General features: G+C 38.5%; 24 protein-coding genes across 40 annotated transcripts; 14 read left to right on the top strand and 10 right to left on the bottom strand.

Annotated features, from left to right (window-relative positions):
• The first annotated feature begins 3,626 nt into the window (after window positions 1–3,626).
• Window positions 3,627–10,555, top strand: chuk (component of inhibitor of nuclear factor kappa B kinase complex). Its single transcript, XM_079472804.1, has 22 exons — window positions 3,627–4,035; window positions 4,286–4,390; window positions 4,467–4,561; window positions 4,659–4,776; window positions 5,328–5,397; window positions 5,502–5,590; window positions 5,668–5,757; window positions 5,866–5,990; window positions 6,073–6,180; window positions 6,257–6,395; window positions 6,535–6,729; window positions 6,835–6,937; window positions 7,102–7,225; window positions 7,315–7,466; window positions 7,548–7,609; window positions 7,698–7,807; window positions 7,905–7,954; window positions 8,097–8,205; window positions 8,835–8,982; window positions 9,137–9,264; window positions 9,358–9,457; window positions 9,620–10,555. Exons 2-22 carry the CDS (start codon window positions 4,286–4,288, stop codon window positions 9,677–9,679), a joined length of 2,280 nt encoding a protein of 759 aa, XP_079328930.1. The 5' UTR covers window positions 3,627–4,035; the 3' UTR covers window positions 9,680–10,555.
• A 1,028-nt stretch (window positions 10,556–11,583) lies between these two features.
• On the top strand, window positions 11,584–18,192 carry gsto1 (glutathione S-transferase omega 1). Its single transcript, XM_079473440.1, has 13 exons — window positions 11,584–11,787; window positions 12,642–12,750; window positions 12,897–13,119; window positions 13,260–13,361; window positions 13,449–13,549; window positions 13,735–13,882; window positions 15,303–15,384; window positions 15,569–15,628; window positions 15,830–15,938; window positions 16,053–16,275; window positions 16,851–16,946; window positions 17,046–17,152; window positions 17,442–18,192. Exons 1-13 carry the CDS (start codon window positions 11,757–11,759, stop codon window positions 17,590–17,592), a joined length of 1,542 nt encoding a protein of 513 aa, XP_079329566.1. The 5' UTR covers window positions 11,584–11,756; the 3' UTR covers window positions 17,593–18,192.
• itprip (inositol 1,4,5-trisphosphate receptor interacting protein) lies at window positions 18,047–21,573 on the bottom strand. Its single transcript, XM_079473493.1, has 2 exons — window positions 21,431–21,573; window positions 18,047–20,340 (listed from the first exon to the last, which is right to left on the bottom strand). Exon 2 carries the CDS (start codon window positions 20,324–20,326, stop codon window positions 18,707–18,709), a length of 1,620 nt encoding a protein of 539 aa, XP_079329619.1. The 5' UTR covers window positions 20,327–20,340; window positions 21,431–21,573; the 3' UTR covers window positions 18,047–18,706.
• Window positions 21,574–22,423: 850 nt separating this feature from the next.
• calhm3 (calcium homeostasis modulator 3) lies at window positions 22,424–24,540 on the top strand. Its single transcript, XM_079473606.1, has 3 exons — window positions 22,424–23,023; window positions 23,191–23,446; window positions 23,690–24,540. The coding sequence occupies exons 1-3, from the start codon at window positions 22,737–22,739 to the stop codon at window positions 24,140–24,142; spliced, it is 996 nt and encodes a 331-aa protein (XP_079329732.1). The 5' UTR covers window positions 22,424–22,736; the 3' UTR covers window positions 24,143–24,540.
• Window positions 24,541–24,688: 148 nt separating this feature from the next.
• calhm1a (calcium homeostasis modulator 1a) lies at window positions 24,689–26,700 on the top strand. The gene is made up of 2 exons (XM_079472539.1): window positions 24,689–25,424; window positions 25,511–26,700. The coding sequence occupies exons 1-2, from the start codon at window positions 24,879–24,881 to the stop codon at window positions 26,009–26,011; spliced, it is 1,047 nt and encodes a 348-aa protein (XP_079328665.1). The 5' UTR covers window positions 24,689–24,878; the 3' UTR covers window positions 26,012–26,700.
• Window positions 26,701–26,839: 139 nt separating this feature from the next.
• LOC306903899 (calcium homeostasis modulator protein 2-like) lies at window positions 26,840–27,872 on the top strand (the record flags this gene model as incomplete). Its single annotated transcript, XM_079473439.1, has 2 exons — window positions 26,840–27,385; window positions 27,486–27,872. The coding sequence occupies 2 exons, from the start codon at window positions 26,840–26,842 to the stop codon at window positions 27,870–27,872; spliced, it is 933 nt and encodes a 310-aa protein (XP_079329565.1).
• A 2,078-nt stretch (window positions 27,873–29,950) lies between these two features.
• LOC306903244 (calcium homeostasis modulator protein 2-like) lies at window positions 29,951–32,988 on the top strand. Its single transcript, XM_079472263.1, has 2 exons — window positions 29,951–30,974; window positions 31,071–32,988. The coding sequence occupies exons 1-2, from the start codon at window positions 30,429–30,431 to the stop codon at window positions 31,458–31,460; spliced, it is 936 nt and encodes a 311-aa protein (XP_079328389.1). The 5' UTR covers window positions 29,951–30,428; the 3' UTR covers window positions 31,461–32,988.
• A 1,057-nt stretch (window positions 32,989–34,045) lies between these two features.
• On the top strand, window positions 34,046–38,628 carry LOC306903242 (RING finger protein 122). The gene is made up of 6 exons (XM_079472261.1): window positions 34,046–34,381; window positions 36,293–36,449; window positions 36,544–36,586; window positions 36,671–36,709; window positions 37,291–37,373; window positions 37,812–38,628. The coding sequence occupies exons 2-6, from the start codon at window positions 36,340–36,342 to the stop codon at window positions 37,930–37,932; spliced, it is 396 nt and encodes a 131-aa protein (XP_079328387.1). The 5' UTR covers window positions 34,046–34,381; window positions 36,293–36,339; the 3' UTR covers window positions 37,933–38,628.
• A 5,472-nt stretch (window positions 38,629–44,100) lies between these two features.
• Window positions 44,101–44,511, top strand: atoh7 (atonal bHLH transcription factor 7; the record flags this gene model as incomplete). Its single annotated transcript, XM_079473741.1, has 1 exon — window positions 44,101–44,511. One exon carries the CDS (start codon window positions 44,101–44,103, stop codon window positions 44,509–44,511), a length of 411 nt encoding a protein of 136 aa, XP_079329867.1.
• A 1,900-nt stretch (window positions 44,512–46,411) lies between these two features.
• On the top strand, window positions 46,412–53,579 carry pkd2l1 (polycystic kidney disease 2-like 1). Its single transcript, XM_079473492.1, has 15 exons — window positions 46,412–46,708; window positions 47,883–47,999; window positions 48,679–48,803; window positions 48,900–49,153; window positions 49,573–49,797; window positions 49,912–50,140; window positions 50,303–50,473; window positions 50,577–50,758; window positions 50,876–50,996; window positions 51,083–51,181; window positions 51,266–51,387; window positions 51,493–51,610; window positions 51,742–51,821; window positions 52,206–52,326; window positions 52,444–53,579. The coding sequence occupies exons 1-15, from the start codon at window positions 46,429–46,431 to the stop codon at window positions 52,612–52,614; spliced, it is 2,415 nt and encodes an 804-aa protein (XP_079329618.1). The 5' UTR covers window positions 46,412–46,428; the 3' UTR covers window positions 52,615–53,579.
• A 1,505-nt stretch (window positions 53,580–55,084) lies between these two features.
• Window positions 55,085–61,823, bottom strand: tial1 (TIA1 cytotoxic granule-associated RNA binding protein-like 1). Of its 2 annotated transcripts, XM_079472399.1 has the most exons (12): window positions 61,630–61,823; window positions 60,755–60,851; window positions 60,367–60,519; window positions 60,231–60,285; window positions 59,737–59,824; window positions 58,344–58,419; window positions 57,929–58,037; window positions 57,622–57,717; window positions 57,452–57,536; window positions 56,979–57,102; window positions 56,673–56,812; window positions 55,085–56,571 (listed from the first exon to the last, which is right to left on the bottom strand). In XM_079472399.1, the coding sequence occupies exons 1-12, from the start codon at window positions 61,656–61,658 to the stop codon at window positions 56,457–56,459; spliced, it is 1,167 nt and encodes a 388-aa protein (XP_079328525.1). In that variant the 5' UTR covers window positions 61,659–61,823; the 3' UTR covers window positions 55,085–56,456. The 2 variants fall into 2 exon arrangements, with proteins under 2 accessions (XP_079328525.1, XP_079328526.1); XM_079472400.1 differs by lacking the exons at window positions 59,737–59,824; window positions 60,231–60,285; window positions 60,367–60,519; window positions 60,755–60,851; window positions 61,630–61,823 and adding exons at window positions 58,889–58,956; window positions 59,165–59,306.
• A 38-nt stretch (window positions 61,824–61,861) lies between these two features.
• On the top strand, window positions 61,862–67,667 carry bag3 (BCL2 associated athanogene 3). 3 transcript variants are annotated; one of them, XM_079473398.1, is made up of 5 exons: window positions 62,609–62,699; window positions 63,691–63,728; window positions 65,042–65,344; window positions 65,514–65,798; window positions 65,903–67,667. In XM_079473398.1, the coding sequence occupies exons 3-5, from the start codon at window positions 65,063–65,065 to the stop codon at window positions 66,593–66,595; spliced, it is 1,260 nt and encodes a 419-aa protein (XP_079329524.1). In that variant the 5' UTR covers window positions 62,609–62,699; window positions 63,691–63,728; window positions 65,042–65,062; the 3' UTR covers window positions 66,596–67,667. The 3 variants fall into 3 exon arrangements, with proteins under 3 accessions (XP_079329522.1, XP_079329524.1, XP_079329523.1); XM_079473396.1 differs by lacking the exon at window positions 63,691–63,728 and having other exon boundaries at window positions 61,862–62,699; XM_079473397.1 differs by lacking the exon at window positions 62,609–62,699 and having other exon boundaries at window positions 63,360–64,631.
• A 911-nt stretch (window positions 67,668–68,578) lies between these two features.
• Window positions 68,579–86,451, top strand: inpp5f (inositol polyphosphate-5-phosphatase F). Its single transcript, XM_079473037.1, has 20 exons — window positions 68,579–69,085; window positions 71,315–71,395; window positions 73,267–73,403; window positions 74,708–74,836; window positions 75,185–75,352; window positions 76,117–76,173; window positions 76,263–76,461; window positions 76,543–76,722; window positions 76,900–76,967; window positions 77,077–77,201; window positions 77,328–77,405; window positions 79,455–79,575; window positions 79,784–79,912; window positions 80,480–80,597; window positions 81,150–81,348; window positions 81,988–82,059; window positions 82,150–82,223; window positions 82,312–82,440; window positions 82,887–82,974; window positions 83,086–86,451. Exons 1-20 carry the CDS (start codon window positions 68,983–68,985, stop codon window positions 84,197–84,199), a joined length of 3,369 nt encoding a protein of 1,122 aa, XP_079329163.1. The 5' UTR covers window positions 68,579–68,982; the 3' UTR covers window positions 84,200–86,451.
• A 72-nt stretch (window positions 86,452–86,523) lies between these two features.
• mcmbp (minichromosome maintenance complex binding protein) lies at window positions 86,524–91,943 on the bottom strand. Of its 2 annotated transcripts, none has more exons than XM_079473035.1 (16): window positions 91,812–91,943; window positions 91,506–91,591; window positions 91,117–91,257; window positions 90,950–90,991; window positions 90,702–90,794; window positions 90,436–90,565; window positions 90,159–90,313; window positions 89,654–89,751; window positions 89,408–89,577; window positions 89,201–89,324; window positions 88,906–89,023; window positions 88,628–88,793; window positions 88,266–88,399; window positions 87,602–87,766; window positions 87,399–87,487; window positions 86,524–87,289 (listed from the first exon to the last, which is right to left on the bottom strand). In XM_079473035.1, the coding sequence occupies exons 1-16, from the start codon at window positions 91,867–91,869 to the stop codon at window positions 87,163–87,165; spliced, it is 1,896 nt and encodes a 631-aa protein (XP_079329161.1). In that variant the 5' UTR covers window positions 91,870–91,943; the 3' UTR covers window positions 86,524–87,162. The 2 variants fall into 2 exon arrangements, with proteins under 2 accessions (XP_079329161.1, XP_079329162.1); XM_079473036.1 differs by having other exon boundaries at window positions 90,702–90,791.
• Window positions 91,944–92,482: 539 nt separating this feature from the next.
• On the top strand, window positions 92,483–98,969 carry sec23ip (SEC23 interacting protein). Its single transcript, XM_079473033.1, has 18 exons — window positions 92,483–92,843; window positions 93,209–93,717; window positions 93,814–94,021; window positions 94,277–94,470; window positions 94,653–94,742; window positions 94,847–94,967; window positions 95,085–95,174; window positions 95,583–95,724; window positions 95,833–96,041; window positions 96,135–96,214; window positions 96,331–96,498; window positions 96,583–96,678; window positions 96,749–96,922; window positions 97,075–97,230; window positions 97,363–97,465; window positions 97,638–97,823; window positions 97,937–98,096; window positions 98,192–98,969. The coding sequence occupies exons 1-18, from the start codon at window positions 92,711–92,713 to the stop codon at window positions 98,271–98,273; spliced, it is 2,901 nt and encodes a 966-aa protein (XP_079329159.1). The 5' UTR covers window positions 92,483–92,710; the 3' UTR covers window positions 98,274–98,969.
• csgalnact2 (chondroitin sulfate N-acetylgalactosaminyltransferase 2) lies at window positions 98,859–104,880 on the bottom strand. Its single transcript, XM_079473034.1, has 8 exons — window positions 104,698–104,880; window positions 103,433–104,321; window positions 103,041–103,257; window positions 102,600–102,701; window positions 101,368–101,549; window positions 101,145–101,239; window positions 100,985–101,066; window positions 98,859–100,128 (listed from the first exon to the last, which is right to left on the bottom strand). Exons 2-8 carry the CDS (start codon window positions 104,082–104,084, stop codon window positions 99,836–99,838), a joined length of 1,623 nt encoding a protein of 540 aa, XP_079329160.1. The 5' UTR covers window positions 104,085–104,321; window positions 104,698–104,880; the 3' UTR covers window positions 98,859–99,835.
• Window positions 104,881–105,893: 1,013 nt separating this feature from the next.
• On the bottom strand, window positions 105,894–128,763 carry ret (ret proto-oncogene receptor tyrosine kinase). 3 transcript variants are annotated; one of them, XM_079473860.1, is made up of 20 exons: window positions 128,479–128,763; window positions 115,156–115,401; window positions 114,580–114,873; window positions 114,139–114,377; window positions 113,836–114,031; window positions 113,545–113,744; window positions 112,398–112,680; window positions 111,974–112,105; window positions 111,688–111,798; window positions 111,159–111,269; window positions 110,777–111,033; window positions 110,489–110,636; window positions 110,264–110,371; window positions 109,965–110,179; window positions 109,739–109,861; window positions 109,501–109,571; window positions 109,275–109,412; window positions 108,940–109,039; window positions 107,784–107,931; window positions 105,894–106,740 (listed from the first exon to the last, which is right to left on the bottom strand). In XM_079473860.1, exons 1-20 carry the CDS (start codon window positions 128,540–128,542, stop codon window positions 106,583–106,585), a joined length of 3,342 nt encoding a protein of 1,113 aa, XP_079329986.1. In that variant the 5' UTR covers window positions 128,543–128,763; the 3' UTR covers window positions 105,894–106,582. The 3 variants fall into 3 exon arrangements, with proteins under 3 accessions (XP_079329986.1, XP_079329987.1, XP_079329988.1); XM_079473861.1 differs by having other exon boundaries at window positions 110,264–110,332; window positions 128,479–128,686; XM_079473862.1 differs by lacking the exon at window positions 128,479–128,763 and adding an exon at window positions 121,942–121,979.
• Window positions 128,764–129,131: 368 nt separating this feature from the next.
• LOC306903640 (heparan-alpha-glucosaminide N-acetyltransferase) lies at window positions 129,132–157,245 on the bottom strand. Of its 3 annotated transcripts, none has more exons than XM_079472971.1 (16): window positions 157,152–157,245; window positions 156,854–156,975; window positions 152,914–152,983; window positions 152,725–152,812; window positions 151,440–151,519; window positions 147,365–147,441; window positions 146,344–146,374; window positions 145,593–145,753; window positions 143,684–143,796; window positions 142,198–142,319; window positions 141,249–141,372; window positions 141,020–141,106; window positions 139,364–139,441; window positions 135,476–135,546; window positions 132,486–132,598; window positions 129,132–132,403 (listed from the first exon to the last, which is right to left on the bottom strand). In XM_079472971.1, the coding sequence occupies exons 2-16, from the start codon at window positions 156,873–156,875 to the stop codon at window positions 132,222–132,224; spliced, it is 1,419 nt and encodes a 472-aa protein (XP_079329097.1). In that variant the 5' UTR covers window positions 156,876–156,975; window positions 157,152–157,245; the 3' UTR covers window positions 129,132–132,221. The 3 variants fall into 3 exon arrangements, with proteins under 3 accessions (XP_079329097.1, XP_079329096.1, XP_079329098.1); XM_079472970.1 differs by lacking the exon at window positions 157,152–157,245 and adding an exon at window positions 155,715–155,833; XM_079472972.1 differs by lacking the exons at window positions 156,854–156,975; window positions 157,152–157,245 and adding exons at window positions 154,797–154,844; window positions 154,981–155,000.
• pcbd1 (pterin-4 alpha-carbinolamine dehydratase/dimerization cofactor of hepatocyte nuclear factor 1 alpha) lies at window positions 156,708–160,891 on the top strand. 2 transcript variants are annotated; one of them, XM_079472973.1, is made up of 5 exons: window positions 156,730–156,881; window positions 158,047–158,197; window positions 159,098–159,229; window positions 159,323–159,403; window positions 159,536–160,891. In XM_079472973.1, the coding sequence occupies exons 2-5, from the start codon at window positions 158,195–158,197 to the stop codon at window positions 159,626–159,628; spliced, it is 309 nt and encodes a 102-aa protein (XP_079329099.1). In that variant the 5' UTR covers window positions 156,730–156,881; window positions 158,047–158,194; the 3' UTR covers window positions 159,629–160,891. The 2 variants fall into 2 exon arrangements, with proteins under 2 accessions (XP_079329100.1, XP_079329099.1); XM_079472974.1 differs by lacking the exon at window positions 158,047–158,197 and having other exon boundaries at window positions 156,708–156,881; window positions 159,536–160,200.
• Window positions 160,885–172,428, bottom strand: sgpl1 (sphingosine-1-phosphate lyase 1). 2 transcript variants are annotated; one of them, XM_079472969.1, is made up of 14 exons: window positions 172,083–172,428; window positions 169,213–169,378; window positions 167,957–168,024; window positions 166,968–167,115; window positions 166,648–166,727; window positions 166,377–166,505; window positions 166,148–166,236; window positions 165,125–165,233; window positions 164,911–165,009; window positions 164,662–164,808; window positions 164,280–164,518; window positions 163,927–164,073; window positions 163,184–163,304; window positions 160,885–162,946 (listed from the first exon to the last, which is right to left on the bottom strand). In XM_079472969.1, exons 1-14 carry the CDS (start codon window positions 172,092–172,094, stop codon window positions 162,782–162,784), a joined length of 1,719 nt encoding a protein of 572 aa, XP_079329095.1. In that variant the 5' UTR covers window positions 172,095–172,428; the 3' UTR covers window positions 160,885–162,781. The 2 variants fall into 2 exon arrangements, with proteins under 2 accessions (XP_079329095.1, XP_079329094.1); XM_079472968.1 differs by lacking the exon at window positions 172,083–172,428 and adding an exon at window positions 169,635–169,925.
• A 5,717-nt stretch (window positions 172,429–178,145) lies between these two features.
• pdlim1 (PDZ and LIM domain 1 (elfin)) lies at window positions 178,146–182,618 on the bottom strand. The gene is made up of 7 exons (XM_079473761.1): window positions 182,331–182,618; window positions 181,498–181,649; window positions 180,960–181,047; window positions 180,066–180,250; window positions 179,835–179,980; window positions 179,412–179,529; window positions 178,146–178,833 (listed from the first exon to the last, which is right to left on the bottom strand). The coding sequence occupies exons 1-7, from the start codon at window positions 182,421–182,423 to the stop codon at window positions 178,647–178,649; spliced, it is 969 nt and encodes a 322-aa protein (XP_079329887.1). The 5' UTR covers window positions 182,424–182,618; the 3' UTR covers window positions 178,146–178,646.
• Window positions 182,619–188,331: 5,713 nt separating this feature from the next.
• On the bottom strand, window positions 188,332–197,262 carry rel (v-rel avian reticuloendotheliosis viral oncogene homolog). Its single transcript, XM_079472938.1, has 10 exons — window positions 197,154–197,262; window positions 196,592–196,627; window positions 195,677–195,816; window positions 195,413–195,561; window positions 194,870–194,961; window positions 192,239–192,379; window positions 190,930–191,034; window positions 190,389–190,604; window positions 190,012–190,155; window positions 188,332–189,890 (listed from the first exon to the last, which is right to left on the bottom strand). The coding sequence occupies exons 1-10, from the start codon at window positions 197,158–197,160 to the stop codon at window positions 189,070–189,072; spliced, it is 1,851 nt and encodes a 616-aa protein (XP_079329064.1). The 5' UTR covers window positions 197,161–197,262; the 3' UTR covers window positions 188,332–189,069.
• Window positions 197,263–198,157: 895 nt separating this feature from the next.
• On the bottom strand, window positions 198,158–206,041 carry papolg (poly(A) polymerase gamma; the record flags this gene model as incomplete). Of its 5 annotated transcripts, none has more annotated exons than XR_013787554.1 (24): window positions 205,656–206,041; window positions 204,909–205,076; window positions 203,619–203,685; window positions 203,447–203,528; window positions 203,194–203,303; window positions 203,066–203,119; window positions 202,873–202,984; window positions 202,703–202,792; window positions 202,377–202,515; window positions 202,163–202,235; window positions 201,881–202,001; window positions 201,712–201,796; window positions 201,585–201,638; window positions 201,320–201,439; window positions 201,024–201,133; window positions 200,806–200,927; window positions 200,569–200,726; window positions 200,294–200,403; window positions 199,993–200,183; window positions 199,746–199,826; window positions 199,579–199,638; window positions 199,393–199,493; window positions 198,696–199,309; window positions 198,159–198,597 (listed from the first exon to the last, which is right to left on the bottom strand). XR_013787554.1 is itself a non-coding variant. In XM_079472696.1 (23 exons), the coding sequence occupies exons 1-22, from the start codon at window positions 205,670–205,672 to the stop codon at window positions 199,395–199,397; spliced, it is 2,223 nt and encodes a 740-aa protein (XP_079328822.1). In that variant the 5' UTR covers window positions 205,673–206,041. The 5 variants fall into 5 exon arrangements, 3 of the variants coding, with proteins under 3 accessions (XP_079328822.1, XP_079328821.1, XP_079328823.1); XR_013787555.1 differs by having other exon boundaries at window positions 199,990–200,183; window positions 205,656–205,797; XM_079472696.1 differs by having other exon boundaries at window positions 198,158–199,309.
• On the top strand, window positions 205,882–262,468 carry bcl11aa (BCL11 transcription factor A a). Of its 3 annotated transcripts, none has more exons than XM_079472694.1 (3): window positions 205,882–205,992; window positions 217,345–217,680; window positions 257,259–262,468. In XM_079472694.1, exons 2-3 carry the CDS (start codon window positions 217,452–217,454, stop codon window positions 259,307–259,309), a joined length of 2,280 nt encoding a protein of 759 aa, XP_079328820.1. In that variant the 5' UTR covers window positions 205,882–205,992; window positions 217,345–217,451; the 3' UTR covers window positions 259,310–262,468. The 3 variants fall into 3 exon arrangements, with proteins under 3 accessions (XP_079328820.1, XP_079328819.1, XP_079328818.1); XM_079472693.1 differs by lacking the exon at window positions 205,882–205,992 and adding an exon at window positions 213,708–214,013; XM_079472692.1 differs by lacking the exon at window positions 205,882–205,992 and adding an exon at window positions 214,573–214,840.
• The last annotated feature ends 21,490 nt before the right edge of the window (window positions 262,469–283,958 follow it).

The raw sequence follows: 283,958 nt of genomic DNA, 5'->3' as shown, positions 1-283,958 counted from the left end.
AAATGTTTGCATCACCCTATACAGTAACTGTCTTAACAATTTTTTGAAGTGTGTGGGTAAAAATAATAAAACATATTTTTGTGTTCATATGTTTACAGGTTTGGTTTCACTTTTTTGTGTGAATGTCTTATAAAATAATAAAATATATGAAGTGGGTTTACAAATGTTTTTTTTACAAATGTTCGACATTGGTCCGATCATGTTTGGTTTGTCAAACTATTTTTGTGTGGGCAAGAATTGGGTAGTGTTTGTGGATAGTGGTCAGTAAAAGTACAAATGCAGCCTGTGAAATAACAACCAGTCCATGCTATTAATAAGAAATTGAGACCAAGTTATTCTAAAGAAGAAAACAAACATACCAGGCAAAACATTAAGCTTTCTATAAACGAAAATGCCTACACAGACCTGTATTCATTTAGAATGTGTCATGATTCTGCTGCATCGTGTCATGTTTCTCTTAGTATAGTGGCAGGATCATGACAGAACCTCATGTTAAATGTGGAGAGAGGCAATTATTGTTGTTATTGCCTTCCATACGCTCTCTCCGGGTCTCGTCTCTGTTCCCATCTTCTCTTTACCTGATTATTGATGCCCTACACCTGTTTCCCTCTTGATTTGCTCCCTTATTTGATGCCCTTGTGTCTTCTGTCTTGTGCTGGTTTATTGCGGTTGTGTGGTGAGTCCATGTGTCTTGTCAAGTCTAGTTCAGTGTATTTGTAGTTCTTGTTTTAAGTTTATTTTATGTCTTTGTATGGTATGGTATGGCATGGCATGGCATGGCATGGCATGGTATGGCATGGTATGGTATGGTATGGTATGGTATGGTATGGTATGGTATGGTATGGTATGGTATGGTATGGTATGGTATGGTATGGTATGGTATGGTATGGTATAAGTATGGTATAAGTATGGTATAAGTATGGTATAAGTATGGTATAAGTAATTGTATCCATGTTTTGTTCTGTTACCCCCTCGTGGGTCTTTGTTTTATTATTTATTAAATTATCTGTTAACCCCTTACCCGCTGTCTGCACCTGGGTCCTCTCTCCGTGTCTCACCATGAGAATCATGACAGAATGCCTTTGTCTATAAACGTTTTCCACTTATTGATGTGAGCAATGCATTTATTCCGGTGTCTTCATTTCTCAAGAGAAATACTAATCTCATGTCAGGGATATATGCAGCTAGATAAGGTCTTGAGGTTTTAACACTATGGTTAGAGGCATACGATCTAATTTTGGATCTCAAAATGATCTAAAAGACATTAGGTCTCTGTCAGACATACAGTGATGGTACGATTTAGTTAAATATAGATAAATAAAACAGATAGTTTCATTAATTTTGTGTGACTTAAAAAAATACATTATGCCCTTCTCTTTCTGACCATGTAATGACATATGCAAAATAATGTATTTATTCCCACAAAATACATACATGACAGAGAATATTTTTCAGACTGCCTAACAAAATCACGTTTTTAATGGTCTGTATGCTAAATATGTGTAGTATTTTATAATTTAATACATAATGTATTAATTCCATATTTTTACCATTTTGGATCTGTTTCAGACACTCTCTCCACATCCTATATTCACTCTAACCCTTGAACCCCTGATCCTTGAAGTATGGGGCCAGTTGCATAAACAAAGCCGCTAAGTTAAGACTGTGTCTTAACAACTATTCTCACAGACAAGCATTAGTTAGGACTTCTGTCTTATTTTTCATATTTCAATTAGACCAATCTACCTTTGTATTTAACTGACTTGAAGTTAAGGCCAGTCTTGAAGAAAAAAAATGTACTAACTTGAAAGACTAGTCTAAGCATTTTATGCAACCAGCCCAGAGATATATAAAATGTTGGCATTACAAAATAATGATTCATGCATTCAATGGCTGACAGTGTGTTTTAATGGCTCACAAATACAGTAAGCTTACTCATTTTATAGGTATAACAAGTACAAGAGTAAACAGCTATAATCTCAAAAAGTCTTATCCAAACACATCTTCAAAACATCAACATTTTAATAGTTTTGGATTGGTGTAGTTTTTACAAACCAGTAAATGCGAGATACAACTTAACCCTAAAAAGACTGGGTATAGAGGTAGTCAGAAATCCTTAACATATGTTACAACTGGTTTGCTTTTAACCTTTATTATTTCAAAGCACAAGGTCTTACTAGGCTTGAGATGGGTTATGTTCATTAGTCTTCAGCGCCATCTCCTGGAGATTTATGTCGACGACAACAACATGAATGTATGCTCAAAAGTTGTATATTCAACCAATAGAAAGAGTGAGAGAGTTTTTGTATCTTGGACTAATATTTGATGAAAAATGTAATTGGAAGTCACATTAGGAAAATTGAAAATAAATGTAAGGGAGTACTTAATGCTATGACTTCAATAACTAAGTATGAGTGGGGAGCAAATAAAAGTTCATTGTTACAAATATTCAAGCCTTGATACGCTCTAGCATAGAAAATGGATGTATAGTATATGGAGAAGGGTGCAAATCAGAACTGAAGAAACTGGAGAACATACAATCTAGAGCACTAAGAATCTGCTGTGGATCAACCCCTCTAGATGCCATTAGACTTGAAATGGGGGAGAAGCTATGATGATGTACTGGGTTGATTTGCAGGGAAGTGATGTCAAGTACACGCACGGTTTTAAAGGATTGCTGGGAATATAAAAAAAGGATGAAATAGCTATCGATGGATGTATTAAAAATGGGTCAAGGATTCTGGTTTAGAGAACGAAAACATCTGCCCCAATTTACCATTAGATGGTGTGTCAGTATAGAACTTTCCAGAACCTTTTGTTGAATTGACATTATCAGAGGCCAGGGAGAGAGGAGAAGGTTACAATAACAGTAATGAAATGAGTGTTTTTATAGAAATGGTTTTACTCTTTCACACAGTTTTTCTTATTTTCTCCTGTAAAGCTGCTTTGTAACAATTGTGACAAGCGCTATATAAATAAAATTGAATTGAATTACACAAGATAAACAGTAGGTGGCGGTAATACTCCAACTGAGTGATCGGTCATAAACCTCTACGAAGAAGAATTCATGCACGTTTAAATGGACACTTTAGGCCTTCATCTTTTCATTTATAACTCTTTTCAGATTGCTTAAAGTGATAGTTCACGCAAAAATGAAAATTCTGACATAATTCACTTACCCTCATGTAATAAAGATATTTCTTTCCTACTATGGTAGTGGATGATGTCCCAAATTGCCAACATTCTTACAAATATATTTATTTGTGTCTAACAGGACAAAAATGTATACAGATTTGAAACAACCTGAGGCTGAGTAAAACTTTTTGGCTGAACTAGCCCTTTAAGATGCACTTGGTGACAACAAGATTGTTCCCATTTATAACGCAACACATAATTATATTTATCATACAAATAATCTCTCAAAACATATATATTTAGAAAAATATCAGCGCAGTTTATCGTCAATTATCTTTGCGTCACTTTCCTGTCACAATAACCAAGTACTTTAGTGCGCGATTACCACACTGATTTGAGATCAGCTACACATACTCCGCTCAAGTCCCCTTTACGTAAGACCCGCTGATCCTAGATCAGCGCTAAAAGACACCCCGACGCACCACGCATGCGCGCACTTTGTTTCGATTCTCACTGGGGTAGCAGCTGACTGGCGTGGCCGCCCGTCAACAACAGTTACTATAGAAGTGGGCCAGGCACTGTCGCGTTATCCTAGCATTCTTTAAAGATTTAGTTCATTTGCTTTTTTGTGCGGTTTCATCTGCGTTTAATCGCGTCTGGTGCTATGGAAAGCTGACCATTGAAGACTTGTGAAATCGCAGGCTAAAGACTCACGTCGAATTATTTACGTGGAGCTAGTTAACAGTTAGCCAGTTAGCAAATCTGACAGCCGATATGATGGCACGTTTGAGAATGAAACGGATGTTCGTGTCATTTCGTATGAATTAATACGTTCATACACACACTCTCCACATCAGATGTGGTCGAATCGAGTGAATTAGAAACAACGATTAAAGCACGGTAAGTCTCTACCGGCTAACTCTCGGTTAGCTCGCTGCTAGCCGTGTAACGTTACACTTTTAAATGGGTGAACGGTTTCACTTTTTAGTCGTCGTTAACAAAAACAATTACACAGGGAGAGACACTGTTAAACGATCTGGTTGTAGAGCCCTCGTGTAGACAAAAACCGAGGCTGTCATGTCATCATCTTCATGTCATGTAACGGTTTTTGTGGAGTAAATGTGATGTGTGTTACTGTTGTGCTTCTCAGATGGAGAAACCTCCTTTTAGACAGAATCAGGTCTGTGGCGCTTGGCTCATGAAGGAGAGGCTTGGAACAGGTGGATTTGGTCATGTCTACCTGTATCAGAATCAGGTTAGTGTCTGCCTGACGTGCTTTAATCTTTACTTACAGACTTTATGCTCATGTGTCGATTCACTTTCATTTCCAGGAGACCTCGGAGAAAATTGCTGTGAAGCTCTGTCGCCTTGAGCTTAATTCCAAAAACAAAGACAGATGGAGCCGAGAGGTTCAGATTATGAAAAAGTGTGTACATCCATGCTACGATATATATAAAAATCATTGTTGTTTTATTTATTTGTGTTGACTATGCTAGCTAATCATCTTGTTGACCACTTTTCAGGCTTAAACATCTTAATGTAGTGACAGCAAAAGATGTGCCTGACGAGATGATGCACATTGCCTTGAATGATTTACCACTTTTAGCCATGGAATACTGTTCCAAGGGAGACCTTCGAAAGGTGTGCAGTTTTGAGCAGCTTTTAAGTACACAAAAAGTGAAAATTCTCTCATCGTTTACTCCATCAGGTTGTATATTAAACTTTAAACGCACCTGGGTGCATTGAAACAGAACAGTCGCATACCTTGATCAAACAGGAGGAGGGTTATTTTACATTAAAGATACAGTATAAAAATAAAATTAGCCGTAAAGAGAGGCTGCAATCATGTGAACTGCTGCCTTTTATGTGAAGTTGATGTAAAATTGAGGAGACACCCGCATCTGCCATGTTAAGGAAGCAATACATTAAGAAATGCTCCCTGTTGTAACATCCACCCGTTGTAAAAAGAAAAGCGACATCTAGTGAAAGTAGTAGCAATAACATTGACGTTAATGAGCGTTCAGTGCTTGCCGAAATATGAAAGAAAAAAAATACATTTGCAGCTTTTGAGAATCTATATCAAATCGACCGCATTTAAAAAAAAAAGATTTTTTTATTAGAGTACACGATGACAGAATTTTCAATTTTGAGTGAACTGTTCCTTTAAGTCACTTTCTATTTCCCTGTTGCAGTTGTTAAGCAAACCAGAAAATTGCTGCGGGTTAAAAGAGAGTGAGGTGTTGGCTTTACTAAATGATGTCGGTAATATGTCATTTTTCAAAACTCCTATTATCATTTAATTTTAATAATATTTTTATGAGTAATCTTTAGTAAAGATGTAAAACAAGCTATTTAATGCTTGACAGGTTCCGGAATCCAGTACCTCCATGAGAATAAGATAATTCACAGAGATCTCAAGCCAGAGAATATTGTGCTGCAGGACCTAAATGGAAAGGTATGTGCTATTCGGTTTGGTTTTTGTTGTAAATATTTTTTTTTCTAACTTTCTCTTTTGTTTTGATGATTTTGCAGCTTGTCCACAAAATAATTGACCTTGGCTATGCCAAAGACCTGGACCAGGGGAGCCTATGCACTTCATTTGTGGGCACTTTGCAATATCTGGTATGTGTTTGCAGTTATCAGTACTAAATAAAACAAGATTATTATACTATGCATTTGCAAGCTGTAAAGAAAAAAACAATACTGTTTTCATTTGGTCTTTGCAAACAGGCTCCAGAGCTGTTTGAAGGCAAGTCATACACAGTCACTGTGGACTATTGGAGCTTTGGCACCATGATCTTTGAGTGCTGCTGTGGATTCCGGCCTTTTCTTCACAATCTCCAGCCTGTGCAGTGGTACTTTTCTTTAAAACCCCATTCCTCAAACAACATGTTTCCTTCTCTGTTTAAATGGTCACCATCTGTTTGCTTTTCTTAGGACAAGCAAAGTGCGAAACAAAGGCCCAAAGGACATAATGGCTGTGGAAGATATGAATGGAGAGGTCCGGTTTTCTACCCACCTTCCATACCCCAACAATTTAAGCAGGTAGCTAAAGACACTGTAAATGAATTAAGATTCTGCCAGTTTTGTCTTAGTTGATTTACTGTGTTTGTTCTTTTAGGACACTACTGCAGCCCTTAGAGGGAGTGTTGCAGCTGATGCTTAAGTGGGACCCAGTACAAAGAGGAGGAGGAGCATTTAATCCAGACACAAAACAGCCCTTGTGTTTCGGTCTTCTTGATCAAATACTAAACATGAAGGTTTGACATGGGCACTTGAATTTTTAGATATAATTTTTAATAAAATCAAACTATTGCGTATTTAGTAATGTTTATTGAAAAAGTATGATAAGGCCATTGGATTTTTATTTTTTTTAAGCTAAGGTTCTTTTATTTTTAGGTTGTTCACATCTTGAACATGACAACGACCCAAGTTCACTCGTTTTTGCTCAGCCCAGATGAAGGGCTCCACTCCCTGCAACAGAGGATTGAAGCTGAGACCAAAATTGAACTTTTGAATCAAGAGCTTTTGCAGGAAACGGGAGTCATGTTAGATCCCAGGAAGCCTGCTGCACAGTGTGTTTTAGATGGAGTAGTGAGTGCTTTATATTGAATATTTATTTTTGCCAAAAGCACTTTATCGGTCAATCAGCAAGAATTCCCTGATGATTTGTTTTGTTTGGTTGTGTCTGATCATCAGAGAGGATGGGACAGCTACATTGTATATCTGTTCGACAAGAGCTTAACCAAGTACTCAGGACCTCTAACAGCTAGAACACTTCCTGATAGTGTCAACTTTATTGGTATTCATTATTTTATTTGCAACACATATGAATAGCATGTTAATATGTTTCAGTATTTGTTTTAACAAAAATGATTCATTTAGAATTTTGAAGCTGCATTTCTCTTATTTCTCATGAAACTTCACCCAAGTCTTAATTTTTTTAACCGCATTTCTCGGTTACAGTGCGGGAAACCAGAACCCAGCTCCCTCTCAGTGCCCTGAAGAAGGTTTGGGGTGAGGCAGTTAGCTACATCTGTGGTCTCAGAGAGGACTACAGTCGCCTCTTCCAGGGTCAACGTGCAGCCATGTATGTGTATCATATTGTGTTTATTCTTAAAGATCATATTCTTTAAGATCTTTCATCATTTACTGTTGTTTTGGCGTATGTATTTGCAGGTTGAGCCTCCTTCGCTACAACACCAATCTTACGAGATACAAGAACATGATGTTCTCATTTTCCCAGCAGTTGAAAGCTAAGCTTGATTTTTTTAAGAGCAGCATACAGTACGACTTGGAGAAATATAGCGATCAGATGCAGTATGGCATATGTAAGAGTTCACATGATTTATTTCCTCAAGCATGATTATCATGTAGAATGACTGTAATTTAAAACAACTTTGTTTCTGAAGCCTCAGAGAAGATGCTGAAGGCTTGGCAGGACAATGATGAGAAAGCAGCTGCATTTGTACAGGTACTGTGGATAATACATAGTCATTCTGAAGCCAGTTCTTGTACGCTGACATTGTTTAAGCAACAACTAAAGTTTTGTGTTTTTGAAGGTGGCAGAAATTGGCCATTTAGATGAGGAGATTATGGCGCTGCACTCAGAAATTGTTGAGCTTCAGAGAAGTCCTTATGCTCGACGACAAGGAGACGTCATGGAGCAGCTGTGAGTATATTCTTGCAGTTATTTAACGTTTCTCGGAATAGATTTCTCACATTTCTTGAACATTTTGTGATTCAAACCGAACTGTCTCTGATCACAGGCAGGAAAAATCAATTGAACTCTACAGACAATTGAAGGCAAAATGCAAAAGTAAGTATCTAATCTCCTAATTGTGTTCGGTGAGTCGATTCATAGAAGGGCCTTCATAGTTTCACATAGTGTGAAATTGTATTAGTGAGTTAAGGAGGTAAATATTTGGTGTTTAGAGATTTGTGTTTTGTGTCTCCCCCAGTGCCAGACCCCCAGCATGGCTACAGTGACAGCTCTGAGATGGTGAAAGTCATCGTACAAACTGTCCAAAATCAAGACAGGGTGCTAAGAGATCTTTATGCACACCTCAGGTAAAGTTGCTTTTAACATTAACATTCTGGTTTTATGTCAACTACGCAATATCCACATATTACACATTTTAATTCAAAGGAGCATAGTAAGCAGTTTGCCAGACAGGAGCTTTAGAATGGTTTAGATCGTATTTATCTAACCGATATCAGTTTGTTCATTTTTAATCAAATCAAATGCCAGTAAACTATGGATTACCTCAACGATCTATTTTAGGGCCTCTGCTTCTCTCTATATACAGTACATGCTGCCCCTTGGTAACATTATTGTGCTATGCAGATGATGCTCGATTATACATTACATCTAGAACGGACGAAATTTCTAAATTAACAAAACTGACAAGAGTGCAGGATATAAAACACTGGATGACTAGTAATTTTCTTCTTCTAAATTCTCTACCAAATACCTGTAAGCAGGATATTACAGATTACAGGATGGAAAAATATTGTCTATATCACACTGGAAGGTTTCAAAAGTAAACTAGAATAATAGATGATCTTGCAGCAAAAGTAGACTTAAAATAGGAGAGTACTTGTAGAAGAGGTGTGTCTGTTAGGTATGGTGGATAATGATTTGAACGCACTGCTTTAATTACTATTACAATATACCATAATATGCCTGTTATTTGCAGTAAAATACTTCTGAGCAAGCAGAAGATTATCGACCTCTTCCCTAAAATCGAGAAGACACTGGAGTCTATTAAGGAGGCAGACAGCACTGTCATGCAGATGCAAATCAAGAGACAAAGAGAGTTTTGGCACTTACTGAAGATCGCCTGTGTAAGTAACATGCTTTTATTCTTAAGTACGCACATGACCTGTAATCACAAATTTCCCTATAAACCGGTTAACACGTTTTTACCTTCACAGGATAATATAGTTGTACAATAATGTGTCTTCTATTCATAGTTGCTGAATGTGCATTTGTTTTTAGGCACAAAACATAACACGAGGCCCTGTAAGCCAGAGTGCTGAGATGCCCTCCTCACTGTCAACATGGAATCAGACTCAAGCCCAGTGCTCTTCTCGATCACCCATGTCCCTCCAAGTGCCACAAGATGGGTAAATCTTCATACCATGAGTGATTTTATAGAAGCTGTGTTCCTACCTAAGGGTTATTGGTTATAAGGTTGTTAAAAGTTATTTTATTTCCAGTGAATCAGTCAATCATCTGCTTGAGGAGAACCAGCGCTACCTGAGCCAACTAACCAGTTTACTGCAAGAAACACCTGAAGAGAAATCAGAGAGCATAATGGTGAGTCTTGCATCTATGAAGCTGTTAACACAGCAACAGTTTGAGTAAGTTATATATTATATGCTGTATTATAAATCTGGTTCATGTTGTAATGACCAATCACTTATTTTTTTAAATAATAAAAGTATTTTATAATAATATTTTGTGGTCTTTTTCACACAGGCTCAAGATTGGAGCTGGACTAAGTATGATTCGCTGCTTTCTAAGTCACAGCGCTTATAGAGTCAAGACATACTCTATGACAGGAAGTAACAGTTTTTCTTTTATATACAGTTATTCATCATCACTGGATTGGGGTTTGTGTTGATTTGTATAATTTGTTTATCATAAAGTAACTTTTGTCTGTATCTAAATTCAGTTAAAATCACATTTTGCAGTGTTGTAGCAACCCTGTATATTTTGAGGATGCATTTTGAATTGACATGGAACCAACAACATGCAAAAAATATCTAGAAGTGTATTTATTTACATATGACATAGTTCTCTGTATGGGTTGATTGTACTGTCATTTTAGCTGGGTAATTGTTTGTAGTTCAGCATCTGCACTTTAAAGGCTCACTGTGAATGTTTTGAAAGTGTGAGGTCAGTGAAATTGGTCTCGTCACTTATTGAAAGTAAAAATAGTATATAAAGCAGAATCTTGATTTAATACTAATGATATATGGTTGGCTTTATAATAATGTTACAAGCAAACATTTGCAGTTTCTGAATAAGACACAGAAATACACAAAGGCGGTGACGGTTACCAATATTGAATAATGGTTAAGAATGAATGTGGTTGTTCATCAGTGGGCAAATTTTATTGAATTCATATGAACTATCATACAAAAATAAAGAATAAAAAGTTGGTATATTTGAAATTCATAGTTATATTATTTTCATGTAATTGATTTAGTCCTGTTTTTCACTTTTTTGGCCCAAAGACGATCAGCTCAATAAGAGTTCATCATAAACTATAGAACAAGATTTTGCATTTCCTTTTTTTTCTGAGGATATTCCGGGTTAAAAATTAACATCTTCTGTATGAACACTTAGGTTTTAATGTGTTTACTGTGTACATGACAAATAAACTGTAATTAAAGTGCTTTTCCTTGTGTCATTTTAATGTTGTAATGATGCTAGAAGGATGGCAGCAAACACTAAATAGTGCAACACTATTAGTTAGTCAATAGAATTTCTGAAAAACGGTTATTAACACTGAAGTGCACACATAAGTATCTTAAAAGATGAACAAGGTCGAATAGGCAATACATGCTTAATTTATAGTCGTTTAGATTCAGGGTGTAGACCGCGGTCTTTTACATTAAAGAGGACTTTTATTTTGAAATTAGGCACTTCATCTTGGAAACCAGCAGTTACTAGAGCCATTAAAAACCAGAGCTGCGACACTCGCATAGAAAGGAATGCAGAAGTAACTCGTGTCATGGAGAGCTCTATAGTTCAAACATTACTTTGAAGCCCATTCATTTCACTGTTTCCCAGTGAATAGAATACATTCCCAAGTTGATAGAATACATCTCGGTAGAACTGGTGTTTTATTATAAGGATGTTTTTGAGACAAACTATTGTTTTGGATGTTTTTAATAAAAATGGCTTTGTGTGTGTGTGGTTGAATGATTTTCTATAAAGACTGCTCACTTAAAATATGATCTAGCCTCTCCCTATGTACATTAAATAATAAAATCTCATACTGACTGAAAAGGTTTGTCTTGTTCATTTCTTGTTCCTTTACCGTTGATTATTTCTTGTACTTCTCTTCTTAACAAAATGTTACATGTACTAATGATCATAGAAGCATAAAAAACAGATGAACGCATGCATACTGTTAATGTTATGCACATTATGCATTATTCATAGTCAAATTAAATACAATAGTGTCTCTCTAACACTCATCAGACAAAATGTCATCACCATAGAAATCACTGCATATATCGTGTTGGTATTAAGTGAAATTTGTTGCAAACACAGTTACTCCCACTGTCTCTCCCACTTGAACCCATTCAAACAGACAGTTTGGAACTACGCGCCATGAACCTAGTGACCACGCGGCGGCTAGATCAAAGTGTGTCGCAACTCTTGTTTTTCAATTACACATAGACTTGACCTCCCCTCTATAATAAATCTACAAACTTCCCATTGTGTCTAAATTAGTTCATACTATCAGTTGAGTTTTATATCGACTGCTCTGTTATCAGTTTTATCCTCGGAGATACGGGGGAGTAAAACATGTAAAATCTTGAAGTTGACTTCTAAATTCAATTAAAGCAGATCTGCTTTACAGAGCATCGCTGATATAAGAATGGCTGCGTCTCAGAAATGTCTTGGGAAAGGTAGGAAACATTAACACCAATGAAATAATCTTAATGGAAAACTTTATTTTAACAGCTGTTGACAGATCTCCTGTAGTTTGCATAAAAGAACAGAAATCATCATTTCACTAGGACAGTGGTTCTCAAACGTTTTTTTCTTAAGTCCCCCTTAACCCCCAAATAAAGACTTAAACTTAGAATGTTTATTAAATCAAAAACATTCAGTACCACGCAGAAACATGAATTATTTTGGTCGGTGGGCTTATTTTGTAATGTTTGGTTGCATATAATGTATGAAAAACGTCTCCCCTGGATCCATCTTGGGGTCCCCAGTTCCAGAACCACTGGATTAGGATATAACATTATGATTTAGCACTAGCGTGTCATCCTTAAACATGTCCGGATTTGTCTTTGTTATGTTAGCACGAGGTGTGTATCTGTTATTTAATCACAATACGCATGTGTGCTGACAACAGCATGACAAAGCATTTTCAAGAAATCAGCACAGCAGGTTTAAGGACATTTGTAACTGTGCTGAGAAGTGATCTGTCATCATGCTGTAGAAGTAAAATCAGTCTTGCCGATTTTGTTCAGACTGTCTTTCCTGTTGAACCCAGTGAATTGTGTTGCTTTCTAAAAAAAAACATTATATGCAAATGTGAACCAGACATACTGTGATCAATAAATATGTTCATGATGCTCTTCTACATTATCATAGAGTTTTCTGTCATTTTATAAAACAGGATTTCATGTAGATACCTAATACCAGTATACTTTAATCAAGCCATATACTTTTGTTTTATCACCCAAATAGAATCACTTGTTTCTTTTTTATAAACTGGTCGTTCAGGTCTTAAAGGTTTTTCATATAACAGGCAGTGCTGCCCCTGGCCCTGTGCCAAATGACCATGTTCGCTTATACAGCATGAGATTCTGCCCTTTTGCCCAAAGAACAAGACTGGTGCTTCATGCCAAGGGAATAAAGTGAGTACATAGTGAATTCTCTGTTTTGCTGAAGGTTCTCGGTTTTGCATTTAATAAGTGAAATTGAAATAAAGTCAAAGGAATCTTTGGTTTTAGCGAGAAGAAAATCACTCTGTGAATCATTTGCTGGTTTGTATTTTGTATAGACATGATATTATCAACATCAATTTAAAGAATAAACCTGATTGGTTTTTGGAGAAAAATCCTCTTGGATTAGTCCCAGTGCTGGAAACCCAGAGTGGACAGGTGATAAACGAGTCACCGATCACCTGTGAGTATCTGGATGAGGTGTACCCACAAAAAAAACTCCTTCCATCCGACCCTTTTCAGAAGGCCCAACAGAAAATGCTACTAGAACATTTCTCAAAGGTAGGCAGTTTCATGCTCATGGATAACAACATATAGAATATAGAAATGTAATATATTTTTCCAGTAGGGATGTTGATATAATGTCAGATTTTTTTTGAAGAAAACATGTTTACTTCATTGTCAGTGGATGCTCTTGTTAGGTGACTCCGTTCTTCTATAAAATCCCAATGGGAAAGAATAAAGGAGTGGATGTCTCAGAGCTTCAAGCTGAACTTAAAGACAAACTCACCCATTTAAACAAGGTGGGAGTAAAATAGAAGGTAAAATAAACATGTAAATTGCATAAATAACCTTTGATAACTTTCTGTATTTTAAATGGATTTTGTCAGATGCTCGGCAACAAGACGTTTTTTGGAGGGGATTCGGTCACAATGATTGACTACATGATGTGGCCATGGTTTGAGAGACTGGAGATGCTGGAACTGAAGCCGTATGTTTTTTTTTCAGAATATACACATATCTTGATATATATCTTTGTGCATCTCTGAAAACTCTTAAGGTAAAGCTGTGGTTTCTGTCTAATTGAAAGCACACACACGAAGAACAACTCTCAAACTGAGCAATCATAAAACAAGACTTTAAATTGAGCATTAACACACTATCGTGATATTTCAGCTGCTTGGACGGCTCTCCTGAGTTAAAGAAGTGGATTGAGCACATGTTGGAGGATCCCAGTGTGAAAGCTATAATGTTCAGCACAGAAATCTACAAGGCCTTCTACAAGACCTACATGGAGGGAAACCCTGATTATGATTATGGGCTTTAGAATAAATCATTTTCAGTGATAACAAACAATGAATTTTATCTGATTTAACTGAAGTTATACTTGATCTATTCAAGGTTTTGATAATCTTACAATCAGATTGTTTAAAGGGTTTACTCAAGCGACGTCTGTAGCTTGAAAAACTCCTGTCGTGGATATAGTTCTGAGGATTCGTGAAATGTTCAGCTGAATGACATGCAGCCAATAAAATCTGTTCTCTACACAATGTGGTGAAAAAAACGTATGACATTAAACAAATTAAAACAAGTTTTGGGAGTCTAATAGATTAAATATAATTATCTGAAGATTCTTATTTCCAGTATAATTCTGAGTTTTTGCTGTCTTATGAAGTGATTAATTCATTTTAGTTGTTTCGTTTTTCATTTAGAAAAATCATTAGTACACTAAGGTGATTTAACCCTTTAAGTTAATCAGTAATGCTTCAGTATCTTATTGTCTCTGTAGTTCATGGGTTGCCCCTTTCTGGAATTTAACCTAAAATGTTTGCCTTAACAGCCCATATTCTTCCAATGGAAATATTAACCCTTTGTTTTCTGGAATAAGAAAGGATTCTAGTTTAAAACTTTACAAAACTAAAGTCTTTTTAAAAAACCTGCCAGGAAAAGACAAGTTTTTTGTTTGTAATTGTACCGGAAGAAACTCTCAGTGACAGATTTTAGCAAGCAAAGGTCCACACCTTTATTTTTAGAGTCCTATAGATTTAGAGCTTCAAACTAAAATGGCTATAAAACCGTGCGTTGCAGGTGCCTTTCCAATCCTTTATCTGTTTGCTTAAGTGTGCTCCACCCTGAACAGAGTTAAAAAGATTTAACAATAGATGTCAATCAATGCGATATGTTTTGCATTGCAGTGAGTGACAGTGCGATACAGACCAAATCACTTTTGCGTAATGTCAAAAAAGGTCTCTTAATAGCACAAAATACGTTTTGAATGCATGTGATGAAGTTTAGATTTGATTTGAGAATAGATAGACTCTTTGTTTGTGTTGTCTTGATGACTTGAGGTTTTGTGGATTACTTACACAGTGCCGTGGACAGAATCTCACAAAATAGTCAAAAATTGCACGTCTAAAGATAAGTAATGTATAAATTGCCATCATCCTTGCAATTAATAAATTAGGCTACAGATTACAAATAAATGACAAAGATGACAGCTTTAGTTTTTAGTTGGTTATGTATGCATTTTGTTGTATTTATTTAGATGCCATGGTTAAGGTTTTTCCGAAGATGCATTAATCTATGGACGAGTTGTAAAAATGTACTTTGGAGGGACCAGCATCAAATCGCGTACAAATGCTAAGCATATTAAAATATAGTGAGTCATCTTCATATACAAGCTTTATTTTGAAAAAGGTCAGATGGGCGAGACTATACAAGTGCATGAGAGGAGGGTACCTTAGGTTTCCGCCACACCCATTCTTTCTTTAAAAACTCAACTTTACCACCGTATACTGCACTCAACACTCAAGTTTATCCGCACGGGTGAGTAACAACTTGAATAACACACATTTAATGCTTTTCTTTCAGTCATTTAAACTAACCCTATTGATTATGACGGCCATCGGTGAACTTTTCCTTCTTTCAAGAATCGTCGCTTTTAGCTTTAAACGTTTGTCTAGAAAACGGCCGTGCTTTCTGTGCGGTTACAAATGTGTTTCTGTTTTAGGAGATCTTAAAGTGAGCACACCGATCGCTACGATGGCTTGTCAAAAATGTCACGGAAAAGGTGAAGTTAGCTTGTCAGAAGATAAACTATCCATAACTTTTACAGAGACCATTTTTTTGCAGAAGCAAAACTTGTATTCTGAGCTGATATAGTGGGGTTTATAAGATGTAATTCTTTACGTTCAATCACGCATTGCTGTATTTATGAACACGTGAATGTGGATGGTTACATTCGTGCTTTAATGTTTGTATTGTGTAACAGATAGTACTGCTCCTGGACCAGTTCCTAAAGATCTTATTCGGCTGTACAGCATGAGATTCTGTCCATTCGCTCAGAGAACACGGCTGGTACTCCATGACAAAGGAATCAAGTGAGTGTTGATATTGACCTATGAAACCGTGAGTTATAGCCTACCTATAGTGTACGCATGTTTTTAGTGTTTTGTATTTTTATTATGACCGTGCCAAATTATTCTATTGTGTAGACATGAGATCGTCAACATCAATACTAAAGAAAAGCCTGCTTGGTTTTTGGAGAAGAATCCTAATGGGACAGTGCCAGTCTTGGAAACCGCATGTGGTCAGGTGATATACGAGTCGCCAATCACCTGTGAATACCTGGAGGAGGTCTTCCCTCAGAAGAAACTGTGCCCAGCTGACCCTTTTGAGAGGGCTCAACATAAAATGTTGCTGGAGAATTACTCCAAGGTAGGCACTACGCAGTTTGGCATTTGGAGTTGGAAATATAACCCATCTCCTGGTATGACTGCTGATTTTGGGTGTGCAGCCTTATCATAATTCCACGATGACGTGTCTCCTGGTAAATCGCAGCCATCTATATCAGGCGCACATAGAAACAATGCTGCTTTTCCCTCGGTCGCTTCAAGATGCAGGATTACGTCAAATTATCCAAACACTAAGTCATACATAAAAAACCAAAAAGAAGTGCTTCAGGCTATCCGTTTCGAGCTACATTCAGAAATAGGTAAAAAGCCAAGTAAACTTTTGCACTTACTCGAGGAATGATGACAAGGGCATATAGCAATGTTCAGCCATATGACCTCAGCGCAATGAGACCGGAAGTGGGTTAGCTGGCTGAGATTTTAGCGGGAGTATGTCAGCGCCCTGTATGCATATACCCCATTGTAGCAAACAACAATAGCAAAGATGTGTGAAGATGCAACAAGCCAGGAACGTGATATATTTTCATTCAAATAATTTCGGGTTTATGAATTGCTTTTATATTGACATGAATGTCGGGTGAATATGGGTTCTTATTTCAGGTGATTCCATACTTCTATAAGCTCTCTATGACCAAAGGAGAGGATCTCTCAGTACCTGAAAAAGAGTTTAAAGAGAAACTCGGCCAACTAAATGAGGTGCGTTATTCTTAAATAATACTAATTGGATATATTTGTTTCATACATTCAGTTTTAATCCTCTTAACTTTCAACTTTTTGTTATATATCTTTTTATAGACTCTGGCAAAAAAGAAAACCAAATACTTTGGAGGAGATTCACTCACAATGATCGATTACCTGATCTGGCCGTGGTTTGAGAGGATCGAAATGATGGGGCTAAAGCAGTAAGTTTTAGATTGTTTTATGACATTGAAAGAAGTAGAAAGTTTTGCTGAGTCATTGAGGTTAAATCGAACAAATGCAAACGTTGTAAATCACTCAGTCAGATGAAGAAAGGTAGGGCTTTGGTTTCTGTGAACTGAATAGAAAAGCACTTTGGTACACTAACCCTTGTTCACAGAGGAAAAAAGGCACTTTTCTTCAGACATTGTCTTGTTTGACAATCATCTAAATAATAAACAATTAATTAACTGTATTTATAAATAAAAGGTAAACACTTTTTTTATGTTGCAGTTGTTTGGACCACACTCCCGAGTTAAAACTGTGGATTGAACGCATGTATGAGAATCCCAGTGTGAAAGCCACCATGTTCAGCAATGATGTTCACAAGGTGTTCTTTGACAGCTACATGGAGGGAAAACCCAAATTTGACTATGGTTTATAGAGTAAATCATGTTTACGTACAAAGGCAGCGTAATATTTGTCCATCTGCTTGTGGTGTTTCTTTGTATGGTACTCTTTTAATGGACATTCATGCATTTCTGTCCTGATGGTGCTTTATTATTGTCATTTATACATGGACCTAAATAAACCAAAGGTTAACATAAACATAACGGCAAAATATATGTATCCTTTTATCTACTCTTTTCCATCTTATATATCACTGTTTCTTTACTTTATGATCAACCATTAAAGGCGTAGTTCACCCAAAATTCAAATCCTGTCATTTTTTTTGTCATGTTGTTCCAACCATGTTTGTCTTAAAACAACAAAACTATGTTTTGAACAGGAGCTGTCAAGCTCAAGAAAAAGGCACCTTGAAAGGGGTGTGTCCAACAAGATTGTATGGATTTGTTGACTGGAAAAATAAATCGCATGACAACTTTGATCTACAGCAAGAATTATGTCAATTTGACATGAAGATGAGTACATTTGTATTTTTAATCAATCTTTCTTGAACAGTGCTGTTACAAGGTTGGCCCACTACTGCTTATGTAATGCCTGATGCAACAGGAACCTTTACAATAAACAGTAAACAGACTTTATATTCAGTGCATGTCACCATGCTGCATTCTGAATTGTTCATTAGTGGTGCTTTCGTTTAATTCTTTGGTAAATATCATATTTTGCATAATTACAATATAAATCATATAGCTTGTTCGGAAACGATTACACATTACAAAATTACGAAGGCTTAAACTATATCACTTTGTGGTAAGCTATAACGAATCCCTGTGAAAAAACACATACATTTTTCTCTGCTGACGATTGAACCTCTATGCTGAAAGCAATTCCTCAAACTCAACAGCCGGTAAATTTGATCATAATTGTTAATATTACTGCAAAATACAGTGACTAAATGTTTATTCATAACAAATAATACATTCTTGTTTGTAATTACGCATGGTTACCTGTTAAAATATACGATCAGCTGCCATATATAAATAACACAAACATTATAGTAGCATTAGTAACAGTGCTTTAACATGTGATTTACATTTAAGGTGCAAAACATAACAATTACTCCATACCAGATTATTGAAGCATCAACTCCCATCCTACATATGTGTGGCTGAGCTGAGTTTATGGTGCATGTGACCGTTAGGGAAGTGAGGGGTATATTCCTGCACAAGCACAGAGGAATTTGTGATCATCTCTTGAAAATGATCCACCATTTTGGCATAGACTTGCCTTTGCAACACAAGAGGTCTAAAAAGGTTTATTGGCTCTGCACTGCGGAATAGTTCAGGGATCTGAATTTCGACTGGGACGTGAGGGTTCCCAACGATAGCGTGATAGAGTCTCTTCTCCTCCAGGCTTTTCTGCAGGAAACTGAGCAAATCTCGTAATCTGTGATCAAGGTTTTGCTTCTGCCACACTGAAGGAGGTTTGCTCAGAAGAAGGTGTAGGACTCCGGTCTTTATATGGTAATTTGTAAGAGCACTTTTCCCAGTCAAAGCTGTTTGCTTTTTGTGCAAGAAAGACACTATCTGAAGACAGTGGATGTGACAGGAATTTGTAGGTAGTTTTTGAGCTAGATGTTTAAGTAGATTTCTTTCATAAACAGTCAGTGAGAGGTGCCAGTGAGTGTCTGAGGGGTTGCTAGTTTCAGTAGGGAAGTGAGAGATAAAGTATGCATCAGTGTTTTCAAACTGAACAGCAGGGGTAACGTTAAGAGTGACAGTCTTTCCAGACCTAAATCTGATTTTAAGCGCACCGGGGACGTCCAGGTTCTGAAATGCCAGTTCAAACTCATACTTATGAGAGATGTGTTGCCATGCTTTGGTCACCGAGATCTGAAACCATCTCATGATTTGAGCTTTTGACAAATAAGCATTGTCCTTTACACAGAAGTGTTCCTCGAACCCTTGCTCATCAGTCTTCTCAAAGTCATTTCTGTTGTGAAGCAGACACAGCATATCATCGCCGAGATCGGCGGCACCACAAAGACAGTTTTTCCCATTTTGCTGTATTAGTTTAATCCTAACACATCCCTGCAGGTCTAGTGGGATGTCAGTGACGGAGTCACACCAGACGTCAAACTGAAACCTGTATGGCTGTGGGGCCGTGAAGGGCACAATGAGGTCACACGCTGGAGGCTTACATGCCCTCCAGGATTCAAACATGCTGCCTATGCCTACAAAGTCTTCAACTTCCATGTCAGCCTCTCCATCACAAACACTTTTCAAAGCCTCTAGCAAGTCATCTGCAAAGCCTTCGACAAATTCCTGCACTCTGCCATTCTCATGGGCAAAGGAATGAAAGCGGGTCTTGCAGAAGTTATTTAGGACGCCTTTATCTAAGGTGATAGCGTTGGCACTAGGATATCCAGTGCTGAAATATCCATCCTCGTCCTCAACAGGGTCAGGAATTTCAGCAGGGACTATATCCTGCCTGCAAACCTCAATTGTGAAGAAAATCACAAGGCAGAGGGCACTCCAGAAGTAGCAGCTATAACTTTCTGAATCCTCATCACTTATCAAAGCCTTCTCTGTTTTATAGATCTCCTGTTCTAGGCGCTTCTGTTCAGCCTCCAGGTTTTCTTGGTGCTCTCTCATCCGGGCCAGGAGGGCATCATCTTGCTCAGGGGTGGTGGTGTTCTCAGTGGGGAAGAGGAGTGGGTGGTTGAGAATAGCAGCCGCTATCACCACGCAAACCCGGGCGATAGCACCCTGCATTCTTTACTGTGCGTCTGAGAAAACATAAAGTTTTAGATTATCTTAACTGGTCTGTACACCAAAAAAGCATAAGAAATGTACAAGGCTCGTAATAAAAAACACTTCCTACATTTTAATACAACGTGTTAACATTATAAAGCCATATCTTGGAACAACTTCTAATAAAACACTTGTGCAAATGTCAGAATACTTCCTAAGTGAAAAAAGTGCCCTAAAATACACTTAAATGTTTATGCCTTATTCTCAGGCATACATTTTGTACTTAATATACAAAGACCTAGTCTTTAGTACTTTTTAAGATCTAAGCGCACTCCACTGTGCGATTTTGAGACACCGTCAATAAAAGTACTAAAGACTACATTTTTAGTATATAAAGAACAAAATTAATGTATGAAAACAGAGCGCTTTAAGTACACTTGATGTGTACTAAGTACAATTAAATCAAGTAAAAAGCACGATTTTTTACCTGAATATTTTAATTATTCAAATTTCCTGAAGGCCTTCATGTCTAACTTGAAGTGTGAGTAAAAAAGACTTTCACCAACTAGCATTTCAACATTTCTGTGCAATTTTAGGAAGGAACCTCATATAAACTGATAAGGAATTTATGTCATTGGTTTATTTATAGTCCGAGTGATTGCTGGATAAAGGCAGATTAAAGATACAAAAGAAAATTCTAAGTTTACATAATAACAACGTGAATTGTTGAATCATAGAAGTTGATTCATAACTGAACTCCAGTACAGGCGTACAGTGAAACTTCTGTGGCATAAAATATGTCCCACAGTCCACCAATACAGACGAATAGAGAACAAACGAGCTTTTAACGTTAGACTATACTTATTCATATTCCTCTTTATAAAGTTAAAGACACTTTACACGTGACAACTGTTACATTGTAACAACAAACGTAATGTACATATGACGTAATAAACTAACAGCTAAGGCGTGTCTCACTAATGTGAGTTAATTTGACTGCTTTGCGTGTTTTATTATGACGTTATATGGGGATTAAAATGACACATTTTAAATAAGTTCCAATTCTACGATGAACGTTACGTTGTAAAAGTCTTTGAGAAAACTGAGCAAATGAGTTGTACTTACTCAGCTCTCCAATAGTTAAAGACTCGCGATGGTCATTGTTCACAAATGACACTGAACCGACGAAAGAGAAAGCGCACCGTTATTCCTTCATTTCCTTATCCTGTTCGATACACTATGAGAAGTGCTTCTAACAACAAGGAAGTGACCAATGTGCTCGTTTTTCCTCTATAATAAGCACGTGGGTTGGACCAATAGACTTCTCACGGCCTCTGAAGAAGTATCTGCCAGTCGACATCCTATGTGACACGCTTTAGTTTCCTGGGCGGCGTAACGTTACTTTACATACTCATCTCTCGTTTGGCCCGTTTATTGATTTTTATATGAATTCGTTGTACTTTTTTGGGTGTGTATTTTATTTTGACTCCAGCCCTAAACAATATCTACTCTTCCAGTGTCAACTGTGGTTGAAGTTCTTGCTTGCACAGTCTGAAGAATGGTCGCTTCTAGTAAATTTAGGCAGTGCTGTTTAACAGTTGGATATATAATATTTTATATTAAATACACATATTTTCTAAAGGACCTGTGCGTTTATATGTAATGGTGGTAAAGAATATTCATGAACCTCACCGAGAGTTATCTGCACGCGCAGCCATCGAGAAACGGCTGACTTCAGAACAGCAGATCTACTACTGACAAGGGATGCACCGTAAATTATGGCCACTAGAGGCCACCGCCTCACCAAAATTCACAGTATCCCGTAAATAAAGCAATATATAGATATGGGAGAGTTAAACATAATTTACATGACAAAAACTGCAACTGTACGTCGGAATGTATTTTAACAATTACTTTGGAGTGTACATGCATTGTATATGGGTGATTGTGAGGACAATATAACCTAAAACATGTAATTAGTTTTAATTCACCGTAAAAACCTTCATTAAAAACCTTTTTATTTGATATTAGTTGAAGTGTCGGGCATGCACAAAACTAGGAGAAAAAGCAAATCCCAATTTCTAAGCAGTTTTTATGTTAAGAATTTGCGAGCACCTTGGGTGTGGCCAAAGGAACACAGGTGGACGCGCATACAGCAGGCAGAGGACGTGGATGTGTTAGGGATTATAAAAATTGTTTATTTTTATGACAGCACTGGCTTAGGAAGAAAGATACGTAACGCGTTAAAATAATGGACTGACTTTTTTCAATTTTGCCTGGATTTAGATTTAATTGTGAGTACTGTTGTAAACAGCGCAGATACAGCGGCAAAGCGAGTACCGGTGACAGTCAGATAGGTAGCCTACTACGTTTCAAACATTAACAGCATCTAAGATTACTTTATTTTATGCTGTAAGGCTAAATTGAATCAATGGATAAGTTTAAATTGGTTCTGCAATATTTTCAGTCAAATTCTGAGTCCATATCTAATGGTATCTGCATAATATTGTCGTTAATAAGCGTGAAGCTGTATACAAGCTTTGATTTCAACTGCCCATGTTTACCGCAATATAACAAGATGTACGCATTAGGCGTCATGTTCGTACCTCCTGTTATATTGTTCCTTCTGGGAATATTAGTTAATCGTCATACAGGGGTGTTGATGGAGGAATATGTCAGACCCCTTGGCAAGAGGAGCAAGAATCCAGCAGTGGTGAAGTAAGTTTTATTTTTCTCTGTAGTGTTTTAGCTAGTACTGTACAAGCAAACAAAGATCGATCTATTGATTTGACAAGATTTGTTGTAATGTGATTCAACGTGTTTCAGAAGTACTCCATACTTTATTGCAACTGATTGATAATTTAATCTATCATTTTTGTCTTTAGGTTTCTGTTCTCAGCTGTGATGCAACGGGCTCTTCTGGCCCCCATGGTCTGGATTCTGATGTCACTTCTGGATGGAAAATGTTTCATCTGTGCGTTCAGTATGAACGTGAACCCCAAATATTTTACGGGCATGCCCAACAGCACCGGCCTCGATCTCATAAAGATTCTAGCTAAAGTTCCTTGCAAAGAAGATGTCATCTTCAAAAACAGCAGTTTTCGCAAAGCTGTATCACGCTATGTGCGTTGTTACTCCCAGGTACATTTTCAAATTTTTTCAGTGCTTACATAATGTTAAGTCGAAAGCCTATAACATTAATATATTTTCTGACTTCTGCTATATATGTAAACCAGACCTTTAGAAGATTTATTTGTATTAAATCCCCCAAATATTCAAGGTGTACTATAAACTGAAAGGTTGTCATGCTGTGCATAAGTATTCTAATCTATTCTTCTTTTACATTAAATACCAATTAATTGTCCATTTTGTTTCTTCTCTAAGGCTATAGGTTGGTCCATCCTCCTCATCCTCATTTTTTTGGGCACAGTGGCTCGCATCCTCAAGCCTTGCTTCAACTACCCCACTTTTCTGCAGACGCGTTACTGGAGCAATTACTTGGACGTCGAGCAGAAACTTTTCGATGAGACCTGTGTGCTACATGCCAGAGATTTTGCAAGAAAATGTGTGATGCAATTCCTCGAGAGCATGCGTGAAGATGCAGCTTTGAGACTTCCCATCTCTTATGCACTCAGACCCGGCCAAATCCAAAGTGAAGGGGCAGAGGAAGAAGAGGACCGTCTGCACGGCATAACTAGACAAGATCAAGTAAATAATTTGCTGGAAAGTTGGTACGAATGCAAACCAGAATTGGATGTGACCAAAATGGCTTATAAACCCAAAGTTTGTATCTCCTGGGAGGACCACAATGGAAAGGTTTTATTCTCAGAGGTGTAGAACTGAAATAAACACAAATCAAAATTAGATTTTTACTAACTGTTTTCTGGAATGACACAGATGAACCCATAGCATTGTTGTAAAGCAGATTATTCATGTGCCCTTGCATTGACCAGCTTCGAGAGCTTGCATGCTGATGCATTTGAATATGCTGGGATTTAGTTTGTGTAATTTTGCATGTCTCTCTGCACACATATTACACAACAACCTCATGGCTATGGCCAAGATGCAAATCACTGCAGAACCTAGGCAATACTTAAAAGAAGGTAGAACATTACATTTATAGATAATGTCAAGGTTTAGTAGCATAGTGGGTCATTCCTTGTCATTGAAGTTTTTTTTGCAATCTATTTTAAACTACACACCCCCTATGCACATGTTTTAAAATGTAATTTTGCAATAAATACAATAAATACAAATAAGTTGTGGTTTTGTCTTTTATTTACATATTATGGTTGACTATAGACATAATTTAAGCAATAGGGGGAGATTTCTAAGATGAGAATGGGTAGAGCCTATAAAGGAGGGGCCACTCAAAGGTGCATTGGGACCTGACAAACGTTTCACCACTTTTGCGCAACTCTGATCCAGTTATCATCCTGAGTTCGTTTCTTTTTTATCATACCGTAAGTAAATCTGCTAATATTACAGTACATTTTATTCTTAATATTAAAAACCACTTGCACTTATACTCGCATACTATCTCTAAAACGGTGTGAGAGATCGCATTTAAAAAATGGATAAGCTTCGGATTATGCTCCAGTTCTTACAAGCCAACCAAGAGTCGTTCATGAATGGTATTTGTGGGATAATGGCTCTGGCAAGTGCTCAGATGTATTCATCTTTTGAGTTCACCTGCCCTTGCCTCACCGATTACAATTACGCATATGGCATCGGCATCCTCGTCGTACCGCCGATATGGTTCTTCCTACTTGGATTCGTGATGAACAACAACATATCAGTGTTAACAGAAGAGTGGAAGAGACCCGTTGGAAAGCGCAGGAAAGATCCATCGGTTTTGCGCTACATGTTCAGCTCTATGACTCAGCGCGCTCTCATCGCTCCGGTTGTGTGGATTGCTGTCACTTTAATGGATGGGAAGAGTTTTCTGTGTGCTTACAGCGCCACCACGGATTTATCAGAGTTTCTTAACGAGAGCCACGGTCTATCCAAAAAGGCGCTTATTAAACTACAGGCAACGATTCCATGTAAAGACGTATTTGATGGAGATGAGATTGTCTCCCAAAAAGCGGCCAAGAGATACATTGTCTGTTTGTCACAGGTAATTTTAGCATATAGGCTACATAAACTTTATTTAAAGAGAAATGATGTGTGAATATTGCTAATACTGTTGTTCTGTTTTTCCAGGCATGTGGATGGGTCTTTTTAATGCTCATAACGTTTGTTGCTTTTCTAATGAGGGCCATCAGGCCTTGTTTTACACAAGCCGCGTTCCTTAAAACCAAATATTGGTCGCACTACATTGACACCGAACGCAAAATGTTCGACGAAACGTGCAAAGAACACGCCAAGAGCTTCGCCAAGGTCTGCATTCAGCAATACTTCGAGAGCATAAGCGGTGAAATTGTTCCACAGCTACAACTGCCACAGAAAAAAGGAAAAGGCGATAAAGAGGAAGACGGAGAAAAACCAAAAAGCGACGAGGAGAAGCTGCTTGGGGTCCGTAAAGAAGAAGACATGAATAAAGTCCTGTGGAACTGGCACTCGTGTAAACCCCCACTGAACATAAGCAAACGAGCACAAAAGGCGAATGGACATGTGCATTCAGATTCCAGCAGCTTCTCTGATGAGTACATCACTCAGACATCGGAGAAAAAAACTGCTGTGGCATACTACTCCAAAGTCTGACCTATTGTTTGACCTTCATTTTATAGGCATTCAATTAAATGTGATATTCATTTAATGCCCATAAAATGTTTTTATGAAAATGAAATGATTTGTTTTGACAATGTGCCCCCTAGTGTTTGTCCCCCTTAGTGTTTGTTCACTAAACATTATTATAATGAATAATGATGAAATGGGTGGCAGTTTAATAGCTATTGCAAATTAGAATTAAATGACTTTGTGTTAGCCCAACCGGTTTATAACTAAATGCTCATTCGTTCCTCAAGATTTTAGTTAGGCCTACTACAGATGATTCACTGCTGTGTGTACACAACAGACCGGCAGAAGTATCTCACACGAGCTACATCTAACTTTGCTTTGAAGAAAACGTTCAGTCTTTTTTTATTTATCTTTTTATTTTAGTTTGACGATTTGTACTTCCTGCGGAAATTAAATGTAAGTCTTCTTTTTAGAACTCCATTTGGGCTGCAAAATATCAGTTTTATGTTGGATTTAGGTCTTTGAATAGTTTGTATTTTTTTAGAACTTGAACGTGAGACCATACAGATATATAATCTAGCCTAAAATGTTTATTACAAAAATACATTTTGAATGATATGTATGTGTGTGTAGAAATTATTTAATAACTATTTGTTTTATATCTGTAAAATCCATGTGTTTTAAAAGTCTATAAATCATATTTTTGTAAGGAGGCTGTTTGTGTTTTGCCTTTATTAACTGTGTCATCTAACAAGAAAATAGCCTACTTATTCAAACTGTCTTCGTCAGTGTTTTAGGTTTATTTTACAGAGACAGCTCAAAACACTGAGATAACCTCAACTACAGGATAGCATGTCTACACTCACCTCAGAATATTTCAAATTCATTGCACTCGCCTTCAAGAATAAGGACACAGCTATTATAAATGGCCTTATTGGTTTAGGGACACTAATCAGTCAAACAGCATACAACATCTTTGCTTTTAACTGTCCATGTGCACCAAAGGAGAATTACCTGTACGGCCTGGCAGCGATCGGTGTACCCGCACTCGCACTCTTCGTTATTGGGGTCATTCTCAATCAAAATACCTGGGACATTGTGTCGGAGTGTCGCAACAGAAAATGCCGAAAACTGTCCAGCAACGCTGCCTCTGCTCTGCTGGCCTCTATTGTGGGTCGAGCAGCAGTTGCTCCAGTCACCTGGTCTGTGATTTCCCTCCTGAGGGGAGAAGCGTATGTTTGTGCTTTTAGTGAGTTTATAGACCCCTCTACCGTGGACAATTTCCCTCCAACTACAGACGCTCCAAAAATCATGGCCCGCTTTCCATGTAAGAATTTACCTGCTCCACTCATGAATTACTCAGGAGAGGTTGAACGACGGTTGAAGTATGAATCCCAGGTAGGCTACTCCTCATTTTTGTAATAAAAAATCCTCATGTTGGTTGTATGGTTTACTCAGATTTCATCGTTCCCATTATTGTATTTATTTTCCACTCTAGCTTTTGGGCTGGCTGTTGGTGGGCGTCGTCTCCCTGTCTGTCTTTCTGCTCCTCTGCCTAAAACATTGCTGCTCTTCCCTCGGCTACCAGCAAGAAGCGTACTGGTCCCATTACCGCTCCAATGAAAAAGCTCTTTTCCAGCGGACCGCTGAAGTACACGCTAAATTAAACGCTGCTAAAAACGTCAAGGGCTTCTTTGGCTTTGTGGAGATGGAAAATCAAGAGAAGGAGCTTTTAGCAAAGTGTCAGGGTGCCAGGAGCGTTATTCCTAGTCTGGACTGGACCCGCATCACAGGAGTTTACATGTACAGAGAAATCGATGACTCTCCGATGTACAGTCGCTTAAACAAATGGGCCTACACAAACGAAAACAACGAAGTCCACTGAAAAACAAATGAGCATATAAGAGATACGGAGTTAGCCCATGGTGCGTTTAGTATAGGGGTAGCAGCGTTATGAGATTTTAAATCTTTTGTTCCACTTATGTTAGTAATTTATTTGTAAATTGTACGTTTTCTTTCTTTCTTCTTACACTTATTGTAAATAATGCTTGTAGACATCTTTTGACAGTTTAGGAACTGTGGCCATGTTTTGATACAACAGAAATACAACAGAAACATTACATTGCGTTAGATAGAGATGACATCGTAGTGTCTAATGAATTAATAATAATGCACAACCAGAATGTAATATCTTAGCTATTAAGACGCACCCACGCATGTATGAAACACTGTAATGACCGAAGGTGGGTCCGTAGGCCTATAAAATATGTTAAACACGTGGGGACAACAGCAAGATAGGAGAGAGTGTGGTATTTATTAAAACTGTGATTTGAAAGATCCAAAGAAAGATTGGAAAAAGATACATAAAAAACGATTAAAATCTGAATGGTAAACGTTTTTTTGTCGTCAATGTAATATCACAAATAGATTATCAAAGCCATTTAAATAGTCCGTGTTCTTCCTGTTTTAGATAGGCTCTTGAAAAAATTAAATCATGCAATGGGTGAATAATTTATCTTACTGTTCTTTCTTTTTTAATGATAAAGATTATTTACATTTTTAAAACGTCACTCTTTAAAGTTAATATTTCAATGGTTTTATGTAGTTTCGACATTCAGCACCAGTCGAAAACAAACCAGTAATAAAAGTACGAATCAAGCAGATTATTGACACAACAATTTTAGTTGTAATGACACGCTTTTCACCAGCAGATGTCATCGGGATAAAATACTTCGCATAATTGCACAGCCAGAATTTTTTAACAACCTGTATGCGTCTGTGTGGGTTTAGAGTAGACGTAGGGCTTGTCAAATAAACAGACAACAGAAAGCATTTACAAAATACATTGAAAACATCAACTATGTTTTAACAACCAACAGCCTTTTACAATAATTTTTTTTAACGTTGGTTCCTGAAATTAGCTTACTTCGTCCATGGTAGGTGGGAGAAATTTGCTATTGAGTTTGCAAAGCCCGATTAAATACATACAAGTGTTTTTTACTTATAAAAAATTATTGTTAAATTGACAAGTAAAAATGGTATCTTAAGCTATATGTGAATAAATTCAAATATGTCACTGACTTACTAACATTTTTTTGTATGGCTCACAAGATCTTTTGACCTAAGTGCATGATTCATTTTTATAATGACATAATTAGCTTTGTGGAATCACAAAATGACGGATGTTTATTTGTTTATTTCTTTGTTGCTATGGCTCTGCCCAAAATAAAACCCTTAGCTCTCTTGGTCCTGATCTGACTCTACACTGATCATCATGTACTGCTGGGTATCTGACATGTCGATTTAGCTAAAGGTGGCATTGAGAATGGAAAACAAGCGCACAAGTCATCCAAGTTGTGAGCCTTTTACAACAACCACTTCAAAAAACAAATGGATTTGATGGATCGGTTTCACTGTTTAGTGGGGTTAGTTGAACAGTTTAACATTTATCAGACAGCGCAGCACTCTACCCTTACATTAAAGATATTATCAAAAAAACCACTTCCTCATGGTGTTTAGGTGCTAAATTTGCAGTGTCACACAGACATCACTTGCTTGGCCAAAAAAAATTTGAGAATCCGGTTGAGCAGTTCTTTTACTACATTATGACTTCTTAGCAAATCATTATCAAGATATTTTTGTCCATTTATTCATTGCAGTAATTAACTGTAGTTCAAAAGGTTACGCTATTCATCACCACCATCACTACTACACCCCAGAAGAAAGGAAACAAAAAAGTGATTTAAGAAGACTCTTTATGTAAATATAATATGAAATGACAAGTGCATGTCCTTTAGTAAGTTTATTGATATGAGCTGTCAGTCTCGTAACTATTGTAAATATAGTTGAATCCATTCACCTTTACAGACTTCTGTTCAAGCCTAGCCTGTGTCAGCCCAGCATGTTTTGAGTTAAAAGCTCATTCGTTCCACAAGGGCTGAAAAAAACAAGATTCTTGCTCTTGCAGATGACTCACCGCTGTATGCACGCAACAAACCGAGCGATGAGATGAGCCTTTTCCATACACACATACATAACGCGACCAGCCTTTGTTTTAAATGCTTCTTTTAAGTTCTTGCTTTGGTTATACGTGTTTTTAAAACGTTTTAAATGTTCAGCGAAACTTTTGAACGTCCAGCCATGTAAGTCATTTCATTTCGGCTTTTTTTCACTAAGTCTGTGGGCACAGGGTGGCACGTTGACTTTGCCTACACGTTGCTAAAAGTGTTTTCTTTCTTAATATTTTATGCATATCGCAAACTACTCGTATTAGTGGTGCACATGCATAATGCTTTGTGTTTTATTCAGAACTTTTTAAATCTCTCGGTTTTCTTGCATGATTGTGCTTTGTAACAAAAACGACTTCAAATAGTCGGTGTTTTAACTTAGGAGACAATAGTCGGTGTTTTAACTTAATACGACACAAGAAAGAAAATTGAAGATGTCTGCACTCATCTCGGAACAATTCAGATTCGCTGCACTCTTTTTCAAGAGTAAGGATGTTATGATCTTTAATGGCCTCATAGGTTTAGGAACAGTAGCCAGTCAAACAGCATACAACATCTTTGCTTTTAACTGTCCGTGTTCACCAACAAAGAACTACGTGTACGGTGTGACTGCGATGGGTGTACCCGCCCTTGCTTTCTTCGTTATTGGGGTCATTCTCAATCAAAATACCTGGGACATTGTGTCGGAGTGTCGCAACAGAAAATGCCGAAAACTGTCCGGCACCGCTGCCTTTGCTGTGCTGGGCTCTATTTTGGGTCGAGCAGCAGTTGCTCCAGTCACCTGGTCTGTGATTTCCCTCCTGAGGGGAGAAGCGTATGTTTGTGCTTTAAGTGAGTTTATAGACCCCTCTACTCTGGACAATTTCCCTCCAACTACAGACCCTCCAAAAATCATGGCCCGCTTTCCATGTAAGGATTTACCTGCTAAACTGCTGAATTACTCAGGAGAGGTTGAACGACGGTTGAAATACGAATCCCAGGTACGTTTACTCTGTCAGTGTTAAATTACACATTTTTTATCTTCATCCTGGTTTAAGTTGACGATATGCATACCGTTCTTTTCTTTCCCCCTCTAGCTGTTGGGCTGGATGTTGGTGGGGGTAGTTTCCCTCTCTGTCTTTCTGCTCCTCTGCCTAAAAAACTGTTGCTCTTCCCTCGGCTACCAGCAGGAGGCGTACTGGGCACAGTACCGGTCCAATGAAACGTCTATTTTCCAGCGTACAGCGGAAGTTCACGCCAAATTTCATGCTGCCGAAAACGTCAAGAGTTTCTTTGGCTTCGTGGCATTGGACAATATGGAAAAGGAGCTTTTAAAGGAGTGTGAGGGAACGTCAATCAAAAGCGTCATCCCCAAACTGGAGTGGAACCGCATCACGGGAGTCTACATGTACAGAGAGATGAATGACGCTCCGATGTACAGCCGCCTTAACAAATGGGCCAATCACACAAACGAAAACAACTGTTAAGTCCATTGAGAAAGAAATGGACACGAGACATTGCATGGATTAGTTTAAGATGTTTTTAGGTATTAGGCCTATAATGCGTTCGTATGCTTCGTAATACTATTGTTTTTGAGTATTATTTGAAATGTAAAGGTTTTTATACGTTCTTTCGAAACACGATGTGGTGTTTTCAGCTCATATGGTCAATGCACAACAAAATATTTCGTATCTGTTTTAACAAACACAATGTTCTCTCAGGTTGACCCTTTATGGTCCTTTATACCAATAAAGTGCCTTTTCCCTGACAAATGATGTTATGGATGGATATAATAATGCGAACCCAACCAATACGATTTATTTAGGTATTAAGAAAACACTCAAATGATTTAGCTGTTTTTCCTGACTCCACTGAAGAAAGGAAAATCGTGTCATCATTTACTGCCTTCCCAAGTTCCAAACCTGGGGTGTATTCCAGAAAGCTAAACCCTGAACTCTGGGTTGCTTAAACCTTGCTTACTCCAGGTATGACGGTTCCAAAACACGTTTGAAGGGTAAGTTTAATCAACCTCCTGCAAGTTACCCAGAGTTAAGGGCAGGCTGGGTGTGTCAATGTAGGGAGAATGGCGGACAATCAAACTTTCCTGTGGAACTGATAACAAATGAATAAATAAAAAAAGGTCTGGATCATAATAGAGGAAAAACTCGAATTAACATCGGTTCAGCTTTTACACGATGGAGACAGCTCCAGAGGGTCTGAAAGAAGACCATGGTTGCTCTCTTTCTTTTGGACAGATATGTACATGCTTCAAGAATAATTTAATGGATTTAGTTTGTAATTTGTTACATGGATTTATGAAATACGTTCATGTTTTTGGAGGAGGCCTGGCTTTGGACGGTGAATCGCATAGAGGGCGGGGTTATAATTTCAGTGCTAGCAGGCTGAAGTTAGCATCATTCCAAATCACCCATCCCACCTTTAACGCTCGCTCACAGGAACAACAGACATTGTCAATGGATCACAGATTTCACGAGTCACCATGGAAACGGTTAAGAAGCTGAAAGGTTTGGACCATGAAAAAACATTATAAATCACGTTTTTTTTGCTCAAAAGATTTCAATCTGCATCGCTGTATAAAGTGCTAAATTAAAAACATAAATATTGTGTAATTTAATTTATAAGTTTCTAAAACTATAAACACGATTAAATATAAAGATAGTTTAGATATATCTATCTTTGTTAGATTTGTTGAGATATTTGTAACAATTTATTTACCATGTGAATGGGTTTCTACCAGTATATTTGACATGTATTCAATTACATTGCTTATTGTGTAGGCTGTATTGTAATTCGGAGAAAGGCCTTTCAATACTAAACTGTAAGAGGAGGCTGATGATCAGAAAGACAATTTAAGGATACAGTCAGTATGAGTCTAATTTTTATAATAATTTTTGATGTATTTTTATTGTAAATGGTTTCAAGTTAATAAGAATTTAAATATGTGAAAAATTTGCCATAACTGTCAACTATAATAAATCTGCAAGCCTAGGAATCAAACTGAGTTGTAAGTCTGGTTCTCTAACCAATAGGCCGCAACTGTTTTTGACACAATGCATCAAATATTGCCTTATAAGTGGACAAGAGTATTGATGTGCAATCGCTCTGCTGTTAATATACTTCACAATATTAACATCCTTCACTAAATTAACATAACCTGAAAGTTATCTCCGTTTTTGGAATCAAAAGGTGAGGTTATCAGCTAACTAACCCTTAAACTTACCCGGGTGTGTCACATAACCAGGTTTCTGGAATACCCCCCTGTATCTATGTCTTTGTTCTGTTGAACACAAACAGAGATATTTGAACGAATACTTGTAACCAAACATTTATTGTAACCCCATTGCGTACCATAGGAAAAATACATTATAATTTATTTTGTTCTGTTGAAAACATAAGACGATATTTTGAAGAATGTAAGAAAACCGTTCTGGTGCACTTTTGACTACCATTGCAATCCTCCTATCACGGTAGTCAAAGTTGGCCAAGAAGTGTTTGTTGCAAGCAATCTTCCAAATATCTTTTTCCGTCTTCATCAGAACAAATATATTTATACAGATTCGGGACAACTTGAGGATGAGTAATTCATGACAGAATGTTTGAGTGTTTTGAAGCCCATAATTATGTTAACATTGTAAACAAACCGAAATTCCACATGTTGTCTCTACACAAATTCTAAACAAACTTCTGACTGTCCGTTGTTTAAAAATGTGTAGCTGTGTGTTATTCTGACAAGATTACTGATTAATTTGTCACATGCTCAATTTCAGTTCTTAATGTCTGTTTTTTCCACACAATATTTTGGCTTTTAGGGCACGTTTTCATGACACCCAGCCAAGCAAAGGGAATCAACCCTCATTCCACTCTCCTACTACACACTCACCAGAGAGATTCACTCAGGCTGGCCACTGTCACTTTTCTTCAGCTGGGGAGAAGCAGAAGGACGAGTGAGAGCACAAGACAGACAGGGAAACGGGAAAGAAAGGGAGAGGGGAGGGTGAGAACGAGGAGGGGCGGGTGAAAGCAGAGCTGTGATCCAGACGCCAAATCACATGAGCGGAGATCTGTTTACAAACTGAGCAGGAGAGAAGTCATTGGTACCATTGTGTGGAGGCAGACTTTGTGAATTGGGCAATAGGAAACACAGAGGAGTTCTGGAAAATGTGTTGTCTTCTTAGTTTTTTCGGGCAGGAGATGCCAAGCCAGATGGTTTGAAGAAAACACAGCCTCATGCCTCTTACAGCTTGAATAGGGTACATTTATGTCTTCTCGCTCTGACGGCTGTGTGCCACAGCTCATCTTTTCCTTTGTTACTGGGGGAAACGGTCGATTGTGAAGGATTATCTTACAAGAGGACCAGAGGAAAGTGGTTGGCGACAGCATAGGAAGGGTGAGCCATGTGACAGTGTTTCTAAAAGCATTCAATTTTCGAGCTTGACAAGCTAATTTTTATGCTGTCTGTTGCTTTAAGAATTGAAAAAGAGCTTATTTCTTGACCATTAACGTGGTTGCATAAGACATGCAGTGGAGTACAGGGGCTCATATATGTTCCAGTGTTGGGATTTAACAACTGATTTGTCTTTGTGAATGTTTTAACAGAAAATAATCGTTGGGTTATCATAATGTGTAAACCAAGTGCTGAATATCCGCTGTCATGCTGTGAGAACTCTAATTATTCATCTGATTTGAGTGAGGAGATCTGCCCACTATTTTGGCTTAATATCAGCACTGTCTTTATGAAATAAATCAAATTAAAATGATAGTGGAGCAAATTCGTGATTTCACATCCAACAGTCAGTATGAATCATAACCTTCCAGTCAGTATAATCTGCCCATGGTTTCTAAATGATTAACCCTTCCATTGGCTTTCTGCTTAACTAAAGTCCATCACCTAAAAGTCAAGCCTCCTTACCTTCTCCTGGTCGACACATTGTCTTCTGTGTTCTGAACTTATCACTACACAGAGAGAGACACACATGTTGTATCTGTCTGTGGTCTGGCCTGTCAGACACAACATTGTGTTGTGTTTGGCAGCATTCAGACCCTGAGGTCAGTTGTTATTGTTGCTCCTGTCTGGGCTAGTAAAGCATCCACATCTTTTTGTCTCCTCCTCTTTCCTCCTGGATAGAGCAGATGGTGGCAGAAAGGGTGCAACACTAGTGTTTGTGTTTAAGCACAGCCAGTTGCTCATGCTTTATTTTCTATATATGTGATTCTCTCTCTCTCTCTCTCTCTCTCTCTCTCTCTCTCTCTCTCTCTCTCTCTCTCTCTCTCTCTCTCTCTCTCTCTCACGATAGAGATTTAATGACTAGTAAACTTGTATTGTAAATGCTTGAAACACTAAACATTAAACTGGTTGTGACCACACAAGACAATTGTATTCTTTATTACAAAAACCTGTTCTTAATAAATAATGTCTGAATTACTAAAACAACTAAAAGGACTAAAAGAAAACTAGAGAACTAGAGTATTTCAACTGCAGTATACACATTTGTTGCAGACACTACTGGATAGTTTTATTTTTACTGTCCCCAAACTTCAGCACAGCGGAGAATTTGTTTTGGTCTCCACAAAGTTAAGGACAATGAAGCTTGTGAGTCCATTCTGTTACTGTTTTTTTAGCAGTACCATGGCACAATTAGAACCATTTTCTCCAACCTCAGTTGAATATCGTATGAACCACATGGTATGTGAATACAAGAATGGTATATAATTCAGTACCATGGTATATCGAAGCACCATGGTATTACCATCTGATAGGGTCTCTGTACCATGGTACCACCGCAACATAGACGTGTGTGCTTCAGCCAAGAGCTCAGATAATCAATTATACAGTACACAATGAGCTTTTAAACAAAAACTGTTATCATCCAACAACAGCATGATACGTCTTGTTTTTCAGTTTAACCGATGTATTACAGTGAAAAGTTCATTGTGTTCAGTGAGGTCCAACAATGAGAGCTGTGTTACACCGAGCTGAGAAACACGAGGACAGTCCACAGGCTCAAAGTATGCAATATGCATGCAGGGGCCACTGAGAAGCGTACACATGAGAATCACACTGATGTGTGTTGTCTTTCAAGGGTCTGAAAATAAGAAGTTTGCAACCCACTCACATAACAGCTCAATGACGTACGCGCTAGAAAATCAATTTCTGTGCATTTAATCCGATTGGAATTGTGCATTTGTTTCGCTGATAAACAAGTACCTCCAAAAAGAAATGCCAAATGCAACTCCCATGACTCTCGCCCTTAACTGTTTTAAGACAAACACTTGAACTGCTTTGTTTGTCCTCTTGCAGGATGCCTGTGTGATAAAGACGTACAGAGCACGGACCGGTTCTGCATAATGACCACAGACATCAGCATTAGTCTTGCACTCAATGTTTATGACATCATTCTTGGGATAGGCCTCTTCATCTTCATGTTGAGCATGATCTTCTGTTGCTACCTGCTCAGGTACCTCTATATAAATTTTCTGATTCAGGTAAATAGAAATATTAAAGGCCATGCAGTATGTTTTATGAACAAGAATCTTGCTTTTATATTTTAGACTGAGGAGACAGAGCACGCAGGAACAATATGGATATAATGAGGTATGTTGTTCTTTATGGCAAACAAATATAATGGTGTTTTAATTATTGATGTAAATATAAAAACAATATTATTTCTTATTTTAGGTTGTTTTAAAAGGTCCAGGAAAACTGAGCCTTCTTGGAGTAAGTAAAGCTTATTCATAAAGTTCCAAATATATTATGCTGATATATATTATACAATCACACTTTATGTTTGTTGCTGAGTTTTGCATATATTTAACCAATAAAAAGTATTAAAACTTGCTTGTCAACTTTGACAACATTATTTAATCATTTGAAAAATACAATGTTTTTTCCATTTCCTGAAAAACTGTAAATTTGGACATAAAAGCTTTCAAAAGGACTGTCACGATATTAAATATTGTTTTTTCTTCTTCAAACAAAGCAAATCATAACTATTATGCCAAAAATGCATAGAACATGCATAACAATTATTTAAATATATGAAAAAAAAACGAAAAACTATAAAAACATTGTAACTATTTCTTGAGGTGGCTAATTCGTATGAATAAGTACGATCTTATTTTTGTGTTTAAGTATGATTGCCAGTGACGTTAGGTTTAGGGTTGAGGTTGCTTCTTTCTATTTATCAAATGTTTTTGTATGTTTCACATTGTGCGATTGCATAAAGTTACGAATTCCTGTGAGATCAGGTTGGAAAGCCTATTTATTTTACCAAATCCTCTCTCTCTAAATCTCTGCAGCAGACCTGTGCTGTCTGCTTGGAGGAGTTTCGGAGCCGGGACGAACTAGGAGTTTGCCCTTGTTCTCATGCTTTTCACAAAAAGTAAGATCCAAAACCACTTTGCAGCATTTTTATTTGGTATGTAATCATTTGGTTGGGATGCAGTGTTTTAAACATTGATAGATGCCTTTCAGATCCCACTTTTCCTTCAAAATTCACGCATGTCTTAATGTGACTGCAGTTATGCCTTAAAGAATTCCTGACATACAGAACATTGTTGGAGACACTATTTAAAACATGAATAAACCTGGAACTTCAATGAGAGAGTATTGACCTTGAATAACACCTCTTTTGTGACTATTCACTTGAGAAAGATATTCAGCAATTTCACGCTTAAAAAGGAATACCCATCCTCTGCTAAGCTTCATCTTGTGACATGACCATAATGCATTGATGTACTTGGGTGCTTGAGTCTACAGATAGCAATGCATAATGATCCCCGCTCTCGTCTTCCCACTTTTTACCTTGCCTCCCTCTCAGGTGTCTGGTAAAGTGGCTGGAAATTCGCAGTGTCTGCCCCATGTGCAACAAACCCATCTGCAGGCTCCAGCCAGACCCTCCACTGGGAGCCGAAGGACCCCAGAATCCCCTGGACGTGTAACAGAAAAGGGATATTGCTGGTCACTGATAACCAGGCTTTCCATGTTTGTCACACACACTTATGAACAGAATTTTAAAATCACCACACGACTGCAGATGGTTGTCTGTACGTCTCCGAAATATCTGACTGCCCCTGTCCACCAATTACAGGATTTCCCCTGCACAGATGGGGAGGGGAGGTGATGTATGGGGTTCATGTTAAAAGTAGCTTCCAGAATTACAGATTGATGCACTTGAAGTCCAACAGAAGAGAGAAATATTCATAATATTCAGTCTTAGAGTTACAAAGACTGTGTTCTGATTGACATTGTACATTAGGTTCAATCCAAGAGTGAGAGTTCACTGTTATAACAACAAGGTGGCTTGATAGGAGTTAAGGAAATCCCAGTTACAGATTCAAGGTTATGAAGAGTTACTAACTTAAGCCTTAAGGATCTGTGATCTCTTAAATCTTTACTTCTACCAACATCTAGAATTGAACTCACAAGGTCACCGGAGAGTTTATGGCCTTGCTGAAAACCCATGTTGTTGTATCAACCCCTAGGGATCCCGTTTGGATAAAATGGAAATTGGGTTTAATTTATTTAAGGTATTAGGTTTTGTACTATAAATGGATAAATAAAATGTTTTTGTGATGGAAGAAAATGTTGTGTTTATTTTAATGTAAAATAATCTTCAATTTCAATAAAGACAGGTGAAAAAATGCAATCATGCTACCAATAAATGGCAAATGTTTAAATCGGACAATAACTTCAATTATGCAGAGTCAAGAAGGTTTATACTGTGTTAAGCAGTGCAAGTGCTAGACTTTTGTGAAGACTGAACCATAAAATCACAGGTAAATCTAAATCACAAATGTTTATGGCAATGTTTCAGTGAAAAACATCCCGTCTTGTAGTCCATTAGCAGTCTTTTAGTTGTTGTCTTTTAGTTTCAATGAATCCTGGAGAAAATAGTGTTTCCGACATTTACTATAGAAATCCTCCCGGAAATTTCCCCTCCTAAATCACTTCTTTAGAAGGACATGCTTGTATGACAAGAGAAGAATAGCATTCCTGTGCTGTATAGACTTGTTGACATATGATCAACATGTCTGTTCCAACATGTTCCTGGTCAAAGATATCTTGAGAGACAAACATGGCCTCTGTCTGGAAGGTGTTAAAATAGACAAAAGCTTTGAAACTAGTTTTAAATAGGCATATGGCAAGATCTTAGTATCTTTTTACAAATAAAAAATCTATTTAGAAGCAACACCCACAAGCAACACGTCCAGACATTGAAGACAGGCGGACGGGGACCATTTGAAGATTTTGGAATCAACAATATTAACCCTTAATAAATAAACTGTGAAGCAGTTTTATGTGATATACCTGTAGAACACAGACATCACATACTCAAACCATACTATAGCAAATCTATTTCAGCTTTCCTTTTGTCTTATTATATAACATAAAAATATACCACAAAAGCAAGTATGCTTGCACAAGTATCCCAATTTTCTGGTTAGATTACAGTAAACGTGAATTCACATTTTTATTTTGAGGATTTACTGCCATTTGAATTGCCACAGTTTACAAATACCACTGTTAAGCTATGGTTTCTATGAACCATGGATAACTAGCTTGCTGGTGCCATCTAGCGACAACATTTAAAATAACAGAACAAATGCATCATAATAACTTAATAACAATTTAAATAATAAGAACAAATGATAAAGACTAAATTCTGAAAGTGTTTATGAAAGATTTATGTAATTCTAAGACGACCCAATATTCGTTTATTATGGTTTAAGTAGCATAAATATCGGTGGTATGGGTGTTACATTATTTAGGGACAGAAGGTGGCGATATTTTCTACTAATAAAAACAACAACAAACACCTTCCTCAAAACACGATTATTTTGCGTGTTCACATTTTTGCACGAATTTACAGGGCCTGACACATTTGTTAATTCATACACCGATCCAGTAAATAACTTTATATAGTCTAAGACAAATATTTTCTCTTAAACCAATATCCTACATTTTTTATTTTTTTTTCAATAAAACAAGAGTTTAGGGCTGGCTTTATGAGTGAACCTTGGAACAAAATTTAAGTAGAAATGTATTGTGTGTGTAAAATGTATATTATTACAATATTATATTATATTATTTAATACAAAATGGTATTATTTATGATTAGTCTTAAATTTAGAGTGGAACCCAATGTTTTGTCAGTTATAAAGCTATAAGGTTTACTGTACGGAAAATAATTATAATATGATTATATTTAAAAGTAATTGAGAATTTGCAAAAATATATTTAAAATGTTGTGTTTTTATATACACATACACCATACACCTATTCTAGTGTTGTTGTTGTTTTTATTTATATTGGCTAATGACCTCTAAAAAGACATTGGTTCATTGACCAGTTAAGATTAAACATAACAGTCCGAAGAATAAAAAGGTTCAAACAAGCATGAAATTACAAGCACCTTGTTTGACCTAATTACAGTCACTAGCCTCATTTTACCAGATGCCCTATTCTGATGATGGATATGGCGTGGGGGTGTGGGCTGAGGGTTCTTAAATTCTAGACATGTATGGGGGTCAATGTTTTCACAATATGCCTTAGCTTTCTAATTGACCTCGTTGGTCAGCATGTCTTTTTTCTTTTCTTTCTTTCTATTTAATTTTAAACATCAATATGTTTATTAAAACATATCCCACATTTCTTAATGATTGTTTGGTTGAACTTTGAAAGAACTGCTCTGCATCAGTGATGGGGTTTAACGTGTAGAATTGAATGTGACTTTGGTTTCACAATGCTGTTTCAGTGCTAGGCTTCAGCTCTCAAGGGCAATGTTAATTGTACTAATCTAAATCAGTGCAAAGATCATCACTTTTCCCAGTGTTTTGAGGATTACATGCTTTGATTTTTAAGACCATGATTCTCCTCTGGAATCAATGGGTTTAAATGAAAATCAGATTTATTAAATCCTGGCTTAAGATATTACACTGATAACAGTTCTCACTTTCTCCTCTTTAATACTAAATCCTTACTATAATCTGTTCGACAGTGTCTCAGAGGCCTAGTTTGTAACATATGGCCTTTTCGCATGAGGCAGCTTCTGACTCCAGACAAGCCGATCATTTGAATGCAAAACAAGGCTGTAGATGTCTGGACCAAGCCCTTTAAACAAGACCAACAGCAGCTGGCCAGTCATGCCAATCTGCAATCAATGAAATCTAAATAGAGGACTGGGTTCATATGCCCAATTGAACAGCAAAATTACTTATCCAATGCTAAATGACTTGACAGCATGAGTTTATATGGCCTGACCCATGATCATCTGGGGCATGAATTATGCAAACACATGAATTATGAGATTTATAATTTGTTAAATGCTTGTCTCGAAAATGTACTTGGGTGTATAATTGCATATTTTGCATAGCTAAATGTGTTCAAATTAAGCATGCCACATTGTACACAAAATATATTGATGCCTTCGTTTTTAAAGTCCCAGTGAAATAAAAAATTACAATGCCTATTTTTTCATGAAATATTGCAGCGTTTATTGTAAATAGTTTATCAATGTGGGCCATTCTCTTTTTTTAAATTCGTGTGTCCTCAAAATCTTTAGCTAAGATCTGAAAATGCTCTTCCTTCCTTTAATAACTGTCCATCTTAAATGACGTATGTCAGTCTGCTGTCAGTTCTATTTCTAAATTCATCAACTCTATTTATACATCAAATCTCAGAGAAAGATGAAAGCCACGTCCACTATTTTTCTCATTAGAAATTCCATTTCACTCAGAAATGTTTCAAAATACGGAAGTAAAAAAGATCGCAACTTCGGGTTCACAGGGACTTGGAGTTTAGAAATAAGAATAACTAGAGCGCCCGTTGGCTGCAGGATCGTACGTCAATGGCGTGGCCATATTAGTCGTGGCAACATATCCATACAAGCACATGCAGGTGTATGGTGGTGGCGGAGCAGCAGTTATTCTGGATATACACACATTTATCAACCGATTGAAATAGTACGGACTTGAGCGGAGTAAGGAAACGTTTCATCTGCAGGTATCGACGGTTAGACATTAAAAAACACATTAATTATCATAAGCAATGGTTAAACATGCTTGTCAAGGCATGATTTGGCAAATTTTTGGCCTTTAACGTAACTACATAAATATTACCTTGATTTTTTGGTTGATGATTCAAATAAAATGTTTCTTCATACCATCTCAATATGACTGTGTTTTATTCTTGAGTCGTACTTATTTTTATGTATTATGTTGCTGTTTGTCTTGCATGTTCATAACATATCACAAAACATGTTCTATATGGTGTACTTCCAAGAATAACAGGCACAATGTTTAAATTATTATTATTAAATTATTAAGTCTTAATATTGAGATTTTAGGTACTGTATCTAGAGACATGATGTTTGAGTACTCCACATATACCGTAAATCACTGAATATAAATTTAAAGGTGTAAACACCGTTCCCTGTTTACTTGCATTTGTTTACATGCTACTCTTGCCATGACCAACATGGAGGCGCCGTTGACGTATCGCAGCTGAACATAGCAGCAAATGCGCAGTTTAGTTATTTCTTATGTCTAATGCATTAAATACAATCAACTTGAAGAAGAAGAAATGTATTTTAAATAAACCTTTCCACAAGCTTAAGGTCACTTTACAATGAGCACTTTCAAGCAAAATACATTTTCAGTACGCATAATAATGTTTACAATCATATTGCAACTTCAGTCAAGAAGGTAGACATGTTATAAAAGGTCATAGCAACACTTTACAATAAGGTGCTTTTAGTTAATATGAGTAAATGCATTAGCTAACAATTACCAATTTAGCTTATTAATCCTCGTTAATGTTGGTTCGTGTCATACAGTTATTTATGCAAGTTCATGGTGCATTAACTAATGTTAATAGTGACAACGTTTGATTTTAATAATGTGTTAGTGAATGCTGAAATTAACATGAATTAATCATAGTTTGTTCATGTTAGGCATTAATTCATTGTTAAATATAACATTTATTCCTAAATATCATTTTAATTTATGATCCTTTATGTTTAGGATTTTTTACATGTAATAACATAAAAGATGGATAAAAATATATTTATTGTTAAAAATCTTTTGGATTCTGTCATGTGATTTTTTTATTTACTATATAATTAAAGGCAATAATGATGAGAGTTTATTCTTCAACAGGCTTGATGAACTTGTGACCATCTATGACCATCTGAATCCACCCGCCCTCTGATTCCCTTTGAAGCGATTGAGATTGACAGTTTGTCAATGTCGTCAGTCTGTCTTTGTTCCTCTGAGAGACTGAAATCAATTATTTATTCTCCCAGAAATTTGTATGGTGTTGTCTGTGAAGTGTACGGGTGATTTTCTAAATAATAAAGGGTTATTTTTGTTGTATTGTACTAATACTGTATGATAATCCGATTATGAATACCCCATTTATATAATTAATATCAATGTTATGTAAAGGTAAAGTATTTTAAGATTTGAAAAAAATGTGTTGATATTATTAATATATACACCAAATTGAGTGTTCACATTATCTACCCTTAATTTAGATTTCATATAAAATCTAACTTTGTATAGGCAAACAAAGTGTCCCAGAGATGCAAAGATGACGTTGTTGCTTAAAGATGCATGCACTTTTAATTAGGTAAAGCTCCTTGACATCCACCCCTGGTTGTTGGAGTGGCCCTGTCCAGATGGTAAGTTATCTGTGTTTGTAACGCCTGGTTTCAGTGGAGCCCTGCCTGATAGACCAGCCAAAGTTAATTGGAATGTCATTAAAGTTTGAGTTAATGGGGGTTGGGGTGCAATGGGGCTAGCCGGAGTGCATTAGTCCTGCTGTTGGATATGTGTTTCATTAATAATAAGAGATGTTTTGGAGGAAGTGGGGCTCCACCTGCTGCCACCTGTTAATGCCCAAGCTCTATATAAGCATCAGTCATCCTTATAGCAAAGCAGAAGCCTCAAGATCTGATCTTACGGACTAGAAACCTGTATCTGGATTTCCTTTGGTGGTCACCACAAGGAAGGCACGAAGAACACTGGGTCTCTTTTAGTCACCGCTCTTGTGCCTGGAGATACATTTGCCACTGAGAGTCTCGCTGCGTTTGGTGGACCTTTGGAGTCATGAAGCCCCGTAGACCAAGCTGTGCAGATTCCGGTTCGGACTCTGACTCAAGGGACCCGGAGAAGTTCGAGAGCGTGGTGCGGCGAAGGACGGCGGCCAACGCTCGTGAGAGGAAGAGGATGGAGGGCTTGAACACTGCATTCGACAGGCTACGTAAAGTGGTCCCACAATGGGGTCAGGACAAGAAACTCTCTAAATATGAAACTCTGCAGATGGCCCTGAGCTACATTATGGCCCTTAATCGGATCCTGACTGACGCCAGCAAACACGCAGCTCCTCAGAAAGATTGGCTGAATCTACAGTTTGACAGCCTGCATCCAGAGGACTATTCTTGCTTTATGCAGTATAACTCACCCTTTGAGAATGACTGCATGCATTCCACATTCACATACCAATATGAAAGTCTTTAAGTTCTTTTTTTATGCAATGGTGTTTTAACTTGTTTCATTTATACAAGATTGAGTAAATACATTTGTATTATTATGTAAAATATTAAATTGATTGTTTTAAAGGTCAAGAGTATGTATAGCGTAATAGGGTCTGAATAAATAGAGTTGTTTTAATTGTTGCAAAAATGTTTTTAAATCCATTTAGCAACTAATGAACTCGAATGTGTCTCATGTGAATCTGTAGATCAGATTCTCTTGTTTTTTAAATGCTTGCGGTCATATCTTTGGAGAAAACTGTGTAGTGCTTAGCAATAACAACTATATACCGTCACATTCTTCTTCCTCTAAAATTGCTTTTCCATTTTTAGCAGTTTTCTTTTTTTTTGCAATGAAAAACAAGATGGAAGGGAAATATTAGTATCACTAAGAATAATTGTCATAATATTGTCATTGATCAAAATAAACAAACATTTTGCACTGTAGTTAATAAACTATTATTCATTTGATTTAACTGGATTTTAAACCGTCTTATGTTTTGTATTTTGCACATAATACTGTCAATAAGTAAAAAAATAAACATTGAACTCATAGACCTGTTGTGAATTCAACTTTTTTATTTTAATTCATGTAAAACGATCTTTGCTTATTGTTGAAAGCCATTAATGTTTTAGTTTTCTACATATATCCCAAAAATCTAAAAAAAACTTTGAATCTGAAGTGTTAAACATTAATCTTCTAAATGTTAAACGTACGCACGAACTAAAATCATCTATTTTTATTACAATCCTACAGAATACAAATAAAAGATATCTTGTGTCATGTGACCTCTGCAGAGATAAACACATTGCAGTGAAACCCTCTGTGTCCCAAGATAAGACACCTCGAAACAAAAGTCTCTTTTGTAGCTATATAAATGATGTTTAAAGGATGCTGAATCATTCAATGTGCATCCAAAGTGCTATTTACATCATAACGAGAGGAAAGAGAATTACAGGTACAGGACATTACATTTCTACCTTATTTTAATCACATTTATTTGATTTGGACTCATATCTATATCAAATACAAGGTTTGTCAGGACAAGAAACAAGAGAAGAGTTAACTCTAATTTATCAAAAATCGTGTTTTTATTTTGTTATCATGTGTCATTGTGTTAGTTAGCTGTATTTATTTGAGTTATTATGGCTCAAATCAAAACAAACCAACTGCAGATTGAGGGACATTAATTGGAATGCACTATAAAAAACATGATTTTTGACTATAAAACTGAGTTATCTCATTTTGGAACCAAACTCTTCAGTGTTAGTATGTATTATGTCTTTCCAGACAGTGTGACAAACTTGACAAGGACAGTCCTCATCACTACTCCTAATCTAGTGGAGATTAAACTCTTTGCTGTCTAATGACTGTGTCTAATATGTTTATTCAGTGGCAATGAGGCGTGAACAGCCAGCGCTCTGCTGAAAGCGTGTACATGACGCCAGATACCTCCATTTACTTTAACTGTCATTATGTCATGATCACCATATTAATCAAAGTGAAAACCTCTTCTTGGTTCTTGTTTTTTCAAGACATTGAGAAAATCGAATTGTGTTTTAAGTCATTTGTGTCATCACTGAATATGATTTTATGCTTTTGCCTCTTTATAATAATAAAGTATTAATCGCTGATCTCGGTCTCAGCATGTTTACAACAAAGTGACGCAAATTTACATAAGTTCTGTAATGGCAATGACGCTATTCCTGAACATCTCAGTTACCTTAATGGACGGATTGTGTTTTTAATGGATGGTTGAACAAAAGATTGGCCCCTCCTTCCACAAATCTGCTGCCATGCTCGCTTTGAGTAAAAAGGTATAAATGCATGTGCAGTGTGTCCCAAGTCAAAAGCTTCACTTAAACGTTTCATGTTGAAGTCCTCTACATACACCTCAGCATCATGCAGCACTTACACAAACGTACAGAGAATCAACTAAGCAGTGCAGTGGCATGCGATCTGGGTAACTATGGGAAAGGAGCTTGGGTGAATCAGGCCTATAGTGGCTCTCCTTCGCCTGTCAAACGCAACATCAACACCGTCTACAACCCTCAACCCATGTTCCACAGCTCTTTGGAGAACATGAACCACATGAATATGCCTAACCCTTATTCGGCTGGTGATAAGGTCCAAACCTACCCCACTAAGGAGAAGTCTGGATGCTGCTCAACCTTCTTTAAAGGTAAGAGAAAATGAGATGCTAATAGTAGATGCTACATTGACATGCATGATTTGGGTCAAACGTTTAGGATCACTGTCTTTGAATATTTTCCACATTTTGGAATAAAAATAAACCCATTGAAACCATGGAATAACACACCTGTTACTGTAGGAATTATGCTGTGACAAAAAGCATCCATAATAAACTAATGTTATATTTGAGCATTTACAGAGCAGTTTTTCCTTTGACTAGAATTTGCTAAATCGTAGTCTTGCCATTTTATCATCCTGCTTCTTGAGGTCTCAACCTTTTTGTTGAAAGAATTTCCTCTCTATTGGACTGGTATTGGCTGCTTATCATTCATTTATTTGGTCCTAGTAAATCCATTTCAAAAATATTTTGTTGTAATAGAAATCTAGTTTTATAATCAAACTAATTAACATTTTGGCCCAATTATATTTTTGTCTACAAAAGTAATTTCCTATACTCTAGATTGTAAGCTTTTTAAGTCAACTCAATTCAATTTTATTTACATAGCGCTTTTTACAATTTTCATTGTTGCAAAGCAGCTTTACATACATAAAAAATGTAGTAAAAATAATACTAGGGGGAAATTCAAGAGAATATACGGTATTAAGATACATGGTATTATAGCAAGTTTTTCTCTATAAATTGTACACTGATCTCACTGGATTGTGAGAAACTGTAAAATATTAAATCAAAGTATATTTAATCTAGGTATGTTATAATATATTACATACATGTGTGTTGTTTACCGCAAGTTGTTTATATTTATGGATTAAACTAAATCAGTCTCATAGTGAGTAAGCCAGTGGCAGCGGTGGCATGGAACCAAAACTCCAGTATATACAGTATGTATACGTATGTATTGAGAAAAAACTTGGGAGAGTCCAGACTCAACCGGGAGAGCCTATTTTTTTATTAAAACAGCACTGCTGCAAATACAGAGAGAATAATTACTGTAAACTGTGAGATTCATCTGATAGTTTGCCTGGCTGGTTAGTGAAAAAATGAAAGAACTAGTAAGGATAGAACAAATTGATATTTAGGTCTGTCCAATATTATTCTGGTTCTGGATGACTGTTGTGGCTGTAGTTGATTAAGATCATGAAATAAATTTTTACTGATTACATATTGAACATTTCAATAAATATTTTCATTACTTATTTTCTAGGATTATGGGGAACAGCAGCTTTAACAAAAGACTCGAAGAACAATCCTGAGGCCATGGTCAAAGCAAATCTCAAAGAACTGTTTGTGTACATTTTTTTCCTGTTGGATTTATGTCTGTGTATGTATCAATTATTTTAAATACTTTCAATAGACATATTTTGCTATTTTCTCTGTCAAACAGGGTTATTGTTTTATTTGAAAAGTCTAAGGAAGAATAAAAAAATAACTAAATATGAAAAATAAAGAGTGGTATGTGCAAAGCTAGATTTCACTTTGTGGTAATAATATATCTTCAAACATAAGCATGCGTAATCATGAAATTGTTCAAATGTCTTTAACTTTTAGCCCTTTTGTTAGTGATTTGTACTGTGCACTAATGCCCTGCCCTCCGCTATATTGTGCTCTTTTATCATGAGAGATGTGTATCAGACTTAGTGGTTATTATAAAATGTGTACTGTTCCGCTGTGTTAAAACCCAGCATTGTCCAGTGGAAAATTTGAGCTGAAAGAAACACAGTCTGGTCCCTGCTGTCTTTTACTGATAAGAGTTCAGGCCAGGTAATTGAGGCTTTGTCTCCTCTGAATTCACATTGTTTAAGTGGGCTATTTGTATATCTCAAACAAACAACCCTCCTCTCGTCCGTGCCTGTGGCTTTCGTGACGTGAGCACTGCTAATGGATGAAACTTAAATGAATTAATGGCTTTTATCTGTGTAAGGTTGAATGGCAAACCACGTCTGAGCAAAGATCAATAAGTGATGTTATTGTTAACCCAACACAACCGATTTCTCACACAGTGACTTATGGGATGACCAGCAGCTCTGCTTTCTATTACACAAAAGCTATGACCGACCTGTTTGTGAATTACCCGGGCAACAGCATCAGCTTTTCCTCTATCGGCAGCATGAATGATGTGTGGACAGTGAGTTTCGACAGTTTCGTCTTTTCTGATATAAATCAATGTCAGATTCACAACGACATCCCTCTAATCACTTCATTTTTGTCATTCATTTTGCAGTACATGGAATTCAACTTACTTGACAGCCTGTACTGGAATACATATTACAACAACGTGCCTTTTGTGAACGAAAATCAGTCCTTGATTTACTACGAGAACATGCTCTTAGGAGTCCCTCGCATTCGCCAGATCAAAGTGAAGAAAAACTCCTGTAAGGTGCACGAAGACTTTCGGAGGGAAATCCCAGAGTGTTTTGATGTGTACAAAGAAGAAAAAGAGGATGATAGCGTGTTTGGATTGGTCAACGGCACGGCGTAAGTGACATCAGTCACGCACGACAAGTGCGCGTGTCACTTTTAAAATAATCTAAAGATAATGATTATTTCCTTCTATATGGTACATCACGAGAAAAAAGTTAAAATGATAAAACATACACTTAAAACAAAGTACTAAAAAGTTGATGTTTTTAAACATGGTTTTACACTTAAATTTTACATTTGCAGTCTGTTAATGTCATTTTTATTAATATTAATTTTATTAATTTACGTATTTGAGGTACCATTTAAGATTTACCAATTAAGTTAGGGAAATTGTTTTAATTATTTTACTCATTTTTACAGCATATCACCCATCAGATTGACTTTTTGTCCATGACCACATTTAGTTATTAAATATTATGTATTTCTATTAAATATAATATAATAAAATATATAATATATGTCATTGTCCTCAGATGGCAGTACCACACTGAAAAGGAGCTCAAAGGGTCAAGTCACTGGGGATTGCTGACCACATACACTGGATCAGGATTTTATCAAGACCTGGCAAAAACCAAAATTGAGAGTGCTCAAATCATAGCAGATCTAAAAGACAATCTGTGGCTTGATCGAGGAACTCGAGCTCTGTTCATTGACTTCTCTACATACAATGCCAATGTCAACCTGTTCAGCGTCATAAGGTACTTGTCCTAAACCAGCATCATAACCAGTATCATTTATAATCTGCACACTTACATAAATCTGTTATGTTTTTACCTTAAGCTGTTCATTTTACGGTTTTTCCTTTTTTTCAGATTGGTGGTTGAGTTTCCAGCTACTGGTGGAGCGATTGCATCCTATCAAATTCGTACAGTACGGCTGATCCGTTATGTTAACACCTGGGATTATTTCATCATGGGCTGTGAGATAGTCTTCTGTGTCTTCATAATCTACTACATCGTGGAGGAAATTCTGGAATTACGAGTCAACAAAACGTCCCATTTCAGCAATATCTGGAACATTTTAGATTTGGTGGTGATACTGGTAAGAGGAAAAATCCAAAATGAGTCATCAATCAAATATACAATCATAATATTTTCCTTTGCATGTATTTTCGATCGAAATAAATGTTGCTGTTCACTGTTCAGTTTATGAACTGATGATGAATTAAAAGCATAGACTCACATCACTGTTTGTGTTTTACAGCTTTCTCTAGTTGCCATAGTTTTTAGTGTATTCCGGACCATAAAAGTGGATAAATTACTTTCAAAGCTCCTGGAACAGCCAAACATCTATGCTGATTTTGAATTTCTTGCATTTTGGCAAACCCAATACAACAACATGAATGCAGTCAACTTGTTCTTTGCCTGGGTTAAGGTATTTATTGAGGAGTATATAAGAAGAACACATTAAAGATGGAATCTCAAATCTTCAACTGAATATGATCAGTTTTTATATTATAATGTTTTCATCTCTGCAGATATTCAAGTTCATCAGCTTCAATAAGACAATGTCCCAGCTGACATCCACCCTGTCACGATGTGCTTTAGACATCTTTGGGTTTGCCATCATGTTCTTCATTGTGTTCTTTGCCTACGCTCAGCTGGGATACCTGCTCTTTGGAATGGAAGTAGAAACCTTCAGTACATTTAACAAGTGCATGTAAGAATGATTTTATTTTGGTATGGATATTCAATTGGGAATAGTGATTCTAGGACTATTAGGACAAGGACTATACATGTCATAATGTAAATGTCATATTATTTGCTCTCTTTTCAGTTTCACCCAATTTCGAATCATCCTGGGAGATTTTGATTATGATGCCATTGACAGGGCAAACAGAGTACTCGGACCAATATACTTTTTCTCCTATGTGTTCTTTGTGTTCTTTGTTTTACTGGTAAGTCAACAATATGTGTACTAATTAATTTATGTAAAGCTCAGGTGTTTATATATAAGGTTAACACTGTGAATTGGATTTAACAGAACATGTTCCTGGCCATCATTAATGACACATACTCGGAGGTGAAGTCAGAGCTCAGTTCCCAAAAGGATGAATTCCAGATCTCCGATCTTATCAAGCAGGTATGTGAAGGTTCTGCAGCCCTCATAATTTCTTTTAGTTTTGGAAAATAGCTGAAACTAATATCATGTATGGTTTTATTTTAGAGCTATGAAAAGACAATCATGAAACTGAAACTTAAAAAGGAAAAGATCTCTGATGTTCAGAAAGCACTGGATTCTGGTTCCAGTGAGCTCACGTTTCAGGATTTCAGGGATGCTTTAAAAGAGTCAGTCAAAATATATTCATTTCTCTTAGATCATATTCTCCTTTCTCAATTCTATGATGGTGCACAATGAGCTCATGTATTCTGGGTGTGTATCCCACTTATCAGAATGGGTCATAGTGATAAAGAGATCACAGATGCTTTCGCCAAGTTCGACCAGGATGGGAACCAGACTCTGGACAAGCTGGAACAGGAGAAAATGAAACAAGAGCTGGAAGAAAAAAGGGTGGGTTTTATTCTTTGAATTTAGTTTGACAAGTTCATGTTTTATAATGGATGTCCATTGTGAAATTAATACTAATCTGACAGTTTTAGATGGCAGATAAAGATTAAAATCTTGATTTAATGTTGTATTAGGATGCACTCAATGCAGAGCTTCTAAATCTTGGAAACGGTATGTCAGCAGATGACCATGGAGAGACTAAAGATTTTCAAAGGTTTGTGTACAGTCTTTTTGCTTTTTTCTCCAAACTAAAAAAAAACTATTATGCAGGTTGAAGGGATAGTTCACCCCAAAAATGTATAATTCTGCCATCATTTATACACCTTTGAGTTGTTCCAAATCTGTATGCATTTGGAAGAAGGCTTACAACCAAACAGTTCTTGGAGATATTTTGGATACAGCAAACAGTTCCAGGGCACTTTTGAGACAGTTTCCATACTATGGTAGTCGGGGGTGGCCAAGAACTGTTTGGTTAAGCATTCGTTCAAATATCTCTCTGTGTTCATCAGAACTAAGGAATTTATACAGGTTTGGAACAACTAAAAAGTCAGTTTTCAATCCCTATTGCTCGAACGGTAACTTTGGTTTTCCATACCAGGCTGGCCCAAAAGGTAACTCATCTTGAAAGTACAGTGGCTCTTATAATGTCTAAAGTCAATAGGATAATGGAGAAAATGGAAAGCAGAGACAAGATGGATAGGCACATGAACAGAGACGACGTAAGTATTTTTTTAGAGGAATCACAACACAGCACATTTTTCTGTCAAAGAGATGGACACCACATGTGGCACTTTCCAGAAATATATTTCATACATGATTAATATATTATATGACAGGAATCAAGACCAGCTTCCGGAGGGAATATTCAGGTTAGCCTGACAAGAACCCAAGAACAAGCACCACCAACCTGGTCGCCAGCTGTTCCCATGGGCATGCTAAGAAACCACATATATCCAGATGGAGGATGGCAAGCCACCAGTGAGAACAGCAGCTCTGCACGTCACTGATTCACCATAACATGAGTTTTGAAACAGGCTAACATGGAAGGCTTGATTGAAGCCTGATATGTGGTTTTTAAGACACAGAATGTGAGAGTTGAGAAAAGGTATTATTTTAGAATAGATGTAGTACCTCATGTTTGTTACCAGTGGACACAGAAATGTACTCATCTCTTTTCTGTATCTGATTGCAGTTAAAAGTTGCACTTGTTATTTAAAGCTTCAGAGGGGTCAAAAGGTGATGGTGGTCCGGTTCTGTTCCACATTTTGTTTTTGCACAGTGTATATTGATGTATCGATGTGTGTAAACATTTCCTCCAGATACTATTGACAGCTATTTTTCTCACCTTCCTCTCTGTTAAGACCAAGCTTTTATAATGTCTACTATTTATTGTGAAAACTGCCTCTAATAAGAAATAAGATTTAATCAATCTCAAGAGGTCATTTATCTCTGTTGAAATTTAACCATGTGACAAACTTGCAGAGTCTATTTCCCACCCATTATTTCGTAAGATTAAATTTAGTGAGTATAGCTTTGACATATTGCTATAAAGATTTAAGTAAAATAAGATTAAAATATATATTTTTAGGTACGCAATACTAGACATAATCTCTGGATATGGATTTAATGTGAATGTTGTATTTTATTGTGTAAAACATGTATATGTTGTATATCCAAACTGCAATACGTTAAACAATTATTAATCTTAGGACACAATTGCTCGGTTTCATAGACAAGGTTTAAGACTAGTCCCAGACTAAAATTTAAGTTTTGAGCTCTCTTAACTGAAAATAAATTGCTCTGACATATCTTGAAATATGTCAGTGGCATTGTTTTGTCTCAAGATGCACACCAGTGATGTTTTTATCTGGCTTAAGCTAAGTATTGTCCGTGAAACCGGGCCCATGTGTATTTCAGAAGAATATTGATCTTTTCCTGTTTAAGAATATAGTCAAATAAAGCTTTAAATGGCAAAACAAACGTTTTTCGTTGGTCTCTTCATTACTTTGAATTCATTAGTTTAAAAAGAAACTGCATCGAAATGTTTCTTGTAGGGCTGCAACGACGCCTCGACTACGAAAATCTTACGTCGACGCGTCACATGATTTACGTTATTTGGAGTAAAGATATTATTTGTTCATATGAATGTAAAATGTTTGATTATGTGGTGAATTTCTATATTTTACATGGCAAATATTATATTCATAAACATAAATTTGTAAAATCTCCACTTAACTGCAATTTATTTTTGTTAAAAAACGGAATAATGTTTTGTTTTTGTCAACTTAAAAAGATCTCTATTGCTCATAAACAATCAAAACAATTTAAAGTTGTTAAAATTTATGCAGACGTTTTTTGAATTTAATATCCCGTCTATTTTTATGGATGCTCTTTTTTTAAATTGTTTTATTTTGTATATATAGCCTATATTATTTTTTGTGGATTTAGAATGTGTCCATAGGAAAGAGGAGAAATACTTGCTGTTGTTTTCTGTATTTATTTTATTTTTTCTTTATTATTTATGAATCCTTTTTTTCTAATATTATAATTTTGTTACTTTCAAAGATTTCTTTGAATAAAAAAATAAAAATATGGCGTATTCTGTTCCCGGGCATAGTGCAAATGACAAGATAACATGATCGTGGTCTGGTTTTATGTAATATGTTTAAGTGTGGGACGGACAAAACGGTGATTTGTTCACTCTGTAATAAAATCATGGCATACCACTGCGATGTTAGAGCACCTCAAGAGAGAACATCCTGCGACTCTCCGACGAGCCTTTGTTACGGTCAATGACTCATAATAGACGTCACCCTAGAGCTGAAGCTATCGGCTAATGGTAATAATATGGTGGCGCTAGGAAACACGTTCGCTCGGGTCCATTGATCCGCGCAGATGACATGTCAGCGCGGCGCGAGCTCTGTAAAACCCCGCTGTCTTCCCACTTTTGGATTGTTTGGCTTCCCATATAATAATGCTAATGTTAACAGCTAATGGTGCTAATGTAAGTTACCTACGGTGGAAGTAGACTTCAACATTAGTCTGATGTAAATCTTACATCCACTGAAATTGATAACAGATAGTAAACAACACGTTTCCTCGTTAGACCTTCACTGTATACGTTTAGTCATGCTTTCTCGGTTCATACATTTCATAATAAAATACATAAATACGTTACCCTTTCTAAAATAGGCCTACTATTATTGTTGTCATGCACTACCCTTTTTTAAATGTAACTAGAACTTTGTGAAGTTACTTAAAATTTGTGACACAGTCCCCCAATATTTTTGTGCACTGTTCTTGTTGGGCAGTATTTATGTCTGATTTTACTTGAAACTACATGTTGCCTCTCAGGATATTTTGCAGTGTATATATTTGAAGTAACGTCTTCAAACTATATGTTGCCTTTCAGGCTGTTTTGCACTGTTAGGCAGTATCTATGTTTGAATAAAATGAATTAAATTGAAGTGTGTTTTTAGAAAATTATTTAATAAAACTTTTAAAGTTTAAAATATTAACGGTATAAGTTGTACTTATTATTTTACTGGAAAGTTTACAAAATAATTAATATGGTAAAACAACAACAAGCACGAGATTAATCGGAAAAGTAATCGGCAGATTAGTCGACTGATCGAAAAATAATCTACTGATTAATTGACAATAAAAATAATCGTTAGTTGCAGCCCTAGTTTCTTGTCCAATGGTTCATTTATTGATACTCATTTAGACTAAAAAGAAAACTGTTGCTAAGTTGTTTTCAAACATTTCAGCCTTTTACATTCAATACTTTGAGCAACCTCAATATTATGGTTTGAAACATGCAATTCCTTACTATCCCAGAAAACAAACTTTTCTCTGGCTACTCAATAATGGCACGCATATTAAAACAGCAAAGGGACAAGATTTACAGTAGGTTTTAGAATCAATGATACACCTCCCTATCAGGGTTTCCAAGTGTGTGTGTGTGTGACCGAGCAAAATTTAAGGCTTGCTTGTAAATTCACTGAATTGGTTCAGCACGTCAGCCACACATTAAACTTTTGTCTAACATATGCAGCACTCCTGCAACATTCTTTCAAGTAGAATGCATGCTTTAAACCCTTATTCTAGGCCAAATTATCAAAATATATTTACAGGTTCGGCCATCTTGACCCTTTCTCCATAGGGAACTGTGTCTGTAAATTGGGAGTAAAAAGATACATATACACACAGTATCAAAGAGCTCTAGAATTTTGAGGAGAATGAAGAGCTAATGTGGATAAAATATACATCACGGCACATAGAAATTCATTTACACTTCAACAAGTACAAGACACAGGTCCAATGAACCCCCAAAAAGTGCCTCTACTTATACATTTGTTTGCTAAATCAGAATGTTAAGGGGTTTGTTGTGATTTTTGTACAATATCCTTATTAAAGTCCTTATCGTAATGAACAGGCAAACGCAAGATCAGCTATTCAGGTAGGGGAAATTAAAGATAGGACTTTGTTCAATAAGCAACAATATATTTAAATCATTTACACCATTGGATTCTTGCAATGTTTATGTGAAGTTTGCGAAGCTCGGATTATGGGGAAAATCTGCAGTTTTCTTCAAGATATACAGTTAAAATGGATGGGATGCAATATATCTCGTCCAATTCCATTACAACAGGAAAAACTTGTCAATGAAATTAGATTTTCATTGAAGGTGGTCATCCGAATTTCTTCATTAAATTAAAGTGTCTTTACATTAAAGTGAATCCTGCTTTAGATCCAATGCTTGTCGGGAAAAAGACAATGTGCTCCTGTAAGTCTTTAGAACCTGCTCTCATAGGTAGGGTAGATAAACAAGAGAATGAAGGGCCAATCACTGTGTCTGGTAACCAGCCATGCCAAAATTAGCCTGATTCATCACTGGGCCGGGTTGAGCCTGAGAAGGTTGTGTCCCAAATCCACCCATCCAGGCAGGGGACTGTGACTGACTGGGGTAGAAAAAGGAAGCGGTTAAGACATTTTAATTTCATACTTCAGTCACAAAACAAATTTCTTTATAATTGGACTTCTTTGAAAAACAAAGACTTACTCTACACCAAATCCTTGTTGATTCCACGTCTGTCCATAAACACCGTAGGATGGTACTTGCCAGCCATTTGTCATGTACTGTCCATATTGTTGAGGATTACCATACATTTGATTCCAGTGCCCCCACTGTCCATATTCCATCTGTGAATACAACCAGATGTGCTTTAACTTATGAATAACACATACTAGCCAGGTCACAGAGCTAAAACAATCAGTTTGAATTCATTCATATGCAATGATTGACATGTATAAACAGCTTAATCCAATGAAACTTGAAAAATGGATGAAAAAAGCCTTTGTGCGTTACCGGTTGGACATTTTTGGCCATGTCAGGTGACTCTTTGCCCCAATAGCACTTCACAACATGACCCTCAATGGTGGTCCCATTCACAGACACAATAGCATGGGCAGCACTTTCATGTGAGGAGAACCTGACACGAAACATTAACAGCAGGAAAATGTAAAAACACAGTAAGCACAGTAAGTTTAATTAAACCTTGATTTATAGTAATAATTTTACAAAAAAACAAGACTTCAAACAAGACCGAGGTCAACTGATTGTGTTGCCTATGTTGCCCCCTGTTGGAAAATCAATGAAACAACATTATGTTTTTCTCGGTACAAAATGTGGATTTGTTGGATATTAGTTATTTTATATTAGCATCTAATGCTCTTCCTGCCCACCTACCAAAAACTGACCATTTTATATATTTCTAACAAAACATTCAATGACACAGTTGGTAATAAAATACAAGAAGAGCAGACCATTGGGAAAGATACCTGATAAAAGAATATCCCTTCTCTGGGAAAACTCTAATCTCCATGATCTGTCCAAAAGGAGAAAACGTCTGTCGCATAAGGTGTTCTGATTGGGGAAAAAATGGTGTAAGTCATGAAATGACCAGACAGTCAGTGAGAAAAGGTGTTTCAAAAGGAAATCACAGACTTACCTGAAAGACCCATCTGTATGCCACCACAGTACACAGTGCAGTTCTGAGGACTTGACTGGTTCACCACCTCATCAAATCTGAGCTGCTTGGAGTTGTCTGAAATTTCACCCAATTACAGTCATGTTAATTCAGCTCAAACCATCCATTTATTAGCTCATTCTTCACATAACAACAAAAAGGTTCTGTAGGTATTCGTTTAAAACATTTTATATTTAAAAATATTTAGTGCTCTCTACTTCCACTCCAAAACTGATGTTAATATCAGGTGCAAACATAATTTAAACAACAAGAATAAGAACATGCTTACTGTCTTGCACACTTTTGGGAGCAGGTGGTTTCCGTGTTGCCCAGTTAGTTCGGATTTGTCGTCCACCAAGCCACTGACCTCCCATGTGTACAATGGCATTCTCAGCATCCTAAAAAGAAAATAATTTATAGAAAACAAACTACCAACTTCTCATTAGTTTATCTGTGTAATGAAGCACTACCTTTGCCATTTTTAGTGTAAATTTTTTCGTTACAACTAATTAAAATATTTCAATCCCTATAATAGTATATAATATTTCTATAAATAACTTATTACCAAAGTAATTTTAATCTTACGTTAGAAACTCTGACTCATTTGAGCATGTTCAGTCTCTGTAATGCTAAAGCTATTATATTAATTGAAGTAAACAGAAATAGAATAACCTTCACTCTGTGTTCCTGTACTGGAGCCTTACCAGTTTGTTATAGAAGGACACAAATCCATACCCCTTTGATTTCCCTGTTGTCATATCCTTCACCACTCGTGCATCCCTGAAAGAAAAACGTAACAACAATAATGTCAGTTCAACTGACAGCTTGCTACAGGACCCATAAAAGAAAGGAACCACACACACACTGTACTGTGAGACACTGTTACGATATCCTAAGAAACGCTCCCTCATTATTCATTACACTAACACCTTCTGCATATTTTATTTAATTACTGGTACTTTACAGAGGAAGAAAGTAAAAAATAACACAAAAGAATAAACAAATCAATACAAAGTCATGCAACCTATGTTAATTCATGTATATTAAAAGCTCCTGCAAAGATTTCAATCTCCTGTGAAACAACATACTAAGCCAATGTTCATCCTATTTGCTAGGTCCTAGCATCTCATGTCAGTAAATGTCATCCATTTCATTACCATGCATTCCTAATTTGAGCTGTCGTCTCTAATTCTACTCATAAGCGTACACAGAAATATGAAAAGAGAAAAAAAGGAATTAAACGGCATACATGGCCTGTTAACAGATTTCTTTATTTTTCCTGGTCAATTCTTTACCACCAATATGGAGTTTGGGAAGCTGCAAATTTCGAGAAATTGACATTTTCAGAATTTAAGGACAATCAAACTGTCAACACAACTAGGAAAACCATCATGAATTTTTTTTACATGTAAGTATTTATGCATCATTTGAGGATTGTTAAATGTCTACGCTACGTCAGCGTTAATAGGAAAATATTGCATTATACAAATATGAAAAGCAAAGAGTAAATAGAAAGAAAATCTACATCTGAGTTCCCAGAGTGCACAGTTCCTTGCTGTTAGCCTTCAAGCTCCTGTCCAATCCTATGAGCATTTCTGTAAAATAACCAGAGCTCTATTAACTGACACTCAGAGCTGAAGGAGAAGCTTCTCAGAGTAGCAGTGCATATATTTGTGTTGTCAACTAAAAATTCAACTGCTATAGTAAATCAAAACTACTTACCCATTACTGAATAGCAGTGGTGGAATAATTTAAAAGACACTTTAACATAGATTGATCCGAGGAAACAAGTGACTATGCTGCCCTGGGCTTGCTGAGGATACTGATCTTGTGACATTGCGAATTTAATCAAATTGATTTGCTATGACAGCCTGTTCTTAAGACAACTGCTGTAGTGAAAACCAACAACTGTGAAGGCTTACAACTTGTAGAAGAGATGAAGAGAAGGATTTCAAGGATATCAAGACTAATATCACATTTTGGTGGAACAAACTTTTCATCAGTCCCAGAAATGGAGTTTGGCTCCAAGTAAACACACAATCATCCAACATTATTCAGATGGAAAGAAACAGAAACGTGCTACTTCTAGAAACTTACGAGATTTTCCCGAAGGGTGCGAATGCAGCTCTGATGTCATCTGTCGTGATCTCTGGGCTCAGATCCCCCACGAAAACGTGAAAGTGATCTTCAAAAACAAAGGAGGAAACTTTTTTAAGAAAACAATTAAACCTAGGGCTGTCAAATGATTCAATCGCATCCAGAATAAGTTTGTGTTAACATAATATATTTGAATGTACTGTACATATTAATTATGTGTTTATAAAAACAAAAACATACATATATATATATATATATGTGTATATATTTAAGACAAAATAAATATATATAACATATAAATTAATAAATATTTAAATATAATTTAAATATAAATAAATACATGTTAATATATAATATGTTTATAAATACAAAATTCATTTGCACAGTATGCAGACATATATTCTGTAAACACAAACTTTTATTTTGGATGTGATTAATCGTTTGACAGCCCTCATTAAAACTACCCATAAACCCAAAGAACCCAAAGTACTTACTGGATGTGTCTTTCTTCTGACTGCTAGGAGTGGTTGCCCAATTTACCTTGACTTCCTGTCAATAAAAATATGTTTGCTATATGACGCTGTGTAATTTGAAATGTAGGGAACCCAGATATTGCTGTACATGTCTAACCTTTCCCAAAATCTTCCGTCCGTTCATGGCGGCTAAAGCAGCTGCGGCATCTCTGTGCTCAAAGAATTCCACAAAGCAATACGGATCATTGCTTGTATGCTGCAAAACAGAAAATCCAATAGAAGAGTTCACCTTCCTGCTGCTCTCGGATTGCTGAGAAGAAAACCCAGGAAAATATATTATTGCAAACACATGGGTTTTGTGTGAAACACTCTGCCTAATATGTTGTCATAACATTATTTGACAAAAAGCCTAATCATTTCAAGAAAATTATTATGCGTCTAAAATAATTTGATATGGAAACTGTATTTTAAATATGGCAAGTGTTTATACAAAACCCATTTAAACTCAGAACATGCTTCACATATTTCTGTAAAAAAATATTTACCTCTGTTATCATCTTACAACTTTTACATGGCCCGATCTGAGTAAATAACTGAAGAATTAAGTTCTCTGTTACGTCTCTTGAAAGATTCCCCACGTAGCTGAAAATGCAGATAAAAACATTTGAACAAAATTAAAATATACAGTCACTAAATTCTGTATCCTATTAGAAGAACGTAAACATCCTTGCATGCAGTGCTAAACCCTTGTTACTTATATATGGACACTCATATACCAACCATGCAGAAATCTGTAATGACCGTTATGAGTGACCTCGAGATAGGAACACAACCAAGAGTGCCATCACAACTTAACAAGCTTAACTAAGGGGTACAGCAATTCCGGGTTATGTTTATTACATTTATTGAGAAAAGACAAATATCTGACAGGTTAACGCCAAACACAAAATGCAAACTACAAACAGGCCCCGAGATTAGATAACAAGCCTTAACCAAACCAACAAGACAATGACACCCTCGTTTAAACACCCACTTGATCCTCCTAATAATGCCAATTTAACACTACAGCTCTGCTAAAACAATAACATATTTATTATAATATTTAAGTATACCCAGCATTTACCTGTTTTCATGACTTAGCAGCTAACGTTAGCATATGCATGCTAAAACAAAGTACTTTTCGCACGCTCCCCGGAAAAATAGTTCAAGTTTATAACCTTCAGGTTTTAACAAGGGCGAAAAAATAACCCTAACAAAGATGTACGGCGGTTACTAAACACAAACATTATTAATAACTTTAGTCGGACGTCGTTTTGAAGCTAGCTTGTAACGTTAGCTAGAAGTGTTTAAGTGGTGCTAAAAATGGAGCGGCTAACTTATACATTGTGCGCTGACAGGGTCTGTGTTTTGAGCTACTTACAGGGTTTTTGGGTGGCTCTCGTCTTCCATTCTCGGATCCCAGGGGGGGTGTTAACAAAACGTGTTTTTCCGTATATCAGATGTGGGTTTATTTTTGGGACGAACAATACAGGACTGGTGTTACTTTCAGTCTTGAATAGAAAATGGCCGAACCCGGCTGGTCAGGAACACTGGTCACTGCGCATGCGCGAAAGCGCAGCTTTGGAGGGTGAGGGATCAGATATACTGTATGTGAGTTGAGATGATATTGAGAGAAGCTGTCATGTGAGAGGAGGGTTTAAACTCACTTTACAGGTTTTAGGGCTGGTGAATACATAATGTATTTACCTGGTGAGGTAATCATTCATTTCAAGGGTTCGTGTTTTTCTTTTCATCAAAATGTATTCTGCTTTTAGAGTTTTGGGCTAAATGGACCACAATTCATTTGTAAACATCTTTTGACTAAGCACACACACACGTATAGTACATGAATGATTATATAATCTGCATTTACAATGTATACAGTGATGACATGTATTTGTGTATGTAGTGTTACATGAAACACATATATTTGGATTATAACTAAGGCCAAAATTGGGGAAAGGTGAGACAGACAGTTAGAATGAGTAAGACCTCTTTAGAGTGAAATGTATCAACTGTCTGTCTGTGAGATTTACACTAGAAGTGCAACAAGTGGGTTCGCGTCCAAAAACCAGAGGGGGCGGATCTCTGTCTGGACGGGTCAAGGGGTAATTTCTGGTCACCCACGTGGGCATAACAGTTAACCCCCAGCTAGAAGTTTCTCGTCGGTCTTCAGAGGGACCTTGCTGCTTCGAGAAACCCATCCCCATTTAAATTACGTCATCAAACGGATCCTTTAAAGGGTCTGTAGGCGCTGTAATGGCTCAATATTCAGGACCGAAGCAATATCAGAGAATGAAAACACCGTCTCCAGTGGAAATGATGGCAACAAACGACACTCTACCACCCGGGTGGGAGATCAAAATTGACCCGCAGACCGGGTGGCCGTTTTTCGTGGATCACAACAATCGCACAACGACGTGGAACGATCCGAGGCATGACACGAAAAAGGTAAGATCTTAATTTTGCTTTGGAAGTTGCGCTATCAGGTCTTGTCGTTGTGCGCATTCCTTCGTTCAGACGATTTTATTACGACGGTCTTTATGCGGCTCGCTTTATGTATTACTTTGTGTTATGGCATTTTTCAAGGCTGTTTTGTCAATTTGTAGAGTGCGTAGGCAACGAACCTACTCAAAACGCAGACGTTGACTGTCTAGGGTAGAACGACCACGCACTTGATATTCGCTTTGGCTCGTGCGTAAATCGCGGTCACCTCCGCTGAATCACCGCTTCGCGTTTATTCTAACGGGCCATCCAGCCTAAATATATTTGTGTCATGATCTCAGCCCAAGCGATTAGTGCGTGACGCACTGCAGTCGTACGTGATGCCATTGAGTGTTAGAAGGACTCCACAATGTTTATTTAAAGCCTCGGGAGCTACGCAGACTGCGCTTGTTCTTCACATCGATGGGAGTGCGCGTCCCTAAAAGTTTCCCTTACATGGAATTTGAACAAGATCCACCCACTCGCGGATTGTGTCATTCATGGGTTTGAAAGTTGAAACATAAAATGTTACAAAGTCTGACTGCAATAAAAGTGTCAAAGGTTCTAGTAGTACGAATATGGGGGGGGGGGGGGGGGCAAGGGTCTGCCAGTTGGCATATTTCATTAGATAGATCAACACTTGTCCGAAGTTAGTGTCACCAAGAATTTGCTGGAAAGACACAGCTGCCAGGGAGATAAACTAGGCGCAACTCTTGGCGTCCATGTCAAAAATGGCAAAGGGCGTAGGTTCATTTAGCTACACTAACCATGATACACTCCCTTTAGAATATACACATTTTAAATGCATAACCAATAACTGTCTATGTCTTGTGTCTAATAAAAAATACATTTTATTGCATTTGTTAAAATGCATTACCAATAACTGTCTATCTCTTGTGTCTAATATATATCTATATCTATATAACTTTTTGTTCATTCTCTCCCTTGCTTACTCCAGCTTTAATCCTCCTAGTAGCATGGCCTTGTAAACTAAAGGTACTGTTTAGCGTGTTGAAAAAATGTTTATATATGTTCCTACTTGTAATTCGCTTTGGATAAAAGCGTCTGCCAAATGTAAATGTAAAATGTTTACGTAGCACGTAATAACATTGTAATACATCATAACATGGTGAAATTCGGACTGTAGCCTATTTAACATCAACTTAGGTGTTTCATAATGAATATTAAGGAATTAATCTAGTTGGATGTTTATTGTGTCTGTGTACCTCTGATTTTACATTGATGAGTATGGGAGCTAGCCCTCCCCTCATCAGGATATTTTAAGCCACTGTGTCAACAGCACAGAAGCCATTGAAAAATGCTGGTGTGCCTGCCTGTGACACACACCTAGGGTGAATCATAGCATTAGAATTGATAGCATATATAGGGTTTACCCTGTAAGACAATACAAACGTTAGATGCCGTGTCACTGAGAGGATGAACTGACCTCCACATGTCAAACAGATGAGGGGCAACGCTATAGCTGAATTCTGCTTTTTATTTAAAGTTATATAATATTAGACTGCCCACAATATGCTTTTCAAATAAGTAATTTCATTGTTTATTTAACAACATAATAATTTAGATTACTTTGCAAAGAGATTTACAAGGGGTTGATTCACATGTGACTGAGGTGGTAAAAGTCTACAACTTGACAGTGATGTGCGGCCAATAGGAAGAATGTAACGAATGTAGTAAATCACATCAGTCTTTGATGCATTTCAAAATATTATTTCATGCTATTTGTAATGACGTGGTTGGGGAAGCTTATTCAGTCAACCTCATGCTTTCCTAAATTTGTTTCCTACTGCAAAGCCTTTTGGCACATAGCTACTAAATACCTTAGCAGAACAGGACCTTTGAACTCACCACATCAACAAGAGGCCAATGTTGAACAGGGTATATATGATGTACCTTTATCTTTATATAAATTCTGCCTCAACCCTGTCCCGAAGCAGGACCTATACACTACACATTTAGAATCATTTAGGTTTTGGAAATTGCTTATATTATACCAGATTCAACTTAAAAGCTCATTTGTAGGGGCTGCAAAACCTGAATGGTTCTCAGAGTTTCATAATTACCACTATATATGAAAGTCATATTGATAAAAATATACAATTTGTATTGCCTTCTTATTTGTTTTTCAAGTGTAGTTAAATATAGAATCACTACTGACGAATGCTGAAGCAACATGGTGCTAAATAGTTTTCATTGCTAGAAGATACAACTCAATTATATGAGTCATTTTAACAAGTTCAGATACAGTTATATCCTCTGGTATGTTTACTGATTTCATGTTTTTGCAGATTTTTTCAAATGGCCTCTGCATGACCTCAGAATCTCCTCAGGACAAAACCTTTATTCAAGATATGAGGCAGCCAACACTACGCCAGGGTTACATCCCTATCCTAGTGTCCCATGAAAGCATTGAACCCAGGCAGTACCAGTATCCAAGTTTCTCTTACATCAATCCAGTAGTGCAGCAAACTTTGAGACAAGATGGCCGCACACCTTCACCTACTCCAACGTTACATTGTCGGCCTAGATCTCCGGTGCAGGCCCCATCAGAGACGTGTTTGTCCTGCTCACCAGCCTCACATGGACCTGAGGTATGGCCATTACCTCTTTTAGATAATGCCTTTATTTCTTAAGGTTTAGAATTATCAATGTGTTCAATGTTGCAATATAGTATTGTTGATTCTTATAATAGTGTGTTGTACAGTGGGATTATACATTTATATTTGTATTTGTAAAGTTTCTGATAATTTTTTATTTTAGGTTTCTCAACCACAGGAGACACACCAACGAATCAGTGGCCTTCATCAACAGCCCCGACCCAGCATTACAGGCCTGCGAACAGGCTATATTCACATTCCGGTAATCCATGAAGGTCTCTCCCAATCCCCCACTTGCCAAAATTCTTATCCCACGCGAGAAAAAATCCCAATCTACCGGGAGCAAGTGCCAATTCAGATTCAGCAGAATCGCACAGTCGGTCCCAGCCAAGTGCCCACGAGGGCTCAGTCCCCTGTCAGGTCTCAGATCATGGGAGAGAGACCACAGGTAAGTGTGTTTGAGAACTCCCAAAGCTAAATTTAGTACTAAATTAGTTTATTATATTTGTACCTCTTTGTGTTAAATTAAACTAAAATGAATATGTTTACCAGATCCAGCAATACATTGGACCTATAGGATTAGCACCTAAAGCTAACGTTGAAGAAACTATGAGAGGACCTGCAGTTGAGATGCCTATTCATAGAGAGGGGAATTTTTCGCAGCCCACGCATCAGCCGGTACTAGAACAACAACAACAACCTACACAAACACCTCAGCCGAAAGCACAACAGCCAGTACAGCAGCCACCGCAGGTATCAGAGACATCCAATATTACCATACAAGTACCTTCAACACAAGAACTCTACGAACCATCGGCCCCTCAGATACCCGTAGAGGTTCCGCCTCCACCAGCACAGCCCATGCAGACACCAGAACAAGATCTGAGCCACCCAGGACTAGTCAAAGTGCATCACATATTGGAACGTGTGGAGAAACTAGCGCAGGAGGTTAAGTGTTTCAATGGAAAGAAGAATGATAAACGTTATTTGCTGCTGGAGGAGATGTTGACAAAAGAACTGCTGGCTCTGGACTCGGTAGACCCTGAAGGTCGCGTAGATGTGCGCCAGGGTCGGAGGGATGGGGTTCGCAGAGTTCAGAATATTCTTGAAGAACTGGAGATGTTTAGGGAGCACTCCGGTGGTGTGGCTGGTGACATCTACCATGAGAATAATAACTCAACTCAGAAAGGAGAGTCAAGTAGGATCGACCAGGAAAACACAGAGAAGGTCAAGGAGATTTCATAAATGCACAAATAAGGAACAAATCTGATAAGGACAATCGTCAAATCCCATTTCTTGTTTTCACGTGGGCAATTATTGTTAGTTGCATGCACAAATAATTGAAGTTTTCTGTTGGCGGTTATCTAACATGTGATTTGTTTACGGAGTGCAACCATGTGTGCTGTTATGTGATGCTGCTGTTATTGAATTTTACCATGCCAGTGTCTTGTAGCACAGACATAGTGGTAACAAATTAGATTGAAAACATATTTGAGGCCTTGAAACAGACGGAAGTATTTTAACCTTCGAAAATGTATCTTTTGTACCACGTAGAATGACTACTACCAGAGAACAAGTTGTTCAATTTTTAAAAAGTAAACATATGTAAGTTAAGGTCAATTTTGCATTAGTCTGAACGGTCTCATTTTGGTTTTGAAATATCAGAAGGCCTTTTTGTTTTATAAAAAATGAATGCCTTGTTTAGATTCTATAAACATTTGAACATCAGGATAATAATACATTGTTTAGAGTGAGCTTTGCTGACAGAATTGCCTGTAACGGTTTGGACGCTTGTCAGTATTTGTTTAATGATTCAAAAAATGCTATATTTTTATTCTATTTTTCTGTGCCAAATTCTTTCTTAATATCCAATATTTAGAAAGTCATCTATAAAAGTAGAATTTTAAATGATCTTCGAATGTTTTGTCAGGTTCAGTCCAAAGTGAGGGTGTTTTTGGAACTGGATAGTAACATTAACAATCCTGTTCTATTTCTGTTGTGCCCTCGACCAAAGCAACTTTACAGCCGACTTGCTCCAGAGGGGCTAGCAATTTGTTTATTAAAAGTTACTTTCTACAATTCAGTTTTAAATATTTAAAACCGAGTGCTGTCTGCCTCACATGACTTTCTTATGGCTTTATTGCAATAACCTGTTAAAGGTTTTGATGTAGTAATACATCAAAAACAGTTGCAGAGTATGTTTTGTGAAATTGTATGCAATGTTCAGTGTTCACAGCTTGGTTATTTGCAGTTTAAATGTAGACACATGGTCTCCCATTACTGCAAATAAAATATAATAATAAATGCTGTTGAAATTAAGTTGCATGATTTATCATTTACAACCTTTGTTTGGAAAAGATGTATACAGTATCTAGAAGGTGTGTATTCATTGCTCAGGATGGCATTTGTAAGGAACATGTAGTGACACATGGATATGTAGGAACAAGTTTGTTAATTTTGCAATACTAAAAGTATAGTTATAGGACGTTGTTTTTATATCGTGCTCCCTAAGAGTGGTCAGTGTAGATGAAAATTATATATTAATAAATCTATGTTGGTTTTTAAATGGAAAAATGTGTAATCAAAAATCAATATGTACATAAAAATTCTGAGTTACGTAGTTAGTTCCAATAAGAAGTTATAGTCTATGCCAGCTTTAACCACATGCAGTCTAAATGTGGGCAGTAGAGTTCATTTGAGGAGCACAGCTGATTTAAAGGGACACTTCATCATTTACTCTCCCTGGAGTTGTTCCAAATCTGTATGCATTTCTTTGAAAACAAAGAGAGAGATATATTTTGAAGAATGCTGTAAACCGTTCTTTATTGACAACCATTGAAGGAAAAATTACAATGGTAGTCAAACGTGGTCACAGAACTGCTTTCCTACATTCTTCAAAATATCTTCCTTTGTGTCCAACAGAACAAAGACATTGATATAGATTTGGAACAACTTGAGTGTGAGGGATGACAAGAGTTATATTTTTGGGTGAACTGTTCCTTTAATGAGTCAAAGCTCTTAAAACATTTTAGACCATACCTATTGAACATGAAAAATACAATCATGCAACCACTTCATAACAATTTAATACATAGATTGTAGACAATTATATTTTCATATAATAAAATAATTTTTAGGAATTTGCATGGCTCACAATACAAATGCAATAAACTAGCATGACACAATACTTCAAAAACAAGCAGTGCAGGTGGGGCATCTCACACACATGAACTACTGTTGTATGTCGGTCGATGTGTGACGGAGAAGGTCACGTGTTTGTGTATAATCGGAGGAAATTGTTTCAGTGCTGCTCCCCTCAGTTGAAAATATTACAGCGACCCGGCACATTTCCTAACATTATCGCCCTTGTTGCCGTGACATCGCCGGCGTTTAAATGCGCCGAGAGCGCCTTTTCGATGGTCGGTCAGTGCTTGACACGATGCGGACCTTTATCAGATTATTATAAACGGTTACCCAGGTTCAGAGCTAGCAGGTTAGCTGGTTGAAAGCACACAGGCTGGCGTTCATTGGGACTGCCAGTAAGACGCTCTGCTTCATCATTTCCTCCTTTCGTGGATCGGGAACAAATCCAGACGTGCCGTGTCTGGACGCGCTTATGTTTCGGTATTTTAATGAAGATGGAGCTGTTTCAAGCTAAGGATAATTATATTCTCCAGAGCGGCGATAACGCGCTGTGGTGCAGCAGGAAGGATGGATCTATGACCGTGAGACCGGGTAATGCTTTTGTATTTCAATCCCATCACTTTGTTGAACTGTACATGTGTTACAGTGTTACATAGTGTATGCACTGGCTACATTGTTGCCATTCCTGACGTGCAGTTCCTGGACACGACGCGGCGTCACAAGAAGTGACCCGTTCTCCCTCGGGGACTGAGAGATCTCTAAAAATATTAGGAAGTTTTAAGATTTCATTTAAAATAGCCTTGTTTACAAGCATCTGTCCGGTGTTTTATTCACCTACAGTACTTTCAGAGCAGCCGTACGCGTATGACATGCGTGTCAGTGAAAACCTCAGAGGATGTTTGTGCAGGATGTCGTGACATATCATTTTATGTACAGTACTCGATATTGATATGCAGCTGAGGAATTAAATTATTTTGTGGGCAATGACGTTTTAATGTCAGCTGAGAATGATCTGTTAGCAACAAAACCCATTATATTTGGTTTTATGTGTTTCCAAGTTACGCACTAGCTAGACCAGTGAATAACAACAATAATAATAATAAGTGATCATTTTGATCATTTATCAGAATGAATGTTTGAATGTTTATTACATCAACTGTTTTTTGCTGCATAGTGTTAATTCCCTTAAACAAGTCACAAGAAAACACCCGAATAGCTAAAGGTGATGGTTAAAAGTCAGGGTCAGAGAAACTATATTAATTCAATGCACAGCAGACGTAAACAATATGTTGTTCTCTGCCCAGCCACAAAAAGCAATACGGTACTTCCTACAGACACACCTGTTTGACCCCAGGCAAGGTTGACCCTTTTCTCTACCTTGAGTGAATCGTTTTTATTCTCATTACAGGAAACCATTTTTAAAAAAATTCTGAGGGTTCCAGTACCTTTTTTAAAGGTTACCGTGATCCGCAATGCACTGTCTCACAGCTTTGTTGACTTTCTCCCAGATCACATCACTCTTTTGTTCATCTTTTGTCCTAGTATAACCACACCTTTCAATGTCTACTCATCCACAGCCGTGCCCTGAGACTTCCTATTTAGTCAAATTGGGGCTTCTAAAACTGGATGGACAGCTACAGTACATCTGTTTCTGTTTGACTATCAAGAAGACTGCTGCCTTGTGAATGAGTTCTAGTTTTTTTACCTGTGTGCAACCACGCTGATCGGTTTAGGTTGCAGTGCTGTTCCATTATTTAACTGGAAACGGGTTTCCACTGTATACATGATGCATAGATGCAGTCTCAGTCATTTTAAAATAAATGCTCACGATATGTTTAATTCTCCATTTGGCCGCATGTCAGGGTCAGTTTGCACCACTGTAGTACTGAATACTTGACTTGTTCTGCTGATTTCCTTTATCTAAAACACTATGCAATGAATTCATTACCGGGACAGGCCCACGGAGCTGTTTGGTGGAAGTGCATTAAGGTCATAATCTCCAGGATTGTGTGTGAGATGTAACCAATCAAACACGCAACCCTAAGAAATGGATTTCAATTGTCATCTGATGGACAGTTCTGTTACTTTCTATTAGGAACTGAAATGTGTTTTGACAACACAACATAATGTTGTAAATCCTACTTGTGACTTTATTACATCTAATGTCGAAACACTTCTAGCTCGCTAAGGTAGCTAGAGACAATAGAAAGTAACATAGAAACAGACCATATACAGAGTTTCTGGGAATATATATATGTTCAACTTTACAGTAAGTGAGGTGAATATCCTGGAAACATTTCATTTACATTTTCCTCAGCATTTGGGAGACGCTTTTATCCTTACATTGCATTATACTATACATACATTTGTATCTGAGTATGTGCAATTCCTGTGATCGAACCCAAGACCTTGGCATGGCTAGCGCCATGCTCTTACCACTGAGCTACAGTAAAGCTCATTACAAAACTATGATTAAATCTTTTTTGTGGTGGGTAAATAAACTACAGTGCATTACTAGAAACTGACTTAAAAATGACCACATGTATTTGTAATGAATGGCTTGATATTAAAGTCCTGACAATGGAAAGGTTAACCTATAGATAAAAAACAGGACAACAGCTTTTTAAAGAGGGCTGGGATATGTACGTGATTGTTTTCTTCAGTCTTTTATTACCCTATCTCAGTTATGTGTGACCTTGTGTATAGATGTCAAGGAACTACATACCTGTTTATATGAGAGAATGTTTGAGTCTTTGGTTCATGAAAACCTAAAAAGTGTAAAAATGTGTTGAATTTTCTCTTCTCTTTTTCTTGTTTCAGCAACTGACCTGCTGGTAGCCTGGAACCCTGTCTGTTTGGGCCTTGTGGAGGGAGTTATTGGAAAAATACAGCTTCATGCTGGTAGGTCCTACTAGTAAATTGAGTCAATAAAGGATGAGAATTTATAATAAATTCCTTTATAATAAATTATAATAAATTCAAAGGATGCAAGAGTAGTTTGTTTTCAGTAATTTCTTGCTGAAATTCAGTTTTTACCTGAAGAAACTCCCATAGGTTCATAATTATTAACATTATAAGCTCCAGCCCCAGAAATATTAGCTTTGTTTTCTGTTATTTTGGAATGGCTAAATGACTTGCAGTGCTTTGTTTTCCATCTCCAGTTATCGCCAGTCAAAGGATTTGAACGTAATAGCATTTCAAAGAGTATATTGCATGAAATACATGGTAATACTGGACATACGGACATGAGATGTATACATAGAGCCCAGTATTTGAACAGCTGGTGTAGTACCGGTACTACTGATGCAGTTTTAGCAGATTAAATTAGTTTTAAGGTTGATATGTGCAGTGTTAAAGAATGTTCTCCTCTTCCAGCTTAATATACAGAGGCAACTGTGTGTAGTCTATTCATAGGTTGACTTCCAGAAGCCTATTGCACAAAGCGAGATGAACAAACTCTTTCGGGTTGTCAAAACCAGAAAAACCCAACCTGGTTTATATCAGGTTCAGCTGTTGCACAACGTTCTCTGTGACCTAAGGTTTGATCCAGAGTTCGTGAAGCGCGTGCACATGTGACATGTGTGGGAAACAGCCAATCACATTGAACACAGAAAGCCTCACCAGTTTGATTGACTTCTCGCGAGTATGAGCGCAACTCACTTTTCTGTTTAAGATAAAGAAATCATGAACGAAATCTCATGAATTAAAACACATTTACCAGGCAGGAATAAACACTGCTGCATTGAAAGTTTGATATATACTGACTATATCAAGGCAAGTGAATCAACTGAATTGAAATATTTGATAGGTTTACAAAAATATCAAATGAAAACGCGTATGCTTCATTACTTTAAAAAGCTTTATATGCTGAACCTTGTGTTTATACTACAGTATATAATATTAATATAAATGCTTTATTTATTATTAATTGTTTCATATTTATCAAGCCATGTAATAATTATGAGTAATATGAATTATACATAATTTTATTCAAAAAATAAATAAATATAAAAAACAATTAGCAGCAAAAGATCTTATCATCTTAAACTTTTTTTATTTAGAGTGAGATACAAGTGGAGCGGCTTCACTGCGTAACACATATGTCACTTTGCTCAAAGCTGATTGGTCCAGTTTTGGCTTGAGATGTCTAACCCAGAATAAAAAAATATGACTTTACTTAAATGTCTGTTTTTTTGTTAAATTTTTGATCAAACAAAAAGGGGATTGTTTGCATAGATGTTAAGTTATGGCGCACATCTAACTTTCATTTCAATGTTCAGTTTCTGATTTGAGAAGTGAGCCTCTGTGGTTTGTTAACAGATATACTTGATGGCATTTAATGTATTTTGGTGTTAGTCTCAATTCCGTTTTCAATGTGAGATTGAGAAACATGTGACGCGCATCTTTTGATGTACAGTGGTGTTCGAGTTTGTGAAACTGACTACACATATAAATGAGCAGTATCATGAAATTCATACATCTATGTTTAACTGTAACTTGATATTTCCGTGCCATTTGTACAAGGAGTTCAGGTTATTCTCATGATATCTTATCCACTCGAACGTTTTAGAGTTGCCTACTGCAAGAAGCACTTTTATCTGTTTATCTAATTTGAGGTGACAGTGAAAGTATGACTGCAAAGCATGACGCTGTAAAAGTCTTTGAGGTCATTGTTATAACTATATTTGTCAGAAGACTGACTCATGCTGTTTAGAGCAGGAAAATGTGAGATGTGCTTTGAACTCATAACACATCCTCATCTTTTTGGGCAGATCTTCCCCTGGGCCTGATTCTGATTCGCCAGAAAGCGCTGGTGGGCCTGTTGCCAGGAGACCACAAAGTGTACAAGATCACCAAGATAGTAGTCATTCCACTCTCTGAGGACGAACCACAAGATCTGGAATTGGAGGTAAATAATACTGGCTGGGGATAACATGTTTTTTACATATTGAAATAAGCTATTGGAAGGTGGAATTGTAATACCTTCTTTACATTAACTTCACTTTTGCAGTATAGAATGAAACAGAGGATATTTTATGCATTACATTTCAAGCAATAGATGTCTTTCTCTAACATTGCAACAGTTATTTCTTGTCACTATTTATGTTGATAGAGATTGTTGAGTGCATGATAGATTTGACTGGACTGTCTACCCAAGTTCCCACTGCTTGTTAGTGTGCCCAGTTGACACCCAGACCCATGACAATACACTAGAAATATTTAAGCCCTCTTTTGTAGTAAATGGTTGACGTGCAATTAGTGGAAGAGTAGTGGTGTGTGTTTCTAAGGGGTTCCAGAGGAAGCGTGATGTTTCTAAGGAATCATTCTCTCAGGAGAGCCTCTTGGATTGAAAGGAAAAGTTAACGCATGTAAGTGAATCAGTCAGAGGTCTGTAAGAGCTACTGTACTCTATTCTGGAGTGATATCTCTAGTTGTAAATCTCAGAATTATTTCCTTGTGTGGGAGATTGTATTGATTCTAGTTGTTATTTTTGTTTAATGGGCACATAAATCTGCGCTGACATTTAGGACAGTTTTAGTTTCTTGGCATCCTTTTGGCTTTAATTAAAACCATTACTGGGCCTGCATTTGTCTGATGGACAGGGACGTTCATGTAAATGGTTGTAAATTTGTCACCTACAAACAGACTGCTGGGAAAAAAATTAAGAGACCATTTCAAATTTTCATTAAAACAGCATTTTTAGATGTATTGTGGCCATTCCAGTTCAGTGTCTGTTGCATTTCCACAAAATCAAACATCAGGATTGACAAAGTCATCTAACAACAAATGTGAAAGACTGACAAGTGATAAGACACATGAAATCTGTGATAAAGTTGAAGTTATCACCTAAATTTCTGTTTTACTTTTCCTAAATGCATGTAAATGTGAATGTGAACTTGTTTTCTTTTTATAGTATTCGAGGTCTGAAAAAATATTTTATTTTTGTTTGATTTTCTGCAAATTCATGCAAATAGAAACAATCTTTTTTATTGGAAATTTGGTAGAAATGTTTTTAGTAGCTGAAGCTTGTTATAAATGATAATTTTACCAATACATGACATCACTTAAGAAAGTCAATTTGTCTCAAAATGTATTCTGTGGCTGCATTTTTAAACTTTGTTCATAATGATAAGATTGTCAACAACATTATTGCTTTTTGCAAGCAGAATTTTACCATACATTTTCTATTTTCTTTCTCTCATTTTCTTTTAGCTCTGTAAAAAGCACCATTTTGGAATCAACAAACCAGAGAAAATCACCCAGTCACCGGATGAGTCCAAGTTCCTGCTGAAGACACTGAATCAGATCAAATCTAATGTTGCCGTTCCCATCAAGAAAAAGGTTGATGGATGGATTTAAAATACTTTTTAAAGTTTTATAGAGACAGTTCTGCCAAAATTACAATTCTGTCATCGATTACGCATCCTCTTGTTATTTCAAACCTGTTTGACCTTCCTTCTTCTATGGAAATCAAAAGATGCTAAACACAATGAAAGCTTCGGTCACCATTTAATTACATTGAATCTTTTTTTATACAATGAAAGTAAATGCTGACTGAGACTCAATCTGTTCTCCTTTTGTGTAAAATAGGTTTAGATCAATGTGAGGGTTAACATGAGTTATTGAAGAGTGCTTTGGGTGAAATATCTTTAATGTCTTTAACTTTACTGTTGTTCTACTGCCTTACAGGTCAAAGAGAATAAAGAGAAGGAACGTCTGGAGAAGAGGCTGCTTGATGAGCTCTATAAGATATTCATGGACTCGGATTCATTCTACTATAGTCTGACCTATGACCTTACCAATACAGTCCAGCGACAGGGAGCATTTGGCAAGTCAGAGCAACCCCTCTGGAAAAGGGTGAGAGGTCTTCATAGCTCAGTTATTGTGTTTTTAGTAGTTTTAGTGTAGTGTAGTTTGGTAACTTTTCAGTCAGTTTATTCATTCAGTTTATTATATAGAGTTTTTTAAGAAATCGTACATTTTAAATCTACGTCTGTTTAGCGATAGTCTTTTGTGAACTTAATTGTCTTCTAGATCTAACTTCAGAATTATGTTTTGTTGGCGATTCATTTTAATGCAAATAATTGTTTAGTTCCTGTCACATAGTATTGCCCTTCCTCTTGTTGTTGTAATGATCATGGTATTTCTATATTTACTTTTAATTCTGTCAATTGGATGAAAGTATGTGACCATTTATAATTGTGGTTATCACACTCTCACAGGAAACCGTTTGGTTATATGAGTGATGTGTTTTTTTTACTCTTCAGCACCCATTCCACAAATACAGGATGCAAAGCTACATTTATAACCATTTCTCCTTTCTGCAAGAATAAACCATTCTGTTGAGACACATCACGCCAGTGTATGGTTCCAAACAATAAAATACTTACTAACTTGAGTTAGTTTAGACATAGAAATTTCTAAAAGGGCAAGTGTTTACAATTGGCAAGTGTTTAAAGACAGAAGAGAAAGAGAGGCAGGCAGAGAGGGTACTGAAACGGTCTTAAGTTCTTTTACCACACTGTGGCGCAAAGTCGTGTGTAATTGAAGAAATCTCATATCATCTGACAGACTCCGAATACTAATAATTTTTCCCATGATGGGTGTTATTTGTCTTTCAGGTAGATGATCGATTCTTCTGGAACAAGCACATGGTCAAAGATCTCATTGAATTGCAGGTTCAAAACCATTCATGTGGATTTGATATAGTCAATGTCTGAAAATATAAACGAGACTCAAATTTTGAAGAGATTCTTTTATTTTTCAGGTGCCTCAGGTGGACCTGTGGTTGATTCCGATCATCCAAGGCTTTGTGCAGGTAGAAGAGCTGGTGGTGAATTACAACGAAAGCTCTGATGAAGAAAAAAGCAGCCCAGATACGCCTCTGCACGAACCCACATGTGTGGATGACATTCACCCACGCTTTACTGTGGCCCTTATCTCCAGACGAAGCCGCCACCGTGCAGGTACTAAATTAAATGTATTTAACATGCCTTTTGAAAGTGTTCAGCTTTTACGGTAATGACGGTTTGTGGTTTCCATCATAGGAATGCGATACAAGAGGAGGGGGGTGGACAACGACGGACATGTGGCCAATTATGTGGAGACGGAGCAACTAATTCACGTGCATAGTCATATGCTGTCATTTGTACAGACACGAGGCTCTGTTCCTGTGTTCTGGAGCCAAGCGGGATATCGCTACAACCCCAGACCGCGGATAGAGAAAGGTAGGCCATATCTGTGTCATCGATTCTCTCAACCAATCAGAAATGAGAGGTGCTTCCGTTTATAGAAAAGCCAATAGTGTGCTACTCTTAACTCTTTATTGTTATTGTAATACTGTGATCCACCTGCAACTGTGTCTGCTACTTGACAGAATCTCACAGCTGTGTTTGTCGTTGCAGGCGAGAAGGAAACCATGCCTTATTTTGCCTCTCACTTTGAACGGCAACTGGAGATTTACGAAAAACTGGTACGGTGTGTTAGAAATATAGCAATATTATTATTGTGAAGTTGTCTAAAAATCGGTAAGCTTTAATAATTCTGTTGACAGTGATTCAGTGCTTATTTTGTCACTTCAGGTCATCATTAACTTAGTCGACCAAAATGGACGCGAGAAGATAATCGGTGATGCATTTCTCAAACAAGTGCTTCTGTATAACAACCCCAACCTAACATACGTTTCGTTTGATTTCCATGAGCACTGGTAAGTACAAAGGAGAACATCCGGCCTTTGTCATACCGGACACAATTGACCATTTCATTTTTGTCAAGGGATTGTAGACCCAGTCAGAAGAGGAAAATAACACACACTTTTTCCTTTTTTTTCCAGTCGAGGGATGAAGTTTGAGAATGTTCAGACTCTCACTGATGCTATCTCTGACATCATCACTGACATGAGATGGGCCTGGTGAGTCTGGGTGATTTCTCATAAAATCGTGGTTTCAAGATATGAAACATGATTTTCTTAAAAACACTCAAATCAGGGCTGTGACGATATATATCGATTCACAATAATTATAGCTGTCTAGGTCGATTCTAAAATAGATTTTGTGTTTTATGCACAGCTCTACCGTGAACTACTTTGATCAGGATGAAGTACTGCTCAATCCAAAATGACTACGAGATTGAATTGTTTATAACATGCATTTGAAAAAGCAACACTTCATCATTATAAATGTAGTTTATTATCATGAAAATACCTGAGAAGGTTTGAAGAAGAGCGACATAATATTAACATTGGCATTTCCTGGAACAGTAGGTGCGTCCCAAATTGTGCACTTATGTCATGAATCACAGAGGAGAAGAACCCAATTGCAGGCAGCGTTGGTGATGAAGGGGTTAACAAGACTTTAATATATACACAACCAGAAAACAAAAACCCACGAGGGGGTAAAACAAGACAGGATAAACAATAGTACAAACAGGATACGGACTAACTAACCTAGGAACATAAACACTAAGGACAAGACTAAACTAACTCACCAAAAACACGAGAGAACTAGAACTAGACTTAACTTAACCAGGCTTTCAAGACGGGGGGAACAAGTACAGCATACACGACCAAGGTACAAAATACAATGAACGAGCACAGGACAAAGAACACGAGGATGTTTTAAAGGGAGACAGACAAAGGATAATTAACAATGGGCAGGTGTGGGTACTGAAACACTCAGGGAAGGTTAACGAGACAAAAGGGAGGGAAACACTGACGAGACACGAGAAACACATGGCAAGTCAGAATCTAAACAAAGCCATGTCTTTCTCACACAAAACCTAAGGCTATGCCATGACTCCGCTACAAGACCAACAATAAACATGACATGATAGCGGAATCATGACAACTTATGCACTATTCTACGTACTCAAAGGTCACGGTTTCGCTTGCGTAGCAGAAGGGAGGCGTGGCTTTCGGATGCTGCTCAAGCAGAACTCTCCTGCAGAGTGATAACGCTTCTATCTGATGATGACAAGTATTGCTGGGCAAAATAGATGAACATTTAATGTACAATGAACACATTTATTTTTATCCACACACATTGTGCTGTGAGATTGATGTAATTTCTTCTCGTCTGGGAAACGGATATACTTCTGGTTGGTATAAAACGTTTCGTATTCCATTTGGGATGATACTACTCTTCTGAAATTCATACACTAGATGGTTGAGTGCAAAGTGCATAGGGTATAGTATGTTATTAGAGACACACGCTGCGTCCACACACACGCGTACACTGTACCTAATGAATTTTTATAAGTACCGTTAAAACAGTACATTCTATATAGTTTGAGTCGGAGTAGTATGAACACATTTCATGTCGACCCATATGCTCTTTGACCTATTATGTTTTAACAACAACCTACATGTGATCATTGAGAAAATCCGATCCACATTCACGAATCTCGGTGCAAGTAGTAGACCATCCGGGTATTTCTCGCCTACTGTTTTTTGAATCCGAGGTTTCGGACATACTATTCATGACTCGTACTCATTTTCGCCTTCTGTTTAGTATGGAAGTAGGCGATTTCGGATGCAGCGACAGCTTTCGTGTGTAAATCGTTCTTCTGTGTCCCATATTCAGAGTTTCTGCGCGAGATCGGATGTGGCGGCAATTAATCGTTATTCATTGAGAAATTTAGCATAAAAATGACACAACATATCGTCCCAGCCCCAAAGCTTTTACTGACAGTTTAACACAATGTTGCTACCCTAACCATTTAAAACTGTCAATCCAATGTTTTGCCAACATAAAGCAAGCCATTTTAGTTTTCAGGTTTTTATTGATCATGCTTAAGACATTAATGACGTATATTTTAATAGAAAATTATACATAAAGTAAAACTTTTTAAATACAGAAAACTACCTGTATCGGTAGTGACCATGAAAAGAATGTGTGCACTAGACACTAAGAAAATATGAAGTAATCTCTTAACCGGGTAGTCATTTGAAATTTCTAAATAGGGTGGACCAAGCAGGAGTCATATGCCAACAGGAGGGAATCTTCCGGGTTAACTGCATGGATTGTCTGGACAGAACTAACGTGGTACAGGCTGCAATCGCCCGTGTCGTCATGGAACAGCAGGTATGCATACTCACTTCTGAGCTTGGAACGCACCGCGTGGATAAACTTGCACATAATGAAAGCGTATTTGTGAGTTATTCCGGATAAAGAGTGCGTGTTAAGTGCTTTAAGAGTAAAAATAAATAACAATGTAGTGTAAACCGTGCCCACAGCACAGACTTGCAGTATCCCCATACATTAAAAGAGTCTTTTATCTCTTTGGTCCCAGCTGAAAAAACTGGGTGTAATGCCACCCGAGCAGCCGCTGCCCCACAAGTGTTACAGGATCTATCAGATGATGTGGGCCAACAATGGAGACACCATTAGCCGTCAGTACGCTGGCACAGCTGCCCTGAAGGTAAACTGACAGAACGCCTGCCAAAGATTTTATGCTTATTCTTTCACTGCCTGCCAAGTGCATATAGTATTTAGACTGGGGTTAAATCAGAAATCTCGTAACCTTTCCCCTTTTGCGCAAAAATATGAAAGGTTGTATAATTCATTTTATTTGTTTCTATTAGACCTGTAAATGAAATGTAGTTTTCATGAGACTCAATGTGTTAATGTTAGATGTGCCTTTATGTAATTAGATTTGAAATTTTGTGTGGGTTGTAGATTTGTGTAGCAGTGTTGTTTTGCAAACACGAGCTTAGATCTACAGTAATGAAATAATAATATTCCCTCTGTTATTCGGTGATGGCCAACTTCTAACATATAAGTAAGTGTAAATGATTTTTGGTAAATATTCTGGGTTCGATTGATAAACACGTGTTTTAAAAAAAATCCTTATTTAAATATTTGCGAATCAAGCCTTATGAACAGCGAAGCCCGGTGAAAACGGTCACTGTTGATGTTTTCTGACCACCCGTTACGCATGTGGGCATAGCTCTTGAGTCGATCTAATGTGTGTTGATATGTCATGTAGGGAGATTTCACACGGACAGGAGAGCGAAAGTTAGCGGGCGTGATGAAGGATGGTGTGAACTCAGCTAATCGGTACTATCTGAACCGCTTCAGAGACGCCTACCGGCAGGCCGTCATTGGTGAGAGTGACTTTTACCATTTTTCATTCCAGTCTGTATGAATTTTATGTGACCCTGGACAACAAAACCAGTCTAATGTGTAAATATTTTCGAAATTGAGATTTTTACATCATATGAAAGCTGAATAAATAAGTTTTCTATCGATGGATTGTTTATTAGGATGGGACGATATTTGGCCGAGATTTCAAAACTCAAGAATCGGATGGTGCAAAAAATCTAAATATTGAGAAAATCGCCTTTGAAGTTGTTAATCAGAGGCGCTGTATCAGGCCGTCCACTTACAATATTTTTTTTAATATATATTTATGGTATGACATTTACCAAATATCTTTATGGAACATGATTTTTACTTTACATCCTAATGATTTTTGCCATAAAATAAAAATCAATAATTTTGACCCATACATTTTTGGCTTTTACAAAAAAATGTTCCCATGCTACTTAAGACCGGTTTTGTGACCCAGGGTCACATACAGTATTTATATGCACACAGTATATAAGCAAATAATGCTATTAGCCCAGGTCAGTGCCTCAAGTTTCGTGTGTTTCCAGACCTCATGATGGGCCTTCCAGTAACAGAAGACCTGTATTCCATCTTCAGCAAAGAGAAGGAACATGAGGAGAAAGAAAAGCAGAGTCAAAGAAGAGCTCAGGAGCAGGTCAGCCTTCTGCTGCAAACCTACATGCAGCTGCTGTTGCCTGAAGATGAGAAGTTTCATGGCGGTTGGGCTCTTATTGACTGTGATCCAAGGTAAAAGCAATATAATATAACATAGTTTCATATATGTAGTAATATAATTTTGTATGATAACAATGTTATTATATAAATATTAATATTAATGTTGTCATATGATATTGATATTATATATTATTAATTAATCTTAATGAATAATATTATACATTTTACATTTTTAGTATTTTAAAATTAATCTCATAATCTAAAATTGCATATAAGATTTATTATACATTTTGTATTTTATTTAATTTAAAAGATTGTGTGTATGATATCAATTTTTAAGCTTAATTAAAAAAAGTAAATTCTTAGTGTACTCTTCCTTCTACAGTTTTTTGTCATTGATTCAGAGGTACTTATGTTTTTTGTATGAATGTGTTATAACTGTTTGGGTGAAGGAGCCATATTTCCTCAAATCTTTGAGCGTTTGTTGGTGGTAGGATATGGTGGTGAGTAATGTATGTCTAATTTTCTGAGGTTGATTCAAGCCTGAGGTTAACTCTGATCATAATATGAGAAGCTCACCTGAAATTCATCTCAGTGCTCAGATAGCTCATTGTCTCTTGTTTTTATAAGACAAGCATTTCAGTCGTATTGTTAATGAGCAAAGCCTCTGTTTTTAGATATTGACCTTCCACTTGGCTGTTTTTCTTTCAGTCTCATAGATGCCACGCATAAAGACGTTGACGTTCTTCTGCTGCTGTCCAACTGTGCATATTATGTGGCTTAGTAAGTTCATGTTCTCTCAGTTTTTATACAAAATGAGTAATCATTCCCTGGCAATGAATAAATGCTACTCTACCTTCTGTTGCTGTACAGCTATGATGAGGAAGCCGACAAAGTCAACCAGTACCAGAGACTCAACTTGGAAGGTCTCGAAAAGATTGAAATTGGTAAGAGCATATAGCGAGGTGAAATGGCATCCTATTTAAACAAACTATTATACTTAAGCCATGATGGTTGTTTTACAATGCTTTTTAGGTCCAGAACCAACACTGTTTGGTAAACCTAAATACTGCTGCATGCGTCTGCATTATATGAACGGTGAGGTAAGCGGTTACTTCCACACGCTGAGAGCTGTCACAAGGAATCCAGAGGATGATGGGAAAGGTAGGAGCCATTGTGTGTATAGCATGATTTCAAGTGGCGCTAGTTAAAGTGATAGTTCACCCATTTTTTACCTCAAAACACAGAAGAAGATATTTGGAAGACTGTTGGTAACCAAATAACAGCGGTACCTATTCATTTCTATTGTATGTACACAAAACCAATGCAAGTCAATGGGTACCGCCGTTGTTCGGTTATAAACATTGTCCAAATTATCTTCTTTAGTGTTCTGAGGAAGAAAGAAAAGTCATACAGGTTTGAGTTGATGAGAGAGTAAATGAGGACAGAGTTTAGATTTTTGAGAAAACTATCCTTTTAAATTCTCTTTTGCGTAATTCTGGGATTGACATTTTGGGTAAAGCTTGGCTCTGCGTACGCTGGTGGTTGAAGGGTTTTGTGATAAATAATGGATGATTTCCTCCGCACACGTTGGATTGTTTGCATTACAGACACACTCCAGTGCATCGCTGAAATGCTTCGAATTACAAAGCAAGCAATGGGACTCGACGTCCAGGTTGTTGAAAAGAAACTAGAGAGGTAAGAACTTTTATGGATGAATTATAGAAGATTTCAGGGGTTGTTATATAATTTCAAACTTCAAATTGTACTAGATGCTTGGTTGTTAATATCTGTATTGTTTTGTCTTAGGAGGCACAGTAAACCTCATGATGATATAATGGGAATTCAAGGCAAAGCTGTGGATCAAGTCCTCGGGTCTGGTTTGGCTCAGGGCAAAAGTTTTCTCATGAACAAGTTCTCAACACTAAACCAGAAAGTCAAGCAGACGAAGACTAACGTCAACATTGGAAACTTCAAGCCGTTGGGAAGACTAGGGACCTTTTCAAAGCCAGAGGTCAAAGTAAACTTCTTGAAGCCCACCTTGCATGTGAACCTTTGGAAATCTGACAGCAGTTTGGAGACTTCTGACATTAAAGCTGGTTCGGGACCCCATAATGATGTGCATTCTGAAGAAATTTCCTCAGATTCAGATTCCTACAACTCGGACGAGCAGCCATGCACAGGCTCTCGGGAGAACGTAGACTATGTGCTTCCTAGCTGTGGAATCGTAGCATCTGTGCCACGCCTTTCCAGTCGCTCGCAGTCTATTAGCAGCGTTGACATGACGGTGCCCTCCGTCATCCGAGTCACGGGATGCGATAACAAAACTGCAGATACCTTGTCGGTTGGCCTGGATGAGTCTCCTGGTGCAGCCTCTGAAGCAGAGGAGGCCATTCTGATTGACTTTGGGACACCCATTGATGCCTACTGCCATCAGTTTGTCCAGGATGCCAAGACCAAACCAATAGAGGTGTTTGAAGAAGTGGCCCAACCACCCAAACCACAAGAACCTCAAGGCACCAAAGCCCCAGCTCCAGATGCAAAACTCAGTTCTTTGCTTTCCCAACAGCAGCTCCATCGGCCTTCTCAGCTTGAGGTGGATCCTTCAATTTCTGGAGGAAATCTTCTGACAGTCCAGCCGTCAGGTTCTGCAACGTCATGCGGGTCACAAAAGAGTCTTGAAGGCCATACAGGAGCCTCCCCGGCAGACGCTAATGGAAGCCGTGTCGTGTCACCCTTCGCTAAAATCAGGAGCTCTATGGTTCAGGTGGCTAGTTTGACCCAGGCTGGACTTACCCAAGGCATTAATTTTGCCGTGGCGAAAGTACAGAAAAGCCCAGAGCCGGAAGCTGTCAACGAGACTCAAGAAAATGAATTGCGAGCCATGTTTACACAGTGCCAGACCAGGATCATTCAGATATAACTAGGATATAGGCTTTCACCTTGATGTATTTTAGTGTAAGAACGTGACTTCCAGTTACAATGGTAGCATTAACACACAGAGATTCTCACCAACTAATGTCACATACCCCTCACTTAACCAAACCAAAGTTTACAGCCAGTGTTGAGTGGAATGCAGTACGTCTTAGATTAACCTGACTGAGCAAAATCCTGAGCATCTATATAGCGCTGGTTTGCATGTTAAGAAATAGATAACTGAGGCAGATAAAGGCAAAGTTTTATTGCATGTCAAGACCCAAGATGTGTGACCCTCACTTGTGCAGTACACTTCCTTAAAGTCACTGGCTGTTGTAGCTCAAACGTTTCTTAATAGTAACCAAATTTGAATATCAGTGGGCAGCTTAATATCACGCATTAGAAAACTGGACAGTAACATATCTTCAATGTGGTGTTTGTCATAAAAATAGGTCCAGAGTAGTTGTGTAGATGGTCAGATTATAATATCAAAACTGTAAGTATTATATGTAAGTACTGTAGCAACTCTCTTAAATGTTTATAGACAGAATTATATTTACATGCTTTTAGGGTTATAATCATGGCTAAAGAAGCCACAGGCTGTTTTGGGGCTCTTGATGCAATCGTGCAACTTAAAGGTGAACTGTAAAAATGAAACGTATATTTATTTCGAGATTATAAAGCTTATGTCTTAATTTTATGTTCCTTATTTTTCATTCGTATGCGGTGGAATAATGTAACAGTTGCTATCTTAAATGCTCGGCTCTTTACGAAGTGTAGAAACCGTATGAACGGAGAATATGTTTCAAATACTGGTTAAAACCGAAACATGGTTTCTAAAGATAAGGTAAATCTGGCAGTAGTAAAAATCACAGTTTGTAACCAGTGTTTGACACATTTCTAATGTTCCCTTGTTCAGCAAGCTACTTTTGCACTCTAAAATGGCAAGAGCAAGTCTTACTAAATAAATAACATGCAGGTTTTTGACAAGTCTACCTTCAAAATAATTATATTTTAAGTCAGGTTACTTATGTTTTGTCTGCAGCATAGATAATATGCATCTATACTCTGTTTGGATAATGTTAAGTCTCTTTGGCCTGACAGTCATTCCGTTTAAATTTTTAGAAGTGAGGATCATCTTTAAAACTGCCTTACCTTATTGTCTTGATGCAGAAAGAACATCAAGCCTTGCTGGAGGATGACCAGGGAATCCTACCTATTCTAAGCATTAAGTGGATAGTTCACCCAAAAATAAATTATACCCTCATCCTCATGTTATTTCAAACCTATACTCGAAGATATTTTGAAGAATGTTGGTAAACAAACATTGGACCCCATTGACTTTCATCGTATAGACACAAAATCACTGAGACATTTTTCAAATATCATCTTTTGTGTTCCGCAGATTGAGTTTAATACAGGCTTTAAAGAATATAAGGGTGAATAAATAATGACAGAGTTTTTATATTTTGGTGAACTATTCTTTTAATGAGCAATTGATGGTTAGTGGAGTGGCCTGTTTAAGACACTGTGACGCTCTTTTGTCATATTAGCCTTAATGGCTGGCTGATCAGTTCTGCGGACCACAGTTACGTTTTGCAAACATGCATCTTTTTTGTCTCACATTGCTTCACAGTGCTTTTGAAATGCATACACGTTCAGACATTCCCGGAGCTGGTACGTCATTTTAATAACCTGAGCTTGGACTGTCTGAGCTTTAGTATATGATGGCAATAGTGATGACACGCAAGTTTTGGTGGCAACTGACGTTTTTATTTATTTTTTTATTATGTGACATGGCATGCACTGAACTGTTTCTTGCTTTGAACTTGAAGTTTTTTTTGGCAGAGGTTTATGGTAATGTAGGTATGTCATGGTTCATCAGTACGTAAAGACATTCCTCTTGTGTTGGATGTGTGTATGTTTATTCTATGCATCAAGAGATGCACTGTTCTTGTCATTGTTCCTCAACCGTTTTAAGTGTTGTCATTGTCACAAAGTGCTTTTGAATTTTGGGATGTCTCTTGTTATAACTAATGGTCTTTAATTTTGAATGTGTCCATGATCTTCACATCATTCTTTCCAGCCTTAGAACCTAGCATTTATTTCAAAATAGAGTATTTATTTAAAATGTTCACAACCCTGTTCCCCAGTATTTTCCTGTTAAACATTAACAATGCTGTAAACTGCTGTATATGTTCTGGGATGTGTGGGAGGCTTTTTAATTAAATAAAACAATGTCATTTTAAATAACCTCTGAACATTGTGTAATCTCATCATATGATAACTAATGTTATTTTACGATTAGGTATTAAAATATTCCAAGGTATTACAATAAGATATGAAGGCATTTATTTAATAATGTCCTGGTTCCCTTTTCTTACAGTGATGATAGATTCCTTTCAGACAAGACCTCTTTAATACCCTACAAATATGTTGCCATACATTTTTTGCATTCAGACACATTGTGAGAGATTTGTGACTCATAACCAGGCCATGGAATGCAAGACAGAGATGGTTTTGCACTTACAAGACATTCCACATTAGTACGTGAGCCTGTGGCATCTTGTAACCTATTAAATGTGTTTGTTCAAAGTCATTTCAAAGAATAGTAATGTATCTGGATGACAAAACACACTCCTGATATCATAGACATTACATATACAGGCTTACAATATCAAGATTTTATTTTTCTAATACCTTTGTGCCAGAAGTGCAAATATTTGCAGTAAGGCAGTTATACTTTGTCATACATCTGCATGTGCTTATAAATGTTAATATACAATGATTCAATTTTTTTTATCAAAAATGAAAACAAACATCAAAAACTACTTTCCAAAGGTGTTACAGCATATTTAAAATGAAGTAAAAAAACTGTACAAAACCATATGCCATATGAAAAAACGTTTAACGTTTTCCGCAAAACATTGACATGTAATTCCTTGAAGTATTTGTAAATAGCAACATATCTTAAGGCTCATTTCCATTCACACATTTCTGCTCTTGTGTTCTGCTTATTCTCAAGACCTCTAGCTGCTTGGCTTTCATCCAGCCATCTCTGGAAAGAGTATTCTGCCCATGACTCAATGACAGCAACCTGAAAGTGTAAAATAAAACATTATTTCAGAACCAACTTTGTTTGATTAAATTGTTTTTTACATAAGAGGATTAAACAACTAGTTGTAAAATGGTAAGCTGAAATGTACCTTGCAACAACCAGCAATCTATGCAGGTCTTCTGCAGACATACTCTGAGGGTCATCTTTACGCATTTCTACAAAGTCTTCTTCTACTGCCTACAGTTAAAAAAAATATTATAATGCATTAAATTTCTGACAATTTATTTCTATATCACTCTTTACACACCATGTATGCATGGAAAGACAAACACCAAAAAATGTGTATATGACCTTTGTGATCTCATCTGAGATGCTGTAATTGAGGGTGCGGACCACGCTCAGGTAGATTCGGTACTTGTTGAGCAAAGATGGAGCCTGTGCAACCTGTACGGCACTCAGATACTCTTCAAGGTTCGGTGGATAAAGAGTGGGCTGCAGGTGGACCTGACAGTCAGACTGAGAGAAAAAAAGTGTCTCTTTAGAAAATAGCAATTGTTCTTTTGACCTTATTACAGTACCGTGGAGTTCTCGTTAATAGAAATGTTATTAAAACAATCCCACAATAAATCTACCGTTGAGTAACACTATAAAGTACTGTGTAGTCATTAAATAAATGGCTTGTCCGGGCCACTCCCTTGAATGTCCTTGTGGAAGAAATGCAGCCATGACAACAAAAGAGCCAAAGCACAGGAATAGCACAGGACATTCCACAGGCTGTTAGATTCACAGCAAAGCCACAATTAGAGTCCAGCCATGGCTGACGACATCCCTGTGGACTGTGATGGAAATATTAGGCCGTCTTCACAACTGCCTGAGGGACAACTCCCCTCCTCATGCCAGTCTCCTGAGAGTAGCATGTGACCCTAGTTGTTTTCAGTTGCTTATGAAGGCCACTGCCTTGATTCTATATTATTGAACAATACAAGTTAAAGAGACTCAGGCCTAATGTCCATACCGGGAGAAGGGATCGGCCCTCGGATGTGATAAGCACGTTAATATTGCAGGGGAATTCCATCTGATGGTAGCTGAAGTCGTAATCAACCTTCTGCCAAGAGATAAGGTTTCCCAATGCAGTAATGTTCCGCACACCTACATTGAGAACAAAGAGTCAAAGCTTTGAATACTACATTTAAGATACAAATGTATTGCATTGAATAAAACTTATAAACAGTCTTTGCATTAAAAATGTCCATCCTTAAAAGATACTATACATAAAGTGCCACGTTTTAATCAACCACTGCCTGACAGATGTTATATTTACTGCATGTGTCTCTTAGATCGCACTCTACTCTTCAGCATTAAAATAAGTGCTCTCACCTGTGGTGTCCAGTTGGCCCTGTTCCAGCTGGGTCTCATCCAGAAACAGAGATGTGTTATTGGCCAGCTGAAGAGTTCCACTCACCAGACGATTAGCTGTGTAGTCTTTCCGGGGCACCATGCGGTAGTCGTTCATATTATGCAGGCTCATAGACATTCGGAATGACTAGCAAGAAAGGGTATAGCAAATATTTATTTGGTAAACCTAACCCTAGTAAATTTATGCAATCGAATCAAGCACAGCTACTGCACAAGACGACAAGTACTAGATGTCTTACAGATGGCACAAGACACTGGATGGCCTTGTAGAGATGCTCGGTGTATGGAGAGCCATGATGACAGCCACTTAGATTGAGGGTAAATTTGCCAAGAGGAAGTACATCGCGTCTGCTATACCTACAACAAAAACGACATGCAAACGTTATGCTGTGTGATCTAAAGGGCTGCAGGGTGTTAAGGTTTAAGTCTCACGCTTTAACAGGACAACTAAGAAATAACAAAAAAGCGGTACATTTTGAAAAGGAGAGCACACTATAAAACAGTGTTTATGCACAGTGAAAAAAAACAACTTACACGTTAGAGATGAGATGGAGAATGAGGTACTCCGCAGCGAGTGAATCTCCCAAAAGGAGATGGGTGAGGTAAGTCAGCAGTTCTGCTCTGACTGCGGGAAGTTCCCTGAGAAAACTGTTTATATCTGTGGACAGCATACATAGACACAGTAAGAACGTCTTCAGGCTGGGCACAAACTACAACATTTGAATGCATGAGCAGTCTTACAATCTCCATTCTCCTCTGTGGCACCAGAGGGCAGTAATGGGTTGTTTTGAACTAGAGGTTGGGCATACACCATGTGCAGTCGTGGTACAAGTGATGCTGGTGGGCTATGGACTCTCTGCTCCTCTATAGTCTCCATGCAATCTGTGGGATCTATCAGTGAAGATGCCTCTCTGCATGTACGACAGATATTACTGTATTACACTAAATCTAAAAATATATAATTTTCCCAAAATGATTGACGCTTACCTCTCATCTGCAATCACACTTAATGCAGGGTCCACGGAGAGGATGCCAAACACTTCTAACATATCATTCAGTTTGAAACTATCCCAGTCTTCATACACCTGCCAATTACAGAGATTACACATGTGAGATGGCCGTCTATTTGTAGGAAACATTTGAAGCTGTAAACTGCCATATTATTGCAAGTAAATTACAGTTTAAACATGTCTTCAAGACGACTTAATTATAGTCCAAAAAGCTTGTATTAAAAATGCCATCCTATGAAATACAGAAAAAGCAAGTTTATATGAGTTTAAAGAACCCATTAAATTAAAAATGAATTTTAGTGGGTGCTCCTTCGTGCCTGTAAACTTAACAGTCCTCTAGTGTACAAATAAATAAATGTAGCATACTACTGAATAAAAATGTTGTGGACTCATTTTGATGTTTTTGTCCAATTGAAAAGTAAACAACTGCACTCCTGAACTTCATTGGATCTTTAAAATGAAGGAAGATTTAAGAGTTAAACCTTAACAAGGCAGGCTGGGCCCTTTTCCCCAGGCAAGGGGAAGTTCAGATCCAGACTGGAAGTGCAGTGTGAAGGGGAAGAGTTCTGATTGGGCGCTTCTGTCTCCTGTCGCTTTGACTCCGTATTACCATGAGAACTTGCAGAGCCTTTTGCTACTGCTCAAAGACAAATTGTAAATTAAAAATTAGCCATTATATCTACTTTACAGAAATGATACATGTCTACATACTCCATTCAATAACTAAAACTGCATTAGAAAATGAATTTCCCGCCCAACCTTGACTGAAATGTTTCATCTGTTGTGGCTGCGTGTCCATATCATCGTCTTCCTCATAGCTGCGCTTATGCCGGTTGGGGGCATAAGAAGTGGAGGGCACCACACGTGCTTGACTGGTGCCTGCATAACTGTTTCCGATCTGTTAAAGAACTTAAAGCATTCCGTATAAACAAAAAATGGAAATTGACAGCGATAAAATGGGCTCAAGCATTTAAAAACAAAATATTCTGAATTGCAAACAAGATGAAAATCTATGTAAAGGATATTTCCTTGACCCACTGAGATTCTCCTGGGATTGGGACACAATAAAATGTATGTCTCTCTGATGTCACTGTGTTTCTTGAGTTTAAGTCCACCTGCTGATGTAAAAGTTCAGTTTAATGTTTATTCAGCCATGGCTTTCAACATCACTATTATGTCATCTCAACTAAAAAAATATTTCATTCAGTTTGTAGTCTGTAAATGCATGTTTGTGAAGTATGTATAATGGTTAACTTCGCAAATGATTACTTACCCCACAATCTGTAACATCTTTGTACTTTCCACATTTCACCAGCTGTAAGGGGAATAGAAATGATATAAACAGGCCCTTGGTCTGAAATACAACTGCCAGTGCATTGTGTTGCAATACTGATTGAACGGAAAATGGATTTATACTATACAGAAGTTGGAAGAACTTACTTTGGTGTTTGACATAGGATCATTTATCTCATACACGCCCATAAAGAATTCTGGATCAAACATATCCTGGACCATGCAACGAAATTTCACTAGGCTATTAGGCTTCAGGTAATGTAGAGGAACATCATTCAGAGATGGAACCTAAATATGCAAACAGAAGACACATTTTATGAGCTGTAAGCACTCGATTCATCATTTTTGGCTCTTCTAATGTTTACAAAACAGGTGTGTCTCCCAGAGCTACTGAGCATGATCGTATCTGTCGAAACAAACCTCTACCGTAAACATGCGCTAACTCGTCTACCCCTTCCGGGTAAAAAGCATAAATTGCGTTGATTGTTCATATGTCAACATCATAGCAAGAAAAACAAACAAATTTTAACAACTACCCAGGTGTGAGCGTCGATTAGTTTCAGTTTCTCTTTGAAGTACACCACCACCTTCTTCTCCCAGTCTGGACTGGAGTTGCTCTGGGCTGAAGGGACATTAAGCATTTTAGAAACAGTAGTTTATACGTCGTATTAGGGAACATCGTTGACACGTGGTCATAAACAGAAAGTTGTATGAAATTGGCGTCCTTTAACTTGAAAGCCGAGATATACATGACAAACGTAACGAATCATGCTAGTCACGTGGTCGGTTAACTTGAGCACATACTACATGAAAAATAATACTTTTTAACCATTGCGTCTTACCAAACAGTCCATCAACAACACCCATTGGGTTGTTAATCCAATCGTCAACTGTAGGCATCGCCGCACGATTAATAAACAAACAAAAGTTAAAACTAATATGCCTTTGACACGTAATACAAGCACGTTCCGCAGACAGCAACGCTCAATACGCCGTGGCGGGAAAATTGCGTCATGAAAAACTACCACGTGACCGCGGCGCAAAGTTTACGCCCCTTTGCTTTGCGTAGGTTGGATAGTAGTTTACCGATATCTGCAGATTTTTAAAGTCAAAGTAAAATCAACATTCCCTTATGCCAAATAGTTTGACTATATTTATGTATTTTTTTACAATGTCATATTTCTTATATATAAAGCAGGCATATTGTACATCAAAATAACAGTAACACAATTTTTACGTATTTTTTTTACAATGTAATATTTACTATCCACGAAACAAGCATTACTATTACACGCATATTAAGTCAATTTCAGACAGCAAACAATGTATTAATTTGTCGCATCTTTTCTGGAAACACCGAAGTCTCAACGACCAAAAAAATAGTTAATGTTGTTATTTTAAATCGTAACAGTCACTTGGAACGTGTTTAGTATTTCTGTTTAACATTTAGGTTCACAATCGTTTTGATACAGAAAAAAACGACCGATTTAGTCGGTCGTCGAACTTGCTCGATAGATTACTTTTGCCTTTGTACGTCAACGTTGTGGTGACGCACTTCTCATAAACCTCTATATCATCTGCCAGGCCTATAACTAGATTATCGCCTGAACAATTCAGACAGTCGGTGAGGTGAAGCTTTGTGAAATTCAGAGCATCCCGTTATCGCACCGTGACGAACACGGAAGCAGTGTAAAGGCTGTTCCGACCGGGATAACAAGCTACGTGTAATATCTCATTGAAAATGGCTGATAGGAAACCCAATAACACTCCCAGTAGCAGCGCAAATCTGCTATTTTCAGCCGCCCCGGAGTTTAACTTCAGCCTGCCTTTCATTCCTGTCAGTCAGGCCACTGGTCCTGCGGTTTTATCAGGAGGTGAGACTATAAATCTGCTTCAGTGGCTAGGGCTGTTAGCCTGTCTCTGGTAACAAAACACTGAGATCTTCGTTTTTCAGCAGCTCTCTTACACTCGTCTTATTATTTGATTGTGAAATAATGTGAACGCAGATCTTATCGTGTTGTCAATGTGCATATGTTGTTTTACATAACACACTGATAGTAATTGAGTACTTAAAAAAGAAAGAGGGACGATTTTCATTTCAATTGCCATTTTATTGGTTCCCAACACATTACCAGTAAAGACACAAAACATACCATTATTGTTTACATTAAAACCAGTACAATGAATTCACATTATAACAATTATTATGTGCTCTTTCTTATCATTATCTGGTTTGAAGATGATGTCAGCGAAGTTGGAGAAGAAGACAGTTTCCTTGGTCAGACGTCATCGGCTGCTCTTCAGCCATCCACGTTCAATTACTTCTCCAGCAACACCACCAGCAGTGACCCGTTTGCCTCCATAGGGCAACAGCCATGCCCGCCTCCAGCGCCCACTGCCATTCCGTCAACCACAGGGCCGTCTCCTGCGTCCTTTTCTGCTAGTCTGCCCGTAAACCCACCTATATCTCACATGAACCCCTCTCAGCAGTACGGCAGTGTTATTAGTCAAACCCCTATGGGCACATACACCCCACCACATAGCACACCAAGTCCTCCACCTCCCCAGAGCACCCAGCAGTCCTATAATCCATACCGTCACAACGCTGCCAGTAGCAAAGCAAGTCCCTACATCATGGCTCCTGAAATACAGCAGCAGCCCCCTAGCCACATACCCCAGCATCTAAACCCCTACTCTCAGGCAACACCTGCTCCTTCGTTCCAGACTCCACCAACAGTGTTCTCAAAGGTTGGTTGGTTTTTTCTGCTCTTATGTCATTTGTGTTGGTTTTGCTGGAGACTGAACTGAGTTGTTTATATCTAATGTTGCAATGCTGTTTTCCAGGCTCCCCCAACACAGCTTCCACCTCCCCCTGCAGCAAACAGCTTAGCTGGGCCTGTGGTCCCTGCCAACCCTATGATGCCATATACATATAACGTTTATGAACCTGTTCAACCTCACTGGTTCTACTGCAAACAAGTGGAATCGAAAATGGTCTGGCTTCCATTTAGTATTCTGGATTCCATTCACCTGGAAGAGACTTTCAACTCCGGTAAAGTTGGATAGATTTTTAAAAACGAATAACTGGAAGAATTTTCTGAGGTGCTGTCAATATTTTCATATTATAGTTTTTTGGGCTTGACACATAAAACCTGCGGTTCACTTTAGGATACCTATGGGATTTCTGTCATTGTAACCTAATTTGTTTTAGAAGAACTGTGTAAAAGTGTTTTTTATGTATGCCAAGAATGTGCTCACAAAACAGTCTGACAACGACTGACATCCATTGTGTAATCTATTTCTGCAGTTCAGCCAGATCCAGAGAATGTGATGTTGTGTACTGATGGAGGCCGATATGATGTGCAGCTTTACGATCGCACACGGACATCTGTGTACTGGGAGGAAGAGCCCACCGAGGTCCGCCGGTGTACGTGGTTCTATAAAGGAGACGCAGACAGTCGCTTTGTCCCCTATTCAGAAGAATTTAGTGACAAGCTGGAGGTTTGTGTTTTTTTTCTTCCACAATTCATTCACAACTGCAAAATCGTACATTGTGTCTTTTTTACACCGTTTTCAGCTAACGTTGTTTAATAAAGTCATTTTGGTAAAGAAAAGATATTGATTTATTTGATTTGAGTTCGTTTTTTACAGAAGTTCAAGTGTATTTTTGTTGCATTAAACAGGCAGAATATAAGAAAGCTGTTACTACTAATCAGTGGCATCGCAGACTGGAATTCCCATCTGGAGAAACCATCGTAATGCACAATCCAAAGGTAATATCTTCAAATGCTTTCAGGAAACCAATGGACTCAATGATGCTGGATGTGAATGGTACACACACTTTGTTCCTTGTTGTTAAAATCTGGTTCCTTCTCAGGTGATTGTTCAGTTTCAGCCGTCAGCAATGCCTGATGAGTGGGGTACAACAGAAGACGGTCAGACTCGACCTCGAGTGGTCAAGAGGGGTGTGGACGATGATCACGATGAAATTCCTGATGGTAAGATTTTTGACCTAATACGTTATTTGTACGATTTGTGGCTGTTTTTTTTGCACATCTATAAAAGTAGTTATTTGTAATTTGCGCGTTTGCAGAATATTGTCCTTTCCTCCCTAGGTGAGATGCCTCCGGTGGATCATTTGGTGTTTATGGTGCATGGCATCGGGCCTGTCTGTGACCTGAGGTTTAGAAGCATAGTGGAGTGTGGTATGTTTCTCAAGCCAGCTAATATTTACCCTTGGAAAAGAAGCACAGCTTAAAGGTCCGGTGTATTAAATGTAGTGGCAACTAGTGGTGATTGAATGTAGATTGTATGTAGATAGAAATAGCTCATTCAAAGGTAATAAAAACATAACACTTCATTATGTAAAGTCTTTATACACCTCTGAAGACATAGTTATGTGTATTATATTGCATTTCTGTCAATAGATCCTCCAAAAAATTACACACTGGACCTTTACACCAACTGCATTGCTTGTGTGCATTAAGCAATAATGCCTTCAAATATAAAACCCCTTATCACGACAAAGCTTTCATTTGGAGCTGTATTCTTTCTGTTTATATAGCCTGGACACAGTATGTATTGCTAAGGAAATTGCTTGTTTGTGTTCACAGTGGATGACTTCCGCAGCGTGTCTTTGAAGTTGTTGCAGAGTCATTTTAAGCGGGCTCGGGATGATCCTGCCATTAGCCGTGTGGAGTTTCTGCCCGTGCACTGGCACACAGCTCTGCATGGTGACGCTACAGGAGTTGACAGGTAACATTCATAGCATACAGGCTCATTCCAGTGTCACTGTAACCATGGTACAATTCTTGACAAAAAGGTTGACACGTGATGACAAATTGGTTAAATTCTTTCATTTAGACGGATAAAGAAGATTACTCTGCCCAGCACCGGTCGCCTGCGTCACTTCACTAATGAAACGCTATTAGATGTGCTCTTCTATAACAGCCCTACCTACTGCCAGACTATTATGGACACAGTGGCTTTTGAGATTAACCGCCTCCATGCACTATTTATGCAGAGAAACCCAGACTTTAAAGGGAAGGTGTCTTTGGCCGGACATAGTTTAGGTCAGAATCCTTTCCTTTTATGTACTGTACTTTAGCACTGATAGATAAATACATGATTTAGATGTTTTAATTGATTACCCTCCTAATCCATAGGCTCTTTGATACTTTTTGATTTGCTGTCAAATCAGAAGATTGGGTCATCTTTATCAGGTCCAAAAACCAATGAGAAGCAGGTATAAGAGCTTCAAGATGCTTCACAAAACTTAAACTACTAGGTTCCAAATGTAATGTGTTCTGACTGGTATCATTAGAAATGTAAGTAAAAACATGTCTGTTTTAATTGTGTCAGGTGACTCCTGTCATACAGAACAATGACGTGACTCCTGTAGTGGCTGTTGAAGAAGAATCAAAAGAGGAAGAAGAAGAGCTTGGTGACCTGTCATCTGTTTTAGAGAAGTTGGGCTTGTCTGAATACTTGAGCATATTTGAAATCGAAAAGATGGATGTTGAGTCTCTAGTAAGAGCATTTTTTAAAACTTTGTTTTATTTAACTTTCATTATAAAAGCATCCCAGGACTTATTTCTACATTTGTCTTTGCAGCTCATGTGCACGGTCGATGATCTGAAGGAAATGGGTATTCCTCTGGGACCACGTAAAAAACTTACCAAGTTTGTCAAGGAGAAGTCGGCAAAACAGGCAAATAAATATTCAGTTCGCTTTATATATTTATCCTCCAGTGTTTATAAAACATGCTCGTACTCATCAGGCAGCACGGCAGTCTGCGACAGAGAAAACTGTAGCGAAAGAGGAACCTAAAGAGACACCACCTCCCCTTCAAACAGAGCCCACACCCGATCCTGCCAACAGCAAACTGCCAGTGGGAAGACGCATGTCCTCCGTCCATGTCAATTACAATTATTTTGAAATAGGCACTGGACAGGTGAGTTGGCTGTACAAGCCTCATGTCACACCCCATTTACATTTTGTGTGGAGACAAATTGCTTGCCGTTTGAATCTTGTCGAGCCCGGATAGGATGCAGTGGAATATATGGTTGTGCTCCGTGATCTTGAATTAATGATGTTTTCCTCCAGGTGTCAGTGGTGTATCATGCTCTGGACTTTGAACCAGTGAGTTTCTTTGCCCTTGGCTCTCCCATCGGAATGTTTCTAACAGTGCGTGGCGTGGAGAAAATCGAGGAATCCTACCAATTTCCAACCTGCAAAGGGTTCTTCAACATTTATCATCCCGTATGTGGTGTCTTAAGTTATCCACTGCTTTTGATCTGTGAACCAAAGATCAAATCTTGCGAATTTAGATTGAATAAGAAATAATTTAGTAATTTCTTTTAACACTGAGTATTTTGCTAATGATATTCTCAGTTGGATCCAGTTGCGTACAGGATTGAGCCCATGATCTTACCAGAGATTGAACTGGACCCAGTTCTGATCCCTCATCATAAAGGGAGAAAGAGACTTCATCTCGGTATGTATTTGACATTCTTCTGTTGTTTGCACTAAACTAAGACCTTTTAAAGCTTTAATGTGAATGCAATCTATACTCATTTAAAACCGGGATACAAATATTCTTCTAATAAGAGACAGGTTTCTGACTTTCATAGCTCAGATATTTTCATGTATGCATGTCTTGTGTCCAGAATTGAAGGAGAGTTTGTCCAGGATGGGTTCTGACCTTAAGCATGGCTTCATCAGCTCCTTGAAGTCCGCCTGGCAGACACTGAATGAATTCGCTCGTGCGCACACATCTTCCACTCAGCTGCATGAGCAGCTCGCCATGGTGGCCAGTCAAATCAAAGCAGAGGAGGAGAAAGAAGAAGGGGAAGGTGAGTCTGAAGATTGATCAATATCAACAATGCACTTCCTATTTCAGTTTCATTCTCACTGTGCACACTGCACCTTAAACTAAATTAATATCTGAACTGATATTTTGGTGAAGCAATTAAGATCATTGAGAGTCTTGAGCCTCTAAAGGAAGAGCCACAAGTCAAAGTGGGCTTGCTGAATGGAGGAAACCGCATTGACTACGTCCTGCAGGAGAAACCCATCGAGAGCTTCAACGAATACCTGTTTGCACTCCAGAGTCACCTGTGTTACTGGTATGTGGTATAAAGCTGATTTCCATAAGAATACTGATAGAATTGTACTGGGGACTTTCTTTTTTAAACCCAGAATCTTTTGTCTTTTTCTTTAGGGAATCCGAAGATACAGCTCTGCTCATTCTTAATGAGATTTATAAGACCATGAACATACACCCTGATCAGCTGGTGCATTGATGATATAATGGATCATTAAATCAAAGTCATCAGAACTCATATTACTTTGGAAAATCTATATTTTAAACAGTTTTGACGGGGACTGTCCTGACAATTAAACCTTTTTTTTTTTCTTTTCTCGTAGTCTGTTGTAAAATACACGTGTATTATTCCATATGTCTTAAATTAAGAAATGAAAGTCAAATAGTGGATTTCAATGCCACCACAACGGTTTGAAATGAAATTTTTATAGGTTACATTGTAGAGCTGCCGAGTGTACATGTGAATGGAATTAAATGTGAATCACCCTTGAACTTTACAATTTAGAGTGGAGTAGAAAATGATATTACTTATGCTGTATAAAAATTTCATTATAAACTCATTTATTTAGATGTTGTTTTGATCTATTCAATTGTCTTATAAGATCAGTTATGTGTCACCTGCTTGTTTGAGAATTTACATTTAACAGGATATATTTTGTACACAAGCGCACACAGTAGAATCTCTGTGTCCAGTGCTGAGGAATATATATGGTTCATCATCTGCTGTGTGCTTCTGTTAGGTTTTACAATCATTATGAAGACAATCATGTATGCAGAATATTTAGATAAAGAGTACAAACAAAGTCCAAAACAGCTGTTTGTATTCATTTTATTTGTTAAAAAAATTAGGAATTAAACAACTGCAACATCCTGTTCGGTTTGGGGCTCTATAACTGAAAGCCACAGTTGTTTATGTTTATCTACCAATGTAACCAACAGTACCTTACAGTATCCTCATTGGACGCTTAGATGCACACTCAGTCAGAAAAACGTGTTCTTTAAGGTTGCTCTAATTGTTTTTCTTAAAATATTAAATTTCTCTATATGCTGCAGATTTAAACATTGCAGAGGCCAAATCAGCTTTTGTTGAAACCCTGTACTATTAACCCCTGAATCATTTTGAACACTATGGCATCAAGCAGCAAAATAAGAGACACATGCACAAGGATGCATATCAGGCTCATGCTCTCAAACTGCAAAAAGGTTTTGGGATAAAAATGAGCATTTGCTTTTCCAACAGAGACACTAGCAAACAATCTGTATTCCTGAAGTTTGCAAGTTCAACCACATTCATCTGTGAATGATTGTCCCTTTAAACATTTGCATTAGATCCCTTTTTCACAGGTATTACATTGTACCTTTAATATCAAATGTAACATATGGCTTTATCAATTAATTGCAAAGTTTAAAAAAGAGAAAGTAAAAAAGTGTAACTTCTAATAATTTCTCAATGTTGAATTTATGATTTAAAAAAACAACTCTGCATTTTTAATCATTTTCAGCACTTTGTTTCCTAAAGGACATTATTAACATATACAGTCAATGCAGAAGAACACCTAAACTTACTTTAAACCAAAGTACATTTAAAGATGTAAACGGTTTTCTTAGTACCATCCATTCGCCGCAGTCTTCTTTGGTGTTATAGGATCGTCTGTAATCCACAGATGAACCTCAGTCCAAAGAATAAAGTACAATTCAAATGTTGAAATGTGACCTTTTCTGCATCGGAGTTATCAAGCAAAACATATTGTGCTTCTCGACTCATTCTGCTGGTCTGCTCTGAGTTTTATAAGCTTGCTTGCGAAGGTGATTCTCGATCTCCTCCCTAAACATGAGCATGCCCAGATGAGAGTGTGATGCCTCATTCATGGCTTTGGATTGGATGCACATGCGGTACTGTTCTGGGGTCAGCTCATCAGCGCATAGTTTTTCATGCCAAAGATGGAAGAGGCCGGACACAGGGGTGCGTATTACAATCAGGTCACTCCGTAGGTACTTCCTGTACAAGTGGACGTCTTCTACGCCCCATCCTTTCACTTCTAGGTCAAACCCTCCTAGAATAGAGATATTGGTCAATATAAAACAAGAAAGCTGAAGCACAGAAAATTTTAATAAATAACACTATCATCTGAACAGGGAAGCCCACATTTCTGTCAAGCCTTGTTCTTTTAACAGCAGCTTGTGCTTATGACCAGTCTGATGGTCCATTTTGAGAAAACCGCTTAACATAGCCTGCTGAAACAACGACTACGCAAACCAAATTTCTATGAAACCTTAATTGTAATAAACACTAGCTACTGTTAAAAGAACAAGCACTTATTCCATGGATAACAATAGTCTCACGTTAAGATTGTTAATTTTAAAGCGACCACATTATGTGTCTCAAGGCAGCGACAAACTGAAAACATAAAACTTTTCTGTTATGTTTGATATCAACAAAATGTATTTGATTTGGTTTTCGTGGTTGTTGTTTTGGTACATTATACTTCCTTATAATGAATTTTGGGAGATTAGCACAAGATTTTTTACTTTGTTTAATAAGGGCTTGTTCTTCTCACAGAAGCAAGTGTTTATTACAATTAAGGTTTGACAGAAACTTGGGCTTACCTGGTCATTGTTCAGGTCATTAAACATAAGTAATTTGAGTTTGTCATGGAGAAAAATCACTTGCTGCCGCCACGTGATTGAAAACAAAGTTCAGTGAGCTATTTTTAGAGGGGATGCGGAATGCAACGTGAAAGCCGCATTATAAAGTGCTTTTCAACTTTGGCAACACCGTATTTAATCATTTAAAAAGTAAAAAAAAATCAATTTCCTAAAAAGGCAAATTTGGACATCCAAGGTTATGGAAGAACAACAACGATATATCACTTCCTCCTTATAAAACCCAGATAGGGATCTTTAACTTACCAATGCTGAGAAAGTCTGAGCGATACTGACACGTCATACCAAATCCAAAATCCCTCCAGAATCCAGCATCTTTTTTATGAATCTATAAACAACAAGCAGTTGTATTATTTGCCATGTCACCAAAGACCTAAATGAATCATGAAACCCTGACCTTACATACCAGCTGATGTCCAATGGGCGGTGGTAACTCAAGATTTCCATAAACTATCGCTGGATTATACAAACTGAACACCACAGGATAGAAAACTCTCTTTCCTTTAAGGAGAAAAACAAAAACGACATTCCCTTAGCAAGTAACAGTATAACACAGCATAAACATTATTTACCAGGAGTATAAACAAACTAACAGTATATATATATATAAAGTTGTTGAAGTCACAGACCTGGAGCTGTATTGAGACGACAGGTACTAAGAAAATCCAGTGTGAAGATGATGTCAACATCACAGAAAAACATCAAGACGTCACCGCCCTTCTCCCACGCGTGCGCTCCAATATCTAGACCACGCCCACGGGAAAACTCCTCATCCACAGGAATCAAAGTGTAGTTACTGAAGTTTTCCTCACTGAAATAGATTTAAAGGGATAGTTCACCCAAAAAAGAAAATTCTGTCATGAATTACTCACTCTCTAGTTGCTCCACACCTGTATAAATGTCTTTGTTTGGTTGAAACCATAGAAAGACATTTTTACAAATACTTGTAACCAAACTGTTCTTGGACCCCATTGACTAACATAGTAAGAAAAATCACGATGGTAGTCAAAAGTGCCCCAGAACTCTTGCTGTCCAACATTCTTCAACATATCTTCTTTTATGTTCAACAGAACAAAAAAAACATGAAGTAATTTAGCTTATTATAGGATTCAATGGTGTCCAAGGACTGTTTGGTAATAAGCATTCCTCCAAAAATCTTTCTCTGTGTTCATCAGAACAAAGACATTTATACAGATTTGGAACAACTCATAGGTGAGTAAATGAAGACAGAATTGAGATTTTTTTGGAGAGCTAGCCCTTTAATTGCAATGAATATCATAGAACACAAATTGAAATTTGCCAGTTTTTGCTTGGGTATTGTGCAATAAAATTACAAAGCCAGGTATAGCCAGGATTTTATTTAAAATAGCCCTGTTGTCTTCTCATGCTTGGCATGGTCAACTTGTCAAAAAACGACTTTGACGTATGACATAGGATTTCTACGCTCGATACTTTCCCCAGTGTTCGTAAAAATTTCTGAAAGTCTTTTTCAAACATGAAAAATCCTTAACAACTTTTCTGACTCCCTTATAGGACAATTCTCCCGGAAAAGCACACACCTACGCATCAACCAAGGAGAGCAGGAGAAGGAGCATGCGCACAAGTCACTTTCACTTGTGTGCAGGAGAGAGAGAATGTTTTATTAACGGTGGATATAACTCTAGATTTGGAGATAATTTGAAACTGATAGATGGAGCAGCGTTCCCAGCCCTAAACGATGCCGGACATGAACCACATGCGGTAAGTGAAACGGTCTGTGTTTTATTGGCAATATGTGCGCACGTGCTTTAGTTTATTTTGAGAGAATTAACAATTTAAAGCTACAGTATATAATAAGTTAACAGCATAATGCAGCTCCAACCTGGACATTTTCCGTAAAGATTTCTTCACCTCCTGCAATCCCTCTCGCCCGAAGTACACTACTGTGAGATGTACCCGTCTGTCCTGCTGTATACAAATGTCCCTGCAGACAGAAAACAGAACCTGAGTGCCAAACAACATACCACATACAAATAACTTTGCAAACTACTAAATATAGAACGAACCTAAACAATCCCAAAAAAATGTACAGCACTCAACTGGAAAACCGTACCGAAAGTGTCCTTGTAAAACAGTGCAACATCTGGCCATGCTGCTGTATCTATACACAGAAGTTTAACTACAGGTTGTGTAGCATGCATGAGAACAAAGAAAAATAGACATTCCAAGGCAGAATCCCCAAACATTGCGAGAACGCTTTACCCTGAAACTTTGCATACTTTCTGGAAGGAGCAGCACTGCCTTGCCAGAGTGACCTTCTCACCTGAAGTTGAGCAAGAACTGATCAAAAGCCTCAGTCCGGCCTGACAGCGGCACTATGATGTTAATAACAGTGCTGGCGATATCTACAGCTGTGCTTCTCACTTTCATCAGGGGCCCAAATGGACGGAAAAGGGTGACGTGACGGTACTCGTGAGAATTCTCTTTAGCGAAGTAGAGCTCATACAGTGTGCCTTTGTCCTTCTCTGTTCTGTAGAGACCTGCCAAGAATAGCAAGTACACAAGAGAGCAACTTGAGTTACTGTGCAAAGTTTACACCTACATCTTTTTATCCTCACCTCAATTACAAACAAGTAGTGTTAAGCGCACAACGTTTTAAATTGGTCACGTTCGTGTCAATGACCTATGGTGCACAAAGTAAGGGATGCAACTAACCCTCAAAAAAATGGCTTTCGGTGAATGTCTGCCTGTGCATGGGGATGTTTTCATCCTGTCCGTCATCTTCCTCAGGGTTATTAATAATATCCAACCCCGCCTCTATCACCTCCACCAGCTCGTCCCGGCGGTCCTTCCGCACAGGCTTCTCCTCCGGATGACGCGTCAGGCCCATCTCAAGTTGGTAGACCTTAGTAGTCGTGAAGCCCTCAAAGGGCACAAGGGCGTACTCGCTCGGCAACCTGGCACCCGTGTTGACCTCCGCCTTGTCGATCTGTGAATGCAGGTACTCCAAGAGGTCACCAGGCTCTTGATCTCTGCCATCAATGAGACTCTGTGGCCCCGGGCTCTCTTTTTTCTCTTGAAGGACTCTCAGTTTCTCGCTCATCTCTTGAAGTTCTTGTTTGAGCTGTGCAATTTGCCTTTTGAGGCTGGTTGCTCGACTGTGGTGGCGCTCTTCCTGCTCTTGCAGAAGTGCTTGGTAATATTCCTTTCCATAAGGCTCTACTCCCAGGCCAGGCAGTACCTGACTCGAATCCGCAGGTGGGGTGCACTCCAGCAGGTACGCAAAAAGCAGCAATACCAAGAGCAGGAATATACCGAGGAGTAGCCAGCGCGCCCGCCCCTGCAGAGGAAGCCCTCGTCTGGGCATATCTGAGAGGCAGGGGTGCTTTTAATGGGCACACATTTGCATTCCCAACCTGTCGAAGTGCAACTTTTAGGAGGGATGAGCTCTTTCACACATTTGAAGTGCAAACTGAGAGTGCAGGAGTGTCACATTTCTCTTCGGATCAGGTTCTTCACGCTACAATCTTTCAGTTTGCTTAGATTTATCAGGAACGCCAAAATAAAGTTGAAAACCTGCCATTATATCTGCATGATCTTCTTCCTTTCGAAGATCGAATCATATTAAATAGTTAATAAATAAACAACACATACATTTGTTATAAAAGTCATATTTAACCAATATGAATGTGCAAAAATATCAACAGTTTTACTAGAAACAGACAATTGCATTTATTTAGGTTAGTTACTTTTAAGCTGTTTATTGGTAAAGGTAATTTTGTAAAAAAAAATTAGGCTTCTTTTCAAATAAAAAGCAGAGTTTTACTGCTAAACGAGAGAGATTAAACTGATCGAGAACCACGTCTGAACAGACAACGTCAAACTGTTCTTGCAAATTAATAGAAATCTGCGAGGTAATCCATCATGGCATCACGGTCATGTAGCGGAATAAATGACACGCAAAATTGTGTAACACTTACCTTGACAGTAGTGATGAGGTGCGGCTTTTAATAAAGCGTCCCGAGCATAACAAACGTGAGAACCGAACGCCACGGGGCAATAAAAGAGGTAGCACAATACAAACACATGTTATGTCCGCTTTCAGCAGTGGAACTTCAAAATAAAAGCATTCTGCCACAAGGGATTCTGATGCACAGGATTCTGGGAACTGAAAATCCTCTGTCTAGTTTTAACCAAGGTTATTTTAGTTGACTAAAATTCAAACTTTGAAAACGTTTCTGTTCATTGAAAGCAAACAAAATGCCGTGGCCTTAACATTACTGGAGAACCTAAACTAAACGAAAATTTGAGATGTTGACACAGAACTGAAATAAGTTTAGAGCACTAAAATTATAATAATCAACAAATCTAAAATGTATTAATCGTATATATCTGAAAATATTAATAAAACTAAAACTATTATTATTCTGCCACAGTTAAAATATGGGCCCAATTTAAATGGAATAAGTTTGAACATAAAAATCATTCAATTAAGTAAATTCGACCAAAAGCAAAAATCCTATTTTCAGAGATAGATATGGCTCATTTATAGAACATGTCTACTTATGCCTTTAATAAATTATATGGTGTAATATTGTATAAAGAAAACCAAAATATAAATGTTTTCTTTATCAGCTTTATTGTGAATTTAAACTGTTATGACAGCCACTTTGGCTATTGTGATAAAATACTTATTCTGAAAGGTGGAGGGGAGGGTAGTGTGGTAAGAATCTTCCATTCGGTTCTTATTTTCAGTTTGCATACTGTATGAGTCACAGTTCAATTCTCACCAAACATATGCTCTATATATAACATAAAACAAAATACATGTAGTTTAAAAACAACCTAACTAGTTTACTCAGTGTGTACTTCAATGTGCACTTACCTCAACTAAAAATGTAAGCTAGTAAAGTTGCATTACAACCAAACATGTAAACTAGATTACATGTTTGATTACTCTTCATCAAAGATTACTCTTACACTTCAAAGTACACTTGTGGAGTAGCAAATGTGGATTAGTTTATTTTTCATATTATAATTTAATTAAGAAGCCTCAAACCCTCTGCTCCCAGCTATGATGAGTCTCCTCATATTTATTTTGTGGAAAACACTTTTTACTCATTATTGTTCTTTCACAAAATGAGCACGCATTAAACACACAGAAATGAAACGTGGACATCATCATCTAACAGTTTTATTTATTGTAACATAATGTTTTAACAACATAATGAGGGATCACACTCAGCTGTATGTTTTGACATTGTTGCACAAATAATGCTTTTACAAGGAATGAAAATGTAATCACCATGTGACATTAAATTAAACACATCCATAATCGGTGATGCCAGTTTTAATATCATGAAGTTACTGCAGAATGAATCATTTATGACTAAAAAATATAAAGTAAAATACTCCGTCGTATCCTGACACATGATCCAGAAGGAATAAAGTGGTCAAATAAACATGTCCAAACTTTGAACAGTCATTGGCAAACATCTACAGTAAGTGGTGGTAAAGAAGCTCCCTTTAATTCCTGGTTGGGACCAAGGTCGTCTTGGTCTTGCATTTGTAACTGGTGTTCCACGACAGAAGCGGCACAGGCACTTTAAACATGAACATGAAACTGTACAAAGTCATGCAATGATCCAAACAGGGCCGAACTGGCCTTGTGGTAACAATTACCTACGAGCTGCTTGAAGCGTGTTCTATGCAATTCCAGCCAATTTGAAATCCATTCCACCTCACAAGAAGTTTTACAGCAGGATAAAGGGAACCTACTTTATCATCATATAAGATATATACAGTCATATATAAATATACACATCTTCCCCATGTCTATTCCACCATTGACTTTGGGCTTCATTTTTAACTATCAAGCGTGTCCACAATTTTTGCGGGAGAATGCAAAGCCATCCAGTTTGCATAAACACTATCATTGGCATATCTTGTAAAGACAGGGTTAGTGGCATCAAGTCTGTTGAGCTGTACCGGGCTCTTCTCTGGCCAGTTCGGGTATGACATGCCTAAAAACGAAAACATATCATTTTTTCTGCACTGAGGAAGCATTCAGTAGAGTCCAGACAGTAAGGCTCTCAAACAAAACTCAGCATGTTTCCAACGGAAGTTACAAAAACCGATGAGTTAATACACCACAAACACCATTTGAGGAAGTGGCTAAATCTTAAAGGGCGTGGGACAAATTTGAGTCCTCTCCTTTCCTTTGGCCCCCATTGAGTGGCTCCCCCGTTACATCTCCCTTATGCCTCCCTCCCGACGGCAGCTTGTATAAAGATGTAATCATTCTTTGGTCCTGGTATTTTCATGGAATTCTTTGTTTGTCATTCATGTACTGTGGTACCTGATTCTTTGGCATGATTATTTTTTTAAACTGAAAGAAGTCAACCCTTTTCTACGTGTTTGTCTACTTGCATAAATAAGTGACATCATGGAGTCTATGCATAGCTACTGCCTAACTGTTGGCCATTTTATTGCTTGGTAATTCTACAATTATTGAATTTTGCACAATTTTGGGAAGTTAACAAAGTCTTGCATAATTTGCATGTCAGAAAAGAGTTTAATTCAAAAGCCTTACTGCTTCTTTACAGCATTGACTCCATCTACTTTAAACACTCATTTTCTGTAATATGTTTAGGATATTACAGACAGAGTACAGGGAGAGGACATTTAAAGTACATGGGACCTGTTTCAAATGTAAACCAAAGCACTGCAAAGCAATAGAAAATCCACAACTGATGTAAATCCTAAAAAACATCTTAAAATATATTTTCTTCATTGATCAAAAAACATATTAAGCTGTATATAAAATTGAGTTTTTAATCAGTAGTAATAGTCCTTAGACAATAATGCCTTCGAAATTAAGGTTTCAAGAGTACATCGGAAGCAGGTCCAAACTAAACATCTGATCCCTAAATCCAGACAGTACAGCACTAACCAAATCATTGGCTACCATGCCATTAGCACAATCACAGCACTTCTTATGGAAGCCAAAACACAAAGTGATTTTGTTTCCTGTATTAGAATCGAGTAAATGCATGGGAAATTCTACCATAGAGCTTGTTTTCAATCCAAGTAGAGGGAAGGGTTCGAGGGAGAGGGGTGTTATTACAGTCCACTAAGGGTGTGTCCTCTTCAGAGAGGGAGTCGTCGTACAGCAGAGCATCCGCCGGCGTGGAGGCCGCGAGATCCAGATAGTCCTGATGACGGGGAAACAGACAGTTATGAAAATAATAGTGTTGGAAGTGTATTCAGTCTCATTTCTAATTCTGAAAATGTGACATTTTATACGTCAAGAGAGACAAAACAGTGTTCAGGTATAGGTCATGATGAAACGTCATACATACTGTATATTTAGCACCAATGTATATACAGTATGTATCCATCAGAAATATGTTTAAGATGTTAGACAAAATGTTAAATGCTCCTTCATTTATTAGTCAATTTGAATAAAAAGTATGAATTAAAAATTACATGTAAGGTGTAAAAATGTTAACTGAATTTTGTAAAAAACTTGGCAAACTTTCCAATTTTGCCATGTTTTTCCAATGTTGGAACTAAATATGGTCACTTACCTTTCTTCTTCAACATTACCATAAACATAAATGAATCAACACGTCGTATATGAAACAACTAACAACAAAACAAATAGAGCTAGAGACTATTCAAAAATAAAACTTTAAAAGGCTCTAAAATGGCAAGTTTAAAGGAACAGTTAACCCAAAAATAAAACAATCTGTCATCATTTACCCGTCCTCTAGTTGTTACAAATCTGTATACATTTCTTTGTTCTAATGAACACAGACTAGAATGTCAATGTCACAGATAAGAATAACAGTAACCAATCCTCCAATTACTGCCAAATACTAGGGCAGTCAATCGGTCATGAGATCTTTTTGGTTCCTGAAATTCTTCCAAATATCTTTCTTTGTGTTTAGCAGAACAAAGAAATGTATACAGATTTGGAACAACTCAAGGGTGAGTAAATGAAGACAGAACTTTCATTTTTGGGTGAACAATCCCTTTAAACATGAGTCTCGAAGCATTTTCTCAGTATTTCAAAATTGTAAAGCAAATGTGTTTTTCATACAGCTCATACTAATTTTGGAAAAGTTCTACAATGTATATAACAGAAGCTTTTTCTTTCATTTAAATGTTAAACAGATGTGTCTCAACTGTCTGTGTGATTGTATTTATTGGTTTCTTACTCGGCTTTTCACCATCATCTTCTCAAGTTCTTTGCTGATGTCTGAGAAGGTGGGACGTTTATCTGACTCTTGTTTCCAACAACGAAGCATCAGATTGTACCTGCATTACACAACACAGCATTCATCACCATATCTGTATGTGTCTGTTGTAAAATCAAATAAATCATATCATTTATACTGCATATGCAAAAAAATTAAACCTTGATATTTGCATGTATAAAACATAAAAGTAGTGACTATTCCATTAAACACAATTCATTGGTTGAGTTCTACAATAGATCAGTTATTCTACTGATGGTGTGTTGTGTGTTGTTTAATATCAGTGTTAAACGCACATTTCATCTGTGCAGTTCTCTGGTTTCTCCATCCTGTAGCCAGTCTTAAGAAGATTGAATAGGCGTTCTGGGGCAATGCCAGGGTAGGGGTTTCCACCCAGCGTCACAATTTCCCATAAGAGTACACCAAAAGACCAGCTGATAAGAAAAAGAGAGATTGTACTGCTAAGCTCTAATGGAAGAAGTGCAGTATGTAGTTCTTTAAATACATGTTTCTTTGACTTACACGTCACTTTGTGAGGTGTAGATGTGATCAAACAAAGACTCTATAGCCATCCATTTGACAGGAATTCGACCCTGCAAATTAAAAGCACAAATATAATGAGCAAACAACTGCATATTCATTAAATCACATGTAGGGAAAAATATGCCATCCAAAACGGTTTTTCTAGGACTTTTGTGAAATTAAATTAATATCTCTAACACAATAAACATTCACTTTAGTATAAAAATATTCTTATCACCTTGCTTCTCTTCACATATGAATCTTCCTCATAGACATCTCGGGACAAACCAAAGTCCGAAATTTTCATCTTCCTACCTTCTGCCACCAGCACATTCCTGGCAGCAAGATCTCTGTGTACAAGCTAAACACATAAATTGTAAATGTTAAAGTCTGATTTATTTTCCTTATCTCCCTAATATGTAAAAACATTTGTGGTAGATATTCCCTATATATTACTGATATACCTTCATTTCAGCCAGGTATTGCATTCCTCTGGAGATCTGCCATGCGAAAGAGATGAGGTCACCCATGGTAAGAGCTCTCTCGTCTGGATTTTCCAAGTAGCTTGAGTTACGGTTGGCATCACTACTCATATAGCTGGGCCCAACTTTCCGACTCTCTCTCAGGAAGTTGCGCAGTGAGCCATACTTGGCATATTCAACAATTATGTATAATGGACCTGAACAGATAAATTTGGCAAGCATTCAAGGCAAGCAGAATCAAAACCTGCTGCATTCAAAACTAAAATAACGTAATGTCTTACCATCCTGGCTGCAAGCTCCATACATTTTTATTACATGAGGATGATTAACCTGCTTGAGCAATGTGAACTCTGACAGAAGATCTCGAAGCTCACTGTGAGAGGCATTCTCTGTTGTGAAAATAAAACAACGAAGGCTTGGCAAATCATTACACGCACCATTTTGGGCAGATCCATTCAACATTCTTTGAAAATTAATTTGAATCTTAGAATTTAACACTGAGTTACCTTTTAACATTTTTACAGCAACTGTAGTGTATCCAGCTTTTCCTTTGAGACGGAATGCTGTGGCCTTCACGACCTTCCCAAACTCTCCCTCTCCCAGAGTTTTTCCCAGCACTAAGTTCTTCCTTGGGAACTCCCACTTCGGATCTTCCTGAAAACAGAAAGTAGAAAAATGTATGATCATCATTCAAAACAAACCTGGAAGGAAAGGCATGACAGTAGAGATAGTACAGTAAATCATTGTTAGTCCCACAAACAAAGTCACACCACAAAATCACACACAAAACTTACAGGTATTTTGAAGGTGTCAATGGCTACTTGATTCTCCATGGAGTCTAGAGATGCTCGCCGAACATTGTTGGCTGAGTAACTGATCGGGTAGGACTGAGCCGGCCGACGGAAGGTCATCTCAGCTGAGGCGATGGGAGGCTTGGGTGTGCTCTTGTGATAACGGTGAAAGAAGTACGAGGATACAAGGATGGAAACAATGAAGGAGAGAAGAACGCCGGTTGCAATGACAGTCTTACACATGTCATCACAAAAACGCTCTGGAAAAAAGACAAAATCATTGTGAGCTAATAAAAAACAAAGTAAAGTTTGGTTTGGCGCAACAGTTAGAAAGTTAATCACACATATACTTCTTTAGCGTAACATCGAAAAACCTTCTGCTTACCCTCTATTTCGTCTTTTTCACAGAAGCACTTTTCTGCAAAACAGTAGCAGGTCCCATATCCGGCTTTAATGCCAAACAGGCCCTTCTCATGACCCCCGATTATGGGCTGACCTGAAAAAAACAAAGCAATTTTTGTTTTCTTATAAATATTTCAGAGTTCTTTCACAATGGAATATTTTTTAAAGGGATAGTTCACACAAAAGTGAAACTCTGTCATCATTTACTCACCCTCAGATTGTTTCAAACCTGTATTATTTTCTTTGTTCTGCTGAACACAAAGGAAGATATTTGGAAGAATAACCAAACAGATCTCATCCACCATGTACTGCCTTAGCAGGAAAAATAAATACTATGGCAGTCAATGGGGGATGAGATCTATTTGATTACTGACATTCTTACAAATATCTTCAAAGAGGATCAAATAAATGTACACATTCTGAAACAATCTCAGGTTGAGTAAACAATGAGAGCATTTTCATTTTCGGGTGAACTATCCCTTTCAAACGTTAAAACACAAACTGTCTCTTACTGGTGCAATCCTGAGGACAAATGGAGATATCTTTGCTTTCAATGGCATCACAGTAACCATCGGGACATGTGCGTAGGTCAGGCGAACACGTGGAATATTTTTCAGAGATTCCTGCAAAGGTAACACAATATTACAGCATGACTTGATGACATTAAAGGTAAACAGGCAGAAATGTGGAAACAGTTCTAAAGTAATTTGGTAAGTGCAGTGTATTTGATTCCATGTCCTTTTAGATTTCATCACAAAAACATTAGAGTAATGAGAAGCCAAGAGAATTGTGGGTGACCTTTATCATTGCCTTGTCTCCAATGGCATCTGCCTGTGGGGGCTCCCAGGCCCCGAGACGACTCGCAATCCCCTCGCTGTCTCCTCTCTGCACAAGCCAAAATCTTCTGCTCATCCCCCCTCATAGGATCAGCTGCATGGCACAGACAGATACAAGTTCAAGACACAACACAAACAAAAACTTAAATAAAATAAAAATATATTTTGAAGAACGTTGGTAATTGATCAACATAGGCCCCCATTGACTTCCATTGTGGACACAAAACCCCTGAGACATTTCTGACAATATCTGCTTTTGAGTTTTAAAGAAGAAAGAGCTTTGAGGGTGCATAAATAATGATCTGTCCTTAATTTTATTTTTTATTTACCCCCTTAAGGTAAAGTGCTTTAGGTAAACAATTTTCTGGTAATGTGGCTGAACTTACCTTCACCCTGAAAGATGATGAGGAGCTGAGTCCTGGCCTGCAGCTGGTGCTGCTGTTCCTGGGCAGTAACCACGTACTGTAGCTCTTGGCATTCAGCTCTGAGTAATGCCTCAGTGTCGTTCACGTAGAGGACACCAGACATCTCATTCTGGCTCTGTACGATGCTAACTGCAGTGTAGCATGACTGAGCATCAGCGGAGATGTTTTTGTCAGCTATCTCCAACTGATATTCAACAACAATACCCTTAAACATCAGGCAATTGTCCACACAGACTTTCCCAATCTAACAGATAAACACAACAAAGAGGAATTGTTGCAGATTAGTTGAAATGCTTGCTGTGATCTGCAATTTCATTTAACATTGTATAAGGACATTTATGGCACTTGGAATATAGCACAAAATAAAAATATGCAGCCAATTTACTTTAAAGGGATAGTTCACTCACAAAGAACAATTCTGTCATCATTACTCACCCTTTTGTCATTTGAAACCCGTATGACTTTCTTTCTTCCACAAAACAAGCTATTTTAATGAATGTTGCTAACTGGCCCCCATTCACTTGCATTTATTTTGTGTCCGTACAATAGAAGTGAATGGGTGCCATTGCACTTTCAACTACTAACCCTAGGAATTGAATGCATGACATGTAGATTAAAGGGATATTTCACCCAAAAATGAAAATTCATTCATTTACTCACCTTCGGGTTGTTCAAAATCTGTATACATTTCTTTGTTTTGATGAATTCAGAGAAAGATATTTGGAAGAATGCTTATAACCAAACAGATCTTGCCTCCCATTGACTCCCATAGTAGGGTGAAGTATCCCTTTAATGTACATGTCATGCTCTTTCTTCAGTGGAACATGTCATGCTCTTTCTTCAGTGGAACATGTCATGCTCTTTCTTCAGTGAAACACAAAAGATGATATTTTGAGAAATGTGTCAGTGGTTTTGAGTTTATACAATGGTGGTCAATGAGTTGTTGGGGTTGTTCAAAAAATGTTGTGTGTTCGACATAAGAAAGAAAGTCAGGTTTGGTACATGATGAAGCTATTTTGGGCAAGCTATCCCTTTAACTGCAAATGCCATTTCAACCAAAACAAATAATGCAAATTGTAAACATAATCATTTAAATATAATTTAGCACCTGAGCGTATGTAGTCGATTTCCGTGACAAACCGAAGACATAAGTGATATTGGTGAAGCGAATAGGAACAGGCAGGATAGTAACATTGAAATGTAACAATACTGTTCCCTCCGGGCCTGGGAAAGTGGTGTCATTGACCAGATAATCCAACTGAAATGATCGAGTCTCTGTGACAGACAAGTTCTGACTGAGCTTCAGCTCTGAGGGCAGACAACAGAACCCATTCAGGACAAAACATTAAACACCCAATATTTAAAACGCAGTATTGATTCTTTTGTGTTTGACACTCACTGTAGTCATGAACTGTCCCGCGTACATTACCAAACACAGCCTTCTCCTCCCTAAATTTGGGTTCTATTGTGAATGTGGTTTTGATCCAGGAGTCATTATTCAATAAGCTCCCAACAAATTTATTTTGACTTTGGTCGCTGGGATAAACTGGAGTCGTGTCTCTGTCGTAAACAGAGAGAGATCCACAGATAGTGCCCTGTTAAAAGAAAACACATTACAGCTCTGGGTATATGATTCAATTAATATTACATGATTACATTTAAATCTACTACATTTAACAAATAGATTACTATGAAGATGCACCTCACTACGGTTGAACTCTATTACGACTTCTTCCGTATCTGTTCCATTCAGATAAGGTGGATTATCGTCTTCATCATAAATGTTGACATGCAGCGGATAAAACAGCATGTCCACCATCTCTTCTGTTCGTACCATACACACTATAAGCAATTGGTACACTTCCTTCTCTTCGCGGTCTACAGGTGCCGTAACCACCAGCTCTGAAGTGGACCCATCGACTGCAAATGGAACTGGTAAGTCTGTGTTGAGCAATAAAAGAAAAAAAATTGATTTTAAAGAAAAGCTGTAGAACCCATACTTGTCAACTGTACCGCTTATATAAATTTAACACGCAAATATAAGCACCTTTATAAAATTGCACTGTAAAAAAATCTGTACAAAAACATAATTTCTTTAAGCATATTTAGCAAATTGCTTCAGATATGAAAACTTTGGTTATACCTGCTTTCACTCCATAACTGATGGTGTAGTTGGGACAAACATTCATGCGTGTGAAGCGTCGGAGTTGCCGCAGGGCCCCTGGCATACGGTTCTCTCTGATGTGTGGGTTTGAATCCTTGTCTGGGAAGCACAATTTCTCTAGCTTCACCTGACCACAGGGGGGCGCCGTGGCATTGATGAATGTCAGGCTGACTTCTACTTTGGGTAGGAGATTACACATTGTTCTCTTTACAGGCATTGAAGAGGCTGTGACCTTCAGTGCGAGCTTCTTCAAGGACACGGCGGAGTTGGTGTCTGGAGGACAGTTAGACACGTTTTGTAATGCGTCCTTTATCAAGGATGTAATTTATCATAGCATTTCACTGCCAAGGCATAAATGTTAATAGAAAACAGTAATAGAAAAGTAGGTTTTCAGAAAAAAAAAGAAATTGGTCAATGTATTTACACTTATAATGCGCTTCACACAAACTAAATTGTTTATATAGTAACTTTTTGGTGAGGTGGTCCAATGTGTCCGATATCTCTACTGCGTTTATTAATTTGAGTATGAAGTGCATCTAATAATGTTAAACTTACATAGGCTGCTGAAGTCACTCCATTCTAGTGTTTTGTTCATTAAAAGGACTCCAGAAGTCTCATCCATATGAAACCATGATGCATAAGCAGGGGGTCTCTGTGGATTTCTCCAGCACAGTGAGAAATATGGTGTCTCTGCAGGGGTCTCCAGCATGGAATGCATCTGAAGCACCGGTGTGCCCTGTTGCTGACCCACGTAGATGCTCTCCGAGTACTCGCTTTGAGGGAAATAAAGTCCAAGTGAACCTGTCCAAAATACATATGAAATGTCAGGCAGTGTGTGTATTGAGATTAGTAATTCCAGTTTGATTCCAGCCATTGTTATGTTTTTGGCAGTATTTAAGTATTTATTTGCCTTCCTTGACAGCGGACACCAAAAGAGAAATGGGAGCAATTGAATCAAATACCATTAAGATTAAATAGTAAACAAATTCTTTAGCGTTTATAGTATTAAACACTACCAAACTTTACTTTTATATTATTAAAGCTGCAATCTGTAACTTTTTTTGCTATTCCAAATAAACAAAAAAATCTATTATTGATCAAGTTCAAAATGGTAAACTGATAATAAGGATTTACTGTATAAATTGGCCTGTTGGGTCGGAATTGACCAACCTGATCTCACAGGAATTCATAACTATTTTATATATTTTATATGATTTTGTGCGTTGTGAATTAACACAAATTAGCCACCCTAGAAAAATAGTTATGATTTTGCTGTGAGATTGTGTTGGATTTGAAAGGCAATGATAACAATTTTATGATAGTTTCAATTTTGTAAGTACTTTGGGCTTTGACTCAGGTTTGAGTACCGGCCTGTGGTACTGACTGACTTCCCTGAACCTACTGCCGTCAATAAAGGCCTAACTTAAAAAACTGATATAATAAAATATATATTTTAAACAGAAATGGTGACAGAGAGGCAAAAGTTACAGATTGCAGCTTTAATGTAATGTACATGTAAAATTCATTAACAGAAAAATGCAAAAAAAATAAAAAAGGTATACAAAATATATACAAATTTACATTAATTAAAACCCTATATTATTAATATAAATATAATTAATATTTGCATTGTATGCATGATTTATGCCCAGGGTCCGCAAAGACAGGTTTTAAATGATACATTTAATTAACGTTAATATACATTTGTATACTAAACTATATGCTATAGTTTTACCTCTGGCACTCAAGATTCTTCAATAGTTTTGTATAAACTACATAAAACCCTCCCTTACCGGTCTCAAAACTCTCATAAAACAGTAACGTCCACAAATGTGGTCAGGCTACACACTGAATTCATTAAACGCATCCGCTTTTCTATTCCGTAGTCCACGCTTCACTGTCATCGAACAAATGAAACAGCATCTCATATGACATTGACACTGGTCTTTTAATGAATTTTTCACATGGTCAATATGATGCGGTCTCCGATTCTCCTTGGGTTCACCTTGGGAAGTTTAATTACAGAGGATAACATAATCCTGCCTAGAAATGAATCATTACCTGCAGGATGAGTGTGGATGGAGATGGGGGAAGGGTAATCTATAAAACACTATAAGATCCCCATGAGTTTTACCAGTAAATGGAGATGCAAGTGTTCGGCCTGTAATTATATCTCTCCTGTGTTCCTGTCCGACGACGGTGGGCGGCCACTTAGGAACGTACTAATGTCATTAGCAGACAGCAAAACTAGATTTTCTATTTCTGTTGCTGCAGTTGAAGCGTTGTCTCTGGTTTCAGACATTGATTTAATTTAGCTGTGCTGGGATGACAGGACACCGGATTGATGGATACAATGTGGCCAACCTTCCTGAAGGATGGAGATACACTCAGGAACACTACAAACCTTTTCATTAAAAGCCTTGTCAAGGCAAAAAGAAAACACAAAACTGATTTGTGTTCCTTCGAGGGGTTGCTGGTCACGTTCAGTTTTATGCATGAGTGGGGAGAATGAAACAAAACGAAAAACCAGGTGAACTGGCCCACAAGAATCTAAATCGGAGTATTGTGGCTTTTAGTCCACGAATTGCTTTTCTGTATGCTGGTGTTCATCTTAAAGGTCTAGTGTGTACATTTTTGGAGAATCTACTCACAGAAATGCAATATAATATACATTACTATGTCTTCATGTTTGTATATAGACCTTACATAATAAAGGGTTATGTTTGAATTCCCTTAGTATAAGCTTTTTCTATCTACATACACTGCGGGTCCTCTTACATGGAATTCACCATGTTGTTTTTACAGAAACCCTAAACGGACAAACTTCTCTACAGACACGTTTCATAAATACATTATTTCCTTCGGCAAAGAAGCAAAAATGTGACAACATGTTTGTCCTCTGTAAGTTGCCATAGTGCTTCGAAAGAAATAGGTGGAGTGAGCTGTTGGTTGCAGTTCTCAAAGTCACCACTAGACTAGGGTTGGGTACCAGCACCACCACCAGTATAATATGTAACTGGACCGAATCAAAACACATGACACATGTATTCATCATAGTGCAAGGCTGTGTCCAAATACCCCCACTTGCGGTCTTGGCCATGTGAGAGCGTGTGTATGCGACAGTAAGTAAGACCGCAAGTCTGTCCAAAGTCTTAAAAATGGTACGGTGCCCTTAATGCACACTAAACCCACACTATCTAAGTGTATCCCATCATTCAATACGTTCTGGATATATCATGAGACTTCTTGCCCAAGTCTCGCGAGAAGTACAGTACAGCAACTTTTTAAGATTATATCTTTATTTAATCTATGTTTGGCTATCATTTGTTTTCTTTTGTTTTTGCTGCTTGATACAATACAAATAAAGCACTATTCAAATAAATCTGACTTGATTTGACTATATAATTAGATATTACATATCATGTTTTAGTATAACTAAGTGTTGCACATTTTATTGGTGAAATCTTCAGAGTTCAATAACTGCTTATCACATAATTAGAAACAACACATTAACTTTACATGTTTGTTTGCACTTGCTAAGTGTGTCTCAACAGGATAGAAATACTACATGCTCACTTGGGAACTTCATGCCGACTAGAAGACTTGGGCAAAAAACAGGAAATATGTCATGGAAGTAGTCAAGTGGTCAAGAGTAAAGGACGCAGCCAAAGACAGTTTTAATGCGTGCGCTCTCCCTTCCTCCATCAGCATTCATCACCTGACGCAGTCTTTAACGTCAACTGCTGCATAAGGCGAGTTTTAAAGGAAACTAACCTTAATTGTCACTCTCCCGTACCTTCTCTGGATCTGTTCCACATTGGTGGAATGATCTACCAGCTGCTACAAGATCAGCAGACTCGGTTGCCATCTTTAAAAAACTTCTAAAAACGCATCTCTTCCGTCAACACGTCGCTGATTGATTTTTCCTAATTCTCTTCTCTTCCCATTCCTTCTTTATAATAAAAAAAATAAAAAAAATTAAAAAACACCTTCTAACCTCATTATTCTTAGCTTTTTATACTGTGCTAGGCTTTAATAGACTAGTTTGATGCACTTATGTATTTTGTGGCCTATGTTGTTATAATTGCTTCCAATGTTTCCTCATCTGTAAGTCGCTTTGGATAAAAGCGTCTGCTAAATGACTAAATGTAATTGTAAATTAGAAATGCGCATGATGCGTCTGTAATGCAAGCGATCACAATAAAACTGCTGCGTGTATTTAAAATCAATGAAGCGCATGCTGTGTGCAGTGGAGCTCATTCTTAACACCGTAACGCATTTGATAAGATAGACAAGCGAGACACAGCAGTGAAAGTGCAAAAACCTTATAGCGCCTATCAGTCTGATCTCCAGAGCTTTTTAAGCTTTTTACTCTGACTGCGTGTATAGGCATATACTGTAATTATACTTATTCATAAAACATACTGTGAAGTTTTAAAATAATGCACATATAATGTAGCCTAGAAGGCTCTCTGTAAATTGACTTAATCCTTTGATATATGTAATGCATTTTCTGCCCATGTTTAATATTTAAAACTATGGTGAGCATTATTGGAGGGTAAAAAAGGTAAACAGTAAAAACTACAACATCTTTCTAGCAATGTTAGTGTTCATGCTCATTTCACACTCATTGAATTTGGTGTGTATGTTTTTATTATTTAATAAATATTTTTTAATTGAACATACTGTTCTTTAATGTCATCCACCGGTGTTTTGTGTCCCTCTTTTTTAAGTATCGATTTAGGCAACGTTTAGGCACCGGTACTGTTTTAAAAGTATAGATTTGGCACCGGTATCGGAAAAACCCGAACACTATACACCACTAAAATCTTTACATTGGTCATATAAAGTTGATACAAACTTTTAGCACATTTACACTGTACTTTCCTGTATTTATTTTTCTGAAAAACACATGAAAAATGTTGACTCGTGTTGCATTTAAGTACAGATCTAAGGTTTTGTTCATGAAAGTGTGTTCTAAATTGAAAATGCTAATCCACCTGTCTCTGAATACCAATAGCAATTAGCAAAGTTCATGATGTGACAAAAAAAGACGGCTGCCTATAAAAAAAATCTGGATAAGCGTTTAATATTTTCCCCTCAAATTCCTTAAATTTAAAACACATTACCAAAAATATAATATAATGTATAATGTAATCTATAAGGGCCAATCTACCCAATGGACTTCTTGATAATGGCATTATATCTGAGCAGCATTTGTGATATTTCACAGGTATTTTTCATCAAGTCAATAGTACAAAGTCTATTGGACCTGGTTCAAAAACCATGAACCGTTGGAAAGCTAAGAGATGACAGCATTAATCATTAGCTGTAGCTGATACTGTGTTGAACAAGGCACTGGATTTGGTCTGACGTTCATTCATCACGCAGTGTCAGTAAACCAGTGGAGTGCTTACCAGCGCTGTGACACTGAGGCTCACAACACCATGAGATGAGCAGCCAGAGACAGAGACATTTACTTTCATTTGTACTTAAATAAATATATGGAATATAAACTCCAATTACAGGATGGTGGCTGACAGTTTGGATAAAGAAAATACAGCAAGAAGTACTGTACATCCACACTGTGTATAGTGAGTTAAGTGGTGGCCAAAAACCAATGCTTCCACTGTCTAATGATGTACAAGCATCCCAAAAGCGTGAATAAATTGGTTTAACAACACCGTTCAGACAGTAATTTCAAAGTATTGATCAGTCGGTCTCCTTAATTATTCACATAAATGTTTTTTAATTAAATTTAATGAAGCAGAAACATTCATGCTGAAAAATAGCTTAAATGTAACGCGATTCATTTAGTATACACATAAACATGAATATGCAAATTACTTATGTTTGTGACGAATAAAACGGGTGGTTTTAAAAAGCATTTTTCATACTGTCTTTAGTAAACATCAGTATGAAGTAGAAAACACATAGCAATGCTATTGATGAAAGTTTTTCTCAAAGTATATTTAAGACACCACATAGACATATAAACAACATTAAAAATTTAATTATTTCACGACAACGTGACTTTAAGGTTAAATACTTTTCATTCCATTTTCTATCGCATATAAATATGCAGTCACTAAATTCAAAAGTGTCAATGAAAAGTCAATTTATTCAATTTTCAATTTTGGACCATTAAAACCAGCCTGACATAGCAACAACCAATGGAGTGAATTTGGGGCGGGACTATCCTTCTGGCTAAACAATTGAACATGAGGCAATTGTTACACCTGCCTGAAAACTTAATTATTATAAAATGTTATATTGTAAAATTAATTTAGAAATTTACCTCACTAGTATCACTAATACTTTACGTTTAATGAGTATATTAGCTGTACTGGCCTAGGTAAAAAAGACTTTAGCGAATGTTAAGTTCAGAGTTTTTGCGGATGGGAGCTGCAAACTATGGCCTATACAACTGATCTGAATCTTTTCAAATTCAATTTATTTCCAGGCTGGAAGCCAACAGAAAGCAGTTTATATCAAGCTAATTAACTCTTAGAATCAAAAGCAGCATACAAGCATGCAGCAGGAATGGCTTTGTGACATTAAAAATCAAGTTTGACCTGAGGTTTTGTGAGACTTCTGTCCGCTAAACGCTGGTGACGGCAGCCATGGGAGGATGTTTGGAGTTATGGGTGATCTCTTGATCAGATTGGGCTCACTGCTCTGACCTCTCACAGCCACACCGTGGATCATGACTGTAAACACTATGATGCAATCTGACATATTGATTTTAGCTCACAGGCGAATTGACTTTGAACTAAACACACACACACGGGACAAAAAGACTTTCGCAGTATAATCATGAATAATATTAATTCTGAATTAGCCATTAGATAAAACATCTTCAATTTCCATCAGTGCTAATTGAATTCAGCTCCTTAAGAAAAAACCTTTTTTTAAATAATGCCATAAAATCTGAGTGTAAATAAATCCTTCTTAGTTTGCGAGTACCCATTTAAAATCGTATAGACACAAGGATATTGTGTCCAGATTTATCTAAATCACCATTAGGATGAGGATTGCATGTTTCGCAGCAGGAACTCTTAGCTAGTGAACAGGTTAATGGGGGGACGACCTCTGGATCGGACTGCACAACGACAGGAACTCAATTAGCTCAACATGCACACCGCCGCAGAAATGTACCATCTATGAGATCATGGAAGCTGTGAGAGCGCCTGGGTCTTTCTTGCCATTCCCTTGAACTCGGCAGAAGGCGGAAACAATCTAGCAGAGCAATCCCCTTCCGTAATCCACTTACTACTCAAAGAGCCCTATTCACGACATGCTGTATGTAAACACAGAGACGTGTCTGTTGCGCTTACTTACCGTTCTCATGCTTCTACAGGACTGCAGCTAAAACATCTGTGAATTACCCTTATAGTGTAAACATTATGCTGTTGAGGCTGACGAGTATTTTGAATTCTTAAATCTTGGAAACGTTCATGGCTTTGTTTGCATCATTTTGCAATTCATGCTGATGTCAGATAACACATGTCCTCTGCCCTCTCAGTCAAGGTCAACGTGAGGAGTATCTGGATCCAATGATGAACAAATCAAGAAGAAGCCGTCCAATCAATAGCTTTATTAATCAACTACCGAGCACATTTCAGCCAATAACTGTGAGACAGTGTATAAATTACAGTCTATCATTGAAAATTGTATACATTTCTTTGTTCTGTTGAACACAAAAGAAGAAATTTGGAAGAATGTGGGAAAGCAAACAGTTACAGCGTTTTGACTACCATAGTAATTTTTCCTACTTTGGTAGTCAGTGGTGATCAAGAACGGTTTGGTTACAAGCATTCTTCCAAATTTGTGTTCATCAGGACAAAGACATTAAACGATGACAGAATTTTTATTTTGGGGTAAGCTGTCCCTTTATATTCAATTAAAATATGAGCCCAGTCTTATGGATCACTGCCAGCATCCTAAATGTGTGATTATGATTTATCAGAAATGATCAATCAAACACGAATTCATGATTGGTTTTGTATTTTTTCGTTTTGTTTTAATGTCAATGTGTATAACACATAATAAAAATTAAGAATCTGTGCCAATAGAATCAGAATTCTGAACTAATCGTTTTTTCCCCTCAAATTAAGATCCAGACACTACGGATGTAGTGCAAGAAAACTAATCAAACTAAACATACTTAATTACAAAGCAAAATGATAAATACTCCATTGCTATTTTACAGCAATGACAACCATTACTCTGTGACCACAACGATTTAATTAACTAAAAGGCTGCCAATTATGCTATAATTTAATACAGGACTATTATTATTGATTATTATGGTTAAATTCACCTCATTTGGCCCTTGATGTGCATAGCATGAGTCTCTTTTCTCATAACACACAGAATAACATCGAAAAGGTATCACACAATGTTTTAAAACCAGTATCTCGACTGAGTTTGTGTAATAGAAAAAATGGTACAATTAAACATTTTATCTAAAGTAAATGTTATCCAAATAATCCTGGAGAGTTCCGGGAACAACAGCTTGTCTTTATAACAATGAAACATTTAATTGTGCCCAATAATTTCTGTACAGCCAGAACTTTTTCTAACTTCATTATAATTTCCAATTTTCTGATTAGAAGATCACATTAGCGAGCTGTTATCAAACAGCCATGGCTTGGGTCGTATTAGAAATGGGCCTAGATATACAGTATGCACAAAAATTACATGCCTAATCCTATAATATAATCGATCATCATAATCAGAAATGTAATCCACTATTCCATCAATGTGAGCATGGAATGGACATCAGTCATTAGTAAATCTAATTTAACATCTCCTGTGGGATAAGGCAGTATGTTTGAATGTACTTTGTAATCTCTTCTGGGATTGGATGGGACATTAAGGCTCATAAGAGACCCTTGATTAACATGTTGTCTTTGAGCATTACCATAATACAGATTAGAAACACAAGATAAAAACAATATGAAAGCCATTCCTGTCTCCTTCTCTTATGGGCTTTACTGAGTTCAAATTGTTAACTACAATATAACAAGCTCATGGGTTTGATTCCCATGGAACAGACACAGTAGTAAAATGTTAACATTGAATAGTCTCTTTGAAATGTAATGTTGTGTAAATGTGCAATGCAAGTATGATCCATTCCTCTAGATCGGTATGTTCCTCAGCATTCTCCTCCACTGCCTCAAACTCCACATACTCCACTTCCACTGTAGTTTTAACAGCTTCTACCCGCTGAGTTTTAAAGTTCAGAGTTGATACTTGAAATGGGCCAGTGGGTGAATTTACATGGACTAGTGAGTTGGAGGTGTAAAGTCATCAAGAGTTGGCATTTCTTAAATGCTAAGTCTTGCATTTTAAGAATGCAATGCAATGCAAAACCCCCCATGTGAGACAATGGATGGATTTAAATCCAGTTGTTTTACGAATGTTAAACCCCACTGACTCATTTAGGAAATGAACCACTCTTGTACGCAAACGTCACAGCCAGTCAAGGTTTTGACACCCTTCCCCTCCTTACAAATTTCATAGGACTGAAAGAGGTAGTTAAGTCCTAACTAAGTCATTGTGTTGGTTTCTCATTGTTGTAAATGATCAGTCAAACACACCATGCCTCAATGACCACTACAAAATAACATGTAAAGACTCATGTAGAAATCGAGATCCCAAACGCCCTCGGGACACAATTTCAATCAATGTCTTCTTGTCCTTCCACCAAAACAAATTAGATTCTACTCATGCATAGGACAGAAATGTGACCCATAACTAACTAAAGGATATGTGGCAGGACATCGAAAGGGACAGAAGCTGCGCACTAAACAATGAACATGGTCCAGGTGCAATGAATCATTGTACAAACAAACAAACATTTGAATAAGGGATGTCGTGATATCAGGTTTTTACATCACAATTATCGTGACCAAAAACATTTTCGGCAGCGATATTATCATAATAACTATTTAAATGTTTTTTTTTAAATGAACACATAATGCTATCAGTCAAATTTATCTTTAGTTTTCTCCTTTCTCCTTTTTGGCGTATAGAGTGTGGGGAGCAGGTGCTGAATTATTATATGTGCAAAATAAACATGGTTTCAACAATCAAGTTTTTTTCACAATCATTGTCAATACCGGGTATGGTACATTGTGACAGTTAACTTGGTTATGGAGTAAATATCTATATTTTCTTCAGTAAACGAAGTGTCTTGTTGTAACAATGCTTTTATTTAACACAAAAAACGTAAGATATATAATTATATGTATTTTTGCAGTGTGGAAATAGATATCCTTTGCTCTCAGTCAATAATGCTGTGGTGGCTTTCCTGAGAAACTAAAATCCAAACTAAACTATATTGTATATTTTTATAAATAGAGCTGTCAAACGATTAATTGTGATTAATCACAACCAGAATAAAAGTTTGTGCGTACATATTATATGTCTATGTACTTTGTGTATAAATTTTTTTATTTATAAGCACACAAACATACAAGCATGTATTTAGGAGAAAAATAAAATATACAAATGAATAAACATATATATATATATAATTTAAATTATAGGTACATATAAATAAAATATGTATACATGTAGGCTATGTGTTTTTAAATACAAAATTAATATGTTCAGTACACAGACATTACATTAAGGCATTTGCCAGACGCTGTTATCCAAAGCGACTTACATTGCATTGTACTATACATTTGTTTATGAACCCATGACCTTGGCGTTGCTAGCGCCATACTCTAACCACTGAGCCACAGGAAAGTAAATGTATTATGTAAACACAAACTTTTATTCTGGATGCAATTAACTGTAATTAATCGTTTGACAGCCCTAGTTATCAAATCTAAAATAAAGTAATGTATTAAATTAGATTTATTGTGCTGCCTGCATAAAAAAGTGTCAGTATTTAAAAATGATTGTGCTGATGCAGAATGGAGTAAGGTCATTCTTAGGCGGTTTGAACTTTATTCCCCAGTGTTACTTCCCATCAGATGGGCAATCTCCTGTGGCCTGATCAAGAGAAAAGACCTCTTGGGTGAGGGTCAAAAGCCACTGCACTCCAACAGATAAAGTAACAGGGTCATAGCTGTGTATCCACAAATCAATGCATCACACCCACAATACATGACATGCTCTTCCGACTTATTTTATGCATACGGCTACCATGACTGAAAGTTATAGGCAGCAGCTTGACCATTGGGGTCAAAGGATTTATTTGGTTATCAATTGCATGTACTCTCATTCATTAAAGCAGCTTATTGCTTTATTAGCTAGCCATTTTATTGTGATATAAATTTTTCTAAAAACGCCTATAAGCATTTTTAAATGGATGTTTAATAATTTTATATTCATTTAAAAACATGTATTATTCCTTAAAATAATCAATAAAATATCTAAATTAAAAGGAATTTATCTAGTAAACACAATATAGATTCTGACATAGATCCCATTAATATGCAACATACTGTAAATGTGACAGTAAACACTAGGTCTGGTGTTATATCTGTGTAAAATGGGACTATACAGATGACTCATTCAACTGTACAACACAACCAAACCGTTGTGTAAAGGTCAAACCATCAGTAAGCGTTGAGGCACCAGTGACACAAGACAGCATCTTTCCCCAGTATGGACAAAACCAATTGCTTTTGTCGTCATCCATTTCATAGGTCGGCTTGTCATAAAATAGATGAGATCCATTTCGCACGAGGCGCTGCCAACCATCCTGTGTCTGTAATGAGGGTTTTTAAGCCTCATCTGTTATCAGAACTGTGTACTCTATTATTTTACTGGCAGTATTTTTCCTTTCGGAAGACAAACACATTGTGTTTGCCCACAGCTAAGCACACCTGCTGCACACCTGCCCTATGATCACCTCTCGGCACTAAGCTTTTGTTGTCCCTCACGGCAAAGTATAAAGGTGCTTCCACAACGTCTCTAGCAAAGGTTAAAACAAGGGTCATTTAATACTAATCATATTGTTCTTTAGCACCTGCTGATATTTACATATTGGTTTTAGCTAAGAAATTATCAATTAAAATGCAATTATTTGTGTGTCATCCCGCAAAGAAAAATACAAAATACAAAGGATGAGTCACTGTCCCAGGAGAAATGTGGAGGGGGGAAATTTCATATATTAAAATAAATGCCCATATACGCACACACCTATATATTTTATATATATATATATATATATAAACACATTTTAAATAAGAAACATCTATAAAATAGCTCCTTATTAAATCATTAAAACAATTTAATAATAATTTTTCTTTTTTTCAATTTATTAGGGCAATATCAGACAAAACATTCTGTATTCTTTATTATTATTATATACAGAAAGAGTTTTAAATTCACCCTACATGACAACATGAACAACCGACAATAGAGTTTAATAATACTGGTGATGTTTTTAGAAAATGTTTGCATTTTGCATTACTGACTCTACTGTATTACTTACTCCATACTGCTCTTCTTATGGTTCTTATTCAATATGGTAAACTTCTGTATTTGGGACAATTGAATTTTGATCTTCACATCAGTTTTGAATATTTAGTTTTAATTCATTTGTCTTTATTTGCCATCAAACCCAACATTTGCACGCACCGTTGATGCAATTTAGAAATGAAATCCATTCACACTATGCCAAATCTCTTCCGGATGACCAGAATAGCTGTAAAACCTTTGCTATGTTCCACTTTTGTCTGTACTCAAGCGGTTGCGATGTGACCATTCTTTAATGCACTGGCCACACACTGAGATTAAGAATCTATTCTGCATAAGTTAGAATTTAACTCTAGTTATTTTGAGAGAGGTGTGTTAGTACAGTTGGACAGAGGAGTTTTAAATGGGATTACAATATAATGATGTATAGAGACATGCATATTGCTGGCATGGAGCATGTGGCACATTAGAGTTGCGAGTATTTTGGCTTCAGAACCAGACTGTCCCTATGAAACTGTCTGCTGGATCTCGTCAGCAATATTTAGTAGTCTGCGCGTGTGGGGCACTTGAAGACCCCCTTTGGGTAGTCTATGACGGATAAAAAAATGACGTTGAATACACTTACATTTGAGACAGAATGGAAATTTACATTACAAATGACTTGTTTCATATTTTGTGTATTAAATGCGACAAATGCTGCAAGTTTTGCAAACTATACATTTGTAAATTGTATTGTGAAAGAACTGTGAAATACATTGTTTTTGCACTTCACCACCCAAACAAAAACACATCCAACATTTCCAGAAAGTAAAACTGACTAATCTTATGTATTTGCTGCATCTACTTCGTCAAACACTTTTGACCAAATAAAACAACCCAAAATAACCACCTGAATGAGAAAACGAAACTAATCACAAAATCTTTATTTTCCCACATGTCTGTATCTCTTTAATTCAATGTCTCAAGTTTTATGATTCTCATATTTCAATATATATATTCCATAATCCATTCTATGAGTCATAGAATGATTCACATACAAAGAGTGCCCATGTTATGATACGAGTGCTCAGACCATGGCTCTGTTCAAAACCTAGCTAGCTGCCTACCAAGACAACATGTGTTTTCATCAGAGGGGTGTTCCGAGTCAGAAATTAAAATATGAATTTATCCATCATAGATGGTACACGCGCATATGATGCTCGAAAATGTTACCTAGTAACGTAACTCGCAAGGTTTTGAGACACAGCACTTGTGTTGTCACTGGTTACTAAAGGATGCAAACTAAATAAGTGATTATCATCAATAACTTAAAGTGTAACGTTCATGATTTTACCATTCACACTATTTTAGCTCTATACAGTTAATTTACACAAAACAAACGATTCGACACGTCGCGCAGGGTGAAGTCTCTTACAATGAGAACAAAACTCTTACCTTCAGATAGGACAAGCAGGAGCACGACGATATCTCCCCAAGCGATTCCGCGTATTGTACCCATACTTGTCAATCATAAGTGTAAGTTCAAAGCGTAAATGCGAAATGAACGCAGAGATGTCAAAATCTCATTTGAAATGTGACAAAATATAACTTTAGAAATGTTACAATTCGCGCGCGAAGCAGCCCGCAAAAGTCCTTAACCCGAGTATCCCATTGACGGTTCGCTGACTGCAGCGCTGGCTGCTGGACCATCAGCGCGCGCGCACACACACACACGCACTCACACGGAGCGGAGCGCAGCAGGGGGAGGTTCACATCACATCCAGCCAATTTCCTCAGATCCTGAATCACATCAGCTGCTGTCCAACAAGCCAAATGGTCTTGATGAATTAAACCAGAATTAGAATTAAATTCTCTCGAAGGCATTCAAAGACTTCGGAAAATTAACCATGGTTTTACTATGGTAAAAGTGTGTAGTAACAGTGTTGGGCTGTTTTCAGTCAACTACATTTCTCTACAATAACAATGGGTAAACGATGTTTAGTGTAACAGAACTATGGTTTAACTTGTAAACTAGTTAACTGAACTTTTCGTAGGGGAATAAGCTGTTGGTTAGAGATAAATCAAGCATAGAAAACTCAGGATATTTTACTTTCGTGCATTTTATTATTAAGTGTTGATAGTTTTTTTTCTGAAATGACAGTTTTACATAATTGTAGTTATGCAGGGCAGACATATAAATCATATTAAACTCAAGTAAGCCAAGCCTATTGCTCCTTGGGTGTTTGAAAATAGTACTGACAAGAATTTGGTCACAGCCTTTTAATTTGAAGACTTTGGCTCAATAGATGCAGACAGTGCGTTCAGATAAGCATTTTTCTTCATCAGTAATCAAGCGTTTTAGTACAGGGGCCAAGGTTTAACAAGGTCGCTCCGAGTGGTGTCGGACTGTTTTGGCCCTGATGTCTGCTGGCAGCCTGTGAGCCAGTGTATTGCTGTGCTGGGGTGCTCTTGGACCAGCTGATGGCTTAGCTTTTTGTGAAGAGGGGTAAGCATGATGCATTACTCTGCCTCTAGGGCAGCCCACCAGAGCATCACAGGGCAATCACTCCAATCAACGTCTGATTTGATGGATGCCAAACGCAACGATAGTGGAGACTTTAAATAAAGCATGCATAAGAGAAAGAGCCCAAAGAGCCTTCGGTTTATAGCCGTTGTATGAAAATTGAAAGCAATTATTTGAGCTGTTTATCATTCATAAAAACATCTAAAAGTGGAATGTGAAGGTATTAATCTACAGGGAAATAGATGATGGTGGTCAATCATGTGTGGAGCAAATACAATTGGGATCAAGACTACACAAACTACTCATTCTGGCTACACAGGCTACAGGTCATGAGAATACAAAATACACAGAGGTATTGTTTAACGTGCCACTTTTTTTGTGGATAAAAGCATGTGTGTGTGGTGTCGTATTAATATTCTTTTAGTCTGCATATTAGCCACAGGAAAGTTTTGTTTACATAGCTGCATGTAGGTACATAACCATAGACATGATGCGTATTAACAAAGCTCAGGTTACTTAAAACCAGGCACACAGTTGTATTTTCAGACATATGGTCAGTGTAAATCAATATAGGCAAGCCAATGCAGAATCATGATATATTCAACTATCTCATTTTCTTTTTTGCTGTGGTTACTTTAAAAGATCATGTTCAGATAAAAGCTTCAGCACATTCTATGACTTAAATAGATCACAATATTTACTGTCAGATACTGTCAAACAGATTCTCCCTAGTAGACAACAGGAAAGTACAATATTATTTACAGGCTGTTTGTTGTGTAAGTTTCCTCAGTAGTATTTTGCTATTACAGATGTGCATCTACATACCCTTCACTAAATAATAATCGTGATAAGTACTTGATAAAAAATTGATTCATAAAGTGCTTACTGTCGAAGTTGAAACTATATCGGTAATAAAGCCCATACTCCCGCTGGGACATAGTTTAGCGCACTAGTCATTAGTCAATTCCCAAAATCAGTTGACCAGTTTGCTTCACTCATAGACCCTGCTTAGTACAAATTGGTAATATGATCTTCTCACAATGAAAAGCCTTCTCATTAACTAACAGAGAGAGGGCTCAGCTGAGTTCTATACAGAATAAACAGGTTCAAATGTTTAAGCCCCTTCAGTACAATATATATATAAATATGGTACTCTTTAGCACTAAATAAAGACAGTCATGAAAACAATCCTTTTCTCTTCTGCTCTATGGAAGATGTTGTGCTTATAGCGTAATCCACCGTGTTTGTGTTTACAGCCACATGCAGTTCGATTATGAGTAAGAGAGGTTAGCACCCAGGCATTTCTCAGAACTCTTAGAAAGAGAGATTAAATCTTTGCATCCTGACAAGATTTCATCTTTTGAACACTTAGTATCAGAGTGCGATTCGGTGATAGAAATGGGCAGCCCATTGCTTAAAGTGATAGTAAAATGTTGTCATCATTTACACGCCCTCTTGTCATTTCAAACCTGTATGACTTTCCTTCTGGCATGGAACACAAAAGAAGAAATTTTGAAGAGCATTAGTAACCGAACAGCGAAGGTACCTTATTCATTTCTATTGTATGGACACAAAACCAATGCAAGTGAATGGGTACCGTCACGTTCTTCAAAATATCTTCTTTTGTGTTCTGTGCAAGAAAACAAGTCATACAGGTTTGAAATGACAAAAGGTAAATGAGTAAATAATGACAGAATTTTAATTTTTGGGTGAACTGGAGGTTTCTGGTCTACAAAGGAATCTCAAGAGTTTTCAGTCCCATAAATAAAACTTGACATATTAACATTCGTTTTTTTGCGTTACTGGCATATTTGCGTACATGCATGTGAGCTGGCTATGTAATGTCCATGATTTCGCATTAGGGGTGCAAGAAAAGAGCCAGTCCTCAGTGAGCAGTACAGCTTGACCCCTATTAAAGGGCTGTCACTTGAATAGCAGATGGTACCCACTCTATGTCTCAAAGCACTGGGGGGGGTGGCCATGGCAACCGATACATAATGGCTACCCCTCAAGTGGTGGAATTGCTTGTTCTAATTTGTTAAGTACCACTTCAGCGAATTTGATTTAATCACTACATTCAGGTCTTAACACAACTGACATCAAATAAAACATTGCAGGTGTCCAAGACAGTAAATCTGATCTCTGGTCTCAGCTCATACTGTATGTCTATTAACTAATTGAACATGGGAATACACCGATTTCAATCTGAGAGATACTTGTAAAATCGCACAAAACACTGAAAGTATCGATGATTTTCATGATCAAAGATTGTTTCGTTAAATGCATCAAAACACTTTTACTAACATCCTGCACAGATTATACCTTAAAGGGACAGTTTAAATTTAAAATTTTCATTTTCATTTCAAACATATACTGTATGACTTTCTTTCTTGCATAGAACACAAAGGAAAATATTTTGAAGAATGTTGGTACCCGAACCACAATGGTAGCCCATTGACTTCCATTGGTTTTGTGTCCATACAATAGAAATGAATGAGTGCCGCTGTTTGATTACCAACATTCTCAAAATATCTTCCCTTGTGTACTGCGCATGAAAGACAATCACACAGGTTTGAAAGGAGGATGAATAAATGATGACAAAATTAAAATAACTCCGATGGTTGTGGCTGTTAACGTGACCTGTGGCTAATATGTTACGAGAGATCTAATGGCATCAGATTTTGAGAAAGAATCTCTTGCGGTACAGCAGGTAAGCAATGAAGACCCAAAGTGCAGTACCCCACAAGTTTTGGAAGAGCTTCTCCCAGTGGCTGTCTTGAAAACGCATCTCCCAGCTAAAGGGGAAATAGAAGCCCAGTAGAGAATGACCCACGTAAACGAAAATGGAATTCAGCCCTGTAAACAAAAGTACAAGACAACTTTATGATCGGATTAGCAGGTTGTGTGAAATGTGTTAAATGTGTCTGTCATCTCATACCAGGATAAATGAAAGGTTGCCCTCCCCACCACTTCTTAATGTCCACGACAAAGTACATCACACCTAGCAACACAAAAGACATGAAGCCCATGCAGGTCACATATGACAGAGACCTGTAGAAAGAGATTCGGTTTCAGGATCTGAGAATCAGAATATAGAATCAGAATATACTTTCTATTTTCAAATATAACCACCACATGAACCACCAATCAAAACACATTTATCCACAATAAGCCATAAAGATGGTCCTCCACTTCTTGCATTGTAAATCGTTGCCGGAATTTGAAAGATTAACACACAAATCTGCCGCCCGCAACAACACCATCTCCATAAATCCCTTAGAGGTGCACTGCATTATTGAAAAACTTTGTGTCTAACACTTCTTGTAACAGTGACGACGACACAATGCACAACAGAGAACTAAATAATGGATGGAGACACTGTAGTTTCTGTGCTTACAGTCGGCCAATAAGAAAGATAAGCATCCAAAGTGTATCTTTGGCACCTGCTCAGCACAACCTTGTCAATAAGTCACGTCCCTCTCTGTTCCTAAGTGCCAGGATGCCCGGTGGAATTTTATCTAATGTAAAATGGCTGCATCCCAGAGCATCGTTTATGTCAGCTGAAGTCAAGCCAAAAAAGACTCTTGGCTGGAAGTTAATTACTTTTAGGGATGAAGACAGACATACTCTGGGGCTCAATAAGCTGCGTATGATGAACTGCCCATATGATTCAAACAGGTACTGTATGTGCCTGTATCAGGACGGGGGATTAAAGGGACAGTTCACCCAAAAATGAAAAGTTGTCATATTTGTTAACCCTTGTGTGATTCAAAACCTTTATACGATTTTTTTCATCTGTGGAACACAAAATAATATATTTTGAGAAATGCCATAATGATTTTGTGCCCCATATAATGTAAGTCAATAGGGACCCAATACTTGTTGTTCTTCAACGTTCTTTTTTGTTTTGCAGAAGAACGCAAGCAGATTTGAAATGACATGAGGATGAAATAATGAAAGAATTTAGGAATAAAAGGGCTGAGAGACACAAAACAAGCCGTAATACAAATAACACCAAGCCCATAGGCAGGGGGGGGTTCGGGTGGTTCGAACGAACCCCCCCCCTCACTGCCAAAGGTCAAGAATTTAAGTCAGGTTTTTTCATGTGATTATTGTCATCATTGTTTTAATCAATGCTTGTGACCAATTTCTTGGTTGCTGTTTCAAATTAATATGATTATTATTGCAGGACGCGTGTGTGTGCGTGCGCAGACAGAGAGAGTTCTCGCAATACACTTTTCAAGCAACGTGAAGAAGCATCGCCTCTGAATGTATATATATATATGAATGTGGCCCGGCCACATATTTGGACCGGCCCTCTAAACAATGCCTTATAGTTTGTTCACACCAAACGCGAGTGATTTACATGTTAAATCAATGCAAAGATGCGATGACCTACTTGCGGCGCGATTCGCGCGAATGAGTTGAAAAATCTGAACTTTGGCGAAAATTCGCGCAGCGTTAAACAATCAGGAGCTTGCTCTAGTAGGGCCGTGAGCGAGCGTCCGAATATTGGCTTTCAGACCCAAATTTAGTTTGTGTAAGTTAAGTTACTCACATAGCCTAATAATTTGTTAAATTCATAACGTACCATTGCGATAGAACTGACGCGCGAACCATCGGAAAATTTCAAAGAGACGACAAAATGGCCAAGCGGTTGGGAAAGAGAAAGGTTAATTAATATGCATTAGAAAATGTTTTGAATTTGAGTAGCACTAAACTATTAACTATTAATAAACTATTATACCATTAGGAGGCATCAAAAATACATTTCAAATCATAATTAAATCTCCACAATAATTCAAGTAGTACCTCCGGCCTGTGTAGTTTTCTGTTACAAACTGACCCAGCCCCCCATTGAAGACAGGGAGAATTATGTGGCCCTTGCAGAAAAAAGTTTGGGGACCCCTGGTCTACAATATAATAGCCATATAAACGTAGCGTAATTATAATAATAAAACATAGCAAAGAGGCATTGACAGAGAGTCAAGAAATGATGATTAGAAGAAATATTATTAATATTTCAGTTAAAGTTCATTAAATCTATTCTGTTGTTAGTGTGGCTTTAAACTTATGAAATGTGTATGGACTGACAAAAGTGTTACATGAGGAAGCAATTTGACAACAATGCAATAAATATTTTAGGTGCATCAAAAAGGGTGCTGGTTAAGATACCAGCAGACAAGCTGATCCAGCACAAATGAGTGCATAAAAGGTCACCAAAATTAAGTATTTGAACCTCATAATTAATACAAGAGGAGGAGAAAAACTGTAAAAAGGTCCACTTTTTGAAAAAAAGAACCTCCCCTTTCAACTGGCTGGCTACGGACCTGAACACTATGCATGATCTTACTGATATTGAGTTTTAGTACAAATATCTACACACATGAACAATTTAATAAGACACCATTTTGTTTTAGGTGTTTAGATACGGTTACTGGAAAAGATAAATAATGTAGATGTTGCTACTAGATTAATACAATTATTACGCTACGCAACTGTGCAAACTTGTAAAGCTTACAACAGTATAAATGCATGTGTTGTAAATTTATGATCACGTCAATAATTTTTCGGAGGTGTTAGGTGACAAATAATTTAATGTGCGCTGATCTGAAGATGTGAGGCTGACCTCATCACCTTCAATTTTACAAGAGGCTGATGAGATAAGACAGAATTTGTCAAGATATACAGTAGGGAAAATAAAACTGCTCACTCCCCCTTGGCTGTTAAGAAGAGTGATTTAGTTGGACGCATCACCCACCGCGTCTCACTTTTCTGCCAGTGGGGGTGATTATTTACAGGGCGTTTTGCCGTTAGAGGTAAGTAAACGTGTGTTTTAGCAGCCACTGATCTGTGTCTGCTGGAGTCTCATCCCTTTTTGTTGTGGATGGAGAAGTGGTTGGATTTAGAGGGTCAGGAAGCACTTACCAAAGGTTTTTATTGACAGGTATAAATCCTTCGTCTCTCGTGCACTTAGAAAGGATGGCTGCAGAGATTCCCTGAGGGTCAGAATAAAACAGATTTCAAATCAATGCAGACCTGTAAAGCACTATCAGACAACACAACTGCAGCACAACCATAAAGAATCAAGCAGATTAGCTGATGTTCCCGGGAGGTGAGTCCCTGGATTTAACATACACACAACACCGTTCCATATGCTCACGTCAGCCGCTAAAAGCTCTCAGTCCCCTCATGTTTAACATTTCTGCATTTTTAAAAACTTCTTTATAGTCTTCACACAAATCCTGAATGACACCATTGATAAATTATTTAATCATTTAAAGAAATATATGCTTTGGTGAAGGAGGACAGTTCGGTATATCCAAACCCGTTTGTTAGGAGGATATTCATCATTTGTATAGATGACAGAATCAATGGCGTGGAAATAGCCTGGCTGGCTCTAGATTGAGTCTCCAGGCTATGCACGCAGGATGTGGGACAATCACTGTTATGTGGGGCAATCGCTCAATTTCAATCTCAAACTGCGGAGCAGTGATCGTTGAACTTTAATTAACTCAAGGCCCTTTTTTATTAGGACGGCGAAACAAACAACTTCAAATCATTCCACTATCTGACAAAAGATTCACGCAAATAGTAATAATAGACCCCCCCAAATGCATCGTTTTATAACTGTTCATGGGAAGCATGGCCATTTTTGTTTAACCAGGGTGTAATGTGGGTCAAGAGCACATTAACCACACAAGAGGCTGCTCAAGACGTGCCGTTTAAAACATTCGCAAACCTCAATGCTCTCCGGAGATGTCAATGATAATTGATTGTGTGCTTGTCTTATGAGATTCGTAAGGTTTATTATGAAGTAGCAGGCCATAAACTGTCTTGTTGTTTGTCTGAATCATAACTCTGTGGTCTTCATTTTATTCAATCTTTTTTTGTAAATTGGTGTTGAAACCTTGAGAGGAGATGTATAAAACAAAGAAAAGCTTTTATTTAAAGGGATGGTTCACCCAAAAATTCTGTCGTCATTTACTCTCTCTCTTGTCATTTCAAACCTGTATGACGTTCCTTCTTCCACAGAACACAAAAGAAGATATTTTGAAGAATGTTGTTAACTGGCCCCATTCACTTGCATTGGTTTTGCGTCCATACAATGGAAGTGAATGGGGGCCAGTGTTGTTCGGTTACCAACTTTCTTCAAAATATCTTCTTTTGTGTCTGTGAGCTTTCCTGTAGCTCAGCGGTAAGAGCATTGCGTTAACAACGCAAGGTTGTGGGTCTGATCCCAGGGGATTGCAGATACCTATGTTTAAATGTATAGTATAATGCAATGTAAGTCGCTTTGGATAAAAGTGTCTGCCAAATGCCTAAATGTAAATGTGTTTGAGTGAGTGATGACAGAATTTTCATTTTAGGTGAACTCTCACGTCAAAGTTCCTCCACTTTCAATTCACAACAGACAACAAGAAACCTTCCAGTCTTGCAACAACTGAGCATTACATTTACAAGACTTCACTTATCTAAATTTTTTTTAAAGGAAATTGGATTTAAATATTTTGCATGTGCTAAATTATATACAAAACCCTCTGTGTTTCACATCAGAGGCTGAGACAGTGTAAACTGTGCTGGCATAATTTTGTGCTGCTGGCTAGTTTATTGCATGCTGTGCCTCTAGGTAAAATGAAATAAATCTCTGTTCATTTATTTCAGCACCTCGAGCCTACTGCTTCCATAATACTGGCCAATATGATTCAACACAGAGCTATAATGGCCCGATTTGTCATAGAACTTGGGAATAATGAAATTTAAAATACTGGGATCAGGCAACCGTATACTGTGGGTCTATGTTGACAACAAAAGCTCTTTCTCACACTATATCTCACCGTTTCTTGATGAGGCTATATTCTTAAGATTCTTAAAATGTATGAAAAGAATATCCCAAATGCAACCAGCAGATGTATTTCAAATACATTTTAAGGACAAACCAATTTTCTATGCAACATTAACATTATCAAATGAATGAGTAAAAACCCACATTCGACACATCTTTCAATGATGGACAAACTGATAATCCCACCCCAATCTCTCATTGGTCAAACCAATGTTGGTGTGACAAGCTGGTCAAAGTCTAGTAACAAACAGAATTGAACTACTCTGTGGAGACACAATGATCACACTTTCGTATCTTGAAAAAAACAATAATGTACTGAAGTATTAGAAAAACTTGGCAAAAGAAAGAGATTGTATGAGAATAAAAACTCACAGGACTTTACTTAAGTTTTCGAGAAGTGCTTAAGCACGTGTTTGTCATATAATGAATTGCACTTATGAAACAAATGTCAATTTAAAAGTGAAACTTAAATAAATACTTTCAAATAGCATTTCTTTGAACTTTTTGGCCCTAATGTATAAAAACACAAGACATACAGTACGCTTTGCTAAGACACAACATTCTTGCTCGTTGAAGGCATTTAGTAATATTACCAGCCGTTGCTGAGAACTGCGAGCCAAATGCCCCAGTCACCCACAGCTTTATGTCCCGAGTTAGCCAGACAAAACTCCTCCATCAGCACCTGTTGTCTCCAGAGAGATCAATCCGGCAGCTCTGCCACCAGAACTCCAAAACAAACCCCTGCAGCAAGGTCTTTCATGGAAGAGAATCTGCAACTCCTTTTTCTTCAAGCCCCTCTGAACAGCATATGCTGTATCGTGCAAAAACATTCTTCCTTAACAACCTTGAAAAATGGCTAAACGTTTCGGTCAAGATTAAACGTGCCATTTAACTTGAGCTTGCTTAAAGTGGCATGGGTATGAAAACAGGCGAAGGCCAACACAGACATGAGAATGAGGGTTAATTCCTCCTAATGCATGGTACAAATAAACCAGTTTTCTGTAAAAGGTAATACGGCAGTAAATTAAGTCTGTTACTTCCTCCCCGTAGCTTTAAAAAAACTGGAAAACATTTCTAGTAGCACATGGTCAATTCCCTTGAGATATGGGTTTAACATCCTTATACACTTCCCACCCGGCCCAGCTTCTGCTGCCTTTGTCTGTGGGACCACCCAAATGGAGCACTTACCCCGCAAATCTGCCAGCCTTTCACTATCATCGTATCAATCTAAAATCTAATTATTTCTTTGTTTCAGGAGTGCAAATCTCAGCGTTGACCTTACACAAGATAATCTACAGGCAAATTGCAGGTCATAGTTTAACTTAAATGTCTCCGCCATAAAACTAAAGCGAAATCATTTTTACAATTTTTTATTAGTTTTCTTTCCTCTTAAATGTATTTAAAAGAAAAATGCTTACAAAAAATAATGCATTAGATAGACGACACATTGCAGATTGTGAGATGCTGCTATATGTGGCTTTAGGCAAAGTGTATTGTTTCGGAAAAGGAGCAATGTGAAGATTTTAGCGGCATCTACCGGCATCTAACCCTTCATTATGTAAGGTCTTTATACACCTCTAAGGAGATAGTTATATATTGCATTTCTGTCAATAGATCCTCAAGAAAATGACACACTGGTCCTTTAAGTATTGTCAATGCAGGTTTTTAAGCACTAAATAAAAGGATGAAGGATTTGTGGCATATTAAAACTGAGAACCAGTTGAAATTAAAAAGCAATTCTAGCAGTACAACCCCACATTGTAAAACCACTAGACAACATGAGCTGAACAAGCAGTGTGGTTCGATCCCAAGAGGTTTCTGATACTAATCTCTGCCTTGGAATTCATTCAGTGCATATATACACATATCATATGACGTCTACCTATTTCATTAACTGTCTGCAACTACAGGCCATATAACACTTGTACAGACAGGGCGTTGGTGTGTTGTGTATTTAAGTGTGCACATACCAGGATGAGGGCCCACGCAAGAAATCGTGTCAGGATGCTGCGATTCTTTTCGCGAAAAAACAGAAGAATCTTTCCAGCCTAAGAACACAAATACAAGGATTTTTTCTTGGCTTGGTCTAAATACTTTCCTTGGATCAAATATTTAATAAACTGTCAACAAATTATACACACAGGCATTCACAATAGGTCATACGGGTCATGTTCCTCCAAATAATCTAAAATAATTCATATCAAATAGACTGGTGGATGATATCACTTGTAAGTCATAGTATCATGCGGAATTGGCAGAGAGAGAGAGAGAGAGAGAGGATGTAAGGGGTGAATGTGTCCCTGACAAAGAGCTCAAGTTTCACCGTTCCCCGCACGGCTGTGAAGTTGGCCGCGTTCACTGATGAATTTGGTGATGACGAATGCCCCTCAGCCGAGGACACTGGAGCGGACGAACACAGACCGAGAGGCTGACACCTGCCGTGTTCTCTAAGACATGCTGATTGACGGGCTCGGCGCTAACTGTTTTTTTGCCTCCACCCACTGGGATTTCAGCAATGCGACAGAGTTTGCATGGCAAGTTCTCACCGGTCACCGGGGCATTGTCACAATCAAAGGGTGAGAATCTTCTCAGACGTTTGCCAGAAACGCACACATCTGTCCAAAACAACAAGAACTACTGACAAAAAACAGATGTCTGTCGGAGGGAATCGCCAATTTCAGCCCAATATTGTAGTCTTGTCATTGCTACGTTATTGTTGAACTAAAGTTGAAGTTAATCAATGTGTCAAGGGATGGAGGCAAGGAAAATAGTCTGAAAATATCTAGTTTGGATATATTTGGGCTGGGATTAGATAAGGGCTTTGGTCAACTCGGTTGTATATTTGTCAATGCATCACTTCTGTAGAGTTGACTTTGGTGCATTACCTTCATGGCTTTAAATGTGTTTTTATTGTTATTGTTGCTGTTGGTTACAAAATTTGACATCACATTTTAATAATTATCTAATCTGACTGGAAAAGCAGTCTTCCAAGAATCCTAATATATTTTAAAACAGCAATAGATCATTTTACTGTGTGTAGCACTCTGTTCATTTGTGTTTGTGGCGTTTTAGAGACAAACTGTCATATTGTACTGCTCAGCATCATGCAACAGTTCATTCCACTTTGGCTGTTCTTGAAAGCAAAATTTAATTAAATAACTGACCATATTGCATAAATATTCTCGATACTACAGGATACGCTCAAGTTTCGTACTTTTCAAAAATAAAGTTTGCTGCATCCAGATAAGTGTCAATATAAGCCTAAAGCAACCAAAAAAAAAAAATTTGAAAGTTCATTTAAAAAAAAGAAAATTCAAAGAAGCAATATTACTCAAGGAAGAGTGCTGTTATGTTGAATGTACAGCCAAGGAAAATATTAAGAGACGATTTCAAAATTAGTTTCCGTTTTTCTGGATTTACTATATATAGGTATATATGTATTAAGGTAAAATATTTCTCCCAAATATATAAAAAAATCTTTCTATTTGCATTTGTTTGCAGAAATGAAAAATGTAGAAAGAGGTGATGTTTTGACCTCAGACCTCAAATACAAGTTCATATTCACATTTGAGCAATACAACAGTAATATGTGTAAATGTATTTAGAAAAAGTTCACTGCATCCCACCTGCATCCCAAAGAAACCCATGACTATGGAATTAATTGTACCCAGAACACCCTCTGGTTCGAAGGGCTGTGTTGTATGATACAAGGCCTGTACAAACAGAAAAAAACCGGCACAGTAACTATGACAAAACCTGAAACATATCTGTATTTAACCCCTACTAATTCTACTCAAACAGGTTTGATACAATACAAGGTTTAGTATTTTTCTATTTTCAGTATAGAATTCTCACCTTGCAGCTTGGATGCCAGTAGATTTTGTCCCCTAACAACCACCTGTCAATATATGCAGCGGCTCCTCCAGTGCAGTTGGAATACAGACCATCATCTCCGATACCACCAGCTCCTAAATATCCACTAGAACAGGTAACAAACCATGATTACCTCATCTCTCAACTAAAAAACAACATGTCTTTCTTACTCCTGAACAATTTAAAACATATCTTAAGAGTCCAATTAGGTTTTTCATTAAGGTAATAGGATTTAGAGGTCGCCATCTAAATGCTATATTGTGTCCTGCAAGTCAAGGACGATAACTGTGAAGTCATAATGTTTTTAATTCAGGCAGAGTTATCGGCAGCCTGCATGTGAGCATCAATGTCATAAAGGGTCAGACACAGACTGACAGAGTTATAAATGTAAGTTCGAGTGGATAAGGAGGAGAAAAACAACGAGAAGTGGAGAGAAAGGAAGATGGATCCTCTCTTCCTGCCTCCCTTTAGTACACATGACAGACTGAGATTGGCTAATTATCCCCTGTGAAGCGGCCGCGAAACACTCATAAATCACAGATATCATAAGAGTAGCACGGCACAGGCTTGTACAACTTGTGTCCTCGTGCATTTACGCGCTCACGGACGCAACGGTACACAAATGGGAAGCACTGCAGTGCCTGCATATATATGCACATTCATGATTGTACATTAGTGCTATCCAACATCATATATTCTCAGATGCCGTACGTCACCATCTGAATGAATTAGCTTGATGTATGAATGACATTATTATTATGCTTATAAAGGGATGAACTGCATTTAAATCAGGCTTGACAGACATGTTACACCTTAATTATTTATAGCACAGGATTTATACACTTTATAATTCTGTTTGTAGTGTTTAATACGATAGTTAATCTTCTTTACAAATGTGTATGGTCATAAGCTGTCGCTGATATGAACTCACGTCGGGCAGTTTGGAACAGGCATGAAGAATGTGATACAGAGCCACATGATCTCCAGCAAGGCAACGAAGAGCCATTCTGGCCAGTACAAAAGCACATCCTGAATTGGGTTCCACCAGTGATGCTGAGGGCACCATGCACAAATCACACAGAGATTATGATCAGCATTACTGAAAGTTCACTTCAGTACACAAGATAAAAAAATTATTCACACAAAGATTGTCATCAGCATTACTGAAAGTTCACATCAGGACACAAGGTAAAGTTTTAACGTGTTGAATGAATGAATGAATTTATATAGTGCTTTATCGTGTATTGCTGTACACCCAAAGCACTTTATAACCTCCATCAGTGTGCAGCATCCACCTGGATGATGCAACGGCAGCCACAGTACAATGGCCAATTCGGATGGTGGGGATTATTAGGAGGCCATGATTGACAAGGGCCAGTGGAGGGAATCTGGCAAGGACACCAAGGTTACACCCCTACTCTTTACGAGAAGTGCCATGGGATAATGCAGGTGTTGTCTGCATTATTTGAAATATAAGAAATAGACTTATTCTGTTCAAAATTGATATTCAAAGTTGAAGAAATGTAGTCATTAACAATTTCATCATATGTTCATATCATTAATTTTTTTTAGATTTAACCCTCCTGTTGTGTAAATGTAATATGTGAGGTTATCTTGACACAACAAATCTTTTGATATACAGTATAACTGAGTTCCTGCCGAAACCACAAGAGGCTGTTGATTATAGATGCTTCAAATTTTTTCAAAAACTAAAATTTAATAAAAAACTAAACTAAAAATCTTAGACTATTCAAGCTCCAGTTGTAGAAGCCACAAGAATATAATATATGAAAACAACTGAAAGAAAACCTTTTTCTGTATATTAATGATATCATTTACAGTAAATGTATTTTCTTAAAGACATATTTTTAAGATTCAAGGTTAAAAAATACAATCAAGATACTGATTGTCAGGTTTTGACATTTTACAGAACTTTATTTTTCTCATATTATGTAAAAATCTTTTACTGTGTTTTAAAGATATTTTTGAAATACGGTAAAAAACAGTAAAATTACAGGAAAAAATTTGAATTCTGCAAATTCTCAAGAAAAATATGAAAAACGCAGCACCCCAGCTGCCTAAAAATGTCACCTTTTTAATGGGAATATTTTTACAGTGGTAAGAAATATGGTAAAAAAGTTAAATTACAGAAAATATTGCAAATTTACAAGAACTTGATTTTTTATGTGAAGATGGGGCACCAGGAAATTTAATTTATTTGCGAGATTTTATTTACAGTATAACAAAAGGGCCAATAAACGTCAACATAAATATGCACATTTACAAAAAAATGATATATTAAAAGCATTTCTGAATTCAGATGACATGTAACCATAACCTCTTCTAACGAATTATTATTTGTGAACCATTCTCTTGTAGATCTATGAGAGAAATATGGGCCATCGGTTTTCACTCACCTCCTTCAAAGGGATCTCTCTGTGGGGGGAAAAGGTTTGCATCAGTGCCAGGACAAAATATGTGAAACCCAAACGCTGGAGGACTCCGGGTATCCGTAACCAGGACCAGGATACTTACACATGCACACACAAACATATGAGAATAATATTACACTATCGAAAATAAAATATAGAAATATAGGCTGTGATCAGTTTAACACTACCAATGGTGCAAAGTTGCAAAGAATTATGTTTACTAAGAGTCAACAAAATGTTAGTCTAATCCATAAGGGATGTACTGTATAACATATTAGAGAGCTGTTAGAGCTCTGGTAATCTATTAGTAGGCCCTACTGATGTTTTTATCCATTGCTATAAAACTCAATAACCCGCCAACGTAGCTGAGCTGGTATAAACGATAACTTCTGAATATTGTGTTGTTTATCCCGTCGCACTGGTGTAAAGAGCTGATTTATGTTCATGCAATAATAATACAGGCTAATGGTGGCTGTGCTGACACAGACACAGGTTGAGGTGAGAAGCCTTTCACTGCGGTACTGTAGAGGTGTGATCAACCCTGCCAGAGAGTAATCATGCTTATCTGATGAGGTGCTGGCGCGGAGGGTGATGTGAGTGAAGGATATAGAGCGCAAGATTGATGGTAATCTGCACATTAGTTAATTGAAAACCTCTTTGTGGCACGTACGGAGGACCATGAGAAACAATATAATACTGATCATCGATCCAACAAATCAAATAAAAAGCGGAAACACTCCACCTCTGCGCATGGAGACAGGAAGTGGTTTGGGTGACTAATGCTATCTGTCAATTGAATCCCATATGTACACGTACTGAAGTAAATCTGTTCAGGACCGTATCAATATAGTATTGAGAATGAGGAACATTTGAGTTCCTTCTACAACAACAATTATTCTAAAAGTTCAAATGTTTATTATCAGTGTGTTTATTATTAAATGCTTATTATTGTTACTATTAATTACAACAAAACAATATTGCTTCTTTCCTTATAATATGAGTTTTGCAAATATCGAATCAACTTTTACAACACAGATTTAAATTTAGTACAGCGTTTATTAATTTCTTGAAAAACTGCGAATTTGGACTTTTCATATCGGAGCTCCAGTATAGTGGAACTCTTACTAACACGCACAAGAACATACCATATAAAAGTATACAGAAAATTAGGAAACACAAAATTTGCCTAATGAGCCAGAGAGAGGATAGTTGTAGATGAGTTTTGGTCATAATGGGTTATTCATGCCTCCTTTATACAGAATACTGTCAAATATGAAAGTCATAAACAGGTTCCTTTATCACAATAACAATGTATTGCATTTGAATGCAGGCATATCAGTGTAAAACGGTTTACAAACATCATTCCGATTGATTCACAGGCTGATATCAGTAGAGGTATCATATAGGGCGAGAGTAAATTTCACCGTTTATGGCAAAAGCTGTAATTACATTACAGGAAGTTCGATAAAATCCACTGCCCAGCTGGCATGATGAAACCCTATCTGTGATAATTGACCATTAAAGCCAAGCTTGTTTTTGCTCTATCCACCTCTGTTGAAAATCTCCAGATATGATGATTGCCCCTGGAAAGTCTCACTATATTTTTGTTAACTCAGTTATATATCCATTCAACTAGACAGGTTACAGTGCTTTGGCTAATGCATGAGCACTCCTCTTCATGCCCTCCGTGCTTAACCCTGACAGCTCTGATGTGCTCTTGTGCCCTGGATTCCAAAATTTCTGCTTTCCTTTTTTAAATCACTAATGGAGGGTAACTGAAAAAGTGCATTTTGGTGACTTTGAAAGTTCACGTTCGTGCCCAGAAGAAAACTGGAATTCTAATGAGATTTCTTGTTGCTTATTTTGCTATCAAACTTATTTATACAATACTCACATAAACCATCTCTCGGGCTGTAGTTTATGAAGCAGAACCCGATGAGCATCAGGACAATGGTTCTCCAGGATAACTTGCGAAGGAGCTGTAGCCGTGGAACACCTTTCTTATGCATCGAGCTGAAGGCTAGCACTACAGAAGTACCTATGATGAACACAAACCTTGCCAAAGGATTAAAGACAGTAAAACCACACTTAATACAGTACTGTATATTACACAAAGTGTGTGATTTAACTGTTTGCATCACACTACTCATAATAAATATCATTACATGAGCTTTGAAGACATATTTGCAAAGATGGCATTACTGGTTAATTCGAAATTTAATGCATTTCTGCAATATTGATTTTTGTATGCCAAAGATGAGCAGAGGGGCTGGTAGGTTTACTGTATCAGTGTGAATGCCGAATCTTTAACATGCTAATATATGTTTTCTTTTAAGGTCACACAATAAATAACGCAAACTGAAAAAAGCATAAGGCAAATGTTGCATTGCTTGGCCTAATACGGAGAAAACTTTGCATTCAATTTATCAAGCATGACATTTTAAAGCATGTCAGGGGATTTTTACTGGAGAAAGATTAATAGGCAAAGCATTATGAGCGATGCTGGGCTGAAAAGTCTTAAATCTGAATCATTTTGATGGGAGATCCAAACTGTTGGACTGAAGTCCCACTCTCTGCCATATTAATCTCAAAAATGGAAAGTAATAATTCTCCATCGATTCATTAAGTACGTGCTGGCGACTCACCAAGGCATCACAAGATCGGCTACTGTGAGACCTGTATCACACATGGAATAAAAAGACATAAACACATGAACACATCTGGTGCATGCACGGCCGAATTTGTTTGTTCTTATTGACAAAAAACACTACTAACCATACCAAACTGTAAACAAATGATGTCATTCTGAGCACGGTAAGTGATCATAAAAGATTGCACGTCTTTAAAAACACTGTTTTCCTCATTATTTTTCGATTTTCAGATGGCAAATGATTTATAAATGCTCATACAGCCATGACAGAGCAGGCCTCACGGTAATATTAAAATCCATCTGCTTTCCCTTATGATCAATACAATTCTGCTGATATGATGAAGAGGCCATTATGAGCCTTAAATTGAGTTCATCTGTGAATACTCCAGGAGATGTGCATTGCGATGGCCGAACATTAGATTTAACATACAAGTCTTCTCATCAAATGTTCATCCAAAAGACAAACTCTAGATCGAATGTATAAAATCAATGCTGAATGAAGTATCTCTTTGATAAACCAGTTAAGTATGATGTCAGGACAGTTAATGAGATACTTTTTCAGCTGACTTTGCATGTTGTTATTTTCTGGAGGATCTAGTGACAGAATCGCAATATAATATACATAACTATGTCTTCAGAGGTGAAAGAAGACTTTGCATATTGACATGTTATTTTTATTATCTTAGAATGAGCTATTTCTGTCTACATACACCCCGATTCCCTTACATGGAATTCGCCATGTTGTTTCTGCATTAGCCCTAAACAGACAAACTGCTCTATAGAGCGTGTTTCGTAAATATGTAAATCCGCAAAGAATCGTAAACATGATGACAACTTAGTTAAGTGTCAGGGAAGGGACGGGTGGAGTGAGCCATTGGTTGCAATTCACAACCTCACCACTAGATGTCAAGTAAATCTAACACACTGGACCTTTAACTAGCGACGATCATACAAAAAGTAATGGTGTATTGTTTTTTGACCTGCTATATGCAGTAATCTATCAGAATTAACTTTACCATTCCATGGTGCATGTTCGAAAAACCAGTATCCACCTCCTCCGTAGTTCACAAACACCATGACTGTCAGAGAGAATCTGTAAACACACATGCAAGCAAATGTACCAATTTCTGGAGGATATCAAACGGAAAGCTAAATTATTTTGTACTGTAGCGGATCACGGCCCAAATTAAACCCATTAATGCTTAATGTCGTTGATGAGAAGAATTTGAGTGAGGCAAAGCCAGTTGGAAAAAAGCAGCAAGAAATCATGCAAATTTAAGTTATTTTCTGAAATATGCTTTCAGATTATAACTTCGTCTACACTTATCCAGAACAACAAACATAATGATAGGTTATATTTGAAATCCCCTTTGCTACATCATAACAAGAACAGTCATCACTCAAAAGTGTGATCGGGGTGGTGTGTCTGTATTACAGATCATAAGGCTAGAGGGTGTGGCATATGTTTTATATAAAGTATCAGTGAACAAATGCAATGCAAGGTAATGCAACCTAAGCATAATGAATCACTCAGGAAATGAACGGTTGTCCTCTGAATCGCCTCACCCAGAAGTGCTGACTAAAGCCCTCTGCTGTAATTTATTATAGACGTGCAACTTAGCGCAAGCAAGCCAAGCTGCAACTTATTGTGCATGATGGAACACTACATTGAATTAGCTACAGCAGGAGATGCTGTTTTACTGCAAGTCAGAAAATGCATGTTTGCACTATGCAGCATCAATATACTCATGGACGCTAAAAGATTTTTGTGATCAGACTCTAAGACACCATCAGCTATTAAACTGACAACACTAGATCATGGTGTTGAAGTGTGTTTTCTTTGGTAAGCACCGGCCTGTATGTACACAGCCAGAGAGAACAAAGCGACCGCCTAGAATAGACCTTGAGATAAACTTCACTGTATCTAAAATGGCTGTCACTAATTTTTCCTCACCAAATTCAATTAGGAGATCAGAACAGAGACCATTACTGCTCCTTTTAGGCCTAACCTGCTGATACAAGATTTTAATCACATGCCATACTCTAAAGAGCACTATTAAAGCACATCTTTGTACATCTCTCTCTCTCACACGCACACTCTAAAACACACTATGTGACTGCATCCATTAGTATCCATAGTAACAAAGACAAAGGTTAAGTCATTTTCAAGATAAAACTAAGACAGAATGTTTGCAGTTTAGCAAGTTATAGCTAATCGTGTTAATTAAGAAACTTTTAGTGTTTGGAACGCTTTGAAAAGCTATTTAAAAAAAAAACAAGAGTAAAGATTTTACTATTTCATTGCTTTAAGCTTCTTTCTTAAACATTATAAAAAAGTAAAGGAAAACTAAACATTTGGCGTTTGTGTGCTGACACTCATTAGCTATTGATGTTAACAAGTAAAATATGTACTTTGGCAGTAGCTCCAAGTGTATATTTGTCATTGTCATTTTAGTCCAGCAGTGCTTTGTAATGCCTGAGTGGGCACATTTGTGATTTGTTACCACTGCAATTTGCACCATAAAAAGGCTAACATATCAAATATTAGCATGACAAAACATTAAAATAATTGAGATTTTAAACTTATTGGCGAGGTGGAATAAGAGGTCTGAAACTTCTTTATGTTAAGTATATAAGCAGATGCTTAAATTCCAAGCAAGGTTTACCTACAATATCCTTTACAATATTTGGAGAATTAGATCTTTCCTATCCGACGTTCTCAGCAAGTCCTAGTCCAGTCTTGTTCTTTCCAGACTGGACTGTGGCAATGCGCTACTGGCTGGACTTCCAGCTTGCACAACCAAACCTCTACAGATGATCCAGAATGCAGTGGCAAGAGTTGTCTTCAATGAACCGAAGAGAGCACACGTCACTCCTCTCTTCATTAAGTTACATTGGCTCCCTACATTCGCTCGCATCAAATTCAAGGCTCTGCTCCTGGCCTACAAGGCACCCCCTTATCTTCATTTGCTGATGCAGACTTATGTACCCGCCAGATCCCTACGCTCTGCAAACGAACGACGTCTTGTAGTGCCATCCCAACAAGGTAGAAAATCAATCTCACAAAACTTCTCTGGTTTGGTTCCACATTTTTTAAATGATCAATATCAGCAGATTCCGTAGCCATCTTTAAGAATCGGCTGAATACATATCTCTTCCGTCAGCACCTGACCGATCAGTTCTGACCTCTATCTCTTTTCTACTCTTTCTATTAAAAAAATAAAACCCTAAGCTCTGTACTGTGGTAGGCTTATATTAGACTAGTTTTATCGCAGTTATGCCTTTTGTTGTCCTTATATTGTGCAAATAATTGCTTCCATTATTTACCTCATTTGAAAGTCGCTTTGGGTAAAAGCATCTGCTAAATGACAATGTAAATGTACATTTTATGGCTACATGCACTCTCAAAATGCTGGTTTATTTTCAACCTAGCATTGGCTCAACAAGGGACAAAAAGGGACAACTCAGAATTTGTGTCTCCCAAAACAAATCTGTGCTTTTTGAATTTGCTTCATGTCTTGTGCGAAGGTGAACATACTTTATATCCAAATGCAAAGTTAATTCAGATAGCTGAGACCGTTAAATCGTCTTTTGCCATTCAACCATTGGAATTGAAATAGACTTGTGAAGTGTGTGTTCTCTTTGGTAACGATACCACAAAGCGTTTTTTTTGCTTAGCAAAACTGGATGCTTTGTATACACATCTGCTCTTATCATAACTCACTATTACAAAACCAACTTCATTTTGTAATCGCAAATATAAGCAAACTGGCTGCAGCCTTTCAGCTGCTGAGATTAAAAACCAAATCCTTTTAAAAAAATTAAAATGCAAACAAATCTACAGTTCTGCTATTCATCACTTTGATGGCATCTGACGAATTGTGGCCGCTGTTTTTCTGCCATAGCCGTAACAATTTCACCAGGGTGGTGGGTAGATGACAGATGCTCCTGTCGTCAATGAAAAGTTTTGACTCACTGCTGGACAGCCCATATTTCATGCTACAGAAGAGAAACTGCAACAATATAAGCTTTCTGTGGGCTGACACACTCACAAAGAGCCGAAGACATCCTCTAATATTACAAAACGTTTCATGCAAACCACATACCATTTGTTATATTTATGCAGTTTGTCAGAGCATTTATCCAAAGGATTCTGTACATTAGATCAATTCATATTTTCCTTAGGAATCAGACCCATGACCTCGGTGTTGCTACTAGCGCTATCTGAAGTTCATCATGAATCTTTTGACACAGCTGACATGAGCTGTGATGTCACTCTGCATCTACATCATATTGTATATAATTATCTAAAAGGGGACAAAAGCTGAAACAAAAATCCAAGGTCCCCGCCTCGGCCACACTAATAAAAACATCAGATTTCACAGGAAAATGGACGACTTCGTGTCTAAGAGCAAACGCTGTGCAGTGAAACATCAGTTTTTATAAGCCCTATGGAATGGGACTTTCTTTGCAAATGTGAATGAAACATTAAATTGTGAATAAGGGTAAATGTTTAAATACATTCAGATTACTCTTACATGATGATGGGTCATTCACAAAACCATAAAAGATCTGTTATTGTTACTGACATTGATAGTACAAATTGCCCTGGAGATTGCAATCTGAAAAGGCACTTTTGCAACACACATGGATTATCCATTACACAAATCTTGATCTGGGAAGCCAAGCCATATCCTTCACAGCTCCAGATCTACAGCCTGCTGAATATGTGCCGATATGTTGCCCGTATTATTACATCAATTACTGGACAAGTGTGAGGTCAAAGCCACACCAGCTTCCTGTTTCGCGACAGGCGTGCTCTGTGTTTGCCCCAGAGCCACTATCAGGTCCTGCTGGGCTTCCAGATTAAATCACATCACCCTATCTCAACAGCAACCCACTGTCCCCCACCACAGAGGCGAAATATATTAGAGATGATGCCTGGAGGAACCTCAAAAACAATGGCTCAAGTGAGCGCATGTCCAGTCGGTGAACCCTCACAATCTCCTTAGTCCCATAACTCATGAATGATGGAGTTAGGCAAAGGACAATTGATGAGTAAAAAAGACATTAGCCAGTTTTGGCACATACCCTCGAAATGTGTCTAATGACTTCAGTCTCGTTGACTTTGATTTGTTTTGTTCCATGCTAAGTTCATTAGTGGTCTCCTCCTGAAATAAACAAAAGAAATCAATTCAGTATGGCCATTTTCAGACAATATTAAATACAAAGTCATTCAGGGTGCCCACACTTTTCGACCAATCATTATCAAATTTGACTTGAGTTGAGAATAGCACGGAATAAGGTATTTTTAATTAATAGAGATTTCACCAACATGGCTAATTTCAAGCTGATGAAATATTTTAGAACCAAGCATAACTACAAAAACTTTGAAATAGCTATAAAATCACTTTAATGACTTTTCCATGAGTCAACATTTTATTACGATCCATAAATTCTCCAGGCATGGAAATAGATTCCCTGATGTTTCCAGGACTATGGAACACTTGCCATGGCTGCTGGCAAGGTTTGTATCTGTCTTTATATCTATTTAGAAAAGTTATTCTTCATCAGCTTTTTGTAATATTACAAATTATGGCAAAATTGTTCTATTTAGATCAACAACCAGGAAGACAACAACATCCACCTGGTGCACTGCAGCAAAACAATACATTTTATCAAACAATATGGTGTAAAATGAATACATTTTAATACAGAATTATTTAACAGATTACTGTTTATAATCGATAGCAAGAACATTTGAAAAATCTCACTTCAATTTTAATATTTGATTCTTAATGTTTTTAAGTTAAAAATCAGTTGTAGTGTTTGCCTGTTAACCGACTTGCACGTGTTTGGTAAGCAGAGACTCGCTCGTTTCAAAAAGATGTTCCCATTTCCCATATGGTCTTGTGATGGCAGTGAGATCCATCACTGAGAAATTAACATTACTCTCTTCCTGTTCTGGCTCGCCAAACAACCCTATAATAGGCCACAGACCAAGCTAATCAAACTAGAGCTTTAGACCGGGAAATCAAACTAGATCTCAGGAAAATTAAACTATTTCCTGTCCAAGGCTCCCATTTTATTTCTATCAACTGTCTGCATATTAAATGTGATCATTTGGAAAACTGAATTATGGGATTTATTGTTATATACTAACATTAAACAATTGCAAAATGTTTATAAACTCTAAAACAATTGGGTTATTTTAAGCCATCATTGGGTAAAACAATTGAAAAACCCAACTGTTGGGTTATTATAATTTTACCTATGATGGGCTATTTCAACATTGTTGGTTCAAATATAACTATATTTTGGGTTAATTGTTGGACTTATACATATTTGACCCAAAGATTGGTTGAAATAACTCAACATTTTGTAGAGTTGTTCTCACGCTTTCCATGGAGTGTTGGGACCCTTGACAGCAGACAAGATCCATTAGCCTTTGTGTAGACCTACATCTGTGGTATAAAACAATATTTTAGTGTCATTAAGGCGATGCCCATAAAAGCAGAACTGATACAACAAACAATCAAATAAAAATAAAAAAGTCATATTTTACCTTCTAATATAAGGCAAGGAGGTCCAAAAGACAGCAGCAAAAGCCAGAATCAAAAATGCCACCAACAAAGCTAAGAAATGGAAATGGAACAATGATTATATACACATATTTACCAGTTTTATTACAATAGGAAAACATGGCGAATTGAGTTTCAAATAATGTATTCTTTCTTTTGCAAAAGTTGGCTGCAAATAACAATTAATCTAGCCAGTAAATTCTTGGGAAAACCAATCACAAGAATGCTCATTTTGTAACATTTTCTTGGCTTCCTCACTGAGCACACTCTGTCACCCATGCTGTGCCACAAGGGAGCTCTCAAGAAGCCAGCAGTGTCCTTTTATGTAATCTGAAACCAGTCTATAGGCGTAAAATCAATCTATGAAACCCTAGCCTTGGGTCTTCAATAAGGCCAAGCACTGAGGCAATGTTTTCACAGTGTATGATGCAATGGATCATGTTGACTGCCATAGGCCATCATCCATGATACTGACTGGTTAAATGAAGGTGTACAACAGGAATCATGTCAACAAGCATTTGGAAGCTATAAAACTGAAAATCGATTGAAGGGACATAAAGAAACATTTTACTGGATTTGTTTTTTAAATAAGCCTTAGTTATACTAGCCATAAAACGTTATTCAATATTTCATAGATTTCCACATTGCAACATTACATGATGCTTAAATAATTGTGACAGTCTGTGAAAACCCAGCTACGGTAAGTTTTTGTGATTTACTGTTTTCTACATAAAATGATGATGAAGAACCTTCTGTAATTCGATTACTGTAAACATTACTCTCTCCAAAAAGTATTTAATTATTTTTTACAAATTACTTTGAATAAATTCTAATCAAGGTTGATTAAGGATATAGAAAGATAGAGATGAAACAACTTACATTTTAAAGTTAGACTAATAATTCTGATGTAAGTTCCTCTGTTGAATATATTGCACAGTTAGTTAAATTACATCAGAAGTAAATAATTAAATTACAGAAAAAGTAAGAGTAATCCCTTACTTTACTTTTTCATGGGAAAAGTAATTAAATTACAGTAACTAAATACTTAGTAACTAGTTACACCCAACACTGGATGCACATTATCTCAGAAATAGATTTTGGTTTTCACAGACTGGGTCACAATTTTGGAAACCCATAACTGATATGCCATTGTTTATCATCTTTCACAATTAATACTCCTCTCTCACATTTAGAAATCTCACACCTCAGGTATTAATCAACTGGACATGTTGCACATGGTGCTCTGTTTTCGATGGACCAGTAGGCTTTTTGCGGAAAAACAAACACACAAAGGACCATTTGATCAAAGTGTGAATACGGCTGATGACACAAGGGGAAACAGTCAAACTGTGATGAAACTATAGTGATGACTGAGTCGAGGAGCCTGAGCAAACTGGCCCTGAGAGAAATAAACACCATATGTGTGTTTAACACTGCACACTTCAGACTACATTAATGTTTGTCATGTTCATCATGTTTCAAATGTACTTCACCGTAAGAGCTAAAATAGTTATTTTGTTGTTGAGAGAAATCGTGTGAAATCTTAAAACAGACTTTATAGGGATAAATTGGCAACAGTTTGTTCAAAGATAAATTAACATTAAACATGAACAAGTCTTTATCGTTGCAGAAAAAACCCGATAAAATAACAGGAATGCTTTGCATGAGGCTGTTATTTATTCTGTAAGGATAAACACTTGTTAGTGTTTAATGATAATTTATCTTTTAAAAAACTGTTGCCAGTAAATTACATAAATGTAAATCTACAGTAAGTTACTGGTAAACTGCTGACAGTAATACTGTCATTTCTGCAGAAGTTCTTTAAAGTGCCCCCAAAAATGAAAGACCAATGCAAATGAATGGGTACCGCCATTGTTCAGTTACCAACATTCTTCAAATTATCTTCTGTTGTGTTCTGCAGGAGAAAGAAAAGCATACCGGATTGAAATGACAAGGGGATGAAAAAAATAAATAAATAAATGTTATTTGTGTGTGAACTATGGCTTTTATTAAAAGCAAAACAAGTTCTGTGTAGAAATGCTGCAATTTACCTATCTGCGGTGAAAAGTGTTTACTGCAGATCAATGTCTAGAAATAAAATGAAATATCCCTTTAAAGTTAATGGCAGCTGAAGGTTTAGAAGAATCACAGTGTCAAGGCTGAGGTGAGTGTTTGTATATTTCAGACCAAGGCTTAAAATATCATTCTTGAACAAATATGTTCACTAACCTGATCACTCTGGATAGCATTCACGAATTCATTTGAAAACACACAGTTCTTGCTCTTCAGTTCTTGATCTAAACACTAGGACCATCACTTAAGTCATGAGAGCCTTTTGTAGCTTGACTGTAATCACCAGTCAGTCCAGCTAATGGAAGCTCATCATATAGCCGAGAGTTTAGTCACACTGGCCATATATCTGACCGATAATGGCTACTTGCCCTTAAAGGTCTGATCTACAACATAATCTGCACTATTGCAAAGTAGACTGCACATTATGGACCGTGGTGCTTTCAAAACCCCATTATGCTTTAATCCTTCACACTCCTCTAATGTATTTCCCACAATGCTCCCCTCCCGGGGCATTGTCCAAAACAAACATTGTAGAAAAGCTTTTCTTTGAGCTTGTTTTTTCTAGAAACGGGCAGTTCATCGGATCAATACAGTCTGTATCTGACTCCTGGGACATGGGAGAAATACTTTCATGTAAAATGTTGGAACACAAGAGATTCTGGTGACTGACTTACAAGCAATACTTCTTTCTGTTTAATTGTACTGTACTTACGCAGGAAGGCATTGTGTGGACTCTTGTCAACAGTGAGAGAACAAGTTACATCATTTAACAAGCCCGACTGCCTCATCTAGAGAGAATAATGGCCAGCTTCCTCAAATGTCTGATTCAGACTGGGGAGAAGAAATATTGTCATCAACAGGTAATAAAACACTGATCCATCTATCATAACCTTTAAGTCATGGTGATGATTGTTACATTATAAAAAACATACTTCTTTTTTTGCACATTACCACTGACCCACCTGTTTTAGATGTATGAATATTTTGTTGTATATATATATATATATATTATATTTACCTAAATTAATCATAATTTTCTATTTATAATAGTTAATAAAGCTGGCTGACACAATAGTAGTATATTACCAAAAGATAAGCACCTTGTTTCCACACTGCCTGTATTCTAAAAATAAGAAACGTAAGAGGCTTAGGGGGGCCATCTAGGGATCTAAAGTGAGAAGTGCAATTTTTAATCCCACACCACATTTTCATCCCCAAAATATGCATTATCAGCCTTGATTCATTGATTCTCCTGGGAATGTAATAGTGGCCAGCACGTTCTTTGGTGCAGAATGTAAATCGATAATGGCTCAGTCTGGAAAGAGACCATGCTATCGATTCTAAAAGACCAGACCCACCCGTAGGTTGGGGGTGGGGTTATAGGAGGTAGAATACACTGGCTTGCCATATGATATCAGATACCACCCCCATTTAAAAATGGCACAAAATAGAATATCTCTACCTTGATGACTGTTGGAAGTTTCTTCTTTTTAACATCTCAGCTGGTGTTTGAGAATAACCCTTTAGCTTTGATGTCCTAATGGTCTTTTTCATCATTATTTTACTGTCAGCTTGTTAACCCCAAAAAGCAGTGCGATCAATGCACAGTGAGGTATTCTCCAAAGGGCAAGCACTAAAGCCATGTCACACTTTAACACACACGGCCATAAATAGTCTGCAAATGCAATCGCCCCCTATTAGGGCCATATATCTGTTCTTGTGCTATCACAATGTCCAATGTTCTTGTGCTATCACAGAAAATGTCTGTTTTTTCTTTTTATAAATTTAGAATGACACACCAAATAGTTTAGCATCTTTACAGGTCTTGGAATAATTCAAAGTGCGTCTAACCTGCACAGAGTGTTGTTTCCATCCACAGGTAAGATTCTTAATCTCAATTGAAATGGAGTGCGTACCACAACGGAAACATTATGTTGTCCATTCCTAACTATGGCAAGTTGCTGATAAAGACACTACATAGAAAAAAGAAATATTAATTCAATATAATAACTAAAAACAGGTTTATGCAAGCAGTTACATAAAGATTTATACACCACAAAACACACGTTTTGTCTCTCTCTCTCTTTGTGCAGCAATTCTGATCCTGTGACACTCATTTCATGAACAATATAATACATTTGAAGAATACCTTATGACAGTAATCTGATGTGTAGAGAACACTGATACTGTACTGTAGTTCACTATGAAGCGTTAGCAAGGCTTCATCCATTTTCAGCTTGTAAACTAGAAAACAAGACAGGAACTGGCACTGCGTTATTCTGCTTAACCAGGTATAACCTTGCTTGACCACGGCATATGTCTCACCTGCATCATGAAGTCTTTCACACAACACTTCTGAGAAAAGAGTGACAAAGAATACATACAGTACATTAATAATCTTCATTTTAAATCCTGATACTCTGTTGCTCTGCCACTGTTATTTTCTCTTTATGTCCAATTGAAAATAAAGAGAGCTCAAAGATCAGTGTACATGTGATTACGGTGATCTTTGAGATAGTTGGACAGTTTTATTGGTAACAAACCAGAGAACACCACAAGATGATTCATATAAAGTTTAACTGTAATTTATATCGGAGTAAACTAGATGAAAAGAAGAGACAACACAGATATATCGGATAAAGAGCATTAAAATACCATGAAAATGTATATAAAGTCCAAATCCACACACTTGCCAAGATCTTATTAACTTATACAAATATTACAAAGATAATAACATATTTTGCAGCCGATGAAAACATTTTCTGTTTTCAAAGATTTTGTTTCGGACGTTGTCTTCAGTTAACATAAGCCTTTGTCATTTACTTTTAGACAGTCACGTATAAACAGGTATGTTCATTTTAGACATGCCTTTTAAAATGCGAACCGATTTTCTGACAGTTAACAATTTGCCTAAAAAATACGGTTTGATTTGTTTTACCCCTGCAAACCGTATTTCTGCTCCGGCATTTGTCAGGGCAGCCGCTCGTTGAATTTGATCATGAATAATTGATAGTTTACGCTGACGTTGTTTGTTAACCTTTCAGAAGCGTCCAATTACGCACTTCTATTAATATTCATGAGAAACACCTTTACCGTAGTAGGATTAGCAAGAAGCTACAGGTTGAACTCCAGCTGCTGCTTCCACTGGGGTTTGGGGATTGAGCCCGAGCGCTGCACGCACAAACATCCGAAATGGTAAAACGTCTTTTATTTCTTCATTGTTATGGTATATGGTTTACAAGCTACTTTTGTTATCACTTTATACAACATGGCATATCTTGCCTTACATTGTTACAATCGATTCTTTTTAAATGGTATTGTAACGGGCTGAGCCGAGTGTGTGCGTTGTGAAGATAAATGTTCCGCCGTAAAAACTGTGCGTTATATAAAAAATGAAGATGTTTGTTTATACTAGAATATAAAGCTTTCGTGATTGAGTGGCTTCATGCAGCAGCACGAGTTCAGCAGATTAGACCGTTGCTAAGAGACCTGTTGATGTCAGCCGGATTTGTCATTATGACCGACTGCTGTATATCTGTTAGCACACTGACGCAATTTACTGTTGCTTCAGTCAGGTACGATACGGTCTGATTCGTACAATAAAAACTGCTGACACACATTTATTTTTTAACGAAATACACAATGGAATTAAACAAAACATGTGTAAGATTATAGAAACATATTTTCATGTAACTGACCTCAAGGAATAATTATTTGCATGGCTTTGAATCTGGCACAGATCTGTATGTGTAACTCGTGATGTTTAGTGAGGGATTATAGGGCAAGGCTTAAGTTGCTGTGGAATTTCTTTGCTTGTAAAGCACCACAGTAATAGTGTGGCAGCTCTTCAAATTGGAAATGCAAGTCATCATTGTTTCCACATGGGGTTCACAACAGCCAATCACGGTGCCTCTTCTGAAACATCCCACCAAGAATGGTTGCTTTAAAGAGTGTGGGTGTTTGTAAAACTGTACAAATACTATTTACAATCATGACTTAGTGCAACTATTAGCGCTATTTCAGTTATATAAAATGTGGGGTTCTATCACAGGCTGTGTGAAAATCATGAGGCAATCATTTATTTTAAATACTCAGGCTGGGAAGATTCAGACTCTTACCATGGAGGAGAGGGAGCACCTCCTGCCCATCCTCAGGAATGCTCAATGGGTGGAGGTAGTGGGGAGAGATGGTATTTACAAGGAATTCATCTTTAAAGACTTCAACCAGGTAGTAACATCTTCTACATTGCTAAATGATATCATTTTATGAACTACACTTAATTTGCAACTGGTTGCATCATATTCCCTGAATTCCCTTTAGGCTTTTGGGTTCATGTCCAGAGTAGCACTGCAGGCTGAGAAAATGGATCATCACCCAGAATGGTTTAATGTGTATAATAAGGTAAATAAAGATTTTTCAGTTGGAATATAATAGATTATTTATTCACATTTCCATGCATAAAAAAGTATTTAATTTGAATTATTCTATGTTGATTTAACAAGGTCCCGTCTGCCTGTTTCCTCTCTCTGCTAGGTCCAGATCACTCTCAGTACCCATGAATGTGGAGGACTCTCACAGCGTGACATCACGCTTGCTACCTTCATAGATCAGGTCTCAGTCCTATGAATGATCCTGGAGACTTCTCTGCAGCCTGTACGACTGGACCAAACTCAATAATTCATGTATGACAGTTACACATGACATCAGCCTTTTAGTTCTTACCTGATAAGCTGTCACAAGATCGTTTTAATCATTCCAAACTAATGGTATATAAACACTTGAAATTGCCAGAGCCTAAGGAGACCAATGACACACTATTGTGTGATTGTGTTCCAGGGCTTACAGTTTTTTTTTACTAAAGATGGTGCCTTTTTGTTGCTTTGGAAAATGTTTGATGTCTGTTATTCCACACAGGATCTAATGGTCTAGCAGACTCATTGTCTCAAAAATGAAATGTATTAAACTGAGTATTTGCCAACACTGACATTTTGAGATTGATGTATTATCGAATGTATTACCTACTAAATCCTATACAATAAGTCTATGGTACAAACAATATTTTTTAATCTCCAGTTTTTAAAGGTCCAGTGTGTAATTTTAGGGAGGATCTAGGGAGAAATGCAATATAATACACATAACTATGTCTTCGGATGTGTATAAACACCTTACATAAAGAAACGTTATGTTTTTATTACCCCAGAATGAGCTATTTCCTTCACATACACCTGGAGTCCCCTTGCATGGAATTCACCATGTTGTTTCTACAGTAGCCCCTAAAGGGACAAACTGCTCTACGGAGTATGTTTCGTAAATATGTTTTGCTTTGTCAAAGCAGCAAAAACGTGACGACATCTCTGTAGTCGTGTGCTTCGAAAGGGAGAGGTGGAATGAGCCATTGCTTGCAAGTAGAATACTCAGCCCTAGATGACACACATTTCATACATTGGACCTTTAATGCCTTGAAGCAGCGGTTCTCAACCTTTATATGGTCGTGCCACCCTGTAAACCCATTTTAAGAACTGGCGCCACCCCCCATACTGTACATGAAATGTAACAACCCTGCTGATAAAAACAAAAGAAACCATCACAGAAACGAACGGTTTCCATTAAAATAGCATTGTGATCCATTAGCTTTTTGCTTTAAAACCACTACAAGTGTTTAGTGTTTTGGGGCATTATTTCAAATGGATTAATCTGCCAGATCACGAGAACGGTGTGCCTTTCCTGATTTTAAAAGAAGCGAGAATTTATTCGCAGTTTATAATACAGACACGGTGGGGTGTCATTTGCCTGTTGAAAATATCGTTTTCAAAACCTGTATGACCATACTAAACACAACAGAAGACATTTTGAAGAACGTTAGTAGCTAAACAACACAGAGACACTGACTTCCATTTTATTGACATAAAACCACAGACACATTTCTTAAAATATCTTCTTTCGTGTTTTACGGAAGAGTCATTGACAGGTTTTAAACAACATGAGGGCGAACTATCCCTTTAATCTCACTATAAACTGCCAAAATTCATTCCTTAGTAGGTAGATGAGTGTAGATAATTTGCATACTGCAAATTAATATTTTTTCATATTTTTAAGCCAACCTTTATTGATTTACACAGCAAGAACAAAAACCATCACAGGACATAGTTGAAATAGATTGCATGATGTGGTAAAGGCGTAGTCCCTGAGGTTGATGTGGCTGTTAACCTAATAGCAGACACCCTGACTGTCTGTGAAAGGCATTTAGGTGAATGCTTTTAGTTTTATGCTTTATACAGCCATAACCATAGAGGCTACACACTGCTTTAAAACTTCAAGGTGCTTCTGTTTCAATAGTTACAGTAATTACAAAATTATTGCATGATCATATTAAAATGCTTCCATGGGGTCAAGTTTTTGATAACAAATATCCACATTTATGTTTTTTATGGAACAGTTGCTGAAACTACATTGTACTGCAGTACTATCATATCAAAAGAAACCACCCTACTCAACTAAAGGCTTCATAAAGATGTTAAAAATGTCAATAGAACACAAATTAAAATACTCCACTGCAAAACAACAACAACGTTGAAATAGTAGGCATTACCGTATATAAGTGATTTAAAATATAAAAAAACGCACACAGTGGTCACAAATATTATGGGATTACATTGCTGACAAGATCTGGTGATGTTTACATGGTACGATATCATCGCCTGCTCATTTCACAGACTCTGGCTTCATACATAAATTATTTTCCCTTCTTCCAGAGCGATCATTCAGCTGATCTGAACTGGAACTAAGATCCCAAACATAAAGATCCCGTACAAATACACAAAAACAAAATGAGACTGGTAGATCATGGGAAGCTAGATCTTTGACTTCCATTATCAGTGTGTTCCTTCAGTTGAAACATTAATGCTTCAATGACATCGAGTGATGATCAGAAAGTCAGAAAGGAACAGATGCCCACTTAAGTGACGACTTTTCGAGACTGTGACAAAGAATAGGGGAAGCAGTCTATTATTAAACGTACAATTGTTTGAACTAGACCCGAGGTAGATAGGATTAAAGATGATCGAATTGATGGAAAATTTGTTACGCGTAAAACCATGAAATGCAGTGAAACTGAACACACAGAGGCAAATGGTTGATGGATTTGTTGTGCCCTGATATCATTTGCCTCAGTTAAATTAAAACGAGTAAGATTCTTTCTAATGTAAGACGGCTGTTTGAGGCTGGGATCTTAAATCTGAACTCTAATTTTAACAAAAATATTTGCACTACATGTTCTTCTGAGCAGTTCTGCTATCCTGAAAATCTTAAATTGATAGTTATCTGGATTTTTTCCAAATCTGCAGTACTTGTGAAGTCAGTATGTATGTTATCAATAGCTTGAATAAAAATGACCAGTCTTTGTCACAATGTAATGCACCGGTATCCTTTTAGATAGACAGAAAATAGGTGAAAATGTGTGGATCTGTCATAAAATGTAGCAATTTATGCAATTCAATTAAACAATAGTATTAATGTAATCAATGGTTACCCAAATTGGACCCAGAACCTTCTCAGACCCACATAGACACTTGTGCAACAGTCTCTGGTCTTCTGTGCTACACATTATAATATCGGTCCTCAGTCACAAATGCCAGAACATGTCACGTGATTATGGCTTATACCTGTTAGTTGTATTGTAAATAAACAACCGAATAAAAGACAAACAAGTAAATGAATGATTAGATGATTGTGGTGAGCTTCCCTTCAGCTAGCTAAGGGTGGAGACCATGACAGTCAATCTCAGTGCACTTCAGAGTTGCCATTCATGTGGTTCTTATGGTTTTTGTGCTGCTTGTTTTTCATCTTGGGCACCTCAGTGCTATAGAGGCAGTCCAAAAAGCCTTGGGACACTTCAGTCACCATCGATCGGTCAGGGATGGACTGGGCCATACCATAAATGGCTCCCTGAAACATGAAATCCAGAGTTAAAAGGACCTTTTGCATTAGCTTAGATAATTCACACAAAACTAGACTGAGGTGGAATAGAATGGTGTGCCATAAGTGGATTTCGCGTATTAATATTAATAATTTGCAATGTGTTATCAAACATTTCAACCCTAAGAGGATATTTATACGTATATATATTTATACGTATATATATATATATATATATATACAGATATATATAGATATAAAACCTACCATTCCTGTAGTCTTCTCTTCTGGATTTTTCATGATAATGGCTACTTCTTTCTTCACATCATTGATGAACTGCTCAGCTACACCAGGCTGTGTGTGTAGCATTGTTACACAAATATGGATACTGAGAGAGAACAACAAAAAAACATTTTTAAGGAAGAATTCCTGAACTATTGCATAAATGCATAGACAGCACATAACAGTGCGTTGCAGTACTAAATTACTAAACACGTGTCTAAGTGCAGCATACCCTTGGAATGGTTATTTTAGTTAACTACAATTAAAACATTAAAAACTTTCCTGTTTTCCATCTCGGTCTAAAATTATTGGAAAAGCTTAAACTAAACACGAGTTTAAACTGAAATACATTTAAAGCACTAAAATTATAATAATAAACAAAAACTAAAATAAAAATAAATTACTCTTAAATTGTAACTAAAAATAACAAAATAAATAACAAAATAAATAAACATTTTCAAAATGTTTTGTAAAAAGCTACAAATAAAAGCTATTTTTAAATATTAATAAAACTAAAAACAGAGTTAACTATGATAACTCTGCATCTTCGCCTCAACAGAGGGGTCCACTCATTGAACTGGTGTATCCCTGGCTCTAAGATAATAATAGATATTGTATACTTTCTCAGTGACAAACCGTTAAACACCAACAGAAATTGCTCTGATAAGATACAAAAAATATTAAAAGATTAAAAATGTAATTAATAAATAATGCATATTTTACCACACCTAGATGGGAACTGCAGAGTGTTGAGATTCCAACCCCTTGATGTCAGTGCATTTGATAAACGGAAGATATCAAAGACATCAGAGCCCAGTGCCACCACAGACACTTCTGGATCCCCAAACACAAACGCCCCCTCTACTTTACGTATTCTGTGGGTAGAGAGGGTTTTTAGACAATGTTCAATTAACAGGTTCACTGTAACCCAATCCGTTCCATTTGATCATGCAAATTCTGTCTGCCATGCAAATATATTTGCCAGTTTTATAAGCATCTTTTTCTGCATTCAAAGCAACACACAAATTTGTGTCTGCCCTGTACAATTGCAAACTGGATTAGAAATAACATAAACACTTACCCTGCTGTGATTTTTCGTGCGGTCTCGATGACTTTCTTGGTAGCCTCGACATATCCGTTCTCTCCCATGTGCATAATAGTAGCCCAACAGGCGGCAATGATGCCCCCTGGGCGAGAGCCAGCCATTGACGGAGATGCGTAAATTCCTCCCTGCCAATCGGGAGCTACGAAATACTGGTAGTGCCGATATTTCTTGTCACTGTACAGAATCACTGATGAGCCTTTGGGGGCGTAACCATACTGTGGAGACAGAAACAGTATTTCAAAGAATTGCATTGCATTGACATTCACCATTGTGGTTAAGTTAAGATCAATTCTAACAAAAATCATAAAATATTATAATTAAACAAAAGAAATGTACAAAAATGAAACAATATTCTCACCTTATGTGTATCAGCTGAGATACTAGTCACACCTTTGATCCGGAAATCAAAAGGAGAAAGTTTGTAACCAGCCTTCTCCATAAAAACTATGAGAAACCCACCCAAGCAGGCATCCACATGAAATGGGATGTTGTATTTTATTGCCAGCTACAAAAGCAAAATGAACAGAAGCATAAAACATTTTACTACAATTTATTACCCAACATGAAAAGATTGTATAGGATGCTCATCTGAATTAATTTATTTTACCTTCGCCACTTCTTCTATAGGATCCATGATTCCATGTGGGAAATTGGGAGCTGAACACACCAGCATTGCTGTGTTTTTGGTTATGGCCCTCTTCATGGCCTATGAACAAATACAATTTAATAAATGTAAACCTTGTGAAACCTTGTAAATGTTAGAAACGCTAAAGGAAATAGAAATACTGCTGTTTACTGTGTGCAAAACAAGGCAACAGTACCTTCACATCAACTTTCATTGTCTTCTTCTCCAGAGGTATGTGAATAAGCTTCATCCCAAAGTAGTGTGCTGCTTTGTCAAATGCAGCATGGACACTCACTGGTGCAATGCTACAGCATAAACAAACAAAAAACTGAATATGTATATATCTGCCAATTGTGAACAGACCATTAATACACCGCTCAAAAGGGAACACCTAAATCACACTATATTAGTGCACAAAATATACAGATTACAATTTCACTTATATACTTTGCATAATGTTGTGAAAACAAAATAATGTGACAATGATCAATGAAATCCAAAATCATAAATACATTCAGGGCCAAAATGACTAGGATACAGGCTGATTCAACTTATTTTTATTTCACCACAGTAACTCATAATGTTAGTCAGTAATGTTCATGGCCCCATGTCCCCGTATAAACTCCCGGCTATGCCTGGGCATACTCCTGATGACATGGCACATGGTGTCCTGGGGGATCTCCTCCCAGACCTGGATCAGAGCATAAGTGAGCTCCTGGACAATCTATGGTGCTACTCGACGGCTTCGGATACATGAGATCCCAGAGATTCTCAACTGGATATAGGTCTGGGGAACGTGAGGGCCAGTCAATGGCATCAATGCCTTCATCGTCCAAAAACTGCCTACAGAATCTGGCTACATGAGGCCGGGCATTATCATGCAAGGGCTCGGCACTGCACCAGCATAAGATCTGACAATAGATCTGAGCATTTCCTTCCGTCTCTGAGACCCCCTGTTGCCTCTCCTGAGTACCTGTTGTCACTTTAATTTGCACCAAAACAAGTAAAAAAAGTTCACAATCACTTATGCTTCCTTACCAGGTTGATTGATATTCCTGGAGGTTAACTGACTGGGTGTTAAGATGTGATGATTAAGTGTTACCTTATTTTTTTGAGCAGTGTATGTTATTTATATATTTGAGTTGGCAACCGAAGTTGATTACCCTATACAAAAAGAGTGTGTTATGTCTAAAAGGCTTGATTGTTAGACAGTACATACATCTCTGGGTGTTTGATCCCACGTTCATGGGCCATGTCTCTGTATGCCTTGCATGCCATGAGGATGCTCTCAGTTCCACCCGAAGTAACCTTTTCATGACAAAGACAAATACACCATCTTGTTTAGTTTGAATGAATCTAAAAACAAATAGCGACTTCACATGATAAATCCCATTACAGTTTTAAACTGTAAAAGGCAACAGTGAATAGATCAATAAAGAAAGACTGACTGTGCCGCAGGAGTCTGGCCCCCCCTTAAAGAGGGCACATGTTATCCGCACCACTTCTGCCTCCATTTTCCTAACCCCGGGAAATATGTCTGGGTGGAGGGGATTGGACCAGGCAAATTCACCATACACCTTCAGATCAGAGAAACACAATATGTTATTTCCCTGTTCTGTGAAGCTTTGCTGGTGGCAAGAAAGAAGGCCTTTGATACCAAAGCAAACAACAGCTGATTCCTCTACAATGCATTCACAAAATCTAAATTATTAGATATACCTTAACCAGAAGGTCTGTGAGCTTCTCATCTCCCCAGTAGACTGCACCTGACACCTTCCCTTTTGCCCAGTTTACTTCACCTGGAATCAGAGGTATAAACAAAGATTAATGAGGCCAGAGCCGCCTTGACAGAAAAACTGTGGGACAGTAAGCATTAACTTAAAAACCACTAGCATTATATCCTGGTAAATGCAATTGCAGCAAATTCTGTCTGAGCGAACATCTGGTGGATACTTTAAGGGCTGTGATTAATCCCTAAAGCCTTTAGGCTCTTCATCATTACAGGAGATGCTAGTAGGGACTGGTTTGAGGTGACTCACTCAATGTCTCATATTCTCTGATCTTCTCCAGAAGCTGTTTGCTGGAAAGGCCCTGTGCTGGAAGAAGTTTGGTATAGCTCATGCCTTCCTTCAGCGTGCAAACACTCACCGACATGTCATCCAGTGCTTTGTTAAGCTGACTCTGAATCTGATGGAGGAAAAAGGTGCATTGTAGAAACCTCTCAATAACACATCAGAACTGAAGGGAAAGAGGAGTTTTCTTGTATTGTTTTAATTATTATTGTTTTAATGATAACCAAAAGTCCATGGGGCTTTAGGAAAAAATGCTATTTGCAGTGCATCCCAATCTAAAGTCCGAACCGGAATTAAAATGTTTTGCATGATGGGGATAGTACACCTTCAAAATGAAAAGTCTGTCATCATTTACTATTGTCATTTTAAACCTGTGTGATTTTCTTTCTTCTGTAGAACACAAAAGAAGACATTTTTACGACCAAAAACCATTGATCCAACCAACATAATCTCACGACGAAACATTACTATTTTACGATGTGGTTAATTTTGGCTAATAAGTATGATTTTGTATGATCTCGTTCATACACTTTAGTATGATTTGCTTTCTCATATGAATAAGCCACCTTGTAATAGTTACGAATTCCCATGAGATCAGGAACTCCATTCACTTCTATTGTGTGGACACAAAACCAACGCAAGCTGACCAACGGTTTTCTGTTACCAACATTTTTCAAAATGTCTTCTTTTGTGTTCTGCAAAAGGAAGTCATACAGGTTTGAAATGATAAGAGGTTGTGTAAATAATTAGAGAATTTTTAATGTGAACTATTCCTTTAAGGTTTAAGACTGAGAGCAAACCCAGTCATCATCACAAGGTCAGTGTGTAAAAGTGTGTCAAAAGTTTCATTTCTCTTTCAGCATGACTGTGTTGATTTAATCAGCCACTAGTGAGTCAGAAACACATGAGGGGGAAACTTAAGAAGATAGGGAACTAGAAAACCACTAGATGCTTACTGATGCTCCGACAAACGGGATTTTTTTGATGAGTTTAAAGAACTGCTTCTTCACTCTTGATGTCAGGGCTAGAAAACATGAAACAATGTGTAAACTGAGGTGAAAACGCAACATTGAGTTGCCTGAAAAAATGTAGGATATATTAGGATACTTTTATAAAAACGCCTCGGACGAAGAAAGTCTAAGACAGGACAAATAAATTAAACTTTGGTAAACGAGTTTTCAGGTTCCAGAGAAAAACATTGTTTTTGAACAATGACTCAACATTGTGTAAACTGTTGCTTATGAAGTTTAGAAGTCCCACAGATTTAGTTATTGTTACAGTGGCCTTGACATTTTGCGACTTTGTTTTAAGACTTCCTGCCTGATGAATAGCATAGATTGATGATAGCACAGTCTCACATTTAGCTTGTAACATAATGATGTGGATGAAAAGGGAATGTGTTTAAGGTTATTCTGCGTTTGCTGGAAAAACCCTTCCTAGAAACCGTAAGAAACTGGCTCATTTCTAAAGGGGTCATATGGCACGAATAGGTGTTTTTCTGTGTGTTATAAATTGCCCATGCATGTATTAAACACGTAAAATAGCAAGACTAAAGTGTCGGTAGAAAAGAGGCTATCTAAAAGCAACTGCTCACCCACACCTGCCTGAAACACCTTATGTAACCACACCCCCACAAATCTACATCAGTCGTGGTATGATTTGACTAAGACCGCCCAAATGTATACGCAATAAGGTGTGCGAAATTATATAACCAACATATATTTCACATTATTTTAGGAAAAAGAAAGCATCACTAGAACTTCTGAAAGTGATCAGCCATGTTTTACTGTTGCATTAAACAAATCTGACATTTTCTAAACAACAAAAATAAATAAAACAAATTTCCCTTTGCGACATGGATTGTTGATTGACTTGCGTCAGAGCATACGCACCCGTATCCTAACTAAAGATACTATCCACATCAACCTAAAACTTGACCATACATAATTTTCTAAGAATTAAATAGCTCATTTATTGCAAACCATCGTGATATCACATATTGTGATATGCACATGTGCGATATTTCGACGATTTCGATATATTGTACAGCCCTAATTGCATTACATCTAAAACAAAAGATAATATTTGTTTCAGCCATGTCATATGACCCCTTTAATACACCCGATGAAATCAAAATACATCATCTATAGCTCCTCATCAGTTCAAATGCATCTTGCATGTAACATTGAGTGATGAATAGCATGTGACTTACTCTCCTGCTGGAAAAGAAAACCCTTTAGCCACACTGCACCGAGTGTAGACAGCAAAGTGATTACAATGATCTGCCATGGCTCCAGAGCAGCACACTGGGAGTTCACATAACGTCGAGCTTCCTCTGAATACAGCAGTAGCATCTCCTTATACACCTCCAAGGCACTCTGCATGAGGAAAACAGAAATTCATTATTTGTTTTCACTGTCAGATTATTGGCTAAAAATGTATCCATATCTTGTTTCAGTAATACGAAAGGAATCCTGGCAAAAACTAAGAGGAAACAACGTATGTGTGCTAACAATCATAAAGCAAAAGCAAGGTAACCAATAACAAAAAGTCTTTCTATTTAAATTCCTCAGCCTTTGTATCATTTGAAAGTCAAATAAACTAAAACAATGCCAAATTACAATAAATACTCACTTTACCAGATTGAGTCATTGCTTCAGGAGCTTGGGTTCACCATTGACACTTAAGTATACAGCTACAAGTAAATGCCAGAGCTTAGTAGACACTTTCACCCTATGAAATACTGTCCCCTCTTGCCACGCCTTTCTCATTGTGATCAAAACCAAACGTAGCCATCACACCTAAAAATAGGCTAGAAAGAATATGGATGCAACAAATGCTCCCTTATGCCAAAACTTCTGGTTTAAGTGGTTCTGATACATTATATAAATAAATTGACTAATGTTCAGTTGATGTTTTCTATATGGTTAATAAAAAACTGGTGGACGTGTTTTTACAATCAATTTTTACAGCACGGTGTGTTCCTCTTTGATAACCGTGCAGATTGTGTCCCAGCATTGCTATAACAACACACAGAAAAGCTGAAGGTCCACTGAACAAAGTCTTAGCTGACCATATTTATCATGTGCATTTATCTCCCAGTAATCTTTTCAATAGATGCTAAGTGAGCTTCACATATGACAAGCAGATAAGATGCTGGACAAAATCGTTTTAACAACGCTACAATTTTCGCAGAAACTTCAAAATGACAACGCCAAACTAAGCTTAAGGTTCTTTTTTATTCTTAAATAGTGTTTACTTCTACAATATAAAGAGTTAAAGAGATAGTTCACCCAAAAATCATTTACTCAGCATCTTGTCATATTAAACCTGTATGACATTCTTTCTTCTGCAGATCACAAAAGAAGATATTTTGAAGAACGTTGTTAACTGGCCCCCATTCACTTGGTTTTGTGTCTCTGCAATTGCATCTTCCTTCAACATATCTTTCATTGAAGAAAGTCATACTGGTTTAAAATGACAAGAGGGTTAATTATGGGGTGAACTAACACTTTAAGTCTTCCTTTATTTTTTAAATGCAGTACAAGAATTGATAGACACTACTAGAGAAAAATGACAGAACAAATAGATTTGACATTGTCCATTGTCCTTCCAAGCTGAACCAAACCCCCTGCATAGAGTTCGAAGTCCATGACAAGCTCCCCGACAGGTTTAGCAGGGTTTGCCAAGAGGATTGAGAGGGGCAGGTAAACAGGTCATGTGAGTGAGCAAGTGAAACTTTGACAGGGATTGATGTGCATCACGCGTTCAGGATCCAAAACAAAAAAGTGTGAAATGGGGAAACTCAACAACAGTGGACCAAGATCCTTAACGACAGCACCCCTATCAGTATTCTTGCGTAAAAAGACCTACGGACAGCTCAATTCAACGCGTGATCTGTCATAAAACAGAGACTATGTTATGTTATCTTTTAAAAAGGGCAAAAGGCAGATACAGTATGGACACATTGCAAAATAATAAATAGATTGTGCACATGCCATGTTGTAACCAAAAAATTAAAATTGATAGATTGTGGTAAAATTATATTTGGATTTAAAAAATGCTTGAAAAGGAGTAGTGAGTTGGGACATCCAAGCACTTGCTTTAATAGTACTAGTGTACTGCAGAGAATCACACCCTCCTTAACCAGGCTTTGCTTGTCCTCTTGTGAAGTCAAAAGTGATCATGTTTCTAACTGAAACGCTCTCACGTCCAAAGCAGAAATGGACAGAAAGTTCTATACACCGTTAAAAACCCCAGCCCACATTTCACACACTCTAGGCTCAACAATTTTATATGTTCCTGTATTTATCTTTCAACATTATAACCTGATGTTTATTCACACATTAAACCACTAAGTGCATGACATGAGCATCAGACCAAGCTAAAACAATATCAAAATATGCTGCTGGACAGCAGTCAAAACAGATCTGACCCCATTGTATACACCACTGGGTTAAGAATAGTACTTCCTCTTTGCTTGAGTCTGTCACAGGATGTCTTCGGATGAACACACACACACACACACACACACACACACACAATGAAAGATCTATGAAATATTTCCCTTTCTGCGCCTGGTTGTTAAATTGCAGAAGATTAAAAGGATAGAAACAGTTTACATTAACCCTGCAACAGTTTATAATAGGAGACTTAAGACTGCACGGTCTGTCTAAGTAAGAATGGTGATGATTCATAGCAAGCACGTACACAAAAGTATTCAAATAATACAGGACATTACCAAAAACAGCTGGGTGCTGAGACAAATCTGTGTCTAAAATCTGAATTGTCCAATCAGATGGAAAAAATTCAAAACAGATGTTGAAAATTCATTAATTATAACAAAACCAACAAAAGGGATTCAGTTAAATAAAAAAGCACCATCAACTATCATCTCTAGATCTGTTACACTGTAACACGGCGGCTACATGTAAATAAAGTAAGGTCGACTTACGACACAGAGTAAAAAACACAAACAAGATGTTTCAGTTTAACATACTCGTTTCATTCTCGTGGTATATTGACTGAAAGAGAGTGTTTTTAAAGGAAATATGATTTATAAATGACATCATGCTCACTCACCCAGTAGTCCATTTTGTTTGCGAAGGTTACACGGTGTTCACGGACGTCGATTCTTCAGCTGCTCGTGTAGAAACAGGGAATCCACTTTGAAAGATCTTTGTTTAGCTTGTTTGGAGTGCGAATACCCCGTTGCATGACACAATCATAGAATCATAGCCATGGATCAGGAAGTATCGTGTGAGTGAAAGGGAACGCGATTTGTTTTCACGCGTTAACACTCATCTGCAGATCTTTACGTGCGGGTGGCGTCCCTCGTGGCCGTGATTAGTCCAACACACATGATGTTAGGCTCCGCGAAGAGTGCAGCGTCGTGACGTTTCGCAGATTCGTCAAAAAACACGGTTATAACACCCAACTGAATTAATGATAGGCTACCTTTGAAGGGCACTTTGAAAGGTGAATAATAATGGCAACTATGTTGTGAGATATATACGGAATATCTGAACGACGTATCACCATCCCCCGCTTTCTCGAACCAAGGTTAAGCATTCGAAGGGAACTACTATCCAATGAAATTCTTGTCTTGTTTAAGGGGCAAAGCGTTCATCCATTCTGAATATATTCTTCGCGATTAAAAATTAAAATGTAATTACACAATTCACTTAACAAATGTAATACAAAAGCTTTTTTACAATAAAACAAATCTCAAAAAATGTGACTAAAAGTTGAATAGCAATAAAACCACAAATGTATAATACATACACAAACAATGGTTGTGTATATTTTATATTTAAAAACAGTGAATGTGTCGGATCTTTTCAGACATGCTCAACAGAAAGAAAGAAAAATGTAAATGGCAAAAACTGGTGTAAACTAGTGTTTGCACGTGTGTAACTACGCTTGCCGCTGCCGTTTGGTGGCGCAATTCATGCGCTTCTGAATACAAACGGATGGATCATTGTTGATGTTGGTGCTCATTTACACCCGAATATGTGATTTCTTTAGATTACACAGCTCTGTTAAGAGAGGCTCTGGAGAGAGATTGAGAGAGAGTGAGAGAGAGAGAGAGAGAGAGAGAGAGAGAGAGAGAGAGAGAGAGAGAGAGAGAGAGAGAGAGAGAGAGAGAGAGAGAGAGAGAGAGAGAGAGAGAGAGAGAGAGATTCTTATTCTCAGGAAACATAGACATTTAGGTAACATTATTATCCCCTTTATAGGAAACATGGAGCATTTTATTAACATTATATCCTTGAAGTCACACCGGAGGACATAGTTTTCCACTTTTAATCCATACATCCATGCATTTAGAAATATATGGATGTACAAGCCATTGCCTTTACTAAAACAGAAACTTGGGCTTGGGCATTTGTTAACATTTGTATGCTCTTCTTTTTCCTTTTTTCTGAACCATGTATTCATTCACAATGACAATCACACAATTTTCACACAATCAGGACAATTTTAAGATTTGCCTCAAAAGTGTAAGAAATCTACTTCCTAGATTAGTTCCATGTAAAACAAATATATACTAATCATATACAAATGCCATGTCCTTTCAACAAGCCAAATATTTATTGTTTAATAAATATTTTGAAAATGGAGTGGTCAAAATAATGATCCCTAATGTAAATTCAAGAACATCAAAATAGTATGAAATTGAAATGTTTAGATTCCACACTACATTTAATTTGAGTGGCTCAATCAAATCACTTGAACACCTAACCCCAACCCAAGAGTAACCCTAATACATGGACAAATGTTCTTGAGAGTAATATAAGAAACAAATGAAAACATTTGACTGAATTATTATTTGGTGAATGAATTTATGACATTGCTGGAAGGGATCCTTACCCTACAAAATAATAATTTTGAACGTTAAGAGTCATGTAAAGAAACGCCATGTGGAAAAATATTTGTATTTTCATTTATGCAATTGGCAGACACTTTTATCCTAAGCAACTTGCAGTGCATTCAAGGTGCATCCAAACCTACCTTCAAAGGCTAATATTTGGCTTTATCATTTTAGATTAAAAATATCTTCCTTAGACTTCATTGAGATAAATTGGTACAATTGAGATAAACAATTATATATGTATCTTTTTTTTAGAAAAGCTGTCGAGCTTTGCTTCGATTTTAAGAATTTTGGCCTTAACTGCACCTGCTACAACGTTGTATTGATCTTCAAAGTTAGTTGAGTGGTTTATTTGTCTGTATAATGGCAAATTATATCAAGTAACATAAAATACATAAAAACACATAACACTATGTAAATGTACTACGAATTTTTTTGGAAACAGCATAACATTTACATTATATGAAGGCATAATTTTACAAAGTAACTTTTTTCTCTTACGATTTGTTTATCTCTCCAACAGAAATTGTTTTCTGTAGAAAATGTAAAGTTCCAGCAACTGTGAGATAAATTCGATTTAAAAGTGTGCGCGCCATTGAATTAGGGCACTATGTGGAGAAAAGATAACTTGAACCGACGCATTCACAGAACCAAAGCTTAATTATTGAGAGTGACCCCCGATTGCCCAAACCAAATAGAGTTGTAGCAAGAAGCTCTTGGCTATTCAGTTATAATTGGTGTATTCGGTTCATAACAAGCATATGCGTTTTAGCACAATGGGTGGACTCTAAAAGGGACCTCAACAGCACATTAAAACTGCATTACTTCTTACAAGAAGTGTCCTCAAGATCTTTCTGGTCTCGATGCGCATACCGTTCCAAAAGCGCACACGTCTCCAAAGGTGCACGTTTTATCGCACAAAAGAGTTGACATTGTTTGAGTTTTAACAAGAGGTGTACATATGGCATCCGGGTTGTAATTAAATGTTTTTAAGTTGTTGTTTTTTCTTCACGGCGAAGTTTCCTTTTCTTCTTTATGTGCAGCCTTTCCGTGTCTGAACAAGAGAGAAGACTTAAATAGCCTTTCTGCCAGTTTGGAACAAATGGATGGCAAAAGCTGGTCAGCGAGTTTCAGTCCTTGATTGCCTTCTTCAGATGTCCTTCAAACAAAGGCTAGGGATGAAAATAAAGCCCCACCTGGTACTTCTGTTTGCTAAAATAATAAGAAATAGATTTCGTTTAATAAATAATTACAACAGATTGTAAAGTGCAGCAGTTGAAGAAGTATCAATCAAGAGAGCTAGGGCAGGTATCACCTGCTCTTCAGTAAATCGCATTTATTGTTAAATAATGTTCTTTGCGATATCTATGATTTCCACAGCAATAGGTCGCCTGTGTTTGCCCATACTTTGCATAACAAGCAAGATATTACATTGCACTGATAAAAATCGTGAGACAAATCTGAAAGTCCTAAATCCACACCTGTCCAACGATATCCGAATATGGATCTGGCATCAAAAGTTATTTGTAAAGCGGTAATATTTGGTTTACTTTGGATTATTTAAAGGCCTTTATAACAGCACGACAACATACCCTATCTCCTTGGCTTATTTGTCCACTTTATTGAAAGCATATGGTTATCAGATGCCCTACAAAATACATATTTAGTTAGACTGGCGATGAGTGCTTTTGTGGACACTTGGGGACCATGGTAAATATTTTTCGCCCATATAGCAGTGATTGTAGTTTCTCCAATAAATTAAGATTTATCAAGACTTGGTGCCAAGTGTACTCTCATGTTGTCCGACGTGGCGAAAGAATCTTTTGTTCGCAACTGTGATTGTTCGTGGTGCGCACCTGATAATCTTAATAAGTGACTCCATTTGGAGACACCAGTGCGCACGCTTTATTTTTTTCGTTGCATAAATTTCTAAGCATTATATTCCACGTTTTTAAAGTTCTGGGGCAACGACTGTAATTTGTACTGGCCATTGACGTATAATTTTCCACTTTTCTGTTAAATAAATGCTATTTTCTTAGCTTTTGTGCACTGAAGCACAAATTACGCACACTGATATCACCTCAAAGCGCACAACGGTGACCATATTAAACAGGATATTATTTACAGTTTCAGCTTTGAGATTCATAATACTTTATTTTTAAAAGTAACATATAAGTGCCAATGAAATGTATGCAATCTTTATGAACTATCAGTTTGGAATAATTTACATGGCAAGTAACGCAGAATGGGTACCACGTGTGAAAACACATGCGTCTGTTGCGCTCTATTATTAAGCCAATATTATTGGTCCAAAGACTGTCCATGTACAGTTTCTTACCATTTGTGTCATGGTTATGGTGTTGGTTTAAAACATATTTCCTTTTTACGCGTAAGCATCTATATGCCAATAGCGCAATAACTTGTTTCCGTTTTATTTTTATTCCAAAAGGTTAACTGTAATGGGTTCGTTCTTTGTATGGAGAACGCACCCACGACTTTCACTCACCACACGTGGTGATGAAGGGATTCGATTTTATACTTTATTCGCAGAACTGTGTCTCAAGTGACATTTTGCACCTTGTTTTAAAGTAATCTGGCTGTTTTCTTAAATTCTGAAACCTGGCAGTACTTTCGGAAAGATTCCTGATTGGCCACTTGACTTCGTTCGTTTGTCCTAGAGCGCAGACAGGATAATAGGGACATAAATGACGAAGGTGCGCATCACCATCTATTGTCCCTTTGATTTATATATTGAGGGAACAAGAGACTGCAGGTTGCTCCCTGGTGGACAGGACACACCGAATGCCCTTACCGAACGCTGGTTTCACTGATCCAGACTGCAAAAGGTGAGCATTATGAAAGTTTTCGTTTATTTGTATTTGAGAAAAAATATGTAATTTGATTTTTTTGTTATACAGTGGAGTTGAAATATGTTGTTAATTAATTGTAATATGTATATGTACAGAATGACTCCAAAATCCACGTGCGCAACAGAAAGAAAGAATGGGATCTTTGAATCTAACTGCAGTTCTACATTAGATCTCGCGCAAGGATACTCAGACATGTCAACTAAGGAATATGCATCTACGTTTATTAATAAAAACACAAGAAAGAAAAGCCAAAAGAACAAGATACCAGGGAAAGCAAAAAGCAAACAACGTGGCAATCGCAGAATGAAGGCAAACGACAGAGAAAGGGATCGCATGCATAATCTGAACACTGCTCTGGACACCCTGAGAAGCGTCCTTCCAACTTTTACCGATGACACGAAACTGACAAAAATTGAGACTTTACGATTCGCTCACAATTATATTTGGGCATTGTCAGAAACGTTGAGAATTGCAGATAATGTTCGATATATTTCAACTTACGGCAAAGATCAGGAGAACCTTGTGGTGCCAAGTGGCGTGGATATGCGTTATGGCGCACCAGGCGGTGGCGTGTCCAAATGGCACGCCGCAATCTCACCATCAAATTGGCAAGAAACTCAAGGCTGCTACACGGATTTTTTACTGGAGGAATTTAACAGCAACTTTCAGCAGAATTTAACATTTCGCTTTACTGAGGAAAGTCTGATGTGCGAGTAGCAAAATCTTTTCCTTCCCACAAGGAGAACTTGGCAGACTTGAGTTATGGCCTTGGCGCGTCTAACTTCTGCGTGTTCTCACGTTTATTTAGCTTCCAGTACTTTTATAATTACATTTTTTAAGATTTGTACCCCTTATTTAGCTAAATCGGTCAATACTTGTAAATATTGTTTTTTCTCCCTGTCGTTTTTAATCTAATCGAATAAATAAATCTAGTTTTGTATCTGGTGTCATAAGAGTGCATCAATTTTACATCTGTTATTTTTGTTAAAATTTTGTTTTTGGATTATAATGTATTTTGCAGGGCTTTTCACCAGCTATGCTGCAACTGCTCATATTGGCTAGATTATCATTTCAATGTATCCACATAATTAACATTTAATATATCTGTATAACTGGAAGTTTCATTGAATACTTTAGCTTTTTAATGTCAAGACAGTTCTTCACAGAATTTCCATACACCTTTTATAGTGAATGTTGTGAAGAGTAATTTCTCATAGATGGGATGTTAACGTTAAAGGTTCTATGGAACCATACAGCCTGACAAATGACCTTTTAAGAACCTTTATTTTTATGTTTAGTGTTGTTATTTAAAAAACTTTATAGATGTCTGATTCCTAAAACAAAACACAATTAAGGCCTAAGATCTTTGAGGAAAGAATTAAGGAAGAAATGAATTTCACAATAGATATGCAACATTTTATTTCTCAAGCCAGGCTGAAAGAGTTATTGGTATAAAAAATATAGGCAATACAAAAAATACAATAGGCCTATACATAGTTGGAAGAGTTTTAAATACTGGTGAGAATGAGGAATACAACCATAACTGCTAATACATACATTCAATAATCAATTTATGAGAAACTTAAACTGTAAATGCAGAAAGTGGTCTTAAAATACCCTGGCACCAATAATATAAGCCCTTTATAGCTTGGAATGACTAAGATATTGGAATGTATAAACAATAGTACTTCATCTGCATAAACTCTACATTCACAGGTGGTGCAATAACATTTCCAGATTACAGTTGCCATATACATCAATGCATTACCTGCGTACACAAGAGTTATACAAATGAATCTGGCCAAAAGCAGCCTCAGTCGAAAACTATCTGCATAAAGTGTTACAGATTTCATATTTCCCCACATGAGGGAATGTGCAGTTTCAAAGTATCATTGGAAAAACTTTCTACTTTGGAAAGACAGTAACAACATCGTAACCATCTGGAGGAGTGACACGTTCACGAGCATGTTTCTCACAGTAAATCTTGTCCTCAACAAAAAAGTGTCCTTTCTGTTTCAGGTTGATCCCACAGTCTGTGCACACGTAGCAGTCTGGGTGACGAAATCGGTCTCGAACTTTGACCATCATTCCCCTTCAAAAAAATTACCCAAATAAGAATAAAGAAATTAGAAAATAAAATATGCTTGGGAAAAACATGTACTATCATGATGAAACATTTACAAGAGAGCAAAAGCCCAAGAGTTGGAAAACTGCAATACAGACCCCAAAATGGAGGGTTCCAGCATGTTTCACTAGATGGCAGCATTGGCTTAACACATTGAGGGGAGGGGAGTTCACAAGAAGATTTAAAGTTTTTTTTGGACCCCTCCAAAAATATTCAGCCGACAATTAAAATAATTAGAAATTGAATACTTATTATTAAATTCTTAATAAATACTTATTTGATCTATTAAGTAATGATCTGTCAATTGAATCATAAAATGTGAAAATAACCAGAATATATGATTGCCCCCCAGTCAAGCCAGCCTAGTACCAGGCCTGTACTACATGCTTTTTTTCTAAAACCTCACTTATAAAAATATAGTATTAAACTTATTGTATTATTGATCCTGTATGACATATCGCCTATTGCTCCCTGAACTCTTTGTAAGTCGCTTTGGATAAAAGCGTCTGCTAAATGATTAAATGTAAACTTAATATGAAACTTACACAATTCCTGATCCGCATTTGTCACAAACTGACAGTTTTTCAGCATTTCCTATAGAAGCTCCAATTTTTGTAGAAGGGGCTTTCACACTCCTGAAGCCAGAGGGTTTTTCTGAATCATCTGACACAGAAAAACAAAGTCTAATTTAATGCTGAGGCCAAACCATCTGATGCCATTAAAAATAAACAAACGGAATTAAAGCTACAGTAGAATAAAATGTGCTTTCAGAGACAGCAGAGTCACACAACGATAAAAACTCTTGAGGTCTGAAGTGACCTATTTGGCATCAAGTATAAATAATCTCATCCCATCTACTATTTAAGTTGAAAACCTGTCTTTTGCCAACAGGTGGATTCCTTTCAGGTAGTTTATATTACATTGACGCATTTGCTCAAACAGTGTGCAGGGAGTTAATGCTATTATACCAGTTTCCAGGATCTCTTGTAGTACTTTAAAAGAGGCAGACTGGCGAGGCGGCTCTTGGTACTCCTGATTCTCCTGCAGCATTTTGTACACCTCGGATTCTTCAGGTAACAGAGGCTTAGGCTGGCTAGGTCTACAAGCATCTGAACTATATAAGAAGACAACCAACGTATATTAAAGTATATTAGTAACAAATATTCTGTTGTGTCGGGCTGGCAGCATAGCCTACTTACTTCCTACTTGGTTCACTGGAGGTGGCCGAGGTTTTGACATCACCCACAGTATTGTTGAAGCTTTTGATGTTCTCATTGGAGTACAGGCCTGCAGGGTTATTGTACTGGTTGGTGACCACCCGTGGACTGCCAGAGCTGAATGGCAGAGCACTCCTGTTATGAGCAGAGCCTATATGTTTCACCTCCTACAGAAAAGCAGAGGTCAGGTAATCTGAGGAACAATTAATGCAGATGCATTCCTATGTCAAAATCGTAAAACAGGGGCTTCAATTACATCACAATTGCAATCAAAATTACAGCTTTAGGAAGCAACAACAGAAACAGATGACATTACATTTTGTATATCTATTAGACCACAGACGTGATCTGAAATCAATCATTTTGTTTAAAGCTGTAGATATTTTAACCAAACTATGTTAACAAATGCCATAAAGCATAGAAAACCACACACTACAAAAGTGTTGCCACACCATTCATTGACTAAGTAGTTAAAGAAATTGTGAAACTTTCCACTGTTAACAACATGTTGTTTTATGTACTCTCTACATTGTAAACACTCCTCTGCTTGAGTCAGGAAACTTTCATGACGCCAAACCGTGTAGTCAAACTCCACACACTTCCTATGATCATTCACATTTGACCCTAAATTTCCAACTTAACCAGCAGGATGTGGATATTGCGTCATGGCTTTGGCTGATAAACCGCTGCCTGGTCACCATGGACGAGGCTTGTTAGGACATAAACAATGACTTCATTTTGGCAGCCTATAATGCCAAGCCTTTATTTGCGTGGCAGTAATGTAAAAGGTCCTGTTATATACATGTATGACACTCTCATGCTCTACTCAAGGCTTTAAAGGCAAGCTGAATGAAAATGACACCATCTACAACGCACCTGTGATTCTGTATTGGCCAGATTCATCTTGTATGGATTGGTCTTCCCCTCTTCAGTGACCAGGGGGGACCACATTTTTGCATCTGATCTACAAAAAGCAGAAAACAAAAGGGTTTATACATGGAATCATTAAATGATTCAAGTAAAATGTATATATTTGGCTTTCTGTGACCTATTTAAGATTGCTGTTGCAAATTCTGCTCATCGGGTTGAAACCAATAAAAAGAATAGTCTGAATGGTAACATTTTGCATGTATTTCAATCATATCTATCATATTTTGCATGTCATCATTATCCAGCAAAACTGTGACAGGGGAGTTATATTACAATGCCTTAAAAAACACTGCCATCCCAACATTCCTAATGTCTGCATACAGTAATGGCAATTTCAAGTAAAGCTCAAAAATACATTTTTGTTTTCCATTTGCTGTGAATATTTCATCATCTAATGGTTTTCTGGAAAGCCTCCATACAGTCACATATGACACTTTATAATCTAATAAACCACTGCATGCCCCTTAACAGAGTAATGTCATACCGGTCAATGGAAAGCACCATTTCCTCCATGCAGCCCTTGATTTTATTCTGAGCTTCCAGGTGAGTCATGCCATCAGTGGACTCTCCATCTATGGACAGAATCATGTCCCCGATGCATAGATTGGCCTGTGCTGCTTTACTTCCTGGGGTCACCTGATACAGTTAATACATTGTTAGGAATGTCAATAAATCAGCATCATCCTAACAGAATAACAGGAATGAGGTATTTCGCCAAGTTAAATGAAAAGGGTCGAAACAATCTGATGAAAACATTAAATCAAGCTTTAAAATGTTGTGGTTTTTACTAGTGCCCTGACAGTTGTTGGGCCAGCTTTCACTTTATAAAGTAATAATAATTTAATAAAGTGTGCCCTGTACAAGGGAACAGAAGGTCGAGACAGGCATCTTGTTGCGGCTGAATGTAAAAGTTACGTAATAGATCTACGCGCACGTATAAGGCGTATAACATGCACGTTAAATATGCCACGAATTCTTCTAACGCTTTAAAGTGAATATATCCTCGGGGGTCGCGCATCAAATCATTGGATACGTAAGAAAATATATATGATGTCCAAGAACTGTGTTTTGTTCGCTAACTGTAACATCCTTTGTCAGCATTTGTTTCAAGACGCTTTTAATCGAGGTGCTCGTTGCAACATTGTTTCACGTTCTGTCCACACTCTTGACAACATGTGCTTCTACACCGGATGCGGCAGCAGTGACACCTTTGAGATCCTGTGAAAGTGTATCGGTTTTGTAGGTATGCCGGACCTAGCCATGTCTATGAAGTTCGAATCTATGAAAATCTTAGCAGAGCCCAAATTAGTTTCTTACCCTCGAGATAGTCAGAGGTTGGTCGAAGTCTTTACCTCCGACCAGACGGAATCCCCACGGCCCAGGACCTTGTATTACAACACGTAAAGGCATTGTACTTCCAAACTGCTAGTGTGCTTAATCCTGGCGTGTAAACTGCGGTATAAAGTCTTTAGTTTCGCGTAACTGTAGTGGGATAGGGCGTTTACTTGGTGGCAACGGTACCTGGGCGGAGCTTCCTCAAATGTGAGCGAATAATCTCAGGTCTCTCCGCTGATAACGGCTTATTTCCTATGTTTGTTTAGGGGTGGACCGTTACGTCACCTTCTATTGAAGTTTACCATGTATGGAAGAGCCAAATCCTAGGATTTGGAAAATGCCACTCCCAAATTCAGTGGAATTTTTGGCAGGAGTGGGCCATTCGCTCAGCGCACAACATGCTTAGGACCATGGATCGCGTTCTTTGCATTCCTAAAAAGTGGGATAACACAGACAATAAGAGCAAAGCACAGCATTAACCAGAAAACTGTTAAATGCATGAAAAACATGGTTGGGCAAAATAATGTAAGGTAGTAAAAACTAAGTAGCACTACCATACAGCATAAAACAGGTTTTCCATATTAAAAGAGACATGCACAAAGGCTAATCAAAATTTTTATACAGTTTTGGCAGACTGGTTGTTTTTGCGGTCAAACATTTTACAAATAGGCCTATTTTCCTCTTAGATCCTTAATAAAGATTATATTTTTTACATGCTTAAACTTTAAAGTAAACTCTTCCGATAGCAGTATCCCAACCAGATTCAACACAAACACAAACTCTATTCTATTTCCAAAATTGCCTCCCTGACTATCTCAAAAAGCCTCCCTGACTGCACTCTTAAAAAGGTGTGGCTGTTTCAAACCATGGTTGGGTGAATTATGGAAATTTTATATGTTAAATTAAAACAACTGATGATTAATATTTTACCAAACGATGAGTGTTTCTCCTTTTCTAGCGAACGAGGATGCACTGTGCACAGTAGAGTGTGTCTAGTTGAACTCCAGTACAATCTAGATTCAAGAGTTTATTGTGAGGACACCCTCTGTTACACTCTACAATTAAATAATTCCTACTCTGTGAATCCTCTAGCAGTCTAGGACATGGATATGACGACAAAAGTACACAGTACAAAGTTACATTTACAACTTGCTAGTGCAAGTGTGTGCATGTTAAGTGTGAATGGTGTGTCAGCTAAAATGTAGAAAACAAACTGTTGATAATATATTGTTTCAAATTATTAATATGTATCATATAAAACAGCATTAGAGAGATTATCTTCAACCAATCATGTGCGCTTTATTTACCAGCTACCCATACTGCCTGTATAAATATATCAAGTGTAAATATGTAAGCAAACAATATATACAGTATACACAGAGTGTACATGAAACATCTAAACAGTAACAGTATTTGCACTGTACTATATTTGGATTATGACACAATCAATTGTGAAAACAATTGGGAGAAAATTCTATGTGTTCGTTTGTTTTGGTTAAAATTTGGTGTGACGTAAAAATGACGGTACATTGTATGTTAATGCTAAAGCTTGTGTCAACATAAAACCTGTAGGCGGCGTCACCTGCATAACCCACCAATCTTTAGTCTTTGTCACTGTGATATGTCATGTACTACTCATAACCAACAGAGGTCATACTTGCACACTTTTCCAATCGTGCTTGATCGTTTTCGTTTCCACCTATTATTTCCGTGATGATGACAGCGCTGTGAATGTTTGCGTTTGCCTCCAGTAAATGCACTTGATTAAACCAAAAAGCCTTGTTGTTTTGTTTGTTCGTATGTTTTATTATTTCCAAGAGAGTGTAGCTCCATAAAACAGCTACACGCTGCCGTTCTTATTAACAAAGCCAAAATGAAATAACAATATACATAGAGAATTGCTAAGTTCCCTAGGCTTTTTAAAGTCACTCTACGCATTCACGGGGTTCCTCTTTTGCTGCTCTCTCTGGTGAAAAGCAGAAGTAAAGCATGTGACCTGAAACTGTACGGCTCCCTGTAAGTGAAACTACGTCTGTGTTTAAAATTTGGTCAGCCACAGAGCCACCCTACCATAGTTTACCCCAACCCTTCATAAATGTGTCATAAGCGCAGATAGAAATGTGTTTTGTGATGTCAATTGTGTGGGACTGGGTTCAAAGATGACAGGTGAAGCGCCGGAGCGTGTTGCTGGGTGACGTCACAGCGAGTGGGAGAGTGAGATCTGGTGGCCGAGGCCGTGGGTTTGTTGAGTTCGGGGCTAACGGTGACATTTTGAGCTTAGTTCACACCTTCTCCCCCCGCCCCACAACCCACCCACGGACTGTGACGCAATGACCAGCGGTGAAACATCAGTACGTGCTTTATATGGATGCTGTCTAATGTTTATGTGGCGGACGTGCACACCATCTGACTTTAATGAAGGACAAGAATAAAAAATGAATGGGATTGATATGATACTAACTATTACAGCGAGTTTGTTGTCCGTCATGTTTCATTTGATCACTTTTCGACACATTTAAAAATAAGCTTCGACGAGACTTTTTCCTGTTTATTATTGTCGTTATCATTTTTTAGCGATACAAATGCTTGAATAGCTTCAATAAGGGTTGAAGTAAAATCGTCCAATGAATGTTCCTCTGTTAAAGAGATGGTTTACGCAAAAATGAAAATTCTATCATCATTAACTCACATTCAGATTATTACAAACCTCTATATTGTTCTATTAAACAAAGAGGGAGATATTTGGAAGAATGTCAGTACCTAAACCGATCTTATCATAAACTAAACAGATCTCATTGACTTCCATAGTATTTCTTTTTATGGTAGTAATTGGGGGATGAGATCTGTTGTTTAGTTTGACCTTCTTCCCTATGTGTTCAGCAGAACAAAGAAATGTATACAGGTTTGGAACTACCAAGGGTGAGTAAATGATAACATAATTTTCATTATTTGGGTGAACTATCCCTTCAAGGTTTGGCTATAACTGTCTGTCTCTTATCTGCGTGATAAAATTGGCTATAGCTCTCTGGTATTAGAGAAGAGCACTGTACGGTATACCTCTTCACTTTGGAGGCACTGGAGAAAGTGCTTATATGGACATTAGATGTTCAGTATCTTCTTTTTGTTGTTGTTATTCATGCTGTGTGCCGTTCGTTTTTTTCTTTGACTGTATATATGGACCTTTTTGAGTCTGAAATAAAGATAAAGACATCATAATATTCCTTTTATTTTGCACTATTTTGGTTGCACTGATGTAATAAATCCTTTTGTATCAAAAGTTATGCTTTTTTAACTAGTTAATAATTAACTTATTTCGGTCCCGTATCTTGACCGGGAAGAAACTGCGCTATATCAACACAAAGGTTTATCCTACCCCAGGTAATACACATACTGATTAAAGACAAATACAGACTAAAATGCATGTAAATTGTTTTGGATTAATGCAAGCACCAAATGCATAAATACTGTATAATGTATTGTAATGGTATAACCTATGAGTCTAGTGTGTTTTTCTATACAGTGTCTGTGAGAGCAAATATTTGTTAACGTTTGGGTGGAAGTGGTGCATTGTGTGGGAATAAGATTACAAATGTATGTATGGAATGATAAGATGTCATATGAACTGTATGTACAATAATTCATTTCATCTCAGGTGTAGTCCTTCAGTTAATCATCAGGTAGAAAAAGTGCTGGCACACAATATCCCTATGTGGGTCCTTCTGTAGAGTAAGGGACTTTCCCTCACTAGAGCAATCTGAGATTCAGTGCACATGAGGTAAGCATTTCAGTCAAACATGCAATATACAATTAGACAGACCTTCAGGACAGTTACACGTGTGTTTTCCCAAACAAGATTGTTTAATGAATACCTTTGACTGTAGTTAGAAGTCTAGTATCTTTGTAGTGCTTGGTTACAATGTTATTCTCAAGTCGTTCAGATTCATATGACTAATAAATAACACTGGACAACTCCTTCCTGTAACCACTTTCATAGCAATTTGTAATTTTTATGATTTGAGCCATCTTTGTTGTCTTTCTACATGGCCAAAAAATCACTATATCTCTCACTGACACCAGCTCTAGTAAGGGCTGGCACTGAACTTTCGTTGAGTCAATGAATTTTCATTCATTCAACAATAAAGACTATTATGTCTATGTTTTGCAGACACAGTATTATTAGACTGTAATTTGATCTTTCTTTCTCAACTTCCTCATTCTCCCGGGGAGAGCAGAGCATAAGAGAAGGCAGCTCTGCGAGGCGTGTCATTCATTTCCCATCACGCAAAGATATGTGCTTTGTGTGTGTGTGACGGAGGACAGGGGTGGAGCTTGACTGGAACTGAGAAATTTGGCTCTGTTTTGCCCTGGCTTTGTTCCAGGACAGAAAGACATTGACTGAACATGTATCATTCCAACTAATTCAGACACAGAAATGTCAAAAGACTTTTGAATCTCTATCATCTCCAGCTCAGTGTTTACAAGATAATGATAATGTGATAACAGTTTATATGGCCTGACCTGGAGCCAAAACAGAAATTTAATTTGGGTCATACACAGAAGCTCATAGGGTCCCACTCATAGCTTGCTGGAAAATATGCATAAATATGCTGTTAAAATATTGTGGTTTCTTACAACATTTCGTCATTGTGGATGCAATACACGACCAGCCTTATTATTTATGTTTTTGATTGACAGTATGATTAATAAACATACGTTTTTAAGCTGTCTGTGGTTATTATACGTTTCATCAGTTCCAGGAATGAAAAACAAACGTCATTATTTATATTCTATGATTTTATTCTGAGTATTTCCCTCCAGATCTGTGCGATTTTTACCTCATAATCGGTACTGAGGACAACACCAGCTTTTTATATGATCAAAGAAAACCATTCATTATCCTGCAACCTTTGCCCTCATTAACAAAAAAAACTTTAATGACAGAGAGGTTAACAAGATCCCAAGATCTCACAGACCCACTTTAATATAATTCCTGTGTTGTGAATTGCTTTTCTGTTTAGAAGCTACATTGTGGTTTGCTGCAGAGGAAGCCACAATTTTAAACAGCATTTCTTCCAGATAAGGCCATGTGAAGTCTGTGTCCTGTATTCACAGGTATTGACGTATCTATGGGGAAAGGAACACTTGAACAAAGGCAGTAAACCACAAAATTTCATTGCATTGTCAGAATTTAAAAGTGCAGTTTCCTAAAATTTTATTTTACAGAGTCACAGAAACCTATACAGTTTTTTCTTATTGTGGAAATAAGTAATAGTCTAGAATTTGACTTTTCAAGATGTCTCGTATGACACTTAAACTAGACTACTGAAGATACTTAACTAAATTATAGGTTATTATTATTGCTGGGGGTTTCACGTATTAAGTTTTATACCGAGCACTCCTTTTTGATCCGAGTACTTATTAGGGTAGTACATGGCATGCTGACAGAAACAGAAATTCAAGAATTGATTGTAAAGATATCAAGAAAAGAACAGATAACATATTATGTACAAATGAAGAATAAGAAATAATGTGATTACTTGATTGATTCATTTTCAAGGAAAAGGTCCACATTGTTCAGTTTCTATAGCAAATGTGCATAATATTAAAATATAGAAGTGATGCTGTCATCATAATTTTGTAATCACACAGTCCTGACATTGCATCAAAATAGAAACTAAAAGTAAAAGAATCTGGCCTATTTCCAAATAGGGAGCAAAGAAATTCCAATATTATTTTAAATGATTGAGTAACTCCACTTCGCAACAATGTCCATGATATATAGACGGTTGCGAAATTGATCGATCGCAACAGCTACTTCAAAGACTTTCATTCTCATTGTTAGGTGCACATGCCAATTTCATAATCTTTGCACGAACAGTATGTTACAAAACTGATGTGCAAGGGAAGTAGTTTTAAAAGTAGGAAAAGGGTACATAGCACTCAAGATTTTTATAAATGAACTGAATGGTGACAAAACACAAATAAATATGTACACCCAAATTGAATTTATTAGTTTATTCATCTGAACTTTGGAATGTGAAACAGATATTTTTTTACATCTAATAAAAGAATGAAGGAAACCAAAAGGTTTCAACTACAGTAATTCAGTTTTTATAAATCATCTCAGAAAAAATACAAAACACAAAATCCATCTTCAGTAGTATAAATTTAAATTGTAAAAAAATACAAAAATATGACCACACAAAAAGGCTATATAAAAGTAGTCGATAGTCAGAACAAGTTTATGTTGAATAGAGTAAAAAAAAACTGAACAAAACATTGTTATACGTTTCTAAAGACATGATGTCTGAGTTATCAACAAAAACTTGCACTTGTTTAAACAGTACGTTTGAGAACCTTGGATAAGAAGCATGTTTAAAATGACATAGCCATTACCCAGGGGGAAAACCCTGCAAGTTCCCACTTTAAGGAACACAAATACATTGATATTCTTGAGTCTGTGGATAAATTTTCCCAAACTTCTCAAATATAATCATCAAAAATTCACTGCGTAACCTGGCAGCATTTTACAGTATTACAATATCATTCCAGGACAACAATACAAGTGATCTTCAGAAACTACATTCAGTGAACATGAATCAGAGCCTACATTTACTAAAAAACATGCTCTCAGTAAACAAGGCATCTCACGCATTGTCACAACTTATTGAGCATGTACGTCCTTTTTGCAATAGTATTGAATAGCTGCAGATTTTACTATTCAGTACGGCCAGTTCAAATCAAGATGGCTGTCTTGCCCAATGCCACTGGTGGGGTAGAGTACCTGCGAGCCCCTCTGACTTGAGCCGCCTGTCTCAATTTGCCTCATGGCCTCCTGAGTGTTTCCATTGGTGTTGGGGCAGTTCAGCAGAGCGGTGAAGGACTGTGTACAGTCAGAGGACAGGTTGCAGGCAGGGCCCAGCATAGCCATGATGCTAGTCTCCTGTTTCAACTGGTGGCCTTGCGGATTATTGCTCATTAAATTTTGCAGGTACTCATCATCCAAGCTATCTGTATACGAGTAGCCCACTCCCAACGACCCACCTGCACCTGTTGCCCCGTTCTGTGTGCTTTGAGACTGTTGGAATCCATACGTATTAAACCAAGTTGGGGTTCCTTCTATTCCTTGCAGAGCCATTTCTCGTCTCGGAGGCAGCTGTTGGGTTTGCTGGAGCTGCTGAGTCTGTTGGAGCTGCTGGTTCTGTTGGCTCTGCTGGTCCTGTCGAGGCTGGCTGGCTGCTTGGCCGTTGGACTGAAGAAACTCCATATCCAAATCCAAAGAGGTCAAAAGAGGGAGGCTGCTGCCACTTTCTCTTGTGCTGGGAATATTAGGACTAGGGTTCACCTGCTGTAGGCCCACTCCATTGTTGGCTCCGCCGGTTGTTAAGACTTGGCTGGGCCATGCTTGGCTGAGTGTACCTTGAGCTGGGGCTTCTGACAGAGGTGGCATCATGGGATGGGACTGAGGGACTTTGTTATAATAGCTTGATGGATTTTGTCGCGGCACAACGTGGTTGGGCAGACGATAATAATTTGGTGGCTCTGTAAAAGATTATAATGATAAATGTATGCTTTGTCATAGAATAATAATAGGTCTATGCATAAAATGTGCAACCAATCTGGTACTATTTAATCGGTTTAGGATGGGCATCAGGTCTCTTACCGGTTTTTATTCTCTGATTCATTATGTTGGCTGAAGGCACTGCTTTTGGTCTGTTTATCGAGCTTATAGCTCCATGGGAGAAGCTGGGAAAGGATTTCATCAGACTTTCAATTGTACGCTTCTTCTTCTGACAGCCATAGGGATCTGCAATAACAAATATATATTTACACTTATTCATTTTACCGACACTTTAATATGTTACGACTTATTGTTGGCTATTAAATGTTGACTCATTTATAAGCTTAGTACAGAAAACTATGTTCACAAGTAATCGTTTTGAAGCAGAAGCGTTTTTTGAATAAAAAATGATTACGCTAATGTCTAAATACCTACATTTTACTAAGTAACTGTTGCATTGAAGGAACTATATTTTTTACCTGTGTCATCAGGCAGGAATCTGAACTCCATGGGCTCACTGACCTCCTGGTCTGTTGGGCGGCGCAGCTGCATGCGCACTGTGACAGGAGCCGTGATGCTTGTGTCAAAGTAGGGAGGAGTCTTAAACACTATGGCAACTTGCCTGTGTACATCTGCCTGAGAGAAGGAGCCTTTGGCCTCCCAACTTGGAGTGAAGAACCTCACTTCAATGTCATCTAAAGAAGATTGTGGGTGATGTGATGGTATGAGAAATTAATGATGAAAAGTTTTAAACAACAACAAAAAACTGTTGATGGAAAAAGGGAAGGTTTGATAAAAAACATACATAAGGATATGAATGAATAAAAAATAAATATTATGTTACAGATCTCTACTTCAGCCAAGCCACAATTCCCCCAAAAATAAAAGATGCAGTAAGTTCCTTCCTTTCAATACCACACATTAAAAAAATAATGTATCCAAGTACAAAAGCCCTCTGTAGCTGGAATTGGTTTAAGAAAGCACATTTATGTGTTCTTAGGATTTATGACAATCCTTTACCTTTCTGCACTTTATCACAGAGAAGAAAGATCTCATCTCCTCCCTTTACACTGCCACTGTTCTTATTCACCCGGCAGATTCTCAGCTCAGCTGTGTTTGGAGCTCCTGTAAAGATCGATTAGTCAAAGATTAGAAGACAAGAATATACAAAGACAAACCTTGAAACAACACAGACATGAACTACAGTCGTCAATCTCTAATAGTTCATATTCTCTATCTGTGGAACTTTATCTCGAAAACGTTCACACTTTCAACTTTAGAATCTTGGCTTGAAACAGCAGCTGAAGCGGTCATGTTTTAGGGAGTGGCTGTTTATGCTTCCTCTTTTTTGGTGTTTGTAAGTCAGATTTCCGTGTCTGACCATACTTAATCAGGAAGCTAATAACATGAACTACATACAAATATTTTAGGTCAAAGATACTTTTGTACACTTCTCTAGAGCATCCGCCAACATAGTTTTAAGCACAGGTTAAAGTAAACCTTACAGCATTTTTATGAGAACTTGAAAGACCTGCAGAACAGCCTCTAGCGAATGTGAAAAAAGTTTAACAGCACATGAAAGAGTTTTTAACCCTTTGCCCAGTCATGGGCTGAGCTTTTTTTATCCGCTCAGACTGCGATTTAGCATCGGCCAACCACACAGAAACACTGCAAGTGCTGCTTTTCTACTTGCGCTTACAACACCATCACGTGAGGAAGTGTTGAATCGGGCCGTGCTCACTTCCTGTAGTGTGTGATGTGGCTTACTGACAGCTCTGTCACCTGAGCAGTGCACAGCCATTATTACAGCTACGTTTTCACCCTTTGATGCAGAGGGTAGAAAAAGGCATAATGGTCAAATGCCAAATTCACCAAAACTTCAGACAGATCCTGGGGTTCATGAGTGTTCACTAAAAGTCATTCTGTGACTTTTAAAATCGGTGCCACTAGTTATCTCTGTTCCTAGCTCTACCAGATCTACTCATGCCATTGGTTAACCCAATGTTACAACCCATCGGAGCTGCAGAAACTAACAAATTGCAAATTCGGAGACAGAAAATACACTCTTTATCCATAATGGCGTGTGCCTCTTAAAGGAAAAATTACTCACACTCGTGTCATTCTAAACCTATAAGACTTTCTTTCTTCTGCAGAACATATTGACACATTGGACTCCATTGACTTCCATTGTACACACACAAAACCACTGAGACATTTGTCAAGCTATCTTCTTTTGTGTTCCACAGAAAAACAGTGGGTGTGGGTGAATAAATGATGAAAGTTTTTATTTAGACTGAGGTATCCCTTTAATGATTTTATGGCAACTTACTGTTGTCATAGATGGGGTTTGAGACAATGGGAGGCAATGCGGTGTTGTACAGCCCGGTCTCATCTTGCAGGTAAACTTGGAAGCACAGACGCACCACGTTGAGGTCATACTCCTCAGTCTGCAGCAGCTGTTCCCGGGGAACTGTAAACAAAACATGCATGTTAAACACTGTTGTTTCAAGCCTCTAAAGTATTGCAAAAATAACAGCAGCAAACCCAGTGTGGGTCTGGAATAACGCGTGAAGAATCCAATTTTCATTTTTGGGTGTTTAGAGCTTTTAATCCTGATTGTTATTGGTGTCTCAAACTAGTCAATTAGGACAGACAGACATTTATGTGAATGAGGTAAAGGTAAAAGCGATCAAAACTAAAAATACAATTCAAATCACAAAAACATGATATTATTGCAGATGTGATGGCATCAAAACACATGTTGCTGGGACAGGAAATGGCAGCTGACAGGTCTTGTACATGCTGCCCTTGAGATGAATGAAAAAGCTATCAGATAACCACGTATCACAGACCTCTCCGGTTAATTTCCACCTCTCTGACACCATAAAACAACTCAGAAATAAAGAAACCAAAGCGAATAGCTGATCGCAGCAGATATACCACTGAGACATCAGCTAACAGGTCTCAGCCGCCTACACTGCTTTTTGTGAAGACATTTCTCAGTGTGTGCACCTCCACCCACTCTCACTCTCAGGAGTCTGTCTCTTCTCACCCCGCGGCAATCCCGCCCACGGCTGTGATGAGTTTTCAGCGCTCTGAGGTCACAGCAGGTGGAAATATTGCAGCGGGTTCGAGCGAGATAGCTTGAGTGACAGAGCATGAGCTGATGACTGTGCACAGAGGGGGTGGGAGTCCTGACGCGCGGAGTACCTTTTGCCCAGACCGCAAGTCCAGAAGAGGGAGATGGGAGGACAGCCACGGTAGCTTCTGCCTCGATCGCAAGCCCACAATAGGGAGAGAGGAGGACAGACAGAAAGTGAACGCAGAGGAGCACGTTAGACAGATGTACATGCGAAAAGATGTGTCGAGGGATGAGAGGAGTGGGTGTGGAAGATAATGAGAGGTGGAGTGTGAGAAAGGCAACGGCGAGGAGCGATGTGGTCATGGTTATTTGCGTACGTGTGTGTGTGTGTGCGCAGTTCCGTGTCAATGGAAGTCAAGAGAGGAAGAGGAACCAGTGGACAGCAGCAGTAGCAGGTGGGTGGTGATTTATTTTAGCGTGAGCTGGTGGAAGGTAAAGCAGAAGGTGAGTGAGAAAGAGAAAAGGGGGCAAGCAGGTGAAAATGATCCATTTTGTGAGCAAAATTGCCAACACTGATGTCTTGGCACTTGAACCCACCATGTGATACATCGCACAACGCACTAAGCTGTACACACGCACTCCAAGCAACACTATCACGGCAAGATAGGCATTCTCGTAGATGCCACGTGTATCAACCGTAACCGTGTAACCGTGTTACTGACTATGTTTAATGTGTAGTGAATGTGTCACTGTTGTGGGATTATGTCACCATCGCTAATGAGGTCATTGCTGGCAGGTCATCATTTCTACACATGATCGAACTTCAAAAGAAATATCAAAACCAATCTTGCTACTACTAATAGCCAGGGACTATGTGTGTCAGCCAGTCAAAGGGAGAGCACTTTATTTGGTTATGACAGCAGAAGTGAAAGCAGTCCCCTGAGCAGCCCATCACCACAGAGACTAGCAAAATAGGCATGAGGAAGCAAACTCAGAAGAGCGCCGAGACTTCACCATCTGACATTCCTCAAATTCATGAACCATATTGTGTGTCGACCTGTTGCAACACTTTCATAATTACTCTAATATCACGGGAGCAGACTATTATAAAGCTGCATAATGATACAGCATCTGAGTGAATAAGTTGTATAACTTCATAGGAAAATGTTCACAGCCTGAGCATTCTAATGTTTAACTTACTGTTAAAGCTGCAATCCGCTACACAAAAACGTATAGTTTATAGTTCCTCTTGACTTTCATAGTAGCAAGAAAAGCCCTTCCTCCGTCTGAATAAATTCCCCCAGATCATATGCCACACAATACTATAGCCAGTTGTGCAACGTCTTTAATAAATAAAGTGAAGTGATTATTTTCCCCTATTCTAATCGCACTCTCAGACTTACAGTAATGAAGATACAAGAGTTTGTGAATTTTACAGCGTGATGTGTCTGATAAATCACTTTTATCCCCCTCATTCTCCTTCACAACTCCTTCCTGGTGGAACATTCTTCCTAACGCGGTCCGGTCAACCACATCTCTCACAACATTCAATAAACTACTTCAAACCCATCTCTTCTGTGAATACTTGACAGGACAAATGAAAAAAAAATGAAATACATTTTTTTAAATAAACACTCTTCTCTCAACAGGAAGTGGTCTAGCTTTTGTTGAAACTAGTAACTTTGTATTAGCACCTATGGTAATATTGCTATTTTATGACATATCGCTTATTGCTCCCTGAATTCTTTGTAAGTGGCTTTAGATAAAAGCGTCTGCTAAATGACTAAATGTAAATGTGATAACGAGAGTGAAAGAAACTTGATTAGAAATAAAGACAATAAACAAAAATAAGCGAAAAGAGGGTTGGTGGATCTTGACCTTTAAAAGGGTTGATGCCTCGGGAAATCCTCTGCATTATGGCATCCCTCACTTCTCTCCTCCGCACACACTGGATGCCAAGGTTTTGGAAACTGGAAAAAAACCAAGTAAAACGATCTGTTAAAATATTTTTATGCCAGATTTGTTTAGCTCATTTTTTCTCCTTGTTGACCACTGATCCCAGAGACTAACAGGAAGACAGAGGTTAGAACTAACCAAATTGACATACTGTTTAAAACCGAGCTCTAAGGCTCTCCTTTTTGCATAGAGGGGAATCCCCTGATACTCTGAAACAACATGCTTCTTAAAAAAAGAAGAATGGACAGCCCTTCGGAAGAGAACTGTGGCGTGTGTGTGTGGGTTGGAGTAATACGGAAAGCAGATTGGAATGGCTTTGATGTTGGCCACAGTGATGTTTCATTTCAATTTAATTTAAATTGTAACAGAACAACTGAGAATACAGCTAATACTGTATATAGTTTTACCTCTATGCTTGCATTCTGTATTTGCATTCAAGTGATTTTTACTACAGCAACAACTTACGCAATGGCCCGGCGTTCAGGTCCAAATTCTACTTCATAATAACCGTCCTTGCAGTCTTTACCCACCAGGTCATGAGGATGTGGTTTGTTTGGTTCGCTTTTGGTCACCAAGGAAACACGTACTTTTCCTTTCCCGGTACAATTCAGAATCTGATAGGAAGAGAAGAGCTATTTTCTCAGCAAGTATGTTTCAGACAACGCTGTATGAAAATGCTTGATGACCTGTATACTTTTTCTTTCAGGTCAATAAAGACTGTTGCTGTACCTGAATGCTGGGATATGTTCTGTTATTATCAGAGCTTTTTTCGCCCGGAATGCTGCCCGCTGAACGTCCCTCGCATTTGTACCTGAAGCGCATGCCTCTCTGTTTTGGCTGCTCGAAGATCTGAACGCAGGGTTCTCCCACTGCACAGAGACAACACGATGTCAGTATCAGAGATTTTAATTCCATGTAAATTGTTAAACATTCACAATTTCAGAAGCATATTCAAATATTTGTAAAGATAGAAGATTGATAAAACACTAAATAAAGGGCATGATGTGCCCGAAACACCGGCATCTGTCTTGTACAGAACCTGACCATAACTTGACCACAAACAATGCAGCCTGCTGGTAAATAATTTCCCGCTCTCTGCACCTGTCAGCTCAGATCTTTTGAGAACGCATCCAGGTGCTGTTACACCAATAAGCATACAGAATAACCATCACTTCTTCAAACACCTGCACACACAGCTGCACGTGTCATGCAATATCTTTGGTCAATGTTAACACACTTGCTTATGATGTTGACACAGACCAGTGACATCTATACAGCAACGAATTATTACAAAATAAAAAAAAATCACAATAAGATGGGGAATTTAATGTACTACACCTAATGCTCAATCCTATTCCCCTGAGATATGCCCATGAATGCATTAAATGTCACTCACTACAAGAGATGTGTCACTTACAGGAAGTCACGTCTTATCTACCTCTATAACTTCTAGGCTAGATACATCACACACTTAAGATGAAGTATTGTAAGGAAATCTAAAAATCGAGAACTGCAACGTGTGACGTTTGAAAATATTCGCTGATTGATCGAGTTATGATTCACCCTGAGCTCAACAAGAAACATGTTACAAAGTCAGGAAAGACAAGAAATGCTTAACACTGGTTAGATATGCCATGCACTTACTCAGGTGGGGGTCCCTGTGCATTGAGAGCTGATGCACTAAGAAGGAAAACATTGAGATATTTTATTATTATTCCACGTTTTTAAGGAACAAACATTCATATGAGAATTTGAAAGCTGAAAGCTTATAAAGGTTCCTCATTTGTATTTCCTGGTGTTCATTTATACATCGCGGGCTGCCAATCTGTATATATAACTTACAGAACACACTTAATGTAAGAAATAATTTGTTTTCAGTTGACGATATAAAATTTCAACATCAAACGTGTTATTTTCTGCCTTAATGTCCTACACGTAGGCGATGGCTGTAGACAAACAACCTCAAGACAACAAAAATGACAAAATATAACATCCGTTGAAACTCATTATACATATTTACAGGTAACGCATGTTTAATTAACTAATTTTTTTAAAGCATTTAAACAATGCCCGTGTTGTTCCAATTTAACAATATGAATACCATATAAAAATCTGAATATAACAGCTGATGTCAGTATGATATACCATCTCACCTAACAAAATGGATCGAGAAAGACAAACAGTAAATAAGCCTACTGGTACTCACCATCCATTTCTCCGGCCGACCTTCTTCTCTTGCGTGTAATGAATGTGTTTGAGATCTAAAGTCCTGAACAGATACAGTGTATCACTTCTATATACACGGAGAAGTGTTTAGACAGGCTTCTGGGAATTCCCCACTATATTCAATATCCCCACCCACAGACGCGAAGCACGCCCCTCTACGTACGCGCAACCAATCAGACGAGGAATGCGATAAACGCTACGTCGAATACAAATTTGGCAGATATATAAGAATAAAACGTCAAGACACCTGAAATAACTACAGACATCGCGTACAATGTTTGTTCGTGTAATTGAAAGTATAGATACGTAAATATGTACACTTAAAGAAGACACTTGGGGCTTTACGTTCACATTTGGGAGGTCTGTACATTAAACCGCTTAGAAATTAAACTTAAAAACGCAGCTTTTAGTTAATTTGATACAATATGAAAGGAAGCGTTCGTGATTTTTTAAACATTAAAACGGTGGCAAATCAGAATTCAAATTCAAATCAGAATAGTGAGATTCGTTGACAATTCATTCAAACTACTTTTTGAAATGTATGCCGCTATATTTACTTAAGTCAACAACAGTTAATTTCATGTTTAGGGTAATCCCCCTACGGGTAGCGGGAATCTCCCACAAACAAGGAAGTTTATTTCCAACAACCAAGAAATGATGCTTTGCCTTTAATCCACCAATTTTAATATAATTTACCCATAATCTTAAGTAATATCTTAAAACAATAATGACTGATGAGCTTTTAAATCGTGTTCAAGGTGTGAATAACTGTCATCACATCAGGAGCATTTTCAACTTTACGATAGTACGTCACAGGGCTTGACCATAAGAGGTGACGTCATCGCAGTCATGAACTGCTGTATACAGAGAGGCATGTACATTTCCGTTCAGCGCGGTCTTCAATTTTAAATCATTGTCCATTAGCTCACGTGTGCAATTCTTGACATGCCAAAGCCACTTGATAAAAAGGACACGAGAACACTTTGGGGTTTTGTGAATTTTATGTTCTTAAATGTAAAGGCAGTTTACATTACATACAAAAATATCATTTCAAATACAACTTTAGCCCAACCCCCCCAAAAAAAAGACAAAAAAACAAGCAGGTTTTCTAAAGATCAAATTCTGACCACTGTTACTGATGTTTGAAGAAAGAAATCCAGCTGCTAGGTCTGTGATATAAAAAGTATAATGATCCAAATAAATAAAACGTTAAGAAACCCCAAATAATAGTAAACCTATTTTTTTGTTGTTTTTTTTAAATCCACAGATACTCTGTACACCCCAACAGGGCAGGAGGCTTGCAACATGAAAAGAAAATGTAAATAGGAAAATCATGAAAAAGGGCAGGTCTCACTTAATTTCGGTGCTTGAAGTTCAGGAGACTCTGCCGTTCAGACCTCCATGGGAGGTGCAGGGGTGATGCCCTAGACGCAGGGAATTATAGTCATGCACGTGCACACAATAAACCAACACTCACTCAGGAATCTTTTAGCAAATATTGAATCCATAGAAAAAAACAAACCTTGCATCAAACTGCCTTGAAACAGAGGCCCAACAACAATCCCCGACCCCAGTTCTAATACTGTTCTTTTGCTCTGAGCCGTTAACAGAACCATGGAGTGGTAGCAGAGATGATTGTGAATAGGTAACTGGGTTGCAGTTATTAGTCACTATTGCAGGTCATTCACACATACATACACACGCACGCATGCACACCCCAAACAAAGGGTCCTCCCAGAAACTGTACCAGAACCAATACAATGATTACAAAAGATTTTGCAGGGAACAGCTTCTACAAACAATGAAGAATCTCATTTAAAGCGACAAACAGGACAATTTTTTTTTACATTTTTTGGTTATTAAAATCTACATTAAGGTGGCATAGAAAGACTAACAATGACTTTTAAGTTATATACAAACTACATCTACTGTACAATTAGTTTCAAAAGCTCTTACAGATGTTTACCAAACAAGCATTCTGAGACAGTAAGGCATTAAAAAAGAACCTCAATCAATCCATACGCCAACACTTTACACCGATACCTTTGTAACAAGCAGGAAGACCAGCCAACCATCAGTAGCAGTTTAAAAGCAGCACTGCTGTTACAATGGTGGTCCGACATTTTAAGGGACAACCTATGCAGAGATATTAGAAAAGGGAAACATTTTTAAAGGGAAACCAGATTGGCAACAATCAATGTTATCTCAAGACAACTCACTGTTATCGATTTAATGTGAGCCTGATAGAGTTTTTAATCACACGGAGGTTGCTTGTGGGAACTGGGGATGATGCATCTGGAAGCTCTTTACTAGATAGCCTCTGAGAACAAAAACAACAGGTGTTTTTTTTCTAAAAACATTTAAATTTAGATCAAATATTTTAATACTGACTGCATGGCATTTACCTGTGTTCTTGATGCATCAATTGTAGGTATTGGCATAGGTTTTGTTGCCGCAAGACCCTCCTGTAGCAAAAAAGGAAAGTGAATTCTTACCATGGTTTCAGTTCAGTGAAATGGTCTAAATGTGGTCAGCACCTAAGGCAAACAATAGTTAGAAAAATAACCTTTACCTCCGTCAGCCCATCTTCTACATCCAAGCCATTGCTAGTTACAGGGTATGGTTCCTTAAATGCAGAGTCATCAGGGAACACCTGAAACAAATTTAAGATAAACACAAACATAAAGGATAGTTTCTAAATAAAATAATTATTGTTGATAATTACTCCGATGTTTCAACCTTATATGACTTTTCTCTCCCATAACTGATCTTAGAATGGTCAGTGTGAGAAAATTACATATCAGTAAAGATCTCACCACCTCTGTATCTTTGTGTCTTTTCAGTGGCTCCTCCAGGGATGGAGAGTGAGGTCTCTTTGGTGCAGCTCCATTAAGGCTGTTGGGCAGTTCAGTAGGAGTGGTAGAGATCAACCGTGGTATTACATTACGGCCCACAACTGTGGGAATGGTATTGCCAGCTGCGGGTTCTGAGACTGGAGTGGCAGTGGGCTCTGAAACAGAAGGGATAGTCGAGTTAAGCTGCAGCTTACAAAACTACTGAAAAACTTTCTGTATGTTATCTATGCAGGATCAAAAGACATCAAAATGTAAAAGTATTTACTGGAGCCAATGACCGGGATGGACATTCCTTGTTCGGATGTTGGAGATGATTCGGTTGGTGGGGAGCCATCCATAAATACACTGACTGGTAGCTTTGGAGGACTGGTATTACTGGGAAACAAAGGAGATATACATATAAAATAAAATAAAGAGATAATTTAATAAATTAAGGGCCTTTAACATACATAAAATAAAATGTTATGCTCGTTTCCACTTTGCAGTTTCAAGCTCTAGTGATAGGGCAATTTTGTCCCCTTCTCAGCTTAGCAACACTACCTGTCTTCAGGTGTAGAGACTGGCTGGCATGGTTTGCTGACTGGTGTAGGCGAGCTGAACGGAGTGCCTGTGTCTGTGGAGCTGTCCAGATGACTGCCATCCAGGGAGCAGCGCTTTGACCCACCACCATTTGAACTCCGATTAATATCTCCCAAACTCTGCCGAAAGGATAAGACATAATTATAAATCCTCTGTGTATTGCCGTAAACACAAATATTTATGGGACTGTAGTTATACCTTTTTCTTCCTCTGGACAAGTTCAGGAGGCAGGTAATTGTGCAACTGTTTCTTTTTCACATGTGTGGCCTCAATCGTCATACCCTCTTTCAGCATGTTGATGTTGCTAGCCTGCCTATAAACTATAACAAAATATGGCAGTCTGATGTCAGCAAATGCCAGCTTTCAAACACCTAAACTACTCCTGGAGATAAACAATACCAGGCCAAGGAGCTTACCAGTGTCTGTGAAGGACTGTATGTCATAGGTCAAGTCAATATTCACACAGTCAGAGTTGTCCAGTTTTTTAAAGTTGATTCCAATAAACCACATGGACACAAATTCATTTCTGTAAAAACAGTTTGGAAATGTATATAAAGTAGGTATTGGGGTCAATCAAGCAGTATAATTTTTAGTCTTCCAAATCTGACAGGAGTTTACCATCAGTAATATACCAAATATTACTGGCAATATTTTACCCTTTTTCTAATTTTAGGTCATCTCATACTATGATACTAATACGTTTACCACTTACTCGCTGCGGTTCTCTTTTGACCCAGGAAAAGACTGTGGGTTCACATGGGCAAGCGTGATGTACTCATTGCGCTCCAAATTTCCAACCAACACTCTTATCTTTGATTCCACCAGTCCAATCCTGTAAAAATGTCAATTTTAAATATGTTTTTGGAACCAAAAAGCTTTGAATAACATTATTGACAAACATTACAACCAGGACCATTTGGATTTAGGGCCATTTTCACAAAGATACCCTTAAGCATGTATTCTTTCAGTGCTCTTACCATTCTAGTTGGTTTTCCTCAGTGGATGCACTGGCAGTGAGGACGATGTAATGCCTGAAAACAACAAAACACCATTTAAGTTAAACATTCAAGCAACTTCAATTTTATATTGTGAAAATGCACTTACTTGTACTTCTGGAAAAAGTTGGGAGGTTCAAACAACTTGGACCAATCAGCTTTACCCAGAAGAATTTCATCCGTGACCATGAGACCTTAAAATTGTGAAAACGTGAGCAACGTATATGTGATAAGCCAATTATGAAAAACTCCCAACATTAATCATAGTTACACTATACCATTCTTGAACTCTTCACTCATGATGGTGCGTGTGGATGTGGACACGTTGTATGTTGAGTTTTGTTGTGGATATGCTGGAGTGATTATTGGCATCAGATGGTACCTGTCTGACGGATTCACCTGAGTGTACAATAATATTATTATAAACAAAAGATAATTGCTGCCGTGATGATTGTCATGTGAAATTCTACATTTATATGAAACTGTAAAAGAAAGTAACGCTTTAGAACTACTCAATGAATATTGCTTTTTCAACTTGAGCGTAGCATAAGAACACTAACCCTTGGGTCCCAGACCGGTAGATTCAAGTTACTGTCCTCGGGTTGTTTTAAAAGCACAGGATTTGGCCATTCCCTGATTAAGACAAAAACAAATATCCTTTTGAAAACAAGGAAAATTGTATTTCCAGAAACACCACTGCATTGGTCAGGGACACGATTTCAATAAGAAAGATTCACTTCCATTACATGAACCTAACGTTGCCTGTGACCTCACCATTTAGAGAAGACCAGAAAGAATTTGTGCACTAGCGTGGAAGCAACAGCATTGGGGTACAGCTGACATGTCCTGGCCACCAGCATAGCCCAGGAAACTCCACCCAGAAAGCCTAGCATGTTGGAATAGATTCCACGGCCTAAAAGTGTAGAATTAGTTGTTAACAACATGAGTTCATCTTTATCTGCTTCTATTTGGAGAATAAGTAGTTGAATCACTACAGGAAAGTCCTTGACTTTAGCATTCGTGTTCATGTGGATGACTATATCTTGAATCGGACTCCTATCATTTCCCTATGTTAGAGACAAGCTTTAAATCATACTTACGTTTGGCCCACAATTTAATTGCTCTCAACGTTAATCTGAAATTCTCTTTATTAGGCACCAAATACAGGATTTCATCAGTAACACGACAACCTGTGAAAACAATTGTGAAAGAATATAAAACAACTACACATTACAAATCAAAGATTACAGTAAAAATCTGAGGATGTTACCGTTAAGACTGCGAATGCATCTGATGTCCAGGTTTCTGAGGAGTGAATCTCCTCTCAGGTCCAGGTTATCAGGTATGGACTGGAAAGCAAGCCTTGCAAACAGCAGATCAATCTGGGTAGAACAAAAAGATAAGACTGAGCAAAAGAATATCAACAGATTTCCATATCTCCGACTTTGCACCAACTGATTTACCTCAATGCCGTCAAACTTGAATTTGATCACTGGTACAAATGCATCCTCCACAGCCTGAAATGGAATTGTACAGATGATTCTCACCATTATCAAAACAAAGTGACACATGTATGTGATGAGGTATTTACCCGTAGATCCTTAATCTCATCGTGTCGTTTTAGTTTTTCAAAGAAAGATGAAAAAAAGTCGGTGCGTTCAACATGTCGTGGGGCAACACACAAAGCATCTATATCAGCACCTGAAGAAAAGAGAGAATTTGATACGCAAAAGGAACATTTTGCTCTGTGGACAAAACAGATAGAAGACAAAAAGGTAGTGCCTTGACCTTTAAAACCCTTTCTACTGCTAGGAAATAACAAGTCACAAAATAACTGAATTTACCTTTTGTGTGCACTCCCAACCTATATGAGCCAAAAGTAAAGATTTTGCCACCAACATTCACCACTGCTGATAGTGGAAGATTCTGTGTGAAAAAGATTACAGATTAAGAAAACGCTGCTCTATGTAACAGTTGATGCGACCAGGGGAGCTTAGATTGGGGAATACATTTTACCTTTGTTTCAGTGATCTCTGCAATCCACTCCTTAACAAAAGTATTCAACTTCCCAAGAACCGAAAGCCTGCAAAAAAAGAAAAAAAAGACCCTCAATGTGTACACAAACAATTCTAATCTCCTGCTATTATGCAATGACTGCAACACGTAAAGGTAATTTAAAACACATCTCCTAATGCAATTAAAACAAGACATTTAAATACAAGATCCCTGAACTACATTGTTATTCCAGAACGAGCCAGATATACATCTGACATAAACCATTTATCCATGCAACTCTTCAGAAAAAGAGGCAACTACACGCCCTGCGGTTACACATAGGAAAAACGTCACAGAAACATTTAAAACCATTTAGAGGACACACCACAGATGTAGCTATTTAATGTGACTAGAGTCCATTTAAATCTAAACATTTGTGCATTAGCTATTGCATTCAACAAGCATGGAAAATGAGTACTTGTTGAAAGTTCCTGACAAATATTATATACATTTCCACCAGACATTACGTATGCAATAGTCGGTAGACAGGTCAACCTTGTTAAAAGAGAAATAGAGATCTTAGTATTACATCGGTTTAATATTTAAAGGCAGGTCATGTATAAACGCATCCCAAAATGTGTATTCGTTGTATCGTGTTTACCGTTACACAACACATGCACATTTTACGCATTATTCACACACCATTTACATAAGAAATTCTGTACAATTTTTATTTTAACATAAAAACAATTCTACAGGTTAATTTTAGCATCAATACTACTCCAAATTAGGGATTGATTGCCACAAATCCTTAACGGATTGTGGACATAAGCAAGCATGGAGCATATACAACTTTTTAAAAAGGCATACATCGTGCGTTAATAATCAGCAACTAGACCTTAAACTTGAACAGTCAGTGAGATACAAAGTTTCCCAAACAATAAATATTTGTGAATTTATTAGAACATCAGTTGGGGAGTGTACAATCATTTTGTCTAAGAGAAGACACATTTTCAAGGTCAGTGTTGGAAAAAGATTACTTGCGAAGAATCTGTACTGAGGGAGACCAAATTATTGCTACAAGATGAAGCCACTACAGTCATGCAACATAGTAATTAGTAAAATCAAGTTTGTGACACACAAACAGTTTTCTCAGAGAAAAGTTTTTTCAGAGATCTTTGTAATTATTTAAACAGATAGTAGTATAAAGAAGGTAAACATGGTGGCCCGCAGTGAATTAACCACAACAGCTCTAGCTGAAAACCAAAAGGAATTCAATTTTTTTTATTGAAGACAAAGCACTCTGCCCACCTGTGATTAAGTTCATTTTCACCCTCAAAAACTCCAAAGGGTTTCATAGCCTCTGTTAGCTTCTGAGTGTAGATATGGTCTATCTCTCTGGGAAAGGCTAGACTGATAGAAGATGTGATGCCATAATGTTTCCGAGGCTGCTGCCCGCCAAGCGTACTACTGCCAGTCCTGCGAATAAAGAGCAGCTCAAGAATGCGCACCAAACATGATTTAACAGAGGAAAGCACTTAGCCAAAAGCTGTATTAAGCTGCCACCATTCTGCAGCAAAGATGATGAAACATTATTAATCATTAGATTAAACGTTAAGCATAAAGGTTAAACTGCGTAGAAAACACACAAACGTGCCGCATAACGTCTAAGTGCAGTTTTCTTGTGATATGCTGTCGAAATAAACAAGTCAAATACGTGTTTATAGTTCAACTGAAACGCGGGCATTTACATAAACGTAAACAAGCAGTGAAACACGCTGGTCGCATCCACCAGCATTGGCCACTTTTGTGTAAACAAAGACGCGACCTTTTTCACAATACCACTAAATTGCACTTGAACGAAACAAACGAAGCGCGTGGATTTAATCATTTTGGATGTTTGCAAATATTTCGTTTTTATTAAAAGATTTCTTTCGCTTCGTGTTACTGTTTTGTTCCGTTAGCTCAACAAACTGACTTAACTAGCCTAGCATCGCATTCCTCTCTATAATTCCGCTTTTTAACCTGCTAATGTCAATATAGAAACACACAACTTACGTTGACATCTCTTTCATGACCTTGCGTAGTTATTTCCAGATATTTCAGAACGAACGCGCAAAAAAACATGTAAACTCAGCCAGCAGCAGCCCCTTCTCAATTTATAACAATAGTTGCTGCTTCAATATGGCGCCCACCGGACAGGCATTTCCCGACATGCTCAGCGCTTGGACGGCAGAAAATAAACGTTTTTCAAACGTTATCTCATTCGAACGAATTCAATCAGTACAGCTTGTACAAAACGGCCAAGCAAGTTACAATTTTGCATTCTTCAAGAAAAGGAAGAAATATCTTTTTTTTACGCCTCGTACTGCCAAGGGGACTCTTATCAAGGAAGGTCAGTAACTTAAGTGTGTCACACCTTCAAATGCAGTGACTCTTTCTCCTAGTGGATTGGTTCTGTTGTTGTTTTTATTTGTATAGCTAACCTCTGATTAAAGGATTGGCTACAGAAACTCTATAAACAATTCCACTATTGTGTAAAATGTGAGGTTGACCATATGTGACAACTAGCCCCAATGTTGTGTCATGTTTTATGTCATTTCTTCATTATGAGTATCGTTAACTCCAATAAGCAGCTCAAGTTGTGCAATACACCTGCTCATACTTGCCTAGTTGTAACTTATTTGGCCAGACGGTTTTAATAAAAGCAATTCATGGATAGCAAACCAGAGTTTGACCTTATATGGATGATGAATTTATGCTAGATTGATTTTATGGCTTTATTTACGGTATATCCTGTCTTACCGCCAAATTTAGACTTCCCTATTTCTGATTGGCTGACACGCTGGCAGTCTCACTTACATCACCGTGCAATGGGATACACTTGGGGCTATTTGTTGATGACCAATTAAAATATACATTGAAACGTAAAAGCTTATGAAAGCATACACGACAACAGCACCATCTAGTGGCCAAATAGTGGTTTGTTGTACTGTTGTGCTTGCTGCTCAGAAACAAAACCTGGAACAAACACCATTAACCAGGTATTTATAATGAGTTGTAGAGTATAAATTGTGATGAACATAATAATTTGTATTATTAATAGTTTGTATAGTCCAGACCATTTGCCGAGGGGTCTGGTGAACAATGAACTTTATTTTTTGGTTACTAACGAATTCTTTCCTGAATTATTGTGTCTTGAAAAATAATTTTGTTCAACAGCCCCATCTAGTGGTTCATTTCTAGTGGTTTCGCATGTTATTTCTTTAAAACGCTATATTCGCATAATGATTGCATTTGTTTTATAATGTACCAAACAAATGTTGAGTAAACAGTTAGGCTATTATTAAATGATGTACCTATAGGCCTATGTTTGGCAACATAATAGGATAATATCGGGCTTTACTTTATGACAGGGTGGTAGTTTTTTCATTTAGGCTGCTCTTATTTCGTGCACCAAACAATTGTTTTATACTGCATTAACCAAGTTAAAGGTTGCTATATTACATTTAGGCATTCACATAATGTTAAAAAAGGGGAGTATCATTTAGTCAATGTAATTTTGTAGATTTCATACGAATAAATTGCGAGAGGTTGCGGCTAACTCGTGGAGTCAACTACCAATCGTCCTCTTCTTTATTATAAATATCAATAGAACATATGTTTATAATGAATCTTCTATAGTGAAAACATTACCTTGATATCCATCACCTTGCGAGAAGAAATGTAGGCTACCTTTCTTTAACTTTGACAACCAGCCTCCAACGTCTTGTTTCGGTCAACTTTTCTCCAAACGCAATTTGTTAACAGTATCTTCTTTTCCATTGTGGCAGGTATGTGTAATCTTTTAAAAATTGTATTGGCTACTTTTATTCGGACAAAATTAAGATGAAAAATAAGCCAAGACATTATTTTCTGGAACCACGTCTTTTAATATTTTAACATCGTCTTTCAAATTTCTCATAGGCTAACATATTACCACAGTTTAACCACATTAAAAAATAATACCATTTTCTTTTCTTTTATGTGGACGGAACTGCATTTACCAAGAGATAAAAAGTGAAGAAAGCAAAGAGGTTAGTACAAAAATAAACATCGTCATCCAAACATAAAGCTATATCAGGAATCTTTTTTATGAAAATTAGTTTTCAGGAAAACTGAATTGGAACAGAAATAGTTATTCTTTCCACATAGACCGTCGAAGTCCTGCACCAATTAGAACAACATTAGTCTTTTGTGTTTTAAAAGAACCAAAACGCTCTTTTAATTTCACACAAGTCGCCACAATCTCCAGCATCGTTGTAATAAGATTCCAACTTTCTGGAATACACAGTCTGAATCGTTTCGTTCTTTTACACTTTATTGCATTTGTTTCAATTATTTGCAACATACAAATGACGGAAAGTGTTTTAAACTCAGCGTTATGTTATTTAATGCTAAAACATTTAGTTATCAGAATCAGTCTGGAAAAAAGATTAAGGTTAAACGTTGTTCTTTGCAGCTGGGCATACAGTTATGCTGAGAAGGACTGAGCATAAAACCGATCACTACAGCACCGTTGTTTTGCCTGGGGTATGGTTTATGTCCTTTGCATGCTTCCTAGGACATACAAATAAAAAAAATGCAAACGTATTCAATTCCAAACTTCGTGTTTCTGTGGGAACCATTTAGTTGTCGCTGTCCATGGTTCTGAAGCAACGATGCCCAGAATGCCTCACTCCTTGAAGTCTGAAATAAATCTTCTCAATTTGCCAGATTAATGCTGGATGGAAAGATATACAAAGACCCTCAAACCAAGTTCTGTGCCCGATTTACAAATGTGGCATAGTGCATAACAGTTCTGAATTGTAAATGGGTTTAAAATAGTTGTCTTGAGACTTATTGAGTTTCAGACGAATTGGATAACGGCCATTTAAAACACAAAATAGCATTTTAGATAATCCACTGCTGTAAATGTTTGAACAAACATCTTACTTTTTGCTTTTTAACAAATAACGCCCACGAGAAAAGAGCTTTATAGGTCTTATACGAAAGTGAATTAGGGCCATTTAGGTTTTTTATTCTCTTATTACATATACCGATGATTATAATCATCTCTTTACTAACAACCTTAAAATAATAATAATTAATGAATTTAGATAATAATAATTATAATTAAAAGCAAACCGTCACTTGCTCTCCTCTACATGTCACTCTGCGTTTTCTGTTATCGTGTTTAAGGCTATGTAAAGCATTTGAAATAAATGAATAAATACAAAAATAAATTGATAAAGGCAAAACCTTAATCTCAAAACACCCGTATGAAAATAGAATCTTCACAATCTTCGTAATTTCCGTTTTTAAAACGCTAACCTTTAGCCCTGTAATATTATGCATTGTGAATACTTTTTTGTCTTGAATTTATGTTTATTTTCATGGTACTGTATTGTCATTAATCATGTCATCTCTTTCCCTACGTGGGTTTAATGTACTTACTGAGACGCCACTCGTTTTCCTATATTTTTGAGCACTAGAGGGAGCCTGGACCACAACAAATATGGGTTTTGCCGATAGTCTCTGTAAATCCGCGTTTTCGTGTCCACCAGAAACTTTTAATAATGACTTAAATCTTTCTCCCGCTTTTACTTTGTTGCAGTTTTTTTTTTTGCACAATATAATTGCTTGTTATATGCTATAAATGAAATATTTTAGCATAACTCATTTAAGCATTATAAAATGTTTTACCATATACTATTGACATTTTAAATCATATTTCGCAATTCATGAACAAGAAACTAAACGAAAGCTTTAGCTCAACAGACAAACGACTGACGTTCCTCTATCATCATCATATCACATCACATATTACCAAACATTGGACCTAATACATAGACTCAGATGAACATTACTGTCGAAGATTTTTTTTGTCATGCTTAAAAACGTATACAAATAACAACAACAAGTAATATTTAAAATGTATATATTTTTTGTCTTTTATGCTTGGCTGAAAACAACAACAGCATTTATTTGTCTTAATATCTAAGGACATGTGAACAGCTCTTCCAGGTTATCTGTTTTTCTCATCCATTTACCCTCTCTCCTCTTTTCCAGTGTTTAACACACTCACACATCGTTGCTTTTTGAAGAAGATCCAGTACTCACGTTTATAAATTCGCCCACGGAGATGTAATCCCTTTGATTATATTTAATACCTGCCAAACCCCAGATGGCATGCCCACCCATCGCTCTGTGTGATAATGCCACATTGTGAAATCTAGCCATTAATATTAATTTTCAGTCAGCGAATGTGTCTGAACTGCTGAAGCTTAAAATTCCTTAAAAAAGACCAGGCTTGACTTACCGGGGATTTTAAGACCATTCCATGTCATTTCGCCGTCCTTTGTGGTAAAACTGATATTAAGTGGGATATGTAGACTTCAAAGTCACCCATAATCGAAACGACAAGGCCCATGTTGATTTTTATTATGCGGTCTGTATGTTTTCTGAAAATTACAGGCAAATTCGTCTTTGCAAAATTGGTCAAAGTGAATTAATGATGCCTCCTATGAAGTTTCTCGGTCCTTTCTATGTAGTGTTCTTTGTATAGGCCTATAGCAAGTAATTTGGGCAGTTTAGACAGCCTAATTCCGTTACAAATCATCACGTTACATTTTGCATGGTTAATTAGTCAAAAGCTGTACAAATCCCAAAGGACTGAATAAGAGGATGATATACCACCACCGTATCAGAAATGTAATACATTTAATTCAGACGTATATACCAACAAGACAAGAACGATTTATTTCCAATCAGGACGGTCGTCGCCTCAAATATAACTCTTTATGTTCTTTGTCTGTAAAAAAGTCCAGTTAGGGCCATGTGTATTTTGCCAAATAGTTTTTTCTTACTTTCTAAACCTGCGTGTTTTATACATTTTACTTGGCCATTGTTTGAAAAAAAATTTGTGCATTCTTTAAAAGTCATCCAGAAGAATGCCAGAAGTGATTTATTTAACCACGGCGCCGAATAAAGGAAACAAAACCAAGTATTTTAGTGTATTTTAGCCTGCATGCGCTTAGATAAGGCACTGAATAATTTGTCAAAAACCAAGCTTTCATAAATTACATAATATGTCAGTGTATGTTATAATAAAACACGAATTTATCGCGTTATTGAAAAAAAACAATCACACTTTTTAAGATCCAGCCTTCTCTTTTTAAAACTCAGTCAAACTCTCTTTCAACCACACATTGATGTTTTATTCACGATAAAACACTTCTTTCAAAATGACATAAACGCTGGACATAAACAGTTGCAGAAAAACGGATCAGCTGATGAATTGCCAGAGCTAGTGGGAAAATGAGAGGAGTGAAGCATGAACAGGGCGATGGGCGTTGATTTATCGCATAAGCCCTCGGTCATTTCCATATATTAAAATTCGCCCAAGGGGCCAGGCAGTCAATTTCCTTGAGCCACTACCCGTGGAAGGCATGCACATCACCAAGAGAAATTTAACAGTCTACATTTTAAACCAGCTCTCACAGATGGGCCAATATTCATTTCTGGTTGTCTTCAATTGAAATCTACACGATGATAGCATTTAAATTAAAGTGTTCGCATATGTTGTTTAGATTTGGTAAAGGGTGTTTCGAGGTTTTTGTGTAATTCACAGGGCCTCGCGTAGCCGAAACGTTATTTTAAGAACGAGTCTGTCATCGCTGCTCTCTCTCAGTCTCAGTCTCATTCTCAATCTCTAGCTCTATCTGTCACTTTCTCACACACAAAAGCATTTTTTTTCTCTAAGAACGACCGACTGAAGCGTGCCTGACCGTGCATTAGAAATATGGATATTGCAATACATTTAACGTCTGGCTGAGTTATGATGGGATCAGTCGCATTGTCATTCACATATTGCGCTTCTGTTTGTAAGCGGGTTTTGTTGCTGCCTGATAGCTTCCTTCAGAAGGGGCGAGCACTCGATTTGCTCTGATCAATGTCCTGCCCTGAGGAGCATGGACAGACTTTCAAGAAAGTCTAAATAAAAAACGAAAAAATCGGTCTACAAGTCAATGGCCCAAGGGGGCATGGTTCGTGTTATCCAAATGCATGAATATCCGCAAACGTGCCCAGCGCCTGCAGTGCTCCAAAAGCATCTAACATAGGCCTACACACTGCCCATTAACACAGAACTATTTTTCTTTATAAAGCGTGAGCGCTGAAAAATGTGTAGGACTTGCACTGTAATACGTCGTTTTGTCAAACAACCAATTTCCTCACATTTCGTCGTATATTTACAGCTGGAAATATTTCCCTATTGTTTTATAAGGGCAGGTGCTGATTTATCAAAGTTTTTATTACAGGTTTAGCCTATTGCAAACTCACAAAGCTGCTTTTTGTCAAACGCGCAAATTTATTTCTTAAAATATATTGTTAAACGCATGGGAATAAATAACACAATTAAGCAACGTTAAACAGCATTTCTCTAGGAAGCTTTAAAACAGAGCAATATCCTCTGCAAGACCTCTGTCCTACACAATGCGAGAACGCAGAAATCCTACCCACTGACCGGGTTCCACACGCATAAAAGTGCTATAAAATGTAGATAGCGCATAGCCATTCCCTTTGTGCATCTGTAGTACGTTACATTAAACCAAAGGCTTTAAAAGCACTACATTTGAGATCGATGCGTTTGAATTATATGTTCTTGTTGACAGTAATAACCAGAAAAGCATAAGCGTTTAGTTTTGCATACGGTCGAATCCATTGACATTCCCAGATTACGCAAAATTGACCTTTTGCCCAGTGAAACCTGACTCACAGGCGTCTAACTTTCGCGCAAGAGTTGACACCTCGCGCTGAAAAACGCGAACCAACACATCGATCAGTCTTGGTCCAGAAATAAAGATGTCAGCTTAGCCTGTAAAACATTTTCACTCACTCACGGGTCACGTATTAACTCCAGCATTCAACTTCAGTTCCGATCGGTTTCTTAAGGGTTCCCCCTATGAATTGCGCCTTTCGCTGCAGACTGTCACTTCTTCACGCAGCCTCTGCTTTGAGTCTCTGGAGCAGTCGCTTTGTATAGTCGTACTTCAACTAGTTTGCAGGGGTGTCTCTCTCTTCCTCCCACCTCATGCCTGGAACTACGCTTGTCGTCGGGTTTTGTTATACGCTTGATGTCTCTTTACGTGTCGTAATTTAGAATGCATCGGTGATGTTTACAGGAGAATCTTTATATTTCTAAATCTACGCGGTGGTTTACAGGCACCCCCTCCTCCCCAGTCGCTATTCTCTATAATCTGAACACATCTGAAACTTATTACCCCGTCCCCTTTCTAGTGGGCTGCTCCCACAATCTATTCGTCAGTGTGGTGTTATATTTTTAAAATTACACTCTTGTAGTATTTAAGTCCCACCTACATCACTCGTAAATAGTGTGAGCTAGTATCCTGTTTTCTATGATGTCCCTCAGGCACTGTTTGTTAGTTTCTTTGGGCTTCTGGAAGAATGTGCCAACGCGCGCCCTTCTGATCAGCGCACACGGCGGTTGAACCCATATGCCCTAGCGCGGAACCTGTCTGTCCTGTTCATGCAACCCGATCGTCTCTCGCTTACAATCAGCCTTTGCACAGCGTGTAGTACCTCTGACTGTTTGACCAGGACTTGAATGACTGTGCTTCAACCACTGTGTCTTCTCCAGAAGTACCGATCAATGTCCACTACGAAACCTTATATGTGAGGTTCCTCTACCCCTCCCTTTGTATATGTAGCATGTCCGGCCCCCTTGAATCTCCTGTCCATTGGCTTTTCGTGGTCTGCTTTCCTACGTCCACCCCCAGCACACACGCCGCACCGCACATTGCTTTCATTAAACACATCTCTCACCCTCCCTCCCTTTACTCTCTCTCTCTCTCTCTCTCTCTCTCTCTCTGACTCTCTCTCTCCCCTTCTCTCTCTCGCCTCTTGTCCGGCCCCCTGATCTTTCTGTCCATTGGCTTCTTCGGGTCTATTTTTCATGTCCAGCCCCTAATGAGTGTCCATTGGTTTTGTTATTTCCACTCCCTCCTCCCACTCCACGGCTTTGCCCTGCCCATGTTCTGTATGTCTGTGTCCATCCATCTCCTGACGTTCAAGTTCGCAGGGACGTCACGTCCGCACTTGAACTTGCAGCTCAGGGGGGCTTTTGCCATTTTTTCATCTCTCTCTCTCTTTTCAAAAAAGCCATGACGGCTATCCCACAATCCATCTTCCCTGCGCCATCTTTGTATTATTTCTAATTTATTTTGGATGTCAAAGGCATTGATGAAGATATTTTCTCTGGAGTCTCCCTTCTAACCCGGCTCTCCCGATGTGAACCGAGCTGAAAGCCACCACCAACCACCATGTCTCGCCGCAAGCAAGGCAAACCCCAGCACTTAAGCAAGCGGGATTTTTCGCGTAAGTACAGCAAAATATTTTGTACCATTGCCTTTACCTGTTTTGCAGTCCGTTCTGTAATATTGAGTTAAGGGGAAAGAGCGGTGAAGAGGAGCGTACTCAGTCAAGACACATTGGACACTGGACAGCGCAGATCGTGGTCAAGTGGACTTTTGCGAAGAGAGCGTTCCCATCTATGAAATACCTTTACGCGCACCGTCCTCCGCTGAATGGCTGAAAAGTTTGCTTTCCATTGCCATACTTTCCGTGCAATTTGGAGAAGTTCATTCCGACTCTTAAGGCGCGTATGTCTTGCCCTCGCCGCTTTGACCACTTAAGAGCAAACATTCAGATATACCGGACTGTCGTGGGTATGTGCATGCATGCTCCAGCTCGGTTATTTAGACGCAAATCTCGTGGAATGTCCGGTAACGCTACCTGTCTGTGATTCTGGGCAGGATTTCCCCCCTCTCGCACTATTTTTGGAAGATTTTCAAAGAGTGGAAGTGAATTTTGATTGGGAAAAATCTCGTGTCCGACTGTTTACAAGCGCCGCGTGCGCGTACAACCCACTGCCAGCAAACAGAGAGTGATAGTCGCATGTCTGAGACTAACATTGCACAGAAAACCGTCTACAGATCAAACATGTTTGAGACATTTGATTTTTAAAGCTAAGCTTTTCTTACGTTTGATGCTAAACGTGGTTCTGACCTACTCGCACGGGCGTGCGTTTAGAAGCGGTAGGACAAGATTTAAAGCCGCGTTATTTAACATTTCGAGTGCAAACCATAAAAGGATCAAATCTATTTCACTTAGGCCTGATTTTATCTTAAATGCTGATGGCAAAGGTAAGGTAAAACTGTTTCGAGATAACTGCATCGAGAAAATTGGTCATTTTTGTAGTAATGTGAATGCTATATTGTCTGAGTATTGTTTCAGTGATATTTATACTCATGTTTTACTCTTAATGTCTCGTGAAAGGTTGTAATGAAGTGCCTTTTTGTACATAAAGTCGGATTTGTATTTTCTCTGGATCAGAAATGTTTGCAAGAGCACGACGAAACGAAAACATTACAGAGGCTTATCACCTTTTAGATGATAACCTTTTACTATCACAAATGTCAAGCTCTAAAAGTATTAGGGTACGTTTATTAGATAAACATGTTTGACACAAATCCTGCGTTGTTGTAACATTGTATCGTATCGCGTAACATTATTGGGTTTCCACACACAGGCGGTCAGGCTGTCGGCGCGGGTTACTCCGTGTGTTCACTTCTGTAGGTGTCAGAAATTTGCCGCTAGGGGGCAGACTACGATCATAAACTGGACACAAACCCGATCAGTTTCACCGCTATCTTTATCTATATTTGACCATATGTTAGCAAGAACGAAGCGTATTGTATATGAACTCGCAACTGTTTTTACCTCGCCTTCTTTGACCCGACATCAAATGCTGAATTTTATACCTTGTGTTTTGTAATACCGCATTTTCGGCCAAGTAAGTCCTTGAAAAATTAACAAAGGAGGTTCGGGCAATATAAATGTCGATCTTGATAAACTTTGCCATCTAATTCATAATTATAAGGGGACAATTATTTTGATAGTGAGAGAGTCGTGCGAGCGAATAGGATGTTTGTACAAATCGATCCACTTTATATTCTGTTAAAGCACCGTCTTTTTTTTAACACAAGGAGACTTTTCAGAGCAGATCCATTTAAAAATAATATTATCATATTTCTGAGTTTTAAGCTGTTTTTTATATTAGACTCTCAAAATATATTCTCAAAATTGTTTTAAATTGAATGACATTTTCAATGTCAACGCTGAGTGTAGAGGAATTTAAATTGTAATAAAAAAACTTTGTGTTACTTGTATTCAGTTTTTAGTTGTTGACCACGTTTCTCCGACCCAACTTAATTTGATCTTGTGTATTTCCCTGGAATATCAAATACTATTTTGCAACATTATGATCGAATTTGTTTTAGGCTATACAAGGTCAGTAGTGCAAAGTTTCCTTAATGTAATTTCAAAATGCAAAAATAATTATGTCTCGAGTGTTTAATATAGTGTAAAGTGTTTTATATGACGTCAGACTAAAATACCTAATATTTATATTTTACCAACATAAAAAGTAGAGTAGTCGTTCGCTATTATTATAAAATAAAAAGTATTGCATATTGATTTCATCACTGTTAATTGCAATCGGGCATATTAGGAACTACATTATCAATCATTATGAAGCGATAATATTCAGAGGAACGCACAAATGTCAAAATAACAATCACTATGTTTAAAGGAATGAAACCTAAAATAAGTTTTATATCGGTTAGGCTCTCTTCTCTTTATTTGCATGGCAAGGAACTCCACAATAGAACGTTATATAAAAATAACTTCTCAGACAAGAGTATTCATTTATTATACGCTATCTTTTTATGGCATTACGGGAGCAAATGTGTTGAATATTTCTTCATGTGCACGCCTGGGATCTGCCCCTCAATATCTGCCCCAGACTGGGCTGAAGTAAATTTAACCGCGGTGCTCCCAACACCTTTTTTTATCAAAATCTGTACCAATCATCACCCACTAAAATTAAAATCTATTTTTTGAATCTCTGTGGTTTTAGGTTCATTAAACCATGAAATTGGCAGCTTTTAAAGAAGGTCAAGATGCTTAACCATTCTAAAGCTAACGTAGTAGCGCAGAAGATTTCTCTAAACAATCGTTATAAAAATACATTACACACAGCTGGAGAATCGAGTGTGTCAACCTCAAGTTTATCACGAGGGAAAACGAAATAGTCGATATTATGTGAGACATTGCTGTAGCTCTTATCAGGCTAGTAACAGTGTTGCCTTTGCTGGATATCTCGAGTTCCGAATTTACACATGTTGACCACGCAGTTGTATCATGATCCAGATGTGTGTATGGTTGAGTGAAACAAAGAGTCAGACTGTAACACAGATGCTAAAGATTTACCAAATTATATTGCCTTTACTGGTATTCTGGGATATCATACAAAATCAATTAATGTTCAATATCATACAAAATGCAATTTTTATGTTTGAATTGTTCTTTAAAGATTTAAAGGTTTAATAGTTTTAGTTTTCAGAAAATTATAAAACAAACATTTAAGAATCCCCATGGCACGAAATGTATAGGGAGATGTTGATGTGCAATACCCAATTCACAAGCTCTTTAACATAGTAGAGAAACAGTGTATGAAACAATGCATTTCTTTGTCCCCGGATGTGTGCTTACTCAGTTTTGTTACATTCATTACGGCACCCAGTCTCTAATAAACTGTCTGCTTTTCCATCCCTCTGTGTCACATATGGATTCTTCCCGCGTGCAGCCGAGCCCCTCTCAGCCGTGGTCTCGGAGGACAGACAGGAACATCGCGGGCTGGTACAGGTAGCTCCGGAGGGAGACCAGGATCTGCTCACCTGTGGCCAGTGTCAGATGAACTTCCCTTTGGGAGACATCCTTATTTTCATTGAGCACAAAAGGAAGCAGTGCAATGGCACTTTGTGCATGGACAAAGCAGTGGATAAGCCCCCCTCGCCCTCGCAAGGCGAGCTGAGGAGAGCCTCCAACCCTGTGGAGGTGGGCGTCCAGGTCACGCCAGAGGACGATGACTGCTTATCGACGTCTTCTCGAGGAATCTGCCCGAAACAGGAAAACAATACAGGTAACCTCATCCCGAGAGCATTTTGGTGTTTTCATGATAGAAAAGCTGTGTGTGTGTGAAGAATGTTTGTGATGCGCTATGTGTGGGCCACATATCGTAGACACATGTCCTTTCACTGTGGGGCGTCTCGTTCGCAGCTCAGGCGACGTATAAGAGTGCTGAATATTTAAAAGCTGTGTAGCAAGAAGGGGAAGAGGGTATATTCAATTAAACCTCAGAATTAGAAGATGTTATGAAGACCAAACAAGGAACCGACTCTGTTAGAGTACAAAGATTAAAAAAAGAAGTTTAGTATCTGATTTATTATCTTGAGATCATCGCTGCTTAGAATCAGTTCAGATGTCATTCACATCGACTCTGGAGGATTTGGATAATTAAGCTCGATTTAAACCATAGACCACACATTCCCACTGCTATCTGTATGCTTCGGTTTAGCACATTTGCCCTTTTTAATTCCTTTTAGATTTGAATTTTGAAAGAGGGTAGGAGTCACTCCATTTTATCATGAGAGTAGTTTTTCCTTACAGGAGGCCAAATGTCAAAGTGCCACCGACTCACTTATGGCTGTAGTTTAGTGGGCAAACTAGAAAGCAAAGGGTGTGTTCTTCATGGCACAGAGAGCTGCTAATCTCTACAGCGAGCAAAGGAGTGAGAGGGGGACATTTTGGCAGTAGAGGGGCGGTTTGAGGAGCCCTTGCTGTGACAGGAGAGGCCGTTTCTCTCGATGTGTGTCCACAGACTCATGGGAAATGCCTCTCTGTGCTGCACAACCTCTCTCATGTGGTCTCAACAGATGTATCTTGATTTCGCTGTGGGTTAACACAGCCACATCTTATCCGTATAACTGCACGCCTGCAAATTTTCACTTTTTGTCGGGAAAAGGAAAGGAAATAGAAGGCCGTGCAGTTATTTTTGTGCGCCAGGGAACAATAACACAATGCTAATTATTTGTTTAAGTTTTGCGGATGTGCATTTTAATTATGGCTAGCTTGTAGTGGGTGACGATTTGTATACTAAATCATACGTGGGAAATAAGAAGTACAGACATAGGAACAAAGAAGCAACAACAAACATGATAGTCCATAATTTCCCCAGTAAACAACTTTTAAAAAATATTTTGGTATCTCGTGTTCAAATGTGAGTCATAAATCTAGTCTTTCTCTGAGCAAAAGGAATCGTTTCAAGTTTTTGGTGCGATAACCGCTTTGTCATTATGTGTCTTGAGCTGGTAGGGTGATTTGGTATGACTGTTTTTTTTAATGTAGAAAAATGTGAGAGTGAGACTTTCCAGTCTGTTTTTCTGCCCAGGCGTACATTTGGCCATTCTCTGGTCTGCCTCAAAGATCGGGTTCCAGGAAGCGTCTGGGTCCGGTTAGCTCCATCAAAAGTCATTTGGACTTGACCCTTGCTCTGGGCTAATTATTGGCTGCTGAGTTCAAGTATCAAGTTGTTTTCCAAGAGCTCTCACTAGTGTAAATTATGGACATTTTGAGACTTTTTTGTTTAGGCATATGGATAGAATGGAACCACGGATGTGCTGTACCCATATTGCTGTGGTGTACTGGAGTTAAATTTGATCAGATAGGAAGGCTGAATTGGGTCATTTGTGTCTGCTCACCCTCTTTGTTTTAAGCATGTTGGTGCAGTTTCAGCACAAATTATACAACCTTTATGCAAGCCGGCTATCACACCTCTTGTTTCTGTCAGCCGCTAAACTGGGTTATTAAACTCATTTACATCATAATGTATCAGGGTTCAGATGATAGCGTTGGGTCACTGGGATTATGTATGCTTGTTATTTATTAGTTTATTTTATAAAAAAAAATTCTCAGCATATTACCAAATTCCCTGTTTTTAGAAAACCAGGTGAAATGTATTAGCCATATTATAGATTACTTCAGTCATAACATCTTCAAGGTTAGTTATGACTGTGGCTTACCATGACTCCGTAAACTGGAATACTTTGTAAATGTGTGTATGTGGGTTAGAGGTGGACTAGAACATCAAACAGCTGCACTGGGTGTTGTGATATTGATGTAAAAGTTAAACAATAAACTTTTAAGAATGATAATTATTGTTTTATTAGTTTTTAATAGCATGATCTAGTTCAGGCACCTAAATAAGGGAGTTTGTATTTGTGATGTAACAACATCATATACATCAGCTTGGTGTGATGAAACGCTGCATTTGCCAGAGAGGCAACACACATGTGTTTGTGTGTGCATTGCTGTGCACTATCCCAAATCGCTCTGTATCCTTTCTTTTCCTCTCTCTTTCATGCAGTGATTTGATCCAGGCAGTTCTACTTTTACATTACATTATTTAATTATTTTTTAATCCCTAAATGAGATTTTTAATCCTCATATTCCCTCACAATGGCAAAAAAATTAGACAGGTTGTCACAAAAGCATGTAGTACTTCACTGTTGATATGTCTTGTTGAATTAGTGCCGTTCCTAAAGCTTTAAGATTTGAATATTCTTTGTCGACAGAATCTGATTCTTGTCCTTCAATGCACAATGTCTGATGAAATTATGCAAAGTAACATCCTATGATCTTCTGTTTTGCAGCGTGTTGTTCGATAACATGTTGATGTAACAGATTGAATTGGCTTTGGCTCATGATATGGGGCCATTTGGAGCACTGAACTTTATTTAACCAAGCGCTTTTCAAGTCTCTGTCTTTTGCCACGGCAGCGCTTCAGAAATTATGACTGCTCTCCAATAAATCGGCAGATTAGATCGGACTAACACTGCTGCCATGCAGAACGGACCTCAATACAGATAATTGTTTTTTAAATGGCCTTTGCTGGGTGGGTTTTAATGCCTGTAACGCTCTCTCTCTCGCGTTCATTTTGTCATTCTTGCCCTCTCTGCTATGCATATGGCTGTAACCGTCAATGTAAATCAGGGGCATCCAATTAATATTGAATCAATTACACTGTGTGCGATTGTGTGGCATGTGAGACGCCTGCAATTTTCAGTGCCAAAATGCGACCTAAATGAGTGGCTTTACAAAGACCCCAGCAATTTAAGCCTTTTCCTTATTGTTTTTTTCTTCCTTCTTTTTAAATCACATATTATCTGAAGCTTGACGATCTGTCACGATCATAATTATCATCAGGGCGCCTTTCTGGAGTTCATCGGTGAGGGAGAGAGTGTCTCCACTCTGATCGTTTTTGATCGTTTTTTAAAAGGTTCTCCTCTAATTCTTCAGTAATGCGAGAAGCTGACGTCTGTCATGAGAGGAGACGTTTCTACAACGCCAGTCCTCTGTTGTTTTTTTCAGGCTGCATAGTGCGCACATTTGTCTGCGAGTGTGTAGGTGATGGCTGTAATACACTTTGGGTTATCGACATTCTTTCTTCTGAGGAAATATGCATGTGTGAGGTTCTGAGGTCTGTGTACTAGCCTAATATGACCCTCGGTGTCCTTTTTTACCATCAGGAAAATGAATTATCAGGAAGCGACAAAGACATGTCTTACCCGAGCAGAGATGGCGCCCTGGAAGCAGCTCTTTATGAATATGTATTTGTATGAGGAGGGGGTTTCACGTCTTATTTTCAAAAGGTTTTATTTTCTTTCACTGGCTGTATTTTTTCACACACCAGAGCTTCACACACGACCTGTCCCCTCTTTTGGATAACGCACCGCTACTGCACACAACCGTATGCCCGTGTGTGTATACATCTTCTGTACCTGTGTGTGTACCAGCTTGTGACTGATCTTGAAAAAAATAGCAGTATCGAGCATGTGTGTGTGTATGTATGAGAAAGAGAGCTTTCCGGGGGGATGAGGTGTAATAATAGTGCAGCATGATGTTTAATTCTCTTGGAGCGTTTTGCTGCATGTGACGATGTGTCTCGCAGCATCCCTCACAGAAACGTTGTGATATTCTGCATCCTCGGGCTTGATTTGCATGATATAGTCAGCTCTGTGCTGTGGGGGTGGACAGCTCCCTTTCATTCGCCATTCTCATCTAATGGGCTATAGCACACACTTTTGTTGGATTGGGAATTTTGTGTTGCCTGGGAAAAAAAAGAAATGCCTTCGCTTTTCATTCCAAAAACAACAAAAAGAACAAGATAACACACTTGAGTCAGGACATCTTTTGTTTAGTTTGTGTAGTATTTTTTATATTTGATTCCAGTGAATATATTTGAAAGATACGGGCAGTGCACATATGTGAATATTAACATCTGTAAACCGTAAAAATCACAGGCGATTAAACGTTTTACCTGTTTTTGCAGCAGAGCCAGCATACAGGGAAACAAAGGTATTTAGCAGCCAGACGGGCACTGCCTGGCACGATGCCACCCGCTCCGTCTCAGTTCTTCCACCCCCGCACCCCTTCATACACTCTTAGCACCCAGTGACGCTCTCATCCCCCCACAAACACATCTCCCTCCCTTCTGCAGACAATGCCATCCTCCATCACAAGACAAGAAATGCCCATCTCTCTCCTGTATGTCTGTTCTCCATAATTCCTTATCACGCGTCTTTTTCGTGACAGCCTTGCGCAATTGCTTCTTTTGACGGATGTTTAATTAAAAAAAAATCAGGCAAGGCAAGAAATTTCCTGCTATATAAAAACACCAAGAAAGGATGTTGCTGTCTGAGGATAAATACGCAGTGTCTAAGGTTTGATTTTGAGTCTGTGAGCAGTGCGGTTATGCCTCACGAGATGTCTCATCATCTCTGGTCGGATCTCCTTGTTTTATTTCTGAGATCGTTTGTGTTTGTACGTGGGTGGACGTGAATAGACCCACTGGGTCCTGTCATATCACAGCTCTCAAATTGTATCGGATGTTTTAGAGAACCATGTCCATAAAAATGTTTATGTACTACAAAGCATATTTATAAATCTCGGTGGATTACAGACCAGGCTTCTATAAACCAGAGTGGAATGGTGCTGAATTACTGGCTGTGTGTGGCTGACAGGGGCCTGTGCATTTGTTTGTGGTTCTCTGCAGCCGTACATGTGAGGTGTGTGTACATGAAAGGGTGTGTGAGTTGGCAGTGGTACTGCAGGACATCCCTCTGCGGTCAATGCCAAAGAGAATTTGGCAGGGCTGGAGGCATCGGGTGGGCTTCAGGAGGGGTGTCCTCTACTACTCTGTTTACCTTCACTCCACACACACGCACACTTTGATATAGCAGCTACTGGCTGTCCAATATGCAATGGCCCTCTACTGCATCTAGTGTGTTTCCGTAAACTGTTTTTCACCTCAGCTTTTTCTCCTGCAAGCATCATTGCAACTGCAACTGGATATTTAATTCAGCTTTGCAAAGAAAAAAAACGTGTCTTGGATAATAAAGTGGCACAATTATTATAGGTAATAAAAAGCAAATCATTTAGTTTAAATTGAAAATACCTAGTTCACCAAATGAGCCAAAGCCATCACGGATGCAAGATGCCCATGTTCTCTCAGTTTTTTGCTCTATCTTTCCTGGAATCACCGGGCGGACACAAATCCACTATGAGGTCACCTTGACCAGCAATGCCCTGCACCAGCCAGGTCGCTCAATACGATCAATTCATCTGGGCTCTAATGGTTACAGATGGCAGGACTCAAGTCTCTACAGACAGCTTCAGTTCAGTTTTTTCTTTCTTCTCCCTTCCCCTGTTTTTTTCCTTTCCTTCTATCGTTGTGTCTCTCTTCGGGGATCCTCTGCCCAATGCACTCAGATATTTTCCACACAGGTGGAGACAGGATACTTGCTTTTACTGATCCTGGTATGTAAAATAACGTAAAAAAACAAACAAGACAGTGTTAAGCATAGACAGGCCGTTTCTTGTAGACATATCAATGAAGCCAGCGGTCGGTGGATCTCTGTAAAAATCTTTCACTCACACCAAGACAGGGTTTCACTGGAGGCCGGTCCACACCCCTCACCCGTGTAAGGTCCTCAAAAGCATGCGTGCTACGTCTGGATCTGCCGTCCGTATCTCCCTCTCCGTGTTTGTGTGTGAATTGGGTGGCTGCCTGATCTGCTCATGTTGGTATTGGGCGCCTGCCTAGTTTTAGTGGGCTGTAGTGTTTGCGGATGTGTGTGCGGGTGTGCGCGCACGTGTGTTTGTGATTAAACTCTGCAGCGGTGACGGAATGCGTGCGCGATGCGTGACGAGTGAAGGATCTTTCAAAGAAAGAGAGACCGAGATTAACAACAGTAGATAACAGAGAGGAAGTTTATATTGAATTTTATTTTGGTTAGAATTTCACAGACTCTCCCTGGTGGCATTAGATGATCAGATAAATTGTTGGTTTTATTTAAATGATTAATTGTATTTTTTATCTTTATTGCTATACATATGACTGCTGAGAGTTTATTATTTATGCAAGTGTGTGCACATGCACACGTGTGCTTTATATAGTTACTGTATGAATGTTCAGAAAAGTCTTGTCGAATCCTTCAGGGTGAGTGGTAGCTGGGCTCTGTATCTGTATTTACTGCATTGGAGACCTTTGTGGGTCACAACCCCTCACCCAGAGCAGGACGGCCTGTCACAATCTCTCCCCTCCTGCCTACCAATAAGTTAATTGCTTTATTTTTAGATTTGAGTGGGATGAAGCGATCCAGAGCCCAGCTGCAACCCACACAAACACAACCCACCTGTGAGCACAGACACACAAATAAACCATCGCCTTTTTTACGTGTCATATAAACACGGCAGCCTTTGGGAAACTATTAGTACAATAATCTTTAATTGATAAAGAAATCAAATTGTTTTTGTTTCTTGTAGAGTGACTACGTTCCATAAGTATTTGTTAGAAAACCTTGTGTTGCAGGTTAAATTGAGAAGAATTGGGTTTGTTTCTCAGAGATATGGCTCCTGGCAGGCGTTTTTGAATGGATAACATTTTATCATGCTCTGTAGTTCTATTTTTATTCTTTGTTTTATTTTATTTCCTCACTTCCATTGCTCAGAATTTTCATACTGATAAAAACAATGCTATTGCTTTGATTGAATTAAATTACTTTAATAAACGTAATGAATATAAACGTAATGAAGCGATTTTGCCAAATTATATGAGCGCTAAAGCTAGTTATTTCTGTTAAGGTACTTCTGGCATCCCTCCAACGTCTACTACCACAATTATTGAATTGACTCATTATCACTGATAACGCAATGTGTACTGCTAAAGCAGTTTTTCTTTATGAATTCACACTGACCTGAATGAAAGACGAATGAAATAAAGAAGATCTTTGTGATGAGTAAAGCTAAGAGCAAGCCTTGTTAAGCAGCCATTATTGTGTTGATTGGTCTCTAAGCTCACACCTAGACCCTCAGTAGCCTCTGTCGGGCCCACGGGGCCGTCTGAGCTAACACACACACGCGCACTGGGCTTTTCTTGTTAACAAAACTTGGGGAAAATGGTGCAACATCTACCCGTAAAAAACACACGCACACACACAAAGCCTCTACTTCCTGACTGAATCTTACTGATAATTTGCTCAGGCTCATTTGAATTTTAAGCACTTCTTTAATCTTCAAAGCCTAAATTGCTTTATGAATATGCATGGTGTGGGCAGACTTTAGTTCATTACCTAGTTGTAAATTCTAATGACCATTAGGTCTTCTCAGTAATTGCCAATTGTTTTGCATTTTTGATTGGCCTATTACCATACGCATTCTGAACACATCAGCACGGCCTGTCAGACCTTCGCTGAGAAAGCGCGCGTGTGTGTAAGTGTGCATGCTAGCACAGGGGACGGGGTCTCGCATAAAAAAGCAAAGGTATAAATTGCATCCGCGTTTTGCTTTTCCAATCCGGATTTTGAGGGAGAAATGGAGGATGTAAATGAAAGCAGCGTTTTGTATGTAAAGATTGAAAGTTCACCGGGAGATTTGACATATTTAATTTACTTGATGACTCCGCACACCCTCATTAATGCACTTTGCATACAGCAGCGCACTTAATCACTGCTGATCAGACCCGGCTCAGCCTGCCGCTGTAACACGCTGTAGAGATAGTGGAGAGAGAATCATCTAACCACTCAAATTACGCACACATGCTGAATGACTGTGCCTTCTGCATGTGATTTAAAAAAAAAAAATTGTCGGGAGTGGTACATGTGTGCAGCTTAGCACCGCTATTTTTTATTTTCCAAACCCTAGTAGCCCCCTTCCCCACAAGGAAGCAGATGTCGAACACCTACCCCCAAACACACACACACTCTTGCTGGGATTCAAATGCTAGTGCCATTTTCGAAGTGATTTGTCTTACTAAGTGAGGCTCTCTGTTAACATGCTGAGGGAAATTAATTAAATCTTTCAGCGCATTGCGTGTGTCCCTCCTCATGTGGACACGCGGCTTTAACCATTCCAGATCTCAAACATGCATTCGTACGGTCGGACCCATATGGAAATACGGACTGTAATGTGTACTGTAATTGAACCAGAGTGAGAGGGGGCTAGCAATGTCAGTCATACAAATTAATGTAGATATTATTAATGAGCTAGATAAAAAAATGTTTAACATAAATAAATAAATAAATAGAAACAGAAAATACAGAAGATAAAATGAAAAAAACTAAAGGGACACACTTTCCTGTTATTCTTCATATTTTGTATGTATTTTTCTTTCCTGTCTCCTTGCCAGTTTTCACCAAAAGCGCTTTAAGGGAGCTGAAATCAACATTGTGATGAAAAAGACTTCTTAATCGGGAAGAAAAGTTAGTTAGGTACAGAGCAGAGCCGCTCAGTCTTAGAGCGGACGCGCTGGTTTCGGGAGAGGAGGGAGGGATTGGAGGGAGGTGTGAGCTGGAGAATGGGGGCCGGGGGGACTTGACAGGCACTGTTTCCTCAGGACTTCTTTAGCCCTACCCTGGCTGTGAGCACGCTTCAAAGTTGTTAATATTCAGCTGGGAAACCGTATCCAGAACACAAATAAATTATTAAGTGCATGAACTTTTTAGGCAGTAAGATGAACTGATGGGGCACATCTGTGAGATCCAGGGTCTTTTTTTATTTGTGTGTGTGTGTGTGTGTGTAATGTGGTGTAGTATGGGTTTCTTTGCATGCGTGTGTGTGTTTGTGTGTATTCGCAGAGTGGATCTGCCCTTTTCCGACTTCCCAGCCTCTGGTCTCCGGCCAAGGGCATGCATAATTGATTCCACACGCGCTATCATTTTCTTGATGTAATTGCCTTAGTAAGATATGATGAAATCTAATGGATAATTTATCGTCTCAAAATGGGTAAAGAACGAACGAAACGGTTTAGGGGGTTCGGCTAGAGGAACTGTGTGGGGGGTTGTCGATTTGACAGCCCATCTCTGCCGGATGGTGTGTCTGATCTGTGAAATATGGACTGATTAGCTTCTTTCTTTCTTTCGCACCTCATCATCATTTGCGAATCATGTTTGTTGTTTGATTGAGTTGTCTTCTTGCTCTGGACTGCTTGGGACTGTTGTATGTAGAATGCATTTGCGTGGTCTGTGTGTGAGATGAGATCCTGGCAAAGGCTCTGGACTGTTTGTTTCACAGTGGGGGTTGTGAACCGTGTCTGTTTGTGCTCTGAACAGGAACCTATCCCTGATGGGTGCTGCTGTCTCTAGCCTGTTGCCTGAGCTCATACAACTCACACACACACACACACACACACACACACACACACACACACACACACACACACACACACACACACACACACACACACACACACACACACACACACACACACACACACACACACACACACACACACACACACACACACACACACACACACACACACACACACACACACACACACACAGGCACATACGCAAGCATGCATAAACACGCAGCGGGGCTTTACCTGCTCGTGTTGTGTCTGCCTTAAAGGTATAGTTCACACAAAATTGAAACCGCTTGTCTTTAATTACGGCCATTTATCCTCATGTCGTTCCATGCATATTATTTTCTACTAAGGAAAAGGAGATATGTCCAAGTAATTCCTGCCATATAATAAAAGTGGATGGTCACCAGAGACGTTGTGGTCACCATTCACTCATTGTAGTAAAAAGATCAGCTTGGACATTTCAGATATCTGTATGCACTTTTGTTCTACACCAGAAAGTAATTTGAGTTTGACATAAAGATGAGTAAATGATGTTAGCATTGTCATTTTTATGTGAATTATCTTTTTAATCCTTGTATTAGTTATCGGCCGAAACCATTCTAATGTGTTGTCAAATGTTTCAGTGCACATCATTAGTCAACGTCTCTCTTTTGTGAGGAGATTCTTATGGCTAAGGCTTCATATTTATCAACTGTCTAAAAAAACCAGACGGATGATAAATGTAATACCTGACACAGGAGAATAATATATAATGCTGTCTTTGATTGCGAGAAAAAAGTTAAATCACCCTCTGTTTCAAAAACTAGATATCACAATACTCTTTAAAGTCATTTTTTCCAAAATTTTTCCTGCCCTCTCTCTCTCTCTCTCTCTCTCTCTCTCTCTCTTTTAAACTTATTTCCCCCTCTCTTGAGTTTCATTCTCTCTGTTGCATGTCATTCCAGGGAAAATCCAGGAGCCGTATGTGTCTCGACACGTCTGACACTAATGTTAACCATTCTTTTTATCTCTTCTCTCCCCTGCTCTTTCCCGCACACACACTTTTTCATTCTTAGTCTCTAATTCTCTGCATCTTGTCTCTACATTTCAATATCCACCTGTATCAAAGACACCGCCCCAAAATATATTTAGACAATGTATACATTTTTGTGAATTAGAAGTCAAATATTAATCGAAGTGGTATGTGCAAACAAATAATGATAAAGCCTTTCTGCAGAATTAACTTTATTTTTGCAATTCCTAATGGAATAATGGTTTGCAAGGAAATAGTTAAAGAACTCAGTAGCCCTAAATTTGTATATGCAAATTTGTATAATTTATTCCAAATAAATGCCACTCGGATTGATGTGTTTTATGTAATGCAAATTCGTTAGCAAAAAACTTCTTGGGGCCACTGTATGTTATAATACAGAACCGAGGGATTCAGGTCGGGTAAGGATCGGTCACGCACATCTGTGCCTGCGAGGGGGCATTGGAACGGTGGTGGCAGAACAGAGGGAGCAGCTACACAAAGGCAAAATTGTCCAGTGGGTCCATTAGCCTCCTTGGACTCGGTGTGGTCAAACTGGCTGAGCCAGACAGGATGATAGATTGCTTTGTCAGAGTCCCAGGGTGAGCCCTAAACCTGAAGTACTTTGTTTATCTCCAACAAAAAGGGAAAGGCTTTAGAATAATCTATGTCTATTTATTTTTGGAGAAAGAGAGGACGGCAAGGGTTTGAGGGGCTGAGGGGGATGCTGGTTGAAGGGGGAGTGGTGGGGCCCTATGGTGGTTGTCCATTAACAGATGAACTTGGCCGAGGTCCAGCTGTTTGATGAGACAGTGTCATAGCCCGCACTCACTCCAGCCTTTACAATCTCTCTTTTTCCCTCTCTTTTACTCTCTCTCTCTTTTTCTCTCTCTCTCTCTGTCTGCTTGCCTTTTTAACTGTCATACGTTTCATTCTTGTTTTCTTCCTCCCTCTCTCCCTTTCTCTGTCTCTCACACACACGAACACTCACACTTTACCTGCTGACGATTCCTCAAATGTTTCCAGGTTAGTTTTTCGCTAAAGGCCAAAACAACGCTTCGTTTATCGCCACCATCTGTACCCCCCCACGTCAGAACCAGTTTAGACTGGTTAGCTGGCCCTGTAGCCTGGGCTCCGTCATCTTGCTTTAGCTTGGAGGACTTTCTAGAGCAAAAACAAAACAGCATAAGAAAATGAAAGCACTATTCTGTATCGCTCGTGACCGGAGGGTCATTTCTGGTGATTTTAAGAAAACAGGAGAGTTAAATTAACACAAAGTGCTATCAGGTACAAAAAAAATCTCTTGTGGAAATCATATTTCACCCATAAATGTGTTTCAGAGGTGTTATTTTGCTATGTCCATTAAGTGAGACAGGAGCTAAGCTGAAGCTATTGCAGGGCATGAAACGGACACAGAGGGTCCTTAGCTTGTTGTGTTTAGGCAGACAGGGTCACATGTTGAGCGAGCCATAGCAAGGGCATGTCCTCAGTGGAGTCTATCACTGTCCATCCAGCTGCGTTGGGACCGCCTGCTTGATCCCCACTCCCTAAGCAGTTTTCTGAACCTCTGGACCCCTGATGTATGACCCACTTACCCTCGGCCAACAGAGGACACCATTGATTTTTACCCTCTTTTCTGAGGGATGGCCAGTGAACCCTGGACCAGCCGTGACCCAGGGACAGTGATTCATTGGTTGACACTATGCTTTAAAACTCAGTGCCTTGTAGGACTGTGGTCTTTGGCATAGATTTGAAACGCTTTTCTATGATTGATTTTCTTTGTTCAGTTTGTCCTTTAGTACAACACACCATTTCTTCTTTAGTCATTTCTGTTAGTCCTGTAGATTGAACTATCATTATTGTTTTTCCTTAAAAAATCTCGAAATATCCTGCAATGGTGTGGTTTGGTGAAGAGGGAGGGAAGTCTTTCTAGAACACAGAGCTATAAAAGTTTTTCTTATCAGAGACACACCCACCTCCCCACCTTGTGCTAGCTGCCGTATCAAAGGTGAGCTTGGACACGGGGAACAGAGGTCAGTACTGGCATACTCAGCTGTAATTCAGCTTGGGTTTTCATGTTTTATGGGGTTTTTGCATAAACGTAATGATTTGTATTCTGTACAAACTGTATATTTTATCCCCTAACCCTCACCATATCCCCAAACCTAACCCTCACACAAACCTACATTTTTACATTTAGACTTATGCTTGGCTCTGACACAACTGTGTCAGTTATCCATATCTCACTGCTGGCCATCAACTGTCAATCACAGTTTGGCTGAGGGTGTGAGTTGTGTGTAGTAAAAGTGCTCATCTGTGCAACGTGTTTGTGCCACGCTGGAGTTTTATGCTTTGAATGCTTTTTGGTTTGAATGACAGATGATGTATTCATTTAGAATTTCGCAGTACCATCAAACTAAATCTTTTTGTGATTATTAACTTTTGTCTATGTGTAGGAGTGTAATTCGTATACAATGCAATGCTTTTATCCTTTTTTAGTATTTTGCATGATGTTTAGAGTCTATTTATGTGTTCTTATTTTTAGCCCATTGGCAAGCTTTTATTCTTTTTTTAAGCATTGACCTGACTTTATTTTCTTAAAGTTCAGCTTATGCAATTAGATTGTTTTAGAAAAGCATATGTTTTTCCCAGTGCAAAAATAGTGATAAGAATATTACTTTCTGCACTGCATTCTACAAGTCATCAGATGGTAATTTCATAATTTTAAATATTAAGATTTATTCATTTTGATTAACCTGAACCCTTTTTTTATAGAATTTTTCTCTCAAATGTTTTTTCCCCCTAGGGTAGTCACATTTATTTTGTATGTAAGTGTGTGTGGCTGACCTGAATACTCCGTTTAGAAGTTCTCCAAGCAGTCTTTAGGGAACCGGTTTTGTGTCTCTACAGCTTTTACCCTGAAGACACAGGAAACGCCCAGCAAATGTGAAAAGACATGGTCAAATGCTGGCTGCGTATGTACAAGCTCTCATAAAGTCTCACATGTGCACATATAGCTGCGGAAGAAAATTAAGAGACCATTTATTTATTTAAAATTATTTTCAGTTTTTCTGAATTAACTATTTATATGTGTTTAGGTAAGACGACTTGTCACGCTGTCAGTCTTTCACATTGCTGTTGAATGACTTTGTCACTCCTGAGGTTTGATTTAGTTGAAATTCCCTGGACACTGGACTGGAAGGACCACGATACATCTAGAAATGCTGATTGTTTTTCAAAACCATAAATGCTGAATGCTGAAGCTGTTTTTTTTTAATACCAGTGTGTCTTTTACAGAAATCAGCATTCATACACTGCGATGACTCATTAACACACACTTGTTTGGCATCCTGAACTGTGTTTGGTGGCAGATACCCAGGTCACAGAGCATGTGCCATGTGACAGCTGGCATTTCAGAGTGTGTTCATGTTGGTGCTTATGTACTATATGTGTGTATAACCCAGGTCAGAGAACAGAACCCAAGATGTAACCACCGGCCAGATACAGCTTGGTCTGGGGCAGAGTGATGGGTCGACCATACATAGAAACGCTAGTGGTGGATATAGAAGGACAGGTTCAACATGGACAACATGGAATTCATTACACCCTGTCCACCATCTTAGCTGGCTTGGATGTCTAAGGATAGATGTAATCGCATGTATTAAATGGCACAGAGCAAACTCGATACTATATCACGCAAATTTGGTCAATACACTGTTTGTGGCAACTCATAGCCACACAAAGTCCAAAAAACTTCAAACGTGAGTCCGTCTCGTAATGTGCTAAGCGTTACACTCCCTAGACAAACAGGAACCTTGAAAAACAAAAGCCCTTTGACACCAACTGAAACAATAAATTAATCTACTTCCTCCTCAGACTTTTCAACCATCTCTTTCCCTCCACACTTCACCTTGATCAGGTTATCACTCTCTTTTAAAGGCATAGTTCATCCAAAAACATACGTTCGATGATCATTTACTCACCCTCATGTCGTTCCAAACATGTTTGCCTTTCTTCTGTAGCTTTGTGTGAGAAACAGCAAAATGAAAGCCAGTATTGACTGTTAATCTTCCCCTCCAGTGACTTGAGAACAGTTGCGACCAGATCTTTGAGTCAGTGAGTTGAATTCAGATCAGTCAAATTTTTGACTGATTTGTGACCCGTGCAAGAAAGTGAAATGTTCTGACAAGAACAACATAGAAGTGAATAAATCATTTTCATATTTGGGTAAAGTATTGCTTTAAATGAAAGCAGAGGGTGCCCAAACCTCAGAGAATCACAAGAATATTTTAACCAAGCATCTCGGCCATGATCTTAAATTTCTTCTCTGCACGTCAGCGGGGAGCAGGCTAATAGGGTTGTTGGTGTTGGAGTTTGATGTATGGATTATGTTTACCGTAGCATATTTTGTTTGCGTGCGGGGGCCGCATGATTGGGCCTTGTGATGAATGGACATGCCCTCCAGATTCACATCAGCACCTGCGCACCCTTCCGTTCATCTATCCCGAACACCGCGGCCAAAACTGCCCCCACACACCCCTGATGCGCCTCCATTTACGTCCTTAAAATTGGCTTGAATTAAAATCAAGTGCAGAAAAGGCTGCATTTTTTCAAAATGTGTTTACAAGACCTTTACCATCAGTGGCATGAAAGGATATGGTAGTGTTTATCTTGGATACAGGTTCAGCCACTGTTAGATGTTTAGTTATGCAAACGTGATATCTGTGTTCACAGGACACAGAGTATATGTGATGTTTGCTTTTGGGCTGTGTGGAGTCTTGTTAAAGTGCCTTTTATTAACAGTTTGCCTGGACAAGAGCTCTTTGGCATTGAGGCGGCACTGTGTGTGTGTGAGAAAGCGAGAGCAGTTTTCCACAGCTATTACTTCTGCAGAAGGGCCATCAAAAGCCACATCAGGGCTTTTAATGGGCCCCGGTCCACAACTGATAGCTTTAAGGTGTCCAACAAAACGCAGAAATATCCAGACACCTTTATGCACGTAATCCATTAGGATATAGGAGTGCAGAACCCATAGTGAAATCTACACAGCTGTAAAATGTGGGTGGTTTTTTTTCGGATTCCAAAATGTGGTGGAGTTTTTGGCGAGCGCTGCGCAAGCTTCGCTGTTTGCATAAGAGCAGAGGCTGGTGGCGTCTGTGTGGGGTGGAGAGGTGAGTGTGTGAGTTTGATCTGCTACATTGTCTTCGCTCTTCACACGGGGCTCTCCAGTGAGAAGTAATCAATAGCAGCAGTGGCTGACTCGCTGCCTTTGTCTGCGTCTCTCTGCAGCTGCTGAGAGACAGTTTTGACATCTCGGCATGCCGCGGGCAAACTCTTACCCTCTCTCTCTCTTTTGCGTACACACTCGCGCACACACACACCATGCCAGCCTGGCTGCTCTTTGTTCACTGCTTTACTGCTCTGCCTTTCCGGCACACGAAGGGGCCTGTGTAGGAGTGTTGCTCTTTCTATCTCTCTCCCTTTATTTCTCTGCCTCTTTTTTTTAAACATTCCATTTTTATAACTCTGCACTGTCAAACGCATTACAGCGATTCCGTAAGCCGTGCTGTTCTGCTCTGGAGAGCTGACGCTGCGAACTCTGACCTCTTCCAGACTTTATCGCCTTTTAACAAAAAGTTGTTAATGCCTTTGATAAGTTGCGGGTCGGCTGCATGTGCGAGGGAGCGTGCGTGGATGGCCGTGGGGGAGGAGACTGTTTGTGACCTCACTGCTTGAGCTCGGGCTGATCAGTAGCCAGAGAGTCACTGGCTCTTCAGTTATTTTTAACAGTACGGTAGTTCTTGTGCAGGATGGGGGAGCTGAAGTGTAATTGAGCTCTAAAAATGCAGTTTTGCTTTGATGTGATGAACCGGTGAGGAATTTTGTCCAGAAGGATGTCGGAAGATAAGTGTGATGGCAACACAGAGACTCTTAAATGTCCTGAAAGTGTGATTGGTCACCTGGACATGAAGCAAAAAACAAGCATTGTTAACGGGAGCTGTAATTGACACCAATGTGCAGCTTAAAGGAACAGTTCATCCAAAAATGTTATCTTTCTGTCTTCATTTACTCACCATCAAGTTGTTCCAAATCTGTATGAATTTCTTTGTTCTGATGAACACAGAGAAAGATATTTGGAAGAATGCTTATAAAGAAAGAGTTCTTGGAGTAAATGAAGACAGAATGTTCAGTTTGGGTGGACTGTCCCTTTACATGTACAGAGACAGAAAGAGTCTGCACAGGATGTTGTACACGTTTGATTCATGATGACCACTGCTTTGTCTTGCTGTTTTCCTCTCATGGCCCTTATGACCAAACACAGATGCAATTTTGTGCTAGACCGGTTAGCAGAATTCTCAGGTGACCCATTTGCCCTGCAGACCAAAGCACCATGCAACACTCTTCATCTGTCTTCCATCCCCTTGTTTCTTTATTTATTTACCTTGAACACAGAAATGAAAAGCTCTTTGACACGAAGTCTTTCCAGGCCTTGATGTAGGTGTGCGTGAACCTGAAAGAAAGAGTGCAAGTGCAGGGAGATCTGGGTCTGCTGGGGTGAGCTCTACATTCATGTGATCTATAATATGACCCGCATCTCTGTTGACCTTCAGAATGAAGTGACCAGGATCTGACCAGAACAGCAGTCTGGCCAGTGAGCCGCTCTTTAACAGGAACACACATAGCACAGTTCAAGATTGATTTTCTGTGTGCGTTCGTAAGCGTGTGTGTTTATTTTAAAGCGGGAACTGGTGACCGCAGGAGCTGCCATATCTCTACACGGATGCCCTGCTGTTTATCGGCTCAGCGCTCTATGCATAATTTAAATGGGGACCTTAGCCACACAAATTAGAGATGGGCCTCCGTTATCATTCATAATTCGCATCTGATAACCGCTAATAACAGCCCTCTCCCTCCTCCGACAATGCTGGCTATATAATGGACCTAACAGCCTAAACCAAATTACATCCAATACGTATATGCCACAAGGCTAATAAAGGCAAATAAATGTATCGCAGGCCGGGTAGCCCAGTGCCTCCTAATGCACATAAATCCAGGTTGGCTGGCTCTCATTACCCTGTGTGTGTAGCAGAGGCTAAATCCTGCCTCTATCATGTCCTGCTCCCCCAGTGACCACTAGCTGCCAAGTCCGGGAGGCAAGCTGCCAGTAATCAGCACACGATTCCCCTCACTCATCGAGCGGGCTGCAACTGTCATAGCTTAGTCTGAATAGCGATGGTCTGTGCTGAGATGATGAGAGTGGTTTGTTAGTCTAACTGGCCGCCCCTCTGCCACCCTTCTTACGTGCTTCTTACCACCCTAAACTTACCTCAACTGATCTTGACTTGCTTGGCACACGTGTAGGACAGTCTTATGTTTGTAAGAGTATTGCGGGTTATATCTGCACTCCGCCATTTTATAACACTCGGGTGACTCTTATGTAGATTTCATACACCTGGACACTGTTTAGTGTGATAATGTGTGTGATTGCTGGAGAACATCTGGACATGACAAGAATGCAGAAGTGAAAATCGCCCCTCTGTTCACTCCCCTTTGTCTTTATCAGTGGTTGTGAGAGGCCTTCTGAGTGCTCTGTTTCTTTCTCTCTCTCTCTCTCTCTCTCTCTCTCTCTCTCTCTCTCTCTCTCTCTCTCTCTCTCTCTCTCTCTCTCTCTCTCTTTCTCTTTCTTTTACCTGTTTATTATTCTATATGTGGCACAGTTTCACACATGTTGTCCAGACAGCTTCACCTTTCCACACCTGAGGAAAGAAAACAGGTAGTAAGAAACAAAACCGAGAGTGCAGCGCCCCGTTGAACTGGAACGCTTTCTGTAATGTCGTCGCCTCAACTTCTTGCTGTGAATCAGGTTATTTTTTCGTGGAAGGCTGTTTCCTGCTCTCTATAAATACATTCTCTCATGTGTGTTTGAGAGAAAGCATGCAATACAATGTGTCTGTTGGGTTTTGGCTCCTAAATACACACACACACACACACACACACACACACATGGTGGTTTTCGTGTGCCGCTCTATCACTCAGAACTCAGTCATGACCTGCCAGGCCCTGTCTCAGATTCCCATGGAGGGCGTGTTGAGACCTTGTGTAATGACACAGTACCATAGAAGCCGCTCAACCTGTCCCCCTTCTCCTCCTCCGATTTCCCCTTTCTTCCATCCGCTAATCTTCTGCTCTGTGACAGTGTCCAAACGGTCAAAGTTTGACGGACTTCAGACCCCAGTGCCAAGGATTCATTCAGCCAAATGGAACTATGGTTGAAAAGGGGACATTTTTTTATCTTTTATTTATTTATTTATTTACCTATAAATCCTCCTGTCTCGCCTTTTCTTTTCTCTCTCTCACCCATCCTCTGTGCTCTCTCACTGTCTGCCTTTACCTCATTGCCTCCAACTTGGCCCCAGACTTTCAGACAAAGCGAGAAGACCCATTGTTGCATGAGAAAGCAGATCATTGGCAGGTTCAGGATTGGATAATAGGGGTGGAGTTTGAGGGGGCGGGTTACGGGTGCAAGCGGGTTATGGCGGCCTGTGAGAGGATCCTGTCCGCCGGAAAGACCTGGGACCGTCCACTCCCCTGTTTCTCAGGCAGGTATCCGGGCGTCTCTCTACGGTAACACAAAATGTCCGCCACGGCTCCCCCGTTGCCAGGGTCTATTATTAGTAAGTGTCAGTCAGTTATCTGAGAGTAGTGCTTTTAGCTGCCATTTAAGTGGCTGACACTCAGGTTTTGCAGCAGATTAAATGAAATTTTAGGCGCAGTTTGGCTTGGCTGCGAGTGGACAAAGGAGGCAGCTGTTGTTGGAAATGTAATCTGGCACCAGCGGGAAAAGGGTGCCATAGCTGACGCTGCCCACCAATCTATCTGCTGCCTTATTCCCAACAGAGCCAAAATGTAAAAAATTATTTACTTCCTCCATCTTCACCTATAGCACGTTTGAGTTACTTTCAAGAACCGTTTTTTTGCCCTCCCAGAATTGGACAAACTGTGAGCTATGCTCCACACCCTGACAATGACTGATGCTGTCAAAACATTTGATATTTTTCTCATTTCAACTAAACAGTTTCATGTACCCATATATTTGCTCAATTGTTCTAGTGTCTTCTATAGATTGACAAACTTGGATGTGGAGGTTACAGAACGCTTAATGTGTTTATGAATGTGTGTGTGCAGCACGGCGGGTCAGGGGGATTTCCTGCTCTGCTTTCTTCCGTGACTCTTATAATGTCATAGTGCCCTGCCCAGCACTGCTTATCAGGTGACATAGCAACGTTTTTTGTGCCTTAGTTTTTTTAGACTTTTCTCTCTACTTGTCTTTGGGCACTATGTGTATTTTATATTGCATTTTTATATATTTTTTTATTAAGGGGCTACATTTTCAAAATATACTAAATGTATTTTTTCCTGAGCATTTAAAATCATGCTTCTTTGGTAAAATAGATAACTTAAATCAGTTTATAAAAATATGTTTCTATAAATTTGAACAATTACCAGTAATTATAAATATAAAATCTTCTGCAAAAGTAGCCGTAAAAAGTGCATTCGAATATAACATAATAATTGCTCCTAAAAATACATTTTAAATAATGTGCTTGTTTTATATTAAAAGGTCTAATCTGTTCTTTATATTAGATAAAATAAATTCTAATCTGGTATCAGATTGTAATTTCCAATATAAAGACAAGATTAGAAATGTATATTAGATCTAGTATCTAATACAATCTAATCTAGATAAAAAAATTCTAATCTGTCTTTAATTTTAGTAGAGATTATACATAACACTTCACATTTTGTATCTTTTTATTATTATTAGATAACAGAGTTTTTTGTGCCCCAATTTTCTGGGACATTTCCAGTGGCATTTCTGCCCCAGGCGCTGGCTTATGTCTTAAAAGTACGCCGGCGTGTACGTGCGCGTGATCATCACAGGAGTCTAAAGTTTGCTAGGGGCCGCTCTCTCCGTCTCATCATCGCCATGGCCTGCTCTGGCCCAAATGCAACACGTGAAAAGTGACAGTTGTAAACGAGCGTAGATAGCAGAGGAGGCCTTAACTGTGAACAGCATAAATTTTAGTCCACCCGCTCCCTCGCGCCGCTGCGGGGCAGAGAGTATTGATGTCAGCCCCTGTTTGAAGCCGCTCTGCGCTAAGTGCTCAGTTCTGTTACTGCAATCTGATTGTCTGTTTTTAATGAAATGGATTAGTTCCACTTGTCCACCGTGAAACGACATCATTTCGATCTGTTCGAACTGGCTTCCAAAACCAGTTTGATACTGTACAGAGTTGCGGTATTTACAAATTAAAACCTAGTTTGTAGCACAGCCTGAATATACATTATCTGTTTGGCTGGTAGCCATGAAGGGCAGAAACCGCACTGCCAGTTCGTTGCTCTACTTATGTTCCCTTATATAACTTGTGTTCTGTAATGCAGCGCGGGGTCGAGGACCAGGCTCAGGAGTGCAAGGTTGAGGTCAAAAATTAGAAGCTGAAACGAGATCACTTGCACATTGTGAAATCTCACCTACTCGGAACGAGAGACCCGCTGTCCTTTATTCATCTGAACTACTGGAAAAACCCTGTAGTCAAGGGCTTTTGCTCAGACGGGTTTGGTGAGGTGATTTTCTACAAACGGTAAACACACTGCATCATAATAAATGTCAGCGGCACACACCTCTATGTTTTCTCAAGGTGTTTTTTTTTTAAATGCTTTGGGTAGATGTGTAGAGTGTTTTTTTGCGAAGTCCAGGCGTTTGAGATAAGCCTCGGAGATATGTTCCATCACCCCAAGAGACCTTACAGACAGTTCCCCCCTCACTTCCTTGTACCCTGCTTCGCGCCACCCCTATGAGATCTCTGATCTATAGGACCCCGGACACATTTTTGGCAGAGCGTGCAGGTAATGTTCCAGCATGCTTTGAGTTGTGGCTCCTTGCCGTGTTAAAACCTGATTTATTGACTTTTGCCGTTGAAGAGGGCTTGCAGGTACAGCTGCAGTAATTAAGATTTTTATATCGGTTGTGTAAGAGTCCCAAACAGGAATGGGTCACATTTTTGCAGATGAATAGATGGTTTTCTTGGTCTTCGTACATGAAAAAGCCCTCACGCTGAGCTCAAAGCTTTTGCTTTGTGTCCAACTCATACCGCTGACTCCCTTCCACGCAGAAAAATGGACGCGGATGAAACAAATGGTAATATGCTCATTTCTGTAGAGAGAGCTCGGACCGTGGCCGTACTCGCTGGTTGTTAAAGGCACTGTTTCCAGCCCCAGTGCTGAGCTGTCAGCGGTAACGTACGATGGGATGATATGGATTAGAACACTTGTATTGAATTATCTGTGGGACTGGGACTAAATGTGTGTAGAAGCTCTGCCATGAAGAATTAGACTGAGCTCCAAAAGCCACAGACCTGCATGCACAGCATCCATCTTACCGCCCTGTTATTGATGGTAAATGTTATACTGTAGTATTAACGTCTTCTTTCCACGCCATACTAATGTCGGTGTTTCCCTGACTCTTAACCCTTGAAACACACACGGGGAGAGGAAGCGGAAGAGTACTTGCAGCGTTTTTAGGGCACATTTTGGTGCGTGGTTGTAAATTTTATATGTAAGCAATGTCTGATCATCTGTTTATGCATATTTAAACTAATTCTGGAGCTACTGTATGTCAAGCAGTTGTGAAATGTCAAACATGCGTTTCCCGACAAGGATATTTTTTAACAAACATTCAGAGTAATTTGCATAAATCAATATACAAACCCATGAAAGAACCATAACGGATATAGCTTGACTATATTCTCAAGGCTCATAGTTTTGTTTTGGTTATGTGCATTTAAATGTTACATTACACTTCAGGGCAGGCTAGATCTAGCTGTTTAAGTAGAGTTGTGAATGCATGCAAATACTATAAATAATTTCCTCACCATTGCCCCGATTGACTTTTATTTTATGGACGCAAAACCATGGCAAGTCAATGGGGAGCAACGGTACTAACATTCTTCAAAATATCTTCTTTTGTGTTCTGCAGAAGAAAGAAAGTCATTCAGGTTTGAGACGACAAAGAGGATGACTAAATAATGACAGCATTATTTTGTTCCTTTAAGTGATCATACTGTGCCGCAAGATCATAAGATCCGATCTGTGCATTAAGTCTTGTATTGAACATGTAGTCTCTTACATATAAGACACATGGAGTAGGTCCTTTAGTGTCACTATAACCTGAAGGTCCCTCTTTCTTTCTTTCTTTCTTTCTTTCTTTCTTTCTTTCTTTCTTTCTTTCTTTCTTTCTTTCTTTCTTTCTTTCTTTCTTTCTTTCTTTCTTTCTTTCTTTCTTTCTTTCTTTCTTTCTTTCTTTCTTTCTTTCTTTCTTTCTTTCTTTCTTTCTTTCTTTCTTTCTTTCTTTCTTTCTTTCTTTCTTTCTCTCTAGTCTCTCTCTTTCTGCTAATGGCCGTGGCCTGCTAAAGGGAGCAGTAGAAGGGTCAGCCTGAATTTTTTATCCTGATAAAGTGCAGGGCCGCAGAGTGGCTTTGAGTCATGCGCTCTGTCCCGCATGAATAAAGCACACGCACTCACACAAGCACACACAGACAAGTGCTCATCCTTTCACTCCTTGCATCACTGATTTGCCTTATCAGTATATTGACGCATGGCTCAAATTTTTTTATGACCGCGTAGAAGCAGTTTATTTCCTGCTTTTAAACTTTTAAGTCTTTCTCGTCATTTTCACACCCACCCCTTGTCCCACTTCTGCTTTCTTACTGTACACACCTTTATGGACTTAGTCACGTCTACCCTATGTTACTGTACATCTGGCACTAAAACATGTGCACGTACACACCGCTAATGAGCCCCAGCAGCAGATTTCAAGCCCAAAGTTTCAAGTTCAATACCAAAGCACATTCTCCTTTATTGTATCTTTATTACTGTTGAGAAAAATACATTGCTACATTGTTTGAGAAGGAATGAAAGCAGGTGTTACTAAACACATGCATTTGGCAAACTAATATTTAAACTGCACAGACACCAACCACGGCACTGATCTCCATATTCACTGGTTTATTATGGTCTATACAACAGTGTTGCTTTAATATCTAAAAGTATTTTTTCTATTTGTTGATCTATTTTGGATTTGTATGTTGTTAGTTTTTGAGGGAGTAAGATTGAAATCTTTCATCCATTTTTGAATTGTGAAAGAGACGTGCACACCTCACAGAACTTTCTCTCGGCTCTCAAGTATAACTCTATTTATGTGCTGCAGTTCAAAGTAAATAGCGCTTTGGCGTTAGATCTGGCACAGATTTAATATCATTTCCCTTATTGCGTATTTATGAGAAGCTTTAAACTAACATGTAATTTGCCTATATATGCTCCAGCATTATACAGTTACCCAGGCCGCCATACGCTCTTCCCATCTCAGAGGAGAGAGAAAGCAGACCAGGTGTGTACGAGTGGTTGACATGAGGGCAGGCCTGCAGGGCGGCTGCGCTTTCACAAAGCGGCCAATGCGCCAGTCGAGAGGAATGAAACAGCACTGCCTTGGCAGCTCTTAAAACAGTGGTGTATTTGTGTGTGGCCCGTGTCCCCGCTGCGCTGGATAGACGTGCTGAGAGCTCTCTCTTAAAGGCATGGATGTCACATGTTCTCCAAAGACCCAGTGGACATGTCACACAGCTGGAGGCGGCAGTCAGGAGGGTGGTGTGATGTATCAGGTCAGATGAAGTTCTTGAGAGTTTGGTGTTCTTTCTCTAAGATGCGTAGACGGTGGAATCAATTTTTTATATATTTTCTGATAACTTTGAGATATTTTTAAATCGTGCTTAGTTGCATTTTTTAAATTTTAAAGCGCTTTGACTGGCAGTCACAGACTACTCAGACATCCCCATATTATAACTGTGAACCGTGAACAGTGTGTGTTTAACAGTACACGCATGTGACGTGTCAGATGTATCTCTGATATTAGACACTGTAATTCCTATGCCAAATTGAAGGCATGTATGTTATGGCTACAGCGAGAGGTTTTGAGCGAACCGGGGGCTAGTTGAAGGGTGAGTCACCGAGTTCCTTTGGGAATGAGATAGGGAGTGTTTGTTGGCTTTGACACGGTTGCTGGGTTTCGCTCTCTTTGGCCTTGGCTGACATTACCTCTGGTTCCTGCCCCGGCACATCCAGCCTGTTCGTCCTGCCCCCCCCCTACACCCACAGGCCCTACGGAAAGCAGAGCAACAAAGAAACCCAGATAGTGAACACTTAGGTAGTTCTGTGAGTGCGGAACGAAGAGCGCAAAGAAAAGAAACAGTTGAGAAAGACGTGAGAACAGGAATTTTGAAACCCAAAATGACTTCAATGGAAATGTTCTGTCATCGGAAGTTATTTATGAGATGGCACCAGAGGCTGTTTTCCAGGAGGGTGGCATCTTGCCGCAGCCTGTTTAGCAGCGATAGGGCGCGCTCTATTAGCATCCCCGTCCTACCGGTATCTGAGGCCGGGTGAATTTATGTGAATAGCAATTTAATCTCCTTGTTTTAATGGGATATAAAAACCCTTCCCGGACAAATGTCCTCTAATAGGTCTTAAAAGTTGTTTGTTGGTGTTGAAATGGGGGTAATTAGTGGACCCATAGCTTTGGGAGAGGGCGTCGGTGGTTGGGCCCCGGCTCTTTCCATGCGGCCGTCCGATCTTTTGGGCCTGGCTAAAAGGCGCTGGCCACTCCTCAAAGGAAAGCATTTGGAGGGCTTGTGACCACTGCGCTCAGGGGGGTGGATGGGAAATGAATGGCACAGCACTTAAGAGTATCTCTGATGGCAACATTAACCACATTAGAAGGCTCTCAAAATGCCCTAATGGAGCACTCACAGTTATGCACGCAAACACCACTAAAAAAAGGATTGCAAATAGTTTTCAGGAACTTTTTAATGTGTGATTTATATATTTCTGTAATTTGCCAGCTGCAATATCCTTTCCCTATTAAGTAAGATAAAAACCAAACCAGAACGGGCGGTAATTTCTCTGGACAAGAGAGTGATGATAATACAGAGCATCTTCAACATGTCCCAATCGTCTTAGATGTCTAGTCCTTGAATCAATTACAGTGAAAAGACTCCGTATATATTCAATACAGAAGTTTCCAAACATGATCTTAAAAACATTTTGATTTGAAGGCACGTGTCTGAATGTTTGAAATTAGAATATTTACTTTTACATTATTTAAAAAGAAATATTTTTGAAATGGACCAAATAACGAAGGGAAAGACTAAGTAAAGAATAGATTTATACAACTGAATGCAAATTGCGGCCACTTTTAAATTAGTAGTTCACCCAAAAAATAAAACTTCCTTCATCTAATCAAATGTTATTAAACCGCTACCCATTGACTAGCATTGGTTTTGTGTCTATACAATAGAAGTGAATGAGTGCTGGCGCTGTACTAACAATCGTGAAAATATCTTTTGTGTTCTCAAAGAAAGTAATACAGCTTAGAAATTACAAAAGGGTAAATGATGACAGAATTTTCATTTTGGGGTGACTTTAAATCACTTTAAAGATGCTAACATTCAGAATTATTTGGGATATTTCAGTCAAACATAATTTGCATACTTCCATTTGTGTTATTTTATAGTTTTGATTTGTTCACTGTTTTTGTAAATTGTGCAAGTTAGGAGTAAGTGACCCTAACCTTTTGAACAGTAGTGTATATGGCTCTGTTGCACAATGTATCTGTTGTCTCCCCTTTTCTTTGCCTCTTCGCTTCAGATACAGCGCACAAGAAGCTACTATGGGCTTCCTTTAAAGGTGGTGTCTGTGTGTATGTGTTTTGGGGGTGTTTGTTTGGTGCTAGTGGCGGGGCCTCTGTGTTTGTGTAAATGTCAGAGGCTGTGTCGTTATTGACTGGTCTGTAACGGCTATGTGCCTCTGTGTTCTCCTACACAACTAGCCCCAGGCGGCCTGCTGCTGCAATACTGCCTTTCTTCTGACGTTCATCAAACTGTTACTTTTCTCTCTCTCTCTCTCTCTCTCTCTCTCTCTCTCTCTCTCTCTCTCTCGCACACTGTCTTTCCCGTTTTCTCCCTCTCAACCCCTGCCAACCCCTCTCTCACTTTTGCGCTTTCTCAATGTGTTCTTTTTTCAGGCAGTGCCCAGTAGATGTGCGGTTGTCCACTCTGAATAATTTAGAAAAAAATTTGTCCTCTTCTCAGAGACGAGCCTGCGCCTTGAGGCAAAGTGAGTGATCTATCTGTTTGGGTGTCTCCCCTCCCTTTTTATTTTCGCCAAGCCTCTTCTCGCCATGTTCGAACGCGGCTGCACATGTGTTGCATTTTTATAGGACACCCTTTATATTGCAGTTATTGTTACGGTTCGTGTTAGTGTTCTTTACAGAATTGCGTATGGTCTAATGCGCTACATGTGTGCTATTATTTTGTGGTGCTGTTATTGTTATTACTATGATAATTAAATTGTGGCATGAAATGATACATACAAATAATAGTAATATGTCATTATAAGGTGTTACAGTTTTCTTTTTTGCTGCATTTATTTATAATATATAAAAATATATAGATAAGACTATTATCTTCTGTTAGCATAGCAGATATCTCCATTCAGATCTCAAGACTTTACCCATGTGGGATTACTTATAAAAACATAAACACACACACAAATTTCTCACACCTCTTTCTGCATGTGTGGCATTGGAGGCTCATTGGCTACATGAAGCTGTAAGAGGCAGTTATGGGAATACACTTTTTTTATGGCTTTCTCACCCCCATCAAAATCATTGAGAGCCTTTTACTGTTGATGGGGCAGCGGTTATATATCTGTGTTAAAAATGTCCTTTTATTGATTGTTGCTCTCGGTTGAATATATTTGAAGTCTATTTTCTAATACAGAAGAAAAGAGTGTGTGAGAGAGGAACATAGGGAGAAAATACTGGCAGAGAGATGAAGTGGAAACCCTCCAGTGGTCTCTGTGTTTTCCAGTCAGCTTGGTTTGAATGGCCATGCACATCATTTTCCAATTAATGTTGTGTTCTAGTCGAGGGTTTAATTGAATTAAGATAAAGTCTATTTTTATTTATCTAATACTACCAATAATATGTTTGGACATGGACAGATAGAAATTCATGTTTATGGTGGACGTTATGAAAAATATTTGACCCAAAATGTCCCTCCTATATGTCGTTTGTCTGCATCGGTGTCCATGTGGTAGAAAGCGTCTTTTTTTAGCTGCGGTGGAGGTATGTGCGTTCATAATAGAGGGTCAGCCTTTTTTCGGTTTCTCTCCAGAAGTGTCTTCTCTTGAGACTGCAGAGCAAAAAGGGTTCACTGAGTTACAGGTTTAACTTTTCCTTTTGTTCTTTTTCTCTCTTATTCTCTCATCAGCGTCTCCCCCACCACCCTTCCTGAACCCCTGAGGTTGAATCAGTGCAGACCTGCAGCTAGATAGTAGAAAAGAAAATATGTTTCCAAGGCAGTCCAGGCCGGGAAAAACAAACACCTGAACAGCCCCCTGATGCTGATGGTCAAATGAACGAGAGAAAAAGAAAGAGAGAGATAAACACAGCAACATGCTACCTTCTTGCTCCCTATTTGTACGATGTTTTCCTAAAGGCCCTGTTCCAAAAGTGAGCTGCCTCAGGAAGCAGGGTTTTAAGGGATGATAGGAGCTTGTGATGTAGAGGCTGTTGTATTCTTTGGAAGCAGCGTGTGTATCTGATGTGGCGAGCCTATCCCAGAATGCATTGCGACGAGCTCAGTAAAAAATCTTCTATGATTATTAATTTTTTGAATGTATGTTTGAGAATAATATTTTCATAGATACATTAAAAACAATTATAATATATATACAAAATGAGTATATATACAATTATATATTTAAATATAAATGTCACCAACTATAGCCTATTTCTAATTTGACTGTCATAAAATATTTTAGTCTATACATTACCAATTTATGTTTGTGTTGTATGTTTATGTATCTTTCCGAGGACGTGTGACCAGTGCCTGATGTTTAGCTTTATGGCACACAGCACTATAAGGCTGATGAGTGACTGTCTCTGGCGACAGCTGCTCATGACTGCCCTGGCCTGCGTGTACCTGCACATCCCCGCTCTGTCTGCATACATGTGTGCGTCTGTATTAATTGTGTGTTTGCATGCAGGTGACCGCTGACCTATTGCGTGTGAAGCATTAGGGAAAAAAAACACCTCTCTGAATTCATCCGTGACAGGCTACCGCAAGAGCCTATGATGCATGCTTTTATGTTTTTTTTGTTTGTTATGAGATAACCTTGCCGTTGGGATGAGAGAATGAGGTACATCCTCAAAAAACTAAAGGCTTGTCCATACTGTACTTCTATGTAAATATACGGTTCATTGACATAGAGGAAGGTATGTGAATAATTAATGAAGAACAAGCAAACAGACTTCCAGCTGTTCGGCCACCGTAGGATACGCTATTCATGAACGTTCGAATGTTTTATAAGAAAATATATTCAAATTGAAAAAGCACAAAAAGCCCTAATGGAAATATGAATTGCCCGAGTTGAATACGACGGGGGACAGAAAGGGCGAAAACGCTGAGCGAAGTGCAATTATGTGAAAGCAAATGTTATGGAGCCTCGGAACTGGCTTTGGTCCTCTAATTAAAATGGCTGAAAATGTTTTGACAGTGTCTGAAGCCATGCCCCGGGCCCCAGCTCTGCGCGGCTCCAATTTCTCTTCCTTACAGATGCAGCGATACATTTATGCAGAACGTGCTGTGAATATCTCACTCACACCCCCCCACTCCATTTTATTGCCTCGTTCTCTGGCTCTGAGAGAGACGATGAAGAAAAGAGGTCTCAGTGATCTTCGCTTCATAGGCTGTAGCTGAAGCCCAGGCCGTGCGTTGCATTGTTCCATGTGCTCCCCCTGCTCTGTAACAGGAATAATCTGTGTGTTTGGCGCTTATGTTAGGAACACTGATCCCTGGCTGTGCAGAACGAGGTAAATGAGTGGTAAGGATTATTTAATCTGAGATATATGATGTATTATAGCAGATATATAAAAATCTAGTGGGGTAGCGGGTAAAGGAAGTCTCAGAAGTAGCAAGCGTATATTTATGAAATTATCGTTTTGGATTTTTAAAAATCTTTGGGGACACCTCTGTTTAAAATCTATTTTATAATCATTTTAATAATATTGACTTTTCTGCTGTAATGATTTTGAGCAGAAAGCCTGTGTTTCTCCGTCCCTCCACAGGCATAAATGATTCTCAGTTTAATTAATTGATGGATATGGAGCAGTGCAGTTTGCACAATGATTAATTAGGCTATTCATGACAGTGAATGCCACTCTTCATGTAGCTTTTCGCTGTCTTTTACTTTCCTCCACATATACAGTTTGTGTCCGTGTGGGTGCTGTTTCTTTGAGTTTTTTTCATCTTAAAAAAAGGAAAAGAGCAAAGCACACAACCCTCCTATGCTGTAATTTGTGCTCTCTATAATTTTGACATTTTGGTTTTGGGTTAAGAGTAGTCTACAGTTGCCATCATCAGCTGAGATTCTCCCCTCACGAGAGATAGAGATAGACGGAGAGAGAGAGATGCGCACACGGTTTTATGCTCCGACGGTGATATAAAAGTTTGGCCATTTAATTATAACCAATAACACAGTTTAAGGGGCTCTGACTGTATTTTTAAAATTATGTTTATAAGGTTATGTGGGAATTTATTCTTAAACAATCATATCCAGTGTGTTACGGAAGCCAACAAAAGGTGGTTCACACACTGAGAGCACATCAATGGTTGGACTGACGATCCTCTTGTCGTTGTAAACCTGTATGACTTTCTTTATTCTGCAGAAAACCAAGGAAGATATTTTGAAGAATGTTGGTAACTGACAATGGTTGTAGCCAATCACTTCTATTGTAGGGACACAAGACCAATGCAAGTGGATGGGTACTGCCATGGTTCAAAATATCTTCTTTTGTGTTCTGCAGAAGAAAGAAAGTCATACAGGTTTGAAATGACAAGAGGGTGAGTAAATGATGAAGGAATGTTTATTTTTGGGTGAACCTTTACGTATACTCGCACTTCTTACATTCAAGTCCACATACTGTATAAGGTTCACTGTGTGCTACATTGATACAAAAATGATACTTTTATACATAAAAGGAGATTAGACATATTTTAAATGTGTAAATACAGCAATCCAATTTTTTATTGTTTGGAAATACACAATATGTGAATATTGTTTAGTGTATGTGTTTGTGTAGGCCCATCATCACTGCCAAGTAGAGGTCTTCACAGGTCCAAAAATGTGGACCCGAACCCGAGAGACCCGCGATTGTGCTACACAGACCCGACCCGAACAGTCAAATATTTTGAAAGTTGGACCTGAACCAGTTAAGACCCAAGAAATGCCATAAATGTACTACCCGGACCCGATGTGGATCCGACTATTATTTGAAAGTTCGACCCGAACTCGGCCGGAAAGCCAGTCCCCGGACCCGATCAGCACAAATTCCACAGCAAATTGCTGTTAAATCAGTAAACAAGTTAGAAAGATAAAAGTTTTTTGTTTCACCTACTAACGTTACTCCCTCGTACCGGATTGTGCTGCAATCCTGATTGCTATTGTGTATCCATGTTATTCCTTTCTTGCTGATGTGCTCTGAGCCGAGTCTGAACAACAATTTATATACAACAAGATATAACAAGACGCTTAATTTATATCAATATAAACATGAAATGGGATAAATTGCAATGCGCTCGATGGTGGAATAATCCCACCTTCTAAATAAAAGAGCCAATCGTCAATTGTTAAAGTCACGTTGTCACTGCTTAAGCTCCGGTTGCCATAGAAACATGACGTGCACACGTGCGTTAGCTGCCTGCCTGCTCTGACGGCGACGGCTGCTGCTGACTGAGCTTGCTCATGTTTTTTTTTCACCTAATTTTACCAGTTGAAACTAAGTTACAAAACACAAACGGTGCTGAATTTTAATCGACTCGGATATTATAAAAAATATTAAATAGGCCCGGGACCTGAAGCAATAGGATTTGATCCCGACCCGGACCCGGCTAACCAGTTAAAATATAGTCCCGAACCCGTACGGGTCCCGGGTCGGGTCTCGCCTCCTTGGGTCCCGGGTCCTCCGTGAAGACCTCTACTGCCAAGGGCTGCATAGAATGCAATGTGCATTAGAGTAGGGAAGCTAAAATCACTTAAAGGCACACAATAATAAAACATTCTCTCACAATCCTTTTTTATTCAGACTGAATATGACATGCACGCATGCGCCTCAGTGCGGCTCACACAAACTAATGTACATTTACACACATTCAGTATAAAGTCCTGATTGGCCTCCTCCCCAAAACGATAACGCTTTCATATCACAGTTCTATAAAAGCACCCTGGGGTAATTGTGTTTTGTCTTCATTCTTGTGTAGCAGATTGTATAGCAGCGCCTAATGACACACTGAGAGGATTGTGAAATTAGTCTCATTGTTGCCCTTAAATACTGAAATCAACTTCATGTATTCGACAATATGCACTCACGTTACGCTCGGCCCCTCTGAAGCAGGAGCGCAGCAGAATGCAGCCGATCTCCAAGATAATTTGACTGGCTTAAGAAAGAAATGTATGCCACGTTCTGCAGTTATCATTAGCTGGGCAGGCCCTGTTTAGCCATGCATATTTTTGATTTGGGGACACATTTCTCTTGGCTGTAAAAGTGATAAGCAGAGGGGAGTCAGGTGTGTGGAAATCGCTGGCGCTCTTAATTGCGCTCACTGTCCAGCAGTCAGGCAGGCAGTGGGGCAACATGACGGTGAATGTCGCAGCGAGTTGATGCAGGGATTATGTGGAAAATGAATTCCAACATTTCATTAATTTGGAGGATGTATTTTCTGCCAGAGCGATTGACCTATTTCCCACAAATATTTTTTGTGAGAATCAAAATACTGATGACTCAACATGCACTATACAACTTTTTGAACGAACAAATGCTGGACTGTACATTAGATACTGTACTGTACAAATACTGATGACTCATCATGCACTATACAGCCTTTCTGACCAATCAAATGCTCTACTGTAATAGAAAATAAACTCAGGAAAGTAATCTGTGCTTTAATTTACGAGATCTTCCGGGGTCTTTAATAAGTTCTGAATGGGACTTTACTTGTGCCACTGTTTGTCTGCTCTGGTCGCATCGCTGAAACTGGCACAGTGTCACCGAACCCACTCTGTGTGAAATTTGCCCCAATTTCTTTTGCTCACTTTTCATTTGAATACAGAAGAAAAAACTCACCTGTTTCTTATCAAGGTTCAGGACAGCAAAAAGTTAATAAAAGTTAACGTTAGATTTTTGCCAGCCTATCCAGGTTAATTACAGACATGCCTCTGCCCGGGAGCACTAGCCCCAGTTATCGAAATATCTCTCTCTTAAGTGAGTCTACTCCACCCCCTTTTCTGTCTGTTTGAAAAATGGGCTCAGTGGCACATTAATACATTGTTTACATATAAGCGAGCATTTTTTTTGGCAAGGAGGAGAGCAATGCATAATGTTTGGGTTAAGAGTGGACACAGTGTCAGACGGGTCTTTTTCAGGATTTTTATGGCACTTTTTCGGTCCAGCTTTATCGGTGAACAAGTGTTGGTCAAACAGGCCTTTGTTTGTGGCCAGTCACTCGGCACACCACAAAGAGTCTGGAACCGTACAAAGAGCCGAGTGTGTGAGAGCTGTGCCGGCCCGATCCAGCCAGACTGCTTCAAGGAATACTGATACCAAGCAGATGCACATGACCTGAGAAAACATTTACAAGTATTAAAACTCAAACACATTACCACAGACACACATTAGCAGATTTGGAAAATATTTAGTATTTGTATCATAGTTTTTCAATCTTTATTATCTCTTGATCAAATCTGTGACTGATTTGGTTTGACATGCTCAATTCCACATAACAATGTTTTAAGCAGCATTTTGCAATTTTTTTAAATAATAGATATAAATATATATTTGCACATTATGCAGCAACTGTACATACAGTATATACACTCATATATATCATGCATAACATTGATTGATGGAATGTATTTTTTATATTTTGAATATGTACATGAATTATACTATATGCTTAATTCCAGTGTAAATGAAAATGTCATTGGAAAATTAGAATGTCATATATTGGAGACTTGAGCAGGTGCAGAGGTGAAGGGACAACTCAAACGCAAATACATGCGGAGGCTCTTGAAAGCATAAGCTGCTGATAAAATTCAAAAATGATATTACATGGCATTGTCCTTTCTCCCCCTGCATTCACTAATCCTGTTACTGCGTTGTTGCATTACCTCAATTACCATTATCTCTGAGAGCTGTTGAATCTCAAAACATCGTCAAGGACAAAATAAAAGAATCCGCAGTCTCAGCTATTGACAGCAGTGAAGCTGTCGAGATGGAACGCTGTGAGTGCAGCTCGCAAAATGCCAGCAACTGTCCAAATGACCTGAACTTTCGCATGTAGGAGGTTTTATATCAGTGCAAGTGTTTTGGTATCCAGTGCTCTTGTTTGGCGTGGACACCGTGTGTGTGTCTGTGTGTACGTGATGGGGGGGGTCTAGTGGTGGGAGGAAAATGAACAATGGAAGAATCTGCATGTCGGGGATATTGGGCTGCCCAAGCTGTTTTAGTCTGGCATTCATCTTGGTCTGCCAGCGCCATCGATCCAGACGGCACACATAGAAATGCACCCCGATCTAATAACAAAGCCAACTGTAGACATTACTCCAAATTTACGCACTCTCAAATATATGTGTCAGTCATCCATGTGTGACAGTCATACAACACTCTTACGTACACGGCGATAAATCAAGATAGTGACGCATTGGCGCATGGGCATTTGTATTCCCAGCATTAAGAGGACTGTCCATTGACCTCTACTGTATACTGAGCTAATGATATTTTATATCTTATGACGTGACCCCTCCTATACAAACCCTGCTGTATTTTTTTTATTGGGACATTATTTAATATGTTTATTAAATTCATTATGCAGGGACATCATCTCGCAATGCGGCAAATGTCAATTTCATTGCACATTTGTCCTCATAATGCAACACACACATACACATACATTCGTAAAATCCATAACCTGCTTGTTGTTATTTTCAATAAATGATGTTAGTTACACAACCACATTTCAAAATGAAAACCATTTTTATCATCCTACCAATTGCATTAAACTACAGTTAAATACAGCTAAGTTAATTTGCATTTGTGTGTGTGCAATTTAGAAATAAAATACGCCTGACCTGTCCCGAGGCAGATTTTAACCTGTGCCATAGGCGAACTGTAGGAAAACATTCTGCGCTCCATAGAAGCAAATTTCCGAGAGTCCTAACTTGACACTTTTTGGTTATTTTTACACTGTAAAACTATCTGTTTGGTGTGGTACAGCTTTCCTGAGTGAGATGCAGAACTCCGCAGGAGAGGCACGGGGTGATGGGTGGAGGGGGGGTCGCAACATATTTCCTTCCTTCCAGTTTTAGGTTTCACATGGGCTCCACTCACACTCAGCGCTGTGTAGTACAGACTCACTTTTTGTCAAGATCATTTAGTGCGGCTTTATCTAACTGCAGTTAAATGTGTGTATGCGTGTGTGTGTGTGTGTGACGATTTAGATGGATTAGTCGGTCCTGTGAGGATGTGGTTGGCAGTTTGGGGGGGGTTGAATAGAAAGACGGGTGTTCTTGTTTTCCCGTGGCTCTGTGCTGTAACATCGCTCTGACATTTCCCTGTGTAAAAACTGCCAGCAATGCGCCAAGCGCTCGCATCCGTCTGTAAGCAGCCGAGCCGCTGCCAGCTCCCGCAGACCAGTCCAACAACTGTCACCAGCCGTCCCTGCTTCATACGACACGGCTTGCCAGCTTGTCCGAACTGACCCGCTTTTTGCTGCAAATTGGAGAGCTTTCTAATTAACTTAGGAATTGGTAAAATTTGATCACAGCTGCTTTCTGACTTTAAATGCTCCAAGTGTTAAGGCAGAATATATTAGATTTAACCAACTTTTGGATTTAGCTGTAGGGCCAGTGTGATGCAGAAGAGCTCTCACTCCATTAATGTTACACATATTTAACAGTTGTGAACCCACGCCTGCTTTTACAGTTCGTCTCAAATGATCAGCTCTCAAATTCTCCGCTCACAAAGACAGTCAATGACACGAAGAATACTCTTTCAAGCCTCTTGAGAAAATTGAAATTAGACCAAAAGGAGGGGGGAGCTAATTTCTTTTGGCACGCTGTTACTTTGAATTCCTCCTTGTAAAATCTTCGTTGCCTAATAGCAGATTATTGGAGCACCTGTCGGTGGCTCGCAGATTCCCGTCATCAGAACAGATTGTGACAGTTTTGTCAGAAGAGGAACCTGGATGCGTGCGTGCCAAGCACAATGCCCGCATGGCGCGCGCCGGTGTCTGCTAGACGCATGCCAGTCAATAATTCCGCCGGCTGCATGAGGCTATCAATTATTGCAGCAATTATTTGTCTAGTTGGATATTTAAAATGTCATGTGAAAAAGATGATTACATATTCCGCTGAGCGTTGCCATGCGTAATGAAATGAAGCAGGGCCTTGTTAAACATGGCGATGTGGTAACCTGTCCTTCATAGATCCATGTGGCTGGTGAGAACAGAACCAGACCTTCTCACATCGAAAGAAAATGCAAATTCTGTTTAAAAAAGCATCATAACCTAATTTTGGCAGTACGCTTACAAGAGAGTTCGGCGTTTTCGAGAGCCGTCAAATTAAAACTCTTCGCCAACATGAGGATGGCCATTACAGTTTTAGCTGTGTGACAGAGTGAAAAAACCCTTTGCATGATAATACAAAAACGTATACTAGGTCAACCCCTCTGCAGGTGGCGACAATTAAATGTAATTTTTGCAGATTGTAATGATCCATAATTTAGCTGGCCTTTGCATCAACCCTCGATATAAAGTAGTGTGCAGTCTTGATTTGGTGCAGAGCTTTCAGCTGTTGGTCATGAGTGAGACTGTCAGGAGGTGGTCGTGGGTGGCAGGGCCACAGAGCAGCAATGTGCTGTTATTTTCTCTCTGTTCACACCAGCCGTCACATCTCTCTTTTCCCGTGTCTCTCAGCTCCAAGCCGGTGTGTGATATAGTCGCCAGTGCTCTCTTGATCTGGGCTCTTGGTTCATTTTTTATGTTTTCCAGTCCATTTTAATGCCACAAATTGTTGTATTACATTGACAGTCATGACATGCTTGGGTCGTGATTTTTGTTTTATTGGTTAAAGTCTTGTAGAAATACCCTTGGGTAGAAATTCACTGTTTAAAGGTTTTCTTTTATATATGCTTGACTATTTTTAGTATTATGTTTAGAGAAAATTCTAATTTTTGTTTTATCCTGTGAACTAATAACAATATTTCTCCCAAATTCCCAATAAAAGTCTACTTGCGTTTATTTGCAGAAAATGAAAACTGAAGAAACGGGTCAAAAAGACAGAAAAGATGCTCTGTATTTTTTCAGACCTGAAATACTGCAAAGAAAACAGGTTCATATTCACTTTTAAGCAATACAAGAATAATATTTGTACATTTATTTAGGAAAAGTGAAAGAAAAGTGATAACCTGTTTTTATCTCAATTTTCATTTGTCCTGTCATGCTGTCACATTGCTATTGGATGACTTTGTTGAAATTCAACAAAATCAAACCTCCAATGACAGTCACTGGACCGAAAAGACCACAGTAGGCCTACATCTAGAAATGTTGATTAAATGAAGGACTGAAATGGTCTCTGAATTTCCCCACAGCTGTATATTTGAAATATAATTTACTTAGATATATTATTTTATGCTTGTTTCATCCTGAATATCATTCATTCGGTCTCTCTAGTCTCCCTCCTTTATAGTGGGTGTGTTAATTTGCCATGTTCGGAAAGTGCCAAGGCAGAGACAAAATGATAATGGCACAAAAGGGTGCAGGGATGTCCGGAGGTGGCTGTCTGCCCGCCACGGAGCCTTCCAGAACCACCCCCATTTGTGTGCATTAACAGGATTATCCCAGATACCCACAGCGGCTCTGGTCTGCTTTCCTTCCTCTGAGCAGCACAGAAGCCTTGCCTTGTTACATGCTTTGCTGGCTATTGAAGACTTCAGAAAAAGCCCCTCTGAGGAAAACAAACGAGATGAAAGAGTGCACGCGGCTCCGTTCACCACCTCTTTCTGTCTTTCTTCACACTCTCTCATTCAGTTTTTCAATCTCTCTCTCTCCCCCTCTTTCTCTCGGGATGCTTGTAAACAGTGCACGATAGCAGTTTAGAGACCTCTGCCTTGTAGGGGGAGTTAAATCCATCTCTCCTGTCCATTTTCGCTGTTTGTTGTTATGGTGCCTGTGTGTGGATGATGGCTCTTTTCCTGACCGCTTGACCTTGCATTTTTGGGAGCGTAGGTAGATGTCTGTACCTGCGAAAAATGGTGTTGCATATAACATCCCTTTTAGTGCTGGTAATTTTCAAAGTTCAAACTGTCACTCATTACCTCATGAAAATATCCATTTCATTGCCATTTGTGAGTTAATCGCGTGTTTTTTTAAACTATGGACACCCTGAACCTGCTTGTTTACCTGTTGATGGTGCAAATGCCATTTGCAGCACTTTATATCATTTTTTTTAAAGAATTTATTCAGTGTAATTATCAAAAAAGGCTCTGTAGCTTTCAACAGCTTTCCATTTGGATGGCCCACCTAAAACATTTAGACATTTGTGCATGTTTAAGAGCAAGGTATATGCTATTTTGAAGTTTGTCTTATTTTTCCTTTTTTTAAGCAAATGGTCTCTATCAAAATACGGGCTTTGTGGCTTTTAATTCATATCTGTTTCACTTTTAAAGTTAAAATGCTTTACTTCACAATTGACTGACATACAGGAAGCTTACAGATAAATTGCTCAGATAAATACAAGTTGTGAAATGTAAAATAAAATAAGCATAAGCATAAGCAAATTAGGTGAAATAGGTTATGGGTGTCATTGGTTAGTATATGAACCCGTGAAAGGTTTCAAGAAGAATTCTTCTCATACGTGCACATAAATGTATAATATTTTTGTTTAGTATCAGTAGACCAAAGTCTTATTAAAGTCTTATTTATATAATTGTGAAAAGCTTGTTTTCAGCCTCTTCTATTATCGCCAAACATTAAAGGATTAGGTCATAGGTCATTGTCAAAGTGCCATTGGAAGTAAATTATTGTTTTATATGTTCCTTTGCTGTGACAATTGTGTGCATTATTTCAGATTTTTGTTCTAGAGAACAGTTTTTTTGTAGTAGTTTTCTTTCTCTTCATTTGAAACAACTTTTACTGACTCGTATTGTTTGATCATGCACAGGATCTATTACTGTATTCTTTCCAAATTTGTTTGTGCTTCCTGTTCATCTGTTTTTGTACATGGACGAAAGCATTCAGCTTGAGAGAGCACTATTGTTTGCTTTTACAGCCCTGCTGACAACCGCTGCAAGATCAACTGGCTGAACAGTGTGTAGTCTAAAGCAAGTCTTTGGGCATTTAAGTTCCCCACCCATTGCAAAAACCTGAGTTAAACCCCTACCTACTCCTTTTCTGGTGTCTGGGTGTTGTGAAAAGCTCTGCTCCACTGGGCTCTGGCCTGTAATGCTGTTAGGGAGCATGTTTATAATAAGGGATGTGTTTACTGTTATGGGATTCTTTCTTTAGACTGCCGAGTGGCTACAGCCGATGGGAGACTGTTAGTACATGGGGCCACACAGGCCCGAGGTCTAGTCTGGTGATGAGAGAGGTTCATAAATACTTAAGCCCCAATCTGCAGTGTTTATTTAGATCCGAAATGCACCAAACCACAGCAGTCGGGAATGAGTGGGAACACATACATACATGGAGAAGCCTCTGACATCAGTTTTAGCAATCTAATGATTTGTTTTTGTAGACAATTGAAGGGCTGACTCTTAAATTGTCCTTTGTTTTTGCAGGTAAAGATGAGCCCAGCAGCTACACATGCACAACCTGTAAGCAACCGTTCAGCAGTGCCTGGTTCTTGCTGCAACACGCCCAGAATACTCATGGCTTCCGCATCTACCTTGAGAGCGAGCGTGGAAGCCCACTCACGCCCCGCATCGGAGCCCCTTCGGGAATGAGTGCAGATTGCTCATCTCAGCCCCCCCTGCATGGCATGCATCTCCCCGAAGGAAGCCCCTTCAACCTGCTGCGGATACCGAACTCTGCACGTGATGGACCCCCTCTCCGGGAGGGGCGTTTTCCCCCAACGCCACCCCTCTTTAGCCCTCCGCCACGCCATCACTTAGACCCTCATCGCATGGATCACCTGAGCCCAGAGGAGCTGGCCTTGGCCACCCACCATCCGAGTGCCTTTGACAGGGTGCTGCGCCTCAACCCCATGCCCCTGGATCCCCCAGCCATGGACTTCTCTCGTAGGCTGAGGGAACTAGCTGGGAACACCTCAGGGTCAACTCCTCCCCTCTCACCCAACCGACCCAGCCCTATGCAACGGCTACTCCAACCATTCCAATCGGGAAGCAAGCCACCCTTTCTATCCACGCCCCCCCTGACGTCCATGCAGTCCCCTTCTGGCTCCCAATCCACTCCAACCCCTCTCAAGCAGCAGTCCAACACACCCATGAAGTCCAAGTCTTGTGAATTCTGTGGGAAGACCTTCAAATTCCAGAGTAATCTGATCGTGCATCGACGCAGTCACACAGGGGAGAAACCCTACAAGTGCCACCTGTGCGACCACGCTTGTACCCAGGCCAGCAAGTTAAAACGCCACATGAAGACACACGTGAACAAGTCATCGCCCATGACGGTCAAATCCGATGATGGTTTGTCTACAGCCAGCTCCCCTGAGCCAGGGACCAGTGACATTGTGGGCAGCGCCAGTAATGCCCTCAAGTCAGTGGTAGCCAAATTTAAGAGTGAAAATGATCGTCGGATTCCAGAGAATGGTGAGGAGGAGGAGGAAGAAGAGGAGGAGGAAGAGGAGGAAGAAGAGGAGGAAGAGGAAGAGGAAGAAGGAGAGGAGGAGGAGCTGGAGAGGGATAGAAGTCAAAACAACTACCACTTTAGCCTCAACTTAGAAGCCGCGAGACACCACAAGAACAATGGCGGGCGCGAGGGCGACATACCACGCTCGCTGCCTGAGGTTATGCAGGGCATGGGCCTGGCTGCCAGCATGCAGCACTACAGCGAGGCTTTCCATCAACACAAGCGAGGAGCCCTAAACTCCAACAATGATGCACATAGGGCCATATGTGACGGGGACTCAGCCTTGGAATCAGACAGAGTGGACGAGGGCTGTGTCTCCGCTATCAACGGTCGAGGCTCATCCCCCAGCGAGTCCGCCTCCGTGGGTTTATCTAAGAAGCTACTGCTGGGCAGCCCCAGCTCACTTAGTCCCTTCTCCAAACGAATCAAGCTGGAGAAGGACTTTGACCTCTCCACCCCTACAATCCCCAACACTGAGAACGTCTATTCCCAGTGGTTGGCTGGCTATGCTGCCTCTCGGCAGCTTAAAGACCCCTTTCTGAATTTCGGGGATTCCAGACAATCGCCTTTCGCCTCGTCTTCAGAGCACTCCTCAGAGAACGGTAGCCTACGCTTCTCCACGCCACCAGGGGATCTGGATGGCGGCATCTCGGGACGCAGCGGGACTGGCAGTGGCGGTAGCACGCCACACCTCGGGGGTCCTGGTCGGCCCAGCTCGAAAGATGGCCGACGCAGTGACACCTGCGAGTATTGCGGCAAAATTTTCAAAAACTGCAGCAACCTGACAGTGCACCGACGCAGCCACACGGGCGAAAGGCCTTATAAGTGTGATCTTTGCAATTATGCCTGTGCCCAGAGCAGCAAGCTAACACGGCACATGAAAACGCATGGGCAAGTGGGCAAGGACGTTTACAAATGTGAAATCTGTAAGATGCCTTTTAGCGTGTACAGCACCCTTGAGAAACACATGAAAAAATGGCACAGTGACCGCGCATTGAACAATGAAATTAAAACTGAGTAGCGGTGGAGGCTCACTTGGCTGTTAACAGCTAATAATACCTTACCCCTGCCCCACCCTCATCCTTGTAGATTTCCCTATTTCGCTAGTCCAGTGGCGGCTAAGATGGCGTGCTTGGCACCACCAGCACACCCTTTTCATTTACCGTTGAATGCATGATCTGTATCGGGGCAATACTATTGCATTGACGCAAACTTGGAGCCTTTCTCTTGTGCAATAATAATTTACATATTGTGTACTTTTCCTTTTTTTTCCTTTTTGAAAATTTGACAGCATGCATATGTTTTTGGCTAATTTTAAAATTAATTGTCCCTGGTTGGTTAGTTGTTTAGTAAATGTGTTGCTGTTTTATCGTTCATTACTTTACAAATGTTTTTCCTTTTTCTCATTTTTTTCCTTTTAAGATCTAAGAAAAAGAAAAGAAAAAACAACCATGCTGCATACATTCTGTAATACATATCATGTACAGTTTTGTGTTGTAACATGGAGGACTACAGTATATTGCTTAACCTTCTTTGGACGGGATCTGTATCGCACTTAAACTAATCTTTCAAAAAGATGTTCTGTCCACACAGGGTTAAAATGTTAATTGGCCCCTAATATGGCATAAAAGTAATGACAGCCTTTGAATTTCTTACGAAAGGATCAATAACACATTAAGGATTGAATTTGTACTATCATTTGGTAAAACAAACAAAAAGAGTGCCTTGGATATCTTGAAGTTGCATTGGTTAATCTCATCTGCTGTAATTCTGGAGTCTCAGCTAGATATTTGAAAAGGGTCGATGTGATCCTCAAAAGGTTCTTGCATCAAGTACCTGACAGCTAAAGTCAACTGTGACTTTAGAGAGACATAGTAATAATGGAAAGGTAAAGGGCATTTCTAGTTAATCATCATTAGGTACCTATGTGAAATGTATCCAGTTGTGTTTCATGGAGTGTATGGCATGACTTTCAGCCTTGTTTACTGTTTGAAGGTACTGTACTTAACGGTACTTGTTTTCAATCCACAATCATTTGACTTTTCTGTGTTTGTTCAAGTCTTATCTCCAGTAGCACGTTTTTTGATGACTGAACATCCATTCCGAAGGAATACCTGAGGCCATTTAGACCGAACTAATGCAATGTACATTTGAGTATTGGTTATTAAGAAAACATTCAAATATTTGCAGCTGTCAGTGATGATTAACTATGGATTGCCTACGGGTCTGAGTCAAAATCGCATCTCTTTATTGTTGCCCATGTTTGAGCTCCTGTAAAGACGAAATTAACCTGAATTACTGAGCGAGAGGGAAAACCACAAACATCATTTTTGTTCTTTTCTTTTATATTAGTTTCACACATAGTGTGGTTTATGTTGACATTCAAGGAGACTCTTGTTGCATTATGACATTAATGACTTGTTTAGACAATGTTTTGGGCGTTAAGATGGCACATGCCTCTCTGCCCTATTTTGTATTTTGACACGATAATTGGAGGTATTGCGGTTGAGTTTAAATTAAAGATTGTTTGCCTGTTGGACAACAAAGTGCACTGTTAAAGTTTCCCAGTTTACAGGTGTTCTTAAGAGGGAAAACTTCCTAAAGAAATGAACGTGGTGTCATTATTTAATGTAAAAAAGCCAACTCGTCCTCACGCCTCACAATGAAATAGCCCAACACCGATATAATATCGACGTGTCAGCGCAAACAGTGCTTGACCGAATACGGACAATTGAAACTTGCTGCTTTCACTGCAAGATCTTTTTTTTGTACAAATCTTTTTTTAAGTATGAAAATAAAACTTTTTAAAAAAGTAACATTTCATTATCTTAGGGGAAACGGTATTTAAGTTTGTTGTTTCTCTTTATCTCTTTGTCTTGGTGGCGTTCAAGACTTGATCACAATATATATATATAAAATGGGAAAAAATCTGTGATTTTTTTTCTTTTGTTTTTGTTGTTGTTGTTTCATCTTGGCTCTTCACAGCTCTTCAGGTCAAACTTGCATTGGGAAAGGTTTAAGATTATATATAAAATATATAATAGAGAAACTTAAATATAGGAAAATGCACATCATGTCAGTTCCTATGCTAAAACACATTTATGGTCTACTTTCTTCTGTATTTCTAGAATGGTATTTGAATTAAATGTTCACCTAGTGTAGGTACTACAGTATTTATATTGAGGCTTGTATTTTTAACTGTTGCTTGTTCTCTCAAAAGGTACAATTGTACCTTTTTTGGTAGTGGAAAAAAACAACAAGCTGCCACAGTATATTTTTTTAATTTGGCAGGATAATATAGTGCGAATTATTTGTATGTTTAAAAAAAGAAAATGGAAAAAATCAAATGAAAAAATTAAAGTTTGTGGCATTGTACAAAGGAAGCCATTCAATGGTTTCCCCGCTGAGTCTTTTGAGAATGTCCACACTAGCTAAAACAGGTGGTTGTACATATCTTTTTCTGTTCGTCTTTTTTAAAATCTCTGCTGCCATTCTGTATGCAGTACAGCAAGCTGATGTTGGGTTGTTCTGTAGTGTGCTTCTGTCTTTTCACATGTCTCACCTGAATACATTCCAGCATCTTAAAAAAGCAAACTTCATACGCAGTACAATACCAGTTAACAAACAATCAAAAATCATTCAAATAAATGAATTCAAACGATCAATGTTTTGCAGGTGTTTTGTTTTCATTGCCAAATATTAAATGGTGCTTTATATTTAGATTGGGACGACTTTCATATGCAAAGCATATTTAAAAATGAAATGGAACTAAAGGAGCAGCCCACTTAAGTTCATACTCTTTTGTAAATGGCAATGCGGAATATTTTGTTATCAGCCTTTTCTATTCCTGTTATGAGAGCTGTTTGTTGTAACTTGAACTTGAACTTTATCTTTTTCAATGGGAGTCACTATTTATTATTGCTTAAATACTCTGTTCAAAACAGAGACATAGAACGGATCCATTTTGTTCGTTTGTTTTCATTCTATTTTTCCTTTTTTTAAAAGAAAGAAAAGAATGACCAAAGGTCATTGACAGACTTGCTTTTTGTTATTATTGGTTCAGGTCTATGTTAGGTTTTATTGGAGAAACCACTGTCTGTGTTTTTTGGCAGTTGTCTACATTATCCTGTTCACCAACCAATTTTGTCCCTTTATTGAAAACAGTTAATAAAAAAATTTAAGTATATACTTCTGTGTTGTTGCAAGAATTTCTGTTTTTGTGTTTGATTACTACAACTCAGGGTAGAGGAATGTTTGCCACACACGCACACACACACGTTTATTATCTCTGCACACACATTACAGTTTCCTTACAGTAAGGAAATGGAATACAGACCTGTGATGGAGTTTAACTCTCAATTGGTTGAACTCCACTGGGTGTAAGCGTGTCAAATAATTAGGACGGCCGTCTTGAGCAGCTCTGCAGTTGTGCCATCTCTAAGTCCCTGCTGTGTGTGGATTTGCAATGATACATTTAGCTTCTAAGTGTATTAGGGCCCTTGGTCTGTTCTGCAGATCTATGTGACCTAGTGACTTGAGTGTTATCTTACCTGCAATAGGTCAAAGCAGCTTTGCAATTTTAACACACACACAACATAGTCATTGTGATCTTTAATTTACAACCAAAATCACACCTACATTTGCACCACCTTTATTTCCTACGCCTACTATTTTTAAGTATATACCTACATGATCTGTTTTTACATTATTTATGGAAAGAAAAATACCTATAGGTTTTATTTAGCAATACAAAGAAGCTTTAACCAGAAACCTCCATCGACCATATTCTGGCTTGTTTCGTGTGATGCATACTTCAATTTTCTCCTTTGTCTAAAATCCAAACTACCAACCCAGGCCAAGATGTGATTCTTTAACATCACTCTCAGAACACAAGAAACAAATGACCACTTGTATTTAGAAAGGCCTATTGTGTTTTGGCAGGTGGGAAAGACAGAAAAACTCGAAGTCCACCATCACCAATCATTGCTATTTCATTCATCAGTCTCTTGAAGAAAGCATGTCATTCTACTCAAACAATACTACACTCCAGACAAACAAATACAACAAATCAGCGACTTTTCTTTCTACGCCTGATAAACGGACCCTCGTAAACCCGTGAACTATGCATTCAGGGCCCCTCGGGTTTGCAGAGACTGTATTGCTGTGTTTATGTGAGGGGCTTAATGCCCTTGTTGAAAATATAATTAGGCTTTACACTGCTAAAGAAATCATTTTCTTAATCAGTATTTTGTTCTGTTTAGGTATCTAAATGACTTTTAAACAAGAAACATTTACATGAGAAGAGACATTTACATGTTGTGAGAAATATACAGTATATTGAATTGAGCTTATTTTCCCAACCACATTGGCGAATTGTCTTTCTTGTTTAAAAGGGACAGTTTAATCAAACAAAAAAATTCTGTCATCATTTTCTCACACCCGAGTTGTTCCAATTCTGTATAAATGTATTTGTTCTGATGAACACAGAAAATATATTTGGAATAATGCTTGTTACCAGACAGTTCTTGGCCACCATTGACTACCACAGTAGGATAAATTACAATGGTAGTCAAATATGCCCCTGAACTGTTTACTTTCCTACATTCTTCCAAATATCTTCTTTTGCGTTCAACAATTGTTAACAAGCATTCTTCCAAATATCTTTCTTTGTGTTCATCAGAATAAAGAAATGTATACAGATTTGGAACAACTTATAAGTGGTTGTTGTGTTTGTGTTCACTACTCTCTGGATGGATTAAATCCACAAGTCACATTTCGAGTGTGGATCACCATATCTTACAAATAGGTCACTTTTACTTCACCTTCACAAAAAGTAGCTTTTTAAGTATGTTCAGATGTTTTTTCTTTAAGTTTTAAAATATTCGGATTTGTTTTGTAGAAAGTATCCTCGCAAATCCCTCTTGCTTTTTTCCTTTTCTCACAGTTTTCCACGTTCAAATTTCTCTGGTGACTTGGAAAATGTGAGTCTCTAAACTCTGAGGTGCGTGGTTTGTTTTACTTTTGTGTCTGTGTGGATTGGTCTCCTGATCAAAGTTTCTTGTGTTTATGAACAGCTGGCAGGCATTTTCCTCTGGGCTGTTCAGGATGGGGGTTGCAAAAGTGGACCGTACCGCTGTCTAAACAGAGGTTGACTTGGTTATTTAAACGTTACACGTTGTCAACTTTCTCGTCAGTTTAAGACTTTGTGGTACAGACTATGCACAAATGCCTTGTCGCCAGCACCGTCTGTGTGTTGAACTAACCTTGCATCATTTCCTTTACTCCAGTTTGGCTTTGCTCTATTAATTGTGTGGTGTGGGGGTGAATGGACTCAAAGTAAGTGCACCTTAATGGACAATGACCAGCTTGAGCCCACTCTTTAAAGTACAGCACATCATCTCCGCCCGCCAAATGCAAACTGCTCTCACTGGTCTTACTAAACAACCACATATGTCCATCACACACCCTTTAAAAACAGACATGACCTCCAGACGATTTCAACCATTACGGTGTCAAAAAATGCAACGGATTACAGATGAGTGCTTACCCTCAGTCAAATGGGTGTGGTGAGGAGATTAGTGCTTTTTCTTCTGTGACATCATCACAGATTTACCGTGGCATTGAGCTCGACCTTTGACCCTGACAGTCATACCCAAAGGTCCATGGGGTCAAAAGGTCAAGTGTCATTTTATCCTCATACCATTGAGCTTTAGCTAACACATCTGCAACTCTCTCTTTCCCAACGGCTGGCTGACAGGTTTCAGGAGTCATTAGAAATGGACACCTGCTTGCCCAATGGGGGTCGAGCAATGCCACAAGAACTTGTATCCTGACTCCAATCTCATTAAAGGTGGAATCAGTCTTCTCATTGTTGTTTTTCACCCTCAAGCACAGGACAACAGATAGATAGTTAGAAGCAACCATGTGTGTTCTATGATTAGATTTGTGAGGGATAATTAATCACAAATGGTGCAAGGGAGAAAAACACACATGCACACACGAACAGCAGCAGTCGCAGCAGCATCATTTGAATATGTTAGTGCTTTAATAAGCTAACTGATTGATCCCAGGTGAACACTTTGTTGTTGAGATTGCAATGCCCTTTAGGTTTGAATAAACAGAGCTCCCAGCCCACACTGAGCCCTGTTTGGAGATAACAGCCTGTTTGAATGAGGTGTGTTGAATTCCGAGGACGTGCGTCAAACGAACAGTTCCTAAGTGTGGTCTTTACTTGCTGTGCTAGCGTTTTGTCCTCACCAGTGGTGCGAGACCCTGGAGATATGTGTCATTTTTAGAACGTACTGTATATACAGTCATAACACCCCTTGGGTGCATTAATGAACAGTTATAGATTCATATTTAGCTAAAGAAGGATGAAAAATTACTTATTATATTATATATTATATTAAATTGTCCGAGTCATATAATACTTTTAAAATAGTTAATGCTGACTAAAGTACTCAGAATACTTTAACATGTTTACACCCACAAGAAAGACAAATGATATGGTTAAAATTAATCAGAATAATCTCCTTAAAATCTCAGTTATTTTTCATAGGCACAATGACATCAAGTGGAGATCAAACGGAAAGTAAATTTTCTAAAATGACCCCAGTAATATCTACAAACAAGTTTTAGAAGACATGTCAACAAACAACAAACGTACTAAAGTCTGCAATCAAAAGATCTCAATTAGGGCTGTCATATGATTAATCGCGATTCATTGCATCCAGAATAAAAGTTTGTGTTTACATGATATATGTCTGTGTGCTGTGCATATTAATGTTGTATTTATAAACAAATGCACGTACATGCATATATTTGATAATAATTTTAAATATAAAACTAATTAACATTTATATATAATTTCAATTATTGGTAAATATAAATAAATACATCTACCTATGTCCTAATTATATACATGTATGTGTATGTTTATAAATGCCAAATTAATATGCACAGTAAATACATATACTATCATGTGAACACAAACTTTTATTCTGGATGCAATAAATCGCGATTAATCATTAACAGCCCAACTTTCATTATGCACCCATGTATGAAGCTACATTATGTTACTCATATTCATATTATAATGCAATATCTAAGCAACGGCATTTTCTGTGATCTCATCAATGTGTAAAGTTTAGTGACTTCTCTGAGTCCTGCACGGCAACACCGGTGTGAATGTGTCACAGTCATAAATCTCTCAGTGTCTTCCCCTAACTCGCGTCCTCTTGTAGCACTCTGGGGCATGTTGGACTAATGGCTGGCCTTGTTCTCACCCTGGCTGTTTGCTGAGCTGGGAAGGCTGAAGTCTAAAGATAGACAAGAGACTCGGAATGCAAGGTATGGACAACCAAGATAAAGTTAAGACTGTGTAGAGTGAAGGGCAGGACATGTGTGTGTGTAGTCTAGAGTATAAAGGTCAGAGAGTCAAGTCTGTTCCTTAAGGTACACCATTTTGCTGTGTGTGTGTGTAAACTAGACAGTAATCTGTTTCCAAGTAACACGGTTTACACAAACACACATACAGGTACATGCACACATCTGAGCACATAAGTGTGTGTTTATTGTACCTCTTTTAATAAAACTGGTCAGATGTCTACAGAAGAGTGAAACATCCTCTCGTCCAGTTCATCGGAGGCAGGCTTTAATCCCAGCACCACCTGATGGTTCGGAGTGAGGCGGTGTGTCCAGACAGCCAGAAGCTAATCTGCTGGAAAAAACCTGTCCGTGCTGCTGTTAACACGTCTCGTCCCTGCTCGACTCTGGGAGCTTTGCGGTGTGACCTAGGTTAATTGCAGCTGCAGAGATGAACAGCCTGGGTCACCTTCGCTACCAAAGAGACGGGGAAAAAATTAGGTAATCATAGAGGACAGCTGAAGTTGAACTACAGAGATTTTTCAGGACAGTTCCTGGTCGAGAGCTTTTTTTAGAGGGGAGAAGATAACAAGACAGGTGTGGGGAAGGCATTATTTGTACCTGGTTTTAACACCCTTCTAGTGTTATCTGATCACAAGTGGACAGTAGTACTAAATACAGGTGTAAAAAGGATCCCAAACCTAATTGCCACATCATAATTGTGGTTTAAAAGCTAATGTATGCTGAACAAAAAAGAACCACATATAGTACTCACCTATCATCAACCTATTATTGTTAATAACACATTTTTGTAAAAGAATGAAAAGTGTGAAAATATGTGTAAAAACTCCTCCCTTTCGAAGCACTGTGGTGCCTGACAAAGGAATACGTTTTCTTTGCCAAAGGAGATAACTTATTTGAAAAACACGTTCTGTAGAGCAGTTTGTCCGTTAAGGGCTACTATAGAAACAACATGGCATATTCCATGCAAGTGGACCTGCGCTGTATATAGATAGAAATTGCTTGTTCTACATTTAGGCATTTGGCAGATGCTTTTATCCAAAGCAACTTAATTGCATATGTAACGAGCAGGGCGGGATGAGAGCCGTGAGGGAACGGCGCAAGGCCGCTGACGCAACTGATAATGAGTGTCAGCTGCGCGTTGCACCGGTCTCGCATCTCTCACTGTGGAGCGCCGGAAGCATAAAGGGACGAGCGACAGGAGTGTACGACGAGAGAGGACCAGGCCCGGACTTTATTCTATTTTTGTGTGGCCGGCATTCGATCGTGAGGGAGCTGTCGGCATTTTACTTTCGTTTTGTTGTTTGTTTAGGTTATTAAAAGTTGGTTTTGCGTTTGTCGGTTCCCGCCTCCTTCCTTCCTTACAATGAATAGTGTTACAGCATAATACTATACATTTGTTTCTAAGTATGTGCAATTCCCTGGGATCAAACCCATGATCTTGGCATTGCTCGTGCCTTTCTCTAAGCACTGAGCTACAGGAAAGCTTCTAAGGTAATACAAACATAACGCTTCATTATTTTACTATACACCTCTGCAGACATAGGTAGTATGTTTTTTATATTGCATTTATGTCAATAGATCCAAAATACACATTGGACCTTTAAATGCAGTATTAAGTTAACTTTAACCAAAATCAAAGAAGCTCCCCTCGGCTAAATGTTTTATTAAAATACGAATAAAACGTAATGTTCAAGAACTGTTTGTATTGATAGTGATTACTTTAATATATTTTCAAGTACAGACAATAAACCATCTCACCCTACTATTTGTGATAAGAGGAGGGTGTTTATACGTCAGGTATAAACAGGGCCAGAAAGGAACAGTGTGGCCAGGAGGCAGGGAATGCTGGCTGTGTTTTGTCTGTAGTGTTCCCACTGTTTAGAGTTAAAGTGACCCCAGTGCACTTTGTCTAACGCTTAAGACTGTTTTGATGCCCACGCTCTTTTGTTTCCCCCGAGATGCGCACGCACACATGGACAAGCACACAGAGCAATAGGCCAGGAACACGCCGTGAACATTTTTCATGTGCTGTAAGGGATTCCAAAAGGGCATTCCGTCTTCATATCACAACTTCATGGTCTCTCTGGTATGTTCCCCATGCCGTGTCCCGCTTTCTATCGTTCTCTAAGCGCACGCAGTTCTCTCGTCTTAAAGCAGCCAGGGTGAGAGGTCAGCATGGCAAGGCTGCAGATTAAGTTTCACATGACTGAGCACCTTTGTTGGTGCGGTCCACTCCAAAGAAAGTGTCTTGCATATCTGGATCCAAGAGATGGGTCTTGAAACTCCTCCCCCTTTGTCCGGCTTTGAGATTGGCCACCTTTGCAGCACGCCTCCCCCCAGCCTCACCGAACATGTTTGCTCGTCTGAGGGGGTGTTTTGAACTCTGCGTGCTACACAATCCGGTTGATCTTCAATGTCTTAGACCCTTTCATGGACTACAATACGTCTGGCCTGACACATGCTGCTGAATGGCAGGGGAGACCCTGTGAAGGTTGTACTTGAGTTTGAAATCATGCTTGACGGATCAGACAAAAAACAATGAACAAATGCTTATTAAATAATTTTGATCATTTTTATATTCTTAAAATGAGTTTTAATGCTTTTTCTGTGAATGAACAATATATTGAATCCCAGAGTGTAAAAACAGACCATGGAGACTTTGGTTTATGAAGTGAGTGGATGAGGTTTGTTCTTCATCTCCTGTTTGAGGGATTTTCTGTTTACACACCACACTGTGACTATTGGGCCATCAGGGCCGAATTAATTTCACCAATCAATATTTCTTCCTCAACGTTTTCATTTCCTGTCTCGGTTTGAAGCCACATTAGTTGTAGTCTCCTTTTTGTGTGTGTGGTTGAAATGCGGTGAAATGTCCAAGGTCAGGCAGCTAGTGGCCAACTAGAGATCTTGTTCTGACAGTTGAGAGATATTTATTTCACTGAAGAACCTTCTCTATGGCCCACATTCCACATACACACTATAAGCAAACTTACACAATATGTTTTGAACAAACACAAGCTCTGGTCCGAAGCATCTATTTTCTAAACCTTTTTGACTTTAGCTTGTGTATCCGTTTTTGTACCTGTACCGTTCTGGGTCCTGGGTCCTGTATCTGTGTATAAGCTAAGATTTGTGTACCTTTTATGTGTTTGTGTACTCGCTGACCCCTGTACTTTGGTGTTTGGAGTAACTGATGGTATCAGTGGGCTTGTCTTCTCAGCTCACAGAGGAATGCTGTGGATGGCCACAGGTGCCCATTACTTATCATGCTAAATGATTCGGGTCAGCTCGGTCAACATTCCGGAACTCTCTGAGACAAGAACATTTTGGAAAAGGGGAAGATCACCCTCTAAATCTGTCTTGCTCTTGCAATGGGCATTAATTCATGAGAAAGTGGAGGTTTCTGACCAGCAGATTTGAGTTGATCAGAAGATTTTAGTGTTTGCCCCTAAAGGACCCACTAATGTATGCCTCTTACAAACTCAGCAAGTGACGTAAGAGCGGTGGAACCTGCACAGTTGCCCAGCTCAGCACTTGTCGCATTTGGGGGCTTGTTAAGGTAAGGTAAGCCTGGGGTTCTTCTGCTCCTGTAATTTTTAACCTTTTTTGAGGAGTCCAGGACTTACATATTCTAATTATATTCAGCATATGTGACATTTTTTCTTTCATTCTCTCTTACATATTATCAAGCAGACTCTGTTATTGAGACCAGGTCCAGATTCTGTTCCTGTGAGATGAGCTGTACTACTTGAAAGTGCCCACACAAACCCTGATCCTTTTGACACTGGTGAGCCTTCTTTTCCCTATAACAAATGTATAAAAATATGTGTATTTGATTGCTCAGCTTTATGTAAATGGTTAAGACTTTGATTTACAAAATGATGATTTCTGTTAAAGAGTTTTGTTACATGGCACTCTGGAATTCTTGATTCTGGCCAATCGCAACATTCAAAGGTCTGATATTCCCAAATAAAAACTGCTCACAACTAATGGTACACACATGGTAACCCGCGTGCTGCAAATTATTTAGATAGGCATAGCTTAAAATTACACAAAAATTTAATATAAATATGCATTTTAATAACAAATATGACATTATATTTGCACATGACTAAACTAAATTGTGTATTTATGTCATTTAAACACCATGTGTTACCTTTAAACCAAGAGTTAACAAGTTTCTGCATTTGTCAAATGTCCAGTGTGTAATTTTTAAGAGGATCTATTGACAGAAATGCAATATAATATACATAACTATTTGTTCAGAGGTGTTTAAAGACCTCACATCATGAAGCATTATGTTTTAGTACTTTAGAATGAACTATTTCTATAAACCTCGGGTCTCCTTGCATTGAATTTTCCACGTTGTTTCTACAGTAGCCCTAAACAGACAAACTGCTCTACAGAACGTGTTTCATAAATACGTTATCTCTTTTGGGAAAGAAGCGAAAACGTGACGATATCTTTCGAAAGGGAGGGGTCGAGTGAGCTGTTGGTTTCAATTCACAACCTCACTGTTAGATGCCGCTAAAATAACACAATGGTCCTTTAAAAAGGAGCTAAGAAAATATATTAAATTAATTTTTCATGTTCAGTAACTTACTTTTGAGGTAAGTGGCCATGTAATAAGCTGGATAATGTACATTACTTACTATTATGCAAAACGCCTAAAATGTATATACTTTTCAAGCAAATATTTCACAAAATGAAATTGGTTTTAAATGACAAAACAATAAATTCAGGTTGTCAGGTGTAAACAGAACAAGTCTAAAGGTAATGTGATGGACCACATAAAGTATGTGATTTCTCTTGCAAGGACAGCCGAACTTGAGAGGAACCGACTTTATTTAACCACTAAAGATGGTTTGCTTAAAGTTGCTTAAAAGCCTTTCAAATAAATGCCTCAAAAACGATATTAGATCTGAGAGAAGCATAATTTGTTTCGAACATGCTACTTGCTTTGAGATCTTATGCAATTCATAGATATTTTTTTTATTAGTTTGAGTCTGAGTGTAAATGTTGATGTAAAGACTGATAACAGCACGCCCATAACTCAGCGCATATGTGTGTGCTGCCCTAGTATGTTTTCTAAATGCTCTTATATCTCCTCCGGGCCCTTGTGGACACTTAAAGGTTAACCTGAACACGATAGACAGGCTCCTCTCTTACGTTTTTGTTTGTGAAACAGTGGAAAATGCCTGAAGGCTTGTGTGTATCTGTGGGAAATATTAGTTCTCCTCCTCTTCCCGCAGGCACACTTTGTACCTGAGTCGGCCCCGATCGGCCCTCCTTCCGCTTATCTCTTGCGCTTTTCCCCAGAATCTCCAGTGTGCTCCACACCCTATGCCCGCTGGCACTGGTCACATGCTTGACCTGTTCAACTGGCCTGCACCACACCTTGTCCTACATACCTGCTCTTCACCTGCACTCTTGTGAGTGACACTCGTAAGAACACACCTACACACGCACGTTTAGCTTCGTGCAAGCCTCTACAGGTATCGAGAGTGTGAGAGAGCAGGCAGCTCAGCCCAGTGGCCGTTTATTTACTCTGCCGTGTGCGTGAAGGGATAGCTGATGATCGGCTTCTCTGTCATTAGAGCTCATCGGTGTTGCTGTTAAACCTTCGTTCACCAGATTAAAAGCGCAGCAGGCCTTTTAATGTTCATGAACTTGTACACTGGAAACAATTACCTAAAAATAACAAAATTATCATAACCTGAGCCTGTCTCTCCAAAGGCAAAGGGCAAATAATTAGTGTGAAAAAGTGTGTTTTCATTGTGTAAACCACACATGCTGTCGGTCCAAATTGCCAGTGTCTGTATCTCATCTGGTCAGTCAATAAACAGCAACTTTGTTTTCTTTTTTCTTTGGCTCTTTTTTCCGTATCAAATTTTCCACTGTCGTCCACCATTTAATCCTGTTTCAAAAGCTCATTAGACTCGCGTGGTAATGAACGTTTAATGAGAACACTTTAAACCTAAAGCAAACCTGATTTTGTTTATTTTCATTCCCTTCCTTAATTTTAAACATTCTTGTGAATGTGTAAAGCGAAAGGGAAAGATAGTGAAACCCTAATAAAAAAGGCACCTCACCTGGTAAGCTCCACCATCTCAATGTTATAGAGAGTCCAGGCCACAATAAAGGCATAGCTCACCCAAAAATTGAGTTCTAAATCTGTATAAATTTCTGTATAAACATTGTGTTGACTTTGACTTTATTGTGATTTTTCCAACTATGGCAGTCAATGGGTCCAAAAACTGTTTGGTTACAAGAATTATTCAAAATTGTCTCCGTGTTTAACAGAACAAAAAACGATGTATACAGGTTTGGAACAACTAGAGAATTAGTTATTCATGACAGAATTTTCTTTTTTGGGTGAACTATCCCTTTAACACTACGTCAGAATATTCCTGTTTTTTCTGTTTTCGATCACTTATTTTCTTCACTTTATGCATTAGGCTCAAGCAAGTTTCAAAAACAAATTTGATATATTTTTTTGTAATTTCTAATAATAATTGCATTATTCAGTATTAATAATTAAAATATGTAATATGATGTATAATTAAGTATTGTGTAGACCTCTGCAAAGAGTCAATAACTCAGTAGTTATAATGTAATTTAATACAATTATTAGACAATAAAATATTAATATAAACTAATATTAATATAAAATACATAGTCATATTATAAAAATAATAAAAACAATAAATGTAAAATAATGGTCAATGGTGTTTTCAATATTAAACATTATTTCCAAAAAGGATGAGCTTTTTTTTGAGGATGACCCAATCAATTAGACCAAGTTTTATTCGTCCTAAACTTTATTTAAACACACATAGTTAGTAAATACAACTGTTAATCCCAGAGACTCTGTCAATATAGCCACTGATAGCCGCCCACTCGGTGGTGTGGCAGTCACATGACCCTGAGGACTATACTCCTTTGAGAGCACCTGTCTCACAGAGGCCGTAGTGGTGTGGCGGATGCCTGAGGATAACGGCGTGATTGACGGGGGTGTGAAGAGTGAAGGGTGGAGGGTTCAGCAGCAGCGATGGGGTCCTTGCAGACTCACGCTGGCTCTCTGTGTCCTCCGGGCTCAGGGATTGAATGTCAGTTTCTCTAATAACGGGTTATAGTGAAAAGGTCAGCTCCAGTCATCTGACCATGAGAATGGAGAGAGAGGGAGCAAAAGAGAGAGAGTGAGTAAAAAAGAGAGATGAACGCTCCGCCAGGGGCGGAAATTGATTGTCTGGCAGGGGGAAAGGAAATGAAGGGAAAAAGAAAAATGGAAGGATGGTAAGCAAAGAGAGTGTGTGTGTGAGAGAGAGAGGGGTGGAGGACATTGAGGTGTCATGGCCAAGCTCAGATATGCATGCCTACTTTTTAAATTACCATCAGCTCTTTATTACTCTCTCCTCTCTCTGTACCCTGTCTCTGACATCCACAGCACCAGAGAAAAGACTTCCCACTAGCACACCATCGCCACTAAATCTCTGCAAAATAAAAGCAAGAACATCCGGTGAATACGAAATAAGCCGTGACCTCCGCCAGCATGCAGCAGAGCTCACTGGTGTTTGGAAATGGAGGCCTCTAATGTTTGACATTGTGGCAGTTGTGTAGAGCCTTCTCTAAAACGAAATATATCAGAAACATTAGCTTCATTTGCATCCCTTTCTGATCATTTAAAGACTTTTGGACAACATCTCAGTGGAACTGTATTACTGAGTCATGTTCAATCCGAATCCTACTCTTTTCTAACCATGGCGATTTTAGATACAATACTATTTAAAACATTGAACATAACCTTTAGACCATTTCTAAACCAGCGATGAACATGGTAACCAGCGTGGTTTTTAGGGCCCTTTGGATCCTTTTTGCTCCTAGCATCCATTCTCTCATGGATGTTCCCAGAGCTGCAAAAGAGTAAACATGGCAGGTCTTTTAGAAGCACCGCTCTGCTCTCTAGTTACAGCCACCAGCAATGACCCACAGGGAGGGTCAAGTGCTCTGCCCAAGGTCACGGCGCGAGGGCAAAGGTGTGACGTGACTAGTAGCTAGAGGGAGGAGATGGACGACCTCCAGGGACCTGTTCCATATTGAGCCACACAAACTGAGAACACCCCTAATGGATGAGCTGGATGCCTACGGTGGTTGCTGGATGCAAATATATGAGGAATTCTCATGAGAGCAGTTCCCTGAGAAAGAACAACCATACCACCTACATGCAGACTTCTGGTGTCATCCTTCTAAAGTTACACTAGATCTATAGCATTCAGGCTTTATATTTAATGATCCATCAGAATTCGGATTTTTCCCCTTTATTGTTTTGTCCCTTACCATTTTTCTCCCTTTTTAGACATTTTTAGGTATGGTAGCTATAACAGAAACACTGTATGTGTTTAATGATGTGTAGAGTAGAAACCAGTAGCTCTGAATTGCGTCCTCTTTCAAACTGCACAAAAAGATTTCTCATTCACTCACAACTACATTAGCTAATTTTATCTGGCATAAAAAAAGAAAAGATAAATGAGAAACGGCAGAGAGAAATAGAGAAAAGTATAAGGACTGACTAATGGCTGGTAGCAGAAACCCTACCTCTCCGCACACGCACGCACACACACAGACATGTTAATAACAGGATATTAAAGGGGTGAAATAATTAAGCTAACAAGTGAGCAAGCCTGGCTAAGCTGTCTCCTAAAGTCCAATATCGATACATTAGCTTAGACAAGCGCAATGCATTTTGCATGGGGCCCTGGGAAAATGATTGATCAAGGCATAATAGCCATCCCCACTCCTCTTCCACCATTAGCCGGGTCAAGCTGGCAGGCTAGTTTGTCTGGGCATAGGTCAGAGCCATGCTATAATAGCTCTGCTGCCATTACCACTGCACCCGTGTGAAAAACTGCCATTAATTAGCATTACACAGCTTCATGCGCACTACTTATTCAGCCCCTATTGACTACGGAACGGCCAGAGCTCTGGCCTTCTCTCTGAGTGCCAAACACAGGCACACAGCCATCCTCTCATTTGGACAGATAGAAAGAGATGTGGCGAATTAAGGAGAGAGAGAGAGCATGAGAGAGAGACCAAGGGTCTGACTGGCTGCCCGTGCGCTACTCCCGTTGGTTTCACTGGCTAATTGAATTGGCTTGTCAACAAAGCCGTTGTCATTCAGTAAGTGAATTTGTTGTATTATTGCGCATCACAGCTGCTGCAAATTGTCTGCTATTTCCTGGAGGCAAAGGCAGCCCTTGCCTTGTCACAAAAAGCATGAGATACCAAAAATAAACCAAACAAAAAACGAATGAAAGTAAAAACGCTAAATGACATAAACAAACAGAAACAACGGGGGCGCCGCAGACAGTGAGCGAGCCGAGGGAGACCGACCAAGCGGCAGGTGTAATTGAGGCACTGTTGTTTCAGCTGGAGCTCCACACCGGCACAATGGCTGTGGCCCCTGGCACTGCTAGCAGGTCTGTCCATACCCCTACCCATTCAAAGAGCCAGCTTTCTCTTATTCAGTCTGCACACACGTAAACGAATAAAAAAAGACTCGCCCAGTGAGGTGGCCACATGTCTGTAGCTCGGTTTCAAAACCTTGTGAGCCCCACAGGCTCCAGAAACAGTTTTTTAATGCATCGCAGGCATGCTCCTGACACACAGACTCTTCTGAAAGTTAGCAAAATAATTATGCTGCCTCCTAAGATGCCTAGTATTTACCGAATTGAGGTGGGATAACATGCATTTTTCACAGATAAGGCAATTCCAGAATGCATTGTGATAAACGATTTTGTCATATTTATAGTTTTTATGTAATTGTTTAGTGCTGATAAATATTGATGAAGAATTGAAGTTCATAAAAATAAATGAAACTGCTGGGTTTAAGTAACTATAATTAACTAACACAATAAAAACATGTTTTTTAAATAATAAATATTATACTCTTTAATTTTAAACGAGTTAAGAAACAGAATGTATTCCTTAAAGGGAATGAATTACTCACTCTCTAGTTGTTCCAAACCTGTATAAATGTCTTTGTTTGGTTGAACATAGAGAAATATATTTAGACAAATGCTTATAACCAAACAGTTCTTGGACCCATTGACCACATAGTAAAAATTACAATGGTAGTCAAAAGTGCTCCAGAACTGTTTGCAGTCCTACATTGTTTGAAATATGAAAAAAATCTACAAAAAGATTAAAAGTAATTTTCCTACTATGGTAGTCAATCGGGTCCAAGAACTGTTTCGTTACAAGCATTCTACCAAATGTCTTTCTCTGTGCTCATCACAACAATGAAATACAGATTCGGCACAACTCCAAGGTGAGTAAATGATGACAGATTACATTTTTTCTCTTTAATCTAAGATCTTAAAGAAGGTGTGAACGCAGAGTTTGGTGACCCTATGATTTTACGGGTTCACCTGCAGTGCCCTGTAACCACCAAGGCCTGACTGACATGGCTTGCTCTGTCCTCACCCAGCACACTCATCCCATCCTCTCCTTCCCCTCAGAGATCATCCAGGTTGGGCACGTGTGCACATGACCCTGGGCTCATGTGTTTGCACTTGTTCCAGACTAACCGACAGGCAAAGCAGGTGATCTCGCACTTTGTGGGAAATGTGTGTTGGCTTGTATGTTTGTTTGTGTGTAAAAAGCTCTGTGTAACTTCACCAGAGGTGTCAGGTACTTAGGTAAACCTATTTGTTAAATGTACATATTATTTTGTCATACACTTCAAAAGTAAAAGTGAATAAAAATTTTAGGAAGAAAACGATACTTTTACAAGTCACCATTTTATTTACACCTTTAAAATACATATTTCACTGGTCATCATAATATTGCATCAATGTACATTAATGTACAAGTTCCTGTCTCCTTGATTTCATCAGTTAATTTCAGAACCCAAGAAAAAGTTTACAAATATATACATACATAAACTCTAATTGAAAAACAGTATTTGTCCACTGAACTATCATTTCTTACTGCCTTATACACCTCAGGATTTATGGGCTTGTTTTACACCTCTGAGTTAGGTCAGGTATATTGTGTGTGTATCTGGTGGAGGTGTCAGTGATTATGTGCTCTGCTCAGCAGTTCACTCTGCCATGGTCACTTCCAGGTGATCTGCTTTATAAAGGCTTGCAGGGCCACGACCCGATTACCGGTCACTCACATACTAAGCTGCTGAGGACGGCCACATGACACTGGTTTCTCTCCCCATCCTCCTCTCCTCTCCCCCACCCAATCTCTTTCATCCACCCCACATTTTTAGCCAGAGTACCCTTGCTCTGGCCTGACAAGGTTATGCCACTGTGCTGTGAGTATCTATTGATTTGCAGCATCAAAGATCCCTGCAGCCAGAGATGGCTTTGCTGCCTCAGATAACACTCTGTTTTTCTTCTTTAACTCCCTCTCTGTTGCACACACGCACACACGCACACACACCCCAAACATGTCACAGTTGTCACAGCTCTCTGTCTCAAACTTTTTAGGCTGCATGATGTGTCATCCAGTGTTGAGTTTGCTTATTTCGGCCTTACAAACTGGCCACCCTGGGGTCAAGTTACCTAATCTTTTATTTATTTATTATGTTTCCACAATATTTTTAAGGATCAAAATGAATTCATAATTAAATTTAGACTTCTAGAATTTTGAAACTTTTGCACAATTCCATTGCACTGGTCCAAAGTGTGTCTGAAGTATCCAATGCATATATGTATTTTACAAAATACAGAAAGTAAGAAATACAGATTTTCACATCAGCAAAACTTTATCCAAATCTCTTTTAATGTAATAGAAACTATCCTCATAATTAGAGGAACAACATCTGAAGGGAAGCGGCGTCCAATAAAAAGGTACACAAGAATCTTCCAAAGAAAGTGGCTCCATCCCTGTTTGGATATCACAAAGGGGACAGTGCGTCCACATTTAGATTTAGAAATTATTCATAAGATTTTAAGTCATGGCATCATTCGCTTTTAGGAGGGAAAATTAGATTTTATTATGCGGTTGCTTATGAGCGACTCCCACCCCAGTCGGAGGAATGAATGGCTTAATGCCAAGGCCAATTGAGAGACACTGTTGAGAGCCAGGGGGTAGATTTTCATAAATTATTCATCATTATACAAAATAATCCCTAGCAGGATTGGGATGGGGCTGAAGCGACGGTTGGGGACTGGAAGCTGTTTTCTTTTTTGGTTGGGGGTGAGGATTAAACATAAATGTGTCTTTCAAACTGTCTTCGCTGAATGCTTAACTGTCTGCGGCTCTAATTTAATGGTCATGGTGGCCGTAGATGTTAGGTGGAGAAGCGCGATGACCCAGCTGATTTGAACGCTTTCTTTCAGATGAGGGACAGAGGGTGAGGTGCCCACCCCCCTGCTGAAGCCCCAAATTCAGACACTGAGCCCGAGAGACCAGACACTTCATCACGACCTGGGGTGAGACCCAGACACACCCCGCTATACAATCACATGGACACAGACAGTAAGACACACGCCCTCACACGCAATCGGGCACACACAGACACGCTACGCATACATACCTCACATGAACAGAACATTTATGTACAGTATATGCATAAATGTAAAGACTTAAAAAGAATTTGAGAGAAAAAGCTATTCACTTCTATAAAGAGCTTTATGAAAAAAGAAAATTGTGTCATCAGTCACACCTTGTCATTTGTAATCCACAGAACCAATAAAGTCATACATGTTTAAATAAATATAAACAAAGATTTGTTAAGCTTGCACTGTTCCTTTAAGTGAGATGGGGTCAGCCTTGCCTCTTCTCTGGTGCAATGTTTCAGTGTGGAATCCTGAAGGATGTGATAAAACCCTCCTCTTTAACTCAAGGACACAAACAAAAAGTTACTCTTATTAACACTGCAATTTAATTCAATTTGAAGCCATCTGCTACTGCCAGCATGCAAATCTACACCATCACCACACCCAAACCCAAACCCAGGACCATCACCCATTCCCTGATGAATCCTCAGTGGGAACCTCCTTCAGTTGTAACTTGGGTGTCAATGGACTGTACACATTATCAGTCCTTTTTAAAGAAGCACAAGAACATGTTTAATGTTTGCAAAAGGACCACATTCAGCCAGCATGATCTAGTTCAAATAAAAAGCACGGTAGGGACAGCAGCACACCATAAAAAAGGGTGAGTGGAAAAGCAAAACTCCCTCTGTAGACAATCAACTTTTGGGAGATATTTTCGAGAAGTTAGATCATATGATGTTTACAATCCTTTTACCATCTCCATACTTTTTATGACATGTGAAATCTTGCCCTGTGCTTTATGGGTTATCTGTAACGGCGGGTTTATCAAAACCAGATGGGTCCTCATGTGAACAAAGTCATCCAGCTTCCGAGGCAGTTTGAATACCCCTCCGCTCAAATATCTGTTAGCGCTCATCTCCATACGAGACCTTACACATCTGGCACTAAAGTACAGAAACATGTTTGTCATAAAAAAAGCAAGAACAATGTTCACTGATGGGGAATTTAGAGCTGGAGCCGGTAGGCGGCTCTTAGTCTTGAATCAGAGTGATAATTCTCCCCTGTCACCCATTGCACAGGGTTGTAATTACTGTCCCTCTTCTGTGAAAGGCCCTGGACTGATCAGTCTCCCCCCGTTGGCTCACCTCTTCTCTGTAACTGTGAACAAATGGCCTGAGAGAATCCAGAGCTCCTGTGGCCTGCTAAGGGCCCTTGATTTATGAAATTACTGCAAACATGATTGAGGTAGTGGTGATGATTATTGTAATAATAGAGGCACTTGATGAAAAAGAGTCAGCGCTAAACTAGGCATACCTAATGAGGACTCGCAGATTGGGGGAGGCTTGTGTGAAAAGTGTTTTACATGAGAATGAGTCTCTCTCTCTCGTTCTCTCTCTGTCTGTAAGAAATAGGGAAGTAGTTCGGCTGGAGTGGACAAAATACACTGTGGGAACTACAAGCCTTTCTGAAATTCAATTTACCGGCAAATTATACTGTCGCACCTTAGCCACATTTAGCACACATTTTCACTCTAAAATCTTGAGCGAATGAAAAGACAACACTTGTGTAAAACGTTTTTATAATGAATAGTATGTTTTTCACCCATTATGTTCACATAAGCGTGAATGTCAAGTAAACCATAAATCTCCCAATTTTTCAACTCCTCCAAAACTTGATCTCCAATGCCTGTCTGCTCCCCCTCCTGTCCAGGCTTGCTGGACCCAGTGGAGAGACTGCGTGTTAAGAGCTATTGAATAATAGCGACCTTTAATAAAGAAGGGGATCCCCAGACTTCTTTCCCAGACACGCAGTGACCTTTCAAACCAGACGAGGGCCAAGAAAGGAGGGGGTAGGGGGCAGGGTTCACAGGGGGATGGGGGTTCTCCAAGGTTTCAGACTATGGACTTTGAACCGGCTAGTCCCTGCTGTCCTGTTGTATGTTTCACTCTACCAGGGATCTCTTCCAAACCCCTCCTTTGACCACTTTTTTATTGTGTTTGGGGAGTGTTCTGCATTTTGAGGCCTGAGCTGCCGGGCCTGAACCTTTGCTAATCAATTTCTATGTGAAGACGAGCTCTGAGGCTGCGGAAAAAAAGAAACCGGCCCGCTCTCTGACATCACTGCCTTTGATGTCACTTTAGACCACGCTGAAGGATTACACCCAACAAAAATACAGACGATTAAGCGAAACAGTGGCAGATCTGAACCCCTCTTTGTTTCAACGCAGCCCCTGCCCGTGCAAAATAAACAAGGAGAGAAAGACATTGCAGGCAACACCTGACACTGAATGCTAAGCTGTCACTCCGCCCCAGCCATTCATTTAGAAAATGCTGAAGTGGGTTGCCATGTCCCTTTGTTATCTTGCTCTCTCAGACAAAACAGCCCTGTACACTGTACACTGGCCCTTAATGAATACCTATTGTCCAAACACTTCAGCTAGCTCAAACAGCCCTTTAAGATGCCCATGAAAAACCGGGTTGCAGATAAAGCCTCGGGTCTGCGTGACATTCCCTTCTAGAAAAGAGGTAAGCTCCTTCAGACTACGCAGATGCTGAAGGTCATGTGAAGGCCGTTTTTCTCCCCGCATATCAGTGCAGGAGAACAATGGCATGCATATGAGGGCGATGTAGAAAGACCATGTCAGCTACGTAATGCTTTATAAATATACTGTTATTTACATTTTTACTATTCGTGTCTTTATATTTATGTCTCGGATATTATTTGTTGCATTAGTGCCATTCAGAATCATTTCTGCTTTTGTTTTGCATTTAATGCATATTTGTGAACAATAATATTCTGCCGAACATCTCTATGGAAATGTATGGAAATTTTAGAGAACAATTCCTGTAAATGGCTGAAAACAGTTGTGGTCTATCAGATTGCTTTATTTCACACGGTGTGCTTGAGATTACGCATATCAACCTTAGTCAACTAGTACAGTGTGTACAAGCGTGTGCCCCATTAAGAAAACAATAGTTGACATATCTAAATGTCGTCATAGAATTGTACATTTCTCTTTCTCTTATCTCCTCTCAGCTTTTCCTGAGGTTTGTGACCTATTGTCAGTCCAAGGACGTTTCTCCACCCCCACGCACGTTTTATTTAAAAAAATCAAAGTATATCGACTTCGAAAAAATAATAACAGAAACTTTTATCTCCTCTTGGGGCCCGTCTGGTAATGGGGGTAAATCTGGCCCAGTATCTTCGCAGACAACGGCAGCTCGTCTAATTGCTTGCAGCATGACAATTGAAATGGACAGAGGAGAAAATCTCAGGCTGTATTGATCATATATTGGCCTCTATTTCATCAAGCATCCCCTTCCCTCCCGCACCAATTTATACCCTTGAGTTGCTGTGTCTGAGTGCACTTGTGTGTCAGAATGTATGAGTGTGATGAGTGTGTGTGTGTCTCTGTTTGATCCTTGATCAATATCTGTCCCCTTGTGAGGCCCTGTCTGGCCGGGTTCCACCCGCTCCTCAGGAGTCTAATGAGTGGCCGTGGTAGGACAAAGTCTTCAGCAAACAACTAGACCCTGGTGCTTCGCTTTTAAGAGAGAGAGAGAGAGAGAGAGAGTGTGACCTTTGACCCCTTTAAGATGAATCTTTAATCAATCCCATCCCAAATATACTATATACACGCACACTGCGACATGATATGTAAAGCCTGAGCAGCTGTTTGCTTTATTGTCTTTATAGCTGTGAGATTGCCAGCATGTGACATCAGTTGAGGAGTTAATGACGGATAGTTTAAAGGCAACTTTTCTTTCTTTTTTTTGCCACCGACTCATTAAAGCTGGCCTATTCTTTAACCATTGTCTCGATGCTTCTTTTTTAACATTCTCTGCGCCCTGGTTTGACTTCATAGTGTATCTCCTAAGCTGCTGGATTATCTTTATCCCGCACTCCCTCTCTCACTCTTCCTTTTACTCTTTCAGTTTGCCGGTAAGATTCTGAAATACATTCCTAATCAGATGTCAGGAAACAAATCAGGAGAGAGAAAGATAGAAAGTCAAAGAATGACTAATTGTAGCGAGGGATTTGTCCTGATCTGTGCTCGGCCCGCTGTACTTACAGCTCAGCCAACTTGCCCTTAATTTCCATGCCTTTATCTGAAGGTCCAAAGCTGTTTCTGGAACATTCTGCTCTTCTTTCGCTGTTCTTGCTGTTTCTACCGCTGCGAATGTCACCCGCACAGCTCTGTTCAAGAGAGTTGGTTTAAAGGGGTCTCCAACCTAAAGAATATTTCATCATTTTCTCACCCTTACGTCAAACCTATGTCTGTATGACTTTCTTTCTTCAGCAGAACCCATTTTAAAGAGCACTGGTAACCAAACAACATTGCCCCGTTGACTTCCATTATATGGACATTTCTCCAAACATCTTCTTTTGTGTTCCACTGAAGAACGAGACATATACAGGTTTTGAATGAAATGAGGATAAATAAAAAACTTTTTATTTTGATGAACTATTCCTTTAACTGTATTATGTCTGGTCTTTAGAAATGCTTCAAACGTGTTAAAAACTGCCCTTTAATAGGACAGTTCACCCAGAAATAAAAATTCTGTCATCATTTACTCACCCTTGAGTTGTTCGAAATCTGTATACACTTTCACAGTAGGAAAAATGACACAGAATAAAAAATGTATAAAGCAAATTTTCCTATTATGGTAGTCGATGGTGGCCAAGAACTGCTGGGTTACAAGCACTCTTCCAAATATCTTTCTCTATGTTCCTCATAGCAAATAAATTCATATAGATTTCAAACAACTT

Source organism: Barbatula barbatula, assembly GCF_947034865.1.
Source record: "Barbatula barbatula genome assembly, chromosome: 14".
Taxonomy (NCBI): Eukaryota; Metazoa; Chordata; class Actinopteri; order Cypriniformes; family Nemacheilidae; genus Barbatula; species Barbatula barbatula.
The sequence above is the reverse complement of the archived record's forward strand: the minus strand, read 5'-3'. Positions and strand labels throughout refer to the sequence as shown.

Bases quoted from the DNA above. Each gene is read 5' to 3' on its own strand.
- inpp5f (XM_079473037.1), top strand. From the start codon at position 68,983: ATGAAGATGGAGCTGTTTCAAGCTAAGGATAATTATATTCTCCAGAGC. The intron at 76,723-76,899 runs GTAGGCCATATC...TTGTCGTTGCAG, and splicing joins CAGACCGCGGATAGAGAAAG to GCGAGAAGGAAACCATGCCT. The intron at 79,913-80,479 runs GTAAACTGACAG...TATGTCATGTAG, and splicing joins CTGGCACAGCTGCCCTGAAG to GGAGATTTCACACGGACAGG.
- pdlim1 (XM_079473761.1), bottom strand. From the start codon at position 182,423: ATGCCTTTACGTGTTGTAATACAAGGTCCTGGGCCGTGGGGATTCCGT. The intron at 180,251-180,959 runs GTGCGTTGTAGA...GCTTTTCTGTAG, and splicing joins TGGCCAATACAGAATCACAG to GAGGTGAAACATATAGGCTC. The intron at 179,981-180,065 runs GTAAGTAGGCTA...CTTCTTATATAG, and splicing joins TCCAGTGAACCAAGTAGGAA to TTCAGATGCTTGTAGACCTA.
- chuk (XM_079472804.1), top strand. From the start codon at position 4,286: ATGGAGAAACCTCCTTTTAGACAGAATCAGGTCTGTGGCGCTTGGCTC. The intron at 4,391-4,466 runs GTTAGTGTCTGC...TTTCATTTCCAG, and splicing joins TCTACCTGTATCAGAATCAG to GAGACCTCGGAGAAAATTGC. The intron at 5,398-5,501 runs GTAATATGTCAT...AATGCTTGACAG, and splicing joins GGCTTTACTAAATGATGTCG to GTTCCGGAATCCAGTACCTC.
- rel (XM_079472938.1), bottom strand. The intron at 195,817-196,591 runs GTAAGTGCATGG...GTCTCTGTGCAG, and splicing joins GCACAGGGACCCCCACCTGA to TGGGAGAACCCTGCGTTCAG. The intron at 190,605-190,929 runs GTAAAGGATTGT...AATCTTCTTTAG, and splicing joins CTGTGATAAAGTGCAGAAAG to ATGACATTGAAGTGAGGTTC.
- LOC306903640 (XM_079472970.1), bottom strand. From the start codon at position 155,790: ATGAGGCAGTCGGGCTTGTTAAATGATGTAACTTGTTCTCTCACTGTT. The intron at 147,442-151,439 runs GTATGTGCCAAA...GTGTGTTTACAG, and splicing joins TCATTAGACACATTTCGAGG to ATTCTCTCTGACAGTCATGG. The intron at 139,442-141,019 runs GTGGGATGCAGT...TTGTGTTCTTAG, and splicing joins TGGGTTTCTTTGGGATGCAG to GCTGGAAAGATTCTTCTGTT.
- pcbd1 (XM_079472973.1), top strand. The intron at 159,230-159,322 runs GTAGTAACATCT...AATTCCCTTTAG, and splicing joins TCTTTAAAGACTTCAACCAG to GCTTTTGGGTTCATGTCCAG. The intron at 159,404-159,535 runs GTAAATAAAGAT...TCTCTCTGCTAG, and splicing joins GGTTTAATGTGTATAATAAG to GTCCAGATCACTCTCAGTAC.
- calhm1a (XM_079472539.1), top strand. From the start codon at position 24,879: ATGGATAAGCTTCGGATTATGCTCCAGTTCTTACAAGCCAACCAAGAG. The intron at 25,425-25,510 runs GTAATTTTAGCA...CTGTTTTTCCAG, and splicing joins ACATTGTCTGTTTGTCACAG to GCATGTGGATGGGTCTTTTT.
- itprip (XM_079473493.1), bottom strand. From the start codon at position 20,326: ATGCAGGGTGCTATCGCCCGGGTTTGCGTGGTGATAGCGGCTGCTATT.
- LOC306903244 (XM_079472263.1), top strand. From the start codon at position 30,429: ATGTCTGCACTCATCTCGGAACAATTCAGATTCGCTGCACTCTTTTTC. The intron at 30,975-31,070 runs GTACGTTTACTC...TTCCCCCTCTAG, and splicing joins GGTTGAAATACGAATCCCAG to CTGTTGGGCTGGATGTTGGT.
- bag3 (XM_079473396.1), top strand. From the start codon at position 62,508: ATGGCTCAATATTCAGGACCGAAGCAATATCAGAGAATGAAAACACCG. The intron at 65,345-65,513 runs GTATGGCCATTA...TTTTTATTTTAG, and splicing joins CAGCCTCACATGGACCTGAG to GTTTCTCAACCACAGGAGAC. The intron at 65,799-65,902 runs GTAAGTGTGTTT...TATGTTTACCAG, and splicing joins TCATGGGAGAGAGACCACAG to ATCCAGCAATACATTGGACC.
- bcl11aa (XM_079472692.1), top strand. From the start codon at position 214,684: ATGCTAAACGTGGTTCTGACCTACTCGCACGGGCGTGCGTTTAGAAGC. The intron at 214,841-217,344 runs GTAAGGTAAAAC...TCCCGCGTGCAG, and splicing joins CTTAAATGCTGATGGCAAAG to CCGAGCCCCTCTCAGCCGTG. The intron at 217,681-257,258 runs GTAACCTCATCC...TTGTTTTTGCAG, and splicing joins GAAACAGGAAAACAATACAG to GTAAAGATGAGCCCAGCAGC.
- mcmbp (XM_079473035.1), bottom strand. From the start codon at position 91,869: ATGCCTACAGTTGACGATTGGATTAACAACCCAATGGGTGTTGTTGAT. The intron at 91,258-91,505 runs GTAGTTGTTAAA...TTGCATATTTAG, and splicing joins TAATCGACGCTCACACCTGG to GTTCCATCTCTGAATGATGT. The intron at 89,752-90,158 runs GTTTAACTCTTA...TGTAATTGGCAG, and splicing joins GCCCAGCCTGCCTTGTTAAG to GTGTATGAAGACTGGGATAG.
- LOC306903242 (XM_079472261.1), top strand. From the start codon at position 36,340: ATGACCACAGACATCAGCATTAGTCTTGCACTCAATGTTTATGACATC. The intron at 36,450-36,543 runs GTACCTCTATAT...TTTATATTTTAG, and splicing joins TTCTGTTGCTACCTGCTCAG to ACTGAGGAGACAGAGCACGC. The intron at 36,587-36,670 runs GTATGTTGTTCT...TTCTTATTTTAG, and splicing joins AACAATATGGATATAATGAG to GTTGTTTTAAAAGGTCCAGG.
- calhm3 (XM_079473606.1), top strand. From the start codon at position 22,737: ATGGATAAGTTTAAATTGGTTCTGCAATATTTTCAGTCAAATTCTGAG. The intron at 23,024-23,190 runs GTAAGTTTTATT...TTTTGTCTTTAG, and splicing joins AAGAATCCAGCAGTGGTGAA to GTTTCTGTTCTCAGCTGTGA. The intron at 23,447-23,689 runs GTACATTTTCAA...TTCTTCTCTAAG, and splicing joins ATGTGCGTTGTTACTCCCAG to GCTATAGGTTGGTCCATCCT.
- gsto1 (XM_079473440.1), top strand. From the start codon at position 11,757: ATGGCTGCGTCTCAGAAATGTCTTGGGAAAG. The intron at 13,883-15,302 runs TAGAATAAATCA...AGGGTACCTTAG, and splicing joins CTGATTATGATTATGGGCTT to GTTTCCGCCACACCCATTCT. The intron at 16,947-17,045 runs GTGCGTTATTCT...ATCTTTTTATAG, and splicing joins AACTCGGCCAACTAAATGAG to ACTCTGGCAAAAAAGAAAAC.
- sec23ip (XM_079473033.1), top strand. From the start codon at position 92,711: ATGGCTGATAGGAAACCCAATAACACTCCCAGTAGCAGCGCAAATCTG. The intron at 96,042-96,134 runs GTCAGAATCCTT...CCTAATCCATAG, and splicing joins TTTGGCCGGACATAGTTTAG to GCTCTTTGATACTTTTTGAT. The intron at 96,679-96,748 runs GCAAATAAATAT...CGTACTCATCAG, and splicing joins AGGAGAAGTCGGCAAAACAG to GCAGCACGGCAGTCTGCGAC.
- csgalnact2 (XM_079473034.1), bottom strand. From the start codon at position 104,084: ATGCCCAGACGAGGGCTTCCTCTGCAGGGGCGGGCGCGCTGGCTACTC. The intron at 101,550-102,599 runs GTTGGAGCTGCA...AATCTATTTCAG, and splicing joins TCTTTACGGAAAATGTCCAG to TGAGGAAAACTTCAGTAACT. The intron at 101,067-101,144 runs GTATGTAAGGTC...TGTTGTTTATAG, and splicing joins CGCCCATTGGACATCAGCTG to ATTCATAAAAAAGATGCTGG.
- pkd2l1 (XM_079473492.1), top strand. From the start codon at position 46,429: ATGCAGCACTTACACAAACGTACAGAGAATCAACTAAGCAGTGCAGTG. The intron at 48,804-48,899 runs GTGAGTTTCGAC...TTCATTTTGCAG, and splicing joins GCATGAATGATGTGTGGACA to TACATGGAATTCAACTTACT. The intron at 51,822-52,205 runs GTTTGTGTACAG...TTTCCATACCAG, and splicing joins GAGACTAAAGATTTTCAAAG to GCTGGCCCAAAAGGTAACTC.
- sgpl1 (XM_079472968.1), bottom strand. The intron at 165,010-165,124 runs GTACTGTTGCCT...ATTTGTTCATAG, and splicing joins CAATGAAAGTTGATGTGAAG to GCCATGAAGAGGGCCATAAC. The intron at 163,305-163,926 runs GTGTGGTAAAAT...GTTCTCTCTCAG, and splicing joins ACTCTGCAGTTCCCATCTAG to TATCCATATTTGTGTAACAA.
- ret (XM_079473860.1), bottom strand. From the start codon at position 128,542: ATGGGTACAATACGCGGAATCGCTTGGGGAGATATCGTCGTGCTCCTG. The intron at 111,799-111,973 runs GTCACCCACAAT...TTACCTTTGCAG, and splicing joins GAGACAAGGCAATGATAAAG to GAATCTCTGAAAAATATTCC. The intron at 106,741-107,783 runs GTAGAATTTCCC...TTTCGTTTTTAG, and splicing joins GATTGAAAACAAGCTCTATG to GCATGTCATACCCGAACTGG.
- tial1 (XM_079472399.1), bottom strand. From the start codon at position 61,658: ATGGAAGACGAGAGCCACCCAAAAACCCT. The intron at 60,852-61,629 runs GTAAGTAGCTCA...CTGCATTTTCAG, and splicing joins GAGAGCCACCCAAAAACCCT to CTACGTGGGGAATCTTTCAA. The intron at 56,813-56,978 runs GTAACGCACAAA...TTGTATTCACAG, and splicing joins TGGCCAAAAATGTCCAACCG to ATGGAATATGGACAGTGGGG.